At 53.4% G+C, this 243,793-nt stretch overlaps 61 protein-coding genes across 61 annotated transcripts; 33 read left to right on the forward strand and 28 right to left on the reverse strand.

Moving 5' to 3' along the window:
• Positions 1-1,716: 1,716 nt before the first annotated feature.
• BDZ83DRAFT_647880 (uncharacterized protein) lies at positions 1,717-2,368 on the forward strand (the record flags this gene model as incomplete). Its single annotated transcript, XM_060510122.1, has 3 exons — positions 1,717-1,722; positions 1,883-1,997; positions 2,133-2,368. The coding sequence occupies 3 exons, from the start codon at positions 1,717-1,719 to the stop codon at positions 2,366-2,368; spliced, it is 357 nt and encodes a 118-aa protein (XP_060369275.1).
• Positions 2,369-4,678: 2,310 nt separating this feature from the next.
• On the forward strand, positions 4,679-8,418 carry BDZ83DRAFT_568660 (chitin synthase 4; the record flags this gene model as incomplete). Its single annotated transcript, XM_060504101.1, has 2 exons — positions 4,679-7,931; positions 7,985-8,418. The coding sequence occupies 2 exons, from the start codon at positions 4,679-4,681 to the stop codon at positions 8,416-8,418; spliced, it is 3,687 nt and encodes a 1,228-aa protein (XP_060369276.1).
• Positions 8,419-9,050: 632 nt separating this feature from the next.
• On the reverse strand, positions 9,051-10,358 carry BDZ83DRAFT_47223 (uncharacterized protein). The gene has a single exon (XM_060503276.1). It carries the CDS (start codon positions 10,065-10,067, stop codon positions 9,279-9,281), a length of 789 nt encoding a protein of 262 aa, XP_060369277.1. The 5' UTR covers positions 10,068-10,358; the 3' UTR covers positions 9,051-9,278.
• A 3,997-nt stretch (positions 10,359-14,355) lies between these two features.
• On the forward strand, positions 14,356-17,264 carry BDZ83DRAFT_47501 (WD domain-containing protein). Its single transcript, XM_060503278.1, has 2 exons — positions 14,356-15,692; positions 15,751-17,264. Exons 1-2 carry the CDS (start codon positions 14,613-14,615, stop codon positions 16,912-16,914), a joined length of 2,244 nt encoding a protein of 747 aa, XP_060369278.1. The 5' UTR covers positions 14,356-14,612; the 3' UTR covers positions 16,915-17,264.
• Positions 17,265-18,376: 1,112 nt separating this feature from the next.
• Positions 18,377-20,735, reverse strand: BDZ83DRAFT_47444 (glycoside hydrolase superfamily). Its single transcript, XM_060503277.1, has 2 exons — positions 20,383-20,735; positions 18,377-20,254 (listed from the first exon to the last, which is right to left on the reverse strand). Exons 1-2 carry the CDS (start codon positions 20,546-20,548, stop codon positions 18,660-18,662), a joined length of 1,761 nt encoding a protein of 586 aa, XP_060369279.1. The 5' UTR covers positions 20,549-20,735; the 3' UTR covers positions 18,377-18,659.
• A 5,104-nt stretch (positions 20,736-25,839) lies between these two features.
• Positions 25,840-30,429, reverse strand: BDZ83DRAFT_748344 (vacuolar protein sorting/targeting protein 10; the record flags this gene model as incomplete). The annotated part of the gene is made up of 2 exons (XM_060513600.1): positions 25,840-26,476; positions 26,537-30,429. 2 exons carry the CDS (start codon positions 30,427-30,429, stop codon positions 25,840-25,842), a joined length of 4,530 nt encoding a protein of 1,509 aa, XP_060369280.1.
• A 2,441-nt stretch (positions 30,430-32,870) lies between these two features.
• BDZ83DRAFT_568562 (uncharacterized protein) lies at positions 32,871-33,479 on the reverse strand (the record flags this gene model as incomplete). Its single annotated transcript, XM_060504086.1, has 1 exon — positions 32,871-33,479. The coding sequence occupies one exon, from the start codon at positions 33,477-33,479 to the stop codon at positions 32,871-32,873; it is 609 nt and encodes a 202-aa protein (XP_060369281.1).
• Positions 33,480-36,015: 2,536 nt separating this feature from the next.
• On the forward strand, positions 36,016-39,775 carry BDZ83DRAFT_568703 (calcium-translocating P-type ATPase; the record flags this gene model as incomplete). Its single annotated transcript, XM_060504109.1, has 4 exons — positions 36,016-36,910; positions 36,968-38,808; positions 38,859-39,244; positions 39,298-39,775. 4 exons carry the CDS (start codon positions 36,016-36,018, stop codon positions 39,773-39,775), a joined length of 3,600 nt encoding a protein of 1,199 aa, XP_060369282.1.
• A 337-nt stretch (positions 39,776-40,112) lies between these two features.
• Positions 40,113-41,385, forward strand: BDZ83DRAFT_605774 (ubiquinol-cytochrome C reductase). The gene is made up of 5 exons (XM_060507343.1): positions 40,113-40,341; positions 40,414-40,436; positions 40,589-40,654; positions 40,799-40,847; positions 40,925-41,385. Exons 1-5 carry the CDS (start codon positions 40,339-40,341, stop codon positions 40,982-40,984), a joined length of 201 nt encoding a protein of 66 aa, XP_060369283.1. The 5' UTR covers positions 40,113-40,338; the 3' UTR covers positions 40,985-41,385.
• On the reverse strand, positions 41,386-42,445 carry BDZ83DRAFT_605779 (endoribonuclease L-PSP). The gene is made up of 4 exons (XM_060507344.1): positions 42,160-42,445; positions 42,066-42,079; positions 41,783-41,986; positions 41,386-41,712 (listed from the first exon to the last, which is right to left on the reverse strand). Exons 1-4 carry the CDS (start codon positions 42,314-42,316, stop codon positions 41,596-41,598), a joined length of 492 nt encoding a protein of 163 aa, XP_060369284.1. The 5' UTR covers positions 42,317-42,445; the 3' UTR covers positions 41,386-41,595.
• A 6-nt stretch (positions 42,446-42,451) lies between these two features.
• Positions 42,452-43,087, reverse strand: BDZ83DRAFT_605782 (uncharacterized protein). The gene has a single exon (XM_060507345.1). The coding sequence runs from the start codon at positions 42,644-42,646 to the stop codon at positions 42,467-42,469; it is 180 nt and encodes a 59-aa protein (XP_060369285.1). The 5' UTR covers positions 42,647-43,087; the 3' UTR covers positions 42,452-42,466.
• An 886-nt stretch (positions 43,088-43,973) lies between these two features.
• BDZ83DRAFT_568801 (dolichyl-phosphate-mannose-protein mannosyltransferase) lies at positions 43,974-46,469 on the forward strand (the record flags this gene model as incomplete). The annotated part of the gene is made up of 3 exons (XM_060504119.1): positions 43,974-44,231; positions 44,351-45,986; positions 46,042-46,469. 3 exons carry the CDS (start codon positions 43,974-43,976, stop codon positions 46,467-46,469), a joined length of 2,322 nt encoding a protein of 773 aa, XP_060369286.1.
• A 479-nt stretch (positions 46,470-46,948) lies between these two features.
• Positions 46,949-49,104, forward strand: BDZ83DRAFT_605791 (cryptococcal mannosyltransferase 1-domain-containing protein). Its single transcript, XM_060507346.1, has 2 exons — positions 46,949-47,997; positions 48,099-49,104. Exons 1-2 carry the CDS (start codon positions 47,404-47,406, stop codon positions 48,786-48,788), a joined length of 1,284 nt encoding a protein of 427 aa, XP_060369287.1. The 5' UTR covers positions 46,949-47,403; the 3' UTR covers positions 48,789-49,104.
• Positions 49,050-50,677, reverse strand: BDZ83DRAFT_605792 (uncharacterized protein). Its single transcript, XM_060507347.1, has one exon. It carries the CDS (start codon positions 50,412-50,414, stop codon positions 49,416-49,418), a length of 999 nt encoding a protein of 332 aa, XP_060369288.1. The 5' UTR covers positions 50,415-50,677; the 3' UTR covers positions 49,050-49,415.
• Positions 50,678-53,709: 3,032 nt separating this feature from the next.
• BDZ83DRAFT_47924 (uncharacterized protein) lies at positions 53,710-55,521 on the forward strand. The gene has a single exon (XM_060503279.1). The coding sequence runs from the start codon at positions 54,111-54,113 to the stop codon at positions 55,389-55,391; it is 1,281 nt and encodes a 426-aa protein (XP_060369289.1). The 5' UTR covers positions 53,710-54,110; the 3' UTR covers positions 55,392-55,521.
• Positions 55,522-60,744: 5,223 nt separating this feature from the next.
• Positions 60,745-63,156, forward strand: BDZ83DRAFT_568838 (uncharacterized protein; the record flags this gene model as incomplete). The annotated part of the gene is made up of 3 exons (XM_060504122.1): positions 60,745-61,488; positions 61,549-61,775; positions 61,827-63,156. The coding sequence occupies 3 exons, from the start codon at positions 60,745-60,747 to the stop codon at positions 63,154-63,156; spliced, it is 2,301 nt and encodes a 766-aa protein (XP_060369290.1).
• A 2,613-nt stretch (positions 63,157-65,769) lies between these two features.
• BDZ83DRAFT_788945 (type III restriction enzyme) lies at positions 65,770-69,446 on the reverse strand. The gene is made up of 2 exons (XM_060515688.1): positions 69,087-69,446; positions 65,770-69,028 (listed from the first exon to the last, which is right to left on the reverse strand). The coding sequence occupies exons 1-2, from the start codon at positions 69,288-69,290 to the stop codon at positions 65,912-65,914; spliced, it is 3,321 nt and encodes a 1,106-aa protein (XP_060369291.1). The 5' UTR covers positions 69,291-69,446; the 3' UTR covers positions 65,770-65,911.
• A 1,319-nt stretch (positions 69,447-70,765) lies between these two features.
• On the forward strand, positions 70,766-72,828 carry BDZ83DRAFT_568702 (TAP domain-containing protein; the record flags this gene model as incomplete). Its single annotated transcript, XM_060504108.1, has 3 exons — positions 70,766-71,122; positions 71,299-72,738; positions 72,793-72,828. The coding sequence occupies 3 exons, from the start codon at positions 70,766-70,768 to the stop codon at positions 72,826-72,828; spliced, it is 1,833 nt and encodes a 610-aa protein (XP_060369292.1).
• A 7,246-nt stretch (positions 72,829-80,074) lies between these two features.
• Positions 80,075-82,420, forward strand: BDZ83DRAFT_647894 (pre-mRNA splicing factor CLF1; the record flags this gene model as incomplete). The annotated part of the gene is made up of 1 exon (XM_060510123.1): positions 80,075-82,420. One exon carries the CDS (start codon positions 80,075-80,077, stop codon positions 82,418-82,420), a length of 2,346 nt encoding a protein of 781 aa, XP_060369293.1.
• A 1,483-nt stretch (positions 82,421-83,903) lies between these two features.
• On the reverse strand, positions 83,904-86,179 carry BDZ83DRAFT_605817 (ubiquitin-conjugating enzyme E2-binding protein). The gene is made up of 2 exons (XM_060507348.1): positions 85,233-86,179; positions 83,904-84,716 (listed from the first exon to the last, which is right to left on the reverse strand). The coding sequence occupies exons 1-2, from the start codon at positions 85,923-85,925 to the stop codon at positions 83,991-83,993; spliced, it is 1,419 nt and encodes a 472-aa protein (XP_060369294.1). The 5' UTR covers positions 85,926-86,179; the 3' UTR covers positions 83,904-83,990.
• Positions 86,180-86,310: 131 nt separating this feature from the next.
• Positions 86,311-87,641, reverse strand: BDZ83DRAFT_748358 (uncharacterized protein; the record flags this gene model as incomplete). Its single annotated transcript, XM_060513601.1, has 2 exons — positions 86,311-87,339; positions 87,420-87,641. 2 exons carry the CDS (start codon positions 87,639-87,641, stop codon positions 86,311-86,313), a joined length of 1,251 nt encoding a protein of 416 aa, XP_060369295.1.
• An 862-nt stretch (positions 87,642-88,503) lies between these two features.
• On the forward strand, positions 88,504-88,961 carry BDZ83DRAFT_748359 (LSM domain-containing protein; the record flags this gene model as incomplete). The annotated part of the gene is made up of 3 exons (XM_060513602.1): positions 88,504-88,531; positions 88,608-88,684; positions 88,767-88,961. 3 exons carry the CDS (start codon positions 88,504-88,506, stop codon positions 88,959-88,961), a joined length of 300 nt encoding a protein of 99 aa, XP_060369296.1.
• A 456-nt stretch (positions 88,962-89,417) lies between these two features.
• BDZ83DRAFT_568714 (inosine-uridine preferring nucleoside hydrolase) lies at positions 89,418-90,918 on the reverse strand (the record flags this gene model as incomplete). Its single annotated transcript, XM_060504112.1, has 4 exons — positions 89,418-90,409; positions 90,468-90,637; positions 90,702-90,804; positions 90,879-90,918. The coding sequence occupies 4 exons, from the start codon at positions 90,916-90,918 to the stop codon at positions 89,418-89,420; spliced, it is 1,305 nt and encodes a 434-aa protein (XP_060369297.1).
• A 2,348-nt stretch (positions 90,919-93,266) lies between these two features.
• Positions 93,267-94,505, forward strand: BDZ83DRAFT_647897 (uncharacterized protein; the record flags this gene model as incomplete). The annotated part of the gene is made up of 1 exon (XM_060510124.1): positions 93,267-94,505. One exon carries the CDS (start codon positions 93,267-93,269, stop codon positions 94,503-94,505), a length of 1,239 nt encoding a protein of 412 aa, XP_060369298.1.
• Positions 94,506-101,427: 6,922 nt separating this feature from the next.
• BDZ83DRAFT_48363 (uncharacterized protein) lies at positions 101,428-103,119 on the forward strand. The gene has a single exon (XM_060503281.1). It carries the CDS (start codon positions 101,664-101,666, stop codon positions 102,960-102,962), a length of 1,299 nt encoding a protein of 432 aa, XP_060369299.1. The 5' UTR covers positions 101,428-101,663; the 3' UTR covers positions 102,963-103,119.
• BDZ83DRAFT_48370 (uncharacterized protein) lies at positions 103,119-103,548 on the forward strand. The gene has a single exon (XM_060503282.1). The coding sequence runs from the start codon at positions 103,276-103,278 to the stop codon at positions 103,498-103,500; it is 225 nt and encodes a 74-aa protein (XP_060369300.1). The 5' UTR covers positions 103,119-103,275; the 3' UTR covers positions 103,501-103,548.
• A 48-nt stretch (positions 103,549-103,596) lies between these two features.
• Positions 103,597-104,367, reverse strand: BDZ83DRAFT_647899 (uncharacterized protein; the record flags this gene model as incomplete). Its single annotated transcript, XM_060510125.1, has 1 exon — positions 103,597-104,367. One exon carries the CDS (start codon positions 104,365-104,367, stop codon positions 103,597-103,599), a length of 771 nt encoding a protein of 256 aa, XP_060369301.1.
• A 638-nt stretch (positions 104,368-105,005) lies between these two features.
• BDZ83DRAFT_605886 (uncharacterized protein) lies at positions 105,006-107,306 on the forward strand. Its single transcript, XM_060507349.1, has one exon. It carries the CDS (start codon positions 105,323-105,325, stop codon positions 107,096-107,098), a length of 1,776 nt encoding a protein of 591 aa, XP_060369302.1. The 5' UTR covers positions 105,006-105,322; the 3' UTR covers positions 107,099-107,306.
• On the reverse strand, positions 107,307-110,934 carry BDZ83DRAFT_662969 (mitochondrial protein cyt-4). Its single transcript, XM_060511076.1, has 2 exons — positions 110,727-110,934; positions 107,307-110,657 (listed from the first exon to the last, which is right to left on the reverse strand). The coding sequence occupies exons 1-2, from the start codon at positions 110,865-110,867 to the stop codon at positions 107,556-107,558; spliced, it is 3,243 nt and encodes a 1,080-aa protein (XP_060369303.1). The 5' UTR covers positions 110,868-110,934; the 3' UTR covers positions 107,307-107,555.
• A 3,559-nt stretch (positions 110,935-114,493) lies between these two features.
• BDZ83DRAFT_568696 (uncharacterized protein) lies at positions 114,494-116,020 on the reverse strand (the record flags this gene model as incomplete). Its single annotated transcript, XM_060504107.1, has 1 exon — positions 114,494-116,020. A coding segment is annotated over one exon (1,527 nt), but the record flags the coding sequence as incomplete, so codon positions are not given.
• Positions 116,021-119,025: 3,005 nt separating this feature from the next.
• BDZ83DRAFT_605893 (uncharacterized protein) lies at positions 119,026-119,910 on the forward strand. Its single transcript, XM_060507350.1, has one exon. The coding sequence runs from the start codon at positions 119,431-119,433 to the stop codon at positions 119,749-119,751; it is 321 nt and encodes a 106-aa protein (XP_060369305.1). The 5' UTR covers positions 119,026-119,430; the 3' UTR covers positions 119,752-119,910.
• Positions 119,911-122,382: 2,472 nt separating this feature from the next.
• BDZ83DRAFT_605898 (uncharacterized protein) lies at positions 122,383-122,796 on the reverse strand. The gene has a single exon (XM_060507351.1). It carries the CDS (start codon positions 122,788-122,790, stop codon positions 122,626-122,628), a length of 165 nt encoding a protein of 54 aa, XP_060369306.1. The 5' UTR covers positions 122,791-122,796; the 3' UTR covers positions 122,383-122,625.
• Positions 122,797-125,759: 2,963 nt separating this feature from the next.
• BDZ83DRAFT_48530 (uncharacterized protein) lies at positions 125,760-126,171 on the reverse strand. The gene has a single exon (XM_060503283.1). It carries the CDS (start codon positions 126,061-126,063, stop codon positions 125,851-125,853), a length of 213 nt encoding a protein of 70 aa, XP_060369307.1. The 5' UTR covers positions 126,064-126,171; the 3' UTR covers positions 125,760-125,850.
• A 1,274-nt stretch (positions 126,172-127,445) lies between these two features.
• BDZ83DRAFT_568892 (uncharacterized protein) lies at positions 127,446-129,051 on the reverse strand (the record flags this gene model as incomplete). The annotated part of the gene is made up of 5 exons (XM_060504130.1): positions 127,446-127,778; positions 127,831-128,381; positions 128,451-128,638; positions 128,693-128,859; positions 128,929-129,051. The coding sequence occupies 5 exons, from the start codon at positions 129,049-129,051 to the stop codon at positions 127,446-127,448; spliced, it is 1,362 nt and encodes a 453-aa protein (XP_060369308.1).
• A 2,181-nt stretch (positions 129,052-131,232) lies between these two features.
• BDZ83DRAFT_568867 (major facilitator superfamily domain-containing protein) lies at positions 131,233-132,645 on the forward strand (the record flags this gene model as incomplete). The annotated part of the gene is made up of 4 exons (XM_060504125.1): positions 131,233-131,581; positions 131,648-131,994; positions 132,029-132,120; positions 132,195-132,645. Coding segments are annotated over 4 exons (1,239 nt in total), but the record flags the coding sequence as incomplete, so codon positions are not given.
• Positions 132,646-139,023: 6,378 nt separating this feature from the next.
• Positions 139,024-141,635, reverse strand: BDZ83DRAFT_568639 (exocyst complex component Sec10; the record flags this gene model as incomplete). The annotated part of the gene is made up of 2 exons (XM_060504098.1): positions 139,024-141,380; positions 141,440-141,635. The coding sequence occupies 2 exons, from the start codon at positions 141,633-141,635 to the stop codon at positions 139,024-139,026; spliced, it is 2,553 nt and encodes an 850-aa protein (XP_060369310.1).
• A 964-nt stretch (positions 141,636-142,599) lies between these two features.
• Positions 142,600-144,423, forward strand: BDZ83DRAFT_748370 (uncharacterized protein; the record flags this gene model as incomplete). Its single annotated transcript, XM_060513603.1, has 2 exons — positions 142,600-143,180; positions 143,235-144,423. 2 exons carry the CDS (start codon positions 142,600-142,602, stop codon positions 144,421-144,423), a joined length of 1,770 nt encoding a protein of 589 aa, XP_060369311.1.
• A 4,550-nt stretch (positions 144,424-148,973) lies between these two features.
• Positions 148,974-149,995, forward strand: BDZ83DRAFT_48766 (uncharacterized protein). The gene is made up of 3 exons (XM_060503284.1): positions 148,974-149,058; positions 149,107-149,625; positions 149,688-149,995. The coding sequence occupies exons 2-3, from the start codon at positions 149,184-149,186 to the stop codon at positions 149,876-149,878; spliced, it is 633 nt and encodes a 210-aa protein (XP_060369312.1). The 5' UTR covers positions 148,974-149,058; positions 149,107-149,183; the 3' UTR covers positions 149,879-149,995.
• Positions 149,996-151,766: 1,771 nt separating this feature from the next.
• Positions 151,767-155,717, forward strand: BDZ83DRAFT_48870 (uncharacterized protein). Its single transcript, XM_060503286.1, has 2 exons — positions 151,767-153,410; positions 153,468-155,717. The coding sequence occupies exons 1-2, from the start codon at positions 152,073-152,075 to the stop codon at positions 155,685-155,687; spliced, it is 3,558 nt and encodes a 1,185-aa protein (XP_060369313.1). The 5' UTR covers positions 151,767-152,072; the 3' UTR covers positions 155,688-155,717.
• Positions 155,718-157,015: 1,298 nt separating this feature from the next.
• BDZ83DRAFT_568874 (uncharacterized protein) lies at positions 157,016-158,798 on the reverse strand (the record flags this gene model as incomplete). Its single annotated transcript, XM_060504127.1, has 2 exons — positions 157,016-158,615; positions 158,683-158,798. The coding sequence occupies 2 exons, from the start codon at positions 158,796-158,798 to the stop codon at positions 157,016-157,018; spliced, it is 1,716 nt and encodes a 571-aa protein (XP_060369314.1).
• A 2,211-nt stretch (positions 158,799-161,009) lies between these two features.
• BDZ83DRAFT_568884 (uncharacterized protein) lies at positions 161,010-163,133 on the forward strand (the record flags this gene model as incomplete). The annotated part of the gene is made up of 1 exon (XM_060504128.1): positions 161,010-163,133. The coding sequence occupies one exon, from the start codon at positions 161,010-161,012 to the stop codon at positions 163,131-163,133; it is 2,124 nt and encodes a 707-aa protein (XP_060369315.1).
• A 5,617-nt stretch (positions 163,134-168,750) lies between these two features.
• BDZ83DRAFT_48967 (Di-trans,poly-cis-decaprenylcistransferase) lies at positions 168,751-169,987 on the forward strand. The gene is made up of 3 exons (XM_060503287.1): positions 168,751-168,945; positions 169,010-169,421; positions 169,479-169,987. Exons 1-3 carry the CDS (start codon positions 168,862-168,864, stop codon positions 169,967-169,969), a joined length of 987 nt encoding a protein of 328 aa, XP_060369316.1. The 5' UTR covers positions 168,751-168,861; the 3' UTR covers positions 169,970-169,987.
• Positions 169,988-170,005: 18 nt separating this feature from the next.
• Positions 170,006-171,101, reverse strand: BDZ83DRAFT_568870 (2OG-Fe(II) oxygenase superfamily protein; the record flags this gene model as incomplete). The annotated part of the gene is made up of 3 exons (XM_060504126.1): positions 170,006-170,642; positions 170,693-170,955; positions 171,021-171,101. The coding sequence occupies 3 exons, from the start codon at positions 171,099-171,101 to the stop codon at positions 170,006-170,008; spliced, it is 981 nt and encodes a 326-aa protein (XP_060369317.1).
• A 442-nt stretch (positions 171,102-171,543) lies between these two features.
• Positions 171,544-173,151, forward strand: BDZ83DRAFT_647913 (Met-10+ like-protein; the record flags this gene model as incomplete). The annotated part of the gene is given in 4 exon segments (XM_060510126.1): positions 171,544-171,874; positions 171,933-172,034; positions 172,088-172,179; positions 172,198-173,151. The coding sequence occupies 4 exon segments, from the start codon at positions 171,544-171,546 to the stop codon at positions 173,149-173,151; spliced, it is 1,479 nt and encodes a 492-aa protein (XP_060369318.1).
• Positions 173,152-182,229: 9,078 nt separating this feature from the next.
• On the reverse strand, positions 182,230-183,563 carry BDZ83DRAFT_49137 (uncharacterized protein). The gene is made up of 2 exons (XM_060503289.1): positions 183,445-183,563; positions 182,230-183,385 (listed from the first exon to the last, which is right to left on the reverse strand). The coding sequence occupies exon 2, from the start codon at positions 183,268-183,270 to the stop codon at positions 182,617-182,619; it is 654 nt and encodes a 217-aa protein (XP_060369319.1). The 5' UTR covers positions 183,271-183,385; positions 183,445-183,563; the 3' UTR covers positions 182,230-182,616.
• A 5,414-nt stretch (positions 183,564-188,977) lies between these two features.
• BDZ83DRAFT_727319 (uncharacterized protein) lies at positions 188,978-190,657 on the forward strand. The gene is made up of 3 exons (XM_060512781.1): positions 188,978-189,786; positions 189,932-190,442; positions 190,633-190,657. The coding sequence occupies exons 1-2, from the start codon at positions 189,299-189,301 to the stop codon at positions 190,233-190,235; spliced, it is 792 nt and encodes a 263-aa protein (XP_060369320.1). The 5' UTR covers positions 188,978-189,298; the 3' UTR covers positions 190,236-190,442; positions 190,633-190,657.
• A 2,625-nt stretch (positions 190,658-193,282) lies between these two features.
• Positions 193,283-195,059, forward strand: BDZ83DRAFT_568677 (protein phosphatase type 1 complex subunit Hex2/Reg1; the record flags this gene model as incomplete). The annotated part of the gene is made up of 2 exons (XM_060504105.1): positions 193,283-193,980; positions 194,027-195,059. 2 exons carry the CDS (start codon positions 193,283-193,285, stop codon positions 195,057-195,059), a joined length of 1,731 nt encoding a protein of 576 aa, XP_060369321.1.
• A 208-nt stretch (positions 195,060-195,267) lies between these two features.
• On the forward strand, positions 195,268-195,949 carry BDZ83DRAFT_49153 (uncharacterized protein). The gene has a single exon (XM_060503290.1). The coding sequence runs from the start codon at positions 195,475-195,477 to the stop codon at positions 195,871-195,873; it is 399 nt and encodes a 132-aa protein (XP_060369322.1). The 5' UTR covers positions 195,268-195,474; the 3' UTR covers positions 195,874-195,949.
• Positions 195,950-198,014: 2,065 nt separating this feature from the next.
• BDZ83DRAFT_647917 (uncharacterized protein) lies at positions 198,015-198,957 on the reverse strand (the record flags this gene model as incomplete). Its single annotated transcript, XM_060510127.1, has 3 exons — positions 198,015-198,270; positions 198,296-198,425; positions 198,888-198,957. The coding sequence occupies 3 exons, from the start codon at positions 198,955-198,957 to the stop codon at positions 198,015-198,017; spliced, it is 456 nt and encodes a 151-aa protein (XP_060369323.1).
• Positions 198,958-203,293: 4,336 nt separating this feature from the next.
• Positions 203,294-206,353, reverse strand: BDZ83DRAFT_691206 (Rad17 cell cycle checkpoint protein). Its single transcript, XM_060511311.1, has one exon. It carries the CDS (start codon positions 206,178-206,180, stop codon positions 203,547-203,549), a length of 2,634 nt encoding a protein of 877 aa, XP_060369324.1. The 5' UTR covers positions 206,181-206,353; the 3' UTR covers positions 203,294-203,546.
• Positions 206,354-206,885: 532 nt separating this feature from the next.
• On the reverse strand, positions 206,886-209,173 carry BDZ83DRAFT_605987 (uncharacterized protein). Its single transcript, XM_060507352.1, has 4 exons — positions 208,813-209,173; positions 207,907-208,745; positions 207,222-207,854; positions 206,886-207,170 (listed from the first exon to the last, which is right to left on the reverse strand). The coding sequence occupies exons 1-4, from the start codon at positions 208,980-208,982 to the stop codon at positions 207,031-207,033; spliced, it is 1,782 nt and encodes a 593-aa protein (XP_060369325.1). The 5' UTR covers positions 208,983-209,173; the 3' UTR covers positions 206,886-207,030.
• A 592-nt stretch (positions 209,174-209,765) lies between these two features.
• On the forward strand, positions 209,766-211,605 carry BDZ83DRAFT_568534 (uncharacterized protein; the record flags this gene model as incomplete). The annotated part of the gene is made up of 4 exons (XM_060504083.1): positions 209,766-210,450; positions 210,524-210,885; positions 210,942-211,428; positions 211,487-211,605. 4 exons carry the CDS (start codon positions 209,766-209,768, stop codon positions 211,603-211,605), a joined length of 1,653 nt encoding a protein of 550 aa, XP_060369326.1.
• A 605-nt stretch (positions 211,606-212,210) lies between these two features.
• Positions 212,211-214,040, forward strand: BDZ83DRAFT_605995 (membrane dipeptidase). The gene is made up of 5 exons (XM_060507353.1): positions 212,211-212,668; positions 212,728-212,956; positions 213,013-213,076; positions 213,129-213,249; positions 213,303-214,040. Exons 1-5 carry the CDS (start codon positions 212,461-212,463, stop codon positions 213,929-213,931), a joined length of 1,251 nt encoding a protein of 416 aa, XP_060369327.1. The 5' UTR covers positions 212,211-212,460; the 3' UTR covers positions 213,932-214,040.
• A 217-nt stretch (positions 214,041-214,257) lies between these two features.
• On the forward strand, positions 214,258-216,450 carry BDZ83DRAFT_761947 (major facilitator superfamily transporter). Its single transcript, XM_060515199.1, has 3 exons — positions 214,258-215,389; positions 215,440-215,543; positions 215,596-216,450. The coding sequence occupies exons 1-3, from the start codon at positions 214,436-214,438 to the stop codon at positions 216,200-216,202; spliced, it is 1,665 nt and encodes a 554-aa protein (XP_060369328.1). The 5' UTR covers positions 214,258-214,435; the 3' UTR covers positions 216,203-216,450.
• Positions 216,451-217,564: 1,114 nt separating this feature from the next.
• On the reverse strand, positions 217,565-218,189 carry BDZ83DRAFT_748384 (heterokaryon incompatibility protein-domain-containing protein; the record flags this gene model as incomplete). Its single annotated transcript, XM_060513604.1, has 2 exons — positions 217,565-218,070; positions 218,132-218,189. The coding sequence occupies 2 exons, from the start codon at positions 218,187-218,189 to the stop codon at positions 217,565-217,567; spliced, it is 564 nt and encodes a 187-aa protein (XP_060369329.1).
• Positions 218,190-219,504: 1,315 nt separating this feature from the next.
• BDZ83DRAFT_647924 (Ppx/GppA phosphatase) lies at positions 219,505-221,797 on the reverse strand (the record flags this gene model as incomplete). The annotated part of the gene is made up of 3 exons (XM_060510128.1): positions 219,505-219,700; positions 219,781-221,349; positions 221,691-221,797. 3 exons carry the CDS (start codon positions 221,795-221,797, stop codon positions 219,505-219,507), a joined length of 1,872 nt encoding a protein of 623 aa, XP_060369330.1.
• A 2,425-nt stretch (positions 221,798-224,222) lies between these two features.
• Positions 224,223-225,613, reverse strand: BDZ83DRAFT_568555 (uncharacterized protein; the record flags this gene model as incomplete). Its single annotated transcript, XM_060504085.1, has 2 exons — positions 224,223-225,223; positions 225,289-225,613. The coding sequence occupies 2 exons, from the start codon at positions 225,611-225,613 to the stop codon at positions 224,223-224,225; spliced, it is 1,326 nt and encodes a 441-aa protein (XP_060369331.1).
• Positions 225,614-231,349: 5,736 nt separating this feature from the next.
• On the forward strand, positions 231,350-233,305 carry BDZ83DRAFT_568600 (uncharacterized protein; the record flags this gene model as incomplete). The annotated part of the gene is made up of 1 exon (XM_060504091.1): positions 231,350-233,305. The coding sequence occupies one exon, from the start codon at positions 231,350-231,352 to the stop codon at positions 233,303-233,305; it is 1,956 nt and encodes a 651-aa protein (XP_060369332.1).
• Positions 233,306-238,628: 5,323 nt separating this feature from the next.
• BDZ83DRAFT_606036 (uncharacterized protein) lies at positions 238,629-239,391 on the forward strand. Its single transcript, XM_060507354.1, has one exon. It carries the CDS (start codon positions 239,006-239,008, stop codon positions 239,285-239,287), a length of 282 nt encoding a protein of 93 aa, XP_060369333.1. The 5' UTR covers positions 238,629-239,005; the 3' UTR covers positions 239,288-239,391.
• A 619-nt stretch (positions 239,392-240,010) lies between these two features.
• BDZ83DRAFT_568742 (uncharacterized protein) lies at positions 240,011-240,796 on the forward strand (the record flags this gene model as incomplete). The annotated part of the gene is made up of 2 exons (XM_060504115.1): positions 240,011-240,233; positions 240,387-240,796. 2 exons carry the CDS (start codon positions 240,011-240,013, stop codon positions 240,794-240,796), a joined length of 633 nt encoding a protein of 210 aa, XP_060369334.1.
• A 128-nt stretch (positions 240,797-240,924) lies between these two features.
• BDZ83DRAFT_748389 (uncharacterized protein) lies at positions 240,925-242,002 on the reverse strand (the record flags this gene model as incomplete). Its single annotated transcript, XM_060513605.1, has 2 exons — positions 240,925-241,888; positions 241,947-242,002. 2 exons carry the CDS (start codon positions 242,000-242,002, stop codon positions 240,925-240,927), a joined length of 1,020 nt encoding a protein of 339 aa, XP_060369335.1.
• Between the last annotated feature and the right edge of the window lie 1,791 nt (positions 242,003-243,793).

Raw genomic sequence — 243,793 nt, forward strand, 5'->3', positions numbered from 1 at the left:
CCTGACAGCAGCCGTACGGGAATGACCAAGCTCTACAATAAGCTGGCAACCGTGCGGAACGCCGCTGAAGCAAATCAGTTTATCCTGTTCACAGCCCTGGTCGCCACAATCCGAAGGTGCAGTCAATTGCAATGAGACCTCCAAGAGCCGGTGTAACGAAAGAGGAGAGGAAGCAGATAGGCACTGCATCCATCAACATTATCTGGAATGCATGCCCAAGTTGATGTTTTGAGATGAGACAGGCAAGTCGAAGAGCCTTACAAGGCTCCAAAATTCCAATATTGAGATGGACACCAGACGAAAATTCATCTGATTTTCACCACGTACAGCTTATTCTACACGTCTCTATCACCATAGGGTCAACAGACACACATAAGGTGTCTGAGGTTTCTTATTCGGCTGGTGGAGCTTCACGACGCCAACCCAGAAACGATCTGCAAACTGTCAATGTCCAAGCCAAGCAATCAATCCTAGATACAGACGCACTTCTGTGTCCGTACAGACCCCGGGTGATTGCTAGGTACAGATACAACACCGAGACCACACCCCGCGATTCGCAGAATTGTCACACTGACATTAGCTCGCGCATGTACTACGGGATTCGGATACCCAGAGCTCCATACGGATATAGGGTGACAGGACATTTGGCCATCACTTCGGGGGAAGCAAGGTAGAAGACAGTGGGACGCAGAAACGGCGATGCGAGCGGGCTAACTTAGCAGGTGCGGATTTGACGATAACGATGCAGGGCTCCATTCTGAGGGAGGCTCAAAACTAAGTTTCTCGTTCCCAGTGGAGGCGGCACGGAAGCGAAAACCCAAACAGCGCCGGGGCCGCGGATCAGGATCGTGATTATCGCGTTGCCGCTGTTCTTGGCCAAGGGTATCTATCTTGATAACTACGAATACACAGTACGGTGGCAGCTGCAAGGGCAGCAAACGCTGGAAACGAGCCGATAGGAGTGTGGTATGCAGACAATGGAGTTCCTCGACATGGCGCGCTCGTATCCTTATCTAATAGATGACTCGCGAAGACGAATACCAACCGGACCGACAAGACAGCGGCAAATGCAAAGGTGGAATTCCCATATTCCAGTGGAGGGAAGCATTCCTCGGATCGCATCAGAGCCCCTTTGAAACATGAAAAACACGATAATTCTTGGCCGTGTTATCCGTATGCGATCAGCCCACGGCTAGGTTTAGGTATCAAGTTTTAACTCTAGGTTCTTTGACGGCAGTTCAGGGAGTGCCTGAATGCCAATCACAAGAGGTTCTCTTCATGCAACTGCGACTGGGGAGAAGGTTTTGATTGAACGCCCAGCATCGGGTTGATTTGCGGTCCTTCCGTCTCTTAAGAGAGCAGCAATCAGGTATAGGTATGTCAATACCAACACGACTCGGAAGCCCTGTTATTTCCTATGCCCTTTTTTTTTTTTTAATGTCGCAAATCTCGGTGCCGGCCGAGGCGGGCAACGTCTTTAACACAGGCGCTAGGAGCGACCCAACGGCAATGAAGACTCAGAACACGAGGTGATCAACTTGCCTTATGGGCTGACTAAGAAGATGCTGGGAAATTCAACCGAATCTGTATGCTGGTAAAACATCTTCCGGATATACCGTCAAAGTGTCGCTCCCCTCCGCCTCCAGAACCGGCTGGGGCGGAGCTCGGGCGGGGCGCAGGTGCAGGCACACAACGTACCAAGAGCCAAGCTCTGAAATGCAGGTAAGCAAAGACAAACTCTCTTTCGGGTCTGGTGAACATTTCCGAGCTGCTTTGGGGGCGGCTGGCCGGCTGGTCGACTGGGCAACAGGGGCTTGAGCTTGAAAATAGCAACCCTGGTCCTGCATGCTGATCTGGTTTTTAGACTACCTGGTGTGGATAGAGAGGTGCGCACCCAGGCAATACGTCGCTTATGAGTGGGTGGGAGCGCCCATCAGTTCGTATGGAGTCCGCATTTCATCCGCCACCCCGGACAATTCTCTATGACGAATTGCAAAGTAGGTGGGCTATGGGATCATGAGCACAACGATTCTTTTGGTGTAGGAAAGGCCGACGCCGTTGGGCCGTTGCGACGACAGGAAGGGGCATGGAACGAGTGCAATGAGTCGTAACCGCCAAAGGATGTTTGAAAGCCGTCGTCTGCGTGCCAGAGGAATGGCTGACTGGCGCCTCTGTCGTCAATGTTTGGCTTGTTATGACCTCTACTGCGTACTATGGATACTTGAGGTACGTGGGCCAACTTGCGAGGCCGAGGTCCGAATACTTCGACAGTACTTCCGATGTACCCCGTGGGCGAGAAAGTGGTGCTCCGGTTCTACCACCCAAGTCCCCTTGTGGCTCCGCTGAGGTATTGACCATGTCAACTTAAGCCAAACTCAATCTTTGCCCTTTCCCCGTCGACTGGAAGACAATCCGTGGTCGAGCCGTGCGCAACCTCGTGGGGTTCATGGTGCCAACTAGAAGGATACTAGATGTCTCCTGCGATCAATAAATCTGCCCAATGGTGGCAGATTCATTCAGGGCAGCTCAAGAGGGATCACGTCGATATATTTGAAGCAAGGAGTACTCTAGTAGTAGCATTGGCAAAGGAGACCCAGCCACGCCAGACAGCAACGTAGCAACGCGAGCCAGCCGTCCTGAAAAATCAATAATACGAGATTTGGGTGAGGCGAGGGTGCTGGACCATGTGGCGGTTTGGAACGCAATGGGACAGCCGGCGCGATCAAGGACAATACCTCGTTGCAGGCGTGATTTCTATGGCTAGACAAAGTACCGACCGTCCTTGGACTAAGACGGCCTGCTTCACCGGACTCTCTTCTGATTTCCCCTTTCCTGCTGGGCTGTCCCAGAGTAATTCTTTGGTGCCCACTGTCCACGCAGATCGCCCATCATTGCCATCCCTTCCTTCGAGACGCCTCGTGCCTACGTGAATGAGTCTCGGAGCCTTGGGAGGCAAATTGTGTTGTGACTTGTCGTCAGTCGTCGTCCCTCCCGAACGTTTCGTCCCTCGCCCGACGCTCAGTCTTATTCCCTTTTCCACCTTTCGCTGACCTTACCTTTCGCGCCAACCCCCGTCGTTCTTGGCTTTCGAAATCAGTCGACATCTGAAGTACGACTACCTACTCTCGTTTCCGCTCGTCGTGCTTCTGCAGAACCGAGATTCCGACCTCATTTCCTGGCGGTTCAATTTGGCTACCTGGTCTCGCTCTGAGCACTCTTAGCCGCGCTTTTGGCGACAGTCGCATCCGCCATACTGACGATAACCTCCGTCCATTTCAATCATTGCCACCCCGATTTGGCTGAAGAAGGAGGCAATTCAAGACGGACTGTGCGCACCATCGCATCTGTTGCCCCGGCCTCCTCGCTCGCTCGCTCCTATCGCTCATCGGTCTCTCAACAGGTGGTGCGCACTTGCCTGCACTCCAGAACCGACCTGTCCGTACTGTTGCGCAACCAGTTGGTCAATCCTCGTGAGCTTTTCCTATCATCAAATCACTCGTTCAGCTCTTGGACCAACGGAAAGGAGATCGACGTTGTTGCAGTTGTTACTGCTCAATAGTCGTGTCGGTTGCCATCTGAAACCATATCTCTTTCCCGCTGCACTTGCGACGAAACTTCCATCCGCTCTTTTCGTCCCTCCAATCCATCCAATTCGATACCTGCATAGCGGATAGTCGTCTCGAATTGTTCCATCGATATTTCTTGACACGACGCACCACCAACCACCCCTGGTTCCAAGTAGTTGTGCAAGGTACTGAGTTGTAGCACATAAGCTGTGCGTCAAGTTGCTTCGGGCCACAAAAACAACAGAAAGATCAGACAAGTACGCAACAACCAAACAGGAAGAAAGGACAAGAGAAGAAAAGGGTAAAAACAATAAGAAGGATCAAGCCCAAGAAAAGGAGAACAGAAGGAACGCAGCAACCACCACCCTTTGGACCGTTCGTCGCTTGTTGGAGTCTCGGCCACCATTGTAGGGGCCAAACTGGGATTGCCCACACAACCACCAACCATCTCAGCTTTTCTTGCTTTGAGTTACCCGTCGGCACTGCGCAAGGCAACAGGGAAGCAAGCAAGTCGCAGTCACTCCGTGCTTTGTAGAACAAGGAGCGCTTCAGACTCTTTGCTGGCAACTTCCTTGCTTGGCCTCGTTGTCCAGCTGTCACCCCCGACCTGCTGGCGCAGAAACAGAGAAAAGCCGGGTCGAAAATAGGGACGGCTTCCCCATTGATTCGCCGTCTCCCAAGGAACAACCCCCCGCTACTGGCAGGGGTGCCCAGGCCCAGACATCCACAATTCTTGCCTGGAGGTGCTTTCCTCCCAATAACAACTCCTGTGAGTATGACCTCCCGCCAACGCCAACGATCTGCAACTGGCTGCCGTCTTTTTGCTGTTGCTGTTGTGGTTTCTTGATCCTTCACATTTGCTTCCCATCCCACTCAACACCGCATGTCTCTATTTCCTCAGTAATTGCGTTTGTTCCACTCTCCTCCCTCCCATTACGAAAAGAAACCGAGCTCGACTCGTTTTGTCGCCTGTTTTCAACTCGCGACAGACCTCAGGCGCCTCTTTGGGAAGGGTGAAGTCTCCCTGCTCCAACAACTTCTTTGCTACCGCTCGGCGCTGGCTCCAACTTTCTCTCAGAATCAAAGGCTAACCTGCATCTCCTCACAGGACCATGTCTCTCCCCGAAAGGCCTGCAGCGACCTCTCCCTTCGAGAATAGGAATGCCTACAGGAACTCGCCGTCGCGACGGAACCGTCCGGACGATGTCGAGACTGGCGGCTACTATCCCGTAGGAGGGCGACCTCAGCACCAACGTGGGCAATCAGCGACCTCTTTTCCTGAGACGATCTCAACTCCTAATATCAATACAGAGAACCAGCCTCTATCCCCGACCTACGACTCGCCGGCTCCAGGACCCTCGACCGGCGACCAGGCTTTCACGAGAAAGAGAAGTCTGATTCGACCCGAGCGACACAGAATAGACAAGGACCATCCTAATTACTACTACCGTAAACATGCCGCCAACATGAACGTCCTGCCATCCGCGACCGGAAACGATCCGATAGTCGAGGACATGGAAGGAACAACCGACGTTTCTGGGCGCTCGCAAACCAACGATAACTTCTCGGATGCTTCACCACCACGAGGAGTTAACAGCAGACAGAATAGCGGCGAGGAAAAGAAAGGACACTCGAAAACCAAGGCTAAGCGCTTGAGTCGCCACAAGTCCGGCAAGCTCACTAAGGATGGCAAGGGAAAGCGGCACAAGAATAAGCAGGTCGAGCAGATTCGTCCTCCTAGCTTCTGGAACGTTTACTGCGCCATCATCACCTTCTGGTGTCCAAACTTTATGCTGAAATGCTGTGGTATGGCTTCAAAGGAGCAGCAGAGAGCTTGGAGAGAGAAGATTGGCTTGATCAGCATAATTTTGCTCATCATGGGCTTTGTCGGTTTCTTGACTTTCGGTTTCACTCAGGTAGTTTGCGGAACCCCGCCGCCGCGCCTTCAGGTCAACGATGTGGACAGTGGATACATGATCTTCCACGGAACGGCCTACGATTTGACACGCTCCCGTCACCCTCCCGCCGATGGCGTGCCCATGATCAACAGGACTCACGGCGCCAACGTCTTGTACGATCTGCCCGAGAAGAACGGCGGAAAAGACGGCAGCTTCTTGTTCCAAAACGTCAATGGCAGATGCAAGAACCTCATCACCCTGGCCGACAACTCTGATGTCCCGACGAACAGCAACGGTGACCTGGCATGGTACTTCCCTTGCACCGTCTTCAACCAAGACGGCTCGTCCAAGCCCAACTTGACGATTCCTTACTATCTTGGTTACTCCTGCCACACGACGCAGAAGAGTCGCGATACCTTTTACCTGGACTTGGATGGTACCGCTGATGTCTACTTCACATGGAACGACATCAAGAACAGCTCCCGAAACTTGATTGTGTACTCCGGCACTGTCCTCGATCTCGACTTGCTCAACTGGTTCAATACCAGCCAGGTCAAGGTGCCAGATCGTTTCAACGAACTCAAGGACAAGACTACAGCTGTGAACAAGGCCATTCGTGGACGCGACGTCACCAGAGCTTTCCAAGCCTCGAGCGACAAGCAGATTGCCGAATGTTTCGAGGAGATTATCAAGGTCGGATCAGTTGACACTGACACCGTTGGTTGCATTGCGTCCAAGGTCGTTCTCTACGTCTCTTTGGTGTTGATTCTCGCTGTCGTGTTGACGAGATTCGTCCTCGCCGTATTCTTCCAATGGTTCATCAGCCGAACGTACGCCGCGGCCAAGACTTCTCAGACCAAGGATAAGCGCAAGCGTAATCAACAGATTGAGGACTGGTCTGAAGACATTTACCGCGCACCTCCCAGACTGCCTGGCGATATCGGAAGCAGTGTTAACGGCTCTTCAGACCGGACGAGCAAACGTCAGAGTACCTTCCTGCCCACAACGTCTCGGTTCTCCGCTGTCTATGGAGCCGGCGCCGCACCGCAGGCTGGTGGACGCAGGATGCCTACAACCATGGCCAGTTCAGGTGCTGGCAGCAACATGATGCACTCCAACGCCATGTACCGTCAGGGCAACGACAGTCGCACTAGCTTCCTTCGCTCAGACCCCTACACCAGCAATGTACCCTCAACCGAAGGTCCTGGCCCTGCTGGCTTTATTCATGAAGCTGTTGTGCCTCAACCGCCTGCCGACTGGATGCCCTTTGGTTACCCTCTTGCCCATACCATGTGCCTTGTTACCGCATACTCCGAAGGTCATCTTGGTATTCGAACCACTCTCGATTCCATCGCGATGACCGACTACCCCAACAGCCACAAAGTGATTGTCATTATTTGTGACGGTATCATCAAGGGCAAGGGCGAGTCCATGTCTACTCCTGACTACTGCTTGGCAATGATGAAGGATCACACCATTCTTCCTGAGGAAGTCGAACCCTTCTCCTACGTTGCGGTTGCCAGCGGCTCCAAGCGACACAACATGGCCAAGATCTATTCCGGTTTCTACGACTATGGCAACGAATCTGCGATCCCGCTCGAGAAGCAGCAAAGAGTTCCCGTTCTTCTCGTTGTCAAGTGCGGTACACCCGATGAGGCGACCAAGTCCAAGCCAGGCAACCGTGGCAAGCGTGACAGTCAGATCATTCTCATGTCTTTCCTTCAGAAGGTTATGTTCGATGAGCGTATGACAGAGCTTGAGTACGAAATGTTCAACGGTCTATGGAAAGTCACGGGTATATCGCCCGACTTCTACGAGATTGTCCTCATGGTCGACGCCGATACCAAGGTCTTCCCCGACAGTCTGACACACATGGTTTCTGCCATGGTCAAGGATCCAGAAATCATGGGTCTTTGCGGTGAGACGAAGATTGCCAACAAGCGTGACAGCTGGGTTTCCGCTATTCAGGTCTTTGAGTACTTCATCTCTCACCACTTGTCTAAGTCTTTCGAGTCCGTCTTCGGCGGTGTCACCTGTTTACCCGGTTGTTTCTGCATGTACCGCATCAAGGCGCCCAAGGGAGCCCAGGACTACTGGGTGCCCATCTTGGCCAACCCGGACATTGTTGAGCACTACTCTGAGAATGTGGTTGACACCCTGCACAAGAAGAACTTGCTTCTGCTTGGTGAGGATCGATACCTGACAACTCTCATGCTCCGGACCTTCCCCAAGCGTAAGCAGGTGTTCGTGCCCCAGGCCGTCTGCAAGACCACGGTGCCCGACACCTTTGCCGTTTTGCTTTCACAGCGTCGACGATGGATTAACTCAACAATTCACAACCTGATGGAACTGGTCTTGGTCCGTGATCTTTGCGGTACTTTCTGCTTCAGTATGCAGTTTGTCATCTTCATCGAGCTCATGGGAACTCTCGTCCTGCCCGCCGCTATTGCATTTACCTTCTACGTCGGTAAGTATTTAAAGCGCCTATTCTGTCTTATGCCCAGCTAACAGCTATTCCAGTCGTCATCTCCATTGTCAACTCGCCTCCGCAGATTATCCCCTTGGTTCTGCTGGCTTTGATTCTTGGACTTCCCGCTGTGCTCATTGTCTTGACCGCTCACTCCTGGTCGTACGTCGTGTGGATGCTTATCTACCTCTGCTCGCTGCCCCTTTGGAACTTTGTCCTTCCCACGTACGCGTTCTGGAAGTTTGACGACTTCTCCTGGGGAGATACCAGAAAGACAGCAGGCGAGAAGACGAAGAAAGCCGGTCTCGAGTACGAGGGCGAGTTTGACAGCAGCAAGATCACGATGAAGAGATGGGCCGAGTTTGAGCGTGAACGCCGGACGCGCAACAACTACTGGGGTTCCAAGGAGAACGTCGTCGGAGGTGGCAACACCTGGTCGGCGCCGCTGGGCCACCAGTACCAAGACGAGTACTACTCTGACGCATAAAAAGCGGAATCATACACGGCCGGGCGTTTTCTGTTTCAAAGCATGAGGATATACTTAACTGGGGACTTTTACGAAAAGGCGCACATCACATGAGGCCTCTTTTCACTTTTTTCTGATGAACCAAAAAGGGGAGGGATGAGCATTGCGTATAATTGGAGTGGCTCTGACAACTTGTAATAAAGGAGAGAGAGAGAAAGAGAGAGAGAGAGAGAGAAGCCGGGTGGAGCGGAACTGTATTGACACTGTTATTTATTGCCGCAACTTGAAGCTTGAATTTTGTTTTCCCAAGTCTCGTGCCGTTGTCTACTACCTCACTGTGTCCGTCTCCTTGATGAAGACGTAAAGCCTCGCAACGTACTTTTTCCTTGGTAAAGAGGCAGACGTGGATATCTCCGAGTCTCATGGAGGCCGCAGCCCTGTCCGTGAGGATGACGTCTCACAGGGAGCAGGTTCCTCAGTCCTTAAGGTCACTTCTATCCAAGGGCTGATCGGGTCGGTTCGCCCATGGCACGAGTATCGCGAATAACAAGCCACAGTAGCTGGACATCAGTCCAGTCTGCCCAGTCGACATTGCCAACATGACCACAGTCCATCCATCTATCCATGCATACAAAGCATTATCAGGAAAGAGGAAAAGAATGCAAGGATTGCGAGTCAACATTTATCCCACCCCCTCCATTGTCACCGTTGCCCCTCGGGTAATTGTAACGATTGTCTGAGATGACTCGGCCGAGAGAGCAAACGCCAATGATGAAGGCGTTCTCTGAGGAGGGATTTATTTTCTCGGATCATTGGAGGGGGGTTAGATAGACCCATACACTACACTACACAATACGCACGCATATCTTCTCCCGTATACACTACTCTCCCACACACAATGTTGGAAAAGAAGCAATATCGGGCGTAAATGTCGTGTTACCTCGCAGCGGGCTGTGATATAACGAGTACAAGATTTTCGTGTTGCGAGGTCTGAGAGGGAGACAGCTACACTGTGCACTGTACTCCGTACACACAGACACGACGAAGGGAGGAATGCGGAAGAGGGCGGTTTTATTCTTTTCTCCTTTCTCGTTCCCTCGCTCTTTCTCGTGCTGGCCTCCTTTATGATGACACTGTGGCGTTGATAAGCAGTATCGATCCACACGACTTTGAATCCTGTTGAGTGTTGCACGGAATGGGTGTGGACGAATATGTTTCAACGTATTCAACCTGACCAACAAGCGATGCTCACTAAACACCCTTTCGCCTCCCATCGCACATGAAAGCCGCGGGACGGACAGGGGGTAAGAGGGAGGTTGGAAATGAGTAAAAAAAAAACGCGGGACGGATCTTATTGCTAGTTGGACCAGCACGACCAGGTGTGGGAGAAATCCCGGTAAACCGGTGAGATTGTGGAGAAGGGGACGAAAAAAAAAAAAAAGGTGAGCCTCCCGCCGACGGGAAGCGACGGACGGACGGACTGGAAGTCTGGAATGAGAAAGGATATGATGATCAACCCCCGAGAAAGAAAAAGATGTTCTAAACATCACACAGACTTCGGCCGGGGGGGGGGGGGCAACAACGCTTCCTGATGAATGGAAGCGTGAATGGAGAGAGAGGAGAGGCTTAGTAAGAAGGGTACAATACCTAGCTGTAGGTAGCCGAGACATTGGTGCTTCCCAGTTTCTCCCGTGGCACTTTTCATTTTACCGTCTGCGAGTGTCTTTTTTCTTTTCTTGGTCGCTCGCATTCTCATTCGCTTCTCTGCAAATATCGTCCCTAGGTGCGTTCATCATTCGCGGCAAACGTTGTGGATTTTGGAGGTCGATTAACGATTTTACGCACGGCCTTTGGCCCGCCAAGCTTCGCCGGTGGGATCGGGAGGGACTGGAAGGACTGAACCACCCCCCCCCCCTTTTCAGATTTCATCACTGCTGAATATTTCTTTTTCCACCTCATATTCAGCGTGGTTGGGGAATAGTTGTGTGCTTCTACCCGAGGCGCAGGGCCACGAGTTTGGGTGGTAGCTTGCTGTGTCGGTCGTCCAGGTGTGACCTGGCCCTGAATTTGCTTCCAGTCCGGAATACCCGCCACTCGACTTATTCAGACTTCAGAAGTTCAGAGGCCAAGACACGAGACGGACCTGAGCCGATAAGCTGGAAGCTGGAACGTCGATGACAACCACGACTTCTCTTTCGACATGGGTAGATGAAATCGGCGAGGAAACGGCAAGTAAGCATGACAAGCGTCCATGTCGATTCCTGTCATTGGCAAGGTTTCCAGACCTCCAGTTGCCAACGTGCATCGTCTGAGGAAAATGGATATGGGTACAGAATGCGTCTTCAACGGGGTCGGCCGATGGCAACGGCAGGATCTTGGTCTCTGGCGGTCTCGATTTGTCCAAACCTTCCGGTCCTGGTCAGTTGCACGCACGCACTTGCAAAAATATCCTGCTTGCTGACCGAAGTGATTTGACTGGAGCTGGCAGGTCTTGTGCACTCGCATGTAAGCACCAAGTATGTGGGAGAAGCGGCAATAGCCCCTCCCTCCCTTGCTCAGTGCTGTTCCTCAAGTTACTGCTTACACATCAGGTAAGGGACCGGGCAGGCAGAGACAACGGGCAATGTCGAGCGCTGGAAAAAGAAAGCCAATGCGGAGCTGAGGACCGGAGTCATGGGGGAAATAGGTTAGCAGTGGGAGGTTGAAACTCGAGGAGCGCATGCTGTCGAATGTGACTTATCATCCCCCAACGGCCCTCCTGTCACGCGCGCGTGGCTGGGGCCCTTGAGGGTGGGCTCCGATGGTCGATGGGCTGGCAGGGAAGTTTGAGGATCCGGATGCAGTCGGGCTCTTTCGGTAGGTCGATGCGGCTTGATAAATCCTGATGAGGTTGCAGCCGGGTCAGATGTTGGGTAGGATGCTGGATTCACGGGTTATGTCAGCTTCTATAGGTGTGCCTGGATGAGTGCGCAGGCAAAGAACATGCCCAGTCGATGATGTTAAAGGGCTCAGAACGGTGCAACGTACGAGTAGTCGAAGCAACGCCAGCTGTCAGCTCTATAGTGCCCCATCGATGCTCTGCACACCTGGTCGTAACTTGGAACGAGGAAGACAGCGGGGAGTCAGAAGACCGATCACCGAAAAGAAGTGGTAGCCCGTAAGGGCCCAAGACCTCTACCCATTGTTGCAGCTGCCAGGTGGCAGTCGGTAAAGGTCTAGTCATTGGCCGTTTTCCTATTTCAACGACTTACATGAGTGGGCTGGTATCCCGGGATGCCCAGACCCGAGCCCCAAGGGCCAGAGACCAATCTCGGGTGACAGATCACATCGCACGTATTGGAGACCGGGCGAGCCTTCGACACACCTTGAAAGATGCGAATTTCGTCAAGGTCGAATATGACTGATACAAGGTGATCGTACGAGGTGAGCAATGCCAGATGGTTGTTTAGGTAGGATGCCTGTAAGCCGGAGGAAGGTGGAGGCTCAGAAGCTGAACACGAGCAGCACCATGTCGAGATCCTTTTTGAAATGGCAAAGATGGGCCATCGGATTGCGACAGGTGGTTGATTGGATCTTGGGGTAGGATCTGCGGTGTCGAGGAGGCTTGCGGCAGGTCAAAGGTTTATTCGCGCACTAGAATGAGGTCGGGACGCCATTGTCGAGGCGGGTGGCTTCTTTGCGTCTGCTCATGACCAACTAGTGCAGTGTGAGAGTCAGTTTGAATCGAAGCCGTTGGATGCCATTACTGACCCGTCACGACGGCACCACGGCCGTGACGTCAGGCAAGCCGCGAAGCCGCAGGAGCAATGCAACAATGCAGGCCCTTGAGGCCCTTGAGGCCCTTGAGGCCCACGAGGGAAAAGGGCACAAAGCATGTGCAGCGAGTTGAGGGGAGTTGATGTATGTGTGGGGTGGAGAAGCTGGAATGAGAGAAGAGCATCTCCATCTTTGCCTTCATCGGGTGGGATATCCGTATTGTTCGGCATGAAACTGAAAGCACTCGTCCCCGCTGTCTTCTACTTGCGGCGACTTGCCTCTTGGAAGATAATCTTTTGGGAAGCAGCAAGCCAGTCAGGCACCCTTCTTGTGCGACCTGAGGTGGCAGGACGGGAGCGTGAAGCTTTGGCTGGCTATGTGGGAGCTCCCGTCCAGACTCCAAAGCGGCAGAGCGGTACGGAGTATCCGTACTTCGTCTCATTTGTGTTCGGCCTGTATTTGTAACAAAAGGTGCAAGGCAGGCCCGACTCCCGAGGAGCGAGCCAGCGGCCCATTCGTGCCAGCCAGCCTAACACACACGCACACCATTCTCTCGTCAGAGTCAGCCATGCATACGATATTGGGAAGTGGCGTCCCATAGCATAGCTCGCCGCACACTGCGAGGCAGCTCATGCCCAGGCGCTTTCCAGACCGAGCGCCCCTTTTCCTTTTTCTCAGCGGTTCGCTCCCACCTCGTCCTTTACAAAGAGGTGAAGACGAAAGGCACGCCGCACAGCTCGAGGTCGAGTGACCTCCCAAAGACAAGACTGGAACTGGGACTAGGTCTGGGGTCCACGTCGGCAGGACGAGTCTGCGAGGTTGGCTGGTCAGAGTGGGTGTGCACCCCCGGCATCGGTGTGTGGAGATATCGCTCGCCATTGCTCTTTTGCTCCGGCGCAGACGTATGAAGGGCTTCAGCAATCCAGTTCAATCACAATACAGTGTCTCGCTTGTGGTTCCTTAGAATGCCACTCGACTGATGTGGCTGAGCTATTGTTGGCAATTCAATTCTAGTGCAGCTCTGTGGATGTCGTCTCAGGAATGAAGCCATTGAGGTAAAGTAGCAAACCGCATAGATTCTGGAGAACAATGGCCGCCATACTTTGTTTTCTGTGTGGTCGGAACAGAGCAGGTCCGCACACTGTAAATACCTTCCCTCGAGGTGAAGGTAAATGTGCCAGGTTTTGGCCATGAAGTGTGTGGGTGGTTCTCCTCATGCAGCATCTGCAATTGAACTTGTGCTTGCGACGGAGTAATGGATTGGAAGGTAAAAGTTGGCATCCGAAGGCGGTAGCTGAGGGATCAGACCCTGTCACAGCACCCCGAGGATGAAAGGCCGAAGGATTATCGACTTTGATTTAACCGCGAGTACTTTTGGTGTGGGTCATGAACCATGTAAGACAAGGTATCTTTCCGTGGCGAGCAAGTACCAGACTTGACATGCCTTGAGGTAAGCGTCGAGTGTAGACACCTAAGGTGATGCCGTGGTGCCTGCCCCAAGGGGGTTCAGTTGCGACTCAACCAACTCGCCGCCTTGCGCTGCTGCTTGTCTGGTCCCGGCTGAGATCTGAGAAAGTTAGGCAAGTACCTACCTACCGGCGCGCCTTTTGATCTTATTTTTTTTATTTTTATTTTTGATTTTCTACTGCGTGCTGGTATTGTCCTTTTTTTTTTTTTGGTTCTACGAGCTGCTTGCCAACACCAGCGCTACGCCGCCAACACCCACCCGAGGCTCCCATACACAGTCATACACAGTAAGGTACCTTACTTTACTTTCCGCAGTACCTTGGGGAGTACCTTACCCACTGCCCGTCGGAGTTGTCCTCCCTTGTCGCTACCATTGGAATCCCAGACAAAAGACATCCCGCTCGGGTTCCAGTCCCGCTCCCGCCCTGCTACAACACCACTGCGTAGGTGGACTCGATCTTGCTGCCTCTCCGCCTGACCGCATTCCCAGCTCAGCATCCGCACCAAACGGCCGCCATCAGCGCCCTCATCTTCCAACACCGCCCCTTCATACTACCGCCGACAACCTCCGCAACGATCACTCTGATTCTTTGCACGTCGCTCGCACGCTGCTCACCTTGCTCACTGGCGTCTGCCACCACTTCCTCGAGCTCTGCTGTCTACTGTCACCGCCTTCAGTAGAGACGTTGCACACCCTTCCTGCATCGGCGCCGGTTGGGACCAATTGTGTTTGGTTTGGAAGGAGAAGGAACAAGAGACGGACTTTGCTCAAGTCGGACGTCTGACTGGCAACACTGACTGCTGCCTTGTCCACAGAGGTGTCGGCTCTGGAGGGAGACGACCGTCATCTTCCATTCGCAGCCGCAACAGCAACCACAAGAGAGGACGCATCTATCCGACCCGACCACGGGTGTTTCTCTCCCTTGTGCAGCAACCCTCGATGTTCTTCGATCGGCCTGAACTGGCTACGGCATACACTTGAAGAGACCACAATGCGACCGAGAACCTCAGAAACGGCTTCCCAGCCTTCTCAGGCTCAGGCGACATCCGTTTCCTCAAACCATCACCAAGCCATCGGGTCCGCCCCGCCTCCAGTCGATAATTACTCCGATCAACAACCACAATACCACCTCCACCGCGAACACAGCCAGCAGCAGCAACAACAGCCTCACGACCCGCCGACACATGGCCAAGCAGCGTACTCTTCTTACAGCCAAACTTTCCCCGTGATACCCTCATCCTACTACCACGAGCCCGGCTCATTTATACACGACGACTACGACGATTACGAAGACTACGACGATGACGACGACGACGATGCGGAGGATGATGACGACGACGACCTAGACATGAGCGACAGCGATGGAGGTGCACCCTTAGATCATGTCATGACAGTCACCAGTCTTCTGTCTCCCATGTCCGACAACGAGCCCGAGTTGGACCCCCCTCAATCATTCTCAGGGAATCATCACTTCGAGCAACCCGCACTTTCGCCACACGAGCAACACACCTCAACGGGGCCGCCTGCTCATATGGTCAACTACTGGAACGTATCAATTGCGGCCGGTAATGCATACCTTGATCCGATAGGAGCTCATCATCCCACCCCGCTTGATACGACTCCTTTCCATCCTATGCTTCATGCTGGAGCCATGGATGATGACGACGATGATGATGTCTTCTATCCACCTGTAGCCGAGCAGCTCCAGCAGTTTCAAGCAGTGGTTGCCAACGAGGACGAAATAGCATGGGAAAATGCAGGTCCGCCGGCCCTCAGCAATCCCAACCCAAGCACCCTCGGCCCTGAAAATCCTGGTCTGACCGATTTCCTCAAGGGATGGGCCTGGCGTAACGGATTCCAGTCCCGAGGGCCTAGTCCTGGAATTCGTCAGATCAATGCACAGGTCTCGCGGGATGTCACGCGTGTACGATACTCGGACTTGGAGGGCGATGCATACGACGCGCAGGGCATCGACTGGGAGGCCTTGGGGGTGACACGCAAAAATGCTCGAGAGCGGAGATGCCTGGACTACAAGAACTACACCAACAGGACAGATTCGGACATATGGGCTGTAAGTTGCCTCATGGAACAAGACGAATACAGAACTGTAACTAACACGAACATCAAAGCCCCATCTACCAGACAGGATTATACGAAATACCGAGGATTTCTTCAGGTTTCGTCGCATGGACATCCGTCAAAACGTTCACCTGGCTCATTTCCAGCTGCGCAATATCCTAGCATGTGCTGGGCGCAGCCATGCGTTCTACCCAGGCCAGCGAGCCGTTCACCGGATCAACCCCGTATCTGGCGAAAGTGAAGTGGCCATGGACCTCAACGACATGATGGGTGTCCAGATTTCAACTTTGGACGCCAACTGTGGCATCTTGATTGCAGGTACTTTCAACGGAGAGTATTGTATGCGAAACATTTACAGCCAGGACAAGAAGTACGCCGAAGGACAAATCACCAGCCACGTGAGTGGCATAACCAACCATTTGCAGATCCACACTTCCAGAAACTCATCCTCACCGCTGGCCGCCTTCGCTTCCAATGACCAAGGTTTCCGTGTCATGGATGTGGCCACCGAGAAGTTTGTTCTGGATACGCAATACGGCTGTCCCATCAACTGTTCCGCTCTGTCCGCCGATCGTCGTTTGCGCGTAATGGTCGGTGATAACTACAATGTCCTGATTGCAAACGCAGACACCGGTGAAATATTGCAAGAGTTGGGAGGCCACCGTGACTTTGGGTTCGCATGCGACTGGTCAGACAATGGCTGGACCGTTGCAACCGGTTTCCAGGACATGAGCGTGAAACTCTGGGACGCTCGAATGTGGACCAACTCGGACGGTACCAGCAAGCCACTCACCACAATTCGTTCCGAGATGGCAGGTGTCCGCAGCCTGAGGTTCTCACCTACCGGCAGCGGCCCTCAAGTTCTCGTGGCGGCCGAGGAAGCTGACTACGTCAACATCATCGACATTCAAAGTCTAGCCCACAAGCAGACATTTGATATCTTTGGGGAGATTGGAGGCGTTGAGTTCACCAACGACGGTCAGGACCTCAATATTCTCTGCATGGACCGCACTCGTGGAGGGCTGGTACAACTGGAGCGTTGCGATATAGCGTCCAGCTCCGATTTTGGGTATGCACATCAAGCGGCGGCTAGGGACCCTTGGTGGAGGCCTAGCCAGAGTGGAATACTATCTGATGCAGAGATGGTTCAATCCAAACTGTCGGCTCAGCGGGAAAGAGGGTACGACCTCTTTGATGACTTGGAGCCTTTCTGAAAGGAAAGGACATAATACACCCACTGTCGTCAGCTACATCTACCAACGTTGGCTGCGTCAGGGATGTATTGATCTACCTGTCATCGGCGTTTCGGCGTTGTTTTGGCCGCAGCGTCGTGGCAACATTGGTCGATTTGGCGTTTACCCACAAGCTCTACCTTGGCTTTCGAACCTTCGACTTGTCCACACTCGATGTGTGTGTGTGTGTGTGTGTTCGACATATAGACAGTGCCAGTGCCTTAGTGCGCTGGCCTTGGGAAAAGACGGTCAGGAAAACATTCCCGGGTCCGAGACTTCTACAAGCATCATCTTCATTTCCTTTCTACATATTTTGGCAATCAGCACAGCGTATTCACTGTTCATACTGCATGGAGGGGGGCTTTAACGACGTAACGGAAGGGCGGTGTGGAAGGTAAAGGACGCAAGGCATCGGTCGGTGTCTGCTGGCTTTATTGGTTCTTTTTCTAGTCCGCGGTATTCTCACCACGGACGTGTTGGTATTTTACTCGGGTGTACGGAAACTGATATCAGTTTCCTGGATGCATTACTTTTTTTTGGCACGGCGGGACACGCGGATACACATTACATCTTCTCTTGACATGATGGATGAGAACCTCGGAACCTGAATTTTTCAGCATTTTGGCTTCATTTTTTGAGTTGGTATTTTTAAGGCTTGGTCTGTTTACTAGAAGCTGGGTTCATGAAAGGCCAGGAAGGGGGGAGGGTTGGCATTAGTCCACTTGGAGGGGCGATGCGGCGGAGGGTGGGCGGAATATATCCCGATAAAGACGTTGACGAAATACCACTTTTCATGACCTTGCCTTGTGTGTGTATATATGCGTTATTGCTCCTTTATGGTTGGGTTTTATCTTTTTCTCTCCCCCTCATCTCATTTCTCGTTGTTGGACCAAACATTACGTAGGCACGTGAGGTATGCGAAACGTTCCAGCTCGAGTTCACTTCACGGGCCAACAGTTCGGACGAGAACATGAGATCAAGATCAGGGGGGGCGAGAGGTCAACTGTAACGTCATGGTACAGATGTAGTTTTTGCCTTTGCCTTTTGAACATTGGTACTGATGGTCGGTCGATAAAACCCTCAAAGCAAGCCAGAGAGATGGGGATGTGTAATGGATATGGCAGTCGTAGACTTTTGTTCTTGATTCTGCACAATAACTCATCGTGTGAATGAGACCTGAGTCTGAGTTTGCGTCGAATGCGGTACGGTTCGAGAGGTTCACATATCGATTCAACTACTCAAGGGGCCGTCTTGGGCAATACATTAATGAAGGTGCTCTGAAGATATATCAAGGTATTCATTTATACAAACACGTGTTCGGACAACTTGGCCTATCTTCCCATACGTGAATCGAAAGTAGGCATACACGTACATATGTATACAGAGATGATTAAACTAGAGGCAATATGTATATAGATGTAGATTTTCGAAACCGTAGGGAGGAAAGGTTCACTTGAAGTCCTCTACTGTTGGGGGTATCCAATTGTCATTGTACACTTGAAAGGGAAACGTTGCAAATCGTTTTCGTCGGAAAAGAAGGGGGGTTTTCTTTTGTCTTTTTTATCTGGACTCATGGGTACACCTCAAGGCAACGTCGGAGGGAAGAGGGATTGGTCTCTTTGTATGTTCAAATGCCGAACGTTGAATTAGAAAATAATTGGGGGGGCTATCCATTTGTTGTCTTCGATTTCCCTTTCTTGTTCCTGGTCTCGTGATGCTAATTCTCTTTAAGCGGAGAAGAGGTCACCGCAGCCCCAGGTGCGCTCGCAACCGCAGGTGCCGGGGTCCTTCCACTCGTCGTTGTGGAAAGAGAAGAAGACGGTCTTTCCACCGGCGAGCTCATTGATGGAAGCAATGGCGGTGGCCTGCTCAGAGGTACCGGGGCAGGCCTTGCCGTTGCAGTTACCACCGGAAGGCCATCCGCACTCGAGGTTGTAGGCGGGCTTGGTACCGCAGATCTGGGAGCTCTCGAGGAGCTCAATCTGGCCCTTGACGAAAGTACCGGCGTCGGTGGCGGCGGTCTCGGCGTTGAAGTAGGGGTGGATCTGACCTCCGACGACGTCGATAACGTCGCAGATCTCGGAGATGACATCAGACTGCTGCCAGACACCGACGGTCTCGGCGGTGGTGTAGGGACCAGAGTAGCCGGCGGCGGTGATGGCAGCCTTGGTGGAGACGATGAGCTGCTTCAGGGAGCTGGCGGAGCAGCGGCCCTGGAAGATGACCTCGTTACCGATGACGACGAGCTCGACCATGCCCCACTGCTTCCAGGCGGTAATGGCGTCAACCTGGTTCTTGACGTCGGCGGAGTTGGGGTCGCAAGACTCCTTGACAAAGATACCAATGATCATCTGGAGGCCGTACTTCTTGCAGGCGGCGCCGACGTTCTCGAGGGTGCTGCAGTCGGTGGAGTAGACACGGACGGTGCGGAAGCCGGAGTTCTTGATGGTGGAGATGTCGGCATCGACCTGGTCGGCGGTCTTGCAGGATCCAGAGGCATCCTCAGAGAAGGGAGTGTAGGTAATGGCCCAGTGGTCGCCGTTGTTTCCTCCAAGGCCACCGCCGGTGGCGGGGGCAGAGGAGGAAGGAGCGGCAGCAGAGGAAGTCTTGGCCGTGGTGGGAACAGGCTCGGGGGTGGCGACGGCGGAGGTCGTGGGAACGGGAGCGGGAGCCTGGGTGGTGGGCTTGGCAGCCTCGGTGGTAGGAGCAGGCTTGGGGGCCTCGGTGGTGGGCGCGGGAGCAGGGACAACAACCGGGACGGAGCTGCTGGTGGGCTCAGGGTTCTGGCTGGTGAAGGGGCAGACAACGACGACGCTGGTCTCGGTGATGGTGGTCACGACGGGAGGGCGAACGTAGGTACCGGGGACGATCTCGGTGACGACGGGGTAGACGCAGGTGGTCGGGGCAGTCACGGTCGTGGTGGTGGGAGCAATGGTGTAAGTGCCAGGGGTAGGGCAAACGTAGGTGGTGGTCTCGATGACGCTGGTGACAACACCATCCTTGGTCTTCTCAGTGGCGTACGGGCAGACGACGGTGGTGGCATCGACGACAACGGTGGTGACACCACCGATGGTGTGGACACCGGCAGGAACCTTGGTGGTCTCAGGAGCGCAGACGGTGGTGGTCTGGTTCACGGTGATAGTCGTGGCCGGGAAAGTGTAGGTACCCGGGGTAGGGCAGAGCTCAGGGACCGGAGTCGGGACGGGCACCACGGGCTTTGCGGTGGACGTGGGCTTCTCCGCGGCCTTGGTGGTCGCAGGCGCCGAGGGAAGGGCGCTGGCGACGGACTTGCTGCTGGGCTTGCTGGGGGGGTTAGGAACCACTGTTGATCGTCAAGTCAGCACAGTTGATTGATACAAGCTTTATTCACCTCGGATCCCCCAAGACTCTGAATGCTACAGAGCAAGGTTGATTCTGAGTAATGGAGGAGGGTGAAAGAGAGAGACGTACGCGTAGGCTCGCCGTAGATGGTGGTGTAGATGGTGGTGCAGCCGGGAACACAGACGGAGGCCTGGTCAGCGCCTCTCTTGAAGAGGTCGGCGTGGGCGTGACGGTGAGCAGCGGCGGTGACACCGGTGACGGTCGCGGCAGCGACTGCGAGGATGGAGCCCTTCATGGTGAATTAAGTTGCCTTTTTTTCTTGAGTAGGGGAATTGAGTATTATCGACTTTGGGAAGCGAGTGCCCGCTAAAAGAGTGAAGCGGTAGTGAAGGTTTGCGCGTGTAGAGACGAAAGGGACGACGAAACTACGTTGACGGCATCAACTCATTTGACGGTGTTTTCGTAAGGAAAGGAAAAGGGAAAGAGAAAGAGGAGGAAAGAAAACTGGCGGGACTGGGATGTTATTATTGTGATGGTGGTTAGATTAGGTAGAAGGCTAGTATCCGTACTTTCATGGGTACGACCATGAGAAGTCTAGCATGTCCCCGGGGGCCCTGGGCCGGGGTGTGTGCGCGAACGGTGTGTGTGTGCCCACTTCCAGATGGATGAATGGGCCAAAGTGCGGGCAGGCTAGCGTCCAATGACCTTACATTGGATGGCATTGGGTCATTGGTTAGGTTGGCAGTCTTGCAGAGGAGGGAGGAGGAAAGACTGTGTGTGTGTTCGACTTGTGTATTCCATGATGCTGGGGACACTTGTTTACCATGGAAGTCAGGGAGCCATTGGTTGGTAATCACGAACTGTAGATGGCAGCGGGATAAAAAGAAGCATTGGGCAAGGTGTAAGGGCAACACCACCTCACCTCAAACTGAGGGGTTTCTTGTGTTCCTTACGGACACAAGCAGCAAATCGACAGCAAACAAGCCCCTGTCCTCGGCAGCAAGTCACAACAGAAAAGTTGAGGGACAAGGAGGTGGAGAGGTACCACTGTGTAGGAGCCAGAAACGAATCTCAGCTTCAGAGAGTCCCAGACTTCTGGTGGAGTGTCTGGGGATTATCGGGACCATGGGATTCGGGAAAAGCAAAGGGACGCTGTCGGTTGAGGATCACAACGGAGACATTTGCCATCCAGAGAGAGGGCTTCGGTCAGGGGCTTGAAGAAAGGATACGGGCTGGCAATCTTGACTGGGCTTGTATTCGAGTCAATGAGATGACCAGAAGCACCTTGGCCACTGCTCGTCATGAATGACTGTCAGACTGACAGTGCAAGGAAAAGGGAGGCGAAATGGCCATCCCGGTTAAGCATAGTTGGGGGGTTATCGTTTTGGGCTCTTGGGAGACCGCAAGGCGGGAAGGCCAAGCAGATCCAGTCCAGAGGCGGACACGACAGCAAATGAGCGAGTAAAAGCGTGGTCAAGGGGACTTGGCCACCGGTCCAACCGAATTCATGAGAGAGTCTGGGCTTGGAGGGGATTGAGAGACATGGTGTGGTGAAATTGAGCTCGACGTTTGTGAGTGACTGAGAGTGTGTGGTTCGAGAAGGAATCCAGCCTGGGCTGGGCTCTCTTGAGTCTTGCATCAACCAGCGGCGGAGGGCCAGAAGAAGCAACGAAGAAGGAACGGTCGACGGTGAGCGCGAGGTGAGTAAGGTACCTACACTACCACACCATCATCTCTCTCTTTCTTTCTTTCTTTCCTTCCCACATACTCCATACGAAAAACACACAATGGAATAAAACGGGTTTTGGATGTAAGGATGCAGGCAGACCGTAAGGTACCTTACTGAGTACCGAATACTGCATAGTAGAAGCTAACAGAGGCGGAGCTGCAAGGTACCCGAGGTGCGCAGTCCACTGAGATGGCTGATTGGGGAGGGATCGGCGGGTGCGGCGGGGGGAAGGAGCGAGTTGGACCTTGTAAGCTGCAGTTGCCTCCCAGCTGGAGGAGAAACTTGAGAAGGGGGGAGGAGCGAGTGGTGCGTCCGGGAAATTAGCTAAGCGACATTAGACACTTCCCAAGCACCAGACCCAGAAAATGAGATGAACCTCCCACTCTTGACTCTCGACTCTCCAGGCTCCTCCTTTTTCCAGCCAGGGAACCTTCTTTTTTTGCGCCCATGCCAAGCTTGTTTACTGTTTACGCTAGCCCCCGGTCCATCCAGTTATCCAGGAACACACCTCACCTCACCATCAGTCACACAGCACTTGCACTAGTTTGTACACCTTACCGTCGCGCCGCCCGTCGTTTCCTGGCACCGGTGACCTCAGACCTGACGCTGTCCATCAAGCAGCAAGGTCAATGCTCACTCTCGAGTCTCTCGCCCTCTCATTGGTATCGGGCTAATAATCTTGATGACAGTTTATTTTCGTATCGTTAAGAAGGGGGACCCTTCCAACAAGGGTTCCCTCTTCTCCTGCATGGACGGTCGAAGAACACACAAACCGTCGCCCGGGCCTCCTAACTTCCGTACAACTCTTCCGCCCTACGCTGATTGCGATGATGATGATCCGTACGAATTAGGAAAGAAAAATAAGATGAGATTCGACTCTTCGAGTGGCCGAGAACGCCGTTTCGTCTGACTTGGTCAATCCATAGTCTTCTTCAATCTCCAAGCGCGATAATTCCGATGAACCACCCACCACGGACTCCTGAGTACGATGCACTACGTATGTACAGATACACCAGGCTATCAGCCAATCCCAGCTTCTCGCGGATGTGAATGCACCCCGCCATCCCATGGATTCTGAACCTCGTGTTCATGGCTGATCGCCCGGCGCGCTTCGGCGGCAAATTTGATGTCTCTTGATGGATCATTTACACCCTTCGTTTCTTGAAATCACGGCTTCTCGAGGAAGCAATCTTACAGTCTGCTACAGAAAATCGACGGCGCCTCACCGAGAGAGATAATGGTCACGAGATGCTCCAGGTGGCATGCAAGTGAGCCTTGAGGTGTGCATACTTCTCCAGTCAGGCATAGTTTGGCCCGATGATTCGTACCTGCATCTGCCAGATGCAAGGCCCGTCCGGAGGCAGAAAATAACCCGACGGCCTACTTTCTAGGCCACCTGGGTCACCGACCACTCAGACAGACTGGCGCGAGACTCGAACTAGACTCTGAAGTCACTAGACTATCTGAAGCACTAAAAAAAAAGCCTCGCCAGCGAAAGGTAGTCGAAACACACCGTTCACCTCTCAACCAGGCACCTGGTCTGCTAACAACTGCTTTTGGTCTGCCGCAGTCTGTCTCTGGTTGTTCCAAGTTTCTTACCACGCGGGGTGGGTCTCCAACGGCCGGGGGGCTTGTTATCATCGAACGGTTCTCTGCGCATGTATCCGTACGGAAACACAGAATTGAGAGCGCATATCGGGATACGGAATTTTCAACGAGGCTACGGATACAGAGTGCGCATCATGTTTTATACACTGCATGCGGGTATCTATGTCGAATCGTCGATGCCCGTTAGAACAAATCTATAGTCTTCCTAAGCCCAGGAACGCCATCATCAAGCTCAGCCATCGCACAAACACTCTTCACCGCGCGCGAGCGAGCGCCCCGGTGACTTGGACGGTCATCAAGCACGTGCGCAGCCTCCTTCTGTTCCTTTCGACATAAACGGAGACTGCCAAAATCTGAAAATAAAGAAGGGCCTTTTGCTGCGAAGGAACAGGAACAATCCGACAAACCGTGGACAAGCCTCAAGTAGCGACGGTATTGTACGGAGCACCTACGTCAGCACGTGGTCAGATAAGGTAGCACTCCTGCACAAGTCTAAAATGTTTAATCACGCTTAATTGTGAAGGGCAAAATCACTGCACAAAAAAAGCACCCCGTCGTCAGTTGCGGATCCCATTTCCCGCAACCCCTTTTTTTCGCTTTTGCTTTCCAGCTCAACGGCCCAGCCTGGCAGCCAGCTTGGCAAGCTTCTGCTCGACTCTCAAGCCTTGGCCTGGCGCCCCCCTTTGCGCTGAAATCTCTCTCACTCACCCATCTCCGCCTCATCCCCCCGCCAGACACAATGCCGAGCTGAACCAGACTCTTTTCGGGCGGGGTCTCGCGATCCCCACCACCCTCTCGTATTCACCCCCGGAGGCCGGGAGGCCTAAGACTCGCCAAAGAAGCAAAGTGCTGGCAAGTCGGTCAATGGTCGACAACACAACATCCCGGTCTCTGCACAATGCGTGCAACGTGTCTGGCGAACCTTGACAACCCATACAAGCCAACCCGAGGAAACATTATGCAGATCTATTTCCCAGAGTGCGTTCAGTCAAGACTGTCTAATCTCACCAGAATCTTCCGAATTTCCCATCAGAGCCATCGACTCTCAGCGCCAAGTCGAAATGGTACCGGGAGAAAGAGTCAAGAGATGAAGTTTCCATACTCGACTTGGGCTGGAACCTCTTTGAGTAAATGATTTGCTCTTCTCCTTCCACTACGGTCTGGTGCGTTAATCGTGTCACATCTTCCCACATGGTCGCGAGAACTGTACTTTTGTAGAAATATGAAATGATGAACATGGAGTTCTACCTTTCAAAATTGTGGCCTAGCAGATCAATGTCAACGATCCCAAAAGCTTGACCTTTTTTCCCCTCCCCTCATCCGCAAATCACTTAGTCCAGCCCATTCAAAGATCATCGCGCCCCCTTTTTCCCGACTCTGTGCTCTATGTACGTCGTCAGCTGCGAGCTTTCTTCCCGAGTTGCTCCAGACTCTACCATGTATGGTTACGTAAGGATAATGTTCCGTAGAACATCTTGCTCTCAAGATGGATCACGTAGACCTAAGCAGAGACCAGACCGCCAAAAGGCCAACTTCGCGAGTCCAGCCCACGACTCGGTCACGATCCCCACCGCGCAAGGTCCCTGGCCTCTACTCTACACTACGGAGTAAACCAGAGAGAGATTTTGGCACAACCAGAAAAAGGGGGTAGCAAGCTCTCGGTTCCTGTCCTTGACCGTTGATGGAGTCGAGTGCCCCCCGGCCCGGGGTAGCCGGAAACATCCGCTCTTTCCGACTTCCGGGAGGCACCTGGGCACTTCTTCGCCTAGGTATCGTGGACAACAAATCTGACAGCGGCCGAACTTCCATAACCCTTCGAGGAGCACGCACGAGTCGTTGCCGATCATTTCGGCACTTCCGCGCCGCTGCTGCCCGCTGTCAAAGCAGAACAACGTCCACTTTCATACTCCGTACCTTGTGCGTATACGTACGGAGTAGATATTACCTACAAGGTCACGATACGCATAACATCAGGACACACATGTCATCGTCCAAAGTGAGAACCAGAAGTGGCTTGAAAATCAACGCCATGCCGGGAAAATACAACATTCTAAGGAAAAATCGGTCTACCAATGTTCTCTTCAGCCTTTGCCTGATTCCTTGCCTGCCTTGTAGCCCCGTCCACTCCGAATCCAACAGTAAACAATAGTGTCACAGATACGCTTGGGTGCCGCGTTTGTGTCCTCTAGCAAAAGAGGCTTCCGCGAGCAGCCCGTTGCTCTCCCTTCCCCCAGTCATAAGAAACCCGTTCATACGTCCTCGTCACTATCGTCACCAAGGAGCTCGCCCTCGTCGTCGTCGACAATGTCGTAATCTCCTCTGCCCCGCGCAAAACTGTCCCTCGTCGTGAACCTGCGGTTGCCCCGCCCGTTGAGCCAGCTGCCCCTGCTTCCGCCGCTCACACTCTCGTAAGCAGAGGTGGCGCGCCTCCACAGCGCCGAGGCGACGAGCGGCAGGGCCGCCGCGACGGCAACCACCGCCGACAGGGCGATGACCGGGTACTTGATCCACGGCGCGTCGTTGTCCAGGTTCGGCGACTCGCCCAGCCGGATCTGGCCAAATTTGTCGTTCCAGTTCTGGTATACCCACCAACCAATGGCACCTGCGAGTCCGATAGGGATGACGACCGCAAAGAAGATTGCAATGCCAGACGTTCTGCGCCGCCTCTCAAACTCCTCTTCCTTGCCGGCGCAGGCGTGGACGTTGGCCTGCTTATCGAATTCTTGACCTCCGTCACAGGTGGTGAGCGGGATTCTACGATAACCGGTAGGTTCGTAGTATTCGACGGCATCGGGGTTTTCCTTGCACCACTGCTCAGCCGACATGGGGGATTTGCCTTCGACAAGACTGCACTGTTTGTGGCCATCCAACTCAAAGTTGTAGTCGCTGTGAAAATTTTGTTAGCTAAGGTGCATGCGTAATGCTTAGGTATGGAAATATGCGTACCATTCATAGTCGGCCCTGGTGCAAGTGCAGTTTTGGAGTTGGTAGAGGTGCTGGACCTTGAGGTCATTGTAGCAGTTCGCTTCGTCCTTCTTCCGCAGGTACTTTGACACGTGTCCAAAGAGGCAGTCATCGGGCTGCGAGGGATGCTTGGGCGACCACAGGTAGTAGTCAGAGTCACCGTTCTCGTCATTCTTGCAGGGGCGGTCGCTCAAGCCAGTAAAGTCGACGTTGACAGAGAACATCTCGCCACCATCGTCCTTGCACCAGATAAGGAAGTTGCGCGAGGCTCCGGAGCGAAGAGTTGAGATATCCAAGACAGTGACTTCCTTGTCGGTGAAGTCAAACGGTTTCCAGGTCTTGCCCTCATCCGTGGTGTACTGGATAGTCTTCGTCTTGACGGGGTTCTCGCGGCTGGCCCGCTGGACAAGGACAACAATGGATCCTTGGTCACCGTACTGCCATGTCCAAGCACCCTTCTTAACGTTCTTCCAGGTGATGCCAGCATCGGTCGTCATGAAGGTATCGGCGTCCTTGACAGAGCCCAAATTCGGGCCCACGTTGCCGTAGCCAAACATGAGTCCAACCGCGGTGGCAGCCGAGAAGGTCTTCTTCTTATCCGCTCGCTCGGTATAATGATGAAGATGCAGCGCACACTTCTCATCGCCCTCACTGCTACTGCATGAGTAAGATTTGCCATCAATGTCGGCTTTTGGCGGGGGAAGGAAAGTCCACTGCGAGCCATCGTTGTGGGAGATTTGGGTTTGAACCTTCTTCGGCTCGTTCTTCTTGTCCTTGTTGGCGACGGTGTTGATAAGCGCGACACCCTCCAGGCCGGTGATCTTCTCGAAATCCACATAGTATTCATCATTACAGTTGACAGCCTGCGCACTCATGACGTAAGAGGTTCCGTTCGAGTTGCTCTTGATGATGCTTCCCTGCCGGCGCCCTTCCGTAGTCTCGGTGGCCACGAACAAGTTCACAGCATGCGTGGAGCTGTCCAATACGGTGTAAGCATTCTGGTGGCCCGGCTTGAAGTTGACGGGGAAGTGTGCTTCAGCATAGCTGACGCCGTCCAAGCTGGCAAGAGCACGGAGACCATTCTTTTCTTTGTCTTCTGCGGCAACGACGATGAACTCGGCCATGGTGGCAAAGTCCTTTACATCTGACTGGTGGAACTGCTTATCCTCATCGAAGAAGTCCTTGCTGGAGACGATGACCTTTGGGTTATCCTTCTCATTGTCCTCGCGCTTGTGGGCAAGGCAAACAACTTGGCGCATATCGCGGAACTTGTAGGCCGAGTGGCCGGTGAACTCGCACTTCTGGACGTAGCGCATGGCCGTCTTCCAATTGTCACCGCGATCCCTTGAGATCGACGCCTCCTTGAAGCACTGGTCCTTGCCGTCAATCTTCTCGCACTTCTCGCCTATCCAGATGAGCCAGTCCTTCTTGTCGGGGTGGAAAGAGAGAGGATTGCTCGTTCCGGGCTTCGTGGGCGCCTCGAAAGAGTGGAAATGCTCGGCACGATCGATCGTGTACAGGACCTTCTTGGAGTCGGTGGTGAAGAACACGGCGTCCTTGAAGTAGTAGTGCGGGTAGATGCCGCGCACTTCCTCGTCTTCAAGAATCTTATCCCATGTCTTGCCATGATCCTTTGTTCGCCAAATCTGCTTGTCGGCTCGCATGCTGTTGCCAGCGTACTCGACCGGTCTGACGAGAATGGTCTCGTCAACCTCAGTGCTCGAGTCACCCCTCTCCAAGTAAATCTTTTCAAAGTCCTTCAGGTCTGTCTTGAAGACGTGCTGGACCGCCTTGATCTTGCCATCAGCAGGGGCACTAGGAGTGCCGCCAACGTCGGAGCACTTTCGCTCAACTTCATCGTCCTTTTGTGCGCCGCTCTTGCGCTTGCAAGTGTTTCCTGGGATCTTGCGCCAGCCCGAAGAGCCCTTGAACGTGTCGTCCGGCTTGGCATTCTTGCAGGCATTGTCAGGCGCGACGATGGGGCCAACCTTCTTACAGTTGTCGCCATCCTTGACGAAGTTGTAGTCGCATTCAAAGTCCGCATCCGTACACTCGCAGTCTTCAGTGACGGGAACAGGGTCCTTGAACTCCTGCTTCATGAAACAGTCGGCCGTCTTCTTGCGGCGGCGGTAGGTCTGCTTGTGGCCCATCAGGCAGGTAGGCTTGCCATCGGCATCGGGGCGAGCGTGCCAGTCCTCCAAGTCGTCGTCCTTACACGTTCGCTCGTGCAGACCTTCAAAGTCAATCGCAATGATGTGGTACTTGGCACTGTCGCCACCGGTCCTGCCGACGAGAAGGAACTTGAGACTAGTCGAGTCTTGCGTCGTTGTGATCAGCTCGGGCTTGATCTTCAGGTCATCCGGGAGCGAAGCTTTCTTCCAATTCTCGCCGTGGTCCAAAGAGTACTGAATTTCTCCCACATCTTCCTTGTTGGAGTCCTTGACGGCTACCAGGATGGAGCCCTGGTCACCAAACTCATACTTATGAGGGCCATCGAGAGCCTTCTTCCAATTTACACCCGCGTCGTCGGAAACGTAAACGTCCCCCTCACCAAACTTGGTCAAAGCCTTGCCCTTGTTTCCAATTCCGAGGACAAGGCCAGGGGCGGGGCTGGAAAACACTCTACCAACGTTGTCGAGATCAGTGACAGAATGCAGCTGTAGCTCATCGTCGCCCGCCTTCAGACCGTGGAAGTTTCGTCCATCGTCAAATGTAATTTTGGTGACAATTTGCTTCTCCTTCCTGGGATCCTTTTCAACCTCTTCATAGTTCTTCACAGTGTTGACGATGAAAATACCCTGCACACCTGTAATCTTCTCAAAGTCGACGTGACCACGAGAGTTGCGGTTTGTGTGCTCAAGATTCTCAATGAAGAAAGTGCCGTTGGAGTTACTTGTGAACATGACACCCATTGGGTTCGAGGGCCTTGTGTTCATGACGTCAATCTGGATACTGTAGTTGGTGCTTTCCAAGACGGTGTAAGCCTCTTGGTTGATCTTGTGTCCATGATCGGTAGGGAACATGGCGCGATGCCACTTGATGGTGTCGTCTGTGACGAAGAGGGCCATTTCATCCGTGTTCAGGGATGATGTGGCAACCATCAAGTACTTCTTGACCACAGCCAAGTTGACGACACCCTGCACTCCTCGGGTTGTATCCATGTTCGGCTCGAATTCTTGAATCTTGTTATCAATCTTTTCGTAGTAATTGTCAGATGCGAAGAGTCTTTGGTCCTCTTTGAAAGGCGAGAAGCTGTCGCGGACAATGCAGAGAATCCGCTGCTTATCGAGATCGTCCTTGCCAGTTGTGAAGAGATCCGAAGACTTGGCCCACCAGCATCCCGCGGTGTTGAATCGGAGGGGCTTCGCTTTGGACTTGAAGCCATCCGTCGTGTACATGGAGACTTCTTCGCAAAAGATGCCGGCGCAGTCCATGCCGTTGAAGATGATGCGATCCGGGTCGCCGGCGTGGAAATGGAGAATGTCCTCGCGGAAGGCGCTGGTGCCGGCGACACTCTCCCATTTCTGCCATGATTTGCCCTTGTCGGAGGTCTTCCAGTGTTCTTTGCCTTCGGTGATTATGTAGGCGCGGCTCTTGTCGAATTCGTGCATCGTGAGCATGTAGGCCTTTTCGCCAGGGACGTCTGAGACCTTGTTCCACGACACGCCCGCATCGTCGGACCGATAAATGTTTCGTTCGGAGACATCGTGGTAGAGGATAGAGTCGGAGTCTTCGAAGTAATTCAGGTTGATGGGAGGATGCTTGATTGTGGTAACCTTGATTGTCGGCTCGTCCTTTGCTTGGACAGCTGCTGTCAAGGTTAAGACAGACAGCAGGATGCGCCACGGGGCGGCAGCCTTGCCCCTAAGCCTCATGTTCGGAGCTTCGTCTGGATATTGGTGATCATCAAAAGAACAGGTTGTCAGAGAGAGTAAGGGTCGCCCAAAAGCAATAAGATTCGTCCCGAGGCGGACGCGGGAAGACAGCAGGAGGGATCGTACGGGCCAGCCCAGCGGTAATTGACTTGGGTGATTAACGTGTCGGTTGGAAAGTCGTCGAAGTCAAACACATGTCCGGAGGGAAACGTCAGCGTAGGAGGTATGTTTCGCAGCACGCGAGTCGGGTGGCTAAGCTTCAGCTCCACCCTAGCTTTGACGCCACACCAGCGCATCAAAGAGTGTCGCTCGGCCCCCGGGTCCCCCCAATCAGGCAGTCAGGGTGCTCCCGGTGCGATGCCGACAGCTGTCTCCCTGGCCGCGCCCGGCTGCCTCGCCCCGCCACCCCTGTCCTGTGCCTTTATATAGAATGCTTCCCATCCACCACTGCCAGAACACAGACTTATTGTCATTACTTCAGCGCCGAATCTTGATAATCGAAACATCGGATAGCGACTTCATCCATGGCTTCATCAGTTGCCTAGTTGGACCTTTCAATTCAAATCCTAGCCACTGGTATCCTTATTTCCGGCTCATCCGGAGGATGGTATGTGTTTGTACTACCCACTGTCAGCAGCATCGATACTCTGCCGTTGACCAAAAGATGAATGCGTCCCAGAGATGATCTATAACTATTTCATATGACCAACTCCAGAAACCCCTGGTCAATACTCTTTTCCTGCCGAATGAAGTCTTGACGGCGACAGCTGAAGTTCACGAACGAGAAAAATTCGCAACTTTCTTTCAAGTATCTTACTTTAACCTGTCTGTAAATGCGGTGGCGAGCCTAATGGGAGATTCTGAGACCAAAACCTGTCGCCCCCTTTTCCCACGTATGCTACTTACCAACGCAAGGAATGTTTTCATTTCTCCTAGGTTAGTGATAAAGAGCCTTGATTACTAGGGTAGCAAGCACGGTACGCGTCGTTTGGAGATGTTTGCGAATGGCGAACCCCGACTTGATTGCGCACATGATACCGTACTATATTCTGGGCGCCTTCTGAGACTGACCCAGATCCACCTACTCCAATATGGGAGCTTTCTTTTCCCGCGTCAAGTCATATCTTCAACGAAACTGCCGCATATCTAGCGGGTGCATCAAGAACAAAAGAAAGTTAGCAGCATCTTGATTACTTCCAGAGCCAGCCTCATTCCCGGGTGAGTACGAAACATGTAAAGCATTTCGTCGCCGAATAGTAGCTTGATGAGATAGTCGGCCATAGTCCAGTGCGGTAATGAGGCACTTATTTCTCATCGTCTCAAGAACCTTCTCATCGTAGAAAATGCACCCGGGTGCTGGTGAGTGAAAGCGCACGCATCTCTCTGGTGGAACTGGGCATCCGCAAACTACACTTCTCCCGGAACAAATTATAAAAAAGGACCCCCCACCCCCGGCCGAACTCCACGGCGCGAGCCGGGTATGATCCGGAACAGGTTCCACTCCACCAGGATGCCACGGGCTAAGCTCCGGTCGGCCTTCTGGAATGATGGCTGGGGTGATCCGGATCGGCCCCGGGGTGAAGAAGGCAGAAAGAAGCTTGACCTCCGAGCCTCTGATACGAAACACTTGGGCAGGAGATCTGGCTCGTCAATGCTGGTCGCAGGTGCAGGCAATGCAACCTACAGCCTCTATGCGAGATGGCTGAGACGTTTTGCCCCGCAGGATTGACAATGCGTTTGGGTTCCCGTTACCCACATCAGCATTGGATCATGCAGATGAGTGGTCAAGCATACAAGTGTTGGCTTGTTGGGGTTGCCACTTTCAAGAACAAAATCACGATCAGGTGCTATGGAAACTTGTATTTTGCGCGATGCAGCAGAGAGTTTTTCTTATTGGAAGCAGTGGAAGTTTATATCGGCAACTATCTCATACTCCACGATTCTCAAATCAGCTTTATCCATCTGCTGATCCACGCACCGTCGTCTTGCATCGCATGTCGGAAAGCACACTTATGCCAATGACTAGACAAACTTATGCCCTGCTTCCATCTCCCAAATTGCACATTCTTTGACTTTTAGAAAGCCCATATAGAGAAATGTGAGATTGGATCCGGCATCGCCGCAAGAGGATCTAGGGTGATCGATTATCTTGAGACCGTACATCATGCAACTCCTTAACCAGACATTCTTTTGTGTCGAGCTTTTTGGAGACCAAATGATCCCATAACCGCTCTGAGGCCGCTGGCCGGGTCAAAAGCCCTATTCGAGAGCTTTATAAGGGTAGGTGCGTATTGTAGGTGAGGCGTCCATTCGACGTTGGCGACGTGCATTAGGCAACAAGGACGACGGCCTGCCTTGTTCCATGGTTGATCGCATGGCAGAGCTGGTATTGGAGTAAAAAGACGCCAGAAGCACTGGTCAAATGATCAGATTTCCTTGAATTACTCCTTCGTATTGGACTCCCCGTCGGCTCCATTGGCAGTTTTGGGCTCTCCTTCGGCATCGAAACCCAAAGCATCGAGTTCACGAATAAGCTCGTTGATCTTGATGACCTTGGCGATCTGCTCGGGCAGAAGCGTCCCTCCGCCTTCCTTCTTGTCCTTGAGGTCCTTCGCTTGCTTCAGCTTCTTCTTAAGATTCCGAGCCTTCTTTTCTCTCTCAACTTCGGGGTCGACCTCTTCGGCTTTGGCAGTGTTACTGTCGCCTCCGGTCTGCTTCGTATCGTCCCCTTCCTCCTCGCCGGAGGCCTTGGCCTTCTTTCGTGCTTCTCGGCGCTTTGCATTCTTGTTACTTGCGGCGGAGGAGGCATCGGGCTTTTCCTCCTTCAGGCCTGTCGCTCCGGGAATACCACCTCTTGTCGCGCGATCGCGGAACCCTGCGGCAGTGCGGTTCTTGTAGACTTCGACATCTTCAGGGGGGCGGTAGCCGGGGCGCACTTTGATGGCTTTGCGGACGCTGCCATCTGCTCGCTTCGACTCGGGGATCTGGCGTTCGCCGGCATCATCCGTGATGATACCCGCGTTGGAGGGTTTGGTAGGTTCGGAAGGCATTGTGTCGAGAAACCTTGACAGCTCAGCAGAGCTGGCCGCAGCAAGAAGCTACAAGCTGTCCGGTTGTGTTTGAGGAATTGCCCCGATCGAGAGCTTCGTGTGTTCGTCGCAAGTCTGTGCCGTTCAGGCAGGCTGGAGGGCGAGTGCTCACCGGCGGCCCAAAGCGTTCGGTGATGGTCTGGCACTTATGCGATGCGGCAGCTGGCAGCTTAAGGTCGGCACAAGGGGATGGCGGGGTATGTGCGTGCAGCTGAACCGTTTCGCGGACGGCCGGGGAAGCTGCAGACGTCGGGGCAATGTGATGATCTACCTCCAAAGATCGAGTAGAGATCGCATACAGGGCCGGCTGGAAGCCAGGTTTGGGTGCGAAGCTACGGTCGACAGCTCTCACGTCGCGTCGGGTTTGAGTTAGCTGGTGGGAGAGAAAGCGAGCGTAGAAGGTGAGGTCGAAACAACCCCTCCTGCGTCGCGCACTGACCATTCTGGGGTCTGAACCTTCTTTTAACAAACAGTACGCTGATTGGTCACAAACACATGATCCACTCTGACGGATTCAGGAACACCAGACGAAGGAAATCAGCAAGGACAGCGCCTCCCATACGTTACCATCTTCCATCCCTACGGATACACTAAGAAAACCGATAATCCCGTCGGAGATCTGTCATTGCAGGCGAGCAAGGAAGAGGAGATGAGAGGGAGGCAACCACCAGTTGGGTGACCATACATAGATTCCCTCGCATTCTCCCGCATCGAGAGGGCTGGCGTACCTAGGTAGTTGACTGATCTGGTCAAGATGACGCCACGTGTGTCGCATCTTCTGGCCTGGTCAGACCTGCAGAAAACCGGCGTATCTTTCGGTGAGGAAGATCTGAGGGAGAAGACGGGAAGTACGGTGCTTTCTGTGCCATCCCATGTTAGCGAATACCGACCCCTGTGCTGCCAGGTTTTTTTTACACTTTGGTTTGCCTGTCCAGCTGTGCTCTGTGCTGTCTCAAAACAATCAGGTCTTGGCAATTGTAATCATTGACAGGGTGGAATGTGGGCGACAGCGCACCAAGCCGTCCGGTGTGGCCATTGTAAGTCAGCTTCCTCATCACCCGTTTCAACCAAATTATCCTCCATTCGGGTTGCACCCGCTCTCTGAGTCTGAAGCGGTGGCTTCTTACCTCTAGCACTTGTTATCAACCGCTATCTAGCCGCAAAGTATGAGCATTGCTTGCCCTGCCGACTGTGTGGTTCCCATCAAGCCACCTTTCAACGCTCCCGTCGGCATAAAGGCGTGGATGAAAGGCCCTTCCCTCATCGGGCAGCATGATGTAGACATACAACCATGGCTGAGAGGGAGTGGCACATGGCGCGTCCTCCCTCCTCATTGGGGGAGTCAGACTTCAGACCGTTCAAAATCAAGAAACGCTTACAGCCATATTCAGTTGAGAGAGGCAAGGTAACTTTCTGAACTGCAATGCAATGCGCTTTGCGACACTCGCTGACGAAATGAGAGGGAGAATCGATATTAAGGGGAATTCTCTTAACAAATACTTCGTACCAAAATAACCGCACATCTTCGTCCGTACAGCTGACTTGGCCAAGAAAACACAAGCTTCTTTCGACCAGTCAAGCTTTCTGGACTCAGTCCGCGTTTGCCAAGACTTAGGCGACATATTGGTCTCGCTCTCATCAAACCAGAAACCACTTGAAAGAGCAGTCAGCGAATGCGCTCGCGACAATCGTCAGAGCCCTGCACGCTCGTTCTTGGCATTGACCGTTCCATGGTCAGCTTCCTCCGGGCCTTTTGGTGGTCAACAACAGCTTTCCATCGTCATTGTTCGTCCGATGATTGGGTACAGCTTGCTTGATCTCCGGGGTGCCGCGGTTTATGCACGGTAAAAGGTAGGCGTCGGGCATTTGTGAAAGACGCTGCGGCAGGTGAAATTAATGATGATGCTGTGGTTGCTTGAGTATTACCAGGCACAAGTTGGTCTTGCCAAGAATGTTGTACTGACATAGTGGGCAAGGCAGACTGGAGGGACTGAACGTGCATTCATTTCTCTATCCGTAGGGAGTGCGGTAGACAATAACATCATCTCCCGCTCCTCTTTCCTTATGTTTGCCTTGTTGCTTCTTCTTCATTTCTCCCCAAATCGCTGTGCACTTCTGTGGTGGTTGTTCCTTCCCTCATATCTCAGAGGAGGCCTCCCGAAAGCATCACCGCCCGGCGCCTTCTGTCGACTTGGCAGGCTTCTGACACTTTTGGAGCTTTCGCACTTCGTTCAAATCATAGAGCAAGTGCGACAGCATTCACTCCTTCCGTACTTTACGTTCACCGGTACTGGCGACATCTGTCCGTCACCTCTACTGCCTTTCCGTCACTAGTCTAGTGACGGTCTGGACCAAACATCAACACTCTTCTTGGTCCAACCACATCTTCTTTCGACAGGCAATACTGGAATAATACCCGGCAGAATTCAACCTAAGCATCTGGATACTGCATCAATTCGAAGACTACTCGCCACGTCGCTTAGTCCACAGTGCCATTATGACGACCACGAACAGAGACGCCGAGAAAGGCGTTGATGTCTCGGATCAGGACGAAAAGAGTCAGCAACAACCACTTGATATTGAGGCCAAGACAGCCAAGGACGAGCGCCACCATGGATCCCGCAAGTTCTCATTGGATACGGCAGATGCTCTGACTCCTGATCGCGGCACCGAAGACATGTTTAACACGAAAGAAAATAACAGATTCGCTTTCGCCCCCGGTCATTTGAGCAAGCTCTTGAACCCAAAAAGTCACAATGCCTTTTACGCTCTCGGCGGTCTTGCTGGCCTGGAGAAAGGTCTTCAAACCAACCGCAAGACCGGCTTAGGTGTTGATGAAGATAAATTGGATCATGCGGTTTCGTTCGAAGAGGTAGCTCTCAAGGGCGTCCCCAAGTATGGAGCAGCTGGAAACACAGTCCCCCAGCCTGATCCAAAAGCGAAGAACGACATTCCCATCCCACCTCCTCCAAGCGAGTATACCGGTGGCTTCTCGGACCGCAAACATGCGTTTCGAGATAACAGGCTGCCCGATAAGAAGCAAAAGTCATTTCTGCAGATGGTGTGGATCGCCTACAACGACAAGGTGTTGATTTTGTTGTCGATTGCCGCCATCGTCTCTCTTGCACTGGGCTTATACGAGACTTTTGGACAAAGCCATAAACCGGGTGAAGCCCGAGTCGAGTGGGTTGAGGGTGTGGCCATTATGGTTGCCATTGTTATTGTTGTCATGGTTGGCTCGATCAACGATTGGCGAATGCAGCAAAAGTTCAACACTCTCAACAAGAAAAACGATGACCGCACTGTCAAGGTTATCCGGTCTGGCAAGTCGGTAGAGATATCCGTCTACGACATTGTAGTTGGCGATGTCGTTCATCTCTCAACTGGCGACAGTAAGTTTTTATCATTGAGACATTAGGTCGATTCCTAGCTAACGCATACTTCTTTAGTGGTACCTGTTGATGGCATCTTCATTGAAGGTCATGGGGTCAAGTGCGACGAGTCATCGGCTACCGGCGAGTCTGATCTGCTCAAGAAGGTCAGCGCCGACGAAGTCTACGAGGCCCTTGACAAAATGGCAAAAGACAATGTCGATCATCCCGATATCGAGAAGATGGATCCCTTCATCATCTCCGGCAGCAAGATTCAGGAGGGCACTGGCACTTTCTTGGCCACGGCGGTTGGCGTCAATTCCTCATATGGCCGTATCACCATGTCTCTCAGAACCGAGCAAGAAGATACGCCGCTGCAGAGAAAGCTCAACATTCTTGCAGATTGGATTGCGAAAGCTGGTTTTGCCGCAGCTTTGCTGTTGTTCGTCGTCCTTTTCATCAAATTCTGCGTCGGACTCCCCACAAACAACGGTACTCCAGAGCAGAAAGGTCAGCAATTCCTGAAGCTCTTCATCGTCTCGGTTACCGTTGTCGTTGTGGCTGTTCCTGAGGGGCTGCCCCTGGCTGTTACTTTGGCGCTCTCTTTCGCAACATCGCGTATGATGAAAGACAACAATTTGGTGCGAGTTCTCAAGGCTTGCGAGACAATGGGCAACGCAACCACCATTTGCTCAGACAAGACGGGAACCCTCACGCAGAACAAGATGTCAGTTGTTGCCACGACCCTAGGCAAGAGCATCAGTTTTGGCGGCACCGATGCTCCTCTTGAGTCCTCAAAAGAAGAGAAGCCCAAAAACAGCACGTCGCCTTCTGACGAAACCCATGTCAACTCGGTTCGCAACGTTTCAGCCGGAGATTTCGCCAAAGACCTTAGCTCCGAGACAAAGCAACTCCTCATCCAAGGCAATGCCGTCAACTCCACTGCATTCGAGGGAGATCAAGAAGGAGAGCATACTTTCATCGGGTCCAAGACTGAAGTTGCCCTTCTCACTTTCAGCCGGGATCAACTAGGGGCCGGACCTGTCGAAGAGGAGCGATCAAACGCAAATGTGGTTCAGGTTGTTCCTTTCGACTCAGCAGTCAAGTACATGGCTACTGTTGTCAAGCTCTCGAACGGGAAATACAGGGCTTACGTCAAGGGAGCATCTGAAATTCTCCTCGGAAAATGCACCAAAGTGCTAGACAACCCAAGTGGTTCCGAGCTCAACGTAGTGGACTTGACTTCAGAGGACAAGGACATGTTCGCGCAAACGATTGATTCGTACGCTGGCCAAACCCTTCGCACAATTGGCTCTTCCTTCCGAGACTTCGATTCCTGGCCACCAAAAGAAGCCATCTCTGAGGAAGACTCAAGGACTGCAGACTTTGACAAGATTCACCAAGACATGACCCTCATTGCGATTTACGGTATCAAAGATCCCCTGAGACCTTCCGTTATCGATGCTATCAAGGACTGCAATCGCGCCGGTGTGGTGGTCCGCATGGTCACTGGAGACAACATCTTGACGGCAAGAGCAATCGCCAAGGAATGTGGCATCTATCACCCCGAAGATGGCGGTATTGCCATGGAAGGCCCGACTTTCCGCAGAAAGACCGAGGAAGAGCTGAAGGACATCGTTCCCAAACTGCAAGTTCTTGCGCGTTCCAGTCCTGAAGACAAGAGAATCCTTGTCCGAACTCTCAAGGATCTTGGCGAGACGGTTGCTGTGACTGGAGATGGCACGAACGATGCGCCCGCGCTTAAGCTATCGGATATCGGATTCTCCATGGGCATTGCCGGCACTGAAGTCGCGAAAGAAGCATCTGGTATCATTCTGATGGATGACAACTTTGCTTCAATCGTCAAGGCCCTGATGTGGGGAAGAGCTGTGAATGACTCCGTCAAGAAGTTCTTGCAGGTAAGTTACATGAGTAGAGAAAGTCGACGGAATTCGCTAACAAGCTCAAGTTTCAACTGACCGTGAATGTCACCGCTGTTGTTTTGACATTCGTCTCTGCAGTCGCCAGCCCTACGCAAGAGTCGGTTCTCAATGCTGTCCAATTGCTCTGGGTCAACTTGATCATGGACACATTTGCTGCGCTCGCGCTTGCCACAGACCCGCCGACTCGCAGTGTCCTGGATCGCAAGCCTGACCGAAAGTCTGCTTCACTCATCACGTTGAGGATGGCAAAGATGATTATGGGACAAGCAATTTTGCAGCTCGTGATTACCTTCGTCTTGAACTTTGCTGGACGCAGCCTTTTGGGCTATGGCACATCTGAGGACGATACCAAGAGTCTGAATACCCTCGTCTTCAACACATTTGTCTGGCTGCAGATTTTCAACGAACTCAAGTAAGTAATTTATGGTAAGAAAACTGATGAACGGTCAACTGACTCCCGAATAGCAATCGCCGCCTGGATAATAGATTCAATATTTTTGAAAACATCACCAAGAACTACTTCTTCATCGGAATCAACCTGATCATGATTGGTGGTCAAGTTCTCATTATTTTCAAGGGAGGTGAAGCATTCCAGATCCATGCCTTGAATGGCAAAGAATGGGGTCTCTCTATCGGTCTCGGCGCGATCTCTCTTCCTTGGGGAGCCTTCATCCGTCTCATCCCCGACGCGTGGGTGGCTTCATGCCTGCCATGGTTCATCCGCAAGAAATGGGCACCTGATACGATTTCGGAGAAGCGTCTCGAGGAGCATCGCAAGTTTACTGGCGGTCTCGAGCCTCCCCTGCGGACACACACTGGGCTCAGAGGTCGCAGAGCACAGGAGCACATGCCGTTCCGACAGCGGATGCACAATGTGAAAGTCCATGCCAAGGCGAAGATTGGCCGCCATGATCACAGCGTCTCGTCTACTAAGGAGGGTTGAAAATCATGAATCTTAGCAACAAAAGGCTCGTAGCCATGTAATAGTAGTAATTAGTAACAAGAACCCATTTAACCGAGCTGCCGCCTCGTTCTCTGACTGCCAAACGTGTCAATACGTCGTACTTCAAATTGGGGCAATACCACCATGTTAGAACCACAGAAAAAGGCAAGGATTCAAACCAAATCAGCGTCAAATTTGTCATACCGAAACGCAATATCGATTGCTTGGGGTAGATGTGCAGCAAAGTCGCAACTTGCGAGTGAATGGCAGAGCTGGAAGGAAACCTGTGGCGTTTGGCGAATGTGGCTAGTGGTGAGAATTGCAGTTGGCGAGCCTTAGTCATCCAGCTTTTGATGGTTGAAGGGAAGGTGGATCGGAGAGCCAATCAGAGCCCATGTATTTCGGCAAAGCTAAGTGCTTCCCGGAACATCGCGAATTTCGTCAAGACTCCCAACACCATCCGATTCAACCCACTCCCCCCGAACGATCATCGCCCCGTCGACCGCAAAGAAGCACCACTTGTCACTACACGAGACGTGCGAACTTGACAGACGATATTCACAATGGTATGCTAGACTTCCTGCGGGCACCTTTCGCGCGACCGCAATTGGCTAATCGCTCACTTTTTGTGTCTCTAGGCCGCCGCTCGCCCCTTCTACACGCAAGTTCTTCCCTCTCTTCTTGCTGCCGCTTTCGCCGACGACCGATATCGATTATGATCAGCTGGATACAGCGCGACTTGGATCCGAAAGAGGCGGCCTCGATTGAGCGAATGAAGGATGTACATGCTAACCTGTGATTGTGGTGGTATAGCGCTATCTTCAAGAACAACTTCTCCATGCTTGGCTTTGTCTTTGCGACGGGCTTTGCTTTCGAGATGTGAGATTTCCCGCCCCCTTTTTTGCGATAATCCGACTTGCTGGTATCTCTTGCGAGGTTCAGAGGAGGGGAGAGGCCGATGAGTCCCGAGGTATCGGGGTATTTGAGAGGGAATTGAACGTGGGCTGACACTTTTATTTCAAGGGGCTTTAACGGCGCGATGAACAAGTACTGGGACTACCTGAACCGCGGCGTAAGTACTCCAATGGGCACAATTTGGGCACACAAAGTCACCATGCGATTTTGCTGACAAGTGATTGAACATAAAAGCGCCAATGGAAGGACATCCGCCACAAGTACGTCGAGGCTGCCGATGACGACGAGGAATAGACGACGAAATCTACGACTTTGTGGGCCAGGAGAGCGAAATAGAGGGAACGAGGGGCCTTTCTCCTTTTCAGAGCTTTGGCTTGGTGGAGGAGGATGGGGAGTCCCTTAGGCGGGCGTGTATTTTGTACCGATAGACGGAAGGGCGTGTAGAACATCAAGCTACCTTTCTGCATATTACTTACATTTGAGGTTCCCCTTTTTGCTTTTCGTGAGAGATTACGTGGTGCAAATCCTGTAGCGAGTTGCAGGCTGTCTTTGCTGGTAATTGCTGAGAGGTTCTATATCGCCATTGAGGTTCACAGTGGTTTATGTAGCTACGAAGCTGCCTTTCCGGTAAGGGCCTCACCTAGCGTGTCCTGATATCACGATCCACGAATCACGCATAGGTACTGCAAGGGGAGAATTACCTACAGAACCATATTTCAAACAATCACATTAGCAAATCTACAAGTCTAGTCCTCTTATCAACTCCATTGGTTACATTGGACGGTCACTTGAATGTGAAAACGTCTAAGATGTACGTTTCACTTGTTTTTTAATTTGTCGAGATCTATAGTGACTGCTCACTTCCTTCACGGGTCGAGCTCTCTAGCAGGAGATACACCTAGCTTTTAGGGGAGGGCAATGCACTCAATCTCAACGTCAACGTTCTTGGGCAGAGTCTTGACGGCGACGCAGCTGCGAGCGGGCTTGTGGGTGAACCACTTCTCGTACTCGCCGTTCATCTCCTGTTCGTGATTTGTTAGGAGGGGAAAATGAGGTGGAATCCCGAGAGGGAGAAGGAGGGAGGAAACTCACGGCAAACTCGCCCATGTCAGCGAGGAAGATGTTGACCTTGACGACCTTCTCGATGGAGGAGCCGGCCTCGACGAGGACGGCCTTGAGGTTGGAGATGCACTGCTTGGTCTTGTCGGCGATGGAGCCCTCGACGAAGGTGCCCTCGGGGGTGAGGGGGATCTGGCCGGAGCAGTAGATGGCGGTGGGGGTCTTGATGGCCTGGGACTATTGGGGGTTCATGGTGGTTAGATTAGTCTTTTTCTTAGAGGGCTTCATGGTGAGAGAGGGAGTGGTGTTTTCATACGTAGGGGCCAAGAGCTATTCGAGTTGATTGTTAGCTAGTGTTACTTTGAGTCACCCATTTGAGGTGAATAGGATGAGATTGAGAGAAAACTCACCGGCCGGGGCGTTCTTGGTGAAGACGATGGATTGCTCAGACATCTTTGCTGTGTTGACGCTAAAGGGCTGGATATGGAATTTGTTTACGAGACGTGGTGTTGAGCGAACGGCGGCGCGGGATGATAGTCTTGTGACGGATCTGAGGAGTGAGGACATTTGGGAAAAGGAAAAGGATGAGAGACTATCTATCGCGGGGTTATGAGCAATTGGGCAATTGGAGCAAAGCAGAGACGTAGCACTACGGAGTACACAGGTAAGGTAGGGCGGACTGCGGCGAATTGAGGGTCTACATATAAAGTTGGAGCTTCACGATTGGATGGGCGGGCTTCGGGCGGGGTGCCGTTGGTGACATGTGTGGTGCGGCACGCCCTCCGTTCTTCGGCGCTGGGCCCGGTGCGCGGATGGAGGGGTGGGTTTGTCGGCGTGCGTCGGCGCGGCCAGTTGCGGGTTATGGCTTTTCGGCGCCCTGGATTGACAAGTTGACATGACATTGCATGATTGTTTGTAAGCTTTGTTGAAGAAGATGCATGGGATGTATTATTGGATGTCTGTCTGTGGAGTATCCGCGGCTAACATGTTTTTGAAGTTGTATTTAGAGCATTTATCTGCGGATGGCATCCGTACGTACCTAGGTACCTGACTTAGGCCTGGAATCATGATATTGATCACTCGATCGAAAAGAATTGGAAGATGTCGAATAACTCCATTCTTAGAACAGCAAGTACCAAGTCATACAAGAGGGCACTTGTTCCCGGGAAATGGCTTGTTCTGCCTACGCGTACAATGTATCTTTTAAAGTGATTTTATGTCGGAGATTCGGATGCTCCACGAGGCATCATGGGATCCTTATCTTATCGCAGCGGAAGGTGGGAAGATGTGAGATGAGGTGAAGTGGGCTGGAGCTGCCCTTGCTCTCCCGGTTCTGAGTACCCAAGTCCACTTGTACTCCGTAGTCTCCCCAAGCCGCCCTTGGAACACTACTCCGAAATTGTTAGCGCAGCTCCATCCAATGGAATGAATTGAATGCCCGGCAAGAAACCAGAATGAGTGCGTGAATACGTAGATGATTCTGCTGATAGCTCTCCCACTTTGGCCAAGTGTCCAGTCCTCTTGGTGGTCCATGGAGAAAGAGAACGATCCCTGCCCCTAAAGATTATCCCGTTCCCTAGCTTCTGAGACTACGGATAATACTACGGACAGGGCCATCTGGTCTTCGGGAAGGTTCAGTGTCAGTCTGCAGTCTGCACGTCGTCAGGGAGTCTCCCAAGTTTTTCCGCTCAAGTTCCCGGGGAAAACAATCAATCTTCCTTGTCCCTTTTCTGCCGTCCCTCAATCTTCTTTCCCATTATCGTGAGAAGTCAATTCGGGCCCTCTCTTTTTCTTCTTCCTAGGCCTTCTTCTTCTTCAAGTCATTCCTTAACACGTCACCTTTTTATATTACGTTCCCTTCTTTCTCTTCGACTTTTGATCAAACGTGACGTGAGGGCTGACGCGCTCCACTTTTCCTTCGTAGCGTGTAAGTTAGCTACAAGCCCCTGAGCTCGCTCCCTTACAGCTCCAGAGTACCTACCTACCGTACCTAGTGCGATACGTACCTCTCATCCATTGGAACCAATCCAGTCCCATAGGGTCCCTTCAGTTGGAGCTATCTGTCCTTCTTCTGTGGTGATCCTGCCTGCCCCCCGAGGGATCAAATATTCCCAGCTCGCAAACTTCTGGAAACCAAAACTTTTCAGCCTCAAGGCTTGGACTGACAAACCTTTTCCATCGCCGAGCAGCTCCTTCATCGAATCCCCCACGTCCCACCCCCATCATGGCGTCGACGACTGCCACCCCGCAGGGCAGCGTTCGCCAGCGCAACAATGCGAAGCGGCCTACCACGCCCGCCGCCGGTGCAGCTGACGCCGTCGTCGAGTCGTTGAACAAGGCCGGTGCAAAGACCAAGCGCGCCGTCTCCCAGCCCGAGTACGGCGTCGGACTTCTCATCACCACCATTCTCGCCTTCGTTACCCGTTTCTGGGGCATCAGCCATCCCAATGAGGTCGTCTTTGACGAAGTCCACTTTGGCAAGGTACGTCTGACATTCGTCTCCCCATAGAGGAAACAAGAAAAGACACGGAGGAAACCACCAATGCAGAATCGGAATCGCCAGAACACATGATAGCTAACCAACACTGCTCTTTACTACAGTTTGCCTCTTACTACCTCGAAAGAACCTACTTCTTCGATGTCCACCCTCCGTTCGGAAAGCTCCTCTTTGCCTTTATGGGATGGCTCGTTGGCTATGACGGACATTTTCACTTCGAGAACATTGGCGACTCTTACATCTCCAACAAGGTGCCCTATGTCGCCTTCCGAGCTCTGCCCGCCATTCTTGGCGCATTGACCGTCTCCGTCACCTACCTCATCATGTGGGAGTCTGGCTACAGCTTGCCCGCCTGCCTTTTGGCCGCCGGTCTTGTCTTGCTCGACAACGCGCACATTGGTCAGACGCGTCTGATTCTTCTCGATGCGACCCTCGTATTCGCCATGGCCTGCAGCTTGCTCTGCTACATCAAGTTCTACAAGCTGCGCCACGAGCCCTTCTCGCGCAAGTGGTGGAAGTGGCTGATCCTCACCGGATTCGCCCTGTCTGCCGATATCTCGACAAAGTACGTTGGACTCTTCGCCTTCGTCACCATTGGTTCCGCTGTGATTATCGATCTCTGGGGCCTGTTGGACATCAAGAGACCCGGTGGTGCTCTAAGTCTTCCCGATTTTGGCAAGCACTTTGCTGCTCGCACCTTTGGCCTGATCATCATGCCCTTCCTCTTCTACCTCTTCTGGTTCCAGGTCCACTTTGCCGTTCTGACCCGATCGGGCCCTGGTGACGACTTCATGACCCCTGAGTTCCAGGAGACGCTGAGCGACAACGTCATGTTGGCCAACTCCTTGACCGTGGAGTACTACGACACCATCAGCATCCGCCACAAGGAGACCAAGACCTATCTCCACAGTCACGAGGACCACTACCCTCTGCGCTACGATGACGGCCGTGTTTCCAGCCAAGGCCAGCAGGTTACCGGCTACCCTTACAACGACACGAACAACTACTGGCAGATCATCCCCTTGGTTGACGACCAGAAGACAGGCAAGGCCGTCAAGAACAACGATGTTGTGCGCCTCAGGCACTTGGGTACCGATACCATGCTGCTGTCCCACGACGTCGCCTCGCCCTACTACCCTACGAACCAGGAGTTCACTACGGTGCCTTTGGCTGATGCGTACGGCGACCGTCTCAACGACACCCTCTTTGAGATCCGTGTCGAGAACGGCAAGCCTGGTCAGGAGTTCAAGAGTATCTCGAGCCACTTCAAGTTCATCCACAACCCCAGCAAGGTTGCCATGTGGACGCACACCACTCCTCTGCCCGAATGGGGCCACAAGCAGCAGGAAATCAACGGCAACAAGCAGTTGGCGCCGAGCTCCAATATCTGGTTTGTTGAGGACCTTCCCGCGATCCCCCTCGATTCTAAGAGACGCGAGAAGCCGGAGAAGGAGGTTAAGACCCTGCCCTTCTTCCGCAAGTGGTTCGAGCTTCAGCGCTCCATGTTCTGGCACAACAACCAGTTGACCAGCAGCCACCCGTACGCCAGCCACCCCTACCAGTGGCCCTTCCTGCTCCGTGGTGTCAGCTTCTGGACTCAGAACGACACCCGCCAGCAGATCTACTTCCTCGGTAACCCCATTGGCTGGTGGCTCGCCAGCAGTCTTTTGGCAGTCTTTGCCGGTATCATCGGCGCGGACCAGGTGTCACTTAGACGAGGCATTGACGCTCTTGACCACCGTAAGTACCGTGCATTTTGTTTACTGTCTAGGACACCGTCGCTAATCATCAGCAGGTACCCGTTCGCGTCTGTACAACTCAACTGGCTTCTTCTTCCTCGCCTGGGCCACCCACTACTTCCCCTTCTACCTGATGGGCCGTCAACTCTTCCTTCACCACTACCTGCCGGCACATTTGGCTTCCTGCTTAGTTGCTGGTGCTCTCCTGGAGTTCATCTTCACCGCTGAGCCCGCTCCCGAGGAGGGCTACGAAGTCATCAAGGGCAACAAGAAGGCCGATGGACCTAAGAGACACATTTCGGCCCGTGAGCGATTCGCCGGTCAGAGTCTTGCTGGCGCCTGGATCGCTTGCGGCGTTATCCTTCTCATTGCCCTCGCCGGCTGGTACTTCTTCCTGCCCTTGACGTATGGATACCCTGGCCTCACCGTTGAGGAGGTTGTCCGTCGCAAGTGGCTCGGATATGACCTGCACTTTGCCAAATAGATGGCAAGCCGTTCACATCAAGACCCAACGCGGGACTGATGATACAGATACCTTTTTAGAAGATGTTGCCCCAGATGTCAGACGGGCTCTCACCTCCAACGACCTAGAGCGAACAGGTCAAGGGAATACAGTGACCACAGAGTCCAGCAGAGGATTAAAATGGGGATGATTGGGGACGTCGAGTGTATTAGTAGTTTTCTTGAGTCCAATGATATACTCCAGAGGATCTTTGTTCACGTGAAGCTGTGATGTACTTGAGGTAGGGATACTTGTTGATGGCATTTTTACGCATAATTGGATGAAAGCATCATTCAAGTCATGCTATTTCATACCATACCTTGGTCAATGTTCTCATGCTCTTCGTCGTGTCGTCGTCGTCGTCGTCTTGTGCAGGGGTAAGCTGTGTCGAAGCGACCAATCGCGTGGCTCCCCGTCTTCTCCAGGCCTCCAAAACGGACCCTGTCAGCCCTGCCGGGGCCCAATGACACCGGGCTAAATCGAGCGCAGTAGGGACAATACCTGGTGACGGGACCCTTAGCTGATCCCTGCCGAAAAGCTACTTCGCATTACTGAGCACCTACAGGCCCCCGCGGCCTCCAGGTGTTACCTTACGTATAATCTTACGGATGATAATACGAGACTCTCGCTCGTCCGTCTTGGCCAGTGCAGGAAGGAGGGACGTTGACTTGTTGCACTCAGAGGTTCCTCTTTTTTTCCTCTTCTCTTCTGTCGTCAAGGCCGGTTCAATGGCGTCCATGACATACCTCTCATTTTCTCCCTCTGCTCACTGACTATCGTGTTAATCTTCTCGTCCTTCGACCTCGTCTTCCAACACCGGTTCCCCTCCGCTCGAACCAACCCGAACCAACGACCACCGACGACGGCAAGCTCGAGCGCAACGCCGCCGAGCTCACCCTCAAGAAAGAAAAAAGCCATGGGCCTCCTCAACGGCATCCGCCTGAGCGCCCGCCGCCTCTTCCGCTCCCGCCCCTTCCGCAACCTCGCCCTCCTCCTAACCCTCTACATCCTCCTCGACGCCCTCCGCTACCAGCGCCGCGTCACCTCGGCCCCGCGCCACGACCCGTCCCGCCCGCGGCGCGCCGAGCGCATCTACATTGCAGGAATGCACTACAACGACGCCTCCGTGATCCGGACGCACTGGAATAAAGCGGTCCTGGACCTCGTCGAGGCGCTGGGGCGGGAGAACGTCTATGTGTCAGTGTATGAGAGCGGGAGCTGGGACGATACAAAGGCGGCGCTGAGGGAGCTGGACGGGGTGTTGGAGAAGAGGGGGGTGAGGAGGAATGTGGTGCTTGACGAGAGGACGCATGCGCAGGAGGTGGAGGATGTTCCTGCGGAGGGGGAGGAGAGGGAAGGGTGGATTACGACGCCGAGGGGGAAGAGGGAGATGAGGAGGATACCGTTTCTTGCGAAGTTGAGGAATTTGACGTTGCGGGATTTGTGGAAGCTCGGAGAGGACGGGGAGATGTTTGATACGGTGCTTTTTTTGAATGATGTTGTGTTTACGGTAAGATTTGCGTTTCTTCCTTCGTTTATGACATGGACGGCACGTTTCATGCGACAATCACACCAAGGAGAAGAGAGAGGGCTAACATGGGGAAACCCCAGACCGAAGACGTCCTCGCGCTGCTCGATACCAACAACGGCATCTACGCCGCAGCCTGCTCCCTCGACTTCGCCCACCCACCATCCTACTACGACACTTTTGCGCTGCGCGACTCGGCGGGGCAAGCGACGCTGATGCAGCGGTGGCCGTACTTCCGCTCCGAGGCGAGCCGCGCCGCCATGATGGCCTACTCGGACGCCGTACCCGTGCGGAGCTGCTGGAACGGGATCGTAGCGATGCCGGCGGCGCCCTTTTTAGCGAATCGGCGGGGCGCGGCCGGCGGCGTCAAGAGGCTTGCGTTCCGCGGGGTGGACGATTCGTTGGCCGAGGAGGCGCACCTCGAGGCGAGCGAGTGTTGTCTCGTTCATGTGGATAATCCGTTGTCGGAGCAGCTGGGGGTGTTTGTGAACCCAAGGGTGAGGGTCGGGTATTCGCCTGCTGCGTATGAGGCTGTGAACCCGGGTGGTGGGCGGAGTTGGCTTTCTGTGTGGAGGATTGTGGTTGGGGTTTGGGAGGGGAGGGTGAGGAGGGTGTTGACGAGTGAGAGGGTGAAGGAGTGGGTTGTGAGGAAGAGGTTGAAGGAGTGGGAGGCTCGCGGTGGTGGTGAGAAGGATAAGAGGAGCGAGAAGGGGGTTGATTGTTTGATTAACGAGGGGCAGGTGCTTGTGTATAATGGATGGGCTCATGTGTGAAGGAGAGGATCGCAAAGACGGCGAGAAGGATGTGAAAAGGAGAAAAAGATACCCATTGGATGTGTTGTTTTCTTATAGATGGATCGTACGATGTACAAAAAAACAGTTACGCCCATGTCCTTCCTGTTGGCTTTCTGCTCCAACTCTACACACGTGCGTTCAATAGTTCCGAAGACTGGAATGGAGGAAAAAAAAAAAAAGAGTCCACCACCGGTGTGGCTACATCTCTTGGTGCTCATGCTGGGATTCGAACTCGGGTACTCTCGCTAAGCCTGTCGTCGAACAGGCTGGTTGGCGTGTAAATTGATTGTCGGCCTTTGACCATTTCCACCACCCAGCCAGTTTGTCCTGACCTCCCGACCTAGAGAGGCGCCTGCTGTTGCTGGTGGCGGAAATGGGATTAGAGGGGGGTATATACCTTGCTCCGGTTGTATATTCAGAGTATTCCTATTTTCCATTCTAAGATAGGGTAGGTAGGTATTATCGCCAAATCAACAAATGTTCCACCTAGATTTATGTTCGTGTCCCTCCTCCCTTTCCTCTGAACTATACGAAGAGATCTCGCTTGAATTTCTCGATATGGGATGTAACAAGTTTTCGTCAATTTCTTGTTGACCCCTCCTAACCTCACTCCATGACAACGTCCGACGTGCCAGCAACTACAGGCATCGCCCCAATCTCGGTGAAGAACCGTTGCAACTCGGCGTCGTCGCCTGTCTCTATATCGACCAGGACCGCTGTGTTGGTCTCTTTATCGGAGATCTCGATTTCTTGAAAGTTATGTGACCTCTTGAGCGTGGGTTTCTTTCTCGATGTATTCAGCGGCTTGACGTAGAGGTCTGCTTCCGGTTGTTCGAGAGCACAGTCTGTAGGTGAATCGTAGATGTCATCCTCATCTCCTTTCTCGTCATCGCCAGAGAAGGTCATGAGGTCCTCGGGAGGTTGAGACGTCTCCGCCGCGAAGGATACATCGACCTGGCCCTCCCAGGTCTGGTCGGCGGTGAATGCTTCGGGAGATAAGGGGCTGACGAGGTACGCCCCATCATCATCAACGACAGGCCCTGTTCCCATGTCGTCGACAAGGCCATCGAAGTACGTTCCCTCTCCATATCCCTCATCCACATCATCATCCTCCATCTCGTCGTCACTATCCGCCACGTCCTCCTCGACACCCATCTCATCTTCATGATCAACACCAACACAACACCTCAACCCGCTTCCCCTTCCCTTTCGTCTACCCTGGTCCCGAATTTCCAACCTCGAGCCAAATTCGTCCTCCGGATCAGCAAGCAACTCCAGCAACGCCCCCTCCTCGTCGAGCAGATTACACTCCCTCGCGACGCCCAGCGCCCCAGACGCTGCGGCAGCAACAAGCCGCCCGCCAAGCCCAGAGCTCACGACCCGCGGGACGTCGTTCATCTGCAGCACGTCAAGGAGCGAGATTCCGTACGTGCTCAGCTCGTGAAGCTGCGTCGAAGTGAGGTACCCCCGCCGCTCTGCGTCCGCGGCGCGGAGTTTTCGAAAGGCGCGGAGGGCTGTGGAGGCTCGTCTGTGCGGAGGGTACGTCGAGAACGAGGGAGATGAAGGGGACGGAAGAGGGGTGTGGAAGTCTACTACGGCCAGCATGTCGTTGATGGCGTCTGCTGACCACTGCACGGAGCGGATGGCTTGTAGGAGGCGGGTATACTCGCGCCTGCGTGGGTGAGAGGGGAAGTTTTGGGCGTATCTCCCTGAGCCGGGGGTCAGCGGCAAAGGAAGTATGGGTTCGACGAGGTCGGTCTGGGGTTCGAGGGGGTTGACGGAGGGAGAGGGGATACAATGGAGGACGAGGTAGCGGAGGATGTTTGCATTTCGGGCAAGGTGGGTTTGGAGGGTGTTGTAGGGTGTTGTTTGGGGCAGGGAGAGGCCACGGGCGATTGTGGTGAGAGGGGCAAGGGCGGATGGGGAGGAGGGATGGTAAGGGGGGAGGAGGTCTTTGTCGGTTGTGGGAGAGAGGCAGGATTCGTGGTGGGGGTGGGATGTGGTCGCGTAGATGTCGAGGAGGTCATTTATCTCTTCTTCGTCTCCTTCGCCCTCACTCGGGGGTGTTGGAGATGTCTTGGGTGTGGGGGAGAGAGTGCCTTCATTATCCGAGGAGTCTGAGGAGTAGACAGACGAGGAGCATCGCGGGGATGTGGATGGCTGTGGCGTTGATATCCAGTGTTCGTCTTCCACGGTGGTTGATTGGAAGAACTGGCTTGTATTCTGAAAGACGGTCCTCATGGGTGTGCTATCGAAGTCGCCAGCTTCCGTTGTCGTGAAACTATCTCCTTTCTCCGCCGCGTAGGATACCTCGGAAAAGGTGAGGGTTCTGGAACTATGTTCCAATGAGTCTTTGCGGAGTGGGAACGTTAGCGGACTCTCTGATGCCCTGTTGGACTCTGTGTCTGCCCTGGTAACGCTCATGACCAAATTCTGGGGACGAATATCAGAGTACCTCGATCTCTCATTGTCGTCATACCAATCCAGTCCGGCGACGGGACGAATGATCGCGTGAGCAGGAGTCGGAGGGAGATTCTCCTCTTCATCAGCATCGGCCTGCCACCCTTCAAACTCTTCTGAAAGGGAGTTTAACATAATCCCGATCGACCATTCGTGTCCCTGGTTTTGTGCCTCGGCCGTCCTATACTCGGAGAAATCAAACAACACCTCCGCATCCGGCGTGAAATTCGATCCTGCCTCGTTCGTCTGGTCATCACCAGTCCCATCGACGACATCCGCCCCCGAGATCAAGGGACCCGGAACCACCCCCTCTTCGACCATACTTCTCAAATCCTCAAAGTATAGCGACGGCAGATGACGCCGACTGCCCTCGCCATCAAAGGGGTCTTCTTCCGCGGTAGATGTCTCGTTGTTGGAGTAATCGACTAAAGTCATCTCCATTCCCTCCTCCCTTGCCGTCAAGGATCTTCCAGGCCCCTGGACCGTCGTCAAAGAGCCCGAGACCGCCCCGTTCGTCGGATGCAAGCGCAGTCCGTCTCTCATTATCACACCACACACCTCGAACGCAGGCATCACCTCTCCTGTCTCCTTCTTTTGCGCCTCCGACCTGTGACGTTGAGTATTAGCACCCTCTTCTGCCTCGTGACCACACGGACGTGAAGACTCGTCAACAGCCCGTGACCCGCGCCGGCCATCATCGTGACGAATTACCTCTTCCGCTTCATCGCGCTTCTCTTCAAACTCCTCGTCCTCTTCATAACATCCGCCGCGCTCGCACTCGCACCCATATCCACCATCCCTCCAATCCCCAAACTCCTGCTCGTCGAAGTCATCTTCGTCTTCGTCGTCGTCGTACTCCTCCCAAGCCGCCGCCTCGTCCCGGCGACGGTTCTCCTCGGCGACAGAGAGAACCCAGCCATCGTCGTATCGAGCGGTCCCTTCCCCCCCACTCCCGTAGACCGTCGTTGTAGTTCCGTACCGAACGTGCAGCGCGTCGTCGTCCGCGCCGAGGTACTCGAACTTCTCACTTCCCCTCACCCGCCGTTCAGCGTCTTCCGTTTGCCGGATGAGCTCGATGAGCGCCGCGGGGGACTCACCTCTGAGCAACGACTCCGTCTCCCTGATGCCCTGGGCCGGAGGGGCCGAGGGACGGTGCATGGGTGACGACAGATCACCTCCGTATACGGAGAACTCGGGCGCGTCGTAGCTGTGCGTGTCTTGAGCATGGTTCTGTCTGGATTCTCTGTCTTCGCCTTCGTGGGCTTGGTCAGTGGTGGGAGAGTAACACTCTGACGTCTTGGTCGCCGTCGCCGTAGGACGGTGACGGTATGGTTCGCGGGATGATCGCGAGGGTCTTCTTCTGTTGGACGTCCAGCGTCCTAGGGATGGCCATGTGAAGCCCATCGTTCCTTGAAATCCGAAGAATTAGATTATCCCTCCAACGATTGTCTGTTTTGTCCAAGGGAAAGCGAAAAATCCTGATGAGAAGTAAGAAAGAAGTCGAAGAGGAAGCAACGAAACGCCTGACGAGTGTAAAATGGAGCTGGACTGACTCCTTTTGACTCAGATGGTACTAAAGGAAAAGGCCTTTTCCCCTTCTTGTTGCCGTTACTTGGTGCAAAAACTTGGCGTCTGCCCTATAAAGAAGTAGCCTTTGACTGATCCCTTGCTCGTCGGACAAGGGGAAGGGAGAAATCCTAGAGTCTGCCATGTCAAAGAAACGAAGGCTTCCTCGTGGAATCCTTTGACGTTTCCTTATTCTTGAACGGGGAGCAGTGAAACGATATTGACCGTTTCTTCGAGGCCTAGAACTACGTCGAAACGAACATGAGCATAATGTTGTTGGCAATTATTTGATCTTGTATCTTCTCTACGTCAGTCTTTGACGAGTCAGAAGGTTTCTGAAACATCCAGTTCTTCGGGAGAAAAGAGGCCTTTTGGATTTCTTAATAACAGGCTTCACTTTATGTAAAGGGAGAGAAAACGTTGGATCCAAGCAAACATCAACGCCCGGACATTCTTTTCTGGAGGATCCTTCGCGAACGGATCAGAGTTTCCAGAAACAGAACAAGAAAATAGCCGGATCAAGAAATCCCTTGTTTCACGACATTTCACGACAATTGGAAGTAGACCGCGCTGTCTTGATTGTTCTCGACGAGGCTTAGCTAGCTGGCTACCTCGACCTACCTGCCTCATCTTTTGAATCTCGGGTTTCTCCAGTATAACAGAAATCCCGAGAATCGATAGGCCTACCTGCCAATCTCCACTGAATGGGCCAGTATAGAGATACAGTGGTCTGGGGTCTTACTCAAAGTTATCACGACTGCTGCTGTCCGAGTGTTCAGCAAGAAATGATCTGGTCCATCTACCGACAAGTAGTTAGAGCACACTCAAAGTGAACAACGCGGTTGTCGAGCATCACGAACAAGAAGCAATACACCAAGAATCCTAAGACAAAGTCATTGTAATAGCCACCGTCAAACCATTTACCTAACAGAGAAGAACAAGATGAACCAAAAAAACACAAGGCGTTGTCCCAACCCCCTCCATCACAACCCCAATGTACCTTTCTCGTCGGTACAAAAGGGTCAAGTCAAAACCTCACTCTCCCAGGCGAGAGGAGAGATAGACGGAGAGAGAGTCTGTCAAGAAGCCAGTCGTACATACCAGCCAAGAATCGAAACCCAAAACCCCGTTTCCTGCCTCCAGAGGCTAAAATCTCGGTCCAAAAGCAGCCCAGCTCCCCGATACCAAGTAAGGCAAAAGGCATACATAAAATAGAGGTACGTAAAATACCACAGGGGAAACGTATTACGAAACTCCAAAAGTCTACCGAGAAACATGTGCTGGGAGAAGCAAATAATCTACACAGACTGCCACCACAGCGTCTTTGAAGACATAGACTGCGCAGACCACAAAGCGCAAGCGCGCAAGCTCAATTACGACTCCAGCTTGACCTCCTCCTCTGTTATCTCTGCCAGCAATCATCCCAAGCCCAATACCAGCACCAACAACGCCAAAAGAGCACGACGAAACCGCAAAGATCGCTCCCCGTGGAGATTGCTCCTCTGCCCCTGCTTCACCTGCCCGTCCACTCCCTCCACGCCGCCACCGTCACAAGGCTACGAAGAGTTCGGCACCTGCCGCGAAAGGAAACGCTGCATGAGTCCCGTCGGGGGAACTTGTCCCCGCTGCGTCCAGGGAAAGGCCGTCGCGGCGATGCAGGCCGTTCCTCCGTCGACGCCGACGCCGGCGAGGACGCGGTATCAGCATGGGCAGCAGCAGCAGAGGCGTCCGGAGTTGGGGGGAAATGTTGGTAGGAATGATGCTTACGGTGCTCCAGGTTTTTCAGGAGATCGAGGGGGGCAGAAGGCCTCGCGGCGGGGTGATGATGTGCGTCGATATCAGGGCCCCAGGGCTCCGGGCCCGCCAAGGGGCGGTGGTCACGATGGGAACGGTACGAGCAGAGATGGCGGGGACGTTGACGGCAGAAGTGGCAGAGGTGTTGCTGGTGCAGTGCCACAGAATTCAAGGGGTGGTAGATCTCCGACGTCACCGTGGTTCAATAAGCGATTTCACGACGCTCGCGAGGAGGAGGCCAGCCGGCAGCAGCATCGTCGAGGAGAGCAGCAAGGTGCCCAGCAAGTATATCTTCACCAGCAGCCGCAAGAGCAGCGAAGACCGGTGAGTCACGGTGGACAACGGCATCAGCAGCAGCAGCATCAGCATCAACACCAATCCCAACAGCAAGAGAGACCAAGTGGTTCTACATCACCCTTTCCCACGCAGCCCAAGCCGATACCCTCGTACGTCCGTGGATCTACTTTCCACCTCCTCCCCGCGCCCCTGAAAATACAAGAGAGGACCAAACGAGATACGGCTTCCCGTACGGTGGAGGGCACGGCCGATATGTCCGAAGGGCTAACCCGTAGTTCCGCAAACGCAAGCCGTCCTCTGCAAGTGAACGCCACCCATGAGAAAGGTAAACGACGGAGCAGCCGGGATCAGCAGCAGGAGGACCGCCGCGTAGTAGTCAGCAGCTCGGAGCCACGCATCGCAGGAGCGGAATGTACCCCCGAGTTGCCACTGGAGGAGCTGATGGACGAGGTCGAGATGCTGTAGCGGAGGGTCCCCAATTAGGAGCAACGGTGAGCTTCAGCCGCGTGGCTGGTGAAGAGGGGGAGGGGAAGCAGTCCTCTGGTCAAAAAGTAGAGAAATAGAGTAGGTAGGCCATGTTCCAGCGATCTGGCCACCCTTGTCCCAGCCGGCCATCGCCCCCTCAAAGCAATCACACCTTAGTACACCATGTCTGAGGGCCGCTGAGAAAAGTTTCAACTTGGAAGCCCATTGGGAATCTGACGTGCATGACTTGGGGACGAGTATGCCTCCAAAGAGTCTAGCGGAAGGAAACAAGCTCAAGGCAGAGAGAATAAACAACACCAATGTCACAACCCTCTTTCTTTTCATGTTGATACAGATTCGTGGCCTCTGTGTTAGTCCAATCAATGACGGGTCTTGTCTATTGTGCGTCAGGTGGAACGAACGTGGTCTCAGGAAACGGGTGTGTCTATCTAGTGTGTGTAGAACTGCATCGGTTCAAAGAAGCGAGGGACTGGTACGTATCGTATTGGCCTGGCAAAGAAGCAGAAATGCTGATGCCTTGTTACGACGCGGTCGAAAGTCCTGGGAAGGGGGGAAAAAAAAAAGAGGTGGCCGCAATTGATCGGCGAAGCGGAGTTTGGTGATAGGCTGCTCTATTTCCGCAAAGCTGATTGGTGACGAGGGGACACCCATAGGGCTGACCGGCGGGCAGACAGTTGGGGTCGGGATCGTTGATTCGTGACCGCCTACGTGTCGTCAGTACACGACGGGCTTCTTGAGCCAATGAGACGGTGGCATAGGCTTTGCGGATGAACCGATATCCGTTGGAATGAGGGGGGTTCCTAACGAGTCCTAATTCTTGCGTTCTTTTAAGGGCCCTGGAATACGATACGGGGTGCGGGATTCGGCGTGTCCAGGAATAGTCATGTAATGTGTAAGTGACGAGGCGGCTAAGTTATTGAGTACACAGGACGATGCGACGCCGCCTCTCTCCTGCGTTCGGGGCAAGTCACTGTGTGGACGGTGAGCCGGGAACCGATTTTGAGTCAAAAAGCTTGCTTGCTTTGAGTTTCTTGCTTCTTTCGTCTGTCGGTAAACATCTTGGATTGGCTTGGGTTAGAGTCACTGGGACAGGTGGACAGCCACACCAGCCCTACGTGTGGAGAGGGACTGGGAGGGTTGTGCGAGTGCGAGTGGTGATGGTGGTGAGCAATTGGTTGATCAAGGTTCGTTTGAATGTGTTCCTGCGAGGAGACGCGCATCCGTCATGCGACTTTCCCTGCGCCAAAGTCCTGTGCAGCAAATAAGCATACACGACTGAGTACGAATCCCTGGGTACGGATTCGTTGGTGATATGCGCAACCGCGCAATCCAGCACCGTCAGAGCAAAACGCCAAGCTTCAACCAACGCAAGCTAGGTGACGACTGACAAGTCAAGACATGCAGGTCCATGTTATTGCTCCTTTTCGCGTCCTAGAGTCCCAGACTCCGGCTGTCCCTGAAACCCGATTAGGTGAAATGCGAACGGTCGCTCGTGTGAAGCTGCGAGTTACGAGTTGTCAATGGTTCGGAATTCTCAACCTTCAAACTGTAACCCTGGTACCGCGTGCTCTGTACTGAACGTCATTCGGCCGACCCAGACCAGACTGGTGGGCTTTGCTTGGCTAATCAGACTGGGTGTGTAATCTTGGTGGGTGGGATAGAGAACCCAGAGCGCCCGTTGGCCGTTCCGACCCCTGCCTGTCCCGTGGTCTAGTGACAGGCCGGACGAAAATGCCGACCTTGACCGGAAGTTGAAGCAAAGCTTTTTTGTCTGCTCTATCGTTTTCTTCCTCCTGGTCCGTGGATGAGCTGGCTTGATCGGCCCCCAACAGTAAGCAGAAGCCATGGCAGTTGGTCCGCAGTGGACCGTTTTCAATAAACTCCACATGTCACGGACCACGGGTTGATGGGGACTGGTGATATCAGCAACGCGCGAGAAATGGTATCCGTCCGGGCGCCAAGGGCGTCATTGGTCAATTTCCGCGTTGAAGGGTGACATAATGAGAGAGGCACAGAGAGTTGGTGTTGGTCTCAATTTAAACTGGGATCCCATCTGCCGCTTTGGGCAAACGCAAGGGGAGCCCTGATCTGCTCGTCGTTACTGCGAAGCAGGCCTGTCGTATGTATCCGTAAAGACGTAGTCACAGTGGATGGCAGCATGGCATTGCTGCGACCTTGAGGGCCTGCGGAGGAGGCTGAGGGCTCTTTGAGACTCTGGGTGACAGAGGAGCGGAATTTGGAGTATGTAAGACAGCCAACAGTTCGCTTGGGAATGGTCCCAGGTTGGCGGAGAATGAAACGACCCAGTGGGAAGTCATGGATCGGGCTGGCGGGTGGAGATTGATGAGCGGGTTAGCTTTGGGACTTTGGTTCTGATGGGCTGATTTTGACGGGGGTAAGCGAGAGAGACTCAGAGAGACTCAGAGCGAGGCCAAACTAAGTCTAATCCCTGACCCAGTTTCCGAGTGTAAAAAAGGTACCGTGCATGAGACTATGAGTCCCTCTCCAGTCTTGCCCAGTCTTGGTTCTCTTGAGGACTCTTAGCTTGCCGCCCTACCGTTAGCGGCCTCAAAGCCACGGCCGGTGCAACAGGTGTGCAGGAGAGAGGGCCATAATAAGGTACTGAGCAATGCTATGCTGAGCTGTGCTGTGCTGAGCTGTGCTGTGCTGTGCTGTGCTTTGTAGGTTATGGCGGCACGGTACGGAGTAATGCTATGCAATACGGTATGGCGAGAACAGATGTCACTGGTGACCGGCGAGCTTGGCTGTGCATGTGCGTTTCTGGTCATTCGTACGTTGATCTGGACGAATGCGTTCCGACTCTGATGGCGCTGGTGAGGCTGGACAGCCAAATCGTCTCCTTGGAGTTTCGAGTGTATCCGTACACTGCTGTGTAGGGGGTACCGTGGGTAACTGCGAGAGATGAGGATGCCCAATAGCCCACTTCAGCTCATCTTCAGCGGTGCTTGTTGAGACTTGATCGAACCTTGCGATACGCCCCCATCTGCGGTCACGCCTTGCTGCCGTCTCCATTTGCGAAGCGACTCTGTGCAGAGGGAGATGTTCTGGCGCCCGTCCGGCTGGCGCACCCTGCTTTCGAATACAGTACTGGACCAGACCCTTGCGTTTCCCGCTTCTCGGGACCCATCAAGATTTGCGAGCTGGAGAAGGCAGCCGTCAATCCGATACATCGTTCTAGCGGTATGTACGTACTCCGCACTCTATATTATCTGTAGTTGGTGATGGGTTGCGTTTCCCGCCCCTCAAATGGAGCATTCAGGGACGAGAGAATTCGTCTGCCTCCGGTGAAGTGCGCGGCGGTTTGAATATTGGATGGGTGCAATGCGCATTGGTGAGCAGTGCTCCCGGGCTGGACCGCAAGTGACAAACAACAGTAAAGGTGACAAGCAGCAGCAGCAACAACAACAACAACAACAGACACGGAGTCGGAGTCGGGGCCATAGGCTGGCTGAGGTTCCATTGTTTTGCTGACAGCAGCGTCATTGGTAGCATAGGAATTGAGACGTCAAGTTGCAGTGCAAGGCGTTCATATCTGACACCCAGTGACCTAGAGGCCAGGGTGGCGAGGACAGCTAGTATCTGGTGTTCCGGGTTGCCGTTACTCTGGCGGCTGGGTGTCTCTTACTGGGGCAGAGTATGGATATTGGTGATGGTATCATTGCTTCGAAGGAAGTGATGCGAGGTGATGAGAGGTAGTCGGTGCTAATCGTGTACTTTGATGCTTGATTCGGGGGGGCTGTGCTCATGGGTTTGTCCACCGCCGTGCAGTTTGAGCAGCGGGCTGCATAGCTGCGGTGACCCTAACAGCGGGTCTTTCAATTGTTCAGGTGGCCCGTAATGAGGTGCAGCCAACATTGTTTGGAACGAGTGGAGTTTGGCTTGGTTGCCGGCGGGCGGGCTTAACGGATGATACTGGCGAGAAATCTTCATTTCCATGTTGGACGAATGATTGCTGGTAAAAAGACGAGACGATGGGACTCTGGGGGGTTGAGACCGAGGAGACCGAGGATGGGACTGTGGTGGAAGATGGCAGAATTGAGGATACCTGATGTGGTACGAAGTACCTACCTACGGAGTAAGGTAGGTAAGCGTGGTAAGGTAAGGTATGGTGTAGGTAGGTATGGAAGGTGGTGGGGTTCAAGGTTGGAGGGTACCCTGGGTACGTATCTTTTTTAGTGACCGGGGGTTGGATCCTTTCTGATCCGCAAAGCCCAGACTCCGCCTCCACTGGTCGGCGGCGACGCTCTCCCATTGGCTAGTCGATTAGGCAGCAGCCTTTCGCCCTGGGCGCTCTCTTCAGAGTTCTGGTCCGCTCAATTGTCGCTCCCCTTCAGCGCAGCAGCGCTCTCTCTCTCTCTCTCTCTCTCTCTCCACCGGTGCTCGTTTGGCTGCTGTACTCCGTACTCTCTCAATCTGAGGTGCTCAGTGCTGGGCTGCTTTTCTAATCAAACCTCGATGACCTTCGACCCCCAGTAATCCAACAACCGCCTCCTCCTCGCTCGCGACCACCGCACGCCTCTTCTCTCTCCTTCCACCCACCCTCAATCCTCGACCGAATCCTCTTCCTCCTCCTGCTTTTCTTCCTCTTTTCTTGCTCTCCTTGATTTCTAGGATATACAAGCCGCTTACTCGACACCAAACCCAATACCGTCTTGTCCCACTGAGGCCGCCGCACTTCAGTCCGCTTCTTCCTCCATCCTCGTCCTCGTCTGTTGCTCTTCCTCCAGGACACACATCCTCAAAGAATATCGCACACAACAGCTCAGACTACCTACGTCTGCTCTTCCCATCTCGTGTGCATACGCCGACGCGTACGACAGCTGGGACGAAAAGGCGCATTACCCTACACTGTCTTGCTCCTCTACCCGCAGACAGGACCCCTCAAAATCAGGCAGACTTCAACGGCCTCGACTTAAATCCACTCGCCTGCTCTGCTCGCCTTTCGCCTCGTCTGGCCTTCCGTTGCCATCTTTCCATACTAGCGACGTTATCGCCTTCGATACCATCTTCCATCTCAACGTAAGGCCCCGTCTCTTCCTCCTCTTCTTCCCCCTCCTCCTCTCTTCCCCTTTTCATCCACTTTGTCCATACGATATCCGTCTCAAACATTTCCCGCCACTTCATCACATTGGCCAATCCAAAACCTTGGGCTTGCTCAAGAGGCTAGGACTACTACATCAGACCTACCAGTGAGGTCCTGCTCGTGACTCACACTCCGTGTCCTACTCAGCCCTACAACTCCATGAACCCTCAAGAGATCTAACACAACCTAGCCGACAGAGTTCTGGACACCCGTGTCATCACCGTCACCATGTCCGTCTCCGTCAACCCTCGACGCAGGACTCCGGTGACTCGCCCGGAGTCTCCTGCCGGCACTGGCCTCACTCTTAAGACCAACAGCCTCCGCAAGGGCGCTACCTTCCACTCTCCCACCAGTCCTACCTCTTCTCTGGACGATGCCTTGACTGCTGCCCCTCCAAGCCTTCGACGCTCCCAGACCAACCTGGACGACGTTGTCGACGCCCACTGCCGCCGCATGGCCTTGATTGTCGACGACATTGACAAGTCTCTTGCCAACATCAACCTGCTCTCTCCCAAGACCAAGTCTTTCCGCGACGACAGTCTTCCTGTTCCCAGAGGCTTCCTCAACCTGCCCGTTGTTGACCCCGCCATGGCAAAGGAAAAGTCAAAGGAGGCGGAACGTCGCATTCTGCGCCCCAGAACCCGCCGTTCCTCGAGACATCATGAATCAGACAGCGGACTCGGAACCTCTGTCGCCCCCACCACCGAGACAGAGCCTGCAACCACCGCATCAAAGAAGGCATCTGCCATCACAAGGTCCGCTGCCAACACTTCTTCTGCCACCATGGAGAAGCTTCCCGCCCTCAGCTCCAAGGCTGTCAACCGCATCCACGAGCACGTCCTCCGCCCTCTCCGGGCCAAGCCTGCTCTCAAGGACTTTGAGCCGATTGTTCTTGACATCCCCAGACGCATCAGAGAGAAGGAGATCATCTGCCTGAGAGATCTCGAAAAGACCCTTATTTTCATGGCACCCGTAAGTCATTCACTAACTGAAACTGGAGTTTGGGCAATTACTTATCGATCGTTGACGAAGGAGAGGACAAAGACCGCCGCCTTGTACCTCGATTTCTGCCTGACGTCGATCCACTGCATTCAAGCAACCGTGGAATACCTAAGCGACCGAGAACAGACTCGACCCAACGACCGCCCTTACACTAACGGATACTTCATCGATCTCGTGGAACAGATTCGCCAGTACGCAGGACAACTTGCTGCCGCCAAGGAGACTGGATCAGACGCCGCCGAGATGGACGTCGACCCGTACGACATCCTTTCCCAACTTACCCTTCATTCAACTGACATGTTCCGTAGGACCGACGAGATCAAGCTCTTCGGAGGCATCGCTGACAACGGCCGCCCGGCCGAGCTCATCCGCATTCGCAAGGACGGAAAGGCCATCTCAATGGCCACCGGCCTGGAGGTCGACCTGGACGACCCCAAGAGCCCCATTCAGATGAAGCGCTCGTTGAGCCAGCAGTTGGAGGATGACGAGGAGATTATGCGTTCAATGGCTCGCCGCAAGAAGAACGCCAGCCCTGAGGAACTTGCCCCCAAGAAGTGCCGTGAGCCTGGTTGCAACAAGGAGTTTAAGCGTCCCTGTGACCTGACCAAGCACGAGAAGACACACTCTCGTCCTTGGAAGTGCCCCGTCACTTCATGCAAATACCACAACTATGGCTGGCCGACCGAGAAGGAGATGGATCGCCACCACAACGACAAGCACTCCTCGGCCCCGCCCATGTACGAGTGCTTGTACAAGCCCTGCCCGTACAAGTCCAAGCGGGAGTCAAACTGCAAACAGCACATGGAGAAGGCCCATGGCTGGCAATACGTTCGCACCAAGACCAACGGCAAGAAGCCCTCAAGCGTTGCCGGCAGTGTCGCCCATTCCACCCCTCTGCTCAACCAAATGCCCACCCCCTCCACGAGCAGCGCCGCTACCCCGCCTGCTCCTTTGGACCAGGCTCAGCAGTTCAACTTCAACGATCCTCTCCTGGCTCCCATGCACCCTATCGGCCCCGTTGGCGACTTTGCTTCCCACATTGATGGCATGGAATTCCCTTCCTACATCTCGGACGAAGAGTTTGACCAAATGGTTGGTCAGGGTGGATTCGATGGACAGATGGATTTGGAAATGTCCCTGTCTCCCTCCGACCACAACACACCTGCCACCGAGATTTCGACTGGCCCATACATTTATCAGGACGGTCCCGACTTCACGGTGAACGAGGACATTTATGGCGCACACGCCCAGATCCCCACTCCGGACAGAGCCGTCTTCGCTCAGAAGGAGCTGAACATGGCTTTCCCCATCTACCAGCCTGTTCCTGCTTGCCAGCCTCAGATTGCTCCTGCCCAGACGGCACCACACATCTCTCCTATTGGCCAGGGCAATGCAATGCTCTTCACGCCAAACTCGTTGGCCGAGGTCGACGAGGGCTTCGAGGACAATTACACTGGTGGTGGAAACGAATTCTGCGGCAACGACTTCCAGCTATTCCCCGCCAACAATGTGACGAAGATGTACGAGCCACTCTTCGGCGAAGTGCCAAGTGCTGGCTTGGGCTACTCGCAAGCGTCACAGGACCCTTTCCAGTCCATCGACTGGAACTTGGATTACCAAAACTTTCAAAGCCAGTAAATGTGTACTAGGGCTTAGTGCGATGGAAACTTGTGACAAAAACGTTGATCTGGCGTGGGACCAGCTAATGATTTGATGACTGGATGGGATGGGCCTCACAGAGGCCTGAGGAAGTCGGACGTTCGACTTTTCCTCTTTTGCGTACTTTGTATTATTGATCTCGCACATCTACGCTACTTGCTCTAGGACTTGTCTTGTTTCTCAGTTTTGATTCACATGAGATTGACGATAGAGAAGATGGTTTTGTGTAGCGGGATACGTGGTGGTTGGGTAGGCCAGACTTGAGAGTCTGGTTCGGAACCGCACGATTTGAGGAAGAGGGTCTAGAGACATATCTCGCTCAATTTGAAATGGCATTTTTGAAGCCACAAAAACAGAAACGTCTCCGAGTGCCCGTTGAGCAGTACTGAGATAATACACTGAATTGATTGCCAATGGGTAGTCTCATGTTCGCTGATGGACAGTTTGCTCTGGGTTCTCAGACGCAAAGAAAATCAAAGACACCAACACCAAAAACATGAAGCAAAGGAACAGCAGCTCTATCTTGGAGAGTGAAACTTGGGAGCGCAGTGCCCCGGAACTGATTCGGGTCTCCGCGGGGAGAGTTACATGAATGACGTGGTACGGAGTTTATGGTGGTAGCTATGAGTCTTTGCGGCGAAGCCAAGTGCTGTCTTACTCCCCGCAACGTCAGAGGGGCGGGCACACGGGGAAGGACCTGAGTGTGGTATATTTGGCCTCACCTCGGGGAACGGCTGCGAGACATGGACTACAAAGGAGGGATCTGAGGATGGATCTGCAGTCTGAACACGAGGAAGGGCCTTGTAAGGTCTGAGGTATTTTGGAAAGGGCTTTTGGATTTTTGTCTAGGCCAACTTTCCCTTGCACGGGGTTTGGTTGCTTGGGCAGAGGCAGATTGCTGATGAATATATTTGGAGGAACAAAAGTAGATAGATACCCCCACCAAATCCCCCCCCCCCCCAAAAAAAAAAAGTAGATAGAACAAAATCTCATTGCTTATTGTGTGAGACACTCTGTGTTTAGCTCAGCTTTGATTGTGACTTTTTTGATAGCAGTGAATTGCAGCATATGTATGTAGGTAGGCCATTGTCAGCAATACCGCCGTACCCGTTGCCCGTTGGACCGAATTTCGTCCGAGTCGGGACTCTGGATTCAGTCTACGTATCGAATGACACAATAGCACCCTCTTTCTCCAGCGAGTACTACGCGTACATGAAATGGTGAGAAGCTCGACTTTAGTATGAGGGCCCTACTACCCTAGCTTCTGAGAGTGTGTATACTGTCGTGAGCAGTAAGTCCCCGGTGAGAGTGGTCGTTTCTGGAGCATGTTGATGCCTTAGGTAAGCCGACTTTTTCCTGCATGATCCCCGCTCCAGCTCTGGCAGCTGCCGCCGCTCAAGAGCTCCCGTCCCCGTGCCCCACCTGGGCTCTGCACCTTTTCTCCAAAAGAAAACGCGGCTGCGAATTTTTCTTTCCAACAACCTCACATTCACCTTACCTCAACCTCGTGGTATCGTCATCGCAGCCCCGACACCTCAGCAACCCGCGAGCGACCTTCAACCTCGAAGCGAGCGTTACTTTTCTTTTCCCCCCTTGTAGACTGTCATGCAAAATATGCAGTTTACTGAAGTCTAACAGGGAAAAAGGTAAGCTCCATTTCCAATTTTTATTCAAATTATTTCCCTTCCCCCACGGCACACAAGCTTGAGGGGGAGAGGAAAAAAACAGACCATGATATGATGAATCCATCAAAACCTTTTATACTCATAGGAAGAGCCGTCTGAGACGCCCCGAGCATTCCAAACAAAATCAGGGAAGGGGATTCCGGGGTGGGGAAGAAGAAGGGGGAGAAGAAAGAAGGAGGAGAGAAAGACGGGAAAGGAGAAGGAAGAACGGGGGAAACCATGACGCAAATCTTCTATTCTGAACTTGCCTCCATGCAAGCGCTGCCCGCCGGAACCGAATACTCCCCGACAAAAAGTACACCCTCCTTATTCCAAACTCTTGAGGCGCACTCTCCACTGGGAGCTCTGCGCCTCTTGGGGAGAAGGGTTCTGTGCTGTTGGTGTTTGTAGGAAAGGGGATGGTTGGCAGCGTGGAGTGTTTCGTTTGGGATCGGAAGAGTCGTGGTTTTTTCCTTACTATTCCTTTTCCCTTTCTCATATTTACTCTTTTTCGGACTTTGAATCCCCTTGACTTTTCTCTTTCCTGGGTCTCTTTCCTGGTTTTGGCTCCTTGGCTTCGCCTCTCGTGAGAACCTCCTATCTTAACACTTCGGCGTTATTGGGGCCTGGGGAAGTTTGCATCGTCATGTGCTGTCCTCGGGTTCTTGTCGGGGGGGTAGGAGGCGGCGGGGGGTGGGGTGGGAACGTTGTGCTTTTAAATCGGGTTTCTGACACTTGGTCAAACAAAATTGTTTTCTCTTGTTTTGCATTGAGTTGCTTCTCAAAGGACTGTTTTACTGACTTGGTGTCGTTAGAAAAGTTACGCGAGCGTCGCTCGTTGGAAGTTGGGTTGCAGAATTGGAAGTATAGGCGGTGTCGAGGTGGGAGTATGGTCTGTCATGGCATGGACCGAGGTAGGTCAGAGCGAGAGCAATACAATATACCATCTTCATTGAATCATTAGTGCGTGTGTCCTTTAGCTAGTGATGCCCCTTTGCCGTCCTTACACATCATCGCCAATACTCCAAGCGTAACCAATGTAAAAAGCCCCAAGTGACCCAACGACCACATCACTCGTCGCTATCACTATCAAACACCGGCCGCCTCCTCTGCAGCCGCCCACCGCCCTGCGCTCGCGGAGTAGCATCCACGTCAGACCCGTCATCCTCTGGATCTACGAAACCCAATATCTTCTTCCCCTTACTGCTCATCAGCACGCCATCAAGGTCCGGCAACGAATCCACAGACTCCTGCGTCCCTGGAAACTCAGTCGGTACATAGAACGGCCGAGCAACTCCCTTGGGCTGTGGCCTTGCGGAAGAGACTACGATAGGACTCGTCGCAAGCGTCGACGACGTCGGCTGGATGCTAGAGACGGGGTGATCGTCCGAGACGACAAAGTCCACCAGGTCGCCTCCGCTGTCCGAGCCGTCTGTCTCCATCGCGTCGCTGTCCCTGTCGCAGGCGTCACCTAATTCGTCGCTGTTGATGCCGCGGGCGACCCGCTTGGAAGCCTTCTTGCCGCGACCCCTTCCTGCGGTCTTCTTTGGCAAACGGCGGGGAGGTGATTCCTCGTCCATGGTCTCGTCCATCTCGTCGTCGACTAGGGCCGAAGCGGACGTGAATCCTGCGGCGCGCTTCGTCGTCCCGGTCGATCGGCGTTTCTTTGGCCTTGATTCCTCAAGGGGTTCATCTTCGTCGGACGACACTGCCGTCGCAATTTTGCCCAGAGACCTAGGACCCGACGCTCCATCTTCTGTATCGCTCGCAAATGATGGCACTGGTATCTCCTCGTACCGGGTCGTGTCTTCCTCCCCAAAACGGCGCACCCAACGATTTCTCTCATCTTGATTCTTGGCAAACTTCTGACACAGCTTTACATATCTCTTCGTACGCTGGCTGTGCTGAACCTTGCTGACCGGTCGAAGCCGGCGCTGGAGCATTGGGTACGACGTCAGCTCCGGCATCTCTGTTTCTTCAATCTTGGTCCGACTGGCAGGCAGCGACCGGTACACCTTGTCCAACTCGACCAGTTGCGCTTCCGTGAGCACGACCGAATCGAGCGAGGGCACGTCGGTGATGAAGTCAGCCTCCGTCGGCTGTTGCTGCTGCTCTTGCTTTTTGGGGCGGCCTCTTTTGGGCGCCGCACCGGGTTTGCCGATGGCGGATGCTTTCACGAAGCCCATCTCGACACCGTCGGGCATGTGGAACTTCTTGGGCGGTAGTTTCTTCCTCGCCCTCCCTTTCTTGGGCTCCGGAAGCGACGGGTTCTGCGTATTCTCGATAGGGATCTCGATATGCTGCATGTCCACCTCCGGACGGATCTCCCGAGGAACGATACGAGTGGAAAGGTCGTGACGGAAGTTGAACTTGCTCCCTTCGCAGATCAACTTTTGCATTTCCGCATAGTTGTCTTTCGACCTGGCAAAAGCATCCTCCTCCTTGCCCCTCATTAGCAGTAGCACAATATTTCCAGCCCTCTTTCGACCCGTTCTACCCATTCGTTGTAGCATTCGAATTGGCGAGGACGAGGCATCGTAGCAGACAATCAAATCGACCTGGCCAATGTCCAGTCCCTCTTCTCCGATGGACGTTGCGACCAGAACGTTGTATTCGCCATCCTTGAACTTTTGTATCGTCGCAATCTGTTCGGCCTGCTTCATGCCTGCGGATCGCTTCGAGTCGGCTTGTCCCACGAAGACAGTGGCCTTGATCAGCGGTTTGTGGACATTCAGTACCTTGACAATATCTTCGGCACTGTCTCTATACTCGCTGAACACTATAATTCGAGTGGAGGTTGCACCGGCATCCATGAAATGGTTCAGGACGGTGTCCTGCAGAGCGGCGAGCTTTGGGTGGCCGACGAAGCCGTCCAGGCGAAGCCACTTTTCTACCCTGGTCATCATCTCCTGGAAGCTCGAGTCGTTAACAATTTGCTTCTTGTACTTGGAGCCCTTCTCGCCCTTGTCCTCGATTTCGCTTCGAAATTCTTTGAGATTTTCATAAAAGGGCCTGATGCCATGGAAGTTGAGGAGTTTGATCGCGTGGGCCAAGCTTTGCAAAATGCTGAAGATGGCCCTCATCATGAACTGCACCCCAGGATTGGCTCTTCTGCCGACGTTGGCGAACCAATCTTGTTGCTGCTTCACCAGACCATACGTCGTGATCGCCATTGGATCTCTTCCGTAGTATATGTTTTGCTGGGTCAGCTTATCCATCAACGGTTTCAGAGCTTTCGTGAACAGCTCCTTGATCTCGCACATCTCATCCGAGGGGTCGAGTACTACTTGCTCGACATTCCTTGAATGAACGTATTGACGGATATCGATCGAATCCTCTGTGCGGATCTCGATGTGGGATATTCCGAGATTGTCGATAATCTCTTGCACAGTCTCAACCTTCGACCCTGGTGTCGCTGTCAAGGCAAGTAGACGGAAGTAGGGATTGTACTGGCGTATTCTCTTCACCACTTTTGCGTATGCGTACTCGCCCGTTGCTCGATGAGCCTCATCAATTACCAGAAGCACAATAGATTTTGGATCTGCATAACCGTGTGAAATGTCGTTTTGAAGAGTTTGCGGCGTCATGAAAAACACCCGCTTTGACGCCCATTCGTCTACTCTGAGAGTGGGCGCTGTGTCGCCAGTGAGAAGAGTGGTTTCTGACCGGGGTATGCCCACAATATTGAAGCAAGCGTCGACTTGTTGAGCTACGAGCGGCTTGGTAGGCGCAACAAACACGATTTTGGCGTCCTTTGTCCAACGATAGTAGTTGAGCATCACCGTTGCAGCAATGAACGTTTTACCGAGACCCGTAGGTAGTGCGACGAGTGTATTGTTGAACAGACCGTTTTTGACGATACTGAACTGGTAATCTCTCGTGGCGCCAAGGTTGGTGGGATAGATCCACGTCTTCATGGCTTCGCGATCTATCGCGTGTTGAGAGGGAGCCTCCAATGGCTTGTCACCTCGGTAGACACGACCAAAGCCTGGCTGTTGCGGCTGAGTAGAGGCGTTATCTACCACCCTGCCGCCTAGTAAAGTTGTCTGGCGAAGGTTTGATGATGAAGTGCGTGTTAGTCCATTTCTGGCGAGTGGTGCAACAGGCTCCGGTGATGAGGAGAACGCGTCTGAAGGCAAATCATCCAACTCGGTTCCTGGAGGCTGAACCACTGTCTTTGCCATGTTCTGAAGTGCTTATTAGCACATGCCTTTCTCATAAAAGTCAATCAGCAAGTGAGCTTACTCTAGGTCCTACACTAAGACCAGATGGTTGGGCTTGTCGTCCAGCGTTGGCCCGGCTGTAAGATGGTGCCAGGGCCTGCGCGACAGATGATGTTCTGCCATTTTGTAACTTGATGCCCGAGCTCGCAGGTATGGCTTGGCTTTGACTGAGTGCCTCAACCAAATCCTCGTCTGCGAGATCATCATCGTATTCGTCTGAATCCATTTCGCGAAGAGTGATTGATACTCAGTCAATCAGACACTGATTCACCTTCGAGATGTGATCATAGTGCGGCCTATTTGTGATAACGGCGATCTCACGATGTTTGGGATTTTGACGAGGATGTCCGTGAAATAGTCAGGGCAGTGGTCAAAGGCGCGGTGGCAACCTCTTTACGCCTAGTACATCACTCTCACCACAGACGCGTCGTTGCGCGAAAGCGTATCTGAGTCACATGACTATGTATGCTTATGTAATTGGACTTAGAGCTGAGAGCTCAAGCTCAAGCCTTCAGGGTCTCGGGCGGGGCAGACGACGAGGTACCTACTTTGGTGCCCGCCCGACCCTGAGACCAATTCACAATGCTTTGTACTTATTCCCTGCCGGGTAAAGCTCCCAACGAAGTGACACTCGGGCGTCTTTCGTTGTACTCTCATGAATTTTTATCTTTATGATTGCCGTAGACCCATTATAGGCCTCCCCTCGCTCATTCGCGACACTGCTGTGCCAACCATTGGCGGTGGATAGCTGACACGTTCAAACCAGGTACAGACATTCCTCTACTTCCTCAATAGAACTTGCCTGAATTATCCCTCGGTGACTGTTATTTTGCGAAAGTGTACCTTACCATAAGGCAGAATAGGTAGGCAGTCATAGGAAAGAAAGCAACATCCAATGACTGCTTTGACATCCTGCGCACCTGGGTGCCTGCCTTCCAACGATTATGTAAGGAGACAAAGTATATAGATTGAGGGCCAGGACGGAAATCGGCTAGTCTTATTTGAGAGAGGTCGCATGCGACCGGAGCGTTCCTGCCTGTGTGCCTGCTGGAGGAGGTCTGTAGTGGGGCTAACCCAAACGTCACTGCTTTTCGCGACCGACGAATTTCTTCATTGCTTTCTCCGTCACCTCATCACTCACCCATAACCTGCGACACCACCTCTAAAACTGCGCATTCTTTGCAGAGATCCGCATCGAAGGCTCTCCTACATTCTTCTTTGTCGTGGGCTCAAAGCGATACCGATTTTACATACTCTATTTACGGCGGTCCACGAGCCTGCGCCTTGGCCCATCCGGCCTTTGTCTTCCGAAGCTGTCCGCGACATAGCGAAACACAACCGTCTTTCGCTTTACACCGATCCAGAGAATTCCTTGAGGATCCAACAGGCTTTATTTGACTTCTCCGAAGCGTGCTGTCATCTCGCTCTCGCTCAAACGCGTATCCTTCAGCGAAAGAATAAGCGAAAACAACCTTCGAATACTCTCTGCCTACGAACGTCCTCTACCTACAATCACCTTTAGCTACGCCTTATTGTTGCACCATTCTAATTATGGCGCCTCCAAGAGCTCCTCGCGGTACCCCATCGGGACCAGCACGCGAGGGCCGCAACTCTACACTGGGTGCCAAAACCTCGCGCGGTGGTGGAATCCAGAAGCGCAAAGGTGGCAGAACCCAACCCGACAGGGATGGAGATCTCGACATGGGAAGCGGTGCTGGAGCAAGCAACACTCGCCGTTCAAACAACCTGAACAGAGGACCGTCGGACGATTCCAATAATTCGAGACCTCAACGATCGGCGAGGTCTAATGGTCCCCCCACCAAGTCAGGCTCGAAAGTACACCAGGCGATTGCTCGACACTTGGACACTGGCGATGGAAACGACCTGGTATCGAGAAGGAAAGGACAGGGACCTGGTCTCGTCTGGCTCAGTGTCAAGGGGTTGAAGGAGAGTAAAGCTGCGAGCAACAATGACGGTGGACTGCGGGATCTGATCATGTTTCTGGAGCGGAAAGCCACAACTCTGTCCGGTCGCAATAAAACGGTGCACATCAAGAAGGTATGTCGCGTTGCTGTGAGGCTTGGGGGAACTACATAGGGACGCCGAATGATCCAGCCTCGTTGAAACGCCAGTTACTCCGCGAAACGAGAAACAAATAGCTCATACCGGCTGCTTATGCCCCCTCCTAGCTGGGGTGAAGTTTATAAACTACGAAAATCGCTAACATTCAATAGTCAAGTCTGAAGGGGGATTTGGTCAGTGTTGCGGCAAGCAAGGAAGATGCGGAAGAAATCTTGAAGGTCAACACTTTCACATTTGCCGGTACTCAGCTGGAGATCACCGATAGTGACGGATCCATGGCCAAGGCAAATGAGGCATCTGCTGCAGCACAGGAAACAAAACAAAAACTCCAAGGCATCATGTCGCTCAGATACGATATGGAGAACAAGCTTCTGCGACTTGACGCTCTGAACCAAGATGAAGGCTTGATCCAGATGGGAATGCTGGAATCCAAGGATAGAGCAGAGAAGCTTTTCAAGGTCATGATGAGAATCTGCGACGAACTGTTCAAGACAGCACAGGAAAAGATTGATGCAATCCACAGCATCAGCTTGGCCAACAACAATATTGACACAGTCGCGCAAGTCGAAGAGATGGCGGATACCTTCCCTGATCTCAAGAATCTTGATCTTAGTGGGAACCAGATCGACAATATTGCTGGCCTGTCAAGATGGAGATCAAAGCTCAAGAAGCTTGAGACTCTGTACCTGACGGGTAACCCGATTCCGATCGCGGATCCCAAAGTCGTGCTCGAGCTGTTGCACTTCTTCCCCAAGTTGCAAGTTCTGAACGGTGAGCAATTGACACCGGAACGAATTGCGGAACTCAAGGCAGCTGGCCGCCCGAAACCGATCCCTCAACGCGGGCCCGATTTCCGGGACGCCAACGGCATCGGAGAAGCCTTCCTGTTGGAATTCTTCCTTGGTTTCGACACCGACCGCACTGCTCTCCTTACCAAATACTACGACGACAACAGCCAGTTTTCTCTCGCGGTCGACACGCGCGCCATTCGTGACGAGAGCCAACCGCAGCCGATGCCCTGGTCATCGTACATCAAGCAGTCTCGCAATTTGATGAAGATTACGACCCCGGCTGCTCGAGCTGCCAGGCTGATTACGGGCAGAGAGGCAATCTGGAACCTGTGGAACGACCTTCCGAAGACACAGCACCCAGATATCAAGTCGGATATCAGCAAATACATCATGGACTGCCATCTCCTGCCTGGTCTCGCCGACCCTTCTGGCCAAACCCAAAGTGGCGTGGACGGCATGATTATTTCAGTACATGGACAATTCGAAGAGTGCGACAAAGCTGGCAAGACGGGACTGAGAAGCTTCTCGCGCACATTCGTTCTAGGACCCGGACGCCCCAACACCAACCCGATCCGAGTCATCAGCGACATGCTCTCCCTCAGAGCCTTTAACCCCCTCCCGAACGTCTTTGTTGCCGAAGCCCAAGCACCGGCTCCGTCTGCCCAGGAACAAGAACAACGACAGGCCATGATCGTCGAGCTATCGAAGCAGACGACAATGACACCCACTTACTCGGAGATGTGTCTGTCCGATGTCGCCTGGGACTTTACCAGAGCCTTGGCAGTCTTCCACGAGAAAAAGGTAAGAAACCCCGAAACCTGGAACATTCAAAGACCAATATTAAGCCTCGCGTAGTCTCAATTACCACCAGATGCCTTTGCCAGTGTTTAGAAAATGCTGTGCTCGTCCCCGTCGTTCTGGGGCCCCTGAAGGGCCCGGAGGACATGGATGGATTAGGAAAGATCACGATGGGGCCGTACTAGTTGTGTACGACATCGGCCGTCTGGCCCACACAGGGCGAAATATTGAAGAGAGAAAACCAAAAAGGAAGGGTGAAGAGAGGATTAAACTCCACACTCTTGTTGAAATGGCGAACAATATTGGGAAGGGGTCCTGGACAATCGTCCATGGCTCGGAGGAAAGGAGGAATAGTCATTTACCCCAGGCGTGAGGTGGAACTAGATGGGAAAATCCAGAGATCGACTTGGCGATGGATTTGGGGGACGTTCCCGAGAGGCATTCGTACCTATATACACTTGGCCGCGAAAGAAAAAGCGAAGTGCATCATAGAGGCAGCGGCGTTTTGTTTTGACGTTTAAGGAGATGATTGCTTTTACAGTGGTAGGGTGGTGGAGGAACGGGAGAATACCATTGAGATTGCTCGCCTACCTAAAGCGTTCATCACACCGCCGCCCACTTACAGTGACCATCCGAACATTAATCATTCAAGAATGACTAAATTGACAACTTGACTTCACTTTGCCGGTCAAAGACTAAACATGGAGTAATGAAAGGAATCATCTAGGCACACGACGCCAAAGACAGACGTCATGGATGGATTCCCTACGCTGCGGTGACATTTCGCAAAAAAGAGATTCGGCATCGACCTACACCAAAAAAATGTATATTTGATTATAAGGCTGAGTTATCAGTGATCAAAGGAGAATAACTTGAGTAAACCAATAGGAGCGACGGGGTATGAGGTGATAAAGGGCCGAGTGGGAATTCCCGCAGGCGCGCGCTGGCTAATGACGGTCACGAGGTGATGTGATGACGAGGAAGAGACATTCTGCTTTTTTTTTGAGTTTAATGAAGAGCGGCAAGGAAAGGTCAAGGTTAAGGGCATGAGGTTTTGTGGTTAGTTGCGTTCGCCAGTGATGGCAGCGAGTGACATTCTTGATTTCCGATTTCTCTTTTTGGGGGGTGGACAGGACGAATCGGATCCGAAGAGTGAATTGTACGGAGTGAGACTTTCAATCAGTGTGTGTGTCCGGAGTAGCATCTTTGTGGTGACTTGATGAATCGGTTCGTAGATGTGATTCAAGGTCCATATCTCGGGCGCTTACGTGGTGCCGGTAGCATCTTTCTTCGATCGGCGCGAAGATCACATGCCCCCAAGGTCTTTCGTATTTTGGCTCACCGACTAGAAAGCGAGTGAGTGGATGGACAGCATGCTGGGCGCGCGCGCGAATCACAATTTAGTCTTCGTGTCTTGGGTAACTGGGTGTGGCGATGCAGACTAGAGGCGATTGATTGATTGATTTGATCGATTGGGCGGGTTCATGCTGGGAAGAGGCCACTTGCTGAATGATGATGTGCATTCGCCCGTTTCCCGCTGCAGAGTTGACGTTGATGACTAAGGACAGAGGAGGTACCGTACGCACTACGCCGTGCTGTAGAGTACCTTGGTGAAGAGGAAAGGAGAGTATCCGATTCGATGTCATGCAGCGTGCCGGGTGATCCCTTTCCACACCACATCTCTGGAAAGGGTGGTCCTGTGTTTTCTATTTGTGTGGCTGCCTGGGTGCTTCGTAATTACCATGGTAGGATGTGTCGCGCTTGGAGAGAGGCTCATTTGGACAGATTAGCTCAGCGTGCATGCGATTCGTGATGAAGAAGCTAGATTCGCGTAGCCGCCCGGGAGGTGGAAATGGTCCACGCTCTTTTGCCGCCTTGCGATCACCTATGAATATCTTGGATGTGGGAAAGCCCAGGTAATCACTTTTGCCATAGCGCCGGCCGAGATTTTGACCGTTGGGAAGATGATAAGATGTCGCATTATGGATTTCGTCGGCATCTTCGGTTGTCACTGGTATGCGTAGCCTGGCGCACAATGTCTTGCATTTTTGCAAAGTATCGTTCGGGTCTCCACGCCGAGCCAAGGAAGAAAGGCAAAAAGGTAGATTCAAGGTTTTTAGAGTATTTGCCGGGCGGGAAGAAAGGGTTGAACGGGATAGGCCAGTTACTGCGGTAGAAGGAGCACGTAAACGACAAGACTTGAGATGATTTATGCGGCAAGGTAGGTAATACGAGAAGCGAACTTCTGTGCGGGGGTTTGGCATGATGAGTGACAAGAGACGAGATGAGAGGAGGAGGGGTCGTTCATCGGATCGACTGTTTAGAAAACTTCAGACCGGTTCATCGTTGCCGGAAGGAAGGGCTGGCTTGTCTTGTCTTGTCATTCTTTCCAGTGCAGCCGTCAGCGTGCTCGGATGTTTGGTGACAACTGCTGGCACTGACAAGCAAGTTCGAGTTTGGATGTTCCCGGGAGCAAGCGCCCGCGAGTACGGACGATTCGGAAAAGCCTGAGATGGGGGCTGCGTACTGACAGGCACGCAGGCACGTTCCTTGGGTGATTGAGGGATGGATGGACCGGCAAAACCGTTGGAAGTTGATGAGATTTTTCAGAGAGAGAGAGAGAGAGAGAGAGAGAGAGAGAGAGAGAGCAGGAGGGGATCCGTGGATTCGAGATTGATGAGTTTAACAACGCCCCCTTGCTCAGCCATTCTCTACGATACGCGTCCTCGTCAAAGCAGGAGGTGCTTGGGTGGGGATGAGCCGAGGAGGGCAACTTCATCCTTCAAAGGTTTATTAGGGAAGCTGATTTTTGTTGATTTTAATTCTTCTGGAGCTGATGCGGCGAAGGCCTACCTTACTCGGCAGTCGGGCGCGCCCGGTTGGCCCCTCATTGAACATTCTTGGTCCTTCCTGCTAGGCTACTCTCTCGGACGTTCCACAGAGACCAGACATCGTCTTGTGTCGCGTACAGTGGAATGGGCGAGGATCGCGGTCGGCTATGGTAAGAGATGGGGCCGGCGAAAATAGGAGAGGGGAAAGGAGTCACAGAGGGGAAATACAGAAACGAAGACTTTTAATGTTTGGGAGGACTGTGAGCTTTCATCTCGTTGACGCATATCTACACACAAAAAGGGTTGATGTCATTGCCCCAAGCTCTGTGGACTCTCTGTCTTTATGCGACTCCCGCTTTGATCAAGATGAAGTCTTGCCTCTGATCGAGAGTGCGAACAGCGGATGGCTCCAGATGCTCGGGCGCTCGAGTCGATGGCACTCTGCTGCGTGGCATTGGAGCCCAACCCAACGCGATTCGAGACTTTTCCTCCTCCCGATGATGCCGTGCCGGCTCGACGGTGGATCGCGGACCTACATACATCCATAGAACCTGGGTGTAAGGGATGAGGATAGTGCATTGAAGCGACTAAGAAGGATTCGAGCGAATCCGGCCAGTGTGCCGTCCTCGCCTTTCCTTTTTCTCTCAAATGCCTCGTGCCTTTCCGAACAGATACAGATACAAATTACAATAACGGCTTACCATGTGTACTAGAATGTGACCGATGCAGGTGGATGGGGTTCATTGGATGTGAGGACATGTACACGGGGATGGATATATCGAGAAATGTTCTTAAAAAGGACACAAGCACTCTACTTGAGAGCAGGCCCCCCCTCCCATGGCCCCATACCAGAATTGCCCCCTGGAGGACACAATTAGAGGCGTCAAGCCTCACCTCAGCACTGCAGTCTGCAGCTGTTAAGCTGAGAAGGCACACCGCAAGCAGGTGCTCATAGCCTCATGGTGCTGAGCGAGCGAGTGAGTGGTGGACATTTCATCACCTTAGTCGAGATGGAAAGGGTTGACATTTTGGTCCCCCAATGGATGGGCTGCGGTTGCATCGTCAGCTGGTGGGCACTTGACGGTTTTTGGCCATGATGGCTCAGGGGCACCGTCGGTTGCTGCAGGGGCTGACTTGCCTAGCGCGTTTCAGCCAGAATGCCATTGGACAGGCAGTACGTACTTTGCATCCGTCACCTGCAGCCGTTTCTCTGCACGTATCTTGTTGTACGTACTGTGTTGTACGTAGGTACGTACTCACCTTCTTCCACTTTACCTTGGCTTATCCTTCTGTCTCTCTCTTTCGCGGGCAATCTGGTAGAGTCTCTGAATATCTCACCAATCTCAACTCCATCCCGGGCATGACAGAGTCAAGAGATGCCAAGCTAGCCAGGACGGGGCATGGAAACGCCTACGTTTGTCCAGTGCAGGAACGGAAAAGACCAGAGGCCTGCCATCCAGGCCCTACCCTGACGAGCATTCACCTACCGCGGCTTGCTGGCCTCACCCCGGCCATCGGTAGTAGTGGGAATGGGAACTGAGGATTCCCTCTCCCACTCTCCTTGAAGGCGGCTTGGCGACCATGCCCGTTTGCTCACATTATCGCCCTCTTTTCGGTCTTGCACTGCGTTCTTCGACTCCCCCAATCTCGGTGGACTGTCCCACGAGGTGCAAAACGGCAAGACGCAACATGAACGTGGCTATCTAGACTCTGTTTTTCCAAGTTATTCTCTCGTCCTGGACGCCGGACCTGCTCGGATGCGGTGCGTGGTGCCACGCTAGACCTCAATTTGGACGACCCGGGTAGTCACCGCGTCAATCTCCCTCGTCCACGGGCCCCAAAAGATCCAACAGCGGACGACATGCCGTTTTTTATTGCTCCCAATTTGCGCTGCCGGTGCTCTCCCGTTGGCTTCCAAAGTTTTCCCCAGCTTTTCCGGCCCATCCATCCACCGGACGGCGGAATCCTCATTCAATTTGATGAAGGTGGTGCAGACAGAGACTGCTGTATGACGCCAGGCAGTCAGTCAGTTTTGTCCAAAATCTCGAACTCTCTGCCCACTGACAGTCTGCCACGGGCCTCTTTTTCAACTCCCTCTTTTCTTTCCTGCTGCTGGCCTCTTTCCCGGTGGCCCTCCACCCCCCGTTTGTTTAAAGGCCCCATCTCGCCGTGCCGTTGCAGGGCCGCAGGCGTCTCGATATTATTATTGAAGGCCGAGAACCGGGAGCAGGCGTCCACTTGGCGGCCCCTCGACCCATTTGGGGGCTCTCGGATCTGACAGTGCTTGTCGTCAATCGAATGGTCTATTGGAAGGAAAAAGATCTTGATTGGGCTCGTCTGGCATCATCAGGGCCCTCGACTCCTTCAAGGGATGGGCTGATGCCTCGTCTAGACAAGCAACGGGAGAACAGGTACATGGCATAAGAGATATCAATCTGAAGGAGCCAAGCCAACCAACGAAGCAGCGAACGGACCGCTGTCAGTCAGCCGTCGTCTGGTGTGATCTGTCCGTCACTGCCAGTGCCCGTCCGTCCTCCCTCCCACTCAATCCTTGGACGCAAAGTCATAGTCTATCGAACCCCGGACGGACCACGGACCACAAGCCCACGAGTGACGAGCAGCTTCGAAGTTTGAACATCCGGCACGAGGCCGAGGAAGAAGAAAACGAAGAGAGACAGATGACTGGCTAAGGGTAATTGACTGGCAGTTAGAAGTTGCAACGGCTGACCTTTCTCTCCTTGCTTTACACTCACCGACGCGCGCGCGGCGTGCCTCTCTACTTGCTTTTACACCTGCGCGACACAGGCTCGCATCGGCACACTCAGCAACGCGCATACTCGAGGCCCAGCACTAGTCACAGTTCAGGACTAGAGCGAGACTAGGCTGAACGAGGTCCGCCCGTTGTCAACGTAGTGATTGACTGCTGGCCGTTCAACCGTTTGGCTGCTACCGGTCCATGTGTCTCAAAGAGGACGAGACTTTCTGACTGAGAGTAGTAGAGTACCACCCGACTGGCGTCAAAGCCCCCCTTCCCACCCATGGCCACCCTCCTCCACCTGTGTCCAGGAACGATGAGATTGGGCTTGCTGATAGGCTTGTCACCCCAGCACCCCCTTTTCCCAATCTCGCGCTGGACCGTAAAAAAGGGCACTAGGATCCAGCCTCAAGGGTAGCTGCGTCGTCGGCCTGTACCTGGGCGGCACCGCAGTGTCTCACCACCTGTCCAGGTATTCTTGGCTCGTCCTCTACTTTGGCGCTGGTGCCCGTGGATGGCCAGGAACCCCCTGGTCTGTCCTCCATTTGGTGGTTCCAATACCGTCTGATTCGTCCGTCGTCAGTCCAAGCCATCCCGGGCCAGGGACCAGGACGTTCCTGGCAACCCCCGGTCACGATTCCCCGAATCCCTGCCTCGTGTTTCCTTCGCCTGCAACTTGGGCTGTACCTGGTCGACTCCTGCTGCGGGTTGCGGGTGCTGGTGCTGGTGCTGGTGCTGCTACTGCTGCTGGTGCTGCGCTCGACTGCTCTGAGAGAGAGAGTCGGACGAGGGTGAGCGAGGGTACCACTCTTTTCCATTCGCCTCTCTTCCTCTCTGGCTCTGCTGGTCTCTCCCTTGGTCTCCGTTTTCCTCTCCTCCTTCTCTCCTTCTGGTGCCGTGTGTGCATTTTTCGCTCTTTCGAGGTGGAATTGCTACTCATCGTCTGGAACGTTGAATCTCGCGAGATCGAAAGAACAGAAACAACACAGAGTCGCTCATTGCAATATCCTCTTCGATTCCTAGACGCGGCAATTTGCCCATCTTCTCCCTCTTCCACCGAAACTCCCGACCCGACCGACACGAGCTGCAGTAATAGCCCGAGAGCGATACGACATATCCACGACACACTCACACACACAAACGAATCCGACCAACGACTGCGAGCCACCCGCTTGGCCACACCCAAAACTTGCGACACCAAGGCCCTCAGGACTCGGGAGAACTAACAGCTTCTTGTTTCCCTTCTATCTCACCGTCCGACCTTTTTGTCCTGGCCTTCTTGTTTATCTGGAACTAGCCGTCTGTCGAGAAACACCAGAAACTTTGTTCTGCAGATCAAACTCCGAGACAAGGGAACCACTTCCCGTCCACCTCGACCTCAACGGCTCAGTCTCTTCCTCCCTTGGGATCTCCGCTCGATTTTCATCTTCGCCTTCCCGTCGCGCGAGCTAAGGAGCAGCCGACCGGACTCACTTCGACATTTCGACCGTTTGGAAGCCTCGAGGGCGCTGGCTGTTGCATTTGGATTATTGGACCATTGCTGAGTAGACCATCTGCCAGCAGTCATCTCACCGTCTGCGTCGGACCATCTTTTTTTTCATTGTGAGGAACTGCATCAACACCCAACGATTCTACAGGCATTTTAACGATATGCTGTAGACTACACGCATTCTACCCACTCAACCCCGAACCCAGTTTACCTCGACGACAACATCCACCATTCTCAAAAAATACATCACAGGGCACGATCACGATGAAGCTCCCCGAACCCAAAGTCGCTTTGGACAACATCTGTTCGGTCATTTACAACAACGTTCTTTACACATATTCCTCCGGTGCTTTCCAGTCACTTTCGCTCGAAGAAGGAGCCCAATGGAAGACCTTGGCGCAAGGCGAGGCAGTGACAGGCGCTGTCTGCGTTGGCTCCAACCCCACCGATGCTAGCAAGGCCGGCTTGTACATTGTAGGAGGCAAGGGCACGTCAACAGATTATCACGGACTTCAAAAGTTCACCTACGCGACAGGGAAATGGGAGTCCATCTCACCACAGGACCACGTCACGCAGGACCGTCTTCTCCACGGAGCAACATATCTCCCTGGAACTGACCAGATTATTATGTACGGTGGCAGTCAGGATGGTTACTCTGGCCCTTCCACGCAGACTTTTGTTGTCGGAGCATCCGCGCCTTACAGCACCCGAGCCTACGAATCGTCAGCACCGCCTGTCGTAAATCCCATTGTCCTCACATGGTCCGACACACAAGCGGTTGTCATTGGAGGCAGCACAACAAACAGCAAGGTTATGCTCTTCAACCCCGATACGAAATGGACCGACTCGGGTGCGACCCTCGGGGAACCCTTGCTGAAGGACACGACTGCGATCCGCGCAATTATCATGAACGGAGACGACGGAAGCAAGAGTTTGTACACGTTTGACCTTTCCGTTGCGCCAAACGTGGTCAAGCGCATGGTCCTGATCGACGCGGCGGGCGCGCCTGTGACCAACTCCCAGGCAGTATCGAAGGCGAAGGCGCGCAGTGTGGAGGGCGAGATTGAGAAGCGCGCATCTTTGACCCTGAGTGACTGGCCTGCTTACAACAGCACCCTGGCGCCTACGGGCACGCGATCCAACTACGCTCTCGCTCAGGGTTCTGATGGAACCGTCGTTTTTTCAGGAGGATCAGGTGCCGTCGACGATGTTCTCTGCATCTTCAACGCGCGCCAAAATAGCTGGGAAGATGCTGCCCAAAAGTTGAACGAGCAGGAGGTTCTCGCCACAAGCGAATCGACCAGCAGCACCACTGCGAGCTCAACCGCAACGAGTTCCAGCTCCAGATCTAGCACTTCGGCCAGCTCCATCTCTACCCTTCCTGCGTCCGCGTCAGCCTCTGCGTCCGCGTCTGCCGCCGCGACTCTCTCCGCCTCTGCATCTTCATCTGCCAGCACCGAGACGGCTGCTGCTGCTGGTGCCCCCGCCGCAGTCAGTGCCAACGCCATACTTGGCATTGTCCTTGGTACCATTACCGGTATCATGATCCTCCTCGGCCTGATCCTCTTCTGCATCCGAAAACGTCGTGGCAAGAACCAGCAAAACGTGGAGGGCGGTCAGGACCCGAGGGGCATGAGCCCCAGGGGTTTCCCCGATGAGAAGGCTGGACTTGGATACGGCAACGACGATTTCAACTCTGCTCCTCACTTCCGTGGTCATCAGCAACAAGACTCGGCCGGATCATTCTCCTCCATGGCGATTTTGATGGGCAAGGTCAACGGCAATGCACCCAAGTCTTCCGGTGTTGCTCGCAGTGGAAGCAAGCGTGATACATCCAACAGCTTCTTCAAGAGCACAATCGGCAAGCCCCTTCCCCAGATGAACGAGGCACCGGCTCTCGCACCCCCTTCCCGCGACGAAAAGGGTGTTTCGTTCGCCGCCGACGTGGTTGAGCCTCGCCCTACCCCGCGAGGAGCCCCCGTCGGTCGTGCTGGCGAGACGCGCAGAAGCTCTGGCTGGAACCGTTACTGGTCCGGCGGCAGCGCGCTCAACATCCTCGGATTCGGCAACTCTAAGCGTACAACCGTCGATTCCGAGACCTCTCACTACTCTAACACTCCCAAGAACCGCATCACGCAAGACTCCGCTACCGTCCCTCCTCTGCACCTCATCACCCAGGACTTGTCCACTGTTCCGCCTATTCAGCACGATGGCCGGCCAGAACTGAGCCGTGTCGTCTCTGGCAGCCCGACGGTGTCAAACTACTCGAACCAGATTCCCTTCCGCGATGGAGTCTCTGGCAAGATCGAATCCCCCCGAAGACCCACGTCGAACGCATCTTCGGGGTACTCGAGCGGCATCCCCGAGAGTGTTCGGGACACATGGGATCCTACCGGCCCCTCAAGGCCCTGGGGAGCGGACCGCGCTCCAAGCAGTGTTTATGCCGAGAGCCTTTACCCTACATCGCTAGCTCCAAGCCTCCCGCAACGGCAAACGCAGACCAGTGCTCCCAACGGTGTTAGCCAACAGCCGCCCCTCGCCCTGGCAGCCACCTCTTCAGACATGAGCTGGTTAAACCTTGGCGAGATCAACAAGCAAAATCGTCTCTAGGTTCAATCGACAAAATGCCTTGAAGCCATGGCGGTGATGAGACATTAATGGCCATTGTGCGACACCTGCGAGCTCCGCTCACATCCATGGCGCTTCACGACACTCAAAATCATGATCCGTCCTTTTTTATACCCAGGTCTTTTCCGGAGCATCGTTTTCGGCGGGGGCCTCTGCATTCCAGCATAGACGGCTTAGAGCACTCAAAAGTCCACTCGTTACATCCCTCACACTTATCACCAAATCTCTGTCGCTACACACTCACAAACACGCACACCCACATACTATCCCGCGCAAACTCACTCTCAATCCGTCTCACTATCCGACGCGCACACTATTTTCATTACTCCAAAACACCTCATACGACCGCAGACATGGCATGTCTCCCGGGCGGCGTAATTACCTTCATCCGCTCGTGAACATGGTTTTCCCTTATCTCACGCCGTCTTCCGTTCTCTCAATCTCTCTCCTTTTCCTTTTCCATTCTCAGCATCATCTCTTCTGTACATTCCTCTTTTTAGAGCGAGACCCGGGACAGGTCGTTCCCTTCGCAGTCAGTCATTTCCGTGATACCAATATCGCAGAGAACTCAAACACCAACAACACAACGCGCATGCCACGCTGTCTGGGTTGAATATGTAATTATCAATTTTTTGTTCACCATATCCAAAGGGGGTTAGGGGAGGCATTTCCAGGGTGTTGATGGGTTGTCAAACCAGGAGGGCAACTTGGTGAACTTTGGCAGTGGTGGTTGTCTCTTCTTTTTCTGTTCTCCAGCTGTCGCCATTTCACACCCTACAGAGGGAATTGATGGCTGATGAATGGGAAATGCAAAAGAGGAGAATAAGGAGCAATGGAAGGCGGCGGGTGGTGGCGGGGAGGAATGTTGTCAATATAACTTGTTTTCATCTTTTTTTTCTGATGAAAAAGATGAAAGGAAAAAATGGCGGCGCGGAGGATTTATTGTATTATTCACATTGCAACTTGTAGGCTGTTGCACCAATTCATGGCTCGCCAAGTTACGAACAATAATGTCCCCTTTTGCCTGTTTTGCGTCCTGATATGAGGGTGTGCTTCGTGTTGAGATATTGGCCGTCTCCCTCTACGTAAAGACGATACGCTGACTAAAGCAGACGGACGGTGGTAGTGGATGAATCATGCGGTTTGATTAAATCTTGGTTATTGAATGGCATAGATAGCATCAGGAACTCGGTGAGGCTTGTAATGCTGAACCTTGCACAGCCTCATTTGACAGGACTTATGATCATTGTACGGAGGGGTGGCTCGGTTAGAGCTACATTATTGTTACGCTATGTAAGAGAGTCTAGACTATGGAGGAGGGTAGGTTCGTGGTCAAAATCTCTCGAAAGGATGCGGTATCATTTGTGCCATCCATTCTTCGCAGCTTCAATTTCCACTTCTCTCTCTGGCTCCTTCTCTCGAGTACCTCGCTCCTCCCACGCTCCAATGGCCATATACTTTTTGTACCTCTGCTCTCGGCTCCGCTCCCCCCCCCCCCGATTCAACATCATCAACGAGCTTACCACCGTCCCAGCCGAGGCTGAATGGCTGACTAGCTTGCTAGCTCCCATTTGTCCATCAACCCGACATGCCACCCTTTAAACCCCCGCTCAACTGGCGGTAAAAGCTCACTACTCCGCTTCAACCCCTCTGCCGCGGCGACGATGGCCGGGAGAGGGAGGTTGACCTCTTGCACGTCGGACGTCATGGACTCGAGCATGTCGTCTGCTTCGTCTTGGGAGATTTCTTTGTATAGCAGTTTGATGGCTGCGCGTTTGTTGCGTTGGTAAGAGGCGGCAGGGGAGGAAGGGGAGGAAGAAGAGAAGGAAGATGATGCGTAGGTGATGTTACTGTTGAGGATCCAGAGGTGCAGGGCAGGCGGTACAGCCTCGCCGCCATCGCTGGAAGAAGAAACTAGGTTCTGGGTGGATTGGAAGGCGGGGACGACGACTGATTTGGAGGAGCCTGAGCGGGAGAGGGTCGCGATGAGGGTCGCGGCTAGGCAGTCTGTGCTGGAGGGCAGTGCTGCCGCCTCGGCTACGGCCGTGGGGCGTGATGTGATCGTCTGGCATGACACTTGCCATTTTAGTAGGACGACGGAGGAGATGGCTACGTTGAAGAAGCCGAGGTGGGAGGCGCAGGCGAAGCAGGCGATGTTGAGCATTCGCGGGGGTGGTGTGGGATCAGAAGCAGAGTCAGAGTCTCCTACTCCTCCTCCAGCTAGGACTTCTGAGCTGGAGGATGCTTGGGGTACGGCATCTGATGATGGGAGAGAAAACTGGAGTGGAGAGAAGAAGAGTAAGCAAGGAGAGAAGAGAGAAGACGAAGAAGAAGAGTATACGAAATGGATCGTGACGGTGTACGCGAAATGGAAAAAGTATTCGTTCAATGTCCCTCGCTGTTTATCCCGGGGTCTCCGAGGCTCTGGACAACCCCAGTGAAAGCGAGAGGGCCAACCGTCTTTTACAAACCCAAGTTCAATACCCAAAAACCATCTTACACACACGAAGGGGTGTAGAGGTTTCGGAGTCTTGCGCTTCGGAAAGCACTCCCCTGCGCTCGCGCAGGGGACGACGGCGTATGTTTTTTGGATGGTTCATATAGGGGCGGAGTATCGGTGACCAGATCACTGAGTTGGTAGCGTGTTGCTGCCGACATGGCCTCCTTCTTAATGCCCCCTGGCTTGAGGATACACGGTAACATGTATCGAAGAGACGAATCCCAACATAATGTGTTGAAGATGCGAGTGACAAAACAGAGATGAAGAAACAGAGAGGGAAAGAGAGCCGCTTACCTTGAGACCAACACAATCAGCCTCGCAAAACAGAAACGACGTCAAGTCCACCATGCCGACGCCAGGCTGCGCGGCAATGGACGAGTTGGCTCCGTACCCGCGCCTAGTCAGATGCTCATGGTCCTCCTTGCCGTGCCCCTTGCCCTCCCCATTCGCGCCGTGCTCATGCTCATCCTCATGATTCGTGCTAGGCTTATGACAGTGCCAAAAGTCCATCATCTCCGCCCAGTTCTCACTCGGTAAGTCCTTCCACTCCCTCGTTTTACCGCCGGGCACGACGACCGCGGCGCAGCGTCTGCACGCGACGACCGAGCCGGGAAGGAGGTCCCGCGCCGTCCAGGGGACGGGGTCATCTGCGGGGCTGGTGCTGCTGCGCGCCGCTGGGGAGTCTGCTAGCGGGAGACGCCATGATAGCGTTTGCGAGGCTGGTGCTGCTGCTGATGATGATGAGGCTGAAGGCGGTCGTGGGGGTAAGGGTAAGGCTGTGGGAGCTCCTGCCTGAGCGAGGACCCTTCCGGGCAGCGGGAATGAGGTTTCTGTGCCTGCGTGGTGGATGTGCAGCGTTGCGCCGTCCGGAGCGATGAGGGCTTTGGTTTGGCCTCCTGCTGGTGAGGGGAGGGTGACTGCGACGGAGAGCTGGCGGATATTTGTGAGGAGTTCTGCGTAGATGGTTGGTGTATCGTGAGACGACATCGTGGGCAGCGGGAGATGTGGTTGATTAAAGGAAATTTAGGGACGAGTTGGTCGGATGAGGTCAGATTTAAGATGTGCTGGAGTCGGAGTTGTCGCGCTAGAATTTTGGGCCCGCGACCCTACCTAGCGTGGAACCTGACCCAGCTGGTGCCCGTTCAGCGGTCTCTTGTGGTTGGAGACGGCCCCGTCCGTTTGAATTGGACGGCTCCCGCTATAGGTTGACTTTGTGACATATTACAGACCTGAGCTGCAGCTAAGTAGACTGTGTATCATCTGATTCCAGCATCGTGAACTAATATGGGTATATCATATATCTTCTCATCGTATATTACATAAAACACATCTCTATCCCTAACTCTTGGATCCTATCTACCTACAGAGTACCTCACGGGCGGCGTGATGACGCAGTTTGATACCGCTCATAGACCGGCGCTGGCTCATCCACCACATTGCCCGCGCGAGATTGACCACCCGTAGCCGCGCTCGCATCCGGTATTCCAATAGGCGGACCGGTCGCAACGCTTGGCTTTACCGGTGCACGCGTCGCGTTCGGATCGACCCTCGAGTAAACCGGCAACCAGATATCGCCATTCGCATCAGTCCTCCGGCATTCTCCGCTATTGCGGTTCATGCGAAAGGAACTTAGTTCTGATCTTCGTCTCTGACCACGCACGCGCATGAATACCTCGAGACGCCTCGTATAAGAATCATCTCTGTCGACTTCCGCTGGCACTTCCGCCTCCCTCGCTCTGCGTACGTCATTAGTCGGACCCATGTCTGACGGCTCCGACTCTAGCGGGTATCGGTCTGGCTTACGCAGTCGTTTGCCAATGGCCACTGCAACCGTATACATCGTTACCGCGAGGAAATGGCTTGCCGAGGCGATCCATGTGACGACGAGTGTCGAAGTACCGGCGCTGTGGTACTTGAAGACGCTCTCGTATTGGGCGAGGATGCCGTCCGCCTCAAGGGCCGCACGGGTTGTGTGGGCCGAGGCGTAGAGCAGGACCGCCCCCGCTACCGTAAACGACGCGGCCAGGAATTGATCACAGTTGGGTGCGCCCGGAACCGTGCCGACGAAGAAGTGCCAGGACCAGAGGCACGCTATTACCACCATGAAAATGATGTAGGCGATGAACGCCTTCTTGGACGAAGTGACTTTGGAGGCCGTCCTGAGGTCAATGTCTAGCGCTTCCAGAGCCGGGAAGGTGCCTCTGCTTGACGAATAGGACGAACCCACTCGTATTGCATAGGCGACGTCGTCCACAATGTCATCGAGGTCAAAGGGGGCGCCGGGAGTCCGGCGAACACATGCCTCTCGTCCTAAGTGCGAGTAGCAGTAGCTGCTGAGGTGCCAACTGAAGACAACCGTGGTCTCGTCGGCTGACCCTCGCCGGACGTATGCCGCTGACCACTGTCATTCATTGTCAGTACATGCATATGGAGACGGGCGGGGAAGAGATGGTTGTCCTCCCGACCCCGAGTCCGACTTACAGTAGCTAGATGAGCCTCTCTGTTATTGATACCTTTTGACGATCTCAAACCACCCGACTTTGTCCATGCGCCGACGCATAGAAAGACGACGAGCGTCACTGTTAGGGCATCAAAGACCAATGCGCACAGAAACAGTAAGCGCCGTACCGCTCTCTCTTGAGTCTGGTTGAGCGTGTACTTCTTGCTCTGGCTGGGCCTGTCATCTTGGGGAGATGCGTTCATATCGAGGGAACGCGGTGATGCTGCTATACATCCTGACCCGAGGGGGAAGAGAGTCGAATTGTTGCCTTAGCGAACAGTGAGATATATCTCTCGTCTGGAGACATGGTCGAAACGAAACCACCCGCTACACGGCGGTGAAGAGGCAATCGCGGTGTCTTTAAAAGCGCAAAAACGAATCTCAGCCCAGTGCCACACCCAATTGAGCAGGTGATGTCGCTGCCGGGGTTCGTCGCCCAGTGAGTATGGCAGGCCGAGTAGGTTCATGCGGCACAGCAGTCTAGTGAGCTTGATATTTCAACCTGGGATCTTGGCAGCCATCCCCTTTTGAGACCAGCAATCTCGGTACCATGGCGAAGGGCTTTGACTTGTGAGGGCTGAGTGTGGCGCTTGCCCGGCACTGGCGTCAACGGCATCTTGCTGAGCCATCATTGAATAGAAGAAGGCGACCTATCATAAGCTTCTAATTGTTGCGATGGCAAGGAAACAATTCGATCGCCCATGTTGGGCTAATTCGTAGCAGTGAGTTGTAATAGCTTTGATGCCAGCTGAGAGCTCTAGTGACATCTAACGGTTTATTGAAAGGAAAGGACAAACGATCGGGAGTGCACGGGCCAGACCTTGTCATGCTTACCTTGGCCCCAAGTGGCTTAGCTTGAGAGCTCCAAGATCCCTCCACTCAGAATTCCCGAATTTCACCAGCCAAACTTCTGGATTCAACACTGCGATATTACCACTGGCGACAGTTCCGAGTACCCTCTGATCAAACAAATCCAAGCAGCCGACGATCCAATTCTTCACGCGACTAAGTACCCAAGCTCCATACCAAATATTATACCTCTTCGACCTCAAGATCTCCGCAGTTATGGCAACCCTCGGAGGCTACCTCAACAGTGCGTCCTCCCCAAACTACCAGCCTCGAGTGCTGCTTCCCGGATGACATACTGACGGTCCTTCTCTCCCAACTAGAGAAAGTCCTCATCGTGACGTCGGATTCGCGAATCTTGGTGGGCACATTGGAAGCCGCGGACCAGTCCACGAACCTTGTAATGCGCCTTCCCCTGCCCCCTTCACAACTCTCTCTCGTCTTCTGGAGCGCGCCTAAGTAACACACATCTTGCGCCCTAGGTCCTCAGCAGTGCCCAAGAGCGAGTCATCCAAACCCCCGAGAGCAGCGAACCCTCTGTCGAAGTGCCCCTCGGCCTCTATCTCGTCCGAGGCGACAATGTCTGCACGATCGGCCTGGTAGACGAGGCACTAGACGAGAGCATTGACTGGACCCAAGTCAAGGGTTCTGCTATTGGAGGAACCAAGCACGTATGAAGCATGCGCATACACAAGAGAGAAAAGAAAAAAGAAGCAAAGATGGCTCTTCGAGGATGAAAGTGACATACTGAGTCACGGGATGTTTAATTACGAGCGGGATACCCGAGAGTTGGGAAGGACATGAAATTGCACTGCTGCCATTGGGACTGGCAGGCAGACAGGCGTGCGCGCATTTCATGCACACTTGCACATGCGCATGCACCCACACACCTACACACACACACACAGAACAACGGCGTTTGCACATATTTGGGGGTTGCTATAGAATGACATTGGGTTTTCCTACGGGGTATGCGCCTGCCTTTCTTCTTCTATCCAGATCTTTCCTCCATGCTGTTACAGTCTCAAAACCACGTTTGTGCTGACACGAGACATCAACAACAAAAGAGCCCCCACGCTCACACACATATAGAGGTGGGTGGCTGAAAATATACGTCCTTTGTCTCCCCATCTTTATCCGAAAATTCTCTTCATCAAGTCAGGGGCAAACAATTCTTCGCCGGGGGACTCAACCATCCTGTTGACCCTGTTGCCCCTGCTGGTGCTGAGCCAGCCGCCGGTATCACCGGGGACCTCAGCCAGGGTCAAGACGTCGACGGCATCGCCCGTCTCGCTGGCCTCGAGGGCGGCCTCGTTGTACTTGACGCGGAGCCTGCGGTCGATGACGTGCATACCGCGCGTCCACTGGCCCGTGGTCTCGATGCGGATGTCCTCCGGCTCAGCGGTGGCCTTCCACTTGGGATCGGACTGCGTCAATAGGTACCAGACGGTCAAGGGGTCGTGCAGGGAGAGGCCGGGCTCCTGTCCGTCGCCCTCCAGCTCTATGATCTTGTCGAAGCACTTTGACATGAAATGGTTGACCCACTGGCCGAGGGGGCTCCCGGACGCCACGATGGGCTTGATGGTCTCGGTGAAGTAGTTCTGGCGGAGCAGGTGCGGGGTCGTGATGTCGAGGGGGAACAGCGTCAGCTTGAGCTTCTTGGACAGCCTAGCTGGGTAAGGGGGCAAGGAAGACTTCTTGTCCGAGATGGGCGGCATGGTGGAGCGCGGGGTCGGGGACGTCAGGGCGAAGACGCGCGCGGCGGCAACGGCGTCGGCGACGGTGTTGAACTCGCCGTGGGGGGTGATGTTTCCCTCGACGTGGACGGCGCCGCCCATGACGCAGAGCTCCTTGACGCGGAGGAAGGTTTCCGGGTCCTCGGCGGCGGCAAGGGCCACGTTGGTCATGGGGCCGACGACACAGATGGAGATGGTGTTGGGCTCGTTCTCCTTGAGGATGCGCAGGATCTCCTTGTGGGCAACCTGCTTGGCCGGGGTGAAGTACTGGTTAAAGGGCGAGGGGTCGTGGTCTACGTTCTTCTCGGTATGGAAGAGGGACTGCCAGCGGTCGTCCGGGGAGAGGTGGGGGTGCTTCTCGTGGACGCCGTGAAGGCCGTCGAGTCCGTCTATAGGCGAGTCAGGAGATGGACACCTGGGGAGGATTTACCGAGGTATGTGTCTTACGGAAGTAGTCAGCGGCCAGCTCGTCGTCTTCCAGAGCGTGCTCGGCACCGACTGCCACGATGGGCTTGTAGGCCTTGAGGGACTCGAAGCCCTCGGGCTTTCCGTTCTCCTTGCGCCACGCAATCTCCTTTTCCAAAACGTGGAAGAGGGCAACGACGTTCTTCAGGCAGCTTTATCATCATCAAAGGGTTAGACCAAGACATTCAAAGTCTCCTTGCGCGGCTTTAAACTCACCTTTGCAGAGGCACGTTTCCGTAGGTGACTGAAATCATCATGACCTCAAGCTCCTCAGGAGAGGCCGACAGGGCCAGGAGCATAGCCATGACATCGTCGATGCCTGGGAGAGATGTATGAGCTTACTTGCACATCATGATACCCTTTTGGGGGAGGTTTTGCTCATTCATATCTTACCTGGGTCGGAGTCGATAATAACGCGGTTCTTGGGAGCCATGGCTGCGGGTTTTGATTTACGAGAAGCTTCTTAGAGACGGAGTGAAAAGTGTTCAATGAAGACGAGAATGATTTCGTCTCAATATACACAGTTGGTTCAATCACTTTGGAAAGCTGGGAAAACATTAATGATGTAGGAATCTTGATGGGAGTGGGGGGGAAGCGGACATCTGCGGGCACGTGAGCTAAGCTTGAACGGAGGTGTCCGGTCTCCGCCTGTCTCCGGTGTAGATACCTTACAATGAGCAACCCAGCGCCCCGGGAAGATGTGATGTGCCTTGGACGGTGTGACTCCGTGTTCCTGCCTTCTCGCCGGGTCTTTTTTGTGTCAATAGCAAGGGCGTCGGTGTCGCATTGAGAAATTGGCGCCGTTGGGCGGGCGGCCGAACCCCTCATCATAGGAAGCATCAGATGGCCGTTGAGGGGACCATGGTATGTATGGTGGGGTTGTGGTTGCGGTGCGAATAATGGAGAGAGAAGGAACGCGCTAAGCCGTTTTGAGCCACCGAGATCCAGTTGTTGTCGATAAGCTTGAGGCAGGTCACTGCGGGAAACCTAGGGAAAAAGGGACTTTGGGGCACTTTGGGGGCAATGGACACCTCAGGTAGGGTAGGCGGGTAAACTGCCCCAGCTCTTATCGGGAAAGCCAAGGGACAGGAATCTGACATGCGGCAAGTTGCAACTCTGGACCTTGCAAAGATTGGATGAGACGTGGAAAAGGAATGGCCTCGGGAAGTTTACTTGGGTGAGGGTACCTTACTCACGTGAACTTAAGGAAAGCTGTCTACAAAAACCCTATTTTTAATTCTAAGCTTTTTCCTTTCGGTTTAACAGGCCCGCGGAAAATCAAGGTAACCTCCGAGTCCGACAAGTCTCCAATGACATTGTTTGGCAGTTGTCAATTGACTTGATGCCCTGACAGCAAGCACTGTGACCTCAATATCATTCCGCCCAATCACGGAGAGTTCTTATGGGGGGAAGTCATCACAGTCACGTGTAAGTGACACCTTCCGGGCTGGTGATTGCTCTGTTGCCTTCCATCAGTTGTTGCCTCTCAATCACGTGACCTGATCCCCACTCTCCATGTTCGCCCGAGTCCGTGCTGGCAGCCGAGCCCCAAAAGAAAAGGCGGGTCCATGTCCCTCAACCCCGTGGAAACGCGAAGCTGTCACTTTGGAGATCCAGGAAATTGCCTAACAGCGCCCTGGAGATAACCTCATCTACCTCCATTACCTACCCTTACCTCACCACCTCACCTACCTCCCTTGCTCAACTCGAGGAGAGCAACACCAGATCGCTGAGAAGAGCAATCATACAGCAAGCAAGTAAGTGCAGTTCTTGTCTCAATTGTTATTTTCCCATGTCGCATCTCTCGTCACACACTCCCTCGTCTCGCTTTTTATCTTGCTGCTTCATCTGAGCTCGGCCAGCCAGAAACACATCATCCCTGGGGACCTGCGGCAAAAGAGGACACCAGTCCTCATACTCCATACGCAATTCCCACTCCTGGAGACTCGGTCCCGACGCAGGTCAGGGTTTGGTGCAGCACCTTACAGATTGGATACCTGGAGCACCTAGCAACGCCGAGCAGCCGCAGCGGTAGCAGCAGTTACCCGTGGGACCTTTCCAGCGGTTCAACCTATCCCGTAGGTCGGCTTTTGCATCCGTGGCATGAACCCTGGGCGCTTGCCTCAGCCAAAAAACCCCATTTGCTACTGGCTCTAGCCTCTACCTACCTTGGACCTGCACCGGACCACTGGCGGCACCACAGGCACAGTTGCTGAGAAGCCACCTGGTAACTTTTTTTTTTCGGCCTGTCTCTCCTTGCCAAGCTACCTGCATCTGAACACGACATCCAAGCCGTCTTTCAACCGCGTGGTCGAAACGCCTCCTCAATCGCCCTTCTTCCCTTTTACCCAATTCTTGTTGTTTCTCCCCTTCAACAAACCCACAACCCCCGGAGCATCAACGCTCTCACCCTACCTTTCATCCTCAAGCAACCCATCCATTGTTGCGCCCACATCTCCCTTGCGCACCTTCCACCTGTATGTCCCCCGATCGGCGCTTGCCCCAGACATCTCGGATCATCTGCTCCCGTGTGCAGAGCTCAGCACAAATTGGACTCCATTGCTAACTTGTCCATTATCCAGTCATCCGCATCTCTCTCCACAACTTCTCCATCAGTGAGGCATCGAAGATATACCGTGACCCTCAACGGCACCCTGAGCTTACGGCCCTTGATCCGACAAACCGTGGTCTTTGCTGTCTTCAACTGCACCACGTTGCATAATCTATCATACCCCTTAATACCTATCTGGTAGCGTTTTTGCGCCATCCACAATCGCAACAATGACGGTCTCCGACTTCCTCAACACCCAAACCGTAGGCGGCTACCTTGTCTGCTTCCTCGTCGCTGGTGGCTTGATCTACAACTACTCCGGCAAGAAGAAGCCTGCGCAGATTGCCAAGACTGCCAAGGCATATGTTGAGCCCAAGAAGGACACCAACGCAAAGAAGCAGCGAAAGGCCGCCTTTGCTTCACAAAAGCCCGAGGAGAAGGCTTCTACGAGCGCAGTTGATCCTTCTAGCACATGGCTGAGCAATGACCCTAAGGAGGAAGTTGATAATGCCGATTTCGCCAAGAGGATGGCTAGTGTCAAGGAGGGCAAGAAGTTTGATGGCAAATCTGCTGCTGACGCCAAGAAGAAGAAGACCAAGTCCGTCAAGCAATCGCATGCTGCTGAGAAGAAGCCTGTCGAGGTCACTGAGGAGGAGGAGCCCACCGCTCCCTCTGCCCCCGCCGTCGAGGCTGTTGAGGAAGAGGAGGAGAGCTCCCCTGCCGCGTCCCCCGAGGTTACCCCTGCCGACCCTAGCGGCGTCAACGATATGCTCGAGCCCACCTCATCCGGTCCCTCTGTCCTCCGCCTGACCGGCACCGATAAGGAGAAGCCCAAGGCCAAGAAGCAGAAGGCCCCCGAGCAGGCTGAGACCAAGAAGCAGCGCCAGAACCGCCAAAAGGTGGAGGCCAAGAGAGCCGCCCGCGAGGAGGAGGAGAAGGAGCGCAAGGTTAAGCTCGAGAAGCAGCGCCGCACCGCCCGCGAGGCCGCCGGCATCCCCGCCAAGGACGGCTCCCAGTTCATGGCCAGCGTCAACGGCAACAAGTCCGCTTGGACCGCCGGCTCCCCTAACGGTGCTTCTGCTACCAACGGCACCTCCGCTGCTGTTCAGCCTCTCGACACCTTCGATGCTCCGGCCCAGAACGGCACCTCTGCCGCCGCTCCTGCCCAGACCAACAACTGGATCTCTTCCCTTCCCTCTGAGGAGGAGCAGATCCAGCGCCTCAAGGAGGAGGACGAGTGGAACACTGTTCCGGCCAAGTCCAAGAAGTCCAAGAAGGAGAACCGCTCCCCTTCCCCCGAGGCTGCCAAGCCCGCCGCCGCCGCCGCCGCCGCCGCTCCTGCTCCGGCTCGTCCCATCGCCCAGGCCGTCCAGAAGCCTGCCTCCAACGGCAAGGCTGCGAAGCCCGTCACGTCCAACTTTGGATCCTTCTCCGCCCTCAGCACTGAGGAGGAGGAGTGGGATGTCTAAGCTGTCACTACACCTACGATTGTCACTCTCCAGGATATTCCGCTCTCCCCAGATGCACACTTCTCAACTTCACACCCTCGCCCTTGCGCCGTCTGGATGCCACTTGTTATTCTAACTGTACAATACTTCTTCCTGGAGTGCGGCACACCTCAAAAAACTCTCTCACACATGCAACCCTTTTGACGCCATGAAGAAGACGCCAGCATTGGTTCGATCACGCTTCCGCGAGACGGCGGCCTCATCGAGTAAAGGCGACATGGCTTTGCTATCGCATACACGCAAGCAAAAACGATCTCGGCCACGGCATGAGATCTTGGAGTTGGGGGATTACATTGGCCAGCGGGCTGAGTGATTTGTACATGCTTTCTTTTTTTTTTTCTCTTCCTTTTCGGCCTCGAGACCAGCCAGCTATTGATGGAGGGGGGAAACGAAGGAGAGAGTGACGCAAGATCACGATGTATACGAGGAAGTTGAAAAAAAGAGAGAGAATGGGTCTCGAGCGGGAAGAGGAACAACAAGATATGAAACCTTTCCTTTAGGGCAGATTGGTTGGATCACATGGGAAATGGCCACTCCTTCAGTCGTTGTGCGCTTCTTCAGCACAGGTTCCCGCCAGATAAATTTTCAATGAGTCTTCTTTCCCACCAGTAAGAACCACGAGCAGTGAAATGTTATCGTCGTCTCTCAGCAGTTTTGACTTGTTTGTGACTTGTTGTCATGTTACCGGGATGGTGCCGGATCAAGTGATGACATGGTAATGTGCATCACGTTATTTCTCCACGTTTTTTTATGTTTTGCAGTGCACATGCTGGCGCCCCCCACACACCTCGATATTTCGTCACGATCTCTGCCCACTGAGAGGAGCCTTGTGCGTTGTAGTCGATCGAAGCTAGGAGGCGATCGTGGCCAGGAGGGTGATCGTGGCCGGGGGTAGGCATGTGAGAAGGGTTGGGATCGGGCTTCCCATATGTCCACATGGCACGTCCCCGCCATCCTACACGTACACTCGCAGTAGGACACATCCTCTCGGAGTGTTGGCGGAGGGACGAGAGAGTGGGAGGGTGCTTTGTTATTGGCTTTTCGTCGGAGTGAGTGTAGAGGAGCAGATGGAGGGAGAGAGGCAGTTGGGAGAGGTGATTGTTCTGGACTAGGATCGCGTTGTCATGTCGTGTAGACCTGGATTTGCCTTGCGTTGACCGCTATACGAAGTAGTGGTGGGGGGCAGAGAGGAAGACGAAGAGGAAGACGAAGAGGAGGTGGAGGAGGAGGAGGAGGAGGAGGAGGAGGGGTACGCACGATGTACGTTTAGCCCGCGATCCAAGTCCCTAGACATGCATTGCGTGAGCAGGTAGATACCTAAGCTGCTGGCAAGTGAGATGTTTGCTCAGGTCCGCAGCTCCCGGATGTGTGGTCAGTTGGTTAGTTTGAAGCGCGCGATGTTGTTCCCAAGGCGGTGGGAAAGGGTAAATCGCGGGCATCACGGGTCGACGGATAGACTACCTAGGAGCTTTCTTAGGACTTTAGGCTACTACTACCGGGTAGTGCAGTGTGGTTGAGACCTATACTATACGCTCGTGGGGGGGGGGGGGATGTGACTTGCTCTGGAGGACAAGACGACACGCAGAAAAAGGTGAGACATGCAGTTTTCACATGTTTTGTTCATGGCAAAAAGTCTGGAAGACGGGAAGAGAGGTTTGTTGAATCTCATCAAGACGGCGAGAACCGGAGCAATGAAGCGATGGGGTGAACGGACGGAGCTGCTCGTGTCCCTTATGGCCTTGTGTTCGAGTCTGTTGTGGACAAAGATCGAGTCTGGAAAGTTGGATCAAGGTGTATGTGAAGAATTAAGGGCGTGGGATTGTGTGGTTATTGACCTTCGGCCCAGTTGACGTTTACGACTTGTGAGGCGTGATCCGTGTGGCTTACGATGGCCCGTTTTGCTGGCTGTCTGCGTTTTTCTGTCCTGGTGTGTTGCGGACCACAGGTTCATGTGAGTTGCGCCGAGGCGCACTGAGTTGATCTTTCTAGGACTTCTCTAACGGAACTTCTCCTTCGGTGGATGTGATGGTAGAAAGCCATTTCTTCCGACCCGAGCTCGGTGCGTGCCGCATACAATCCAGACGAGGAAATATCGGGTGGTATTATTGCGGTGTTAGGATCGAACCGAACCTCTTCACACCCTCTTGAACAAGATCCGATAACCCAATGGAGTTTATTAGAAAGCCTTTTTCTACGAGGAAAGAAAGTTACTCACGTTTATGCAGGTGGGTGTCTTCTCGTCTTGGTTGCTAGCTACTTATGGGTAGCCCTTTGGAGGACCGCCTCGAAAGGTTGATTTGACTTTTTCGAAGAGATGGTTGTCGTTCCTCCATGATCGTTCCCGACGTCGGTGAAGCGGCATGGGAACGGATCCATGCCCGGTTGCCCATTGTGGAGGGGAGCACGGTAAACATTTACCTGGTGGTTTTGCAGCATTGACAGTGGCAGTTCATCCGCGGGAATATCTACATCTCTAACGGGATCTACTCCCTGCGGCCACGCTTGCGCATCCCGCAGGCGATCGAAACAGTGGAGATTGCCCTATATCCTATAAAAGGACTCGGGTGTATCATACCGTAGCATTGTGGCGGACGGACGGTCGATCAGAAAGAAGCTACCTAGCGTTCGTTGCGCGTTTGCGTACGCATTGAAAGCAAATCAAGGGTCCAGCTGCCGTGCAACTCGTTACACCCAGAGAAACCGATTACGCGAGGCGAGTGTCCGCAGTGGTAGGAGCTGGAGGGCCTGAGTCGAGTGAGGTGGAACGGGGGAGGGGGACAACGGAGCATGATTATCGATAGGCGCAGTTGTTCGATAATATCCCTCCCAGCAAGGGACCCTCGACGAAATGCAATGGTTGTGACCACCGACACTGCTGGGTAGTTTAGGTGGTAACCAGGTGATTAGCTTAGGCTAGAGAGCGAGGCAGACATGAAGTAATCATTCATTGGCGGCCCACCAGACCTGTCAGTCAGATCAAAACTAGGTTATCAGTAATGCCCAACACCCCAAAGGAAGCCGGCCAAAGCTTGAGTTGTAAATGGCATTGAGAGTCGAGGAATTTATCGGACCATTGGCATGACCCATGGATCAGGGAGTGCTGCAGGCGGTGCCGGCGGCGGCGACGGCGCGCGCGCAAGGAAAGGAGGTGAGAGCCGTCGAGGTAAAACCTCACCTAGCGCGCGAAACACTGAGGCGTTTTGTGGTGTAGCCTACCTCGCCATGGTGCAGCGAGTGAGACAAGACTTGACAGAAAGATACAGAAGGCAGCGTGCGCAGGCAAACGTGCGCTAGGGACGCCGACTTCCCTACTCCCCTCGGAGGCTTAGCAGAGAGGGTTTAGACCGCCGCCCGTGGCCGTACGCCATGGCCAAGTTGAGAACAACCAGTGGTCATTGCGGATTGGTCGTGGGAGGGGGGCTTGAGACATCAACGGTGCTGGCTGGACGAGGTGCCAGTTTAGGGGATGCGGCGTCCGCGGCGTCGTTCGGCGGCGGAGGCCGTCTTGTCGGACTTTTCTGGCGGAAATGGGAGAACAAGATTGAACAATTTCGTTTTACGGGTTGTCGTGCTGTGGCAGTCCGGTTGGTGGTTCGGGTTCCGGGTTGCTAAGCTGAGCAGAAAAGTGAAATTAAGGCAGGGCACTTCGACGCTTCCGGGTCAATTGTCCATGACTAAGTTGAAGTCGGTAGTAGATGATGACATAGGGATCATGAACTGATTGTTCGCGCGATGGGCGCCATGGAGAAGAAATCCCTCTCTGGGAACCAATCCATTATGACCAAAGGCGCGACGCGGCGCAGATTGGCCGAGTTGCAGATTCATGGAGCTCCGTCCCGCTTCCGGGCCCCCGTAGCACGGCGTAGGGTCGGGCTGGCAAGACTCGCGCGGCATTGGGCAATTGGATTGCTGGAGGAGGGTTGCGGTAAATCGGTCCATAGTCGTGGTGTGTGGTGCATGTGCAGGTGCATGGTATTCAAGTTCGAACACTGGTCAATCTGGTTCCCCGAGCCTAGCACTCTCCCATTCCTTGAGGGGTCGGGCTGTCGTGGAGAGGGAGGGGAGGTTGACAGGGTCCATAGATGATAGTGGCATACAAGTAGAGGAAGCCAGAGATCCGACCTAGGTACCAGGTACATCGGCTCTCCCACTTCAGGTAGCGTAATGCGTAAAACAAGTGAAAGTCTTGGCCGATTGAGATCTTCCGCCCTTTCTCTGCGCCGCCCCGGTTTGAACGGACCTCTGCTGGTTGTTTGCAGTGCTCGTAGAGGACGATTTATCAAGAGGAATGATGAACAAGCCAGTTGCAGACGTTGAAGGCGCGACAAGACGGATTATCGGCCAAGACGGGATTGGCAGGCTTGAGGTGGTGCGTTGCGTTGGCAAGTCTACCTCGGTCCATGCGCGCGTCTTGGACAGAGACAGTCTGACAGACAGACAGACAGACTCAGGATTCGAGGATTCGGGCGAGAGAGGCGGTGGGAAACAGAGCACGTTGGACGAGGAATCGTTGCGGTGCGATGCAATGCGCTCGCTCCGTGGGGCAGCGGCACCTTTGTCTATCCGACTTCCAAGGTTGTCCGTCTTGACCTTTGACTTGGCTAGTCCTCCAAGACTCCAGTGACGCGAGGTCGGGTAACCATGCGCAGCAAACAGGCGCACTCGATTCGCATTCTGATTCGACTTGCATCGTGTGGGACAGCGGGCGGCGGATGAACCAAACAGCGCACAGCAGCCAGACGCAGGCACGAGGCACAGAGCTGCCCCAGATTGGCGTTTCCTGGGTACTTGGCGTTTCCGGAGGGGGAAGGTATAGGACCTTGTTCTCGTTCTGGTCTGTTCAATTGCAGCCTTTGCAGGACGAGACGCAGCTTAGAGCTGTGTAACTGTAGTGTGTACGTGTACACGCAGACGGTTCGCAGTGTTGTGAGTGCTGTGGAATGGAGGCGCATTTAGATGCATGGAGACGACGACGACGACAACGACGGGTCCGCCCAGGCGCCTCAGACAGGTCCAACTTCGCACCATTGATTGCAATGATTGGCATGCCCAACTCAGATTGTGCCATATCTGGTAGGCTGGGCTGCGTGCGTGCTCGATCCATAGTCGGGGGTGTCACGGTGTCCAGGACCCGTCCGCTTAAGCCGTGGAGGGGAGCGCAATCTCTCGCGATCATCTGGCGTAAAGTGGACGCTCGTAAAGTGTCTGATGAAGATGCGCTCTGCAATCAAGCCAACGACTCAGGCGTTGGAATGAAATAGCTGATACAATTTCCAATGCATTTCCAATGTCCCAGATAGCAGGGAGAAGGGTAGGTGGCAGATAGGACGGTAGAGTTTAAGGGATCCGAACTGTTGGATCCGATCAATTTGGATATCGGGATGGACTCAAAAGAGGAAGAAGGGGAGAAGAGGAAGAGGAAGAATACCTAGGGAAGAGAAGGACAGAGGGACACCTAGACAGAGGAGGGTGTATGAGGTAGAGGTACATGTACCAGGTACGGAGTACACAGTACTTGTCTTCGCTTCGTGGCTTCCTCTTCCTCTCCCCTTACCCTTCCTTCCCAGGCCCCCATGTCCCCCGTGTCCCTCTCTCAAATCGCTCCCCCCGGTTGCCGTCGAGAAACCCACAATTCCCCCCTAGTCCACGCCTCTAAACTAGTACACTGTACCTTGGGCTCTCGGTCTCCATGCGACTGGTACCTCCACCCACTCCCCCCTTCATTGATTGCCCGATGGGAAAGAAGGAGGGAGAGGGAGGCCGAGGAGGAGGAGGGGACCTGCCCGCCTGTACTACGTAGAAAGGAGAACTGGGCGGGCGAGTGTGAAGGTAGGCTCAAAGGTACTTACCTAGGTACTCCGTACCGTACCGTACCTACTTACCTTGCGCCTCCCTTTTTCGAAACGTCGTCTCTAAGCACCTCACTTCAACTCCATTTCGCCTTCAATTCACCCGTCCGTTTTTCCCTCACTTCTTTCTGCTCCCTTTCCTGTCTTTTTTCCCCCTCCCCCTCTTCTCCCTCTTGTGCGTTCAGTGTATCCGTGTCTCAATTCCTCATCCTAAACCCGCTCGATACCGCCAATCGAATCCATCGTCATCCTTCCATGTGGTAGCGCAATAGCAAGAGACAGAGAGACAACCAGCACCCTATACACTCTCGAGAGTAACATACCGCCATAGGCCAACGTCTATTCGCTCACGCGACGCAAGCCTCCGAGGCACCCTCATCTTCAACCACAATCATCTGGTCCTCCCTACTTTCTAAACCGTTCCGTCCGAGCCCGCCCGTCCATCCATCTTCATCCGCCACTCCGACCGCCGTCGTGCGCTACGGTCCTATTATCTCACTCCAAGGACCAAGGTGCTCTACGGCCTCTGCCTCACTCGCCCACTGAGGTGCATTGCAAGTTTCTTTTTTAGTTCCTGCCAGCTGGATTGGACTGCAGACTGCACCGGTTGCTGTCACGCCTGCGCCTGTGCTTCTTCCTCTTACACGCACCCCCTTCGAGAATAGCCCTGTCCAGGACATCACTCAACCTTGAAACCTCACTCTGTCCTCCGTCCTCCCAACACCAAACGTCGATACTCCCCGTACCTGGAGGGGCCGCACAGGCCGAGCTACCCTTAAAGCATTTCGCGCCCCCCATACCGAAACCGTGTCTTGGGCTCTGCGCCGGTGATTCACTTCAATGGCGCTTTAGACTTCCTAAGTTCCCTCTGGCGCTGGCACGCGGTCCTTTCCCTTCCCTGAGCAACTCATCTTAGGTTCAAAGGCGCCGTATCCTACCTTACCGTCCCGTCCCCGTACCTCACCTTATCCTGGCTACCTTGAACATCCGCTTTGCCTGTTTGGACCACCTTTTCTCCTCGTGGTTCCTGTCACTTTCCTCCCACTAGGACACTTATTTCCTCCCCGCGAACCACTCGATCCAACAAGTCGGCACCCCGTCTATATCACCCCCCTCGACACCCACAACAACCAACACACACACGCCACCTGCCTACCTCTTCGAACCCTCCCCGAAGATATCCTTTGCCTTCCATGTGTACTAGAAATACCGGGCACCGAATACACACCAGACCTTCTCCCCACGCCGGGGTTACGGCCATACCGCAAACATGTCATTACCAGTCGCCATCCAGTCGGCGATTTTCTACTACCTCGCGTGTACACCATGTAACGAGATGAAGGCTTTCCGAAAGGCCAAGAAGAAGGCCAAGGAGGATAGGGAGGTGAAGAGGAAAATAGAGATGGAGCAACCAGGACTGTATCGTCATCCTGACCCCTTTCACACAAATCCGTTTTGGGCCGAGGAGATGGCAGCAGGACCACACCTACCCAAAAAGTCAACCAACAAGAATTCGAGCCAGAGAGGTCTGGCGAGTGCAGGCCGGACGAGCACAGCCGCGAGTTTTGGCGGAGCAAGCACCGTCGCCGAGAGTACCAGCCCTGCGACCCCGACGATAAGTGCCTCAACAGCTGGACGAAAGTTGTCCGGCGACGGTTGGAATAGAGAGCTGTACCAACGAGAGGACGAGGAGCTTTGGGGCCACAACTTCACCGGCATGGGTCACAAGCTGATGGACAACATCGCAAAGGCTGGAAACACGGCCGGACGCTACATGGAGGAGAAGTTGGGACTGGAGAAGCCCATCACAGATGAGGACCGCGAGAACTTTTACCGTACACCGAGAAATCCGCCCGTCAACGAGTACCACCCGCCGATAGTAGGAAGCAAGCCGTCCCGTCCGGACGCTCTCAAGTGGATGTTACAGCCGCCGCCCCCTGCCAAGCTCATGGAGGGCCGCATTCCCGTCGCCAGAACCCAGAGCACCAGCACAGTCGGCAGCAGGAGAACAATGGCGTCTGAGGACACCCCCTTGGACAGGCTAGTCCGTGAAAAGGCGTTGAAGAAGAAGTTGCGGCAACAGGGAGAGAAGCTGCCCTTGGAGGAGACACCTTCGGAATCGGAGTTGATCGACTCACTCATCGGCAGGCGGTCACGGCGGACAACTGTATCGAGCAGGGGCATGTCCAACCGTAGCCGCAGCCTCTCGCTAGATTCCGAAGTATCTTCAGACGGCGAGCTGGTGGAACGTCGACGCATCGCCCGTGCTCGCCGCGTTCCCATGACGCCCGAGGAGACCTCTTCAGACGAGGACGACTTTGTGCAGCACCGCACGTGGGATTCCTTAGGGAAATCGAGTCCTCCCCGACGCCCCAAGCTGGAGACCATTAAGAGCTCCCGCTCCAACTCCAGGCAGGCATTGAAGGCACGTCCCAACGGCACGATGCCAGATGTTGTATCCAAGGACAACTCTGACGTCACGCCCAAAGCGTCTGCCAACCCTATCATCAACCGCACCGCGGATGAGAACACACCTACCACTGTCACCGCTACCACATCGGTATCATGATGTCGGATACCTTTTACACGAACTAGGTCGAACAGACAGCCGACCAGAACACACTTTCTCTAGTTGTCTCTGACCCTCCCCATCATCATTTGACGAGGTTCATCTACTGCATTATCTACTCCCAGAGAGGGGCATAGCGTTCACGGAAAGGAGCATTTGCATTTTTCGGAAATGGGATTCGGCATCGAGGCGTTAAGAGGTGTGCTGCCAACAAAAAAGCAAGAGAGCAAGCATACGGCGTGCAATTGGGTGTTTTTCAAAAAATAAGGTCTGGGGTCTCTGGGTTGGTTTTGTTCAAAAGAGGACGAGATCCATGGCTTGTTTGATGTTTCTTCATTTCATCTCTTCGTTTCTACATTTTACACATTTGGCCGCACACAAAGATGCGATAAAGCCTTTACCTCTTTCTTTTTATGCCCCCTTTTTTTTCCTCTCCTATTTTCCCTTTGTCATGGCATTACTAGCAAGTAGCACTAGGAACATGAAGGGTATTATTACTCTGTCCGAAATTCTTGTGTCCCAACGTTCCATGATCTGATCCTTTTTCCTTTTTGTTTGATCCATCCCCGTCGACGGGGACCAACGCCTCATGACCGCGAACACCGTGTGTCATCCAGCCTCTTCTGGCGTACTCCTACAGATGCATTCCGCCGTCCTCGTCCTCGTCGCCGAGACCTCTCATCCGCTCCTCCATGGCCCGCCGCAGTTCTTCGTCCGTCAGGCGACCACCTGTGCCGTTTGATTGCTGAGCAGATTGAGTAGATTGCGCGGGGGGTCCATCCATCGTGATCACACCGTTGCGTATCGTGCCCATCTGGAATGTACCGTCCATCCACGCAGGGTGTGACGAGCTCGCGGCAGTAGTCGACGAGCCACCACTACCACCGTTGGTCGTCGTCGGCGCACCCTGACGTCCAGCCGCGATCCTATTCTCCTCCGCGGCCGCCGCGCCAAGCCCGTTAGATGCCGGGATCCCGTTCCCGTTGACGCCGTTCGCGCCAGCCACTGATTCACTCGTGATCCCCCTCCGGTCCGCCGCCCCGAGTCCCGCCTCCTCTTCCTCGACCTCCTCTTTACTCTTAAACTCGTTCCACGAGTGTCCCCTCCCCTCGACCTCGTCGCGGATAATCTGGACGCGCTCGCGCATGCGTGCGATGACGACGTCGTTTTCGCGAATGGCTTCGACGCAGGTCGGGTCAGGGCCGTGCCCCGCCGATGCGTCGGTGGCGGAGTCGAGGGTGGTGGCGTCGCCTGCTGCGTAGGGGGCGAGCTGGGCGTTTGAGTATTCGAGGTGGAGGATGGAGTTGCGGATCTCGAGGGCTTTGAGGTGGAGGGTTGGGAGGGAGAGGTCGCGGAGGGCGGAGGCGAATTGGGTTGGGGATATTGGGCGGGTGTCTGCTGACATGTTGGCGGTGTATTGGTTTGACGGTTCAGGAAGGTTGATTACTTTGGCTTTGGCGGGGTTTAGTATTCGGTTGTTTGTTGGCGAGTTTGTGACTTGGGTGTTTGGTCTTGTTGAGAAAGAGACTGAAGGTACTGGTGTGTGAATGAGAAAGGTGAATGAAATTCTTGGGGCAGTGGAAGAGAGGGGAAGAAGGTAAAAGCGAGTGAGAAAGAACCCTGTTCACGAGTGATGATTGAACGAAAGGACGGGGGGAGGACGATGACGATGTGCGGGCTTGGTGTTTGTAGAAGAAAGAGACGTTCTTCCAGGTAGATGCCGTGCAACGTCACCGCAGGTTTTCTGCCAGCTGGAGGAGGTGAGGTAGCTTCCCTACAAAGCTGAGCGCGGGGTGGGAAGGTGGTGGAAGGTGCAGTAGAAGGTTCCTCCGGTGGGGAATGAGCAGGGGACGGTCAGGTACGGATACCTTGATGGAAAATGACGAAAGGGGGGAGTGCACTGGCAGGTACCTTACCTTCCATTAGGTCTTACCGCCGACGGAGTTTTCCGCTCCCGTCGTTATCGATTACGTGCCTTAGTTTCTGCGTGCTTACCAAAGCCCCGGGGATGGGCCGGAAGCTGCCCTTCGTCGGCTGCCGCGGTCCCGATCCCCCTGGTCGGAATACCAAAGAATTTACGGGCTTCGATTGCGTCTTTGCGATCGAACCACTGCGACAACGCCGCCCGCGCGCGACGACGACGAGCGACCACTACAGCCCCTTCTACGAATCGGCGATAAGGGTGCAACGACAGCACCTACGTTACGAGAGGTGGCATACGACTACACTATTTGCCAAAGACAAACCTCGCCGTCGAGAAGCAGCCGGCGCATTGATGAGTCTCTAGCTTTTCAGTGAGCTCCCGCGAAACGAGCAAAAAGAGACGATTGTTCGCCCACCCAGGGCGGCTCGAGCAAGCCATGAACGCCTCATTCGGCCTCGTTTCCTCGAGATCCCTCCTCCACCTCGGCCTCCGCACCGCGTGCCGTTCCGCGCCGAATACGAAGAGCTATCCATCCGCGTCACGACTTCTTTCGACATGCACCATCATCGCCTCCCGGACGCCCGCCGCTACCCGGTCGTACGTACCGGGTCCCTCACCCCTCCACCGAACCCAATGGCCTTCTCCCAGCCTCGCCGCCATGACGGCCGGTAGATCGATACAACGATGGGCCTCCTCCTCAGCGTCATCATCACCGCCACCCAAAACCGACTACAAAAACGAACCCCTGCTCCGCGAATACGTCGACCTTCCACTCGAGTACAAGGACAGACTAGGCCTGCGGTTCAGGGAAGAGAACAAGGACCTCTCGGCATCCGAAGTCAGAGCCGTCTTCGGGCCCTCCCTCAAGCCCGCGGCCGCGAACCGGCTGCTGCGCATCATGCACGGCCGCCGCGTCGCCGGCACCCTCGAGGACCCGGCCTTCGCCATCAACACCGCCGCCTTCACAGCGCAGCAGCGCGACGCCGCGCTGGCGTACCTCCGCGAGAAGACGCCCGTCGACGAGGTCCTCAACGCGGGACTCCGGGCCGAGGACGAGCTTGCCGCGCTGGAGAAGGACCTCGCGGAGGAGAGCGGTGCTGACGAGGGGGACACTTCGTCAACCGCCGGTTCTAAAACACCATCTCTTCGCAAAGAAACACCCGTCGTCAAACCAGACCCCGTATACGGCTACAGCGCCTTCGACGCCATCCGCGCAAAGAACCAAGCCAGAGCGGCCGAGGAAGAGGCCCGGCTCATCGCCGAGGCCGAGGCAAAGGGCATCGAGTACAACCCGGGCACGCTCTCCATCCCCATCAAGCGCCCGCCCATGACGCCGCGCATGGCGAAGTGGACGGAACAAGGCGCCGCCTCGGACCTCGCCGCTCCGCCCCCGCTCACGTTCGCCGAGCGCATTCTCCCCTCCGCGGCCGTCGTCCTGCTGCTGGTCGCCTCGCTGGCGGCGTTCGCGGCGGTCTACACCCCGCCCCGCGACGCCGACCGCCTGTTCCCCGAGGTGAGCGCCTCGACGGCGACGGTGGGCGCGCTGATCGCGCTCAACATCCTCGTCTCGGTGGCGTGGCGCGTGCCGCCGCTGTGGCGGTTCCTGAACCGGTATTTCGTGCTCGTGCACGGCATGCCGCGGGCCGTGACGATGATTACGGCGAATTTCTCGCACAGTTCCCTGGGCCACTTGGCGACCAACATGGTGGGGCTGTGGTTCATGGGCACCGCGCTGCACGACGAGGTCGGGCGGGCGAATTTCCTGGCGGTCTACCTCGCCTCCGGCGCCGTCGGGTTCCTGGGCAGCTTGACGGCGTTTACGCTCCGCGGGCTGTTGACCGTCTCGACTGTGGGTGCGTCGGGCGCCGTGTTTGGTGTCGCGACGGCGTACTTTTGGATGCATCGGTTCGATTCATTCAAGGTGCTGGGCTTCCCGCCAGATCCGATGAATGGGCCCCAGGGCTTGGGGTTCATTGCGCTGATCCTGGGATTCCACATCTATGCCTTTTTCAGGCGGGGCAAGCAGACGATTGACTTGACGTCGCATCTGTTTGGTATGCTGGCCGGGTTGGTCGGGATCGAGTTCGTGACGGGTCGGAAGGCGGAGGGAGCGAGGGTGGATGGGTTGGAGAAGAAAGCTAGGGGTGATCTCGTTGCTGATGCGCCGCCCCGCGACGGGCAGGGTGACGGCGGGAATGATGTCAAGGCTTGAAAGTAAGTTAGGGGATGCGTCTAGATGTTTTGCTCTCCGAGGAGGAGCGGGAGGGTGAACTGTGTATAGGTATAGTACTTTTTAGAGCTCCTGGGATAGTAGATGTTCCCCCCCATCATCATCCCCCTTGGTGGGAAATTAGAATTGTGTAAGTTTGCATCTCACTCGTAGACGAATGGAAGGAACATTCTTCGGGATCTAAAATGATACTAGATTTTTGTGTTGAGATCATGACAATGTTATACAGGTAGCCAACCCATCTCTATTTTCGATGGCCTATTTCCCGACCCCAAATGTCGGTCCAGTGTGTCGATCTTTCCCAGCGTTTCCTACTATCTTACAAAATCGACTCAATTCCATGCCATGTTGTACAGTTGTTTTTGTCCTTCTTCTTACACGAGGAGAGTCCTCTTTTAGTAGTATTACAGATTTTACAAAGTGGTGCTGCCTGAAGCAATCAAGCAGGCATAGGAGTAGCCGCTACCGCATCCCGAGCAGGCGTGGCATCCTTCTTGGCCATCTTCTTCTTGTCGACCCGTCGTCGTCCCACGGGCTGACACCAAATCTGCATCGTCACGACATTGATGTCGGCAATCTCGACATCAATCACATCGTCAGCCTGCACGTCCGCGAGCCTACTGTAGCCCTCCAGCCTAATCAGGTCCACAGAGGCGCCCAGGTTGTAAAAGGTGCTCAGCCGACCCCTCAGTCCAAACGCGTAGACAGCATCGACGACGAACTTGAACGTCTTTGGCAGCGGCGCCTCGCCGAAGCGCCACGCGCGCAGTAGTGCCTGCGCAACCCAGTGCGTCGGGGCGTTCTTGTTGTCGACCTGCTTGATCTGGCGCTGGAGGGCGTGAAGCATCGGCAGCGCGTCGGAGAGGGAGCGGTGCGTCCAGGGAAGGATGGCGGCGGCATTATCGTCGGACAAGAGTTCCTCACCGACGAGGGAGCCGCCCGTCTCGCGCTCGTAGGCGAGGGCGGCGTGGATTTGCCAATGAACGACGAGGTCGTTGAAGCGGCGAATGGGACTGGTGGACTTTGCGTAGGCGTCGACGCCGACGGCGTAAAAGGGCGCCGGGCTGACCGAGAGCTCCGAGTTGCCGACGTAGACGAGGAGCCGGTGGATGTGCTCCGCGGGGATGGGCTTGCCTTCCGCCGACAAGGGGTCGATGTGCTCGCGGCGGTAGGCGGCGAGACCCTTTGCGTTTGTGACGGCGTCCGGCTGGGTGCTGTAGGGGACGGGGATGGCGCGGGCCTGGCACCACTTTGCAGCGACCTCGCCAGCCGTGTGCATGAGTGTCTCGACGAGGCGGTCGGCCTTGCTGTACGTGGAAGTGTTGAACTCAATAAACGGATCACCCTGCCACGCCATCGACCTGGTCAGGTCATCGGCGTCGCCTTTGACGACAATATGATCGAGAGATACCTTGGGGGAGTCGAATCTGGTCTCGAAAGGTGGCAGCTGTCCCTTTTCCACGCGGCGGTGCTTAAGGGCTTTGCAAAGGCGGTTGAGGAGGAGAAGGTCATCCCTATCTTCCGGGGACAAATCTGCGGCGGTAGTGATACGCTTCACGGGCTTGGGCGGCGGGGGCGGCTTGCCCACGACGAAGGTCTTGCTAACGGTCTGTGTTTCAAGGCCGGGCAGGATGCCAGTGACCTCATTCTTGGGGATGTGCAAGATATTTTGCACGGTGCCTGGTTCGACCTTGTAATCTAGGATGTTTCCTACCTCGTTGACTTTGGCACTGAACGTCAGGGACGGTCGGCCGGGGTTTAGCGAGAACTCCTGCTCGAGATCCCGCGGCAGCATCTTTTGGTTGTACCCAGGCATGTATAAACTCGATGGCGCCTTTTCGAGTTGACGAGCGAGTGCGGATTTTGGGTCGATACGGGAGGCGGGGTCGGCAATGTGGATGTGAATCCAATATTCCCCAGGCTTCTCGGCCGCCTCGACAGAGAAGCCGTCGTCCACGTCGGCCGTTTGCTCAGAGTCCACACAAAAGATGGTCGTCTTGCCCCAGTCACGCCTGTGGCCATCCGCGATATCAGGTCGGAGTGATTCATTGACGTCCACGAGGGGCGTCTCCATGGTGGCGCCTCGCTGGACCGTGGTGCCCGCCAGCTTGTACTCGTAACGAGCTGGAATATCCCAAGGTGGAATCCAGCCAATCTCCTGGAGGAAAGTGAAGGCCGTCCAGTGCGCCACCCATTCAGAATCCTTGTAGCAGTCCGTCAGCTTAAGAATGGTGGAACCCAGACTCTCGAGCTGAGATGGCTTCGGCACAATGCGGTGACACGCCCATAGCTCCATGAAGCGGATGTATTCGAGATCCTGCTTGCTCCATGTCGCGAGATTTTCCACCTCGTCGTTGCTGGGTCCGATCATGCCATGGGGCGTCCACTCTCGCCTCAGCCGGCTCGCCTGGATAACCCCGCGGGCCTTGAGGATAAAGGAACCGAGACTGTTCTGGCGGAGGAGGGAGAGGGATTGCGCCGGATTTTCGCGCAGCGCGGCGCCCTCCACCAATTCGCGTACCTGGTTCTCAACCTTGTTCAGGAGTTTGAGGTCGGATATGGACCTGACCTCGTAGATGTAGTTGCGCCTGTGCCACTTCATATTGAGCGGTCGGAACCCCCATCCATCGCGGTTCAGGGCGGTATGTACAGCATACAGCTGATGAGGGAGGAACATGTCGCCCACTTTGACGTGCTGAGGCAGAAGCTTATCCGCGATCTCCTCGAGACTGAGGTACTGCCGCTCGTCCGTGGCCAAGTGTTTGCTCGCGAGATCCAGGGTGAGCTGGGACTGGTAGAACGAGACGGAGTCCTGGTAGAATTTGATCAAGTCTCTCTGCAAATCGGCGGCAGTCTTGAGAGCGGCCGGCGTATGGTTGTGGAACAGCGCGTTGCGCCGCTCCTCCGTCTCGGGTTCCGCGGGCAAAATATCGGCAAGGGGCTTGAGTCTGTACGGATCGACAAAGTTTTTGAGGATAAAGAGGGTGACAATATTGCGCTCTGGGACGAGTTCACCGGTGCTCATGTAAAAGTACTGTGAGTTGTTGTGACGGCCAATACACACTGCCAGGATGGGCAAGCGGCCGCTGTTGTATCTTGTCTCGACCAGGTCACCGGGTTTGAGAGCGAACGTAGATCCTCGCAGGTCCTGGAGTTCATCACTCTTGGACAAGTCGCGGTTTGTCTTGGTCTTTTCGTACACCTCGCCTTCTCTGCCGTTCATGAGTCCCAAAGCGCCAGGGAGCAGGTCAGGTCTGGTGAGGTAGTTCAACAGCGGCGTGTCCTGCGCGGGTAGGTCTTGGAGCAGACGCTTTGAGGGTGAGTAATTTGCGCTCTCCCATTCCCGGAGCCGCATCCTGATATCCGACTTTTGACGAATGTATTTCAATTCTTCTTTCGTGGCTGTGGTCGTGGGCTTGCGATACCCACCTCTGCCATTGCCATGGTTTCCACCACGAGCGTTTCCGCCCTGGTGGTCATAGTTCCCGCGATGATTACCGCCCTGATTGCCACTGTAGTAGGACCTTCTACCCACATATGACTGTAGATGATTTAGTGAGACTGAAAGACCTTGAGGAAAATTTCATCAGGAAGCCCGAGTAAGACGTACCCTTCTGGACTCTGTGGATGAGCCTGTCCCCAGCTGCCGGAGTGTCAGGGCGGAGGTCACGCCGCTGGCGACTGGTGATGATGACGTCCTAGATGAAAGACATCTCCAGCACACATATGGTTTGCCCGAATTTCGCAACATTGCGGGCAATGTTATGGCAATGTTGTGAGGGCGTAGTATTGAGCGACGTCCCTCGCCACGACGTTCTGTCTCAGCGGCTCACCCAAAATTTCTGGTCCGCGCCACACGGTGTCCACTTGTCGGTCCACCTTCGCGCTATCACGTGACCTATACCTCAAGGCACAGAGGGGAAGGCACCTTCGACTTGGTCAGCATTTAGCTTTGAAGAGTAAGGTAAAGTAAGTCAAGTAACACTGGAATGAGTTAATAGTATTATCAACACATAAACCGACACTTTGGAGCATAGAGAACCTGGAAATTCAGCTTGGACAAATATGAACAAGGAAAGCACTAAATATTGATGTCGCAACGCACCTTCTCGCGATTACAGATCAACGAGGGATACCGTCATGTGGTAAATGGCGAGTTAATGCCCTTCATAGATAGTGACAGTGGTATCGATGAGTTTTGGACGGCGCTCATTCGGCGTGGTCAATGAATCCCTTCTACCTTACGCTTAAATCGGCAGTGGAGCCCGCCGACTGTCTTCCGGCGCCGGTGACGGGAAGCCCCACACCGGCCCTCTCTCCTCCGGCCACTTCATCCGGCATACTTGTGCCATCATGTTTGCCCCATTGCCCCTACAACGACGTGCCAATGCAGCAGCTCTACTCCGTAGATTCTCGTAAATCAGCTTTCATCTTCCAGCGATGGCCATCCACCCGCAAGATCGACCTTGCTTCGGGGCCTGGCATAGAAGCTTGGAAACGGGGCCCTGCCATGCAGCTCACCATTTCCTTCTTGCCATGGCCTACCTTCAATCTCCATTTCTATCCATCCCGCCCACACGCAGGGTATGTATTCGTCTCAGAAACTTGTATGGAGTAGTGAGATCATCCTCCAAAAGTCCCTCTATCGAACAATGTTTCAACCCGCAAAACTCCACACCACTCAAATCCTCGCCTGTTTCAATTCTCCAATCTCAATGTCCCCCCACCCACGAACCCCGAAACAGATGAAAGCCAGCAAGAAACAAAAACCGGAGAATCGTCGGAGAGGCGCACGTGGCTATCTCACATGGTTTACACACAAGGTACAATAAGCATGTATTTTGGGTGTCCAAGCTGGACATCCAAATTTCGTCCAAAACCCATCCCTTCATAGTACCTAGTACGCTTTGACTTCTTTCTCCCCAATCCTCGGCCCGAGCTCTCGTCTCAAAAACTGCAGCAAAAAGCAAGGTTATTCTCACACAGTCTCTCAGGACTAGGCACGTACTTCGTACATACAGCAAGGCCCTTGGTTTCTTCCTTGCTTTCTTCTTCATCTGAACCATTGGCGCACGCGCGCATAGTTCACAAGTAACGGCTTCCCCCCCCCCCCTGCGTTTGCACTCAAGTCTGAACATCTCCTTCCCTTCGAAAACGACTTCTAGTGCAAAAAAAAAAAAAAAAAAAAAAAAAAAAAAAAAAACGTCTTGAAACTAAAAATCAAGATTATGGGTTTCTCGAACGGCATTTCTAGTTCAGTTTCTTGATCTCACCCAATCTCTCCCTTCCCGCTACTTTCCCAATCAAGGAAGCAGAGCCTAAGATGTGAAGAAAAGTGCCGAGACAAAACAACATAGTAAGGTGAGCTAACACAAACGCCCACCACGAACGGTCTCAAGCCTCCGTCTCCCCACCTCCCGCGTCAATCCCAACTTACAAGAACCGGTGGGCGGGCTGACTGTTGTGGCTGATCACCCAGATAGTATCCCCGCGGGAAATTTCCCTCGAGGCGGGAAGGGGTACAGAGGTCTCAACGGAACACAACCTTCCCGAAGCCACTCTTCCCCTCCTTGGAAACGCAAACGCACCATGGTTTATTTCCAGAGAGTACGGGAGTAGGTAGGAAAGACTTTGACATCATGCCATCCCGCGCGTGCTAGAGACCAACGACACCACCATAACCATACCATCCCTTTGCGCACAGTCCCCCTCTCTCTGCCTGCCGCCTCTCTTTTCCCCTCCCTCCCTCCTTCAACCAGCCTTTCCATATACGCGATACAACAGCACAAACCCCCCATCACGCACATCATCCATCGATCCGTACCACGATATCCAACATCAAGGACGGCACTAACGTAGTGTGAAAAATTGCCCCCGCCCCCTCACTCCCGTAAACGTTTTCCAACGCGTAGAAATCAATGTTTCCAGCAAGGGACGAGAGAGGAGTAACCATGAGGGAAGAAGAAAAGAAAAAAAAAAAAGATCCGAGCGGCTCGCCATGACAACAAAGGAATCCCAGGGTTCATCCCATCATAACTCAACCACACTGACGACTTCAAAGTGCAAAAACGTCCAAACTCTTCCGTCAGAGTTCAATCCCGTTCCAAGTCCCCGGGGCCCTTCAAAGTCCTGGAACAGATGTTCCAGATGAAAATGGGTTGCCTGCCTTGTGCGTGTTACTACGTCTGATACTGAACTTCAGGTGACTTGTATTCAAGAGAAATCCAGACCTCGGCATTCCGTTCCAAAACATGCAATCCATATCACCACTATTCCCTGTCGTGCCTACCTACGCAGTAACCACCCGTTTCGTTTCAAATGGCCCTAGAACAACTAGCATATTACTGTAAACCAAACCTCGGAACCGCCGACGAAGGAAGGGAAGGAGGGAGGAGGAGGAAGGGGCCCGACCGTTAGTGGGCTTAAGAGCTAGTTGGCTATCAACCAGGTTCCTGGGTCAAGTCAGACTCTTGTCCGAGGCTCAGAACCACGTTGACTGTTCACATGATCCGTATTACCTAGGTACTACGTTTCCTGTGCTGCTCTGTACCAACCTTTTAGTTCGCAGCCATAATCTAGACGTTCATCTATCCATCCATCTGGTTCGAGACTCGCCCAGTGTGCCGGTTGAGTGCTTATCATGCCCGTCAGGGTGACTGACAGTTGGCAGTTGGCCCCCCCTTCCCCCCTCCGTTGCGTGCCGTGCTCACGGTAGGTAACACTGCATCCCCTCCCTTTCTGTGACACAAGGTGCATGTCACCAATGCTGCCCATCACTCCCTCGTGGTCATGCATCCACCACATGGAGAATCACTGGAGAGTTTGAGCGGACGTTCATTCTTTGTGATTTCTTTTTTTTTATTCTGTTTGGCCTATTTGGTTGACGCTTTGCGCGCGAGCGCTTCCCTTCTCCCAGTTGACGATGCTACCCTATGCAACTCCTTGCTTTCCCCCCCTCTTTTTAGGAAAAAGATCTGCCATCTCTCCAGACCTTTTCGCTCCTCCAACGTATCCGTAATACTGAATCAAATGTGACAGGCGGAAAGAGCGGGTAAAGGCCCTTAATCCTCTCAAAGTACCACATTTCCGCCCTCCCCCGGCCTCCGTATGCTTCTTCTAACAGTGACTCCCAGCTTCAATACAATTACCCCAGAAAAGGTCGCCATGGAAGAATTTTGTTGAGATAGGAAATAATAGACACTATGGAATTTCGGCAGTATACAGATGGAATGGGGGTATAAGAAACAGTGCTGTTTCCTAAGTTCATTATGCAGGTGTTGTTGTTTGCAATCTTGCTGCCTGTGTCTAACGGGCGTTTGGTAAGATTTGCGATTCGAGAGCATCGGGTCCGAGCATGGTCGAAAGGAATGGCGAGCGCTATGCCGGTCCTCGGCGGACCTTATTCCAAAAGCGCTTCATGACGCCTCGGTCGTTGGCCTGAGCGTTTTCCTGGTCCATGGCCGCGAACTGACGTTCTATGCTCTCCTTTGACGACCCATCTCGGACGTACGTCGACGTCGGAAATTCGTCACGTAAGCCGTTGGATTGGGATTTCCTAGGCGGTAACGGCTTCTGTTGCCAGCCGTACATTTGGTCTTCGTGGGCTCGGAGGTCGGGTCGGGTGAGGGTCATGCGCAGTGTCATTTCTCTCGCCTCTGCCGGCATCCGTGCGTATTCCGTTGATGGTTTGGGTGAGTGAAGCTGATCACTCTTGATGGGCGGCGGCCGAAGCGCTGTCATCTCCACTGTATGGGGTGTCTTGGGAGAATCCGAATCAAGGGATCCATCATCGCTGAAGATCGACGACCGATCGTCGGCGAGAAAGGTGCGGAGATTTTCTGACTCGTCCACCAACGCTGCCTTGGATTGTCGGTGTTTCAATGGCTTGACGTCCTTGCCAGGCTTGGTGGTGACCATGGCTTCTTTTGAAGGAAATCCGAACTCGATGGCTTCGTCAAACTTTTGAGGGGAGGCCAGGTATACCCGCAGCTTCAAGCGGGCCTCGGGATCTTGGTAGTGTGCAGCCTCCGGGTCAAAGGCAGCGACATTGTCCTGGGGACTATGCTTTGGTGAAATCAGAGACAGCGCCCGTGATCTTCGCCGGCCGTGTCCCGGAGAGCTTGTCAGAGGGCTGACCGGAGAACTTGAAAACAGCGGGGTCGTGGGGTGGCTTGCACCAGCGGGTGTCGTACCGGGGCGGTTGGTGGAGAGCGAGTTGCGGCCGAAAGGTATCTTTGATATGGAAAGGTGCCTGCGAAACGACGGCCTGCGCTGTTTCGAGTTGGCCGGTAGATCTTCTCGCAAATTGGCGTGGTAATCGTCGAGATGTAAACGCAGGTCTAGGTCGTCATCCTCCTCCAGCCAACGGAAGCTGTCGTAGAATGAGTCCCGCTTCTTCTGTACTTGAGGGGACTTCTTCTCTTCCGGCTTGGGCATTTGTTTCCTCGTATCTTGGCTCGGCCGCCGAGACTCCATCGTCGAAGGTCTTACCGATAGAGTCGGACTCCACAACTCGTCTTGAACAATCAGGCTAGAGGCTCGTCTTCGAACTTTGTAAATGGCCTCATCAGCCGGGTCAAGGATGATATCGTGTCTCCGGCTTCGGGAAGCAACAATCTGCTCTTCGGTAGTCAAGTGCCTCTTCCGAATCTTGTCGGGCAGCCGTACGTAGACGGAGGAGCTCGTCGAAGCGCGGAAGTTGGCACGGCGGGAAGGACGTCTCTTGACGCGGTCGGAAACTTGGTCGGATGCAAGTCTGGCTTGACGTTCTTTGCGGCGCTGCTTCAATGTCTTTGGTGTAGGTGCGGTGTCTGGACGGTCAAAGTAGATGTCGATATGTGTGGATGGCGGAGGAGGAGCCGGAGCAAGACTTGCAAAGTGAAGACGTTCGAGGGAGCTAAAGTACTGAAGAAGGATTTAGTAAGAGTTGTGTGTGAGATGAGGAAAGAAAAAGATACAAAGGCGTGGACAGGAATGTAGATGGGGGCAAGAATGGAATTGAGAAACAAGGAGGGCATGTAGTGTCTTAATGCAGGAACGAGCAGAGGGAGGGAGACGTTCGTGTTCCCTCCACTTGCAGTACTAAAAGTAGAGTATGGAGTAACATGGGACTGGAGCCAGAGACTGTGCTCGTCCGCACCGCACCGCACCGCACCTGTGTCGTGTTGCGTCGTGTTGCGGTGGTGCTTGTGAGCGGGACCTGCATTGCATCTGTTGAGGTGCATGACGGATGGAGCAGCTACCGTACCGTACTGAGGACGGGATGTACGAAGGTACAGAGACACGCAGACATAGGAAGGGATTACTTTGGTATGGATATTGGCTGGCCTGGAGCGGGTGCGATGCCACAGCCGTCAAGCTACAGTATCCGTAGGCAGAGATACTTTGGGAGAGAAAGAGAGGAGCACTTGCTCGAATCAACCTGAACGCCAACCCAATACATCGAGATCAGCGACGCTCGAACTCAATTCAGCCCCCCGGCCCTCAAGGGACAAGCTCGGGGTTCTGGGATTGGGATTGCTTCTACAGGCAATCTAGGAATAGCCCGGGAGCCGACCCATGACTTTGGACGCAAAGCTCCAAACCGTCAATTGAGACAGGAGGGGCGGCTGGGTGCCAGGGGAGGAGAAAGCCGGAAGGCAAAGACCACTAGGAGGAGGGAGCTATGGCGGTAGTCCCTTGACTTGCGTGGGAGAGTGAGTGAGGGAAAGTGAGGGAGAGAGAGAGAGAGAGGGTATGAGAGTCCGTGATGCATGTCAAGTCAGGTCAGTGCATCAGCACCATGCTCAGCGTCAGTGCGGATGCATGTGCCGTGTGTGCATAGTGACTTCTCTCAAGGAGAGACGACAGACAAGACGACGCAGACATGGCCGGCACACGCCATGCGGGAATAGCTCTAGAGTCCACGCCGCACCAAGTTCACCAAGAGCACTTGCGGCTTAGCTCGCTTGTCCGTTCAGCCAGCGGCACCACTTGGTGGCCCGGGTGGGTTCCACAGAATGTGGGAATTGGGATGTGCTGCCGACCAAAAAAGATAGGCCCGCCGTTGCAATATGAGTAATGATGGGTGAGGAGGGAGTCCGAGGAGGATCGGGGGATTTGGACTGAGTGGACGAACGAGGGAATGGGGAGAGACATGACGGATGGTTGGGCCCCAGTTTCCGCACTCGAGTGAGACATGTCGTTCGGTCTTGGGTTGCACAACGGCACGGGATCACGCCTGAACTGGCGGGCCGGGGTACATTGTGTGCGAGGGCGAGAGTGAGAGTGAAAGTGAGCGAAACATGAGAGAGAGACATGCCTCATGTTGTGCTGTGGGATGATGAGGAGTGTGCTGATAGTGCAATATCAAGCTGTGCAGCGTGCAAGGGCGGGAAAGGGAAGCTGAATGAGACGAGACGATGTAAAGACCAGGCATGACGAGCAACAAGTGATGAGATGATGAGATTGGACGACTTGGTGTTGTTGATGTTGTGATGACAATACTCACTCAACAACACGATGCGATTCGTCATATGCGAGTTCGTGAACGAACGCCGCCGCGTCGGTCTGCATCGTGGCCTGCAACCCCCAATCCCCTCATTTTCAGCTGTGCGGAAGGGGAAAACGCTCTCTTCAGCGGTTGGCAGCTATGCATATGCATGAGCATGAACGCAGATATGGACAAAAGAGGGGACCTTGTGCCGCCCGCGCCTGTGCCTTGTGCCTGACGCCAATGCTGACTGGCCGCCCTTCAGAGCGAAAGAAGGTGATATTGGGAGTCGAGTGCATGAGGGTGTGGGGACGAAGATGCGAGTTGGGGGCAGAGAGAGATTGAAGAATGAGATGTGCTGGGTGTTGGTTGGACGGAAAGGAGGTGATGATTGTGAGCTGCTTCCGGGGGTGAGGGCCCGAAGCAGGCTGTTCTTTTCTCGGGTGCATGTCTCAGTGGACACTTGACGCTCACTCTCACTCTCTCACTCGCCCTCACTCACTGGGAGTGTGTCTCTCCGCGGCGACGATGCTGGCAGTTGGGCAACCATTCGGCGAGCCAACCTGCATCGATGGGTACCTGAACGGCGGCCCCCCCCAGCCGCGAGTCCCCGCTGCAGCTATACGGCGGAACTCAGGCGGCTGTGGTTGGCGAGGTGAAGGTACCCTGGACTTGGGTCGGAGACTCATTGGAGGAAACGGATAGCTCTGTCCAGGGTCGGTCTGGACCTTTCCAGCCAGCAGTAGCACAAGAGCGAGCGGTGATGAGTGTGAGGTCGGACGGGCAGACAAAACTCTCATCCCTCACTCTCATTCCATCTCACTCCCTCGACTCGACCGCTCAGGAACCCGAGAAGAAGGCGGAGAGAAGGCGCCTCGCCCTCGTCTCGTCTCCTTATGACCGGCCGAGCGCACTTTCATCCGTGTCCTTGACAACACTCCCTGCTACCGTCTGTGCCTCTACTTCTGCCCAGGGCTGGGCCAAATGGCCACGGGAAATAAGCCCGTGCAGAGCAGAACAGGGCCGAGGGCGGGAAAGAAACAAAATGAAGTGAAATAAAATAAAAACGGGCGCCGCTGTTCCGTCCTCAAATTTGAAGAGACGGCGTGTCTCTCGGCTCAAACTTCCTGGGCTGGGGGGAAGGGGGGCTGGCTTGCTGGCTGCGCTAAGTAAAGCAACGAGAGACTCGGCACTTGCGAATAAAGGAACGCCCATCGGAACGGTACATGGAAATGGCAGATTTTCGGGATTGATAGCAAATGCTCGAGCGAGGGGCCGTGGAGAGAAGAAGACGAAGTGCAAAGGGGGATAGTTAGGAACGAAACAATCAGAAATAGAGAGCACCAGAGAAGACAAAGCGAAGTCTCGGTTGAGGGTAAATCAGGTCCACAAAGGAAGAGGGAAAAGATCACACAAATAAAATGTCTTTGCTCACCTTTCGCTGAATAGCTTCCGGCAACGCCTCGAATTCTTGCTTCGTCATCTGCGCCCCAAAGGGTCCCGACGATGAAGGCGATACCGGCGGAGGCGGCACAGCAATTGTTGCTGATCCGGTAGTATTGACCTTTGTCGGCTTTACAGCCATCGTCGCCGAGTTTGCGGCAGACACCGTCGTCGCCGTGGTCTTCTTGCTGCCGCTGCTGTTGCTCTTCTCGTGGCTCTTGCCGCTCCTCAGTGTCCACGTCGTCGAGTTGGCTGTCGCGGTCGCGGTAGAGCCAGTGCCAGAGCCAGAGCGGGAACCCGACTCGGAGCTCGTCCGGGGAAAGTGAAAGTGCTGGTGGCTCCTCGACGAGTCGGGCCGCAAGTAGAGGTTATGATATGACGATGACGAAGGGGATTGTTTATGCTGTTGCTGACTCTGTTGCTGTTGCTGCTGGTTGTGCTGGAGCAGACGCAGATCGGGCGAGCTGTACCCGTCGAGTCCGTGATGCAAATAGTCCCAGAGGCCGTGAGACCGGTCCACGCTATCCTCGCTGGTCCGTCCACCGGCCGCCGTCTCCGCTGTTGCTACTGCTGTCTTCTTGCCATTGCTCTTAGCGGCGTTGTTGTCACCTCCCCCAATGCTGGGGAAGCTGTTGGTAATGGTCGTTGGCGCCATTGTCGCCGTTGTCGTGGTGGCTGTCGATACCGATGTCGTTGTAAAGGTCAAATTTGTTGTTGTTGATGTCGATGACGAAAAGCTCGAGCGTGCGGAAGAGTAAAACGAAGTATTATTACGGATACTATTGGAAATAATGTCGACGCTGGTGCTGGTGCTGGTGCTGCTGGCGGTTCTTGTTGATGAAAGATCTCTGTCGATCTCGATCTCGTTGATCAGAAAGTGCGCAATGGGAACAGAAGAAGGAGACGAGTTATTAGACGAGCAAAGGATAAACTCGTCCGCGTCCGTATCCGTGTCGTTAAGGAAACTTATGAGCTCATGCTGGTCCACGCTGGCAACGCTCCCCATGTCCTTATCCATCGTTGCCGCCGCCCAGGGACGAGGGCGGTGCTGGCATAACTTGTCCTCCTCCATCTCCCCCGGTCCAAGCCTACCAGTCGATGGTGACAATCGTGATGGGTCCCACGGCAGCGTGCCCATCACGCCAGGTACGCGCGCCGGGGCAGCGAGCGCAATGCCAGCAAAGGCCTTCATTCGTCCACTTGCCCGCTCTTCTTGCTCTGCCCAGGACCTGGACGAGGAGGTCGTCGATGACATCCACAAACTTTCCCCCAATCGCCTTGGATCCTGCTGGCTTATCCCCAGCAGCGCAGTCATGGTTGCTACACTTTTTGCTCCGCTGTGAGGCACCAAGTCACCAAGGTCCAACGAGATACTGCCGGATCTGGTATTGAGCTGACCTCACAAAGCCCGGGAGTCCCTGCCAGCTGATGGGGGCCTTGTGCCTGTGCCTGGGATGCGTGAAGAGGGTCTTCCTCTTCCTGTTGGTTCCGGATCCACTGGGTGAAGAGGAACCAGGGAGCAGGGGGACATGCAGCCGAACGGCGAATAAAGTGGTAGCGTAAAGGTAAGGTAAGAAAAAAGTATGGTTCAATCCACCAGCAGGGCTCCAGAGTCTGAGAGCTCAAGACTCCAAAAAAGAGGGTCACTCTAAGGGACCGGGGTGAAACTCTCGAGAATGGTATTGATAATGTTGATCACCAACACATTCGGGCATGACTTTGCAATGAAGGAAACATGAAGCATTGCCAATTTGGAGGGCCCGGGAAGGGTTCATCCTGTATTTAGGTGCCAACATCACACACATCGAAGGCTTCAGCCAGACAGAGACAGAGGATCGAGGTGTGACCTACATCATATATCTCGTATCCCAATGGTTGCTGCTGAACCGGAACGTCCGTCTCTTGGTTGACGAGACAAGGCCAGCACAGCAAATGAGCTTACGAGAGCTGCATGTAGCGAATTTCACAAGCGCTTCGCGAAGCACACCAAACACAATTTTAGCAACAAGCGGAAAATCTTCAGCGGTTCTGCAGGTTTGTCGAGACGGCAGCCAGACCAAGAAAGTAAAATGCCTCGAGAGGGAGGGCCGCGTCGGTTTGTCATACGTTCAGGCCGTAGCACAACATTTCCGCTCCTCTGCATGTCTCGCCGTCCCGTGTCCCGAAACAGTCAAGACCGTCGGTTCGTCAAGCTTTCACAATCATGCTATCGTACTATGATAGACAGCGTGACGGCTTCATTTCATCCCCCCCCCCCCCAAGACTTATTCCTGGTGTGGTTGCATATGGATGCGGCGCCCGCAGATTGCCAGCCCTCCATCTCACTTTTTGCAGGACCACACTCTAGTCTCGGTCTCTGTCGAGTAACGGAAGCAAAATCAAACCACACATCCATCTTGTCAGTCTGTGCTACCTCGTCACTCTGCCCCCCCTGCTTGTGTGCCTGAACATCATCATCCACCCCCGAATTCCACATCGTCCCATGTTCAGCCCCAATGCCGTGTCGCGGAGTCCAGCCAAACCTTTCCTATCTACCTCTTCCGCGACGTTGAGTTCAGACGGTCTTCTCTCACATTCATCCTAGGAACTTTCTTTCTTTGGTGGGGGCGAATTGTAACCCTGTCAACACGGTACGGGTAGACTTGCTGGAAAGTTACACGAGAAGTGTCGGGAGTCTCGAGAACGGGATAATGCCACCATCGGCTGCCCTGTTGTTTCCCTGCTGACGGGCGATCATTGGACATGGTCGTTTAGTCAGTCCACAGAGCCCTATCAAGCATGAATACCCAAAGGCAGAGCTCCACGGGACAGCAAAGAAACATGGAATAAGAGAAAAGCATCGTGTATTTTTGTTTCACGGTTTCACCGACGTCGCGGAGGGGACAACCTTGGTTTGCGTAGCGGGAGCACTGATCAGAATCTGAACCTCAGCCCTTTTACGACTAGCTCGAACTTCGGGAGCATAGAAATTTTTTGCTTTTTTCTTCTTCCACTCTCGCATCTCTTTCCCTGTGGTGAGATTACGAAACCGGAAAAAAAAACACAGCAGAGAGCCTGCAATTTACTCGAGGCAAGCCTTGCGCGACGTTGGACGCTTGAGCTAGTAAAGATGAGGAGGACCTTAGGCCAAAAGCCCAGACCAGCCGCACTACAGCCTACACTGCATGAGCCTACGGACGTATGAAGGCAAGCTCTCGAGAGTCCGAGATGAACCGTAAGCAGAAGACACTCTCGCGGCGTTCCGTCCAACAAGGCTGCGTGGCTGCTTGGTTCTAGCCTTCTGGCCTTCTCTCTCTCTCGATTATCGCGGCCCCCACACTGCGAGCCGTTGAATGGCTGTGCCCCCCTTGCGGTGTTTGGTCACAAATGTCATAGTCAGCTTTCAGATGCTTGCCTTTCCGTCAGCAACGCCCAACGGGCCAACGGCCGCCGCTCGGGTAGATTATGTCCAAAGGGCGTATATGATTGACAGCTATGAGCGCTTACAGAATTCATGCTCGACGCGATTGTGCCAGTAGGCATTGCGCGTTGCCGTTATAGAGCCCGCATGTTATGGATGGATGTGACGAGGTCCATAGAGGAAAAGGGGAGCAACTTAGCAAGAAAGCAACCCTACTCCTGGGGAGGGTGTCTCCGGGAAATACGGACGCAATGAAACCTTCCCTTTCTCTCCTGCGTACCGATCGGCACCTCGTTCTGGGGCTCTGAGGTCACAGTCACACCGACACGCCGGGCACGACTCCACGAGGGGAGGAGCCATACGGGTACGAAGTAATAGAGAACTGGAGTCTGGGAGGGATACAAAACTTGCAAGTTGCAACACACGCGCCAAAAAGATGTGCGCCCCTATTTCCTCCATCCGACGGAATGCGGCACTTCATCAACGGTGACAGAGACTCGAGAGAGGCCATGACGACGCCAGTCTTGCCCTTGACCAAGCAATTATACGGGGTCCCTCGACAGACTCTATTCGTACGATGATTTGCATTGCCGGTGCAACCCCATCCGTGAGTCGCTTGGCTCTTCCGCCTGTGCGATCCCCGATTCCACTTTTCCCGTCAACTGAACGCCTCCGTTCTGGCTCATGAATCGTCCCTTCTTTTTTTTGCCTTTTCTGCCTTTCGTCCCGCCATTGAATTGACTCGAGGGGCTTTTTGGGACGAAATAGGATAGCTATATCGCAGATCTTATGGCTCTGGCTCATCCAAAAGGGGACATGGCCAGCAGGCTGAGCAGCAAACCGGACGAACCGTTGAAAAAGCCCCACGCATGAGGTGGAAGTGGGAATATACCAAATGGGATAGCATAAAGTTGCTGGAGCCCACTGGTATGCAACTTTGAACCGCGAATCCTTCACGATCAGGGAGACAAAGAAGAACTCCACGCCCATTACGACGCCGATTCCCGAAACAGTGGAGGCCCGTGATTGGCTTTTATGCAGCTACGAGCATCCCCTCGCGTTCCAGCTCTCTGGAGACAAGACTTATCTCGAGTATCGTCAATCTTTGCACATCATCGTCATCGGTGCAAAACCCTACGGTGCTTCTCACGATCCTAGCTAGCATTTCGAGATGAGCAGAGAAGGTCCAGGGTAGTCGAGAGCTTAATTTGGAGGGTTTCTTACAACAATTATCGAGCAGGTTTCCTCTTCGTTGAAACACCAATTTACAGCCTGGCTCCGGGTTCATAAAGGCCACGCACGACTCGGATTGTGAAGATTGGCGGGGGCCCTCCGGCCGAGAACGAGTCAACATCACCCTGTCCATCATCAATTTGACTCCTTTTTCTTCCCGTTTCTGGAAGTCTTTTTCTTCCTCTGCCTGCAGCCATGGCCCCCGTACGAGTACGGATTTATATGCTTTCTCCATATATCGTCTCTCGGGTCCATCCTTTGACAAACACGTTGTCGCTTCGTCCGTGATCACGAAACATACAAATAATCGAAACATCGCTTTATTCCTCGCCCATGTTTCCGCGCGCAAGAGGGAGCCGAAAAACCCGATGTGGGCCACATTACTGTCCTCATCCCAGCTCTCTTCCTCTTCCTAGGCTCCTCCACAGCGCTAGACCCCCAGAGAATCGCGGGACCTATTCGCTTCCTAGGTTCTCCGTTTCAGCATCTAATTGTCGATAATTGGGTTACTAGGTTGTTCGTAGGTCATCATCGACCGGAGCCTCATCTCTCCATGGCCTCCCTCGGTCCCTGCAGAAATCCTTAGCGTGAAGGGAAAACGAGAGGCGAGTCTGGACCTTGGCGACGAAAGAAACGCTTGACCGCTTTCGTGGTCGAAGCCTGTCTGTTCATCAACTGTTGATACAACGACAGAAGAATTGACAGAGATTCGCAATGTCCACACCGCAGGTTCGGCATCCTCCAGAATACCCACTGATGATCATGTCAACTCATCTGATCGATTGGCACTCGATTCAAAGAGAAACGATTTCCCTTCCCCTCCCTCGTTGCCCACCCGTTCCGCTATTTTCTCCAACTTCGGGTCTCCCGCACCGACGGAATGCCCGAGGGGAGGAGGGCCTCACCGCATGCCTCGCTTGTCGATGAAGCCCGAAAAACAAGCAAACATGCCCTCGCTGGCAAAGCAGGGTCCTTCAAGCAGGGTCTTCTGCACAACTTGAATGATGTCCTTCTTTACTGGCCCGGGGGTGGTCGAGGGAAGGGGGCTTCCTTGGTGTGTGTGCGTGAGTCTGTGCAGGCAGGCCTTTCGAAACCCAGCAAACTGCTTCCCTCTACACGGCTTCTTCCCTGCCTCTAGACGAGTGTTTCTTTGCTTCTTCACACCTGCTACGCGCATGCGGCATGTCTCGCGACTCTGACAGAAAAGCAATTGCGTAACGGGTGCCACTCTTCACCGCTGACTTTCTTTCTTCCCTTGGCCGTCCCGTCAAACTTCAAAGTTTGTCGTTTGGGTTCGTCCTCACGAGTGGAAATCCGTCTTTGTGCGAGAGTGCCGTCCGCCCACACAAAGTTCTTTGCCATGCCGCCTCGACGCGGAAGAAGACTCGTACACGAATATAATTAGCGCTTGAGTCGTACACGTCTCTATCCTCTGTACTCCGTACTCTCCTGTCACCTTTGGGAGAGAAGGCAATCAACGGCGAGTCATTGTGATGTTTGGTCGTACGAGGGCTTGAGCGCAGCTTCAGCCTTTTTCTTCAAAACAAGCTTCTCTCCGTTCCTAAAAGGGGCATCTTTCGTTCGAAAAGGGCAATTGCTCCTCTTTCCTGTGGATTCGGAATATTGAAGTCAAAAAGTGCCCGGTGATCAGATGGATTGAATGGTAACCTAAAGGAGCCTGAGGAGGAGGTGAAGTTATCGACGAAACTGAGTCAAGTTTCAACGTGGCTTGTCGTCTTCCTCATTGCCAAAGCCACTGCCACTCTCCAGCGAAAACGGTCGGGATCTTTTCTGCTTCCCTCCTCCTTCTTAGCTCGCCGCCACGCGCCGATATTGCCTTCTTCGTCTTTCAAGATGCATGCGACTGGTCCAATTCGCTCAACGGCCGAGTTCCCGCCTAAATTGATGCAGCCAGAGAGAGAGAGAGAGAGAGTCTAGAAACTGACAAAGATCCAACGGCCGTTGCTCTCGGCAAATCGGCAAAAAAAAAAAATACCATTCGCTGCGCTCGATTGTGCTCACAATGCTAGAGTCCCAGAACGGTGGCGTGCATGTTCGTGCCAAACTCCATCCCACGAGTATAGTACTTTGTGCAACGGCCCTCTCCCATGCCCATCGCCATTATGAACAGAGCTGGCGGCTTCCAGAACTATGCCAATGCAACCTCGCTAAGGGAAAAAGAGAACACTATGAGTGAAGACGGAGAAAAGCCAATCTTAACCTCATCTTAGCTAAAACCCCCCGCCTTTTCTCATAGCCTCCAGGAATGTTACACCAGACATGGAACACAAATCTTTTTTGGGGGGGCCATTGGCGAACCACGGAAACTAATCTTCTGGGAAACGAGAAGACGGAAATAAACGTCAGGTGAGTGAGAAAAAGCCCCGAGAGGAACCTCATCTCGCGGTTCCCTCCAGGCTCCTCAAGCTCTTTCAGACTTGCGAGCTCGGTGGGCAGGGTGGGCAATCCCACGCGTCGCGACCAAACAGTACTATCCGTAAGACAACCCCGGCCGACCTACGAAATTGAATTATTACTCCGTTCACTTTGACTCTGATACCGGGCCCAGTAAGATGGAGGAGGAGCTGCACGTCATTCGTTGACGTTGTCTTTGTATGTCTCTCAGTCTGTCACCGTGTTGGCTGCTCTTGTGTGTTAGGAATGCAGCCGGAGAGGGGGTGACATGCCAGCAGGCTATTTCGTTGGCTATACTTCGTACGCAAGCAGCAAACAAATCGAAGGTGTCTACTAGGATATTGAAAGACAGCCTCATTCTGCAGAGGTGTATTAAAAGTCCTCAAGACATGGGAATGTCGCGGTACGCTATAGTAGTTACGTAGTACCACTTCTCGAACATGACTATTATTTCTTCCGCCGCTCCCTTCTATGAGCAATGAGGAATATCTCCGAACAAAAGAAAGCTGAGTTCCAGGCTGCTGTGCCCGTCTTTCCTGCTCTTCTATCCATCTGATATGAAGTCGCAACACTTTACCCCTCTTTCATCACACCGGTTACCCATCATGGCAATGAGGCTGCAAGACAAACCAACAGCATATGCTCAACGTCGAATTGGGAAATCCCACCTTGGCATCCTTCAGCCGCCAAACAACAGCTTAGACTGAGAGGGTGTGAGACCCCTGACAAGCAAACAAAAAATCTTTCCCATCTCTCTCCAGACACTGTGTCCGGGTCAGTTCAGGTCATCCTTCAGGAACGCATGATTTGACTGTCATCGCACCGGGCCGTTCCATTCTACACAGGAGCAAAACGTCCGCATGGAACGATATCAAGGTTTCACAACATGAGACTATCAGATCAGCTCTGGGCACTCTGCTCTTTATATATAGGCATATGAGATAGCTCGAACTTCGTCCATCAGGAAAGCTTTCCACCTTTCCATAATCATCATAGTACTGCCCAACCGCCAACATCCGTCTCTCGTCACACACGGTGATCACACTGGCCTTACATAAGCCCACACGCGGTCTGCAACCAATCCTCGGCTGCTTTGTAACGACGACCAACGGCGGCAGTTACCAGCCATGCAGTTCACGGCCAGAACGGCCATTAGGTCTGATGCCAGGGTTTGATACGCTGTATCAACAAGGATGGGCGCCTTAAATCCCGCCAGGCTGTTGACAAGGCCCCTCATCCTATCCCGTATATGCCACCCCTTTTCCACTTGTAAGATGTCGTTGCCGGGCTGATAGAGATTCTAGATGGCCGGCATGTCCAGAGTTCCGGAAGTTATGTTAGGCCGACTCGCAGAGTCTAGACCGGACTCAACCAGTGTGTCGGGACGCCCCATACAGAAGATCGGTTGGTTGGGTCTCGAGAAGAAAGTCGATGGGGTCGTGGTACTCATACACCTTGTTGTCCTTGTCACGACCCGTCACTGCAGGTGCCACATACGTTGATATACCCGTCTTGCGGTCGTACGATCTATGAGTGCTTGCCAAGCGCTTGCCACCACCTCCAGGGAGATCCACTACAAACTGCGGCATCACGAAACCAGCAATCGAACCCCTGATCTTAGACTCCAAGTCGAGAATCGTTTGCAGAGGCGTTCGCAAGTGCTCCACCATTTTGACCATGTCACACTGATAGACATAGTACTAGTCCCGTCAGTGCTGCACAACAGGCATCTCAGGGAGGGGGTTACCGTACCGGGAGGATGTTGTTATTCGCCAACTTACGGATGAGCATTGACATGGTGCCTACATCATCGTTGATCCCGCGGAGCAGCACGGTCTGGTTCCGTACCACGACCCCGGCTGCGAATAGCTTCTGGCTGGCCTCCTCACTGACCCAGGAGATCTCATTGGGGTGGTTGAAGTGGGTGTGGAGCGCCACCGCTTTGCCAGCCCTCCTCGCCTTGTTGGACACAGAGACAAGGGCATCAACCCAAGTATCGTTGGGATCAAGAATCCGAGTCGGGCAAACGGCAAGTCCCTTTGAGGCAAACCGGAAGCGACGTATGTTGGGCATCGAGATCAGTCTGTCACCAATCAGTTCGATTTGGTGAGGCGCCAAGTAGTAAGAGTCGCCTCCAGAGACTACAATGTCCTGCAGATCCGGTGTATTCTCGATGTACTGGAACACCTTCTCCCATCTGGCAAGGATGGGCTTGAATGAATGCTTGTCGACGGTTTCGGTGTTGGCACCTACTGCGTAGGATCGAGTGCAGAACATGCAATATGTCGGACAGACGGACACAGCTTCGGAAAGATGATGTTAGCCAATACATCGAGGGTCGTGCTTGGCATATGTATGTTGGTTGAGCTTACGGAGAAATAAAGCCTTGTCTGGGTACCGATGGACGAGACCAGGGACTGGTGAATCGGCCTCCTCGTGCAGAGAATCAAGCGTCAGTCGCGGATGATCCGGTACCATCGAAGACTGAGTCGGGATGAACTGGCGAAAGATGGGATCGTTGCGAGGGTCAGTCCAGTCGATACGACTGAGAACATACGGGCTGTGGCAACTCGAATTAGCACCTCCACCTGATATCGACTAATATGCAACCCACGTAAGCCGAACAGACATGGTTGCCTTCTTGATTCCTGCGAGGACGTCGTTGACAAGCTTGTTTCGAGGCTCCATCTCACTGCTGGAACCACGGACAGGGATGTTCTCGGGCAAGGTCGCATCAAGAAAGCCTCGCAGCTTCGGAAGTCTTTCGACCATGTTTCTACTCTGCACATGTGGGTGGTGTCAGAATGCAATAGGAAACTCAATTGAGAAGGGAGAGACCCGTCAACTTACGCTCCAACGATAACTCAGGAAGTCCTCTGTGGATATGTCTTGCCACCATGGGATCTTGCGCCAGAACTCGTCCCGTCTGCCTCGGTCTGATGTTGATACGTCTGCAACATGATCATGGTACATCGGTTCCTCGACAACCGCTTCAGAGGCCGCGGCTTGAGCTGCTTGCAAACGAGATGGAGTGGCAATCCAGCGAGCTCCTTGGCCACGCTGTGTTGCCCGGATAAAACGAGTTGCTGCCCGAACCGGCATACGAAACGACAACATTGCTGTGCTAAGGTTTTCCCAGCCTTGGGGGCACGTTGGGCAGCCAAAGCTCCAGGGAACGGTCGCCGTTCCGTGGGCGTTGCGGAAATCTTCGGCCGTGCCTAGTAGAGAGCCGTAACGAGACAGTTGAAGTGACCTAGGCTTGGCCAATGTGCGGGTTGTCACCGCCAGCGTCTTGTCGTATGACTACGGTCAGCACGAGAGATTGTCGAATAGTGCGTTGGTGGGAGCTCGATGCAGCGAGTCGGAATTGACAGATGGAAAAAGGTATTGTAATCATCAGATAAGAAATCTCTGAGAGATATCCCGATGCAGGACGGGATGAAGGAGGGGGAGGTAGTGGAGGTGTTGCCATATTTCACTCCTGCAAGAACTGTTTCGCCATATGGCCAGATTGGAAAGAACAGAGGGTGTTTCGATCTACCGCCGTCCATAACCGTTGGTGAAGAACCAACAGTGTGGCAGGGGGCGGAAGGCATACACCAAGATCAGCCTTCAGCAAACAGGTTACACGGAGAATTTTCCTTCAACGGAATGAGTATCTACCAGCTCAACGCAAAGTCACGGCGAGATCTTCCTTCTTTTGATGAACTTCCTGTTCAGCCAACTGAAGGCGACTTGGAAGGTAGGTACTGTACTTAGGAGTAAGCAGCCTGTTTGCTATGACTTCTCAGAAAGCGCAACATAAGCTCGTCTTGTGTAACCTTCCTCTACTTCGCCATAACTCGGGGTATCTTTTACTAACGGCTTTTATTCCGGTGACTAGGAAGTTGCTTCGCAGGGTGGCAGTCCAGCTGTGCGTTCAGTCACAGTAGCTCGAGGCATAATGGCGGCAACCCCTTACTACACTTCCCCGCGGCGCTTGAGGCGAAATGTGCCACCACAACCTTGCATTGTTGCCACGTCTCGCGCAAGTGATATGACGATGAAATCACGCTTATAAACGCATTCATCTGAGCAATGTCCAAATCGAGCTGCATTTGCATATATCCTGGCTTAGTCCACTCTCCCTCATCGTCAAACGCTGACTTCCTATTAGCTACCGAGTGTCTGGTCACGCATGCTAGTCCTTTGTCTAGCATCTCACCTCCGAGAAAAATCCCTCGAGAGCCAGTGGTTGGGGCCCTAGAAACTCTCCACAAACCCAAGACAATACAATGCCGGCTGAGCTTCTGTTGTTGCACACCGACTTCCGTATATCATACACCCGAAACGAATGTCCTGGCCAAGTACACCAGGCTATGATATTGGCCTTTGTCAAACAGCATAAGTCCAGTCACTATGCATGGGATAAACCAACAACCTCTCTCAACGGGTCAAGGCTAAGTCTCCTGTGATACTTCTAAAGTACAACGAACGTTCGGTTGGACCAAGTGTGGACCCTTGCCAGCGCTTCCCGCTGATCTAACCTTGGAGTTGCCGGACTTACGCCAACAGCAAATTGCATTCCCAAGCTTGGTCTGAGTAAAATCAAGTGGAAAGTGTCCAGGGATTGTCCGTAGCTGTGTTGGTTTACAGCTTACAAAGAAAGAGCTGGCACGACCGAGTATAGTGTTAAAGAAGCCCGCTACCCTTGATCCAACCTTCATGAAGTTTATGTGCTAGACTGGTGTATCTACTGTTGTCATCTCTCTCTGAAGAAAAACAGAAAAGGACCATCAGATATTATCAAGTACCTATCACAGCCATGGCCACGTCTAGACCAAGTCAGCTCGATCAGCGTACAGCATCAGTGTCTCAGGTAGCGGCCAGCCCAAACATGGATGTCGAGGAAACCACACGCTCTAAGGCGTGTGGCATGCCGTCACTCCGCCATAAAACAGGCATAGGGCATGTTCATGGACCCCTCAGCTCTCTTCCTTGCTTCTTCTAGCGGACCTGACTGACCTGACTTACGTCCATTTGTGCAGACTGCCGCCGCTACGACCCGTTTCTCACTCCAGCCCCGCTGCCATAATCCGCCGCCCGACGTTGCCCCAGACTCAGCAGCCTTCGGCGGTACATCATGCCTCTAACGACCAGGTCAAGGTGCTATCAAGAGAGCCCGTAGACGGTGGATGGAGGGCTTGGTCCGTTCTCATAGGATCAACGGCGTTCATGATCCCGACGTTCGGTCTAATGACGACCGTGGGCATCTTTCAGGTCTATTGGAAGGAAAACCAGCTTGCTACGTGGTCTAACACGGACATATCCTGGATTATATCCATCTTTGGGTTTCTATCTGTTCTACTCTGCGGCCCCTTTGGCATCCTGTTCGACACGTTCGGGCCCCGATGGCTCGTGACCCCCGCAACAATTGTGTACAGCGCAGCCTTCCTGGGCGTCGCCTTCAGCAGTCAGTACTGGCAATTCATGGTCTGCTTCTGTGCTGCCGGTATAGGTGCAGGTAGGTTCTTTGTCCATCCCGGGCAAAGCGTAACTGTCAAGAATTATCCTAACGTTACGGACGTAGCGGCTTTGACCACCACTGCGCTAGCCGTTATTAATCATTGGTTTGACGACAAGAAGGGACTGGCCATGGGCATTTGCACCATGGGTGGAGGACTGGGTGGCGTGATCTTCTCCGTGGTGCTTCGGTTCACCACCAAGAACTTCGAGTGGACGATGGCAAGCCTCATCCACTTTGCCATAATTTGCGCCTTTTTATCCCTCGGGTGCGCGTTGACGAGGCCCAGAGTACTCAAGGCTCGCAAAGGAAAGATGTGGGACTTTGCCTGCTTCAGGCGTTGGAAGTTTGTCCTCTTCACCTTCAGCGTATGCGGTATGGCAGTTGTACCACACCAACTTCATCAAGCATCAGTAGCCCTAATGCAATGTGATGGCAGGCTTCGAGTTGGTGCTGTTCGTAGCGTGGGGTCTCCTGCCCACGTATGCCAGAATAGTCAAGCTCGGCGATGTATTCTACTTGACCCTTGTCTTCAGTGTGTAAGTTCACCCACCCCTTGATCACCGTGGGATCTCAGAGCCGGCGCTTGGTTCTTCAGCTCATGCTTTCTCAGGGGGTCTTCCTTCGGCAGGATCGTCCCTGGATATTTCACCGATAAAATAGGCCCTTTCAATGTGACTATACTCATGACAATATTCACAGAGGCGGTCATGCTTGTGTTGTGGCTAGCGTTCGGAGACACTTCCGCGCCTATGCTCTATGCCGTCGCCTTTTGTCTTGGATTCGGTACCGGTAGCTTTGTGTCGACGGCTGCTACATGTCTTGGACGACTCTGCGACCCGCAAGACAGTGGTACATACATCGGCTGCTGCTATGCTGTTGTGAGTCTGGCAACCTTGGTCGGCAACCCAGCCAGTCAGGCTGTTCTAAGGAACGGTGAGGGCAGCCGCCCTCGCTTGATGATTGCCTTTCTTGCGATAGTCCTCGCAATGGCGCTCGTAAGCTGCTGCTTTGTCCGGTGGTTGTGTTTGAAACGCAGCTGGAAATGGTTGGCAAAGGTGTGATTCGAAAAAAAAGTTGACACCAAACATCCGACCACGAGCACGAGGACCGAAAATTCCTTTCTTATTTATAACTGGAGTCGGCAAGGATCCCCTCAGACTGACGATGGAGGATGACTGGGTAGACCGGCAGTCTTGGCTATCCCGGTGAGGCACTGTTCCAACGTGGTTGGCTGACGACAGCGTTGACTATCTGGTTAAAGGAGCGCCTCATGCAGCCCTCGTCGAAAATGACTTGCAGGATCGGACCAAAGGTTGCAGCACGATGACCGCCCAACGCAAAGCGGTTACGAGATCGTATGATAACAGAAGAGTGAAGCTGGTCAGAGCGAACGGAATGACATACACCGCAACTTGAACTGTTTTTGGACGCTTTCACGTTTTACTCCCTTAGCAACCTTGAATTCATATACTTACTTACCTTGTTTGACCCAAGGGGTTTAGCCAAACTTTCACACCATAGGAATGTTTTCTCGAATCATGTTCGCAGGAATGGCTTGATAGTACATTAGGCCCAAGCCTGGCGGCCTCCCCTGCCTGTCATCAAGTTATCCGGCCGGCAACGGTACAGTGCCTTTCTTGATATACTTACCGTGATGACCATTTCGTCTACATGGATCGAAGATCTGAGTATGCAAGTTATCAGACGTGCGTATCTACAATCCCACGGGGAAAGTGTCCGGAATTTCCGCCACGCCTTCCAAGGCCAAGGAGACATGGTACAGCCAACTGGGTTCGGCGGGCCAAGACCGGGTATAAGCCAGCTTACCCCATTTTGGCACAGCTTGGCCACTGAACAACTATCATTAGGGACTTTGTGAGCGTCGTGGATGAGTGCGGCGAGGAGTTGAATTGGCTGTGGGCGATTAAGGCTGCTGGTCGATACAAAGGGTAAGATTTCCAGTGGAACGAGTGGATTCCATTACAGTAGAGAACGCCCTACTGGGCAAATCGCTTGTGATTCCAACTAAAGCCGAAACTGTAGCTCGAGGTACAACTAGCAGACTTTGGGAAGTCCCGTTGGCATGGCTCTTGGGATGAGTGGCTCTTGGGATGAGTGGCTCTTGGGATGAGCCTTGGCCAGTCGTGGTCTGCTAGGGAGACCGCGAGACGAGGTCCCGATCAAGAAATCCGGTACAATCAGACTCGCAACCACTCAAAGTTATCCAAAGGGAAGTTGACGCGACTACAGATCCAGACTAAGGTGAGACTAAGGTAGGCTTCACCAGCAACCGGGGTTTGAGTAAGACTATCGAAACGATTCGGCCAGTCGCGAGAAAACTGTCCCGCCTTTAAGTGAATAGGGTGGGAGAGAAGGATGTTGTGAGGGCATGGGAAGACCCAGGGGTGGCAGACTAGTGAGGGTGAACCCAGTCGCCGACACGGGGTTTTCCGTTGTTGAGTTGAGGAGCCCATGTCGGAGTCGGCAGCCTTTGACAATGAAAATACAGATACGTTTCGAAGACGTCAACGCCGACTCCTTATTAACGTTGCCATTCCTGGGCATTTTTCCCAAAAAGAAAGCAGATCGTCACTGCTACGTTCCCGTTCGGGCGCTTATTTCCCTGCCCGCTGCGCTGCGAGCCTGTGAGGTGGGACATACGACCCATCCGTTCTCCGTACGTTGTGTAACATTGTACGACGTGGCAAGTTGTGGGGGATCAATGGACGAGACATAGGTCATATATTCGTACCGTCAACAGGCAGACGTATGAAGGCAGAATTTGCACTTCGCCGCTTACATCACAACGAAGTGGATCACGGAGAAGGCTACTGGCCGTCAGTTGATGTTCCATTGGGATAACACTGGGCAGGCTTGTAATAGGAAGTTCGGTGAGCGGTCCGAGTCATTGTTGTAGGTATGTCTTATACGAAAAAAGAGCTGTCGGTGGGATAATACATAGGGGGGGCTGGCTCGAGATTGGGATTGACGAAAGGAACACAGGGGCACGAGGCGTTCGGGCGAGGCCAGATCCGCGAGACGCGGTTCCTCTGCAAACGGCCAAGCCACACCCGTTGGAATGGAAGGAAAAGCAATCCCAGGGCTTTGCACCGGTTCGATTTTTTTATCCCGTCAAGGCGGTGGTTTCGGCGCGGCCCGTTAGCCCAAGTTTTGGGGAGGGGGAAACGACGTGATCGGCTGTCTTTGTTATTCTGGATCAGAAATGTCACGATTGAGAAACTAGTCGAAACCTTAAACAGCGGTCGACGTTTTGACTCTAACGCTCCGTCATGACATTTCTGTTTCTATTTGGGATAATTGTGTATTGCGGTAAGGGAGAGCGCCACTTTGCTATGCCGGATTCGCTTCGATATGGAGACTTGAGCGTCCAAGCTCGAAGACATACGGAATTCCGTCCTCTGGCCCCCCCCCCTTGGAAGGTGGACAAATACCTGTTGCTTATCTCGCGTGCCAAGGCGAGATGAATGTCTGATTTGAAGTGTAAACTTACAAGGGGGCAGAAGAGCCGAGACGGTGACGCAGAGGTTAACGAATCGGGAAGACCTGGTCGAAGCCCCTATTATGAATATGAGATGTGAGCACCACATAGGCCCGGGGAAGATCTCGGAGGGTCCTCGGTGTGCTCTCCCGCCCACGAAGATGGGACACGTTTTCTTGGTCTCACTACGTGCTCACCGTCAAACTGCGTCCTGCAGGCCAGAGACATCCATCAGATCAGGTCGGCGGGCGGGCGCCGACGTGACATCTCGAGCATCGTAGCGCGACTTCTGTAGTCTAGCCCCGGAGATCATGGTCATTGTTTCGGCCGTAAGGGCCCTGGAGAAGTTCGAGAGTGTTGTAATAGCGTTCAAGGGTGGTCGAGAGCTAGACCAAAACCATCTTGACCGAGGGAGGAGACAAACAAGGCCCGAGAAAGCCCTGTGGGGGTCGCTCAGCTACCACGTTCAGGTCGCTACGAACCGCGGCATTTGCTATACACGGATGTTTCACCGGGCAGCTGCTTATGGACACATCCGCGTGTAAGGATAGCTACATATAGTGTGCCTCCTCCATCACTAATCGCGGCCAGAGGCTCTGCAACAATGTGTAGGAAGGGCCACTGCCATGCTCGAGTGCCTTTGCCGAAAAATGTTTCTCCGCCTTGTGGAACTGTTTCCTTCCGTTTACTTGTCTCTGTCAGAATCAATCTTTACTGAGTCGTCGGGATGGATGTGGAGGGTGCTACTGGCACAAAGGAACGCAGCTATATTGGTCTACATTCCCCGCGATGGATGCCTATCACGTCTTAAGTTCAAACCAACCCACCGGGCAGAGCGACAATGCTAGCGCAATACGACCGAAATCCTGTTCCTCTCCACGGGGTACATGAAAGAAAGCAATCACGATGCTCGTCATTTGTGGTCTCCCAGGACGCGCGCTGGAGGCATGCCCCCTGAAGTGCTCTGCTGTGTGCCTGGGTTCCGCCACCACCCAAGGCGGCCAAAATGAGGGGTTCGAACTGAACTATCCAATACACAGGAGGAGCACCGGACGGATCTTCTGCAAAGTCATCATTAGAATCTGGACGTGTGCGTTACCACCCCTGTAATACCGCCTGTCATAATCATGACACTTGTCGGCTCGGTGAGCATAGTCACGGCGCCCTTCTCATCACTGGCCGTGCCCCCGGTTTACTCTTGACAGGAAACGAGAAGAGCTGGAAATGCCATGCTTGAACTATCCCGTCCCCAGAACCGTTATGTCCGTTGGACACGACTCTCATTAGTGAAGCCAAGTGAAAAGGAAACAGTGAAGGATCTTCTTCAGAGGGGCCAGTTCTCCGCTAAACGGGTCTGCTGTGCGACAGCAAGGATCAAGTTCCCTCCCGAAGCTCTTTCCCTTTCGCAAAAATGCCGAGACTGTCTCTCTCGAACATGTTCTGGGTGTGTTACACATGGTCCCGAGTCTCTGGGTAAGGCCCGTGGGATGTTTGGCTTCGTTTGTGAACCTTCAACCTCACGAGGCAAGAAGCCTCTGAGTTGAACAGACAGGGCTTTCGCACCACGACCTATCTGAAGTTGACTTCTTGTGCATCATAGCTTGCAGTCGTTTCTCGTCGTTATGGAAGTTGGCCAGCGCTGCATTTACACTACCACCTAGCATCTGGAAGGTACGTAGAACGCCTCCTTCTATCCGCACAACCCGGGGTTTTACAACACCGATCCTCCTTTGACATTATATATCCGCAGCATATATTCGCGAGGTAATCTCGGGTGTAAGCAGTGCCGTATGTACCTTTCGTGATACTGGACGTTTGTGTACCTTATGGTAACGCTTAGGTGACCGCTCACCCAACCGACTGAAAGGCAGTTGCCTCTCTGACTCTTAGCATCCTGCCCTGATTCAAACACACTAGAGCCACGCTTCGTTGTTGTTTAGCTCCTTCTTCAACATATTTCCCATGTTCCGTCAGCAGCCAAAGGAGGTATCTCATATGACATACGAACACGGAGCTTTCACTAGGTCATACATGGGTTCCTGCTCGAGTAAGGCCTGCCCGACCCTCCGCTAGCCCCTTCAAAGACCTCCTCAGGCTGAGATTGACACTTGCCGAACGAGTAGCCAGGCACCCCTTTAGCTTTCCCATACCCTGAAACGGCTCCCCTACAACTAAACTATCTACTTCGTTCACGCCCCGAAACAGCTCTCCCATATGCTCTCTATGTTTCTCAACCCAAATTCTCAGGATGCTACATTGGATTCTTCGGACTCCGAAAGAGGTCCTTTAATTACCAAACCGGAACCCCGGATCGTTGGAGTAGATTCTCAAACTCTTGTACCAGAGAACTGTCAGTCAAAGCTTCACTATAAACGAGCCGCTACTCCTTAAACTCGCCAACAGTGTCCTCAAGCGTAGTCATGAACTATGACACGGTGATTAGCAGTAGAAATGACGCTACCTCCGACGTGGTAATTGGAGACATCGACTCTCTGACGGGGTGATTGCAAAGGATTTAGGCTGCGCCAGTCAGACGGCCACTTTCAGATGTACGTAGACGACTAGGCCTGATCTCAGAGTAAGCATCGACTTTCCAATCCCTATAGGCACCTGCGAAGTTCATCACAGCATTGCTCCGATTACTAGCTGCCCGTCTACCGTCTGCAAATGGCGATCGCCCATGGGCTCCAGCCTCCAAGTACCAGGGGGACCGGGCTGACGGTCACACAAAGCCTGTGTTGGGTAAATTATCAAGTTAGTAGTCAATGTGGGTGAATGATGAGCTATGGAATTTTATTTCCAGGCTATGGAACTCAACGTCGCCACGAAGTCACCATGAAGAAGGATACTATCAATCCACTGGAGATACTCGCGGGTTGTCTACGCTTAAGATTTATTCGATCTCTACGACACGTTGCATCGTGACACTATAAGCGGCCCTATAGACGACCTCCAGAGTTGAGACAACTGAACATAAGGTAGTGAACTTCTGTTTGACGTCGTCAGGGTCCAAAGATCTCCTTCTTCCCCTGAAACTTACTCTGGCCCGGGATACTAACCACCTAGCCTCGGGCCGGGGGGAAGCCTTACGAGCCCCCCACAGACGGCCAGTACTTTGCAAAGATCCCCCCGATTCTATGACATGTTCCCAAATAACGACTGAATTTTGTGAGATATCCCCGGTTCTTGCAGCGAATCCAAGGCAGATAATGTTTCTTTCGCCTTTGGGATACAAATTTCTTCTAGCTGCGGTACGAAACTCAAGCTTCCCCCCCTGCGATACTCTCAAAGAAACCATCGTCAACCCAAATCGACAACATCAATAGGCACCACACGTTCCACGATACACCATCGTCAAAAAGACCGTTGTAAACCCAAACGGCCCAAAAAAAAGACGCCACACCGTTGGCGCTTACGGCCGTAGACTCCTGTCCGTGTGTGGGCGCAAAGGTTAAAAGTCGCAAGTGCGACGACGCCGTCGAAGTCTCGAGACGACGCTAAACTCTGGCCTGATGGCAGCATATTGGTCACTTAACGACAGAGAAAAAAAGGTCCGCCAAAATCCAGACGCTTAGCTCGACTAACGATACTCTTAGACTCTTCCTGGCCCCAAACTAACAACGGAGAATTGTTTGTCAATTCCTTAGCTTGACTAACGGGTATCTCCGTAAGATCGGGCAGGTTGTCATGGCGCGCGCGCTTGCGAGATCTCGCTGCTTTTTCCACAGTCGGCGATGCTTGCGCTCGCCCTCCCGAGTCTGTAGGTATGTGACCTCGGACCGGCGGCTGGTGACAACAAGTCAAAGTCGTTCAGCAGGGCTTGTGCACATTAAAACCTGGTATCATATTCGATCATTAATAAGACAGTACATGCGTCAATCTCCCCAACTACCCCGGCAATGCCCCTTTTCCCAAACCTTGACCACTAACCCCCTATTTCTCAAAGCCCGGCCAATACACTCTGGATGCCAACGCTATTGGCATCGTCGCGACGCTGCACAAATGCCTTGAAGTCGGCCTTGGTAAGCTTCTTGCCCTGGCCAGAGGGGCCCGCCGCGAGCGTGCGAGACTTTTCCCTCAGCGCCTCGGGTCCGATAATGAATAGGGAGCCAATATCAGTGAGAAGCTCGGCCGAGGTTTCTACATCCGGTGCGAGCGACCACTCCTTGAGAGTGGAAGAGTACTTGGACAGATCCTGCGCAACCATCAGTCCGCCCGTAGCATTGACCTGGAACTTTTTGAAGTGGTCAAAGAGCAGAGCCAGGACAGCGAGTGCGACCTCGGAGCTCCAGACCTCCAAATTTTGGCCGTCCACAGCCTGGGCGGCGTGCTTGGAGACGCGAGAGAGGAACTGGCTCATTTGTAAGCACGTGGGCGTCTGAAGTGAATCCAGATCCGCATCGCGAGGACGGAAGTCAAACTTCTTCTGACTAGAGAGGGAGCGCGTGACCCAGTTAGTAACGACATCGATGGAGCTGCGCATCACGGCGTTGGTCTTGCGCTCAATGCCGTCAATAGCGGATTTGGTCTGCGTGGACATGCTGCGGCGGACTGTCGTGTTGGATTCGGCTAGCTTGATGAGCACAGTAGTAATGAAGCGTTCCATGATGCTAGTGATGGTCACTGCGGGACGGATCGAGGGGAGGTAGCTCAGGTCAGGTTCCGACTTGATATTTTCCTGAGAAGTCGCCTGGTCAAGTGCGGCGTCCAGGGCCGTCTCTACATAGACACGACCCATTGTTGTGAGTAAAAGGTTTAGAAGAACGTTGACGTCCTTCGGTGTGTCGGCAGGGGAACCGAGTTCAAGGGTTCTCCGGACGGATTCCGCGAGCCACTTCATCATTCTCTTGGCGTTTGCTATGCTCAGAATACCGTCTTCTTCTGATACCTCAACGTCGTTTTTGTTGTCGTTATTGTCTTGAATTCCTGCAACACGAAGCATCATAGCCTTCTGAGTGGCTGTCAACTCAGAGGAGTCGAGGCGCTCGAGGTATGCATCCTTGGCTGACGACAGCATTTGTGAACTCTGTTGTGCAAGTGAGGCCATGAAGCCGGTCGGTGCCTTCTTTCTCTTGGAGTGGTATGTTGTGAATTTGAAGAGCAACGAGTTGTACGTTTCCTCAAGACTCTTTCTCTCTCGGTCGATGTACGAGTTACCAACAAGGTAAGGAACGAAAAGTTCCTCCATCTGCTGGTCCAGTGTCTGGGAGATTTGGGGGGAAGCTGGTTCCGGATGTTCGGTAAGGCCGTGTGATTTGAGATCTTCGATCAAAGAACTGATGTATGTCCTCGATGAGTGCAGCGATCTGAGGAATGCCAAGGAAGAGATTTCGTTGGCCTTGTCGAGCACCATCTCGAGCCTTTGTTGGACGGACTGCTGGAACACTCGCTGAATGAATTTGATCAAAACAGTCTCGTAAAAGGGGAAGGCGCGCTTGATGATGAAGGACTCCTCCTGCATAACGAGTTTGACCTCGTCGACAAGAGATTGCAGGCTGGCTTCGACGCCAGGTGGCTCAGAATCGGGATCTGCAATCTGTTCCCATGTGTCGCCGTCCAACATAACTTCATCCGAAATCAATTGGTCTCTGTCGATGAAGAACTGGTGCTGATTGACAAAGGTCGCGATGACGCTAGAGCCGCCGTTGAAGTCGTATAGGACCTTGGAGCACTCCATCATGTCGTCGAAGTTTTGGCGTCGATAGCTGCTGTTGAACTGCTTAAGAAGCTCCTGCTCCAAAGACTCGGAGAACTTCTCGAGTAGTTCTCTTGTGTTGTGCACACGATTCGTTCCCGTGACGCCGTTCGTAACGCCGTTTCCTCGGAACCCGTTTGTACCATTCGTCTGACCCCAAGAGGTCGGGTCTAGCCGCTGACTGATGCGCATGAGCTGTCGAGAGATTACTGCGCATCGGACCTTGTTCTCTGCTCCTCCCTGCCTCTGGATCTCCTCTAATGACGTGAGCTGGCCCGTCTCGCTAACCTCGATCCAGCATTGAATGAGGAAGTTGGCATCCTGGGCTCGCCTGCGTTTTCTGTCCAGCTCTTCCAGCTTCTCTCCAATCTGCACAGCAATATTACCGCCTGCTTCTTGTCTCGCACTTCTGTCGCCGTTCGTCGCGGATTGGTTTAATGATAAATCGAGTGCTTCGAAGGAGGCCATGGACTGGTCGAGCTTTCGACCGAGGGTATCGAGTGTTTGATCATGCTGGGCTTCGGCCCTTCGTACATTGGACTGGAGTTCCGATTCCTTCTCCTGGAGTTCTTCGGACAACGATCCAAGCTGCGACAGCGCATCTGTAGAGAGGGGTTAGTGAGGAAAGCACGGTACGAAGAAGGGAAGGAGGTTGCCATACTCTCAAAGGTGCGAATGAGTGGCTTGGGGTCAAAGGCAGGCTGCGATGGACCTGATCGACGGTTCGCAGGAACGGCATTCTCGGCAAGAGTGTCAACGAATTCGCGGACCACGAAGTCCTGGTTCGAGAAGTCCTCGAGTGTGAAGCTGGGCCCTTGAGGGAACAGGGACTTGGCCCCAGAGGGGGCCCGTTCCATGGCGGCGGTCGGGCGGAGAGCGAATTTACTGGTGCAGATTAAATCGAATGGCAATGTGCTACATGGCTCTGAAGTCTTGATATCGTGTAATCGGATTGTCGTCGGCAGCTTGTCGTCCAATGTGCGGTGTCGTCGTCGAGGTTGTGTTTCGGGAGCACGGGTATCCGCGTTGCTGCTCCCAGCGAGTGACGAACTGTCTGTCCCTTGCTTGAGCTTGGACCACTGCAAGTCACTGCCCCGCCTGTGTTGGTCTGTGTGTACTTGATCTCGACGGTGTCACGTGATGGGAGTTACCACTAACAACGGTGATCTGAAGGGTCCTTTCTTTAGATGTTCAAACGAACAATTCAACGAGACTCCCCGAGCTAGTTCCTCCCACCGGCTGATCAGGCACATCTACGGATGTATCCCGAGGCAGAGAAAGCATGCCTAATAAGAACATCAACCCTCAATATTCTGGGGAGCTAATACTCTCCTTAACGCAGGACCTCAATTAGTTGCAAGCTGGAAAACATCTGAGTTGATTGCTTCGGCTCTCGTGGTTCTGTTGGAGGCTTCCATATACTCAACCACGGCTTTGATGTACCTTGTGATACTCCAAAAACTCACTGCCGACTAGGTGCTGTCCAACAATTGCCCTCTCAAGATAACTTGATACGAGACCCTTTGCAGGATTGAAATGCCCAGCATTTTGGACAGCTCACTCCCGTCTTTGAGAGGCTCAGAGGCAACTACTAAGATACAGATGGGCTTCTCCTCCGCGCAACGTTGCTCTCTAACTGCTTGCCAAGAAAGCAACGGGCAGACATAGGCAGCAGGTGGAGCCCTGTCTAATAGTTCGCCCTTAGTCTCATCGCATAGACGTATAAGTCTCCCACGACATCTTCACATCCTTAGCTTCGACAGCATCATCTTCTTTCTTCCTCATTCACATACGTAATTTGATCCTCACTCTTCAGTCGCCATGGCCGTGGAACACAAGCCAGCCGAGGAGACAGACCGCCTTAGTCTCCTGCCAGCAGAGCTCCTCGTAGACATTATTGAGCATGTAGACGTCGCTTCTCACCTGAACTTTGCCTGCACCTGCAAGAAGATCGCCAAGTGTTCAGCCGGAGTTCTTCGCCGTCACAGAGAAACCCATGATAAGTACGGCGTCATCTCAGACCTCCAGCCGGCAACTGTACCCACATTGTTGCGCAATGTTGTCATGCACAAGGACCCGTGGATCACATGGCACATGGGCTCACTAGAGATATGGGGTAGCCGAAGATTTTGGGAAGACTGGCGGCCGTTCAATCTCGTCTTGCTTTGGCCGCGAGAACGTTTTGACAAAGATGCGCAGCCGTTGGAGTGGCCGTTGGAAGATAAAGAGCGGGCGGAGTACATGCGGCTTTTTGAAGATATATTTCATCCGGATTTCGACGATACGTGTGTGGCCGAACAACAAGTCGAAGAGGGTAACGACGGCATCCTCGAAATCTTACTCATGGCTTTATGCCCTCACTTGAGTAGTGTGAAATACATTCTGGGCGACGAGGGCACCAGGTGAGCTTGGACCTGGAATCTGTACATGGCTACGTTTTAACGCATCTGGCTTAGAGATTACAGCCTCAAATGGCTCACTTCGCTCATCGAAATGAGTCACCTTGTCGGATCATGGGCACCAGAGCTACGTGCTCTTCGTGAGCTCTCCGTCGGAGTGCGCTCCGGAACTTGGCTAGACTGCGAATATGGAATCAATCATCGCCCCGATCTCCTAGCAAGTATACTTAGGCTCCCCAGCATCGATACCGTTTACTGCCATGGCCTCTACGATTGGGATGGCGATCGTATCAATGACTTGGCCCGCGGCCTGTCACGCGGCTGCTCAAGCGTACAGCACCTATTCATCGACGGGGCAGGGTTTTTGAGTGCAGGATTCTGCTCAGACCTCCTCAACGCCCCTCGCTCCCTCAAAACCCTCTGCCTCCGCGGCAACGTCAGACGTGATCAGGACTTCTGGGACGAAATCGACAGATTTTTGCTCAATGCCCGTAACGCCCAGGCTGAATCTCTTGAGAGTTTCATGCTTTATGGAGCGTGGGGGATGCGAACTGCTCGCAAATCCGGCTGCGAGCTGTATCACCTCCATTTGCTCGAACTCAACACCTTTCCACACCTTCGGCATGTCTGGCTCGACAACGCCGACCTTTTTCAGCAGGCGGACAGCTACGACATGTACACGATACCACAGCTATGGCAAACACCCGCTGAAGCAGCGCTCGAGTGGATTATCTCCCGCCTCCCTGCGGCGATGGAGGTTCTCTTCCTGGGTAACTCGGCGGAGCAAAGTAACCCAGAAAAGACAGAGAATCTCCTCATCAGTCTTCTCCAGTCGGATAGGTTCTCAGATTTAAAGGCACTTTTCATCGAGGACAACGTGGTCCGACGAGACCGGTGCGACCGGGCGCGTTGCTCCAAGCATAAGCCGCCCAACAACCATTACTTCCAGCGCCTCATAGCCGTTGGTGAGAAGCGCGGAGTCGACGTGAACTGTACGGCTAGCGGGCCCAGGAAGAGGTTTCACGACGACAAGGATATCGGGTTCCCTGCTGGCCCGGAATATGCGGCCGCGCTGAAGTCTTTGCCCTTGGACTCCTCAATCGATGATTCTGGCGCGCGAGAGTTCAATGTGTTTGGAGGTGAGTGGCAGCTCAAAGGGTGCGGTAACTGTGGCGAGTGCGAGAAGTGTTTCCAGGCGTACTCCGAAGAGAGTTGGAAGACGAGAGGGAAAGGATTCGAGACATGAATGAAAGATTGGGCTACATGCTCAAGTATGTTGTCTCTCAATTATCTGTCCTTGGGTGTGTAATCATAGTCTCTGTGATCTGGTCAGCCATCATCCATGCCCATTTCGTTCAGGCGCTCGATGAAGCTCTCGATTCATCGTTGCAGAGATGGGGATTTCTTATCGTCTCTCAACATAGCCCTTGCAAACGTCAATACGCTCTACATTTTACCCCCGGCCACTTAGTCTGACTGTCCTCTGCATATTCCTTTTAGAAAAGCCCTCTAAAACGTTCAGAAAGAGGTTCGTCCGAGTTTGGTCATGGCATTATCAAACCGATCTGGCGGTTTCAAGATTCTGTCTCCGCGGACTCATCTGTCTGGCCCCAAGTTGACGCCAGAGGTCTCATTGCCTGCTCGATTAGCTTTTCTCAGATGATCATATTATATTTATATCCTTGACTAGGTATCGTGACAGAAACACAATGATAGCTCGTGGCAGTGTTTCACAAGGTCTTAGTGCGAAGTTAACATCCATACATTTGCTTAAATACTTCGGGTTAATTCCTATGAACATAGACTTCCTTGAATAATAAGATGTCACACTACAAGAACTCCTAGGAGACCTGCCAAGACCACAATCATAGTAAACTTAGCTTCCAGTGTGTGGACTGTAGTATAGCGCCTGTGATGAGCCAGAAGTACCATCAACTCGTCAAAGGCTTCCTGTAGGTGACATACAATGTACGCTTCCTGGGTAACACATGTGAACGAGGGTACATATGGCTAACATCCAGTACCTACTTATTCTTGAGCATCCGCTCTTACCACTTTCGCCGTACTCATCGCCACGTCAGCACACCTCCCTGGCCAAGGTGACAACAAACTTATTGTAATCTTATTAAGATGCATCTGCAAACCCAGAGGCATCATCTGACCCCAGACATATTTCATCTCATTGAAAGGGCACTCCTGGCTCGTCGACATCCTACAGAGATACAACAGACTTTGTTGCAATTCACATCTGTTGACGTGTACCCAGATTTTGAAGAAAATTCCTCAGTCATGCCTCTGTGATAGAAAGCAGGGATCCTCACCCATTCGTTTCCCCCCGCAAACGGAGACCTATAGAATACTTGATGGTCTATGTAATAAAAAGACCATCTACAAGCCGGTGGTGTTGAACATTGCCTCCGCTACGTGGTAATTGACGGACTGGATGTAAAGGAAGACGCGTTTCAACGAAGTCTTGGTTGAGCTTCAGGGTAACATCGGTATAAGTCAAATTGTAAGGGGGAAAGCATGAGAATTCTACGATCGATGTGGCATGCCAGTCTCGTAGTCATCGGGTTGGCAGAGGGTACAGTGCAGGTCGGTACCCCTCGCCCACCCTGAGAGGTGAGCCTATGAGACTCTGGCAGCACTTCAATATTTCATCTACGGATCGTTGCAAAAGTCATGAAGCGGACTACGCTGGGGTCAAGGCTTGTCACGTCATGCTTAAGCCTCTCTAGGTTTCGCAACCCCGTGGGCCGTTCGTAGTGCTAAGCCGCGGACCGTAAACTTGGCCAGCATCGCCAAGCTCGATACCCACCTGGATAGGAACTCTAACGATGGCTTCCCGTGTGGACTGAGCCGCAAGCGGGCAGGAGTCTACGGGGTTGGACTGACGCGGCTAGCTATCAATCGCCATCAGCCAAGTCAAGTATGTCTCCAGACTGTATAAGACAAGTCTCGGTGCCGAAAAGCTTTAACAGAGGGGGAGCATCCCCACCGGAGAAGGCACAACCTCGACCGGACGGACCTCTTGACCGCAGTAAACGATTGCGCAAGTTTCCCTCAACGACATGCCAATGTAACGTACTTGGACCACTCCCCAATGGTGACTCAGCGAGATGACGGAAAGAAAAATCTGTCGAGGTCCATTGTAAACATGGCGAAAGCCAGACCGTGCGGATCGGCTCAGCCCTGCGAAGACGACGCAACCGGAGTCGTCAGCGCGGCCGGTGGTTAAGGTAGCATTCTGCCTCTTTCTCACAGGACCCGAGCTCCGACGGCGGGGACGATGTTGGCCGAGTCGCGCCGGAGTGTGGGGTTGGCACTGCAATGTTGATCCAAGATTGGAATGGTTCCGGGTTCCACGGCCAGCACCACAACGCGGTCCCTGAAAAACAGGAGCCACCCCTTTTGAGTGTGAAAAATGAAAAGGGTCACCCCTTGTTCCCATCCACTTTTGCGGAGTGAGGTGAGGATCCAGAAATGCGGCGCCGCATTGAAAGATTTGGAGATGAAGTGATCGGATGTCAAGTCGGATTTGGGGGCTCATGCCCGGAGCCTCATCAAATGCGGCCAACACGCCACACCGCGTGGTGGTACTTTTTTGAGGCACGACTCGTTGACTTACCTACTATGAGCATCAGACGTCAACTGCTGGTAAGATTCGTTCTAAAAATGTAGGTAGGACGAGATGACGGGCAGCAGAGTTGACCGTCACCGCGGGGAGCATTAGGGGGCGACAACGGACCCAAATATTCGTACTGTAGGACGAAAGGGGTGGCTCAGAAACCCCAAGAATGCCGGGATCGGCGCTAGAACAAGTCGCAAAGATGTGTTTTTTAGATCGACGTATGAGAAAAAAGATTGCGTGGACCGGCAGACTAGGCTCGTAGACGGTGAGATGTGCGTTGTTCTGTCTCGGCCTCTCGGAAGGGCCTAGCTAGCCGTCAGCTGGTGAGAGCACGTTGCCAAATGGCGAGATCTGAACGGGCCGGTTGTCTCCTTCTCTTTGCTTCCCTTTGTGCCTTTTTCGACTCCCAAGAAGGGTGCAAAGGTGGCTGTGCTGGGTCCGGCTGTGAGGGACGAGGCGGGCAAGCGCGGCGGGCAGGTGGGAGGATGAACCGAAAGCGGGTTGATGTATCGCGACCTCGGGCTGGAGTGGACCACTGGAATGGAATGGGTGTGGACTGTGGATGAGATGATGCGTGGGACGGGGCGCAACTGGGGAAGGGAGGCGCCGCGAAGCTATTTTTACCCAAAGCTACTTGTGATTGTTTCTTGGGGTGGTCGTTGGTTGTTGGTTTTTAATGTGGGTGGGACGAAGCCTTCTTTGTGCACTTTGTACGTGTATCCGTAGGGTGCTAGAGTTCGCTTTCCCTTCCTGGGCCGTCCTGCTGGGAAGGCCAAAACCTTGTGTCCGATTGTGTCCGAATTAAGAAGTAGGTAGACTTGTGGGAGTTGCACTGTTGCACACGAGGTCTGACGAGACGCCGCGTATACGGTTTCCCTTTTGGTCGGGCCACCCGCTGGCCTCGACGCCTTTCGTGTTCGATAGCTTGGGCAGGGGGGGGTCAGTGATGAGTGAAAGCCGCCCGGCAAATTGACCGGGCCCGGCCTGTTTGGTCCACGCTGCTGTCGTGGTTGTGATCGTTACTCGACACTGTAATTGCTGTCAGTCAAGAATGGTTGGTCAGGTAGAAGCACCAACGGCAAAGTTGCACTGGACGCTAGCGAATGGCGAACGAGAAAAATGAAGCAGGATGATCCGTGAGTAAAGGGAGGGAGGGTGCAAAGTGCACGTTGCTGCAGGAACTGAGCTGCAAACAGATGCGATGATCGAGAGGGCGTAATCACAATGTTGAGAGACGAGATCCAGGTCAGCAGGATCAGACGGAATAGCAAGATCGGCACCACGTCGTCCAATGGCTGGCGTCAAAGTACGTAAAGGGTGATGTGTATGCAGCATGATACTTCAAGAAGAAAGCCTCGAATCTCATGTGAAAAACCGGATGATGAAAGACGCTGAACAAGCTGCCCTTCAGCCAGGCGCGATGTGTCGTTTAATTCCCATCACGTCACCAGGAGTGCAGGTGCCAACCTTGGATGATGGTGGGAAGGTATCTCAGGCGTTGGATGGCGAACATGTTCCTTCCTAGGCAGAATCTCAGTGCTGGGAACCTGGGAAGGATGAGAAAAGGACGGAAGCCAATTGTACGTACCGTTGATGAGACGGAAGGAACCATCAAGGTCAGACGTGGCAGGACCCGAGCTGACCACCTCTCTGCCTTCCCGCTCAAAATGTACGTCAGGCTTAGAAGAGAAGGCGTCAGATGCAAAGTGGCAGTATCAACCTCCAAATCGATTCACGAGTCACATAGCTGCTTTTCGATTTCCAAAACACCAATTCATTTATCCTCACACATGAATTAAATGACCATGTTCAATTTGACATCAGCTGGGAAGAGACAACCCCGCGGCGCGCCTTACCGCCAGCTCGCCTGCCCTGCCCTGCCAACCAGACAATGGTCTTCAGTCAACAGAGAGACAGTTAGCTTGCTATGGTGAGATCTGGAGTACATGATGTTCTAGAGGGAGAAGAAATACCTGTCTGATCCTCGGCCTGGCATGCTCGGCTTTACAGCACTTTGCCCTCCAATCAAGCAAAGCACAAGCTTGGTTGACCTTGGTTGACACGGTTTGGTTGTTTCTTGATCTTCCCCTCCCCTGACTCTCTCCGACATGGCAGACGGCTAATGGTGATCCAGGTATCCGTAGGCTTGCAGACGCCAATGAGCCATTTGCTTGGGTCCAATAAGCCAAGAGAGCCGCTGTCCGGGGGTCATCCGAGCTCAGTGGCATTAACATTGGGATTGAGGGGAAAGTTTTATGTACATGCCCCGTCACCAGCAGCAACTAAGAATAAGCAAAGTTGTGGAAGAAAGGCGAACATGAACAACAATGTTTACCGTTCTACCTATTCTCCGAGAGTTTGCTCTACATTGAAGCATGAGAATAGCGAAACAAAAACGAGAACAACAGACACACAAAGCACGAGAAAATAGACTCCGTTTCGTACGCCACAAAGCACGCGTCCGCTCGGCAGTCCGGGCATTTCGTTGCAACGGTACGCGACGCCTGAGAAAGGGCACTGGCAGGACCCCGTGTTTCCGGTTTCTCGGGGTCGGGTCCAATCGCAGGTCTGGCTGCAACCCCGAGCTGGGCCAGCGTAGCACCGGACCTCGACCTCTTGACTTTTTGAGAGTCTGGAATCTGCAGGAAAGAAAGAAAAAACCCCGAAGAGTGTGCATCAGCGGACACGCATACACAGCCATTGACACTATTCGTACACAGTACCACAGTATGCGCAAAGACACACAGCGCTCATGTGGCCCGACCCGGTTTCGCTATCGCCTCAACTTATACTACTGGATCCCGTACGGATATGTAGGTACGAATTCAATGCAGCACAGTCCCGTTGTCCCATACGAACTACCCAATTTCACCGATCAGGTGGTACAGATCCAGTTACACCCACACTCTCACCTCAAGAAGGGGAGGCTTTCCAATTCTCGCACACAATCACAGGAGTGCTCCTCCGTATACGAAGTGGAAAGGTAAGGTCTTTCTCCGCCAAAGAAATGGAACCGGGCAAGATGAGTGATGATGATGCGCGAGGGGCGAATAAAATAAAAAGAAAATAAAAAAAAATCAAAGGGCCCATGGCAATTGCATGGCGCTACCTCCACGACTACCGTGGATGCCGGCGCCCAGCTCGCAGTTCCGGGAGTTGAGGGACCAACCACCCCAGGCTAGTCCATGCTGGGCTAATGCAAGAATGAGCCTGCCCTAGGCTTTGCAGGCTTGCAGCTTGGTGAATTGAGATGAGATGAGCCTGAGCTGAGCCGAGCTGGAGGAAGTGAGGGACATGGGGCTTGATGAGATGGAGCAGACGTCTCCCCTTCATTCAGAGAGTCCTTAAAAGTTCTGAGAATGAGAGTCCTGGCTCCTCCGTCTGTCGGGAAATTTCATCTTGGAGCAAGCCCAGCCTCAAACGGCGACACGTCCTCTGTGCCCGCCGGCCCCAGATCTGTCGATCCAAATTGCGATTACTGTACTGTTACATGGCTTTTCTGCCGTTGACCCGTCGTAACTTGTGCTTGCTGCCGCCCCCTTTCCTTACCTACCGTCCGAGGTACTTTACGATGTACTTCTTGGAGACCACCCGACCTCATATGAGTGGTGCCTTTTTCTTTTGGTGTGCACTCTTTCCATCCGTCCAAGTCTGCTGTCTCCGCTCCGCACCCCAAAACGTCATCCCTCAGTCGGATGAGTGACCATCTCCCTGCCTTTACACACCCAGAACGCCACGCAAAGACTGGTCTTGGGGGCCCTCAATACGTGTACCGTGAGATGGAAGGAGGGACCTCGACTCAAGGAGGGAGGGAAGGAGGGATGAAGGTACAGAGGTACATGGAGGAGGAGGTACGTACCGTTTTGGAGGAGGGATGAACGGAGGATGTGAGGTGAGCCAAGTGGGGCATGCCGCATGCACAGTGCTCCAAAGGGACGAAGAACCGCCAACGCCGCTGCTGCGGATTTACCGCGTTGGACCCATCGTAAAAATCAGAGTGACAACCAACCTGGAAGAGACTCTGAAAGAATGGAAGCAGCAGCAGAAGAGAGAGAAAAAGGCACCAGTCGGGCTCCTCTTGTCGCCGCGCCGTGGAAATAGGTAGTGCAAGGTAAGGTACATTACGCAGTACGGAGTATGTCATCCACATCCGTCGCCCATCAATGGTCAGACTTCCCCAGAAAGAGAGAAGGAAAGAGAAGAAAAAGAGACTTGAAGAGAGGTACTTTCCACCTTCCCTACTCCGTATGAATAAGGTAAGGTACCTCAGAAGTCAGAACGCCTTACGTACCCTGTCCCTCCCAGCACCGTTTTCTCTCCTAGCTTTGGCCCTGCGCTCTTATTCTGTTTTCCTCACCTCACCAACTTACGTACTCTTCACTTTCAACCGACTCTGCTAAACACGTAACGGCCCCGTTTCCCATCCACCGCCAGCACCAACGGCTGAGGAAAAAGCGCAGCACTTGCACAGCACAACGCGCCATCCCGAGCAAAGCCTCACACGGGCAGACACATCCGTACAGACAGACAGACAACTGGATCTAACCTGACCTGACCTGACCTGACTTGGCCAGCACCAGGTAAACCTCCACTCCCTCGACACCCCTCCCCTCGTCAACCCGAGCCCGTCGTCCCCTCTTCTCGCCCTCATCCTCGTCGTCCTGAAGTCTCTCTTCCTGGTCCCGTCCTGGCCTGTCTTGCCATACCTTTCCGTACCTTACCGACCTTAACTCGCTCGCTCTGTGTATCCGCACCATCCCAGAAACTTTCTTTCCAGGGATCCGGTGTCTTGTGTCTTACCTCTTACACTAGACCCGAGCAATGTTCATGGTCTAGGTAGCTCGTACATGGATGGGCTTGTGCACGCCATTCCATTCCATATTCCCACTCTTCTCTCTACGTCTCTCACAAGGAACTAGGTCTCAGTCCCGCAGTCGCCGTCTCTTGGCTTGTTCTCCCGCCCTTTGTTTGTATTCATAATAGCCGCCTCCGCCCGCCGTTCCCTCCTGCTACCTGGAAGTCTGCTTTGCTATTTCTGGTCTGGACTGAACTGTTTGTTTCCATTCCTGCTGCTTGCGCAAAGAAACGGGAGGAAAAAAAAAAAGACTAGTTAGTTGTTGGTTGCGAGATCGCTCCTTCAGCTCCTACCTTACTGTACTACCACCACACGTTTCTCCTACTTGCGCCGCAGCGAGGTGACATTCACGCCAGATCCAGACAAGGACTAGACTTAGCAAGACTGAAAGACGGCTCGGCTGCAAATCATGCCCAGCATGACGTCGAGTAAGTTGTCGGTCTCTCGCGCCTCTCTTAAGTCTTCTTTAAGCCATTTCTCCTTCTCTTCTTCACAAGTCAACCTCACCAACCCCGTCTCGCCCAAATCACGCCGCGAAAGGCATCACAGCGTATCCGAGCCTGTACACGACCAAGCTACCCACGGAGACGCCGCCGTCGTCAACGCCAACGGTTACACGTCCTCCCGCCCGCAGCGTCCCGCATCCCCGAAACGATCACAGACTGATACTACCGTCAACTCGCCAACGACAGCTGCGAAAATCAATGCCGGAACCTTGAACGTGACGCTTGAAGAGAAGGAGAAGCCCTCCGAGCCAGTGCTCGCTCCCACTCGACCTCCCAACAACAGAAAGTCCCGATCTTGGGGCAACCGTCTGTCTGCTCTGTTTCCCTCGCTCATCATCCAACCCACAGATCAGCCTCAGACTCAATCACCGCCTGCCCAGCCTCAGCTGCAGCAACAACACCAAGTACCGATTCACCGCAAGCCGCTCCCCGACGACACTCCTCCTGCCTCGTCTCCATCCGACAGCGCGCCCTCCTACCACACGGCTGAGCATCCCACCGTGAGACCTGTGACGAGCTCCGGCCTGGGTCTCGGAATTGCTCCTGCGGCATCTGAATCCCTCGACCCACCTCCTCCGGCTGCTCCCTCTGATGCACCGCCTCCTATTCCTAGAAAAATCGCCCCCGCACCTCTAGACTCTTCGATAATATCATCCCCCGCTGCCGATCAGCCTCTGGTCTCTCCTCCTCAACCTCCAACACCTACGACACCAAACATGGCCGCACCGTTGCCGCCTTCTGAGGCGCCTCCGCCAATTCCCGCCAAGCTGCGCAAGGAGAAGAACTTGCCAACGCCTCCTGCAGTATCACACACCAATGATGCTCCTTCGCCCAGAGCTGTTTCTCACCCAGAGGCGACCTCACCCGCGAAACTGAAGAAGGAAAACGCCGCCGAGCCTAGGAAGCGAAGCAGCTCCTTCCTCGAAAACCGAAAATCCGCATTCCCTATGCTGGGCGTTCGCGCGCCTTCGCCAGATGCACGGGGCAGAAGCACCTCTGCACACCCACCCGGAGCCAGAACCGACACTGGAAGCTCACACCACACCGGGTCGAACGAGAGCCACAGCCCGACCCGCGATGAGAGACGTGGACGCTTGCGCAGATCTTGGCTGCCAGGTGGCGGCAGATCAAGGTCGAACTCGCACGACGTTTCCGCGGCCGTGAAGAACTCACAGGCATGGGTCTTGTCGCCTGACACGCCTGGCGAATACAACACTTCGTTCTTGCTGAATGCTGAAAAGGTAAGCTTCCTGCCACGTACCGCAGCACATCGGACGGAGAGACTAATTCACTTGCAGGTCCCGGAATTGTGGAACGAAAACGGCAATGTCTACGTTTACCTCCAACCCAGAAGCAGCAATGCTGGACCTTCCTTCAAGGTTCCAAGCTTCTCCATCATCAACTCGGTCATCTTTAACGAGCTCATTCAAGCTGAAATGTCCTCACCATCGGGACGGAGCCGGGGTAGGAGTTTCGGGGGTAGTCTGTCCGTCGACGATGCGCTTGTTCGGGCGACCATTTCTGGGTCCGGCTCGCCTCCTGCAGAAGACCCAGAGAGCCCTGGCGAAGGCGAATTGAAGTTGTATCTGCCGGCGACGCCCCCACAATACACGCAACCCGGAAATGGTCTCGCCGCGCCGGGACCACAGCTCCGTGCCGAAGTCGACCGCGCAATCGCAATTCGCAACCTCTTTGCATTCTTGACCGGCCAGCCTCTGGTGGCCACTAAGGCGCATCCTACCACCTTTGCCGCCTTCCTGCAGATCTCCAAGTTGCTGAAGGAGTACGGCTTCACCAACGCGGATGGGCAGTCTTTCGGCGAGGCTGTCGACCTCAGCTTCGGTTTCTTCATGGAACAATTGTCGCTCGCAGATGTTCGTCACAGCCGCGAGAAGACGCTCGAGTCATTGATTCTGGGTGAGAGCATGAAATCAATGGACTTGTACAACGAGGCTTTCGCGCACGCCGTCGGCAAGTACACCGCCATCCTCGACTTGAACTCTCCTCTATTCGAGCAGGTATCACTGTACACCAGACAACGACTGGAGCGCGCACATCTGGATCTCGTCAACCGCCAACACAATGTCAACATTAGACTGGAGCGGTTCGAGTTCCCCTCATTATTCGCAGGTATCGCCAGCTCTACGTCAGACCCTGGACTCAAGGCTGTCCGCTTCAAGGTGTGGGAGAAGTATTTCAACAAGATGAAGCAGTTCGTCATGGGGTACTACAAGACCAACTTTGGTGCCTGGCCCCCCAAGGCTAGCAGCAAGAAGAACCCATTCTCTGAGAGTGGTCTCAACCGTTTGGTGTTGAAGGCGCTCTACTCTGACATGACCGCGCTTTACGATCTTCTGGTTGATCGCGAAAACATCACCACCAGAGTGATGGATGGAAATACTGATGAAGATTCTGCCAAATCCACGGATCCTCTCTCAATCGTTAATCTGCGCAAGATGCTCACCGAATTCGACAACTCTACGCCTCCCGTACTGCCCCCGATTCCATTCGATGTTCCCAAGTTGCCCACAATGACGTCCATTCTCGCTACTTACGATAACCTGTCAGTCAAGGAGCAAGCCAAGTTTGACAGAAAGATCAAGGAGCACGAGTTGACGCTGGTCATTCAAAAGGCGTACAATTGGGACGCCAACAGCGTGAACATTCCCTTCCTCATGGAGTTCAAGGAGTTTGAGCAGCATGAGGCAAAGGGAAAGAACGCGGCAGACCTTGCTGATCAGCGCATCGGCTACTGGCTCTTCCTCTACGTCGTCATCCAGTCGCTGCCCATGCTCGTGGTCGACGCGCCGAACCTCAAGTTCAACGAGGGCGTCGAGTACTTCCTCTGTGAGCCGCCTATGGGTAACCTCCCTTGGGTCGAGGATGCTCGCCAGGTTCGCAAGATGTGGTACGAAGTCTCTGGCGGTAATGGCTATGTCGAGCTCTCGGCCGACAGTGTGCTGTTCAGTGTGGAGGCTGTCTACCACCGCAGCCACTGCTGGCTCGCGGCCAAGGAGTGGGAAGGACTGTCCGGCGCGGACGCCCCACCCCCACAAGACGCTGGCATGTCTCCTCTGGAACCGCCCCGGCCTGTTTTCCCTGGTCCGGATGGTATCGTCGGCAGCCCCCCGGCCCTCGGAACAAGTGGCACCCCGCCCACACCTGGGTCTCCACAGTCCCATCTCCGGCCGCGTAATGCTTCGCCAGGCGGACGTCAGCTTGGCAGCCGCAATGCCGCGCACCGTTCCAGCATGATCTTCGGCCTCGAACCCGTTCCGTTTGATGAGGGTCTGCCTGGCGACCGCAACTCGCGCGTCGGCAGCGCGCGAAGCAGCTCGGCCGGTTCCCGTCCTCTGAGCATGGTTATGCCGCGCTCACCCTCTGCCACAAACTTGCGCAACATGTCTGTTGACCACACCCACGATCCCGCCACGTCTACCATGACCTTTGACGACATTCTCGGAGGCGGAGGCGAGGATAAGAAGACGACCAAGAAGAAGAAGGGCAAGTTCTTCTAAGCGATTTGCTACTTGCCTTGAGGTCTTTCATGCCCGGTATATGGGATGAGAGACCTGTATTTATACCCTCATAATACTGTGTGCGTATGCGTTTGGTTGGGCAACATTTTCTTGGCCTTCACGCACGGTCGATACCTGCGTTTCCACCAAGCTATTGCAGGTGCTTGTTGATTTGAATCTGGATAAAAAGAAAAGGAGAACACAGCGGCATTTACGATTACGTCCATTTAGGGGAGACTTGGTTGTTGATTTTCTCAAGAGGCTTTCAGCATCAGAAAAAAAGCAGTTTTGTGTAATTTGCGTTGGTTGCTTCATGGACATGACACCCCCCTGAAAAAAAGAGCATCTTTCATATTTGGAGATTAGCGGCCTCGACAGGATAATGGCAACCCCCCTTTTTTCATAGATCGATAATGATATCTGCCTCGGTGGATAGAGGCGTGGAGGAGGGTTATGAATAAAAAGTCTTTTGACCAAGTCACGTCCTGCAGTTTATGATGTAGTGTTCTTCGATAGAATCGATAGGAGCTCGTGGCTGTGATGTATACCACTCGAGCGAGGCTGGCTGGCTGACTGAGGCTCGTAACGAGCGCTGGAGGACTGACGGCGTGCCTGATACGTAGGTCTCTTGTATAAATATTGTGTGACTGCAATTGGAGATGTTTATTCTAGCAGCAGCAACGTGGCTCGGAAGCCCGTTCTGGCAACCACTCGGGAGTGAGAGTGGACGTGGGGGACCACAATGCAAATGGGCATTGGCCCGACTGTTTGTTGACTGTGAAGTCCTCCATCTCTACAAGAGACTTCATCTCTCTTCGGCCAGCGGGTTTATCTTACGGGTGTTCTGGTTAGAATAAGCGCCGCATTGGAAATGGAGACAAAGGGGATTCGTGATGTGGACAGAGTCGGCCTATGTCCCCTTCGTTGTGATAGGATGCCTACCACTTGCTATACACCTTCTGCGACTTGAGTATGGCACCCTATTGCCTGAGAGCCTTTCATGAAAGCCTGGCAAAAGGTAGATCACGAGACTGTGCTATATCTTACTTAGTAGCATGGGTTGCTGGTATTTATACGACTTTGCATTCGGCGTCTTTGCCCAGGATGGAGATTTCAGTCGGCATCCCACGCGACTATTTCGCCCTCCCTGCTTTCACAAGCCGGGAATGAGTTGTCAGAAATAATGTGAACCCATCTTCTGTAGGCAGGTATCACTTACTCGCTGTAAAACCTTTAAAAATATCAATACCGGTTAAAATCTGGCTGCCATGGCATCACAATCTCATACATGGCGCATCAACATTCATTTGACTCATTTATTACCCCCCTCAAGGGAGATTGATCCTGTACTTCAACTCATCCGGGCTCACGCTCGTAGGATCCTCCACCTGCTTAATCCACACCACAGACTTATCCTCATACACAACCTCGACATCAAACATGTGCTGCGACTCCCGCTCGCCAACCTGTTTCACGATAGTCTGGTTGGCCTCCTTGTAGCTCTCCAGCATGCTCAGCCACGTCTGCGTGTCCCACAGCCCGTCGCGGCGCGGGTACTCCCGGAACAGCCTCATCGCGTCGGCCCGCACCGTCTCGTCCATGCAGAGCATCGTCGCCGCGCCGAGGGGCCAGGTCGGGCTGTTGCTGTCCATTGTGAACATCTCGCCCGAGGCGTTGAGCAGGCGCTGCTGGAGCTCGAGGAACTCTTTGCTCAGGTCGACATAGAGCCGGAAGCTGGGCGTCATGGCCGCCAGCTCGTCCGTGTCGCAGTAGTTTGCCGTCCGGATCGGGATCGAGAGGTAGGTGGAGTGGATGCGCAGGCCCAGGACCTTGAGGTACTCTCTCGTATCGCACTTTGCTTCTTCTCCTTCTCCTTTCGCCTGCTTCTCCTTCTTCTCCTGCGCTGCTTCGAGGAGGGGCGAGAAGCGCGCGCGCCAGGCTTGGACGTAGCGGTCGTGCGCTTTTACTTGCTCCGGGTTGATGGGCAGGCTGACGTTGGGCGGGAACGACGGCGCCTTGTTGCCCGTGCCCTCGACGCGGAAGCCGATGATGAGGGGCGCGTGGTGGATGACGTGGTGCTGGGTGACCTCCCACCAGCGGTGCGCCTCGTCGAGCGAGTCGAAAGTGTCCGGCATCTCGTCGACGGCGTAGCGCGAGGTACCTTGGCCGCGGCAGCACCAGGGGACCTGCTTCTCCGTCTCCTTTGGGTGGTCGCCGTTGTGGCTCCACGACTGGAGCGTCAGGCGCTGGAAGTTTGTGGCGATGGCGTCGACTAAGGGGTCGCGGCGGGATGCCTGTTTCGTCGTCTTCATCTTCCTCGACCGGCGCTTCTCGTACTGGTCGAGGATGTTGTAGCCGTGGTTGAGGTGCGTTAACGCGGACCTCCTGTCGCCGTGGAGGGCCTCGAACATGACGAAGAGCAGACATGTCATGAGGACGCTGGGGAAGGTCTCCTCAGTGGGCGGGGATTTGACGGTCAGCTGCAGCGCGCGGTTGTAGTACTCGAGCGCGTCGGCGAAGTAGGGGCCTCTACCCGTGAGACGCTCCTCGCGGGTGCCGCTGCCAAGGGCGGCAGCGCCGATGGCGAAGGCGGCGTTGCGGACGGCCAGGTCGGAGCGGGCTATCTGCGGGATGGTCTCGGTGATGAGCTGGGAGGGGAAGACGAGGGTGTCCGCGGCGAAGGAGAGCCATTGGTCAAAATGGTCCTTTTGGAGCTGTGTTGTGAAGACGAGGCTCTGGTAGCTCGGCTCGACGGAGAAGGGGGAGGAGCCGCCCTTGGGGCTGGTGATTGCGACGAGCTGTTTTGATGCTGCGCCGGGAGAGGAGGAGGCGTTTGGCGATTTGGGTTTGTACCCCTCACATTCCACCCGCCGCTTGAGACAATTTTGACATGATGGCTTTGTCTCGTCACATTTTATCCTGCGCCGTCTGGACGAGAGTGTTAGTGCGTTAAGAAGAGATGGGAATCCGATTTGATGTGCGTAAGATGACTTACTTGCATGTGACGCATCCCGTCCGGACTTTGGGCTTACTAGCCCTGGTGGTAGGCCCAGAGTTGTGAGGCCAGTTCTCGAGCGCAAAGGTGAGAATCTGGGGACCGGGAGAGGGCATCAGGGCCGGAGTTTTGTTGGACCTTTGTTGTAAGTAAGAGGCTGAGGGGTGAGAAGACAAAAGTGCCTCCAAGGAAGGGATTATTGGGGTTTCCGGGTACTCGGGTCTCGGAGATTGTGTGTTTCCCGCTATATTGTCTTTGTATAGATGCGAGGTCGCCGAGTTGTAGTCTCTCGCATTTCCAGAATTGGAACACTTGGCGGGCAGCAGCAGTGGTTATTACACAAGATTGATGTTGCTGTACTTCTCCTTTCTCTCTTTGTTGTAACCTTGTAAGCGCTCGAAGGAACGATGTATTATTGCTGCCTAAAAACGCTTTTACATCATCCGTAATAACCCTGGTCTATCTCTTATGAGGAACGGGCAGAAAAAGAAGAAGAAGAGAAGAAGAAGAAGGTAGGGTGAATCCTTCTGCAAGTCAAAAATTTGAAAGTTGGTCTTGTCAGGCAAGTTGACAGATTGGGAAATTGACAGGAAGGGGGGTTCGTGGAGGATTAATCGTGGGGCGTTATCTCCAAGCTATGAAGTCAAAACGAAGTGAGGAGAACTCGACCAGAAGGAAATCGAGGAATTGGAAACATCGGGAAATGCGCACCGCCACCCGTTAGCACGAGTTGGCGGCATGGCACGCATGGGTGCCAGGAGTTCAGACCCCTTGACTGAGTGCAACATGGGGGGGCTGTTTGGTTGTCGAAGTCAATCAAAAGCCGCCCTGGTTCGGGGGGGTTGAGCCAGGCAGCAGTGAATCGTGAATCGATGACGGCTAGATCACGGCATCATAATCATTACATAACATTCGGTTCAAGCTATCGATGAGTTCAACTTTCTCTAAGCGCTGGCTGGGCATTTGTAGAAACGATCCTATTGAAAGCTTCGAAACCTTTTGGGGGCCGTGGCTGTGTTGCACATGTTCCTGACTGCGCCGCCGTTGAAAGACGTGGTCTGGCAAGGTCTAGAACTACTAAGGTAGCTAAGGTAAGGTCGGCAAACGTTGATCGGATAACTACGCCGCCCCGCGTGGGTGTCAGATCGCTGGGTGTCTGTGTGACACGTTCAACGTGCAAGTTGCCGCGCGCGGATGGGGGAAAAGAAGATGAAGGGGGAGGGGCAGCCCCCCGGCCGTCCACGGTCCCAGGCTGTCCCCAGCGAGCTCCATAACGTCGCCGACTCGGTGACCAGAAACCCTCGTCGGTAGGTTTAACTGGACAGCTCCGGCTCCGAAGGGTGGACGAGGAACGGAAGCTAACAGCCCTGTGGGATTTCCAACCGTTACGGATACAGGGCTGTGGGCTGGTCCTTGGTCGATGGTGTGCTTCCTCATTGGAGGGGGAGTGGGTATGCGGTCATCTTAAACCACCCGAAGGATTCTGAACCTTTTTCTTCCTCTTCATGAGAAACCTATCACAACCGCAAGGTTTAAGGCTGAAAGGAAGGGCTTGAACTCGATTCCATGCCCCTTGCCCCGAGGAATATGCCCCCTTTGAGACAGTCGGGTAATCAACGGCCTGGCCGTACTTCGTTCAGCACCAACTTGGAATGGGTTGGGCTTGTTCGATGTCGGTTGATCATTGGGCTCCTCCCGAAACTTAGTGTCATTCGATGTTGAACAGCCCATGTCCTCGACTCTTGATGCCATTGAGCCACATTTCATGCTCATTCTTCGAACTAGCTTTGCGATAAGGATCCAAACGGTTGCCGTCATTTCCATCATTCAGTGGTGAAAAGTCGGGGAGAAGCCTGGAGTCTGCGGTAATAGGTTTTTGCACCAATGAACCAGTGTGCACCGTGGATAGCGGCCACGTCTGAAGATTCCTCGTGACCCTGGTCGTTGTTGATCCTAAATGATGTGGACCTTTGTAAATCAAGAACGTCCAGTCTTTCAGGCAGATAAAGTCGAAGATTCCTACCCTAGCCCAGAGCTGTCCCGAATACACAGATCGGTCCGTCGAAGAAGGCATGGGTGTGCGGGGTACGAAGCGTGACGGGACCTATCTAGTGAAGGGGAATATGTGTTTTTCCGACAACGGGAGAACCTCCAGTTCATCGCCAGTTGGGCACTAATCAGAAGCAAAGAACTCGTGGATGATCTAGGCATCGCATGTCGACCGTCACATCGCTTTGGAAGATCCAGCTGTCGATGGAAGAGTGACTTCGTACTGCGAAAGCTGCCAAGTCCAGTTATCTTCTCAGTCATACCATTGAATGCCTAACATGCAACGACAACAGGACAATGAGGCCACGGACCTACATAATGATCTTGTTCGAAAGTACAAGAGACATGGCGCTGTCATCGATGAAATCTGGCGAGAGTTTGGTGCAGGCCAGCGTGCGAAGTGTGTGAAGGCCGGAGCAATGGAGGGTGTCTTGCTCAGACACTCGGGGGACACTACTCTGGGCGATACCTACAAGATCATTCCCGAATGGAATTTGCGCGACTTAACCGAACGGCCTGAACATTTTCTTAGCATGCTAGAGCACCGCATCGAGAAAACGCCTATGGAGCAGTACTGTTACGGGCTTAACGGTGGTAAGGGTGATGCCGATATTATTCAGGAGAGCATGCGGACACAGGGTTTACGTTCGCCTGCATCTGACAAGGACTGGTACATGCTGTTTTCCGACGGGGAATGGTACGGTTGTAGTGTTTATCTGCCCGAAAAAGACGAGAAATCGTTGGGTGGGCTTGTCCCGGCCGTCAGAGCGGGACTTGTACCACCAAAAGAAATCGGCCAGCTGGTCTTACAACGTCAAGTCAACTTGCTACGTTCACTCAACATCCTCATTGACGATATCTTGGAGCAGGGCTCGAAGACGCGGAGTAAGGCCCAGCGCCCCAAGAAGCCAGAGGAAACAACCACTGCGGCATTCGCAAAATTGAGCATTTCACAATCACCCGCCAAGCTTTCTCTAGCCGACCTCGTCAACGCTGCCTGCGATCAGGCGGCTTCACTCAAGGAACGCCTAGAGCTCTGCTCGGAACCGGTTGTTCTTGCACACGACGTCAGTTGCTTGTTCTTCAGCCGGCCAGAGATCCTCTCAGACGAGAAAGGACGTCGTTTGCCGGTGGTTTCCGACAAGTATATCAGTGCCAGCGTTTTCGACGCTGTTCACAACACCGTCAAGGCAGCTGTCCTGTGGAATTATATTCATCAGCTCCTCAAGCGTTTCGAAAGCTTGAACCAAGAAAAAGTCTACAGGACTATCCTGCTACAGGAGATAGCCAACGCCGCCCAGCTCGCCTATATCTCCGCCCAAGCCTTATTCAAGCGGCATATTCAGTCGCATTCTGGCAGCAAGTGGTACAAGCGGATGTCCAATGCGTATGACAGTGTTGGTAACGCGCGCGTGACGCTCAAAGGCAATCCAGGCGACTTGACACGAAGCGATCCTCAACTTCACTACATGCTCCGTCTCTGTCACCCTGATACCACTGCTGCTAAGGCCGTCGAATGGCTGAAGAAGTTGGGTGATCTTCATCAAGCTCATCCCGAAGAGCGAGAGAAACTGGTCGAGAGCGAGTTCGAGTCTCTTTGTGACCTGGCCACCACCGTCGCCTTCATCCAAGATGTAACCAGTACAATCTCGACGCCAGCTCCATCCCGCAAAAAGGGGCAGTTGTTCGTCTCCAGGTCCCAAGAGCTGGAGAAAGAATTGAACGAGCTCAAGACCGGAATTGATCTGAGGGACTTTGCCGTCCCCATCGACAACCTTCTAGAGCCGGGGATGACCGCCGAAGCTCTAGAGAACCTCAACCAGTTTATGGTTGACAATGCCGGTGCCAATCTCGGTGTGCTTTACGAAGATCTTGTTTTCGAATGCTTCTCTGACCTTGAGAATCAGTATGAACAGTACAAGGTCAAGATCGGCCAAGGCCTAAAGGAGTGGACGCCCCTTCCCGTGCCTGCCCCCGAGCCGCGAGAAACCTTGGTGGAGCAGCGAAAGCAGAAGGAAAAGACTCGTCCGACTCACGCGTCTGCCTTTGAGGTCGGTCCTCAGGCAAATGTGTCGACTGCAGAGCCGGTCGTCGAGAAACAGACGTTCAAAGTCTCACCAGCGACTGCCGAGGTATTTAACGCCCTCTTCAAGAAGTCAGAGTCCCGAGGTACGGTGAACTGGACGGCCTTTGAAGGCGCCATGGCCGAGCTCGGGTTTTCGGTTCTGCCCAAGTACGGCTCGGTTTTCACTTTCATCCCACCCAATAGTATGGCAGTAAAGAGGCCGTTCACCATCCACCGACCTCACAAGTCTCAGATTGAAGGTTACATGACGTTGGTGTACTCTCGGCGGCTCGCGAGGGCGTATGGATGGGATGAGAAGACGTTTTCAGTTGCGTGAAACTGGCTGAGCTGGGTTTGGCGTTTAAGAAACGACGTAATTGCTTATCTGGTATTATAACATTGGGGAGCTGGGATCGATAGGATGCTGCCTCTGGGATGATCCGGGTTACCAGAAGGGATTGGGTGATTGGTAGCAGGTCAGATGAAGGTCGAAAAAGCCAAGGGGTGCTGATCCTGTGGTTTCCAACACTCAATGTTCAAGTTTGCCAGACTTTGCTTAACATCATTTCCCTTCTGGCCGTTGCGAGTATGTTGCCTTCTGGATTTTGAAAATCGCTTCATGTTCTACTTTAACCCGCCTCAGAATCAGCTGACAGCCCGACTCGTAAACGTAGCAGAGCGATCGAGTCTTCATAAGCGCAGGCTTTCATCTTTAGATGTCGTTCCAGCAGTGGATGGATCGATTGATCCTCGCCTTGTCACCTGTCGGCATTACATCGTTGTTGATGTTCGACTAATCTACCAATCAATGGTCGGTGACGTCAATTGAGATATGGGTGAAGTCGAGCGTCACGTGCAATAATGCTCTAAGATTGGTATAGCGCTAGCGGGCCGCTCATGTAAAGTGGGCCTTATGGCCTGTGCGACCAAGCCCGCGTGTGGGGTACACGTCTAGCGCCGAGCGCCGATATCACCGAGCCGCCTCCTTCGGATTTCCGATGCGCACAATGAAATTTCATCCAATTTAGAAATTCAAGCCAAATGGAACAATATTTGACGTGTTGGTTGCGGCCGGCTTGGACGTTCCAGTTGTATCACTGACTGGGTCGTAAATGCCAATCTTCCTCATGACCCTGGACAAGCCAGAGCACATATTGAAAAAAGGGGGTTCGCGTCGCCTGGAGGCAGTGTAATACCAGGGACACTGTGAGAGGAGCCGTGTGCAAGCACAGAGAGCTTCTCTCGAGGTACAAAAATAGGAATAATCACGATTGGTCTCCTTAGAGACCTTTCAGAGATTAAACTGAAAAGAACAGATACTACACTTGATCTAAGCCAAAAGGCCTGTGATAGACAGTTAGCGAAGGAATGCCATCGTAGGGGCGAGTTCAACACGTACAAAGAGAGCTAAAGAGAAAAAGAAGAAATAGAGGAAACGAGAAAGCTAGGCTGCGTTTATATAGAAGTCTGTTGGGCGGTGTTGCGAGGCACGGATGGGGCGAGGCGGCAGAATGTGTGAGGACACGAGTCATTTCGGGCGGGGAGAAACCTTAGACCGTGTGGATACGTGCGAAAATTGGCTGCAGACATGTCCAATGAGCTTGTTGGACCAGAGACAGCCACCTGTTTGTCTGGGTCAACTTCCGGTGAGTTACGCGAAAACATCCACCACGAACAGACGGTGAGGCTCGACGACTACAACCATTGGCTTACTGCGACTTCTGAGGTCCACTGCCACTTGGTTTACCTTGTTGACCGGCTGGTCGATTGCGGTCTATGGAGTCTGGACAGTGGAAACCAACCAGACTTTGGTTGGTCGTGGAAAATGTGACAAACAGACTTCGGGGTTTCACAATGTTATGCCATCGTCTTCTATGCACATATGCAGCAGCTTCCTTGTGACTTGCACAAATTACTGTATAACCCAGCTGCCTACGTACTTACTTCACCGAGCTCACCGGCGCAAGAACACCACAAGGTGATTGATGGGATGGGATGGCGGGGATGGGTGTTCGAGTGTATCACCAACGGCCGACCTGCCGAGTCCAGTAAGTGCTTCCAAGTCGTGAGATCTCATTGATCCGGTTCGGTGCCCTCAGCGTCAGGTTCGGAGAAGGAGTCGACTTCGTGTGCACACTCTGGCCCGTTACTTGGTGTCCACCACGCTCATTGTCAACCAAAGACTGGACGAATCCTCTAGATGTCCCTCGGAGCTGGGTCTAGCTTCATTCTAGCAATGATACACAGCACGTACCGTCGCGTCATGAGCTTAGCAAGACTCGCCTTCTCTATGGCCCCCTGTAGGACCCTTCCGTCGAGTGATGGCACCGCGGTAGCGATTACGTGGCCGGTCTCTTCTACCCCGACAATTACAAGGATTCCGAATTCTCGCACAGCACGCAATATACGAAGAATGTCTCTGAGAAGACTGGTCGATGACTCGGTATCGATTAGCAGGATGTCGATTTACAGAGTCACGTCGGGACTGTCGGTTCACTCGACCAGTCTTGTCGGGCTCTATACGATCTCAAAGCACATATATAAAGTAGTTAAATAAACAAAAGAACTATTTACCACCCTATATATCTATATCGCTACTTCTCTTACTATCGTTATTACTATTTTTACTACTATCGTTATTACTATTTCTACTACTGTCGTTATTACTATTTCTTTTACTATTGTCATCGCTATTTCTCTTGTCGTTGTTGTCGCTATCTCTCCTGCTGTCGTCGTTGCTGACGCTGTGGCTCTTATCCCCTTTCTGTGTATTCCTTTGAGAATATACCTGGGCCTTGGGGAGAGACGAATACTAAAGATGCTAACGTGTTAGACTCTAAGGCTTTAGATCCCGCCCGGCCTTTATACCATACGCTCCAAGAGTGTATTGCCATTTTGAAGAAGTCATCGAAGCAGGCGTCGAGTATGGAACCGACCGTATGATCGGGCCCGCGCGGCAGAACGATTACGCAAAGTCAGACAGATATCAGTCTTTTCAACCACCTTCATCTCATAAATCAATATCCTTTCCAGAGACTCAGGTAAGCAGAGTGTAAGCTATTAAGGAGGATTACGGACGGTCCTCTGGATGAGGGCAGGCAGCCGCTTGATCGCCAACACGGTTGTTACGGGCCATTTATTACGCAAAGTTTCGGTGGTAATGAACAAACGTTGCTTGTGGCTTCGACCATGTGGCTAACCTCACTGGTCATAAGGTCAATCGTCAATGCAGGCACACCCTAGAAAGCTGAAGCTTTCCCGATCGCATGTCGAGCGGATGTTTCAAGTGTGGCCTTGTATAAGTCGAAGGTAAGTCGAAAAGAAGGACTTCTGCTTCGGTATCGAGTGACTCAAAGTGCTGTACGTTGTCTTCGGTGCTCTTCTGACTTTGAAGACTTTCAAGTGGCCACCGCACCAACTATCTCTCTTCTACGAACCATCCAAGCTGACGTCCCCTTCACACACGTAAGTGTTTGTCGTCACAAGCATATCATCACAGCGTGAATCTATGGAAGCTCTGGAATATGCTTGAGAGAAGGAGGTCTCCAGTATCCCGGACTTCTGTGTCAATCCCCGACCCTGGTCTTCTTCAGACAGATTCCTCCTAAAGAGTCCTAGTCAGAGTGGTTGAGAATCAAGTTAGATGTCACTCTCACGATGCCTGTCATATTCCAACTGATCCTCAATGCCACTATTACGATGCCTCTCTCGAGTTTTGTTGGGATTATCTTGGTCCTCATGGTTCAGATCATTATTCTCCAGGGAACACAAACTCATCTATATTTACTCGGAAGTCTGTTCAGACGAATATATTTGGAAATGGCCCGCGAGGTCTTGAAGTTCCGATCTCATATGGACCGCCTGCGGCTAGCTTTGTTTAAACAGACGGTGTAAGCAGTCTCAACCGTGGCGGCTATGACAGGTACCCGCAGCTTGCATCAAGCCATTCGTCCAAGGCATGTAGTGTTGTCGGTGTTCGAGTCTACCCTGAGTGTCTCGGCAGGGGCTACCTCGGAGTCATGAAGTTCACGAGAGTGACGCTTGTCGACCTGGCTTGGAATCTGGATGCTGTGCTACCGTTCGACTACTTTTCCTAACTAGATGTGAAACAACTTTGGCGGTGAAAATGGCTTTTATCCCCTTCTCCCAATACCGCACCTATACCAGCTGATGCAGCAAGTATCGCCCGATCCAGTTGAGAATCAAGAGACGAGCTCGCCGGCACCGAAAGTTAATGCTATGAACCCATGCTGACCGGCCAGTGATGGCCGACAAACACATCAATACTCTTGAGGTCCTTTCCTCTATCTTATGAACGGCTTAGACGTTGTTTTGCCTGCAGAAATATCAGCCAAAGTCTGCTTTCACCGTAACGTCTGCGTCTATTCAGGACCAATCTTTCTCGCAAGCTCGCCCATCTACGACATAATCGTACCCAGAACATTGCTGTCACCGAGTTCGTCTTGACTGGGTTGGCTTGTCTCCGCCCTTCTCGTCAAACGTTTGCCTTCCGCTTGGGTACTCGCAGACCATTGAGTCATCTGATGGTGCTAAGATAAGCATCAAGGTGATCTTCTGCAGTTGTACTCTAATCATCAAACATGGCTTGAAGGGATATCTCTATCCGGCCAATTATCTTTAGGATTTTGGGCCTCTACTTATACGATATTTCAGACCCATCTGCTTGCAACATCACATCGTAGCGTATTCCTGCAAGCAATAAGATAACTTTAAAAACGGAGAACGAGCTGGCTTTTACGGCTTCGTCTGTAATATAATTATCCCGACTCCCTATATCTCTACTATGCCCTCTTCAATATCCATATCAATCATGCATTAGTCCTCAAGACCACTCAAAATAGGTCTGAATATGTAAACGCTCAGGACCTTACTATCCAATGCTTTATATTTCTGCCTTTTAGTATACTTTTTACTATTATCTACATCATCGTCGTCGTCTTTTTCATCGCAAGCCCTTCTACACCTTCCTCCCTTATATATCCCGGAAAGTATACTACGAAAACATTGAGAGACATGAGACTCAAGATGCCGTTAGGGCGGTTAAAGATTAAGAAGTAGACGAGCTGGAACTCGAGCAAATAGGAGAGGACGAGAGATCCTAAAAGAAAAGCAGAACTATTCTTCAGAAGAGCTCATTCTCCAAATAATCCAACGGGAACCATACGAAGACTCACGAGGAATGCTTTGCGCAAGGCCAGATAACCAGCAAGGTTAGTTCTTTCATAAAGCTTCATCAAACTGTCCCTCCCTTGGAAAGGGTGATCCCCTTCTCAGCGCCTTGAGAGGTGAAGGTAAGAGCGGTCTGGGATCCTTTAGCAATAACCAGTGTCGTTATGCTGGGTGTTTGGATCATCTTCCACAGCATTTGTACACTTTCGTTGAGCCGAGAAATACATCTCGAGGAGACAGCGGTGGCACCGGTATGCCCGTTCAAGAATGGCCCCGGCGTCCCGAAAGTGTGCTCAACTTTTATGGGTCTACCGGAGCTTGTACCGGCCGCTGCCACCGGGTGGCTGGAGTTCCTAGGCCCTGCCCAATTTGGACGAGATACGTATCTTTTCTCGCCCTGCCATGTGCTCCACGGAAGAGAAAGATTGGGGAAAGAACACCTCAGCTGAGTCCTCAGCCACGGGCAGCTTTGCTGGACGTAGCGGCGCAGCATCCACTAGGAATCCACCAGCCCAACCAATGTGCCAATGTCGTATTACCGCGTTGCGTCTGCACTTACTGAGGTGGGAATCCATGGCAGCCGCTGAACCGAACTGACTCTGGGCGACAAGACCAAACTTCGACAAGTTTCCTTCGCCCAAAGCCGTCGTCATCCTGCCAAGAACCGAATGGCAAATTGCGAACACACGCCGCGTACGACGTAAACCTATTCATATATCCCATTCAGCGCATAGCTAGTTTCGCGCCAACTTTTACATTGGCGTTTTCCCTCCCTCTGCTCAACAGATTTCCTAAGCGTCCCGCCTTGCAGCTACACGCCCACAACCGCACTTCCCGACTGATCGCGCCGAGAGATACCACCAAGATTCACCAGCATGCCCGGCACGAGGGTCCGCAAGGTCTACAGGACCGACGATGTCGTGGACCTTAAGGATGAAGAAAAGGAGCAACTGCTCGAGGTACGTTGAGCTACTGGCAAGTTTCCCAAAGCTCGACCGTTAGCTGACAGCTCTGCCCCTCCAGAGCTACCTCCCAGACGGCCCACCTCAAGACGCACGACGACAATGGCGCGACGATGATATTCCTCCCAAGGGCAGGTTCGGCCTGAGACGCGCCCTTCGCTCAAAGCTACACCTTGCGATTTACACAATTCTACACGCCATTTTCTCCTTGTACATTCGGATACGACAAGCATGGCATCTGGTGTGCTACCACATATCCTCCATCATGTTCTATCACCACCGAACTCCGGAATACATCGAGCGGGACGTTGTTGGTCTGAAGAAGAAGCCGAAACATCTCAGCGTTATCTTGAAGCGCGAACCAAGTGGAAGACACGGAGCTGAGTTGGAGAGATTGGTCGCCGAAGCGGCCGAGATTGCCGTTTGGTGTGTCTGTGCCAAGATTCCCGTCTTGACGGTCTACGAGCGGACAGGTAAGCTCCTGATTCTACGTGTATATTCTACCGCCCTGCTGACTTTTCCTCCCTCAGGTCTTCTTAAGCACTACCTTCCTCACCTGCAACAATCCATCATCCAGAAGTCGCGATCCTACTTCGGTAGACACCAGCCAGCTTTGACCGTGGCCATGCCGCACGCCGACGACGTCCTCGAGTCCCCAGCCCACGGCGATTTCGCGCGCAACGACCCACGTCACCTCAAGGTTCTCTTCATCTCCGCCGAGGATGGGAGGGCGTCCATGGTTGATCTCACTCGCACCTTGACCGAGATGTCACAAAAGGGCAAGCTCCACCCCCGTGACATCGGCACGGATCTGATCGATGCGGAGTTGTCCGAGGGAATCATGCCGGAACCCGATCTGCTCATTTCGTTCGGTCCTTATGTCGACCTCGATGGCTACCCGCCTTGGCCCATCCGCCTCACAGAGATCTTCTGCTTGCCGGACAACCAGGGCGTTGGATATCAAGTCTTTTTGAGAGCGCTGCTCAACTTTTCCAGCGCACAGTTCCGCAAAGGCAAATAGAGAGGTGTTTGGGTTGCGTATACCCCATGAAAGTTGTCATGACGTTCCCTTGAGCTGGTCTTTGGCGGAAGATACCCGCATTTCCCGCATCGTTTTGTCCCACCGATAGACAGGTCCGGTTCCAACGTTGTAGTTGTAGTAATTATCAGTTCCTTCCTTCACCATCGCTCGTCTGAACGTGATGTTGATTCTCCCTCCATCCTCCGCATTCTTGCCCGTTCGCTTCGGTATCGAGTGAAGCCAATTCGACTGAGTACGTCCGCGCATGAGAATCATGTCACCGCTGGCCAGGGGCAACTTGATCTGTTTGGGCTGCGGGCTATCCGGATGCTCATTGTCTGGGGGTATCGGCTTGTGCTTCATGAGGAAATCCCTCCTCGCGCCGAGGGAGAAGGAGGCGATGGCTGGATCCGGTCCAAGAAACCTCTCGTCGTCGCTGTGGAAGGAGATGCTGTCCGTGCCTGAAGCATAGTAGTTGACGAGACAGAAGTTGAACTTGCAATCTGTTGCGGTCTCAGCCGAGCGACGGAGATCATCTAGACATCTGGGGATTGGCCGCGGCGGGTATCTCTGGTACAGTTTGTCGACGACTTTGAAGCCGGACTTCTTGTCTATGACGGAGCCATCTTCGTCAAACCGGCATGTGTCGTCCAAGCCAAACACCGTGGTGTACCTGTGCATGTGAGTGGGGGTCATATGCCCAAGCTTGGAGAGCCTCCTTACCGTGGCGTGCGAATATGAGTTTGAAAGCCGCCCCTTTTGATATCGTACTCGACTCGGTAGAATGGCAACTCGGACCGTAGAAACTCAAAGAGATCTTTGGCCATATAAGACGGAATGTAAGGCTCAAAATACACCAGATCGAGGTCTGGTTGGTCATTTATGTCTTTACCTGGACGGGCAGGAAGTGACGAGAGCTCTTTACTGATGCTTGTGGGAAGCTCTGAGATAGGTATGGGATAATTGGCGTGAGTGGACTGGCCGACCTGATACTCATGCGTTTCTGTCAGTAGTGAATCCTACAACGCATTTGAGCCGCAACGAAACATACGGCTTCGTTTGGCTCATCCTCCTTGCGCGGCTTCTTGACAGATGGCGCGAAGAATGAGTCCAGGGTCCGCTTCTTCGACATGATGTATGAAGGGCTTCCAGACAATGAGAAGTGTCGTGTAAGTTGGGGGCAAGCTTGGATGAACCGGGGCCCGTTGAGTAGTAGCCACATGCAACTGAAAGCTCTAACCAATAATTAGCAGCCGGGATGCTAGTCTGAAAGACGCTTAACTCTGCAAATGAACCTTAACAAGACACAAAATCCACATCCATCGCGAAAGCTGAGGTGACCAGTTCCTCACATTCCTCTCAGACATGTTTGTCGACCAATCATCAATGACGCTTAGATCACGAAGCTCCAGTGACATCACCCTGTGGCGTCCTAGCCCCACTCTGGCACCCTTCAAATCTCAGCCTCGCCTATGCGCCACATCTGGGGACCCCTGCCCCTCAGCCCTAGACGGAGTTTTTTCCTCAGCCTTGCCCCTCCATGATTGATAGTGCCCAACCATCGACTCATCACCATGGCGGTAAGTCGAGACCCCTACACGGCCGACCAGCCTTTGTACTTTGGATCTCGTGCTAATATCATCGTGAAGAACTCAAATTCCGATATGATTAGCCTCCGCGCTCCCCTTGCCCGCGCGGCCACAATTCTTGACCGTTCCCTTTTTTCCAAAAAGTTGGAGCTCGCTGCGGCTACGGTCAAGGACCCCCGCAACATCTCAAAGTACCGCAAGCAGCTCGAGAAGGGCAATGAGCTCCTCAGACTCGATCGTCTGGACTCATGCAGAACTGACCCCAAGTCTTCAAATTTGAAATGTCTTTTGCTGCGACCCGGCGTGAAAGCTGATAGTATGACCCCGCTTATGCTTGCTACATGTCTTGAGCCTGTGACTAACACGGAACTCAGCACCGACGACATGGGGTCCTGTCTTCCAGGAGGGCATCAAGACCGGAGAGCTTGATGTGGTCCCTTACGAGCTTGAGCTCGACTATGACTACTGGAGCTACCGTGAGTGTGGTTTATCCCGAACAGAAAACGGAACTTGCTAACCCCTGACGAAGTTGATGTGATGACATCCATCTTGCCTGAGGAACTTCACGTAGAGATCCCGGTTGGATTCAATACCGCTGGACATGTTGGTATGTCACCCGAAGTAACGCGGTGAAACCAGCCACTGATTCTCACAGCGCACCTCAACCTCAAGGAACAATACCTCCCCTATAAGAAAATCATCGCAGAGGTCATCCTCGACAAGAATCCCAAGATCACCACCGTTATCAACAAGGTGGACGATGTCGGCGGTAACTCTGAGTTCAGAACATTTGCCTACGAGGTTCTTTGCGGGCCCGAGGATATGAACGTCGAGGTCAAAGAGAACGATTGCGTTTTCCAGTTCGACTATTCCAAGGTATACTGGAACAGCAAGCTCGAGCCCGAACACACTAGGCTCATCGGCATGTTCAAGCCGGGAGAAGTTGTTGCCGATGTCATGGCGGGAATTGGACCGTTCGCCGTGCCGGCAGGAAGGAAGGGTGTCTTCGTCTTCGCCAACGACATGAACCCCGAAAGCTACAAGTACCTGAACGCAGCTGTCCAGAAGAACAAGGTCCAGCAGTATGTCCGTCCGTACAACATGGACGGCCGTAAGTTCATCCAGGAGGCCGTCCACCAAGTCTACGACGCTTCGAAGAAGGGAGAGGGCGCTGTCATCAAGCCCAAGCAATCGAGAAGCAAACCCCAAAACCCGCCTCCTCAACCGAAGCACATCCCAATCCCTCCTACAATCTCTCACTTTGTCATGAACCTACCAGCTTCGGCCTACACCTTCGTTAAGCACTACAAGGGTATCTACCACGGACACGAGCAGCTCTTCGAACCTCACACATCCGCGAAGCTACCCATGGTCCATGTTCACTGCTTCGCCCTCAAGAGCGACGACGAGGTACCCCTGAATGACATCCTCGAACGTATACACGCCGAGATCGGCGTCAGGTTCAGACTTGGAGACGCGGATAAGCAAGGGGAAATGACCATTCACAATGTGCGGGACGTTGCTCCGAAGAAGCGCATGTTCTGCGCAAGCTTCCGTATTCCTTCTGAGGTCGCCTTCGCGAAGGAAAGCTGAGATTCGCCCGCTCGGTTTACACAGTCGCCGTCCCCACAGGCATAGCTCGATGTCACTGTCACCGAGATGGACATGTCCATGCCAGCTTGGTGACACAACTTCTCATCGACACCTTTACCCGGGGACACCTCTTCCATTCACGCCACATGGGAAGCTTCACCATCCTCCTCGAACGTGACCGATGTCCCAACCGCGTCGCCCAGGTCTGTACCAACCCCGCCTCGCTTCGCTCAACTTGCAGCCGGTGTAAGGCTGTCAAAGCCCCCAGAAAACAGCTTCTCCAGCGCCTTTCGTATATCTGGTGCGCCGAGTTGAAGGACTTACCTGATCGGCTGTCGTGCAGGGGAGGGGGCTGGCCAGCAGAGATAACGTACGGCAACCTGACGGTGCCGTGACGGGAAACCTTGGCCCCCCTTTATTAAATGCGGAGAGCGAGGAGTCTGCAAAGTGAAGAGAAAAGAAACAACAACAGGAGATGGCGGAGGAGGAGGAGGAGCAGGCAGGTCCATCTCATCTCGACTTGTTGTGTCTCGGCGACTACAGCTTCTACCAACCAATACCCACCTCCAATCGCACATTCCTATATCTGTCCCCTCGATATACCTGCAATCATGACTACTTGCATCCATCCCAGTTGTGCATATGCGCGTCCCATCCCCCTTCATCTATGGACCCTGGTGGTAATGGTGGGTTATCGTTGTCGTCGAATGCCAGAAACCACCACAACGTCCAGCATGTGATACCGCCAGCGCAATCCCGCCCAGTCCAAGGGTTCGGCGTGGTCGAACCGTCCAAGGGACAGCCCCTACCTCACCTAGACCGAGCCTCCATCTCGCGACGCCGCGCGACGCCGTGCGACCCCATCTTCGCGACGACCCCAGTCCCGCCCAGCCGAAGGACAAGGTGCAGCATCCCGTTCGTCCCCCGCCCCGTATCGCCCCCCCTTCTTCGTCTTCTTCATCAAGTCATGGCTTGGTACAGCTGCACTCACACGAAACGCGTTTCTTCCCTCCTCTGTACTTCTTTCGCCTGTTTTTCAGGCGTCGCGGCGGCTGCACCATGACATGTAGATGATGACGAGGGATTCTGCTCCGGTGAAGCGGGGGCGGCGCCCAGAGGAGCAGCATGGCAGGGCCTAGAACGCGAAGAGACTCGGCACCTCTGTGGTTTGTCCCATCCCACCACCACCTTCAACCACCTCATGCAACCTGTCAAAGCTGTATGTGTATGTGCATGTCTTGTGTGTGTGCTCCCTCTTGTCAAAATTTGCGACAATCCGGGGATATGTCTCAATGGGCTGTTGGTGGTGTGTTTTGCGTACCGCGAACCCAACATCCCGTCGATCCCTCCCATTGATTCATCGAGTCCCAGCCAAACATCGTGAATAACGTCCTCCGTACATACCACATCCAAGCCTTGGGCATCCGCATCACGCATCTATCACTATTTACTTATATCCCGTCGCAGCGGCAGCGGATCCGCGCTCTGCCGCGGCGCGGCGCCGTTGATGGGTCCAGAGTGCCCCCCCCTTACCCCCAGTCAGCCTCTCGGGGAGAACGCGGAAGGGAGATGGAGGGAACCATTCCTGGCTCGGGCGATAGGTATTACTCAGAAGCCAAAATGATGTTTCCATTCCCTGAACCAAGATTCCCGTTGAGTTGTGAGAACGTCATCTAGTCTTCTAGGCTTTCCTCCGGGGGAACCCGCTCCTTATCGCGCTCATCATTGACCGGTTCTGTCTCCATGGGTTCCAATATTTCGATCTTTCATCCAACCGTAGAATTCCTCGTCGCAATGTCTATATCGGTTTGCATAGATGCTGTGGGTACCCCATCGTATGCATGACATGGGGGCAATCTGGGAGATAGGGAATAGAGAGACAGCGTTCGTCTGCGTGTAGACATCCGTAAAAACAGACTGGGAAAATGGGGCACGGGCACGAGGCATGGCATGCATGTTGTACGTTGTACGCCCGTAGAACGCATACCGCGACGTTGCAGTATGCCCCGGAGGACCAGCAACGCCAGCAAAGCATATGTGCTTCTAGATGTATGGGTGTGGATGCGTGAGCTTTAGCATACTCCCCCTCCAAAGATCCCAACTACAGTACAGGTACAGATACCCTTGTGCCTTCGTCAACTCTTACGCCATACAATGATACCTAAGATGCATGTAGTGGCCCAGATAATCTGGACAAGTGACATACCGGACCAACCTGAAAGGTTCCAATTGACCAACGTATAGACATGGTTACACAAAGTGAAGAGCTGTGCCTAGAAAAAGGGAACTCCGTCTATGCTAGCTCTCGCAGGAGAGACACCCTCCCCTCCCCGCCATTTTACCTGCCGTTATGCGAGGCGAGTTTCGGAACTTTGGGTGTTGGGCATGATGATGTGCGTAAACGGCTGAATTACGCATCTTGAACCCGGAAAATGAAATTCTCAACCTCAATATCGACTAGATTAATGCTTCGACTCTGTTCGATTAAAATGGAGACAGGGTGTGAATGTACACAAACTACGAAATTATCTCTGCAGAGCCTCTTGGATCCTGGCATCGATCGATAAAGTCGACAAGTAACAGCTATGTGTACCTAGTTCCTCTATGGATAGAACCTCCTCTCCTTATGGAGAAATGCGTGGTAAAAATTCCCGAAGAGAATGGCCCTGTCAGATTGGCACAGTTGGTTGGTTTCGCTGATCTGACTCTCGCAGCAAGTATTGTAGATCAATTCCTAGTACAACACATCACACTCATAGAACCAACGAATTAGGCAACCCGACCTCGAAGCAGATGTTCAGAACCCGGATAGTCATCTCAAGTTCACTAAGAATCTCCTGATCATCTCGCACTCAATTCTGCTTTCCCACGGGGAAAAAGGCAACAACTCCGCTTCTGTCTCCATCCCCCAGTGTCTGGGGCTCGGCAGCGGCTCAATCACGCAAAAGCCAAGAAACCCCCCTCCGTCTGCGTCAATCAAGTGAAGTCCGAGTCTCTTTAATCGTGATTAGTGGAGGGGTACTGGAAGCGGGCGGAGGATGGATACATAGGAGAACCACAACTGAAGCTGGTCTCATCCCCCAAACCAAGCCCAGCGTGTAAGCCAAACGCGCGCCGGCGCAAGGTACAAAAACAAAACCACGCAGAGAACGGAACATCAACGCCTCAGTGCCCTGATCGACGATCTCCTCATAGACTAAGACTGAAATCTGATCAACTCGAGCCTAACCCCCTCTATTTCTCTCCGTTTCTCTCTGTATTCGTATGTGTGTGTGTGTGTGTGTGTGTGTGTGTGTGTGTGTGTGTGTGTGTGTGTGTGTGTGTGTGTGTGTGTGTGTGTGTGTGTGTGTGTGCGTGTCTTACAACTAGTTCGTACCCCCTCAAACGGGCGTACTCGTGGTGTTATTAGCTTAGTGCCCAGAACATCACAAGTCCTAAGAATACATCGAACACGTTCACGGCGAACCTCCGTTATGATATCCGTATCGGCCCTCCTTTTCCCTCGGGAACAACAAAACGAGACAAAAGAGAGCAAAAATGACCGCTCGCTAACTGGTCGACGTTCTCTCGACGGGCCACGAAAATAAAACGGGGGCGGCGGTCCGCCCCTCCCATGCGTGCGTCCCCTTGTGCCCTTTTCCTTTGAAATTCGGCCGCCGTACCACCGTGAAAAACTCCGGTTCTCGTGGGAAAAGCTCCGCAAACGGGGGGCGAAAGAGAAACGAGCCCGGAGGCGGAGGCGCCATTTTTCACGAGCTTCCACTGGTTGCTGCTACTGGGCTAGGCACTGGACTGTTTGGGTATGCTTTAGTGAGGTGTTTAATCCCGGACGAAGCCCGTCGCAGAGGGGAGGAAGCAAAAACTCCTCTCTATCGGCCGGGAATACCTACACCTGAGCCTTGTCCGTACCTTGAGGCTTGAGACAGCCAACCCGTTCCCGTGCTACCCACCACATCACGATGCTATCTATCCGTCCTTTCGCGTGGGAGAGATGTGAGCCGTCGAATTCGACAAATACGCCCGCCAGAGCCGCCTTTCGCTTACGGCAGGCACAGATAAGCGTCGTGATCCGCGACAGAGCCGCCGAGAACGCGAAGAGCAAGCCGGCTCAGCACACGCCTCGTTCGCCTCGTTCGCCTCATCCATCCCACCATCTAGATGTGTTCGCTATCACACTATCTGGCAAATACTTTATCCAGCGAGCCTCATTGAGGCTCGGGCGTGTGTGAGTGTGAGTGGAAACCAACCTACCTACCTACCAACCCCATCCCAAAGACGACATTGACCGGCTGGCTGGCCGTACTCATTGACTGACTGATCAAAAGTCCTCGCGGTCAACGTCCCGTCACTTGTCAGCTCGTTATTCCTGACGCAAATGACATCTTTCGCTCTGCTCTGCTTTTCACACCTGCCCCAACCTCCGAATCCTCCTCTTCGTCACCTCGATCATGAAGTAAGAAAAAAAAAAAAAAAACAAGAGTGCCACCCCGTCCAAGCTCTATCCAAAAACCTATAATCTATCCATACCCCCTCCCTCCATCTTTCTTAGTATCCCGCAGTTGCCTAGTTTCCCACCTTATCGGAAGTCCTCCGGTGAAAGCTCCGTAGCCTGTTGACCTGGTAGTTCTAGACCACACCCCTCGCAAAACCCAAAACGATCCCAACTTTCTATCACGTCTTGCTCGGTCTACTCTCCGTGCCCCGAGAGTCGGTAGGAGGAGGCGGGGGAAAAGTAGACATGACGTTTCCCCTCCTCCTCCAGACCGAAGACAGAAGACAGAGCCTCAGAGACCTCAGAGAGGGACAGTCTCAAGGTTGACAAAACCCAACAAGCCGTCTTGAACCGCACCCCGCCGCCCTGCTCTGCCCCGCGAGGCACGTCCTCTGTCCCAGCATTACAAACAACATACCGGTACCTTACCTTACCTTGCCTTACCTACAACACCGGTACCCTTTCTCCGGTTCCCCGGTTTGTCAAGCAAAAGCGCACGTACGCCCTGTACCCATCATCTGTTGCAAGATCGTGGGAAAATGGCCCATGCCTTGCTGCAAGCCAGGAACAGCACGGATGATCATATATATCACACTCACACATACACACACCCCCTTGACTCTATTCGTCCTCCTTCATCGTCTAAAAGAAAGTGAATTAGGTAAAAAGTTGCCCATAGCTTTCCGCCGACATGTCCGGTCATCCGCGCCGCCGGTTGTACCTGGCTAGCCCTAGTTCAGACTTGTAAGTCCAGTGCACTCCGTAGTTCAGGAAGGCCTTTCCACGGTCGAGTTGAGTCCAATTCCTTTACCGGAAACTCTGTCCAATACACTACATAGTACCCAATACACTCCGTGTTCCTTATTGAGAAGCTACTGGCGACGATAATCCCATCTTCTTCCCTTACCCCGGATGCCGGCCACCGCGGAAGTCTGGATCCAGTGCCGGTGGCGCGGGGAAGCAACGGCATCTTGGCAGGGGGTAAATCTCTAATGCTGTACTTCGTACTGTCATGCTGCTGCCGACCTGCCTTCAAGACGCCATGTTCAACATGCCCGCATTCAAGACAAGTTTGGGGCCCGCGATTATGAACGGGACTGGGACATGCACGTAGGAGTTAAGGATCATATCCCATCGGCTTTTGCGTCGGGGTGCGCATAGCTCTTGGACCTAGACCGAGCCGCAAGCCGCAAGGCAAACCCATCATCCTCCGGCCGAGCCTTTTCATACATAACTTCTGAGTTGGAATGCGAGCTGCTCACCCTTTGCAAGGCATCGCGAACGGTCTGGGTCAGTGAACACCAAAAAATAAATTCTGCCCACGTCCCTGAATGAAAGCTGTGTAATAAATGCATGCGAAGGTTCCCCGCGGAGAAGAGAGGAAAAGAAGCTCGACGTCAAGTGAAGAGAGTTCCCGCAGCTTAGGTCTTGGCTCGAACTTGAACTCGTTCGTTTTTTTCTTTCCTCACCGGCTCGTCGTATGAAGTACGAGGTCTTCAATAAGCCTTTGTCGAATTATACGACGAAGCTTTTTCCTCTTTCCCCGCGTTTTGCAACTCACATAGTTTTGTGTCTTGTCATCTATAGACTTTCTTCTCTTGCGGAAACGTGGCAAAAAGCCGTTTGGTTCTTTGGCCGTACAGAAGCATCAGACATGTCTTTTGGTATCTGTACGTCTGCAGGTAAAAGTATGTGAGCTCACCCTCAAGGCTCAACCCCGCGTCGTCGCCGCCGCCCCAAGTCGGCGACAAACAGGCATGCGGAAGGGGAACCTCAGGAACCCCTGTCCCTGCTTGACTTTGTGGTATATCGCCGACCCCAGAAAGTATCTTGTTGGTTCCAAAGGGAACAGATCTCAAACACGTAAGATTCCCCCAACGTCTGGGGAAGAATGGGGAAGAGAAGAGGACCGAAAGACGTATTGGGTCGGGATTGCTCGGGCCAGCGTTGGGGCGTGGGACTGAATTTCCGTTGACCACCACACAGCCCATCGGAGAGGAACGAACGATGAGACGGGTATGCCCGGAGCAAGAATACTGCGTGCGAATACGGCGCACAGTCCGAGATACAGCAGATAGAGAGAGGAGGGGTGTGTATGCAAGTTCCAGATGTTTTGAACCGCCCGGTTCCAGGCTGAGCAACCTGACGGATGCAAGCTGAAGGGGGGGAAAAACGCGGGGAAGCAGCACCAGCAGTTCCGGTTGAGCTTTGATCCAGCAATGCAGTCAGCAAGCAGAGCATTGTCGTTGTTTGTTTGATTACTGCGAATCGCTTCCCTTGGAGGAATGTTCACTCGACGGAAAGACTCGGCTTTCGTATGGAGTCTTTCCACCGGTCCGCCCGAGAGTTTACGGGCCGCCTCCGGCTATTCAATCGGCTCTCCTCCGCCCAGAAGCTTAGGAAGCTCCCGTCCCTAGGCAACCCTGGTAGTTGGCCTCCCGAACCTCTTTCGGGCCAGCGGGCCTAGGAGGCCTGCCTCTCCACCTCCCGCGAACGCGCTCCTTGCTCAATGCCGAAATTGTAGGCGTCTGCGATGACTGTTCTTAGTGTCAGCCGCAAATGAGCCCTATTGAGCGTCACATTTCAGTAAGTTACGCTTCGATGTGATGAGCTCTAGCCAATTGTCCCTGGCCCGCTTTGTCTAGGTAGCATGCCCCAAGAACCACTGCAATCTTCTCTCTCGGCCGGCACGAGCGGATGCGGACGGTATGGCGTGATATCTCAAAGATAAGCTGACTTCGGCCCTCGGGCTCGCAGACAGACCGCTGCCTATTGACAGCTTTTGAGGTATCGTGACGTGCACTCTCGTTGCAGCGCAGGATTCTCTCTCTTGGGACCAGATGAACGCCGCGAGTTGATCACCGAGGCTGGATAGTCTGTACACACTACGCTATAGACTAGGTTTCTAGGCGGGAGGGGTCCCGGCCATCTCCCGAACACGGTCGAGGCCGTCACGCCGCAGATACTTCTCGGGTGTGCGGCAGAAGGGGCTCGGCCTTGGTCTAAACAGGTAGGAGGTAGTGGTGTACTATGGAAGCCTCTTTCGCAGGCAGGCAGGCAGCCAGCCAACAGCGATGCTGTTTCTCTACATAGGTGACTGATATCGGGTTACCAGATGAGGATATTACGGGGGCGTGTCAGCTTGCAGCCGGGGAAAGGGCGGGAGTGCAGATCTTCCCCGTACCCAAAGTGACGTGAAGGGATTCGGCGGAGTCAACTTGCATCAACTTTGCCAGGTGGAGAAGGGCGGGTGTCCAACGTTGTCGCATAGCCCGTGGAAACTCACCAAGTCGCCGAATCATCAGAATGTTGCGATAGGTATGAGGTGGGCGACGTGTAGCCGATGTATGCGTCAGCCACTAATCACAGCTTCGAATTGACACCAATACTCAGGACGCTTGAGGTGAGTCTCCTTCGCCCACTAGAGTGCTTAAGCGAGGCAGTCCGTATCTCGCGTCTTCGGGCTGAAAGATACGCATGCCGGATCGTCAGTCTTCGTGGGGGGTTTGTTGGTTTCGGGGCATTTGTGATCTTCACGATAACAAGATTGATACACATGAGGGACCCCAGGACTGTGACATGTGTCTGCAGACGGAGCTGCCGCAGGGCTGCGGCGCCTACGTTCTTGTTCTCCCGGACATGTTGCTGAAAACGCAAAGAGGCAACAAGGGCTCCAAGGAGGACAATTAACCCCACTCGCGCGCGTAAGAAGCCGAGGGCCCTCCGAGCTTTTCACCTTCGGCTGCCTGATGTGATCGTTTGCAGACGTCAGTTCACAGCTTGGTGTTGTTGGCGGCCGCGCAGGTTGCGTGGTTCCAGAGATTCTAGGCGTTCCAAAAGACCTCGCGAGATTACAAGCGACGAGAGCGGAAGTGAACCCCCACCGAGATCCATAGAATAATGAATCGAGCCACAGTGCTGACCTGTGAACGACTCGCAACGAAGAGGCGCAAGAGTAGTGGCGTGGCTTGTTCGTGTTTTTCAACAACAGAAACACCATCGCCGACGAATCTAGACTTCGATTGGGTGAACAGTCATCCAGATGGGCGTCTGTAGGTAGCGTGGGAGTGGGGGGCATTCCACACACAGAGAGGCGTCTCGTTGCAGACTCTGGATGCAAGAGGCTGTCCTCCCCGACGAGATGGGGGTTGCGGGCAGGGGTGGCAGCCCTTGAACGTTTACCAGGATTCTCTGCATCATGGGTAGTACTCTGGCAAGTCGTCAACTTGAGAAGCACCGCATCGAAAGTGCCTCAATGTGACAAGTCACAATATAGAAGACCTAGATCTTTGGAAAGCGCGCACCAAGGTGTGCTAGGCCAAACTCATGAACCACACCAGTCGAAACCATTCAACCGTTGTCGAAGACGTGCAGGACGCCTTGGCCAACGAGCAGCGTCAGTTCCCAGGCTGCATGTCGTCGCAGGATTTACTTGGTCCTTCTGATTACACCAACCTGTCGCAGAGCTGTATCCTTCCACGTACTGTCTTTGCTACTACCGTTTGATAAGACGACGGACATTGAAAAGGAACAAATGGAGGAGTCAGTGACGTGAGGGCCTTTTTGTTGTCTGTACTGCGAAAGTCACCTTGCGGAGTTCAGTCCGGCAACCGCAAGAAGCGGAAACCTCGTCGGGTATCTCTTTCTTCTATGTGATCTTTTTGCTGGCAACTGATGATGCGAATGGGAACCACCTCATAGGATGGTGATTTGCTGTTCTTTCAGTCTTCCGGAACTGGATCCTCGGTCTGCTGCCCGGTGCGGTAGGTAAGGCCGGCTTAGGCGCGATGCCACCTACGGTCAACACCAATTCGTACTTTGGCCCTTGCCAGGCCTGGACTCGTTGGAGGACTTGGCATGGCCCTCACAATGTTCGCATTCGTTCAGCCTCTCTGTGACAATGAATAAGATCCGTCTGCCACGCGGAGCTGTTCCGTCGCGGTCAAGTAAGCACCTTTTCAAAACTCCCATTATCAATGCCTCGACTCGGATGAAGTTTGAACTCTTGGGTGATTCAAATCCACTGAGCCATGTTGAGGCATTATACGGTAGAAACTCGACCGAGTTACTGCACTTGCGCTGATCAGGGTCCTGACTCCCATGTGCCCTACACCCTGAAGAAGAAAGTTTCGACGAAGCGAACTCTCTCGCCAGTGCGGCTTAGCGATAGAATCCGAGTCCGTCCTCACTGTGTCCAGCCGCGCCCGGACCTTGGGCGGTGCGGCCTGGAGGGTCGGCGCGGGCCCCGTCGCCCCGGATCGTACAAGAGAGGAGTGCTGAACACGCTCAGGTTTCTCAAGCACACAGTCGCTGCCTTGCCTCATTGCTGACGACGTGATCAGTGCTACATGATCAGCTGGGAAAAGTTCGTGGTCCCGTCTCAGTAAGAAAGTTGAAAGTCGTTTACTGGATTGAAGTCCGGCCAGACGGGCACTGCTGAGACGTCTTCTGTGCGAGAGGTGGCTGGCAGTCGTACGGCACGTTGACTGTTCGAGATGGCTGACAGCATGGGACAGCATAGAAAAGAATGAGGATAGCACTCTGGGATTTCCTGGTTCTGGTGTCTTGCAGCCGTTTGTTGTCGTCCTTATCTCGTCTCTGGCACCCACACACCCCACTGCTGCCATACTCTCCCAGTCGGGACGGGGTTGGCGACCTGACTCTTAATAAACAGCAACTATGCATATCAGCTGCGTCGATAAGAAAATGGTGGCGGATGGTTTTCTCCGTTACTAGGTTCGCCTTCGAGTCTCCTGGTAGCATCCCGCCATTGCGTCTTGAGTATGAGGGTATGAACTAACTAGTGTGGCTTGTGTCCAGCTGCAAGGTCGCATAGCTTCGAATACCTGGCGCTGCCACTGGCTGGGCGGGGCTGATGAGGTGATGGTGCAAGATATTGGCGTCGCTTTGAATGCCTGAGAGACAAAATAGCTTTGCGATGAGGATGCAGAATGACTGGCTGAATAGCTGACTAGCCCATTGTCACGGTCATGCATTGTACAGTGGATGACTCCGCTCCAAGGTTTTGAAAACAGGCTGTCCGCAAATCTGCATATGCAGTCAAGGTACACGTTGTTAGAATGCCTACAGGCTGGCTCTCAACAAAGAGAAGAAGCGTCCAGTGTCACAGCGGAATATACAGCTGTGTGTAGAAGTCAGGATGCCGTGAACTCTGTGCCCCGTCGCGTCGACCTGCAGCGCTGCATTCTTTCAGACGCCTGGGCAAGGCCTTGAACGAGGCACGGTTTGAAACATGCGCCTTCGATTGGACGACTCAGACCGTAGCCGGCCAGGCGCCGAGAAGAGAGTATATGGCAAGGTATGGCATGGCAAGCCAGGCCAAGGCAGGACAGCGACCAGACAAAACAGGCCGAACAGGGTAGTAAGCTGTACAAATATGGAGCGGGTATTGCTTCTTCTGTAAGTCTGCGGAGAGAAAGACAGAGCGCCTCGTGGGTTTGATGTGCACGACAAGCAACCGCCATCGAATGGCCTCTGCTTCAAAGGTTCGTGTTTGGCCGACGGGCAATGCCTGTAGTGCGGAGTGTGGAGTTGCTTCAGATGGTGGAGGAAGAAACCGGAGAAGCTGGAAGATCGGGGGAGGATGAGGTGGACAAGTGTCGGACGATGTCGGGTCGGGTGTGTACGTAAACAGACCGAGGACGAGCAGAAGAGGTCAAACTATAATCGTGAACGTGTTGGCAACTTACGTGTTCGTGTAACTCACATAAGATTCGCCATACTTGTGGTGGATGATGCACTGGCTGTCAAGACATGTACACCCAGATTCATAGTATGGTAGTTTCAATGTAGTCGCCCTCTAGCCCGCGCATTTCATCGCAGCACAGGATATGTATAGATAGGTATTTGGAGAAGCGAAAGAATAGATAGCCAGGGTCTCTTCTGTCTGAGCGACTTGTGGTCTGGACCGATCTGCCAGAGCGTCTTAGCAGACTACTGTAGCGTAGCTGGCACCGCCCCTGCTTCTGACGGCTATCGTGTTTTCTGACCGAGTTTGAAGGAGCTCCGCCCACTGTTCAGGGCGATAACAAGTAGTTCGTCTAGCGAGAAACAGGTGCCAAACAGTTGCTGCTCCATACAGGCCTGCCATCGGTATCCTCAATATGCGGCATATTGTTGGAAGGGAGCCTATCCTATTCCGCGAGACACTGAGAGAAAGAGAATGGCGGGGCGAGAGAGGCAACTTCATCGCGAAGCTCTACCGTTTGGCGCCCCCAAGGAACTGCAACGACAAGTCTCCCTGAGCGAAATTGAGCTACACGGCTACAAACGGACGCGTCGAAGGAGGGTGATCAGCTAAGGGAAGGCTTAAGGATACTGGGAATGGAGAAGCCCGTTCAACCCGACGAATGGACTGGCATATCCAGTTCATGCCGAAGAGCCGCGGATAGTCTCCTCCAGCTCTCGACTTTGGCATCCCATGGCACTCCTGTGTGACTGGTAGAGATCCAACATCTGTAAACCGAGCCCGTCAGTTCGCAGTTGTCGAGGCCCTCCGAGGTGAATGATGCATGGATTCTCGATCTATGATTTGCTGTCCACGGGGGATCTCCAAAGCCAAGCCAAGCCGGTTCAGTCTCCCCATATCTTCCCCGTGGAGTCCGACTCGTCCACTGGGAGATAGTTTGGGACCATTGCTTTCAACCCCGTCGAAATGGGGTCTTTCCCATTCGCCCACTATTGCTTTCAGACTTTGGATGCGTCGATTCGTTCTCACCAGCAGGTTCCGTGGCCGTAACAGTGACACGCGAGATGCCACGACAAGAATAGCCTACGTTTCATGAGACATCTCTTTTGAACCTAACCTCAGCCTGGCTCGGCGTGATTCGGATCGTGTTGGAGTTACAAGCACATCAAATACCGTCCTCTATTGGTTAGCAGCCAGTGCATTGTCTGCAATGACCCTGCCTTTGGCTTCAGCCTGGTCTCCTCCTCGCGCCGTGCCCTGTGGTGCTCGCTAACTTACACCTTCCGTGCATGACATGCCTTTCCCAGACTCAAGGAGAAGGGCTGTTGGTGGCACTGACCAAGTTGACTTTGAGTATACCCCAGAGTGTTCATCCATGTGTTTGCGTGTGCCCAAATCCTGACGTACCACTGGGCACAACCAGGGAGACAGATAGGCTTGCTGCCTACATGATTGCAGACTTCGGTGAAAACTGAGGAAGCCAAGGTAGGGCATGAATTGTAGTCGCGCGCAGCAGCACAAAGCACCAGCTCGCTGAACCAAGAGTCTATTATTATGATGCGTCCAGGTCGATATCAATTCACAGGACCTTGGGAACTGGAGTTAGAGCAAGCCGGTTGCGCGTAGCTTAGGCAACGTTAAACCCACGCCTCGTAGCTCTAGTATAGAGTCGCAACTTTTCAAGGGTTAATCTTGCCGTATGGCCCTCGCTCTTTGCCTCCGGCCACTGTCCGTACTCCGTACCGCTACTTCAGCTCCACAACGGCCGCGGGAGGGGCGAGGTATGCGTAGAAAAAGAGCGAAAAGAACGTCATTTCATGGCCAATAATTGGGCTCGTTGAAGGTGAGCCAGGTAGACCAGTTCGCGCCAAATGTATTACCTAGCAATCACTACGCTGGCTAGCGGCCGGAAGAAAAAGCAGAGTGCATTGATGCGTTCGATGTTGCGCAGCTAGCGTCTAGTTCAAGTTCCCTCTTGCGTAAGGTCTTGTTGATTGAGGGCCCTTTGAATAAAACGAATAAAATTCAGAGAGGCTGGATGCCAGTCTTGCCATTCTTGTGAGGAAGGTTAACGCCAGGCCAGGCGGGGTAAAGGCTTTGGCATAACCATGGAGCGTTCCGCCTGTGATGACCATCTAGATTACAGCGACTGCTATCAGCATAGTGGCTGGCGGATCTGACATGCTGGGAACTGGGGGAAAATCCGGGTTACATCAACCAAGCTTCCAAGTCGTAGGTCGACAGAGTTTGTCTGATATGTGCAGAGTTCGCTACTACGCTTGCTTTTGTTGCCTTTTCAGATGTTCCCCAGTTGTTAGTAACTTTGTTTGGTTGGAGACATGGACCCTTGAAGTCTGAACAGCCAGCCACCAGGGGGTGGACCAGCCGCCGAGTCCCCAACAAAATGTCGATCGATGTTGACGTTCGGCGAGGGGAAGCTTGAAGCTGGCGCTCCCTGCTACCATCAGACACAGCGAACGTCTGATATTGGCAGCCAACGAAATCACGTTGGCGGTCAGGGCCCGACGAAGCTGGAGCTGGCGATCAGCGAGCTTGGAGGGATAGCTGATGCACGACTACATGTCAATGGCTAGGAAGGCCATGCTTCCTCGCCTGGTGGCCTGCCATCGCCGCAAAAGAGCGTGCCAAAACGCAGTTCCGTATGCTCCCCTCACTGCAGGGCCCGATGCTAGGACCGGGCGTGCTCATAGTGCCCAAGGCGTAGTGCATACAGTAAGACCGAGGAATCGAGATAGCATCGAGATGACTGTGGTTTGTGGTGAGGAGCATTCACTTGGTCGCCGATTCTGACAGCAATGATGCCACAACCCGACGCTGAGGACCACATGATATCACCGTATCCTTACTGGCTGGGCGGGTGTTGTCTTTCCTTCTATTGCTGTGGTGGTGTCCGATCGAAAAGCCCTGACCAGCCGAGCCGTGACAAGGGAAAGATAAGCAGGGCGGCTCCAGTGAGCAGAAGATGTTAAGCCTGGCATGTCTGAAGGGCTGGGCCTGACAATGCGTAAGGATACCTACAGCAGAGGGCATTGCGTTCTTGTGAGCTGGGAGATGCTGATGGCGTAAGGTTAGGAGAAGAAACGAGGCGAGACAGCCAAATCCCCGAGTCTCCAGAAACCGTGGAGCCTATTGATGGGGTCTCCGTGGGGGAGCGTATGGAGCCAAGACGAGAGACGCATTGAACCTGCGGACATTCGGCTGAGCTGTGCTACCGAGTGCGGTCGACGATTATGCGACGAGACTCGGGGGCGATGCCGCTACTCGGCGGTTGTTCACAAGCAGATCAATGAACGGTGAGGATGGGAGGTTGAAGATGCAGTCATTCGAGTATTGAGTGATTGCCCGTCTTGACGTGATGCCTTCCTCATTCGCTACGGAGTATTCTGTATTGCCAGTTGCAAGCGCCCCGAAAAGTCAGGGACGACCTGCTGCGTCGATGGGGTCTTGCCCACGCGAGTTGACGACATTGTCAATGTGCGTCGCTGCTGGCCCTGTTCAATGTTGGCTGTTGCCATCTCCCCGGGAAAGAAAGAAAGGGGCCCTGCGCGTAATTGTTAGCGAGGTACAGCTTGCCCCGCAATGTCCAAGTCCATGGCACGCTAGATTACCGCACCGAGTGACCAGACCGTCAGCCCGGGGAAAGGTTCCGGTCATGCGCAAGTCTCCATCTGGGGCCAGCCACAACCAGGGCCCACATCATCCGGCGAAATGACGGGACAGTTTGGGCCTTCTGGTTCCGATGCACACCCCCACGTGACCCCTGACGCTCGGCTTGCCCTTGCCTTACTAAGACCCGGTACGTACCCCTCATACCTTGGACGGCCTGTCCGACAGACGCACAACGCAGGAAGGAGGCTCTGGAGTTAGATCTTCGCTTGCTCCTTGCTCAACATCAGGGCAGAGTTGCATCTTCTGTTCTAATTCAATTCTAATTCAACACCATACCTTCAAACACGCTGCGTGCCGAGCATAGGCACTCTGTGTTGCTCTACTTGCCTGGGCAATGATCCACGATCGATGCCAGCTAACGTCATTCGCATCCAACATCTCTGCCCCTGACTGGGACCTCTAGGCGGGATCAGCACGAGAAACCCCCGACTTGCATAGGTATCCGAGCTTTCCAAACGGCATCCAAAATCCTGGGGCCAGACTTCAAGAGCAAAAGGGAGGAAAGGTATTCCTGCAAGCGCGCCCTATGTCTGATACTAGCGCATCAAAGACCCTTGGGGTTTCCTCGCACCATATTTGTCACCTTTGATATCACCTCTCGGCCTCTTCGGTCGTTCCATTTACTACCCGCCAGTTGTCGCCAGAGCATCCATTCCAGGCCTGTCTTGGAACCCCCATCTTGGGCCAGATGGTCTTTCGGCCTGAGCGGCCATCCCTCCCGGTAACGATGGCGGCGACTTGAGTCTCCCGGGGTCGGCACGGACCATGAAGATTGTTACGCGGACTTGTACGGAAAACGAGAATCATACGGGCGAGACATCAGGACACTGACCATCCTGACCCCGCCCCTTCGGAGAGGTTTCGAGGGTGAGGGCGGGGATCACGCCGTCAGTGGGTGCAGCAACGTGGGATTTGACCAGGGCGAGAGCGCGACAGATGGAAGAAAAAAAAATTCTTTTCGAAAATAATTTTTAACTCCATTCGCCCTCACCCCGAGGGTCCAGCCGAAGGACCCCCCTGTCGTTCGGGGCCACAGTCGCCTTGTCAATTTCGAGCCCGCCGAAAGGCAGCCAAGAAGGCCCATTGCTTCCCTCGCTTGAGGCTTGCCTAGCCAGCCCTGGGCCAGACTCGGACTGGCTTGAGGCTTGGGGCTGGGGAGCTGGCCCTGCTCGAACCCTCAGACATTGAGGCGTCCGACCATCCGAGGATCGCAACTTGGCCCAGGTCACTGGATATTGCCATTGCCATTATCGCACATGCGCCATCGTCACTGGAGCGGTTTTGGCTTCATCACGAGGTCTCACTGTGCTCAGGCCTCGTCAAGACCTAGTGCATTCCGGCCAAGAGAAATTCGATTCGAATGCCTCCGTACCCTATGTACTGCAGAGATCCACGCTGCTATCCGCCGTTGTAACCTGCAAATCGCTCGCTGCCGTCGGTCAAGTGCCTGGGGCCATGCAAGAAAGCTATTGGCATTTGCAATTGCGTTTGTTCCCTCGGGAAAACGAATCCGTGTCTTGCACACACAAGAGTCGATGTATCCTACATGGTTCGACAAAACGACAAACGTCCCCACGTTGACGTCTTTGTGCCAGGAGTACCAGAGTGAGACGGTCGTTCATGACCTGGATATGGCTAAAGATCGGAGACCTAAAGACCTGAAGATCACTTCTCTGACCGTCATTCCTCCACTCGACGCTTGGTACCCTTGGCTGGGTTATGTGTCGTCTCGTCACTTGCGCCAGTAATGTTTTATGCTGGCACTGTCGGATGTGAATGCGCCAACAAAGGCATGCTCTCATTGGCACAACATCCGCGACGAGCTTGTCTCGCTCTCTCTTCGTCCAATGTGTTGTGGCATTCCGGGATTACAACCTCCACTTCCCTAGGACCGCCACGACCGCCTTACCTGCCGGACGCATTTGTATGCTCATCTGTCTGGTTACAGTGTCGGACGAGTGTCCCCCACACAGTCTCTCGCCTCCTTGCGGCAGCGGACAATCCACGCTCATTCCCAAGTTCGTTCCGGTGGCCTCGTTCGCTAGACACTGGCATGCCTTCAATCATTGCGCAGGTGTTCGATTCACCTGGTTGTCGTACCCGCGCGTCCGCGGCCGGGACGAATTCGTTCTTGCGAGGGGTTTTGTCCCTGCTGAGACCGTCGTCGTCTCTGGACCATGGCTTAATACCTGAGTGACGTTGACTCACATCCCTCGAATGGGCCTTATCTTGCTTTGCCCCGGATCATCCTCCATGTCTCTTGATTATCGTCCCGGCCGCCGCTATAGACGGCGTGGAGGGCATGGAGGGCTGCTTAATGGCTGCTCGCTATCAGACCGTGCTTGAGGCTTTGAGCTCTGTCTATCCCTTGTGTTCCGGGGAGGATGAATCCAACTTGAGGTATATGTCTCTCTATTCTGCCTTTGGAGCTTCCCTTGAACATCCTGTGTATCTGTACAGAATGAGGAAGGCCCCCCATCTTCCCGCCTCCGCAGATCCTCACTTCGCCTAGTTGGCTCCTTGCGGATTCCATCTCTGCTTCGATGAACTTTTCCGGGTCGTGTTGACCAATCAATTGACCACTCGCTAGGCGCCGCATTCGCCGCCTCGCCGTTTTGTGTCTTGTTCTCGTTCAATTATACATGCCTGAATTTGGATGTAGGAGTTTCAATCCAAGAGACACAGATATTTAGACATTATGCATCCCCCTCATGGCCCCTTTCTCGAGCCAAGTTTCCCCTCCCTTCATTATCATCATCATCATCACCACGAGTATCACCACGAGTATCACCACCACCACCACCATCATCGCATTGCTGGACAAGCCCTGACGAATAGACATTGAGGTAGGCACCGGTGTGTTTGTTGCTCGCTGTCTCCTGCACCTTGGATCTCTCCACGCCGATACCCTCCCATTCTCACCCCAGTTGTCGGTCTGGCTGCAAGCTGCCACACTTGCATCTCTGGTGTGTGCATTGGCTTGCAGGGGTCTGATAAACGCTTGCGCAGCGCAGCATAGCGTTGCGTTGCGTTGCGCCCCTACTTTGTTACTGTACACCTGCGCCTCTTTCTCTCTTGCTGTCTCTCTCTCTCATTCGCACAGCTCCTATGCTTTCCTTTGCCTTGAATTCCCTCAGTGTCATACCTGCCTCCTCTACGACCCCAATATACCGATACCCATACTCACTCTGTACTTGCATCCGTCATTCCGGCCACTCTATCTGCCCTGACGTAGCGCCTGTGTGCGTATGTCCATTTACTACTACCCATCCAGTTCCACGCATCTTGTCCTTGCTAAGTGGCTACCAGACCGTGAGAGAGTCGTTGTCCCACTGGCTCCTCGGTATACCGAGATATACCACAGATAGGTAGGCACTTGACGGGATACAAGAGTTTGTATCTTTAGGTCCATCTATTTGTAAGGAACTACCTTGTACGTGAAGTAGTCGGTGGCGTGCCGGACTATGGCAAAGTACCTCTTTTCGCATCGCAACTGCACCGCACATTCACCTGTTTTGCTTGTTGCTTTCCTGCTGCTAATGGTAGTGCCCTGATCCCTCCTCCCCAGTCCACGTCCACGTCGTAGTCCCATCCACATTGTTCATCCCCGGGCCCCAGAACATCTCGCAAGTCTCCAGATGTTTCTCCTCAGATTCCTGCTGCCCTTTTCTTCGTCGCGTTCTCCAGTTTCTCAGTGTCCGTCTGTCTATCTGCCCAAATGGTTCAACAGACTGTAGTTCAATCTCATCTGGTGAAGCCTTCATCTCCCTCAATCAACCATCACTTTAATTACTATCCGTACTCTCTCTCTCTCCATCTCCGAGTCTCAACAGTGACTGCTTGCCTTCAAGCCCGGGTCCAGTCCTCGCTACTTCTCCACACAGACGAGGACCCCCCCTGCCGCCCCTTGGACTCCTTGCCCACCATCACCCTTGCTTGCACCATCGAGCCCTTTCCCGAATAACCAGACGCAAAGGCAAAAAAAAAACTGTGTCTGTCACACACCCCGGAGCGTTGTCTCCCACGCCCCTCTCTCTTTCTCTCTCTCTCTCTCTTTCTCTCTCCCAATCTCTCTTCTCCCTCCTCGCTCTGCCTTTCTGCATTCTGACCCCCTCCACATTGACTTGGACCCCCTCATCTTCCATCTTTCCAGTACATCTGCGCCTCTAGGGTACAATCCGGATACCGGTACCTCCTCCTCTTCCTCACCCCCCTCCCTGGTCAAATCCTGCCCTGACCTGGCGTACGTCTGCGTGAGTGGTGTCCGTACCTATGGACTCCCACTCTTTCTCCTACCTTTTCCTCTCTCTCCTCCTAATCCACTGAGAGACTCCACTGGGGCGGGCAAAAGAACGAGACCTGCAATCAGCCTCTGGGGCTCGAACGTGCCGGTTGTCGTTCCAGTTCCTCGATCCGCTTCCCTACCCAGTATTTTACTTTTTTACCTTTTTTTTTTCTCTTCCCCTACCCTGTCTCTGGCTATCGAGCAGCCCGAATTCCCCATACACCACGGATTACATTTACCTACCCTTTTCCATCCGTCCACTCATCCCTTCTTCCCTTCACACCTCGGGTGTTCTTCTTGTCTTCCCTCTCCACCTACTCGACTCCGAGACTCGAGCAAATATACAAACCACCTCCCTCCCGCTTCCTCCCGCTACCACCCGCGACTCGCCTGGTTTTCACGTTCTCGTTTGCGTTTTCAAAGTTGCAGCGACATCATTTACTTCAGCCGCCGTCTCTTCTCGAAACCGTCGTCACTGACCCTCACGCGTGTACCCTCAGCCCAAGCCAGCACCAGCCAGCTTTGCTCTTCCGTTTCGCCCTACCTGATCTACGACTCCTCCGCCTTTTCCACTGGCGAACCCCCCGCGCATCGCTCCAGTCACCGCCTTTGTTTCTTGGGACGCCACCGCGCTAGGTCCTGAGCCACCAAAAACCTGCACGGTACAACCAACGGCCTGGTGTGGGAGGAATAAGAAAAAGGGACCGTCATCCTCCCGGACAAAACAACCCCCTCTCCGTCCTGCGTAGCCGTCGCCCCGATTACCGACTCTTTGGTCCACGATCTACGACCTGCTGCTATCACCTCTTCTTATCCACCTACAACAACAATAACAACACCACCTCCAACGACTTCAGCTTCCACTTGGATACTTATGACCGATCTTGCTCGCCTCTGTTCTGAATTAGCGGCGATCAGGGACTAACGTTCCTCAATTCGCCCAAACACCTCTACGATGGCAGTCGTTTTATCTTCAGAGGAGAATACCTACTTCTCCTCGTCTAGCCTGCGACGTTCGCACTCACAACCAAAGTTCGTCACAAAACAAGCGAGCTTCCACTCAGCTCCCGCCCCTAGCCATATCAGCGACGTTTTTGCAGACGCGAAGGTGTATCCCGACTCAGCACCGTCGTCTGCCCCTTCATCTCCCAGGACCATTCACGCCGAATCTACCGACCTCTCTTGCTCCTCAACACCCGCCAGCAATGTCTCCATTGCATCCGACTGCGACGACACGTTAGAACTTGCGGTGCACGCCAACGACCACTTTGTCATCCCTACCTATGGAGAGTCTGGCTACTTTGACCAAGTTGAAGACCTTGAAGCACCTACAAGTCCCCGGACTGGAGACTCGTACACTGTCTCACCCGTCGACAACGACACCGATGGAAACACATCCAGGCCCAACACACCAGAGTTCATTTTGGACGTAGAACACGCTGAAGACGATACCGCTGTTCGAGCACAACCCTCGCGTCACGTTGACTATCTCTCGCACAACTGGAAAGAGGAGGATATCTGGTCGTCATGGAAGTTCATCGTGTCCCGGAGATCCGAGTACAGCAACGCGGCTCGCTTGGAAAACGCATCTTGGAGGACCTGGATGAAGGCGAAGAACCACCTAAAAACCGTCTCCCCCGAGACCCTGAACTGGTAGGTACCGTGGAAGCACAAACCAGTACAAACTAACTCCTGGCAGGCTCAAGGACTGTGATGTCACCTGGCTTTATGGACCATTGCAGACGGGTCCAAACACTTTGAACCCCATCACAACCGACCCCAACAGCGCCAGGCTTACCAAGAACAACTCGTTTGTCAACAAGAAGCCAATCCTCAAGAAGAGGAGTATGTCGGAAGTCATGCTGCAGAGGTCATTATCCGCATCCTCTTTGCTAAAGCAGGCTGCCGCGGCAGTCCAAGCTCAAGAAAAAGACGGACGCAGACGTCTAGCCCGACCAACATTGGAGCGAGCAACCACAGACTACGTCACGTTTCCATTTTCATCGAGGAGGTTGAGCCGTGAGAGCTCCAACCTGTGCCCGTCAAGTACATCATCCGGCATCATCTCGCCGTGCAGTGAAAAGAAGCACATTCACTTCAATGAGCAGGTGTCTCAATGTATCGCAGTTGATATCAAGGGCGACGATGATGATGATGACGCCGATACCGAGCGCTACGATAATAGCGATTCTGACGAAGGAGCTATCATGATGAAGAGATCACGAACAAAGAAGAAGGCACCCTTGCTCAGAAGGAAGTCCTCAAAGGCTGCCGCAGCTGTTGAGGGCAAGACGATTGCGATGTTACCATCAACCACCCTCAAGTACCGCGAAGATACTCCCGAGCCACAAGAAACAGCTATGAAGCACAGTACCTCTTACAGAAGCCCCATCATGTCCCCGTCCTCCTCTCAAGAAACTCTTCGACCCTCCAAGGGCTCCGGCAAGTTTTTCTTCGACGACGATGACGATGAGGAGGAGGAGGCCGTTTCTATGGGTTGGCAATCACCGACAAAAGCCGACGACAAGTCTACAGGCCTACAACGATCATCGTCCACCAACAGTCTGAACGCCGAACCAGCTGGCATGCGTCGGACCTCGTCAGGTATGTTTATGCCATATGAAGAGGGGGAATCATCTTCCAACGAAGGAATCATCGGCCGGGTCATTGATACAGTTAATACAGCCCGGGATATTGCACATGTTATTTGGAACGTGGGGTGGAGGAAGTAAAGAGCTCAGTCAAGGTGGTTTGGGGCGCGGATTTTTCTAGCTCGACTCCAGCAAAACGCAATCGGCACGTCGTTCTTGGTAGTGGGTGTACGATATGGAGAAACGCGGATGCATCTATCCTCATGCATCTGCGAGAAGCTTGTGGAATTTCATCTCTGGGAGCATCCACGAGGATGTAATCAGGCCAACGCAATGGCCCAAGGACGATTTTGGTCTAATCACATCATCATACGGGGAGCATTATCATGCAGCGCGTCGATGGCTCCATCACGTTTGGTCGCGAGCCCAGTAAGGAATGGCACATGGTGGGATACCGGCGCTTAGGCATGCGAATCATGGTAATGGACTGGTCAATGCCCTCACCATCATGGCAACTAGGAATGTTGCGTAGGGGTTTAATGACGATACACGGAATATGCTTGTAACAATCATTTTGGGGAAATCTTGGGCACTAGTTGGTCTTCACCAACAAGGCTTGGCACGCGAATTGGGTCCAGGTATTGGGTTTCAGCAATGGCGCAACGGGGGAAAGATGGACGGGGAACAAAAGAAAATGGTTCGTTTCACAACAAGAGTTGGCTGGGTCTCAGCAGAGTGTGGTGCAGTCGGGTTTGGCGTGCTTCTAGCATTCGGAACTTGCGCTGTGGGAAGAGGTGGAATTTTGGGGGCCATGGGGCGTAGTTGCGAACTTGACGTCGACTTCGCAATGCTGGTCTTGTCCATATCGGGCTCGGCGTGCCTTGCGTGGAGATGTCGAGCATTCTTGTCGGCCACGGCTTGGAGCATGCAAACCCCCATGGGTATCAAGGGATGAGGCAGCGGGAAAGTGGCATACAATTGTGTCTTGCCGAGGGGAACGAAATACACCTGGATGAGACCCTGGTCCAAAGTATATAGAAAGGTGGGAAAAGGCTCGAGCAAATGAACTCGCCGTGGCAAAGATGCCAAAATTCACACGACTTGACATTACCGCTCCCTTCTCTCGTGATGATTTCCTACGTACTCACAACATGACCAACTGCAACAGTGACTGTGCACGTTATGCCTATTTTGTGTACCTGTCCCGTCCCGGCCGTTAACCTCGTGGTTTACGTGTATCATTATGCCAAATGTCTCCCAGTTTCTCCAATGTCTCAGTATATTTGCTTTTTTTCTTTCTTTCGCCATCTCTGGGAAGCTCAAGCAAGGGATAGGGATGGATAGCTGGGCATTAGGCTTGACCGCCATGGAGGCAAGGAAGATTGACGCCTCGTGCTGCTGATAAGGTGCGGTGTAATGTGGGATGTAGGCAGGTCCTTGGGAGGGGGGGGGGGATCTCAGGTCTAGAGTGCATGTGGTGTTGTGCGAGGGTGTGTTTATTTGATTCAAAGTTGGATGTGAGAGACAAGCAACAGGTAGGTAAGGTAGGATTAGGTATTGGGTTTCTTTCTTTTGGTACGGAATGGCGTGCTTCTAGATTGTTCGTATTCACGGATATAATCGTGGTGCATTTGTTACTTTACCTTTCTCTCCACGGGGCTTAGAAGATAGGCTAATTCTGTGTATCTGGGGATCGCTTTTGTTTTGGTATGTGTTTGGCTTCCCGGGGACGCGCGGGTGATGGACCGCCCGGGAGACCCTGAGAACCTCTACGGACGGGACGGGGAGGACGAGGAGAGATGAGTTAGATCGCTAGCTAATGTGCCTGAACCTTGGGAAGGGGTAAGGCATAAGGCCGAGGTGGATATCGATGAGGGTGTTGGAATGCGGCTGGTGGGGATGATGAGGCTCCCTTTGACCCCTGCGGAGATCCTTCTCACTTCCGTTTACATGTCTATCTGGGTCGTTATCTACTAACGTGGCTGCATCTTTTCTGGTTGTGGCAGGAAACCTAAGTAGATGTGATGTGATATTTGATACGTTTAGGCTGCTTACGTTGGAACTCAAAGATTCGTCGGCTCCTTCCGAGAGTTGTACAAGGTTTGCTTGATATTGCTTATGGCCCATTGCTTACTTAGGTCATGATCATGGTGGTGGTGACGGTGACGAGGGAGGTGTGGGAAGCGTGATATTGTTGGCTGATGATGTAAACGCCATTCTTTGCGTGCTGACCAGGGTTCTCGTAGAGGGAGAAACTTCGACACCGTGTGTTTACTTTTTTATTTACAAGCTTGTGGCTTCTTATCCCGTGTGCAGTAAGGTAGGGTTCTGTAAAGAGGAATAGATGTTCAGGGTCCAATACGTGGCTCAAAGTTACCTTGCGCCATCATGTCGTTCGGGGCGTTTTTTTCTCACAATTTGTGGACTTTTAAGTTGCTATCTGCGTATTATGTACGACATGGCGTATGCTTTGCTTTGCTTTGCTTTTTTTCGGTTTTGCCGCAGCTTCCATTGATTTTCCTCCTTTGGACTTTTGGGGAACATGCAATGCGCTGAATCGTTCGTGGGTTATGCAGGCTTATCTGACAATATGCGTGTCACTACTCTCTCCGTCTATCTAGCCTTTTGCGCGTCTCGTTTTCACTTTTGGTTTCCATTTAGTTTTGAGCTGAAGTGTGTAAAGTGGGAAACGGGAATGTTCACGTCTTATCCCATGAATCGGGGTGTTTGAGTAAGGGTCCATCTAAGATTGCGCGGAGAATCTTGGGGAGGTAGCCAATGCTACATTGATCAATTGATCGGACGATTCCATCTACCCTTTCTTGCTGTTTCTCTATTTACCTCGGTGATTTTTGCAAATTTAGGTTGCGGGTTGCACCGATATTTGGTGACCAACACGAAGCGGCGATTTGCAGTGGCGCTCTCACACTCAAGGTCACCGGCAGGACTCGTGGCAGGCCGTGGCAAGGTAAATAAAGAAAAAGCAAGGATCCATGTGGCAAGTTCGTGATGATATGCACGATGAGAGCATGATACCGAAACGGAACGGTAATCGGGAGGACGCGGAGTTGGCACCCACCCACCCCCCACTGAAAATCAGGGTCCTGGAGCGCAGGAGACTGCAAGGTCAGAATGCACGTATAACAGGGGGACAAACAGGGGATTGGACTGGAGTGTTGTCTGGAGGCGTGTTTCTGTTTTTGGTGGGAGAGGATGAGCTTCGTGTGGAGGTGGAGGTGGAGGTGGCAAAAAACGGAACCTGGAAATCGAGAGAGAAGGGCAAAAATTGGCATTGGCAGTGGTTCCGCTTGTCAAGTAGGACCCGTTGTCGATCACGGCGGAGAGAAACCCGCTTTTTGGGCGTGGTTTTTACTTACATGTCGCATATGCTGCCTCTGCTTACGTACATGTTGCAGCGACGATCTCGGGAGTCCCAGAAGAGGGATTGTGGTACGTCTAAGTGGCTGGATAGGTGGAGGTCTGGAGGAGGCTTCTCGTACAGCACGCCTTTCATACAGTACGATGAGTATCGTGGTATCCGTATCTTACTGTGGTACCCTGAGACCCCCTTCCTTCCCTTCGGTGAACAAATGCCGAGGGAAATGGCTCGGACTGGGTAACTCAACTGACTACTTCCCACCCCCGTGCTGATCACCCTCCGCGGTGCCGAGTTTAGTCAGCGAAACGTAGTTGAAAAAAATGCCGTCTGCCGGACCGTGTGGTGGTGAGTGGCTGAGCCGGGAGATGGAGTGCGTAATCGCGCGCTGTGTAGTCTTGTCCCGCCGGCGAGATGCATCGAGACGACGTATTTTAGTGTAACGAGGTACGAGCTAGTTTGAATTATCGATGGAAAAGGAGGGAGGTAAAGAGAGATACCTACATATCAGCGACGGATAGACGGATCCGAGATATGTGCGCTGACGCAAAAGGGCGGGAGGCCGGCGGGCGAGCAATGGAGGGTATGTTTACCTACATTGGAGAGATAGTCAATGACACAGCCAAGCGTGGGGGCCCCCATGGGGCCGTGCCATGGTTCCATGGCGGCTAGGCGGCTCTGGAAGGGCTTGGTGAATTCTTTGGTGGAAAGGGGTGTGTAATAGAGGATCAGTAGTGGCTGTTGATAACTCTGGGCGGTCCAAAGTACACCTGCTGTGTGTAGGTCTAGCAAAGCAGCTAGGGGAAAGTTTCGCACATCTAGAGCGACCTGAGGAGGGAGACCTGGAAGGAGTCTGAGGGTGTGGTGTAGGCGACTGGATGGTGTGCGCTTGTGTGATGGTGGTTTCTGCTACCATGGTCCTTTTGAGGGAATTCCAGTGTGTAACACATACGCCCGTAGCTTTATCTTGGGCAATGGAGATTGGACGAGGTGAGCCATTGACCAATGAGACTGCTGGATATGGAAGCGTGCCCGTTCGGTGCGTCGTACACACTCTGTCGGGACGGATGGTGTGCTGTTCGATGAGGTTGGATGGCCTAGGGGAAGGAGCCGCAATGACCTAGGACTTGGTTTAGTCTCGATGGCATCGGCGCCGGGCGTGTGGACATCAAGAGACACCTTGTTTCCCTGGTTGGGGAGCATGATCTGGACTGTTTACTTCATATCTTGGGGAACCGGGGCGTGTGATGGGTTCTGGATGAAGACCTGGCTTGACGCCCCTTAAAGTTTGGGGGTCCTTATCTCACGGATACGCTACGTTACCATGCCCTGTGTCTGGGCTTGCAAATGTCTCCGACTCCCTTGCTTGGCGCTTCTCCACGGGGAGAGGCGGAGAGAACGTGGAGATGGGAAGAAGTTTGGGGGTGGGTGGGATCAGTGAGACATTGATCTGGCTCTGGGCTTTTGGTGGCTAGCCGCGTGTTCCACCCGTTTGTCCAGCGACGTCTGTGATTGTGTTTCTGTGCAACCAAACACGAGGGGTGAAAGGGGTATGGCGTGAGTGTGTGACGGTCTTTCGTAATTGTAAGGGATGATGATGGAATTCTGCGTGGACATGATTTTCTGCCCTGAGCAGAGAGGCTCGAAGAGTCAAGATTGACGACAGGCGTGTTTGTGTTGATCATCAACCTTTGGTGTCTTTACGTCAGTCATGTCTGTGTGAAATAACGCCATTTAGACGGTGATGAGGTGGTGGTATCTGGTGGTGCTTGCGTAGCTGTATGCATCGATGCCAACGGAGTTCGACCTTGGGAGAAAGGGCGCAACCTTGAAGTGGATAGGAGATTCCCATTCTGTAACAGTCGACGGCGTGTGACTTTTCGGTGACTGACTAGGCGCTCGCATGTGTTCCCAAGTCATAGTTTCCAGAGTGGTTGTCGTGTCGTACTTGCCTTTTGACAGAAAATTGTTAGTGACACCGACAGTTTCGAGCAGGCTCTTCGCACATGCAATCGAGAGTTGAGAGAACCCTGCAATCTTGATATAGAGGTTGGTATATGTAGCACTACTGACTCGAGGCTAACTGATGCTCCTGCCGCCGCGCGAGCGGAACCGTTGCATCAGTTACCCGGGATGCAGACTTTGTACGAGATGGAGGGAGACTTGATAAGTAGCCGCAGCTAAGGATGATGGAGCCTCGCTAGGGTTGACGAGGCCAAGGAGGCAATGCTCTCCATTGGAGATGGAGATGATAAGACCGATTTCATAGCGTCTTGGGAGTTCAAGTCTAGAACTCAATGATATTACTTTCTACCAGGAAATTTGCGGGGAAAACAGTGATGCGTGATGTCGAACTTCGATGTTCAAGACTTTAACGTTCCAGGCTTGAGTCTTCACATACACGGAGTGTTTGTCTTGGTGAGATGACAGCTCTCTACTCTTGCTTTTGGACATGTCCGGCCAGGCAACAGTATTAACCTTCGTTCGGATTCTTGTTTAGACTGCATCAGAATGTCAACAAGAAACTAAGGTAATTGATTGAAGAGATTGTGTGTGGTGCTCAAGCAGCAACTCAAGCTAATGGCCAGGATTTGAGGGATAGTCTCCCGTACCTGCTGAGGCTATGTACTTGGTCTTGAGTGTGTTTTCCACAGTACGTAGTGGGATTATTCAAATGACATCTTGGTCGTTCATCCGCCATTGTCATCAGTACTGTTGCTTTTACGTTCACGACCAGGGATATCAACGTTGATAAAAGGGTCTAAACGGTAGGCTCCTCGGCGACCCGAATTGAAAAGATTGATTGCTTCAACTCACTCGCTTTTGTCTTGTTCAAACAACAGGAAACCAATGATTGAGTCGAACAATCAGATATTTGAAGGCTCTCATCGTGCTTGGCAGACTCAAATCTATAATCACTTACCGATCCACAGGACACAGATGCGGGCGCGGTTATTTGGAATCGACTTGCGATTCCTCAGATCTGAGATTAGAAGGATCTAGCTTCATTTCTTCGGCCATCACGCAAGTCAGCCCACATATAATACAGGGGTCACTTAAGGCCAACTGCTGGGTTGACCAGGACATATTGGTATTTTCAAATACCATACGTAGTTCGTAGTAGAGCTCGAGGACAAATATATCTCAAGACAGAAAACTCAACAGTGCTTTAAAGTATGTTATTAGTGTTGAAAACACATGAATACTCCGTGTCCGGGATAAACACCAGTTGAGACGCGTCGCGAAGAAAGACCCGGCTTACCATCGTCTTAACACTCAAGATATTTTGTGCTAAGCGGTTGCATATATATATATATATATATGTGTATATATTTATATAAGCAAGCGGTGCAGTAGTCAGTCAAGCTTCAAATGTTTCAAGTCACAAAAGACGCAAAAGCATATGATTTTTTCATCCTTTATCGTTTGAAACTTTTCGTTGAGAAGCATACTGGATATCAAGCAAAGGAGTCAACGGTTAGGCATTTTCGTATCTTCGTACCAGACAGCCCGTTGTATTCTAGCCTACCACCTGTACTGGAGTATTCCCGTTGTAATAAACTTAAGAAAACAGGAAGTAGGGTAGTCTAGTGACAAAATAATCAAGAAGATGATCATCGATGAGTTGGGAAAGCCATATCTTACGACTTCTCCCCGCCATAATCGCTTCGCGACATGCATGTCTCTTGGATCTGCAAGAAAGCAGAATGCGGTCGGTGGTGGATTTGATTTCTTGCGGCCATTATGGCGATATTTATACTGGTAGGGTTGGCATTCCTAGCTTCGATACCTCAGCTTGAGGATCAAATACAGGCGTACACTTTTCAACCGAGTGCAAGATGTAACGTGAGTAGCTCCCTTCTGAATTGGACGAGACAGCAGAGTGCTATTCATTACTCTGCACTTCCTGACCAGCTGTGCTTCAAGAAGAAGAGCCATGTCCTCCTCTGTGCGCGGCACTGGCGGATATAATCGAGAGGAAGGGATCAGGAGGATGTACACGACATGCCGTTCAAGACGTGGCTTCCACAAAGCGCTTTCACTTCATTCTGCGAATACTCTTATGCTATCGAGACGGTCTTCGGGCCGCAGCAGTTAGACTCGTCGATTTACCGGCACACTTTGGCGGCAGGATAACCAAGGAACTCCAAGTTGACGTGTCGAAGACTCTAGAGTAACAATGTTTACATGGGCACGCTCACAAACCACGAGCTGAGGGCATCATCATAAGTATAAGGGGAGCTATTGAGAAGAACTCGTTCCATTCTGACTCGCAAGTCTGAGTAAATTCGTATACAACTACGGGCTTGTAAACATGCTGGCTACACCATCACGATCATGAGGCGAGGCCCGTTCATACGAGCATCTTTCTGAGTCTCATCGTCGGCAACTGGCTCCTTCTACCTCGGTGCCTTATTTTCGTTATCTGGCAGCACTTATAAAAAGGCCATTCATAGAGGAACTTTTACTCCTTACTCCCACAGGCCATTGGGCTGATTGTTGGAAGAGGCACCATACGAGGGTGAACATTCTATCCATACTTCCTTAAGTTTAGCGGTAGACAGCATTAGATGCATCTCGTACTTACACATTTACCTCAGATTACCTCTCTCCAACTCGGCCCTCCCTTACTAAGTATTCCAGTCTGAACACTATCAACGAGCGGAGTTAGGTGGAAGGATGAGAGTCTAATGTAGGTAGGTGGGAAATGCCGAGATATCGGAGTAGACCTGTTCCCTTGGCGGAAACCCCGTTAAACAGACATTTCATCTTGCTTCAAAACAGGGACAACTATGCGCACTGGAATGTGCACAATATGGCACTGGCTTGCCTCCCTTTACTAGGAGAGCAGTCAACAGCGGCCTCTTATAGGGAAATGCCTAGACAGTACAATTCCACCACTCAGTACCGGTGTAGACAGCAGCCCGTTTGCCAAATAGTACGCTTGAACAAGAATGAACCTGGCGATTGCCAAGGAACACCGAGCACACATCGTTGAGAGACTAATATCTTGACTACAGCACTGCATACGAGATCATGCGATGACCGAGACATGCTTCAACCTTTATATATTCCTCTACAGAGACATCGTTTCTCCATAACACCCCTTCCTACGTAGAGCTCTCCCCGTTTTCCCACACCAAAAAGAACTCCTCGCCAGCCCAACCAGAAAACACTCTTTGTCTTCGGTGTGTGTGTGTACAAATCTAAAACCATCTCTCATCCTTCACCACAGGTAGCCCACATCACTCTCAATCATCCTCAATATCGTCATCACTAATGACCAAATTCTGCACCGACAATCCAGCAACCGACCCATCGCCCTTAGGCCGGAACGCAGACCCCTTTTTCCGCGGTGAAGCCTCCTCTGACGGCTTATCGGTAGCCCATGCATCACCCGTCATGACACCGTCATTCTCCTGCGCGTCTTCGGCCTCAGCCTCATCGTCGTCACCCGTCTGCGGACCGATACCCTGAAACGAAACAACCTTTTCAAGGTCCTTAAGCTTGAATGAGTGCAGCGTCGACTTGCGTCCGCGGACGATGGAAGCCATGTACGGCAGGCGCTCGAGGAGCATTTCCCGGCGAGCCGAGCTGCCGAGGGAGAGCAACGGCGCTGATGCCGCACTCGCGTCCGTCTTTGACGAAGTTTCCCGGACCGACTTGGGCTTCGACTGGTGATTAGCCATCCAGTTACCCATATCCGCCTGCTTGGGTCTTCGAAACGCGCTGGCGCTCTCCGTGAGACTCTTCCGCGGCGCACTTTCTTCACCCTTCATAAGCTTCGTCGACCAGACGTCAACAAGGCCCTCGAACTCCTCCTTTGTCCGCCACAGCTTGAGACTCGTCGGATAAAACATCTTGAAGGCGTCCGCGCCCTTTGCGCCGGTCGAGGCCTTGCGCTTGACGGGCGAGGGTAATGAGAAGAGCATGCCACGAACGGCGACGTGGAAGGCAATCTCATCTTGCCGGAGGACATGGCTTCCCGAGTCCTTGCCAAAGTTGGAAGTGCCCCTGCCGCCGAAGAAGGAATCCCACGACGGGAGGAGCAGGTCGCTCTCAGATAGGTATTCAATACATCCGTTGACGTAATCCAGGGGTGTCGAGGCGTCGAAGGGGGGTACATTCTCGCAGGAGAACATGTAGTTCTCGTGAAGAGCCGAGATGAAGGTCTGTGTATCTGTGCCGGTTTCATCCACCAACGTATCGACCGATACCTCTGACGGCTTCGGGCGGGAGTGATGCGCGAGATAGCTCGGCAAGCGTTCAGCTGGGTTCGTTGTTGAGGGCGCTTCCTCCCTCTTGTTGTATACCACTTTCCCAACCGCGTGAAAGATACCAAGACTCGCCTCGCGCTGAGAAATGAGCTCCAAGGTATCTTCTTCTCCTTTTGTGAGAGAGATGCCCGCCTTGGCACCCTTGGACTGCTTGCTCAAGGCAATCTTGGCTCCCCAATCCGCGTCTTGGTCGCCCTTCAAACACATGAATTCCAGAGAAGAGATTGCACTGCGGATATCCCCTATCTCGCCCAGGCGTTTCAGCACTTGAGGTCCTGGCGTGCGCTTCCTCCCGGATTTGCGTGCTTCTTTCATCACGGTCAACTCCAGCGCTTTCGCGAGCAGGGTAGGCGCAACGGCATTGAACTCGATGACACGTGTCCCAGGGTGCCGCAAGATCTCGGGGCCAAGCAGTCGGTGAGCAGTGAAGCTATCTGCCGAGGCTGATGTTGTGGTCAGTAGTGTCTCTGAGATGACCAAGACGACAGGCGTGATGGGCTCATTGGCAGGCCGCCGCCCGTAATTTGAGAGTGAGGGCAGGTTCGACGCCAAGTACTCCAAGAGGGTGTTCCGAAAGGACGTCAAGGCCGTCGAAGACCTTGAAAAGGTGTTGGGGAACTCTTCCACGAGGATGATCTTCCCCGATAAGTCGGATTTTGTGCTGGCAGGACGCGGTGCCTCGACCATCAAATCGGTATCCAGCTGGCCAAACTTCCCGCCCCTGCCTAGGAATTCCTGGAACTGGGCGGAAGCTGACGTGTACCCAAGATGTGCGCCAAGAGCACCGGTGGGATTCCTCCACTCCAGGAGCTCGTAACCCATGTCCCTAGCTAGTAGTCGCATGGTGGTAGTCTTTCCCGAGCCCGCAGCACCCTTGAGAATCAGAAGCCGCTGGCGCATCCGTCCGGCAAGAACATCTTCTAACCATTTTCTCACGTCCGAGACCTTCCTCTTGTGGACCGCCAGCTCGTCCAAGTTTATGGGCCCAAAGCGTTCCGACCAAGGTCGCAAATCGTCGTCGAGAGCAGCTGGTTTATTCGGGCGCGGTGGCTTGAGGAACCTCTGGCTCGATGCCAGGCCCGTTGACGACGAGACGGGGGTATTATCTCGAAACCGTTTTCGTGCATTCTGCCCAACAATGCTCGAAGTGCTAGCTTTCTGCTCTGTAACATCGTCGTCCTCGGATATCGGGTCACTTATTATGTCGTCGAGAGGTACTGTCCTCGAGGAAGCAGCTGGCTTTGCGCTGGACTTTGATGCTTGTTTCGAGAACAGTGTCATGAGATTTCCATTGCGGCCCTTCTCTTCCACTTTGACGCGCTTAGTCGGTTTGCCCTTGGCCTTTTCGGGGCTGGTACTCGGGCTCTTTGTGTTCTTGTTCGCTGGACCATTGCGTGATTGCAGTATAGCTGGCGCCGCGGTGGTTCGACGCTTATCAGGTATACGGCTTTGTGATTTCGTTGGACTGGGAGATGCAGTCGTGCCTCGCGTATCTGATTTGGAGGGTGATGACAGGAGGAAATTCGTGAGTGTGTTCGTCTTGGGCAGGTCTTCCTCATCGTCCGACTCGAAGACATTGCGCCTTCTTCGTTTGGCTGGCGGAGCCATTGGGCAGGATAGTGGTAAAGAAGCTCAACATGAGCGCATGTTCTCTGCAGGTTCGCAGGCCGACCGACGCGTCTGACTTTTCTTCCTGGCAATTCGGGGATGCTGAAGGCGCGGGCAGGCTGTGAATAATTTGCAAGAAAGAATGACCAAGTATGCACCTACCTACCTCTCTGCCTACCTTTTGGCGGGCGGCTAAAGTACAGCTGCATCCTCGTCATTTCGGAGCCTCGCCAATCTGGATCTGGCCCCCACTTTGACGCACTTTACAGCGGGTGGACACTAACTTGTCGCTAAATTACCTGGTCTTGTCGGTACCTACCTGGCGGGAGCCCTCCACGCCCATTTTAGTGACAGGCTTCTACCTCAAAGCTCACATCCCATATTCTCACCTGGGCTTATGATACCCAAAAAAGCAAAAGGCAGACACATTTCGGCGAATTTAGTATGGCTAGAATGAGGATTATACAACACTCAAGCTTCCTGGCCATCATACTACAACCGAAGATAGAGCTGGCTAATCTTGAAAATATAATCCAAGTGAGTAAGGAAGGCCTCAAGACCTAAGACTAGATGTCTCACTGATTGGAGCGAGACCCTCGCCCACTAACAATGATGCTCCCACACGACGGCATCAATCGACTAGGCAAAGTAGATAAGACACACAACAAGTCTGAGTTGAAAGTTTGACAGATTGACATTTTCATTACACATTCAAAGTCATTCCCATGCTATGTACCCAGATGTTGTACAGTAAGGATAAATTAAAGACAGTCCAAGCTAAGTGAATCCAGCTTGTTCCCCGTTATGCGCCACGCATCAGGACAAATTCGTTCCCAAGAGCATGTTTGCTTCAATAGTTACCCCCAGACTTCAAGTCAGCAGCTCCAAAAGTCCACCCACGGAAGTTGTCGACAAACGTCAGAGCAGACGCCAGGTACCGCTCATGTACGTCACCCCAGGTCCTAGAAGCCTCTTTCATGGCGCGAATCGCTGAGATGTTTGTCAGTTCCTGCATGCCAAAGCGTGAACGTGTGTACGGACCTTTGACATAGTGGGCGTCGGTGGCCCATTGAGAGTTCAGAGCCTCGTGCTCAACATGTCTCCAGTGACGTTGCTTCAAATCCGTATCTACATTATCGGGGTCGATATTTGGCCGCAATAGGGAGATATAGACACCGAGTACGAGCAACCACCACTCCCTTACTAAGCTTATGTGAAACTTGGCCGGAATCACCGGGAGAAGAATTCGGACGGCGTGGCTCGTGGTGAGGAGATGCACCGTGAAGAAGTTATATCCGTGGGTGCCGCGGGGTATGGTTGCGACGAGGAGCGCAACCGCAAGCTCCTGTGACTCTTCGAACTGCTTCACCGGGTCTGTGATGGTCCAGGCATTCCAGTATTCCATGACAATGTCTTCGTGCTTTGCAAACAAGACGTCGAGGTTGCCCAAGGACGGTTCCTTGAACAATCCATCGAGTCGCTTGTCATCTGCGATCTTGTGAATCAGCTCGAACGTCGACTTTGAGCTAAACGGTGACGGTTTCGTGTATTTCTTGTCGTCGAGGTATCGGTGGAAAAAGTTGTATTGCGTGGCAGCCAATGCTAGTGCCTCGATCGCGATCTCCTTGGAATTCATCTCGTAAGCGTATCCGAGGTGGATGAGGGGGTGGCCAACTACATGAGGGGTCAGCAAATGTACTTCGTCATTCCTCTAGGCAATACGCACGACCACCAATAAGCCCATGGACCAGAGGCTCGTCGCCAGTGAACATGAACTCATCGACAACCTTCTTCCACTCGTAGGAGTTATTTGCCAAAGAGTCCTCGAAGAAGTCGACGTAGGCCCTCTGGTATGTCTTGTCGCCGAGGAGGTCTCTCCAGTCATCATCAGTGACCTCGGCGGGAGACTCCTTCCATGGCTCCAGCTCCTTCGCTTCGGCTTCGTAGATATTCTGGAGCTGGCGGTCGTTCGCACCTAGCAGATACGCAGACGAAAGAACGTGTGCCGTGTGGTTGTCGAATTGGAGGTTGTGGTAGATTATGGAGTGGTTGACGTGGTTGGCTCTCAGCAGGTGCTTGAGGCATCTCGCTCGCCGGTCGTGGTCGGTCTCGACATCGTGAACTTCGACAGGGGGAATGTTGATGATTTGCGCCTTTTCGCCGTCTGAGACGAAGAGGTTGACGATTGGGACGTAAGAGAGAAGACTGGGCGCCATTTTTGCAAGTGAAACCCTCAAGAAGTTCTCATTGTTGGAGGAGGGGAAAGTATTGCGACCGAGCTGCAGATGCAAATTGCCGTTAAAGACATGGCGCGACCCTCCGAGAAGCGTTGGGAAAGTGACGTTTGATGGGTTTGACTGAGTGGGGTCATTGTATGCAGGGAACTGTGGGCACGTCTTCTTTTGCAGGGACCGTCCCACCTCGGCGCACTTTAAACTGCCCAGGTCGCTGGACGCTGGCACCTTCAAGTTCTCAACCCCACCATTCCCGGCCCGGCTGCCCCACTGTCGGTCGTCCGGGGGCGGAACGCCAGCAAGATATTTCTTCCGAGGGCCCTCTTCGGCTCTGTTTTATCTTGCCCGCGCCCGGCTTGGTTAGTAATGTAGCAAGGAGATGGTGGAATTTTGCGCACTCAAGCCATTTAGTACACTGCCGACCCAGTACTACTGGGATATTCGAGTCCGAGAGCCTGGATTCCCAACAAACACCAGTTCCGATTACACTTGTCCTTGCCAGGCAGTCGACTGACGGGAACGCCATTAGTCGATTCTGGAAGTGATGACACTCAAGCCAACCTGGCATATTTGGCTTACCAGAGAGCAATTTTCTGACCCTTGCCTCATAATCGCGATTGCGCACTCGGGTAAGGCGACCGTCCGAGATTACAGAAGGTGACACGAACGATCGTACCTTGCTCCTTGATGCACAAGGAAAACATCACAGACATTACAAAGATTCTGCCACGGCATATATAAGTTATGAGTGGCCCCGGTGGAATGTTTACAGTTTCTTTAGCTTCTTCCAAAAACAAACTGCGGTTCACGACATCTTCTCGGCACCCCCTGCTTTCATGGCAAGGAACCTGGAAGTGCGCGTCTTTGCATGCGCTCCTACATGTGACTCTCTACCGTCACATAGCCAACCTGCATACGCGCAAATCAGAGCACATGGAGATGATCCTCAGCTGTGCTTATGTAACTAAGTATGAGGGCCATCGGCCATCGGCCTGTCCAGACAAGAACTCGATGCATTTTTCGGTGTAGCAAGGGACTCTGATTGGCACAATTGAGTTCGGATTATGGGGTCATAAGCTATCCATTGACCAATAATGTACCCTGGTCTCACCGAGAAACGATCGTGTAAGTCGTGATGCCGTAGCATGTCGAAGAGCCTCAGCATATGACCATTATAACTTGGTGTGAATGAGCAAATTCAGGACCGTCTCCAATTTCGACCCTACAAACCCAACTTATCTGTCACATAGCAAGCGCGAATTACTTGCATCTGTTGACAAACATTGAAAATAAACACGTTTTGCCCCTTGTTCTCCACCCTTGCCTTCTAATGGCGACTTACATGAACGAGATGGAGCTCGCAAAGGATATTTACAACCTTTTGGACCACGTTGAAAATGCAAAGGTGCCAGGCCGCAGCCCAATCCACAGTAGCGGTGAAAGAAACCACTTAAGTGAGGATGATGAGCTTTTCGACTTTTGCTTCGACTATCCCCTCTACCAAACATCCTCGACAAAGGATTCTCCCGCCGTACGGAGTCTAGCACCACGCATCATGGCCGGCACGACCGCACTATCCGATAACGAGACAGGGAGTACGACGGAGACATCTTCTATCCTTACCCCCGAACCTGATGTCTCCACCCCCGGGTCTGCCTTTACGGAGCTTGTCTCATCTGTCGAGGGCTATGACACCCCCTCAAATGTTCTCCAAGGCCTTCCCAATGACCCGTACCTCTTCCCCCGTCTCGATAAGGAGCACGAACTTCCCCGGTTCCCTCGTCTTCTCGTCCCAGGTTCCAAGAAGAGGACCAGGTCCAACAGTCCCAGTGTTCAGAAGCGTGTGGTCAAGGACATTGGCAAGACCAACCAGGTACGATCCGCCGGGGCATGTATGCGATGCCGGATCCAAAAGGTCCCGTGTAGTGCGACTGGTGTCTGCGAGAAATGTATCAAGGCACATCCCAAGGAACCCCAAAGCTCTTGCTTTAGGGAAGACTTGGTCGCAATCGTGAACAACTCAACTCACCAGCGATGTAAGTCCTCTCTCATCACAGTTACGCACCGCCACGGTGAGGTGCAAGTTGATCCTAAGCTAATGATTCCCAGTCACTGAGCTCAACAGGATTGATGAGATCGAGGTCAGAGAGTTACTCAGAACCTCCCGGCCACAATACCTAGAACCCATCTATAAGGGATCTGTGGTATTTGCTCGTGGTCTGCCTCAGGTCATGCTTCCAACTACACTACGCAACTACCGCTGTATGATAGATGGCATGTCTCAGAGGCCCCACCAAGGTTGTGTTCTCTCCAGGGAGCATGGCGGTGTTCCGTCGTACCAGGACCTCGTAAAATGGGCAGAACAGATGGTTATACCCGAGGATTATAATACTTTCGAAGGGAGCATCGAAGTGTTCATCAAGATGTATTCCGCACCTCAACGGTTGCGTCAATATCCCAGACGGCCACAGGTATGACACAATGTCAGCCAAGATCCCATGACCCCTTGGTACTAACGGTGTCGCAGATGGATCTTCTCGACAAGGTTCACACGATGAAATGCATGTACAAGATCTGTTGTCAAGACGACTTCATTTTCATTCGCGAAGATACTGGAGCGGTGAAACGCCTCCCCTTGCCTGCCAAGGCAGAATTGAGAGGCATCGCCCGCATGGCTCTCGAGACAGCCGAGAGAGATATCCTCATGGTACTCGACAAGCTCAAAGCCGCTTCGGCAAAAGTTCCCGAACAAGACTTGCCTGCTCTCTGGGCCACTTTGTGGCAGCTGATGTTCATCTACCGAGATCTCCTCAGGAACAGGACACCGCGGGACAACGACGCAGGAGCTCTCCTCAACGCGGTGGCCGTCTTTTACGCAGCCCACTTTAGGACGTCGGCCTCTCTTGGCAAGTTGTCCTTGGACAGTCTGCAACGTCATTGGGGACCTGGCGAGACTCAGCAGGCGCAGCTGTCTGGTGCGTTTGATCATGCTCTGAGTCTTCGCGATACTCTCCGTAGGTCTATTACCCACGCTCTTGAGTCAATGTAATGTCACTAATAAAATGGCGGCAGACCGAACAATCGCAGCAGGAATTGACGAGATTGATCATCGCCTCAAGGCCTTGGTTGTCGATCCCGAGATGAAAGTGCTGGGACGACGTACGAATAAGAAAACGAGCGGCGGCAAGTGACTTTCTGCAATCGCCTCATGTGAAGTGAGAACGTGAGACAGAGGGGCTCCAGGGGGGGGGGGTTGTTTTCTAATGACGCTATGAACACCTACGAAGATTACGATGTATGACACGAATGATTGACTCTCCTCTGTTCCTCTCGATTATAGCGCGCCTTTAATGTTGGCTCTTTTCTTTAGTATGCAGCATTAGCTGGTGTTTTGGTTTATGGGAGTTCTCTGTTTATCCGATACCAGAGACCTGGTCTCTGAAGTGCGATGGTGTTGAGCTAGTCGTTTGAATCTGACGTTGGAATCCCTCCTCTTCTCATGCCTTGCTCGGAAACAAGCCAAATCTCAATCCATTTACCTGAAAATCGAGAATCAGAGACTTCTTTCGTTCCACTTTGGCATGTGACGCTACTCTCTCATAGTCTAGGTCGCAAGTGACGTCGGCTCACGATCATTCGTCGCCCCGGGATCTTGGAGCTCAGAAGTCAGCTTCATTGGCATCAGCCAGTTGCATTCCCAAGATAAGCCCATCTTAGCTCTTATCTAGGTCCAAACCAGCGGGGTCAAGGAACACCCTGGATCTTATTACCCGAACACTCAAACATGACTCCCCGCGATGTGTGGCGGCCAAATCAAACGTCGGGGTCATATCTATGGGTCCCTTCTTTTTGCGCGGGAAACCCGCACTATTGGTCCCTGGCAACAGTTGACCGAGGGAACGTAGACACTCAGACTAAACGGGAGCAAAGAGCAGTTTGACGGACTCCGCGCATAACTTGTTTCTTACCTATCGAATACTTTTACCAGATCGATCGCGTGTTAGGTCGGCAACAATATTCAAGTGAACGAGCCTGGCACTCACGCAATGGCATTATCAGACCATCCCTATCAGAAGCTCGACATTGACGAGCGAGTGAAGCGGGTTCTGCTTAGGACGCCGCTCATCGACGGCCACAATGACCTACCTCAGCAACCGCGGGCATGCTTTCACGGCAAGATTCACAACAACCCGAAATTCGACTTCGCAAATGGATTCGAAAGGGGAATGACGGATATCCCTCGATTGAGGGAGGGTGAGCTGCACCACACCCTGCTCTACACAGTTGACTAAATTAACTTACACGAAATAAAGGTGCTGTTGGAGGCCAGTTCTGGTCCATCTGCGTCCCCTGTCTCAGGTCCGCGGAGAACTTTTCAACAGCAGAGTACTCGGACATGGCGCGCGACGCCATTGAACAGATTGATATGACGCTCCGGCTTGTTGAGTCGTACCCTGAGACGTTTGAGTTGGTGAATGGGCCAAATGACGTGAAGAAGATTTACGAGTCGGGGAGGATAGCTTGCTCTATCGGTATTGAAGGGTATGTGCTCATTCTGAGGTGTTGAGAGGCTCATGAATGACTGACAAGCTTGGCAGATTGCACATGGCTGGCAACAGTATCGGGATCATTAGAGCATTCTACCGCCTAGGCGTCAGATACGTAAGTTGAACAGACTTACAGATGCCATGAGGTCTTGTACTGACTCTGCCAGTGCACTCTCACTCACGTTTGCAACAATGCCTTCGCCGATAGCTCGACATCCAAAGTCGGCGCTGTCCACGGTGGACTGTCTAAGCTGGGTCGTGCGGCATTGGTTGAGATGAACAGATTAGGTAAATCTATCGCCTTCTCGCAGCACTCAAGTCAACTAACCAATCATCCGCAGGAATGATCGTAGACATATCGCACGTCTCAGAAGACTGCGCCAAGCAAGTCCTCGAGCAGACCCGCGCGCCAATCATGTTCTCCCACTCCAACGTCAAGGGCGTGTTCGACTGTCCCCGCAACGTCCCGGACCACATCCTAGACATGGTCCCAGCCAATGGTGGCATCATGATGGTAACTTTTGTCCCGGAGCACGTCACCACGCGAAGAAGAGACGCCAAGATGGATATGGTCCTCGATCACTTATTTTACGTTGCCGAGCGCATCGGCTGGGACCACGTCGGTCTCGGTTCCGATTTTGACGGTATCGCGTCGGTTATCCCTGGTTTGGAAGACGTCAAGTGCTACCCGAGACTTCTCAAGGCTATTCTCGATAGGGGTGCCACCGAGGAGCAACTTGCCAAGGTGGCTGGTGAGAATATCTTGAGAGTGTGGCGTGGTGTTGAGAAGATTAGGGATGAGATGAAGACTGAAGGAGTCCTGCCGGTTGAGGATGTGTGGGAAGATCGGACTTGGTGGAGGTATGATGGGTATTACCAGATGCCGGATCCTGATCCTGAGGATAAGTTAGGCTTGGACTGGTATGGTGTTCCGCCTCCAGATGAGGGCTTGTATCTGGACGACAAATAGGGGGCAGAGTTGTTATGTCACTACGGATATGTGTAGGAGAATTGTCTGAAGCCGAGAAATTTCATGTTTTAGTTACTTCATAAGGATGTTGAATGAATGACGTGTGGATAACTGATATAAGTTCCACTGTCCACCATGTTGCCCCAAACTCAAGTGTGTCAGTATGAGTCCCACTGAAGCCGATGATCGATGAGTCTATGTTGATCTCTAACTTCTTGTTAGGGGCATTTAGGCAACGGTCTACAAAAATCGCAAATTGCCCATTCTCGGAAGCAAGGCTTGTCATTGCAACGTTATGCGCGGGGTAACGTCTGCGCAAGTCATGGCCGCGGATGACTTCAACCGTGATAAGACTTTTCCGCGGGAAGCACTAACACCCCTAGTCGTGCCACCGGCTCTTATCTGTTGCTTTTCGGAGGCATACCGAATCGTTACCAACATGTCTGTAGATCCGGCACTCATGTCGCCGATGATCCTATATAGCTAGATGTTCCTTAGATGTAGATGCAGTCGGGCGACCTGCATCGCAGCGGCCGAAACACCCTCTCTTCTCGCTCCCAAGATCAGACTCAACGAATCATGAAGACGGAAATGACCCCCAAAGAGGAGCTCATGGCCTTCGAGCCAACAAAGGCGCTCGACCTCCTCGACGCAGCCGAAGGCGAAGTAATCGACCCGGAAGAGAGCTCCGCGCTCCTACGACGCCTCGACTTTCGCCTCATGCCGCTCCTCTGCATCACCTACGCCCTGCAGTCCATCGACCGCACAACGCTAAGCTACGCTGCCGTCTTTGGCATCCGCGAGGATATCGGCCTCACGGGCCCCGAGTTCTCCTGGGCCGGCGCGCTGCTGTACCTGGGCTACCTCTTCTGGGAGTTCCCGACAAACGTGCTGCTTCAGAAGTTGCCCATTAACACCTTCATGTCGGCCACGGTGGTATTGTGGGGCGCCGTGCTCATGTGCCATGCCGCGTCGCATAATTTTGCTGGGCTTGCGGCGACGAGGACGTTTTTGGGTGCTTTTGAGGCCTCAATCAACCCGGGTACGATGTTGCTCTTCTCGATGTACTACTCGAGAAAGGAGCAACCTGTTCGTATGGGTATCTGGATTGGGTCTGCGGGTCTGGGGTACATTACGGCTGGTATCGTGACGTTTGGGATCGGACATGTGCAAGGGTCCATCGCGAGCTGGCGGATTCTGTTCCTGTTCTGGGGCGCCATCACAGTGGCTTGGGGGATTCTCATGCTCATCTTTCTTCCGGGCTCACCGTTAACGACCAAGTTTCTGTCAGAGAAGGAGAAGGCAATGGTTGTTAGCCGCGTCAAGGCTAACGGCACGGGGGTTGAGAACAAGAAGTTCAAATGGCCTCAGTTCAGGGAGGCCATGATGGACCTGAAGACTTGGCTTCTGTTCTTGTTTGCTGTGGCTAGTAACACTCCCAATGGCGGATTGACGACAGTGAGTTGATCAGATATTATCTTGAATACTGTAAGCTGACACAAGGATAGTTCCAAGGCCTCGTCATCAGGGGTATGGGCTTCTCGACGCTTCAAACCACTCTCATTCAGATGCCATCAGGAGCAGTACAGCTAATCCTATGCCCCTTGGCATGGTAAGCGAGAATTATGTGCTCAGGTTCCTCAACTTCAACTGACATAACGTAGCTTTTTCGCTTCCTACTACCCAAACGCTCGCATAGCCATCATGCTAACCTGTCTCGCCCCTTTCCTCGCCGGTATTCTCGGCCTCTGGCTCATTGACCAATCCAACCCCTATGGACGCCTTGCCTGCCTCTGGATCTCATTCGCCTACACAGCGACCTGGACGCTCTCCATGTCCGTCGCCACGGCCAACACCGCGGGCCACACGAAGAAGATCACGACTAATGCGATGCTTCTGATCGGGTACTGTCTCGGGAACTTCGTCGGTCCCTTCTTCTTCAAGGCGGAACAGGCGCCGCGGTACCCCCTGGGCGTCGCGATGATGATCTTCTGCGTCGGCATGCAGATTGGGTGCCTGTGTGGCCTCTGGTGTCTGTTGTGGGTTCGAAATCGGTCTAGGAGGGCGGAACACGCGACGTCGGAGGAGAATGAGCAGCAGGCTTATGAGCGTGGGCTTCTGGACGAGACAGACTTGCAGAACAAGTACTTCAAGGTTCGTGGGCATCCCTTATTTGAACTTGAACCTCCGCTAAAGTTTTCCAGTACGTGTATTGATATATGTGGCACCTCGAGAAGCAAATCGGACCTTCAGGTCACGCTCGCCTTGTAGAGCAGAAGACTAGATTTGTCGAAAAAGAACTAAAAAAACGGCACCTCCCAAAACGTTACAAAACTAGCTTAGCACAAAGTGATAGTTCGCAAAACAGAATTTCCTGCGAGTGAGAGCTCGCCTTTCATTATCCCGGGCATATAGCAGTCACTCACTAGGTGGTGTCTATCATGCTTACCTGGTAAAACGAAGGTATCTGGACCGTTAACGTGGTCATTGTCATCCCTGATCGGTCGTAAAATGAGCGGCATGTGGCCTGAACAGAGTATCCAAATCTCGTCGCCCGGTTTCACGTCCCAAGTTCCGACGCCAAATCTACCTGCACTTATAAGAAAGATAGTCATGATCCTAGATAACAGCCAGGATCCCAGCTGTGATTTCTCTTTCATTTGCCAATCCTGTGACTCTGATTGTTCACGCAGGTCGAGCACGTCATCCAATATCGCGGAAAATTCTGTGACGACTTCATTTGTCACCAATGGCCCATCCAGATTTCTCAAAACACTGAAAGCATCTTCAGCTACGCTTTGTTTCCATACTTGTCTCAAGGCTATAACAGGTTGAATATAATTCAAGGGGCCATCAGGACCCGAGGAGACTTCAGTTGGTGGCATAATTTTGCCCACGAGCGTGTCAACGAAGTGTCCACGAAGTCTTAAATGCCGCCCGTCGCCCGAAACAAGGTTTTGAAAATCCAGCTGAGGAAGGCCATGTGAAGCATCGAAGTGGTAGGTTAATCTAAGAGCCATGGTGAAAGCACTTACCTCTCTATGTTGTTCCATCTCTTGCCGATGCCAGTCCAGAACCCAAGAAGGTTCTTCCAAGGACGTCTCGCTCTGCCGGCGTCCCATGAGTGGGAGTAACGATTGACAAGATCGGATGAGATCCACCGTGACGCGGCTGTATACCTCTACATAGTCGATGTCATAGTTGCTCGATTTCGACTTCACCAATGCTCCTGCAATGAAAGGTAGTAGAGCGAAGATCTTGTCGCGCGGATCCAAAGCTCGGCGGTCGCAGGCATTCCAAAGGAAGCTAATACTAGCTACACCATCCACCACTGCCTGCGGCCTTGGTTCGATTCGATTTCTCAACATCGAGAGAAGTTCTAGTAGCGATACTAGCGCTCCCGCTGCCTCGAAATAGTGCTTGTCCCACTTGTCACTTATCCACCTACGTTTTTCGAATGCCGCGCGCACACTGTTTTCGTAGAAGTGTATCAAAGGGAATCGACATATCATGAGAGGCCCCCAAAGGAAGATTGCCGTGTGAGGAGCGACGCATTTTTGAACTGTCCATATCCGCCGCCACCACTGACATTTGACCAAGCTTCGAAAGGTGAGACAAATCTTTATCAACCCTTCAGCCGTCGAAAAGCCGTTGTCTTTCTCTTTCCAAGTCTGCATCGTCGCAGAATTCGATGAAGTCTAAACCGTAGCGAGCAATGTCCAAGCTCAGTTCCCCATCGAGGAGGTCAACCTCACCCAACCAGAGAAAGCAGTTGCTGCATTTGCTGTAGATGTCAAACATCATGTCGACCTGTACCCGCTTCTCCTCGTGGTCATCCTGATTGATGCATAACGCGTCGGCCCACACAGTGAGGTATTCTTGCTCAGATCTGATGCGCCGTAGGACCGAGAATAGAGATGTCGTGATCTTGAACTCTTTCCCGTCCACTGTGATGTCCTTTGTATCCGAGGCATCGCCCCAAACGTATGATATACACTGGTAGTGAGGCCCGTCGTCGAGGGTAGCCACACTGAACACCCCTCGGATCGTACTCTCATGTGTCCCTGGCCAGAGGGTGAACAATCGTATTTGTCTCGCTGGGTCCTGGAGGAGCGGGCGCGCACCCGGTTCGTTTTTGTCTATAGGTCAAGCACAAAGTTAGCTGATGTGCTATGTAGAGAAGGGTTTGATTTATGTTACCTAGGTGATGAATAGCATCCTGAACCTCGGATAGAGAGAGCTGGCCTGGATCCGCCATGTTGTCCAAATCATCTGCTTCTCGCAAGATGTGTGAAGACTGGAAATTTGGTTGCTCTACAAAATTGCGAGGGGAATGTCTAAGGTACGGTACCTACTAGGCAGCAGGTGTGATGGACTGGTACAGCCCAGTCATTTGCTTCAAATTAAATATCATTGCCATTGCTCATTGGTCCCCTTCGCGCCATGTCGTAACATGTATGAGTTGGGGGGCGCCTCGCCGTCAGTTGCATGGAATCGCAAGGCTGTGCCGAACCTCTGCATACGGCCGCGGAGCGGGTCTTGGTGGAAGTGGATACCCTGGCATCCCCATCTTGTCCGGCACCACCACAGCCGGCACCGGAACCACCACGGGCGGCAACGGCGCATGCCATCCGAAACCTCCGCATCCTCCCATTATAACATCGCCATCCATGTCAAACACCCAACTACTGCGCATTTCCACGTTCAAAATGTCTATCATGATCGCGTCCCCGTCTGCGTCAACCCACCACGGCGGCACAGGCTGCACTGCCGCCGCCCTCGGTCTCGGTTTCGGGTGGACTGGTCTACTCTGTACTACCGCCGTGGGCGGTGGAGGGCGAGGTTCGGGCAGTCTTTCGGTTGAAGCTTTGGGGTGAGGTTTGGTTTCGATTTGGTGGCGGAGCAGTTCCGTCCTGAGAGAAGGGTTGTGTACCATTGATTATGCCGCAGAAAGAAGAGAAATCTGTGCATCGTTGAGGAGTCTATGCGATAACTGGGAGTCCTGCTCTTAAGGGGCGGAGATCTCTTCTAGCGACTTTGGTGAATAGGCACAGATGCTCAACGTCAATACATGTTATCGGAACAATCCAGCCTTGACTTGAGTGAGAATACCAGAAGTTGGTATTTAAAAGGCAAAGTGAATCACGGGAAACAAAGAAATGCGTTCACGAACAGCTATCCACCGGTTCTTGTGACAGTACCAAAGGAAAAAAGAATTTTGCTCAGAAATACTATCTGTATGGGATTTTTCTTTATTGCTATAAGCGGATGTGTTTTCGTCTCCTCCTCCTACTGCGTCAACTTTCACCCAGATTCGAAGTCAACTGACGATCAACTCAATTTCTTCTCTATACCTAGAGGCAAAATCTTCATCGTTGCACGGACGTATGCTTCTTCACCTGGACTACGTCGCTCACAGGAAACCAACCGAGTCTGGCACCAGGGATGAAAGCGAGATCAGATATCAGGCGAGGTGTGGAACAGTCAACGGCCAAGTGGAGGGGGGTATCTTTCATAAGATTCATCGACTCGTCAAGAAAACAACCCAAAACAACAAACAGCACTATTAACCACTACTTCATTTCCACAATCTTGACCGAAACCTTCTTATCCGGCTTCGTCCCGTCCTTGCGCTTCTTGCCAACATTCGCCAACCTGCCCATCACGTCCGCGGGATCGATGCCCACAGCCGCGCCGGGGGCAACGTGGACGGTTAAGTCGATGCTCGCCCTCTTCTTCTCGGGGTTCGATGTCTGCGTAGCTTCGAATCTGTGTAACAGTGTCAGTGTTGTTTCCATGAGAATGAGTCCATAGCTTTCGACACGTCCCAGAGAGATTGAATCCCATACCTCAAAGTCGACTCAAGCTCTTCGACACTCGTAGGCCACGCCGGCACGAGATCAACCATGACAGCCGCCACAGCACCAAGATACTCTGCCCAAAACACGCTCTCCAGCTTCGCCTCCGCAACAAGACCCCTAAGGTTCCCGTACAGCTGCGCATCAATCGGGCCCAAGTTCGACCCCCACCGCGCGCACACAGTCAAGCCAAGCACCGCTCTCGCAAGGTGCGTCAATCCAGGTGCGCTAGGGTCCCGCGTAACAGCCTCATGCAACGCATACGACGCATTAGCATCGTCGTCCTCGCCCTGGTGAATCCAAACCTGCCTCGCAAAAAGCGGTCCCAGACCCAGCGAGAACACCGTCGGCGTCCGCGAGACGTCGACGTTCTTCGGCACGGCGCCGTACAACGTCCTCAGAATCGCCTGCGCAACAGCCAAGTCCCCGCCGCTTCCCGCCCCTCCGCTCTCCTCGTGGCCCTGAATCGGGAAACCGGCGAGCGCCTCGAGCGGGTTACTCTCCCGCACGCTCTTGGGCAACTTCATCAGCAGCGCGCCGTCGCGGTTCGAGCCGCCGCAGAATGTGACGGTGCGCAGGTGCGGCACCGTGCGGATAAAGGCCTCGACGACTTCGATGATGGCGGGGAACTGCTGCCGCCTGCGCTTCGACATGCCGTAGATTTTCCCCTCGTGCTCGCGGTTGACGCGCCGCATCTTGTCCGTTTGCTTGAAGAAGTCGCCCGTCACGGTATATGTGCCCACCGAGGGGATCGGGTACGGTTGAATCGGGTCGTTGTGCTGGAGCATGCAGCCGTAGCCGCGGAAGCCGCCGCCGCAGAGGTAGGCGTCGATGCCGCCGGGTACCACGCTGCTGCCGTTCGTGGTGGCGGTGGAGGAGGAGGAGGAGGAGGAGGAGTGGGCGGTCTCGTGATCCGCCTTTGCTTGCGCGAGCGCGGGGAACTTGTCACACAACTTTGCAAAGGCGCCCTGCATGCTGGCGTTGAGCTTCTGCTTCTCCTGGATGCGTACTTCCTCCGACTGTCCCTCGAGGATGCGAATCAGCCTCGCGGCGCCAAACGGCATGCTCTCGCCCGCCTTGGCGGCGGCGACCTCGTAGTCTGGCAGCCGCGTGTCGACCCAGGTCATCTGCACGGAGCCCCCGCCGAGGTCAAGGAAGAGCCCACCGCGGGCAACGTCGACGAACGCAGACCGCGATCCCATGACAGCGCCAAATAGGGTCTCGACCTCGGGGGCGAGAACGTGGACGCCAATGTCGGCGGCCTCGCGGATGGCGGTTAGCATATCGCGGGCGTTTGCGGCGCGGCGCATGGCCTCCGTGGCGAGGACGGAGAAGTGGGCGGGCGGGACGCCATAGGAGACGGCGATGCGGCGGAAGCGGGCAAGGGTCTTTGCGACTTGGGTGATTGTTTCCGGGGGGAAGGTGAGGGGCTCGGAGGCGGCAGTGGAGGCGGAGTTGAGGGCGTCAAAGAGGGAGATTCCGGCGCGTTCGCGGTAGATGGGCCGGAGGAGGCGGGTTTGGGGCGGGGTCAGATCCGAGATTGAGAAGCGGATGCCGTTGCTGTTTGGTGGGGCCGGTGGCTCGGGTCAGTATTTGAGACCGGTGTTTTGTTCTTGCCATGGTGCATTTATTTTTAGGAGAAGCGGGAACTAAAAACATGGTCCGGCTGATGTTGCCCGCCGTTATGGTGTCAAGGAGAAAGGGACATGTGCTCTTTCAGAATTGAGTCTCAAAAGCACAGGCGCAGACAGACAAGATAGGCTTTCCCCAGGTTTTGCCCATCGGCGAGGCAATCCTGGAGGGCGATCCGGCAGAAACAGAAGCAAAAAGAAATTCTCGACATATACGAATCTGTGCGGATAGTTGCACCGAAGAGGGAAACGAAAAGCTTAGGTACTGACCTGCCCATATCAACAATCGCATATAGGTGGTTGGAGCCTGCGGGGTCCCATCTTGGCAGCAGCTCCTCAAAGTTGTCAAGCGTGATGATGTCAGCGCTGGTAGCCATGGCCGGCAGCGGGAGGCGCGAAGCCGATAGTCTTTTGATCGGAGGGGAGGGGGAGGGGAGCTGGGGGCGGAAAAGGGTAGAGTGAGTGAGGTAAGGTAACGTAGAGTGAGAGAAAAGAGAGCGGATGGTTGGGTGGTATCTTTGCTCAAAGTAGGCGCTGTGCAGAGGGATTTCCGCGGATGTCGGCAACCAACATTTGCCTTCGTTGCTTTTTCTTCTCGGTACGAAAGGTGTGTGTACGGAGTATGTATCTTCTGAAAGGATTCGAGTGCTCTTTTTTCGGTTCTTGTCTGTGGGGGGAAGAGAGGAGTGCCGGGCCGGGGCGAGAAGGATTATATAATGTAGCAGGTAGGTAAGTTTGCAAAAGTACCAAAAGATGCGAACGGCTGGCTAGTGACGGAAGGCGAGACACGGCGAGACAGAGAGCTGAGAGTGGTTCAGTGTGTCCGTACGGTAGTCAGTCTGCTGGAATTCGGGGAGGGTGAGCTGAGGGTGAGTGAGTAATAAGAGTGAAGGTGAGAGTGAGTGAGTGAGAGAAAGGACTGGAAGAAGAGAGAGGCGCATGTGAGGGGGGAGAACAACGGGGAAGGCAGCGATGTGTACTTTACGAAAACGGAGCGTGTTGCGCGTGTGGATTTATTGCCATGGGCAGCGGCACATTTCTCTCACTTCCCGTCTCTCTCATTCAGTGAGGTGAGTGAGTGAGTGGCATGCGTTTTGGAATTGGAGCCCCGGAAACCTGGAAAACCTCAGCTGCGAGTCTGACCAAAAGACGCAGCCCGTGTCTCTAGACTAACCTACTGTGTAGTAATGTGTAATATTCATACCTAGTCCGTATCATGCAGCTCACGACAGCTACTTACAGTGCTACATTAGTCTGAGGCGGCCACGTGAAGATGAGCAACGCAAGGGGACGATCCAGAAAGCAACTTCACTCACTCACTGCCTTCACAGAAGCAAGCAGCAAAAAAAAGCCCGCAAGGATCCATGGGATCTCCATGAGATGGATACCAAGCTCTGGGTCTACACGGAGCCAGCAACGCTGAGCCTGCATCCGCGAGAAGTGCCCCCTGGGCAACTAATACACACACAGTAGTAGAAACCATTTTCGTCCCATTTTCACTTCACCCCTCATCTTTCTCCCCCCTCCCCCACCTGCCTCATCCATCTCACGACATATCCTCAACCAGGTTTACATAGAATACGAACCAACAACCAACGTAACTCAAACCAGGTCATATTTTACTTCACTAATGGCCCAACTCGTGCTCCTTCATCATGATACTTCAGACATCTAGAACGGTCCTGGCCCCAGAGCCGAGAAGCGTGAGGCGGGTCACGTAGTCGCGTGACGGCGGGGTTTACCACCGACTCAACTGACATGACAGGGCCTAGGGCGCCTGGACTACGCAAGAGGGACGCACCTCTCCTGCAGTTGGACGCATCGCTTCATGCGGGTCAGCAGCCGTGGTCGCGGCTTGCCTGCCGTTTCCTTGCCTGTCCTTTCACCTGTCAGTCATTGACGGCTCGCTAGACGAACTTCGAACGAGGGGTAATAGGTGAAGTGAGGTAGCGTAGTGGGGTCCCTCGCGAATAATTGGCACGGGCGGCTCGTCTGCTCTGCTTCATACCTCACCATAGCAAGTATGGTTACACAAACATTGCCGTGCGTCTACGCATGAGTCAATGAGTGAACTGAACAGGCCAGTAGGTTTGCCTAGACAGCCTGAACTCTAAGAGACGTCTTTACCTCTGCCTTTCTGAACAGAGCCTGCTCATACTATCCGGCAATCGACCATGTCTGCATCCTCATTGAATCGTGCAATCTTCGGCATGAGAAGGTCGAGTATTTGACCGAAGTGAGGGGTCCAAACCCGGGCCCGAAGCGACTCGTCGTTTTGGATGGACGGGACGGGACATCGAGATGGCTCGGCCAACGCCGGGTTAAAAAGCCTGGGTACGTGAAGTTCACCACACCAAAACCCGATATGCATACTAACGATACCAGCCAACCATTGATCAGACATATTAATACCGACCTCTTGACAACTTATAAAAGCAGTCGTCCACTGCATATCAATGAGGAGCTGCGAGGCAGATGTGATATCGTGCTGCGAGAAGAGACCAGCGACGTGATTTGAGACGTAGAACTTCATAGTGTAGCGGGCTTGTAGGCATGTGTGCACACGACCCACGACCGCATCTGACATGAGACTAATATGATATCCCTTGCATTGCAGATGGGGTACATGACAGAAACGCCCGTAAATCACCACTATCCGTAAGCATCCAGCCATCTTTGTCTAGATATTCGCGAACTGCCGCTATATTGTTTGCCAAACCCCTCGTTTCCATTGGTCCTCGACACACCCCGCCAAAACACACTTGTCATTAATCCCTTTCCCTCCCCTTGTCCGTCAAGACCTCACGGCCATACCGTCGCCCTCATAGCGTGCGCGTTCTCGTGCCGTCCGTACAGCGTGGTATACTCGTCCTTCCACGAAATCGTCTCACCAGGCTCAAGTGGCACGCCTATGGGACCCTGCCCAAAGGCGTACGACCGCCGCAGCGCGAGGTTCCACGCGAAACTGCTCGCGCTGACGCCCGCCACCATGCCAGCGCGCAGCATGATTTCATAGTCGACCAGCCCGCGCTGATCCCACGTCAGCGCCTCCAGCGCCTCCTGCTCCTCGTCGTCCAAAATATCCGTCTTGGTGACGACCGTGACGTTGAAGTCCTCGGCGCGGTTGACAAATGCTGTGATGTTGGTCTCGGTGGCGCCCGAGGCCAGGAACGCGACGCTCGACTCCGACTCGGAGAGGTAGTGCAGGTAGTTGGCCGCCTGCGTCGTGTAGTCTGGGAACCGCTCGTTAACGTCTTCTTCGGTGCGTAGATGGACGCCTACGAAGCTCGACGGGTGGTACCGCGTCCGCGGGTCGAGGTTAAGCTGGAAGCGAGACTCGAGGCTGAAGAGCGCTGAGGCCGCGAGACGCCGGGCATCCGGGCGGATGCGAAGCATGCGTCCGAAGGAAGAGGCCACGGGCGCTTTGTCACGTGCCGTCGGCCACGTCCACAGAGTATGCTTGAGGTGGGTGCGGAAGGGGTATACCCTTTCCGCAGGGGGTGACTTCTCGTTGATGAAGTCGTGGAATTGCTTGTTCCAGTCCGACGGCTCGGCCAGGACAGTGCCGTTGACCCAGTTGCTGTTTGTGTCCGCGATACTAAACTGGAGGGCCTCGAAGACTTCAGGCACATCGTACAGGTCGTTCATCGACCCGTGTACTCTCATCTGAGGACAGTACGTCTGGAGCACGTGGTTGAGGTGGGCTGCGTCGAAGTAGTAATCGAGAGGCACGGCGGGCCGTCCGTTGATGTTTTTGATATCGTCTTCTGAACGAGGTATGATTTCGGGCAGGATCAACTCCGCTGGAACCGATTAGCACGAAAAGATCATTTAGAAATCTGCATTCTATTCAAGGGAAATGACTTACCTCCTGCCTCGATCGCAAAGCGAATGCAGTGCAAGTGGGCATTCCGCACTTCACCAATGCCCCCTGGCGCTGCATCGCAGCCCATCAACAACCCCTTTGTCCATTTCTTGCTGGCACACAGGCCTTGGATAGCCGCGCCGTCGAAGCGTCCGTCAACTTCGTGCTCGAGGAAATCTTTGATGAATAGCTCCCTTTGATTGCGGAACTTGCGGGTGATTGTCTGTACATGCTGCCGTGAGATTCCCAAGTACCATACTGACCAGAGAATAAGGAGCATCGGCCCCACGAGCTTCATGAGCTGGGATAAAGATGTCGAGCCGAGCATGATGGGCTAAACGATGCAGTTTGAGCTGCTACCGTGATGGAAAAGGTTGAGGAAACCATCTCGCTGATGAGGAGGCGGAAGAGGCGACTCTCTCAAAGGAAAGACGCCCAGCCAGCTATCGAGGGCGAAACGAGTGGAATGGAAGGCTTCGCGCCTGGCTGAACGAGCCAGAAATGTGGCGTTTCTCAGTCGTTCTCGGAATGGCATGGCGTAGATCGACAGCTATTAAAGGGATAGGATTGGCGATAGCGCGCTTGACAGGCTGCTAGTCCAAGTTGCCATCTTTGCCGACGTTCTTCAACAGTCTCGCAATGCCCTTGAATTTTTGTCCCTTTCTGAGTGTCATGGTGTATCTTTAAGATGCCGAATGATTGAGAACTCTCGCAATCGCAGGTTGCAGGGAGGTGCTAGTTCGACGGGTCCTTCATCGTGCGATGAACACACATCCACAGAGTCTCACGGGATTCGCGTGCGGCGCACGCTAACAGGAACATGCGACAAGAAACGCTATTCTCATGTGGCGTTAATGAGGTCTGTAGTCGAGTTTAAGTAAACAATGGCTGCCGCCTGACCAACTTTGAGGCTGAAAAAGAACAGTCCGCGACCTTCGTAACTTGGATTTCTACTGCCGCTGATTTCAAGTGGTGCCCCTTGTCGATTCACCTCGAGATCAGGAATCACTTCCCACATCGTCTTGAGAGTCTTGAGGGTCTCTGGGACAGCCTGGCGACATAGCCGTACCTGTTTCATAAACACGGGCACCGAGGCGTGATTTCGGATGGCAGATAGTAGTCAAGACATGGTCCAGGCACAGCCCGTTATGCGGTGGTGGCCAAGCTTACACTGATTATTTCCGTCCGATCATGTCGTTGAATAATCGTCACGCTGGCGACGTCGGCCTAGACGAGGGGATTTGGCGCACCGCAACACAACATCCTCGGGTTCGTGCTGCTTGGAACTCGCAGCGGACAACCGAACCGGTGCCACGCAGTGTGCCAAGACTGTCTAGTAGACTGTAATCTGATTGGGCCGGCGCGAAGTCCAAGGTCTTCTAGCCTCTGGGTTTGACGTTGCACCAAAGCCGTTGACGGTTGTTCAGTTCCTTCTGGGGTGGCCGTTTCGTTTGACTCGGACGGTTCGATCGTCTGAACGGGAACGACTTTAGCCTGACCTTTTCTGTGCATGCCGCAGTGCACCACCCACTGCACACAGAACTCGGATGAAAGTCAAGATGCTGAGCCTCGGTGAACTTGAACGAGGGTGGTCAATGTATATGAGCTCATCTTGCCTTGTCGTAGTGTCGACAAGTGCCTGTATTCCCAGACATAGGACGAGAGAGAAAACATGGTCACTGCATGAAAAGCCCGCCGTTCTTGCAATAACGCACCTCTGCGGATCCCGAAGCGTTCAGCTGCAGCGTCGCAGTAGACTCGCTGATCCCCGGGGCGGGCCTCCTGTCATTTCTCCGGCCAGAGATTGGTGGTTCATGGTTCCGAGTTCATGAGGGATGCAAAGCCCGTGATAATACTTGGCGCACTAGAAGAAGCCGTGCTTGCAGTTGACCATGCCCTGCCCATAGGTATGTATGATAAGGATGCTGGAGAGTATTGACCAGGCCATAGATACCCGTAATGATACTCTTGACGCCCCTATGAACCTTACCTAGACAGGCTCACCGCATCCCAAACTCCATCGTCGTGCAGGCCTAAGCAGGCATTGGGAGCCGTTGAACGCGCCATGTTGTGCTTCGATTGGCTCGAGGGCAAAGTGTAGCGATTGCAAGCTGTGCGGGCAGATGTAGAGCAGCACAGTACAATAAAAACACAACACAACACAACAGAACGCGACGCAGCACACGGGGTACGGTGATGCTATTCGTGTGTTTCGCGCCAGCCGCGGGACTCGTTCGTATCGTCCATCAGTGGCCACCCCTACCCAGCATCGTACAAGGATGCGGGCAGAAGAGACTCGGGAGAGAGCCTGTTTCCCAGCCTCTGCTTCAATGCCGGCGCCGTTGCAAGGAGTGTGTGCAACGCTGATGTTAGTCTCGGCCAGGATTCGTTTGCCTCAGGTATCTGTATAGTCCGTCGTATTGCAGCTTGGACATTGGTGAAAAAGTCATGGAATGAAAATTTCTTTCCCGAGTAGCTTCCAGCTAATTGCCCCTGGTACTAAGAACGGGAGTCAGGACTCAAGACCGACGGCGAAGAGTCGACGGAGAACGGAGTACAGAGAAGAGATCGGGCCCCTTGTTCATGATTCAGTTAATGGGTCAAAAGTTGGCGGTAGTTGCTGGCCCTTGGAAAGTTGTAATTAGGTAGCATGTGAAGTGAGCAAAGCTGGGAACTCTCGTCTGTTCGTGTTGTTCCCCGCTCCTCCCGCACAGCCGCTTTCTGCTCGGTGATCCTGGCATCGCATCTTCATGCACTTTGCGGTGCGGCAGGTCCAGACTCTAGGACTTCAGCTGGCAGTTTCCCTTTCATGGTTGATGGAGCAAGGAAACACCGATCGGGGGAGGAACAGACGGGGGAGGTGCCTTCTCTTTCCAAGTGGTAGTGGACCAAGAGGCAAGTGCCAGTATGACCAATGAAATGCCAGGCATGCCAGGCGGATATCCACTTTGGCGACTGAGTTGACCCACTTAACGCGAAAAGACGCGTTCAGTCGCGTCTTGAATCGCGTCGCTTCACACTTCACAGGTTCACATCTGGACCACCGTCAGCCATCGGCCATCGGATGTCTGATTTTTTCTCCCCTTCCTATTAGCACTCCCAGTCCCGTCGTGAAAGTTCCCACAGCTTTCGCACGGATCGCACTCAAATCAGTTTCATCCGTCGTCTCTTTTTTCTTGGAACACTCCACGCACTCCTCCCCCCACCGATGCGCCGCCGCTTCTCTCTCAACTTGGGTTGGACGGACGTCACCGCCCACAATTGTCAATTTGTGATGCCAATGATTCGTTTCCCGCCCGTCACACTCACCTTGACTTTCACCGGGCAAATCCACAGCTTCACCTCGTGCTCACCTACCATCCGTACTCGAACTCATAATTGCCGGTTCAACCAAGGTAGACCTTTATCTACTAAGATTACTTCAATAACACGACCGGGTCGGGTGTTCGCTCACTTATCCGAATTTTTTCACGTCTGATACTCTCCTCCGTCATCGGTGCCACTTTCGAGTCAACCCGCACTCTTTTGAGGAGGCTTTCTCGTTCATGCGCCATTATCCAATCTTCCATCTTTAATCAACCATACCCAACACCACCACCGTTGTCAACACTCGTTATCCACTTTGTGGCTTGCTCAACGCTCAATCGCTGCACTTCGAGGCTCTGTTCGTCCCAAGAACGACACTCCCGGCATACAATAATTAAGCCTGCTGGCTGCAGACGCAGAAACCAGCCTCCCTCCTTTCCCTGCCCCGGTCGCAGACGACTGAGCGCAAGTCGCCGCACAGGCTGTGGCCAGGAGAACCGCCATCCGCAACTTCGCACCAGCTAGCACCGCAGACGCAGGGCAAACGCGCCCTACCCAAGACGAGATAGCGAGCACGAAGCTGCTGCACGCACATCCAGCTCCGGCAGCATCGTCTGGTTTCTTGTCTCACTGCCCCACAAACCGAGCGGCCTGATCGTCTCGACCGTCTCTTTGCGAGTCTCTTTGAGGCTTGAGCAGCTTGCCATTGTCTATCCGGACTCCCAATCTGCTTTGTTCATTCGCCTGTCGTCTCGTCCGGTGCATCAACCCGTCTACGATTGAGCCCTACTAGTCGTGGCTTGAGCTTTTCGTTCGCGGCATCTGCTACATCCTCTGCATCGTCCAGCACCCAAGAAAGACCAGTCGTCTCGTTGGTGTTGATGAGTTCTCCGTCACCAAGCATACCTACCACGGTGGCCTGCATCGGCTGCTTGTCTTGACCAACCCGATCCCTAGTTCGGCGCGCTTCTCAGACTTCACGCGCGGCGTACCTTGCTTCGCACCTGGCGAACGAACGAATCAACCAACGAGAGCCCGAAGCTATTGCTTTGCTTTGCTTCCATCGCTCCTTTCGGACTCTGCACCCTCGTCGTTCGCTGCTCCATCATTCGCCGCACCTGCATTCCTGTCGTGTCCATCGAATAGCTACACCAAACGAACGACACAGTGTATCCGGAGTACATACGACTACTGCAATCGCCAAACCCCATTCCACACGCCGCTACCCATTTCACTCAAACTTCAAAGTATCTAGCTCCCTCTCCAGGATCCCTTGCGAAGAAGATAGATCGGTTTTGGACAACTTACAAGCCACGACTTCAACCGGACCCAGCCCCAGTGGCAGACGGGGCAGACGATCCTCAGTCTCTTCCTCCAACAAGGCGCTTCCCACCTCGCGCATCTCACCGCACATTGCATCCTCAGGGTCTCTCGGCGCAAAACGAGACTACGCTCACCCTAGACTCCACTCTGCCACATGCGCTGGCGAGCTTCTGGACCTGTCTCGCGCCGCTACTGGTGTGTCCGTCAGTCACAAACGCTCCACTGTCACTCGCCTTGGACGGCTTGACTAGGTTCCCTTGGGTTTAGCCTAGGTGGGGGGTTCTAGCGTGCTCAACCGCTGTGCGACTGCAACCCGTGGACCTTGGACGCCCTCCCCGGTCACCACGCTCTGCTGCTGCACCGACTGCAACTGCAGGACTGCACGGGGGTTCAAGCGAGCAGTGTGTGAAGTTTGGTTCACCTCAACTTTGGTTTGGTGAGGTACTTTTCGGTGCTCGAAGGCCTGTCGACCTTTTTCACTGCAACCCTCAGGCACGAGCACAGGCTCAGGCGCAGGCACAGGTCTCTTCTCATTCGTATCCTGCCAGGACCAGAGGTGTTCTCTGTTCTCCCGCCCTGTCCCGGCTCCTCGAGCAAGGTTCGCGCCACCCGCTCTTTCTTCTCCACCCCGCCCACCATCGCTGGACCTTGCCATACATACCACACCGGTCCGCCTCAGCCCAAGCCTGTCCGAACTTCCTCCTCCCACCTTTCTCTTCAACCACAGTCGTTCCTTTTCGCAAACACCAGCCGTCCTCCGGTGGTGGGGGTTGCGCGCTTTCGATTTTCCCCCGATAAGCCCATACCTAATCACGAGCCATTCGCCAGTAAACAAGACGAGCAATTATTCCGTCCGTCTGGCTCGTCGCGACGACCTATTTCCTTGATCCCGCCTATCTCCAGTATTGCGACGACGATTCCCGGACGTCCAGACAACCCATTCACGAATATCATAACACGAAGCGACACTTGCGACGACAATTACCACGATTACCAAGACACCGTTTTCTTTTTCTGTATTCCATTCGACCAATGTTTTGACGAGAAAGCGGTGTTGAATTGCACGATCCTCGAATCCAGCCGAGGCCGCCGCATACCTGATTGCAATTGACTGAGCGCTCCATACCAGCTATAGGATCTGCATTGGTTAAGCAGGTAGTGTGTTGGACATATCCTGTGTCGCACAGTAAACATCGCGCCCATTCTGCGCGGCAGCCGTTGAGGTCAATCGAAGCCCTTTGAGGCCCAGGGACGTTACCACGCGCTCAAATACCACTTTGTCTCAAATTTGCCGCCACAAAGACAATCAGAGGGACCACGTCGCCTTTGTCCTTGGACGAACGTTCACCAAACGGCTTAGAAATCGCGAAGCCTATCTACCGCTAGCATTTTTCCAAGAGGTCGCGACATTCCTCGCCTCCTTAACTCCGCCAACATGAACCCTCAACATTCCGGAGCGGCGACACTGCCCAAAGGCTTTCGTTTCCATGACCCGGATCAGCAAAACCCCAAAACACCAGAGCCTTCCGCCATGGACGAGGAGCTTCAGCCACCATCGCCGCCGCGTCCGCGGTTGAGACTGAAAAGGCGCGTCGCATCCAACTTGAACGCTCCAACAACGCACTTCCTCGCGTCAGTTGCTGCCGCCGACGTTCCGATTCCCAGCATCGAAGAACCCGAGTCGGCTGGTCCGGACACGCAAACACAATTTTCCAGCATGACGTACCCGGTTATTCACAATCTCAACGACTTGGACGAGCTCGCCTTACATAAACTTCGCGGAAGGCGTTTTTCTCCACCTAAAACGCCAGCACCTGGCGCCGCTCCCTCACTATCCCCTAGACGGTATCCCAACTGGTCCATCGACTCTGCCTTCAGTAGCGGCGAGTCTACCCCGGAGTGCGAGTCCAGTCGGCCGTCTACTGCACGGTCCACGCAAACCAGCGCTTCCCTCTTCAGTCGCTTCTCCCTAGCATCAGAAGACCTGCAGTGCATCAGCCCGGAAACTGACGCGTCGGACCATGTCAAACGCTCATTCTTCGACGCTCCTGAAGAGCCTACCGAACCCTCGTCCTCATTAAAACCAAAGGCAAAGAGGAGAAAGGCCCCGTGGACAAAGGCAATGAGTGACCACCTCTGGGTTACCTACCTCACTTATTTACAGGACCCCAAGGTTACGCCGTTCCGCACCGCTAAGAGTGGCGTACCGCCTCACGGGGTTTGTCTTCGTGTTGCGAGGGAAGCGAAGCGAAGCTGGAGAGGTCCCAAGGGTGGAAGGAAGTCTCTCAACCCCAAGAGCGGAAGCAGCACTCCTACTGTCGAGACCTGCACCTTTCTGCAGTGGCCGCACACTTGCGCTTCCACCCGAGCTCACTTGAGAGACCTTTGCAAGCTCAAAGCCGCTTCATCATCGGCCCGTACCAGCAAGTTTCTCGCCAACAGCCCGACACCTTTCGGCAGAACGGCGGCGCGTTTCTGGAACCGAAGATCCACACCGGCCCGGTCTCCGTCCGTCTTCTCAGCTCACGATATGTCCATGTCGCTTACTCTGAGCACTTCAGAAGCCATGCAACCTCAGGGTCCTCTAGCGCAACTTACCAAGTCGGAACGCGAACCTGCTCAAGAATCAATGACTGAGCCATTCCCACTATTCCCCATGGAGTTTCCCAAGGTGGATGCTCCTCTCGAAGATCGCCCACGACTCGGGACACCTTTCATGGCCAACAGCTACGGACCCAGCTCAACTGGTGCGCTGGCTGCTGCCGTCTCTTCAGTACCTCAAAGACAGAACCAGAGTCTTGGCCACAGGCGTACTTTGCAGTCGCCGGCGCGTCTGACCAGAAGTCGATCGAACACGCAAAAGCGCGTCGGACGACCCAGACAAGCATCTCATGAACCACGCAAGACCAAGCGACCTAGTCTTGTTTCCGACCTCTGGACTGAGCCGATGCCTTCTGAGAGTCTGCCCAAGACACCGGTCAAACCAGAAGTCGAGTTCAGCTCCACGGACAGGAACTCACACGATGACCTTTTTGTACCTCGTACAAGTCTCAGTGGGCTCTTCACAGCCCCTATGCAGATACCTGCGCCGAGGCTCCAGCCTGCCAACCTGCCTGATCCCTTCTTGGCTGCACCAAACGCACCTCCTGCGAGGCTCGGATCACCGTTTCCTGGAACCAAGACTAGCTTTTCTTTCCCGAATCGTTTCACACAGCCAGATGAGCTTGATCACGGCACTATTCGCCCGTTTGCTACGATCCAGCAACAGGCCAGCGGGGATGGCAGCTCAGCTCCTCGTAATCTAGCTGACCGCTTGGCTTACATTGACGAACGTCTTCGCAACTTCAGACGCCGAGGCAGCAATCGCCGCCGGTCTGAATCACCTTTCTAGTGAAATGTTTTTTTTGTACATGTTGCTACGCCCGTTACTCTAACGACTTATGAGTCCATGCGAGTTATCTGCTCGATACCCCTGTGGAGATACTCCTGCAAGGACATACCCCTCGACTGGTACATAGACGACAGCACGCTTTGATGATGGCCCCGATATTTCCTTATTTCACTTCTTGCGGACACATTTGCTTCACATATCGAGAGGAGGATACCCTTCCTGGCTTGGAGGATTACTTAATGGCCACTTTGCTTGAGATGGTTTGCGATGTGGATGACATCTCCTTTGTCTTTGTTCACAGCTGTCGGTTCTCCGCAGCCCGGCTTCTTATTGACGATGGACATGATGAAACGACATTCGGCAAGGACGTCGGATATTTTATGTACGTATCGACGACTGGGCCTCGTATGGGGTTCCGGGGCGTTGTTTGAGTAAGAAACTCACCTCGAAGATGAGGCATTCAATTGGAACAGGAAAGAAGAAAAAAACTCAGAGTGAAGAGGAAGACAATACAGTCGTTTCTAGACAAATGGGTGTGAGGCATTGCTCTCTTTCCAAAGTATTGTCCCTGAAGACGTTAGGTGACGCGCATTCTTACCGAAGCTGCCTTGCTTTGACGTATCTTTCATCGATGATCTCGAATAGCTTCCCATACGACATGGAGACGTTTTCGAACTGATCCTATGCGGGGGAGGCGGGGAAAATACGAGATGTCTTGCCCCTCAACTCGAGCCAAGACGCCAGAGGAGTGATGGATTGACGCTACGTGAAGTGGACGACGCCTCTGGAGTGACTGAAAGCAGCCAGGCATTTCGACGAACGAAATGTTGGATCCGTAAGAAATCCAATGCGCTGTCTACCTGTCTGGAGGACTGGAAGGTGGAGATATTGTTGGCCTCACTACCTTGTGATTTTAAGACAGTAGAGAATGAGTTCAGATGTAGAGGGAGGAGGGAGAAAAGCGATGAACGGAATGGTCACTGTTGCCTTGCAATTTGATGAGGAGTTTCGTCAGTGAGAGGAGACGAACATCGTGATTGACGGGGTGGAAGGATTTTGGCCAAAGTTTCGAGACTGACTCTCGGGGCCGAATTATCCAGCCGAGAATCACGTGAGGCTCGTGTCTGGGCGGTACCTGGAGCATGCGTGAGTCGGGGAATGTGCGTTGGGATCAAGGTACGGAGTATGGTGCGGGTGCTCGGTGATAAGATGCCGGTGTTTCGTTTCAAAAGGGGCTACTGATACATACTGGGCCGATTCCTGAAGGTATCGTGAGAAATGTGATTCACAGAGGATACATGGAATTCGATATCGGTTTCTTGTGAGATTTCGATGGGCGGTGGAGGAATGTGGATTAGAAAATGGTGATTCTACCCAAGGAAGAGAGTGTGGTCATTTGCATTCCTTCAATATCGGGAATTGAGTATATGTGAAATCTTGGAAGGTTGTGAGGGAGGAGGTGCTTGCCTCACTGCGTCTCGGCCGAGTGCCCGTGCTGGAGTCTCAATGACCAGTCATCGTGAGAGCTGGCTGCTCGGACCTGCGTGCTTTAGGGATGTTCCGGCATCCCGATGTCCCGGGGAATGTGAAGGGAAACAATTGCATTCGGATCTCCGGCGAGCTTTTGGTCGAAACTTTCAACATGCCTCTTACCTTTTGGTTTCTCGGGCTATGCCTTGCAGAAAGCCTGTGTTGGTCGCGGAAAGACTGGAGGCAATCATATCATCGTCTTCGCTTTCGCATTGGGAAAAATGGCCCCCGCCTCCTTCATGGAGGAAAGTCGTTGGAATGTCGGCAAACTTTGGAAGGGCCGTCCCTACAGCTCCTCCACGTGTTCGGGCTGGCTGCGTGGCTGCCTCCAAAGACCTCCCCCCTTCGTCTGGGTTTGTTTCAATAGGCCCTTTCGTTTCATCCCATCCAATGCTGGACTGGACATATTTCGTAGGGATGTGTGAGTGTCCGCCATTGAGGACTCATGTACTGATATTGCTGTTCATTATAAACTTGGGCGCAGTCTGTGACAGATGAAGAATGTGAACCACTACTTTAAGAGGTTGTAGGTGTACCGAGTAGAAAGGAATACACCACTTGCGCTTACAACACGGGACCCGAACGATCCGGACCACTCGAGCGCCCCGGCGTCCGATGCCCGGGTCCTAATGGTCCTGATGGCCCTGCCTATGACATTTTGCGACTCCTTCTGAGAGCTTTAAGGTAGGTATCTATAAGCAGTGCCCCGCGCGCGCGTCCGAACACGCCTGACAAGAACGTCTACAATGGGAAATGGCGTCGGTCACAGAGTTTCTTCCCCTCTCCTAGGCTTTTAAGCTTCGAGACCGACAGGTCTGCCAGGCTGGCATGGCAGCTCCGGGGGAACAAGAAGAAACGCACCGTCTTTGGCGCTAGCTCACTCGCACCGGCGACGGACTCGATCCTTGCTGGCGAAATGTGTAAATGAGCGATGGTAATACCTACGCTTCTCAGAGTATGGCTTTCTTCTTTGAGTCCAAGTTGCTTGGATGATTTCTCTCGATAAATCCATTGGGCACTTGGCTGTCATGATCAAGTCAAGAATGTAATTATTGCGTGCTGCCTGGTCTTGGAAGATCATCAGAGAGCACGCTAGAGCTCTTTTTCTTCCCCAGACTTTGGATCAGCACATGATGTCGAGATCTGCGGAGTTTTTAGTGTCATGGTTTGATGTATCTAGCCAACTAGCCACATGTGAGACTAGCTGGGCGCTGTATGGATTTCCTCTTCTTGCTAAATTCTGACAGGGCAGATCAATACGTTGCTCATTGGATCCCAAAAGATCCTTTGGTCGGGTCGGTTTACTTCGCACATGCTGTCTGTCTCTCGATCGGTGCCAGTGTCACAATGTCCCGGCCGCAACCAAACGGATCTCTTGCAACAGACTGCGCCGCTTCTCCAAACCACACTTTCCATAGGTACTCAAGTCCTTTTCTTGACTCCACTCCCCGGATGCCACCGGAGAGGCTCAGCGGGCTGCTCCCAATTGGTACGCCCGGCTTTGGTGCTGCTGACGGCGTACGGAGTAGACAACGCGCGGAGAGAGGGGATTGGGCAACGGAAGATGGACATATCGGCCGGTGACTAGGTATGCGGTGTGTTCATACCGGCAACAATGGACATTGTCTGTCTTCCGATCCCCTGTTCATGTCGGTCTCCCTGGGTTTGGTTCAAGTCGCGGCTCGGCGCAGCAGTCGGGCGAAGAGGAAGATGTCATTGACGTTCCGAGACTATGTTCTATCACGTATTTGTCTGGCCTGTCTGCTACTTACTGCGTACTTTTCCTTGATGCAATCTAAAGACTTGCATTATCCGAGGCCTTCTCTAGAATGGAAGAGGCGCGCTTTAAAGCAGAACGTTAGACTGGCGGGGCTAACATTCCGAACCACTCAGGCTCAAACGCTCCCTAGCACTTGCGCAGGCGTTGGCTCCATAGAAGCCCGGCCGATGAGGTGACCTAAACTCCCAAGAAATCCAGTCTCGAATATCACAGGGCCAAACATTCTTGTACCCAAATCTCACGATCTTTCGGAGAGCCAACACTCAACTCTCGAGAATACCCGCCTTCAGACAAGGGGCATAATTGGGACATTGGCTGGAAGAGAGACGGGGGGGTTCAGGTCCAGGGAATACGAAAATAAAATGATCTCCGTGCTATTTTAGCTTGGAATTCCCACACCTCTCTCTGCCCGTCCACTTTGACATGGAATGAAGGAATCCGCCATCCCGCGTAAACTACCCTAACTCCAAGGGCTAAAGAAGCGAATGAGGAAGATCGTCCCTACTTTCGCACGCTATGCTCGTATTTACCATTCGAAATGCCCCCGTCTAACCCCATAAGGCCAACGAAAGCTCATTTCCCAATACCAGAAAAGGCCTCCCACAAAGTTGGGGAAGGCCTCTCTTGCGGATGGATGCTAGGGCCTTCTCAGCTAGGTAAGGGGACTTTGCGTTTACAAGCGAACCAGCGTCCGTTCAGATCCAGGCAATTTCGCAGAATAACGTGGATCCGTATAGCACGCGACGGGAGTTCCCAACTTGGACCATCGTAGCTCCGTCCGGACGGAAAGCCTCTGCGCCGGCGGTGGACGATGGGGGGATGAGAGGACAGACGGAGACAGGGGCTAGCGCAACGCATCTTCTCCGTTTGTCAAAGTGCTTACTGAGTGAGGAGCCAGCCAAGCTGCGAGACATTGCGATGCGTCTTTCAGTCTTGATAACTCAATTGACTCTGCAAAGCTTCCCCCGATAAACTCGTACGTGCTTCATGCATCGACACGCTTACAGCCCTTGTCCAGTGCTTAAGAGGTTGGCTCACTGAAGATCCTGAACGAACCCAAGAGGATGGGAAGACGTGTGGGTTCATCCAACCTACAGCTCGGATTTGTCGCGTGCGCGCAACCCGGCGCGCGCGTGTAAGTGCGCTGTCCGCGCATTCAAGCCAGAACCCTGCGCTGTCAGTCCACCAGTCCCGAGGGAAACACAAAAAGACGAACGCAGGGGAGGGAGGATGGGTAGGATCCGTCATGACGGTATTGATCCGCCGAAAGCCAAGACTCTCACCTAGAGAAAGAAGATCCCACGAGCTACCCTAATTTAGCACCTTAATTCAAATTCAGGCTCTGCCCTTGTCTGCACGCGTCGAAGCTGGGATTGGATTTCTGGGATTAGGGGGTGATGAGACGCTGGAGCTTCGCTGCGCAAAAGGAACAAGAAGACCATGGCCTTGGCTCAATGGCCCCCCCCAGGGCTGAGCCTCTCTTCTTATTCCTAATTCCTGTGTTACTCTCGTGCTGCCTTCTCCTTCGACCGTCGGTCAGCCTAGCTTTCTCCTCATCCCTTGCCTGATAATGTAGCATTCATCCGGGGGCATTCTAGGTACCCCGAAATGCACCACCGCATCCGTCGACCGATTCATCTTACGGTACGACGACCAATATGTATCCAAGTTCCTAAATCGAATACAAAGTCGTCCAATGTCTGTCAAAGACATTCATAGTCCCACCAGCGTAAAACCAAAACCAAAACCAAACCAAACACTGGCAGTAATACCACGAACCTTCCACGAACTTGACACAACCCGTGATCCGAACGAATCAAAAACCTTATCCTAAATAGGAAATTGAGAACTAGAAACTGAAAACGGCCAGTACTGAGTAAGCTGGGTGTGAATCCGAAGAAACCACTCTACTCGTACAGCTCCAATCCCAGTAACTACAATGGTGAGCTAATACCTAGGTAATATCTCTCGATCCAAAGGTCTGCCTTACACCGCACTAAAACAAAAAGTGTTGTCTGCCTAAAAAGCTGTGCACCCGCGCCTCTCCGTCCCCCGACTCCCCCGGGCCCCCCCCCTTGCTCGCCGGACCTTGACATTCTGACATTGTACCTCAATAAGGTCAGTCTCAATGTCACTTTTTCCCTTGGCCCCTCGCCCCGTGGCACCCCCTTGGCACGCCGCACTCGACCCGAACCACGCCTCGTTCGTTTCTTTCCTACTTAGGTAAGGGATATCGAAACACATGTTCCGGGAACGGGGAAATCCACTAGGTATTCAGTAACCCCATCATCATCTGCATCATCGCCCCTTACGTACCTTACAGAAAGAAAATAAGGAAGGAAGGAGGGGCACGGCCGCACGGGGGAAAGGGAGGGGGGAAACTGCAAGGGATGCTAATGACGGACTTGGTGTTACTGTGGACGGCGGGCCTGAGCTTGCGCCTGGGAGGTACGGGAACCAATACAGGGGACGCAGCGAAAGAGACAGACATACCCATAGAGAGAGACAGAAACACAACCAAGAGTCAAGTCTGTCAGCGTCAGCGTCAGCGCCGTCGCGAGGGAAGCACCAAAACGCAAACCAAAAGAAGCCAAAGCGGCGTCAGACCCGGGTGTCACAAGTCCGCCCGGGAATTGGGGGAAGAGAAACGTACTGGTAGAATACCTCGCTGACTTAGACACTTTTAACACCTTACCTTGGAGTGCAGCAGTGTACTTTGTACCTGGTCTGATGACCCGGACAAGCAGAAAAAAGAGAGCGAGACCAAGCTTTTTTGCACCAAAGGGTTCTGAGCAGCAAGAAAAGCTTCCCTTTCTAACTAACCCCTGTACCACACCACCACCACCACCACCACCAAGAACGCCCGGCTGCCTACATGGTACCTAACCCAGATCAGAGCACAAAAGTCAAAGTCGGGATTGGGTACATTCTAGAGTATAATATCGTGTCAGACCGCACCACCCGTTCCCCTCCTTCCCTTCCTTCCGTCCTCTTGAACCTGGCTCTTGGCTATATTCTTATCCTTTTGGTCATCCTCTTGAACAACTCTTGTGCGCTCTTCCATAATACGACATAACGACGACGACGGTTGTGTTTCCACTGGTGCTCGGATAGCGTACTCGACTTACACATCCCACCTCCACGGATAACCTGGGATCCCTTCCTCAAATCACCGCCGATCATCCAGCCAGCCGCTTCCCTCATCTTACTCAGTACACCGGTTTAACTTTCATCATCGGCTCGTCGGAAACAGTCACAGCTTAGAATAGGGAATCGAAAGAAAAAGTCCAGCAAAAAGACATCTAGTGTCTTCTTTTATTTGGAAAAAAAAAAAAAAGTAATCCAGGATATCCATCCCCCCTACTGGGTAGTTGAATATGTACATTCAAAAAAATATGGCTCGTCCCAGCATCATCGTCTCCATGCTCGTCCTGTCGCTCTCCGGAACCGCGTTCGGCAGAGCGAGCTTCTTCGGCAAGCAGCAACAACACGACGCAATGACGGATTGCGCGCGAGTCGATGCCCCGACCTCCTTGACTTGGCTTTTGCAAGATCAACCCTTCGAACAAGAGGATCCGTCCGCCTTTTTCTACGTCAACCAAGATATTGACGCGTCAGGTAGGACATCTTCTTCTTCTCTTGGTGCTTTTTTTTTTGAAATGATTTCTTGTCTTTTTGGGTTGGCAAATATGCCTCTCTGGTGTATAGTTTCCCTGACAAAGGAGATTCTGAATGAATGAATGAATGTACTCAAACGGTTCTCTTTTATAGGAAACAAGGCGAACAGAGTCGCGCAACTTGTCACTTTTGGCGGCGTCCAGGGACAACAGGAATCGACCGAGTGTCGCCTCCTCTTCACCATGCCCGAGGACTCGGAGAGCTGGGAGCTGATCCAGCGCGAGGGCGCCACCACGATGCGCGTTTTTCGCGTCCCCAGCTACGAAGGGGACGATGCCGTACGGCAGAAGCAGAATCTTCTGGGCACCGTCTTGGTCAAACCCGGAACGCAGTCCATCGACCTCGGCCAGTGCGACGGCAGCGGCAGCTTCGTTTTTGAGCTAGCCGACGCGGGACGCAGTCGCGTCGCCTTCCGCCAGGCATCGAAGCCGAAAGACGGCTTTGGTGTCTTCATGGCTCACGGATGCCCGGTCCCTAGAAGAACCGAATCCGAGGACCTGTGAAGAGGAAGAGGTGATTTCGAATGACGACTTGAAGAATTAGAATTTTGGTGTGTCTTGATAAGTTTAGTTTTCCGCCGAACTAGACTGGCACCCTCCACCCGTGGAGGTTGGCGATGTTCGCACTCCCTTTAAAACACCTGCGCGGTGTAAGGCATCCGCTCTCGGCGGAAAGGAGGTTGGGGTATCCGCATATCGCGACGGGAGTGGCAACGGCTTGGTTCTGGAGCAACCTCCATCACCAGCGGCACAAGCAGAAAATTATCCAGCTCTCTGCTGGCCGTGGTATGGGGACACCTACGCTCGCCGACGGCAGCCCGATGGCTGTGGAACGAACATTGCCGAAAACCGAATTGGCGCTCTTCGTTACGAAGCTTGTTAGCCGGGATGCGCAGTTGAGGGTTCTTGATGCGTGTGTCCAGCTTGCTGGACTTCATCTTGCGCAGATGCGAGGTGAACTCGGTTGCGAAGTCGGGGAAGCGTTCAAACATTTCCTGAAACCTTTCGAGTCCGCCATCGTCCTTTACGATCGACGACGAACCTCCAGCAACAGACCAGGCCACCATCGCCACGGTCCACCTCCGAATCCGCATCGATGACTCGGCATCGCACTGGCCGTAAACGTATTGAACGAAGCGAGGTGTGACATCCCAGTCGCAGCGGAGGTAGATGTCTTGCAAGGCATCAATCGCAAGGTCTTGCAAGTGGTGCAGGTCGAGCCGAGCAGCGAAGATGTGAAGGCGGACTAGAGCCCAGTGAAGCCGTTGGCACGGGACGCCAGGGGCATCGCTGACGAGAGTGATCATCTCGTCAAGGTGTCTACGGAAGCCGTCTCTCTGATGCAGCCATACTACGAAGAGCTCGAACATGGAGGCGGATTCATTGGGAAGGCGGATAGTCGACTTTTGTTGCGGCAACCATACCGGCACTGGTGTCTGGTTGGGCGTCACCTTGACGCCGGCTGGTGTGGCATCCAGCTGATCCTCGAAGAAGGTGGCAGCGTTGCTGAGCTTCTGCTTGTTGATACGGAACTCCTTCATCTTCTCGCCTCGACCGACGAATACGCGCGCTAGGTTATCATCTTCGTGTGATGATCTGTAAAAGAGAAGATTAGGTCAGGTTGAGGGTCATTGACGTATTGCAGGCGACTTACACGTTGGACGCTGATGGTCTGTGGAAGATGCCCTGTGGTCTAGTCATGGGTGCCATTGTGTAGATAGTGTTCCAGCACTTGGTATAAGAGCCAGCTCTGGATGAGAAAGTAAAGTAGATGAAAATACTAAAGAATTTGAAGAATCCAGAAAACCCAGAAAACCCAGAGCATACTAATAATGAAAGGCCGTTGACTTCGTTTGTTACTTTGACTCTCCCAGAGAGCTTGAGAAGAGAAAAGAGAGAGCACACCAGAACTAGTCCTAGATGGATCCGAGGACGCTCTTCATTATCAATTGCTCCAAATCTGGATGCAACTTTGGCAGGGTAGAGGCGCCGCAGGTATGGGGAACTACACGGTCACACACGAGCTTCCCTAACACCATGGCCCCTGTGTCGTCTGCCAAGTGCAGTGTATGAATAAGCTTATACGTGATAATCGATGTTAAGCCAGTTTCAGAAAGGAGGGTATAGGGTGTGGCTGGCTTGGTGCTCAGCCAGGGCTTTGCTGGGGCTTGTCGGGAGTTGCTGGGACTCTTGCTGCATCTTCAGCTTAACAGAACGCTGATATGGGGCAGCGATTCACGTCAAAGACGAGATGATGCTGCTTGGGATGGTAGGGGTGTTGGTTTCAAACGTCATTGTCAAACGCACTGAGTGCATTGGTGTGGGAGTCGTGCCGCGCGAAGTGCTCCCTCAACTACCTCAGGCGACAGGGTTGTCGGCTGTGTTCTCGTGGGACACGGCTGTAGCGGAAGCTTGGGGCATCTTAGCCGTGGCTGATATAGGACCGGGGTGCGGTGCTTGGATGCAGTTCTTGACGTTCCCGCCGAGCCCTGTCAAGAACTGTCTCGTCTGTGCAGGCGATCTCTCCTGCTTACACCTGGCTCGGAGTTGCAGTCAATGGTTTGGCGAGATTTTTTTGGTAGGCCAAGGTGCTCGATAATCTCTCAATCTACCCTCAGACAGTGCAACGATGGTTTCTTGATATCCTATTTTTGGTGGCGTCGTCCCTTTTTAATATACACGGCAAGAAAGCAGTTCAACTGATGCCTTGAGACGGGCGTCTTGTGTCGGATGAAAACATGAGGCGTCTTGAATCGTCGTTTCCTTATCAGTTGTGGCCAGTAAACAATCTAGACAAGCCCACAAGAAGGATCATGTTTCGGTGCCACCCACTATCCCGGACTATAGCGCGGGGAATACTCGCTCTGGCAGGCTCATCGCGATTGCTTAACCCTGCTGAACTCGGCTAGTGATCATGACTGAAGGCATCGCCAGCCAGCGTCATTGCGAAGGGGTACACTTCAATGCTTGAAAGCACTAGCTCTCGTAGCTGGCATTGACGGCATTCCAAGCTCGAGTAGTCCAAAAATGACTGCGCCGCCGCGTTGTTGCATTCCAAGACCCAAGTATCCGTCTGATGCTGCTTGGATCGTCGAGGCAGTGCAACGCGGGCGGGAAAATCCTGCTGCTCATGGAGGAGAAAGACGGGATGCTAAGGTCCGGGCACCTATATCGCTACCATGGGACGTTTGGTTTCAGTCGTGGAGTTGAGAGTCTGGAAGAGGTTATGGAAAAAGTGAAGGCCCGTATAATACGAGGTGCAGAGTCGGAGACTTGAAACTGGGTCTCGGCCGGATTCGACGCTAGGCGACCCGCGAAAAAGAGTCTAAAAGTCTCCTTGAGCCCGCTGCCCTTGGTAAGGGGGGGGGCCAGGAGGCTTGCTTGGTCGAGCACAGGGCATATTGTGGCCGGGCCGGGCGGCAGCGTTGGAGGCGGTGCCCATTGAAAAGCCCGGTCATTCTCAACCTGCAATATCGGCGCGTGCTGGCTCCGATGTACGGG

The sequence above is a fragment of the Colletotrichum acutatum genome (genome assembly GCF_030867785.1).
Source record: "Colletotrichum acutatum strain CBS 112980 chromosome Unknown BDZ83scaffold_12, whole genome shotgun sequence".
Lineage (NCBI taxonomy): Eukaryota > Fungi > Ascomycota > Sordariomycetes > Glomerellales > Glomerellaceae > Colletotrichum > Colletotrichum acutatum.

Bases quoted from the DNA above. Each gene is read 5' to 3' on its own strand.
- BDZ83DRAFT_48530 (XM_060503283.1), bottom strand. From the start codon at position 126,063: ATGAGGTTCCTCTCGGGGCTTTTTCTCACTCACCTGACGTTTATTTCC.
- BDZ83DRAFT_48363 (XM_060503281.1), top strand. From the start codon at position 101,664: ATGTCATTACCAGTCGCCATCCAGTCGGCGATTTTCTACTACCTCGCG.
- BDZ83DRAFT_761947 (XM_060515199.1), top strand. From the start codon at position 214,436: ATGCAGTCGGGCGACCTGCATCGCAGCGGCCGAAACACCCTCTCTTCT. The intron at 215,390-215,439 runs GTGAGTTGATCA...ACACAAGGATAG, and splicing joins CCAATGGCGGATTGACGACA to TTCCAAGGCCTCGTCATCAG. The intron at 215,544-215,595 runs GTAAGCGAGAAT...GACATAACGTAG, and splicing joins ATCCTATGCCCCTTGGCATG to CTTTTTCGCTTCCTACTACC.
- BDZ83DRAFT_691206 (XM_060511311.1), bottom strand. From the start codon at position 206,180: ATGGCTCCGCCAGCCAAACGAAGAAGGCGCAATGTCTTCGAGTCGGAC.
- BDZ83DRAFT_47223 (XM_060503276.1), bottom strand. From the start codon at position 10,067: ATGTCTCGGCTACCTACAGCTAGGTATTGTACCCTTCTTACTAAGCCT.
- BDZ83DRAFT_605893 (XM_060507350.1), top strand. From the start codon at position 119,431: ATGCTGTTGCTGACTCTGTTGCTGTTGCTGCTGGTTGTGCTGGAGCAG.
- BDZ83DRAFT_49137 (XM_060503289.1), bottom strand. From the start codon at position 183,270: ATGGCAGCAGTGGGGTGTGTGGGTGCCAGAGACGAGATAAGGACGACA.
- BDZ83DRAFT_605898 (XM_060507351.1), bottom strand. From the start codon at position 122,790: ATGGCTCCTCCCCTCGTGGAGTCGTGCCCGGCGTGTCGGTGTGACTGT.
- BDZ83DRAFT_47924 (XM_060503279.1), top strand. From the start codon at position 54,111: ATGTGCTGGGAGAAGCAAATAATCTACACAGACTGCCACCACAGCGTC.
- BDZ83DRAFT_48766 (XM_060503284.1), top strand. From the start codon at position 149,184: ATGAGAATAGCGAAACAAAAACGAGAACAACAGACACACAAAGCACGA. The intron at 149,626-149,687 runs GTACGAATTCAA...TTCACCGATCAG, and splicing joins GATCCCGTACGGATATGTAG to GTGGTACAGATCCAGTTACA.
- BDZ83DRAFT_47501 (XM_060503278.1), top strand. From the start codon at position 14,613: ATGCGACCGAGAACCTCAGAAACGGCTTCCCAGCCTTCTCAGGCTCAG. The intron at 15,693-15,750 runs GTAAGTTGCCTC...CGAACATCAAAG, and splicing joins CAGATTCGGACATATGGGCT to CCCCATCTACCAGACAGGAT.
- BDZ83DRAFT_727319 (XM_060512781.1), top strand. From the start codon at position 189,299: ATGCGCCATCGTCACTGGAGCGGTTTTGGCTTCATCACGAGGTCTCAC. The intron at 189,787-189,931 runs GTAATGTTTTAT...CCACTTCCCTAG, and splicing joins TCGTCTCGTCACTTGCGCCA to GACCGCCACGACCGCCTTAC.
- BDZ83DRAFT_48967 (XM_060503287.1), top strand. From the start codon at position 168,862: ATGCCCGGCACGAGGGTCCGCAAGGTCTACAGGACCGACGATGTCGTG. The intron at 168,946-169,009 runs GTACGTTGAGCT...CTGCCCCTCCAG, and splicing joins AAAAGGAGCAACTGCTCGAG to AGCTACCTCCCAGACGGCCC. The intron at 169,422-169,478 runs GTAAGCTCCTGA...TTCCTCCCTCAG, and splicing joins GACGGTCTACGAGCGGACAG to GTCTTCTTAAGCACTACCTT.
- BDZ83DRAFT_605886 (XM_060507349.1), top strand. From the start codon at position 105,323: ATGAACGCCTCATTCGGCCTCGTTTCCTCGAGATCCCTCCTCCACCTC.
- BDZ83DRAFT_605817 (XM_060507348.1), bottom strand. From the start codon at position 85,925: ATGTCGTCTCACGATACACCAACCATCTACGCAGAACTCCTCACAAAT. The intron at 84,717-85,232 runs GTAAGCGGCTCT...TCTCCACTCCAG, and splicing joins CTGATTGTGTTGGTCTCAAG to TTTTCTCTCCCATCATCAGA.
- BDZ83DRAFT_48370 (XM_060503282.1), top strand. From the start codon at position 103,276: ATGGCTTGTTTGATGTTTCTTCATTTCATCTCTTCGTTTCTACATTTT.
- BDZ83DRAFT_49153 (XM_060503290.1), top strand. From the start codon at position 195,475: ATGCTTGTAACAATCATTTTGGGGAAATCTTGGGCACTAGTTGGTCTT.
- BDZ83DRAFT_605774 (XM_060507343.1), top strand. The intron at 40,655-40,798 runs GTGAGATTTCCC...TTTTATTTCAAG, and splicing joins ACGGGCTTTGCTTTCGAGAT to GGGCTTTAACGGCGCGATGA. The intron at 40,848-40,924 runs GTAAGTACTCCA...TGAACATAAAAG, and splicing joins GGGACTACCTGAACCGCGGC to CGCCAATGGAAGGACATCCG.
- BDZ83DRAFT_605792 (XM_060507347.1), bottom strand. From the start codon at position 50,414: ATGCTGGCCGTAGTAGACTTCCACACCCCTCTTCCGTCCCCTTCATCT.
- BDZ83DRAFT_605782 (XM_060507345.1), bottom strand. From the start codon at position 42,646: ATGTCAACTTGTCAATCCAGGGCGCCGAAAAGCCATAACCCGCAACTG.
- BDZ83DRAFT_606036 (XM_060507354.1), top strand. From the start codon at position 239,006: ATGCTAATGACGGACTTGGTGTTACTGTGGACGGCGGGCCTGAGCTTG.
- BDZ83DRAFT_788945 (XM_060515688.1), bottom strand. From the start codon at position 69,290: ATGGATTCAGACGAATACGATGATGATCTCGCAGACGAGGATTTGGTT. The intron at 69,029-69,086 runs GTAAGCTCACTT...TAAGCACTTCAG, and splicing joins GTCTTAGTGTAGGACCTAGA to AACATGGCAAAGACAGTGGT.
- BDZ83DRAFT_662969 (XM_060511076.1), bottom strand. From the start codon at position 110,867: ATGTTGCGAAATTCGGGCAAACCATATGTGTGCTGGAGATGTCTTTCA. The intron at 110,658-110,726 runs GTACGTCTTACT...AATCATCTACAG, and splicing joins CATCCACAGAGTCCAGAAGG to TCATATGTGGGTAGAAGGTC.
- BDZ83DRAFT_48870 (XM_060503286.1), top strand. From the start codon at position 152,073: ATGCCCAGCATGACGTCGAGTAAGTTGTCGGTCTCTCGCGCCTCTCTT. The intron at 153,411-153,467 runs GTAAGCTTCCTG...ATTCACTTGCAG, and splicing joins TCTTGCTGAATGCTGAAAAG to GTCCCGGAATTGTGGAACGA.
- BDZ83DRAFT_47444 (XM_060503277.1), bottom strand. From the start codon at position 20,548: ATGAAGGGCTCCATCCTCGCAGTCGCTGCCGCGACCGTCACCGGTGTC. The intron at 20,255-20,382 runs GTACGTCTCTCT...GACGATCAACAG, and splicing joins CATCTACGGCGAGCCTACGC to TGGTTCCTAACCCCCCCAGC.
- BDZ83DRAFT_605779 (XM_060507344.1), bottom strand. From the start codon at position 42,316: ATGTCCTCACTCCTCAGATCCGTCACAAGACTATCATCCCGCGCCGCC. The intron at 41,713-41,782 runs GTGAGTTTCCTC...AATCACGAACAG, and splicing joins CTGACATGGGCGAGTTTGCC to GAGATGAACGGCGAGTACGA.
- BDZ83DRAFT_605987 (XM_060507352.1), bottom strand. From the start codon at position 208,982: ATGCCAGGTTGGCTTGAGTGTCATCACTTCCAGAATCGACTAATGGCG. The intron at 208,746-208,812 runs GTGCGCAAAATT...AAGATAAAACAG, and splicing joins CAGTGTACTAAATGGCTTGA to AGCCGAAGAGGGCCCTCGGA. The intron at 207,171-207,221 runs GTCCGTACACAC...CAAACATCTCAG, and splicing joins CGACGCCCACTATGTCAAAG to CGATTCGCGCCATGAAAGAG.
- BDZ83DRAFT_605995 (XM_060507353.1), top strand. From the start codon at position 212,461: ATGGCATTATCAGACCATCCCTATCAGAAGCTCGACATTGACGAGCGA. The intron at 212,957-213,012 runs GTATGTGCTCAT...CAAGCTTGGCAG, and splicing joins TGCTCTATCGGTATTGAAGG to ATTGCACATGGCTGGCAACA. The intron at 213,077-213,128 runs GTAAGTTGAACA...TGACTCTGCCAG, and splicing joins ACCGCCTAGGCGTCAGATAC to TGCACTCTCACTCACGTTTG.
- BDZ83DRAFT_605791 (XM_060507346.1), top strand. From the start codon at position 47,404: ATGGGCCTCCTCAACGGCATCCGCCTGAGCGCCCGCCGCCTCTTCCGC. The intron at 47,998-48,098 runs GTAAGATTTGCG...GGGAAACCCCAG, and splicing joins TGAATGATGTTGTGTTTACG to ACCGAAGACGTCCTCGCGCT.